Raw genomic sequence first — 207,854 nt, 5'->3', positions numbered from 1 at the left:
GTTTTGATTATCGTAGTTCTGTAGCATAATTTGAAGTCAGCATGATATTTCCAGCTTCGTTCTTTTTTTCTCAGAATTGCTTTGGCTATTACGTGTCCTTTGTGGTTCCATACAAACCTGATTTTTTTTTCTATTTATTTTTAAAATGACATTGGGATTTTGATGGGGATGGCATTAAATCTGTGTATTGCTTTGGGTAATATGGCCAGTTTAACTATGTTGAGTCTTCCCATCGATGAACACGGAATATTTTTCCATTTTGCTGTATCTTTTGCAATCTTTTTAAATAATGCTCTGCAGTTTTCAATATATAGCTCTTTCACACCCTTTGTTAAGTTTATTCCTAGGCATTTTATTCTTTTGGTTGTAATTACAAAAGGAATTTTTGGTCCTAAGGGTTTCTGTACACCACATCCTCTGGGGGGCAGTGTGTCCCAAAGTCTCAGCTCACTGAGCCTCAGCTTCCTCGCCTACAAAACAGGACCAGTGGGACCTGCCTCCCAGGAGGGCTGTGAAGATTAAATGAGTTGAAATAAGCCCCAAAGAAAGTGTTCAGAGAGCGAAGACCCTACTTTATGATCCATAACCAGATCTGTAACCAGAGCCACTTTAGGGTGCATCTTACAATTGGAAGTATGAGAAAACAATACGGCGCTTCTGTGGGCATCTCTTATGGGAACAATGGCTTCTATACAGATGTGGTTTTCCGCCCTGACCGGTTTGGCTCAGTGGATAGAGCGTCGTCCTGTGGACTGAGGGGTCCCAGGTTTCATTCTGGTCAAGGGCATGTACCTTGGTTGCGAACACATCCCCAGTGGGGGGTGTGCGGGAGGCAGCTGATCAATGTTTCTCTCTCATCGATGTTTCTGGCTCTCTATCCCTCTCCCTTCCTCTCTGTAAAAAAAATCAATAAAATATGTTAAAAAAAAAAAAAAAAAGATGTGGTTTTCCTTGTTGAAGCCCCTGAATTCCCCTGTGGAGTCTCTGGGAGTTCCACAGCAGGGGGCGGGGTAGTTCCTGAGCGAGGAATGGGCAGAAGGAGTCCAGTCTCCCCCAACCTCATGCTTCTACCTGAGCTTGGGAAACCAGCCCCAGGGTCTCGGGGATTACCACAAAGGGTCCCTGAGCAGAGTCCCTGTTAGCTAATTGCACTATTAGCAAATAAAAACATATTTTATCTGGCAACCCTGAATCCTTAGGTGGGCTGGGGACTCTCTCTTGACAGAATAAATACGTAATATCTCCTGCATATTTGTAAGTCTATGTTTTGTAATGTGGGCAGGTGTAATTAAATTTTTGGTTTTTGAAATGCAAATGGGTTAAAGGCATTAATGAACTAAGGGTTTTGCCCACACACACACACACACACACACACGCACGCACACGCACACGCACACACACACGCACACGCACACACACGCACACGCACACACACACACGAGTTATGCAGTTGAAAAGGAGACCAGAATACTATTCCAACGAAGGGAACAGCAGTGCCGAAGCCCTGAAGCTGGACAGCTGCTGTCAGAAGAAGCTGCGCGCAGGCCTGGCTGCGGCCTGTGGGTGCCAAATCCTGTTCCGGGCCCTTCGCCCGCACTGTCTCCTCTAAACCCATGACAGGGGAATATCACCAAATAGGAGCTGCAGCACAGACAGATAGGATTATGCCACACAGGGCTCACAGCAAGTGATTGGCAGGAGGAGGTCAGCCCTGCCCCCTGCACTCTTAGCGCCCGCAGACTCTGTAACCTCCATTCTCCATTTAGGAATATTAAGACTTAGAGGCAAGCACCCAAGTTTTCTGATGTTATGAAGGGACCCTAACACACGGAGAGACCACTACACACCAATGGCTAAAATTAGAAGGTGACAGTACTAAGTGCTGACAAAAGTGTGGCTAGTGTGAAAGTAAATTGGTGCGTTTTTCAAACCGTTTGGAAGACAGTTTACCATGGGACCCAGTGTCAGAGACAGCTAGAGCCCTGCTCAGGCCCACTGCTCTGAGTGGCTCTGAGTCCATATATTCTAAATCCGGCGTCCTCAAACTACAGCCCGCGGGCCACATGCAGGTGTTTTTGCTGTTTTGTATTTTTACTTCAAAGTAAGATATGTGCAGTGTGCATAGGAATTTGTTCATAGTTTTTTTTAAACTACAGTCCGGCCCTCCAAAGGTCTGAGGGACAGTGAACTGGCCCCCTGTTTAAAAAGTTTGAGGACCCCTGGTCTAAATTCTTCCCGACTCCGTCAGAGTAGGTTCCTTCTTGAATCCTACTCGTACACTAACTGTTGGGAACTTAGTCCAAGTTCCTCCTTTATCCTCTGCTCACTAGTTACAGGTGTCGGGTCCGAGCCCCTCTGCCAGGGGCTGGACCTCCTAGGACGCCTGACTTAGGCAGAGAAGCCATGAGAGGTTGTAGGTGTATAAGAATGAGTCTTTAGTGCAGAAACCAGTGGTTGTAAGTCATCAGACAAAACAGTCCTCACAACAAAGTCCATACAGGCAACCGCACACCGCTGGTCAGTATATATCCCTCCCACACAGTAGTAGCAGACTCTGTACCCACAGCCATTCTCTGAGCAGCCGCACGCTGCCTCCAGACCTAGAGCTTTACACAGCAACAGTGCCTGAGCTCTCCCTTAGCGCTACAGCCTCCGTAGCCTCTCCAGCCTCTCTGGCTCAGCAGCTTCTCCTGTCTCCCCTGCCCAGCACACACCGGCTGGTCTCTGTAGCCTCACATAGTAACTACCTCTGAGCTTCACTCGCAGCACACTGGCTGGTGAACACGGTAGCTGTATCTGAGCTCTCTCTGAGCTCTTAGCCTTACATCATAGCAGTACCAGCTCTCAGCTCCGTCTCAGCTCTCTCGCCTTTTCCCTCCTCGCTAGCTTACTAGCTGGTCAGTACCATGTATTATCCTCCTTGGACAAAAGAGGCCTCTAGCCAACAATGCCATCAATCATTTGTCTAGAGAAGGGCACAGCATACCGTGACATCGCTGTGGCCTTGCAGCTGTGTTCAGAGTGGCCTTGGACATTCCGGAATACTATCAACAAGGCCTCCACACTGAGGCCGCGCCCCTGGGTCCGGGAGAGGCCACGCGCCCCTGGGTCCGGGTGAGGCTGGATCCCGGGTCCGGGTGAGGCCGTGCCCACCTGGGTCCGGGTGAGCCACGCGCCCCGGGGCCCGGGTGATGCTGGGTCCCAGGTTCGGGTGAGGCCGTGCCCCTGGGTCCGGGCGAGACCAAACCGAGGGAGTCGGATCTGCATTACCACCATTTGTCCACTATCCAGAACTGAAAAGTCAGTGCCAACATGTACACATAAGGAACTGGTGGACATTGAAATTGGGTCTCAAAAGAACTGTTGGTCCAGAAAGAAATTCACTACAGACTGATTCATTTGCCTGTCAGCATAACTATTACTGCTCGTCTCACATTCGGTTCTTATAAGTATATTTCTAGTAACACATGATCTCACTCATCTAGGGGAAATGATGAACAACATAGACTGATGAACAAGAACAGACCCAGAAACAAGGAGGCATCGAGCGGACTGTCAGGCCTCAGAGGGAGGGTAGGGGAGGGTGAGGGTAGCGGGAAGAGATCAACCAAAGGACTTGTGTGCATGCATATGAGCCTAACCAATGGTTAAGGACAACAGGGGGGTGGGGGCATCCGTGGGGAGGGGTGTGGGGTGGGAATGGGGGGATGAGGACAAATATGTGACACCTTAATCAATAAAGAAATTTAAAAAAAAAACAAGGCCTCCACACTAATTAGCCTTCACTATCCGGGGACTCTGGCATGGTTCCCACACCCAACAATGCCATTCCTAGGTATTTTCCCAAAAGAAATTAAAACATATATTCACACAGAAAACTCACAAATGTTTATAGTGGCATTATTCATCATTGCCAATAACTAGATATAAGCTAAGTGACATTCAATGGATGAATGGATAAACAAACAGAGGTATATACTGTGCAATGGAACACTACTCAGCGGGGAAAAGGAATCACTGATGCACACAGCAACATGGACAACTCTCAAATGCCTCATGCTGGGTGGAAGAAGTCAGACTCAAAGGGGACTACACTTCCGCTTATATGATATTCTGGAAAAGACAAAGGTAAAGGGACAGAGAAAAAGCCAGGGATTTCAGGAGTAGGGGATGCCTATAAAAGGGCAGGAGGGAATTTGGGGGTAGGCAATGGAATTGTTATATATCTTGATGGTGGTGGTGAATACACGACTGTATGGATTAGTCAGAGCTCATAGAATTGTATGCTAAAGGATTGAATTGTAGTATATACAAATCACATCTCATTGTTTAAACACTGAAAGAAGGGGGAAGCCTATACTGAGAGAATGTAACCCTACTGGGTACCTTCCTCCTCCGATCTTACATGAAATGGGATGGGAGGTGATACACAAACCCAGGGGAGTGAGCTTTACCCTGAAATAAGATGACACAGAGCAGAGGCTGTTGACAGGCAGCCTCAGCTGCGACTGTTTATGGTCTAGACTCCTTAGAGCAAGAGTTTCCAATTATAGGACAACTAGTGGCCCAGTGCACGAATTCGTGCACACTGAAAGGACATTAATTAGAAGAAATATTTTAATATTGCTATTCGCCCTTTCTCTATAATAGAAGTGTCAACCAAATTCATGATCGACAATGACAGATTGAAACACACATGCATGATTGGCAACAGCGAGAGCTTTATATGTATCGCGCATGCGCTAGTCAACTTAGCCTTTTATACATATAGAACAAACTTGCTTAATTAGACCTGCTTTCTGATTTAGCTAAACTTTTCCAGCCCAGTGAAGCACCCTAACTTCTCTTTCAGGTAATTGCCAGCAACACAGCAGTAAATATCAACACAAAGCAGATTATTATTGTAGATCACACAGGGAGAACAAAGGGTAAAATATTTAATGGCAGCAGTGTTTGACTATATTCTGCGCAGTGAGATAACCTGAAGTCATTTTCAAGGTCCACCATTTCTAACTTCTTTTCAGTCGGATCAAGTTTCTAAACTTTCTAAGTCTCCGTTTTCCGGCTAATGAAAAGAAAATGGGACTCCACCAAGTCTCCTATCTACCTACTCCAGGACTTCTGTGAGGATCAAATGAGATGAGGCATGGGAAGACACTTCACAGACATTTGGTTACAGAGTAATGTGTTTCCACCTGGCTATAAAGCAAGTCATGTTCCTGGGCTGAAGAAACTGCAAGGAGGCTAGTCGTCGCTAAGGAGAGGAAGCTGGGCATTGCTATGTGATGTCATTATCCGGACTGTTGGACACTTAGCATATTAGCCTTTTATATAGATAGATATGCATCTCTGCCACCAGAGGTGAATCACCTTTATAGGTTTGTTGTTTTTTGTTTTGTTTTTTCAAGCAATTGAGCTTGAAAAAACAAAACAAATATTTTAATTCTTTAAAATGGAATTTTCTCTAAGAGTAACTATAGTTCAAAGCTCATTTTTTATGAGATATCACATTTATCACCCTTTTAAGAGACATCCTATATAATAAAATGCTAATATGCAAATTGTGCTCTCAGGACTTTGACTACTCACTATGATGTGTGCTGACCACAAGGGGGCAGCATGGAATGAAGGAAGGCCCTGGCTGGCAGCCGGCAGCCAGGGGAAGGAAGGCCCTGATTGGCCCTGATCACTGGCCAGGCCTAGGGACCCTACCATGAACAAATTTCGTGCATTGGGCCTCTATTCCTATGTAATAAAAGCCTACTATGCTAAGTGTCTGGTCATCTGGTCGGCCGTTCAACCAATCAAAGCGTAATATGCTGATGATATGCTAAGGCCGCTCAACCACTCGCTAAGACGTGCACTGACCACCAGGGAGCAGACAGTCGATCCGTCAACCAGTCACTATGACATGCACTGACTACCAGGAGGCAGATGCTCCGACCAGTAGGTTAGCTTGCTGCTGGGATCTGGCCAATTCGGACTGAGCCACACAGGCTGAACACACCCTGGAGCACTCCTGTGGGCCCTCTCGGGCTGGCCAACCTCCCGTATCCCTCCCCAGCCCCAATCGTGCACCAGTGGGGTCTCTCAGCCTGGCCTTCACCCTCTCACAATCCAGGACCCCTCGGGGGATGTCAGAGAGCCGGTTCTGGCCCAATCCCGCAGGCCAGGCCGAGGGACCCCACTGGTGCACAAATATGTGCACCGGGCCTCTAGTAACATTATAAAAGGATATCACCAGAAGCTACTTAAACATTTCAGCTAAGGGTTAAGATAAAGTTAAGGGTATTTTCAATATGGAAATCCAAAGAAGACAATCAGAATGAAACAAGGTCCTACAAATGGACCTACAAATGGTCCTACAAATCTTGGTAAAGGAACCAGAGTGGAAGCCCAGGCTGGTGATAAGTGGGAGAAGGCAAGAAAACATGGTTCAATCAGATGGCATAAGGCAACTGGTATCTAGGCAATCCCTATTTTTTTGGCATAGGTAACTCTAATAATAGTCCTGATGTTACCAAACCAGTCCAGATCCTATCAAGTTAAAAAGAAGTTCCTTACCCTAGCCGGTTTTTCTCAGTGGTTAGAGCATTGGCCCGTGGGAAGAAGCCTGGTGGTCAGTGCATGTCATAGTGACTGGTTGACGGATCGACTGTCTGCTCCCTGGTGGTCAGTGCACGTCTTAGCGAGTGGTTGAGCGGCCTTAGCATATCATCAATTTAAGACTCAATTCTCAGTCAAGGACACGTACCACAGTTGCAGGTTCCATCCCCAACCCCCATCAGGGCGCATGCGGGAGGCAACCAATCCATGTGTCTCTCTCATGTCTATGCTTCTCTCTCTCCTTCTCCTCCCTCCCTTCCACTCTCTCTAAAAACCAGTGGAATCACATCAACCAATGTCACCCCAATAAATTTAATTTTTAAAAAATCAATGGAGGGGAGAAACCAAGATGGCGGCATAGGTTAAACACCTAACCTGCAGCCGGGCACAACAATTTCAAAAATACAACTAGAGGTCAGAACGGACATCGTCCAGAACCACAGGAGAGCTGGCGGACTGAAATGCCCACAGCTGGGGGGAAGGAGAAGGCCACGGGGACAGTCGGGGAAGCCGTAAAAGCCTGAGGTATGGAGAAACGGGCGGAGACACGAGCACACGCGCCTGCGGGGAGGATGGAACCGGAGAGGAGGGGGCGGCTGATGACCTGGCCGGAGTTCACTGGCAGGAAGGAGATAAAGGCTCCGGAGTGCGCTGAGCACCGGCTCCGATTGCACTGAACCCCATTCCGGGCGAAACCCTGGGAAACTCACTCACTTTCGCAACTCCGCCGCCCCCGCAGGCCGCCCGGCCCGGGACGCTGGGGACGCCACCGCAGCGGTGGCGCCCGGAGCCCGGCGGCCTCCCAGCACCCGTCCCCGCAGCGCAGCCCCCGCGCGCCTGGTCCCGCGGGCCGTGCGCCCCGCACACCGGACGGAGGCCCGGGCGCCCTCTCCGTGCACCTCCCGGCGGCGCTAGACTTCAGTAGAGTTGACTGAATTCAAGGGATTAAAAAGTATAAATTGGGGGGACGCCGCGGCGGCGACGTCCGGAACACGGTGATGGAGGTGCCTGGAGCTCGGCGGCCGCCCAGCGCCCGTCCCAGCCGCGCAGCCCTCGCGCGCCTGGTTCCGCGGGACGCGCGCACCGCGCACCGAACGGAGGCCCGGGCGCCCTTTCCCTGCACCTCCCGGCGGCGCTAGACTTCAGTAGAGTTGACTGAATTCAAGGGATTAAAAAGTATAAATTGGGGGGACGCCGCGGCGGCGACGTCCGGAACACGGTGATGGCGGTGCCTGGAGCTCGGCGGCCGCCCAGCGCCCGTCCCAGCCGCGCAGCCCTCGCGCGCCTGGTTCCGCGGGACGCGCGCACCGCGCACCGGACGGAGGCCCGGGCGCCCTTTCCGTGCACCTCCCGACGGCGCTAGACTTCAGTAGAGTTGACTGAATTCAAGGGATTAAAAAGTATAAATTGGGGGGACGCCGCGGCGGCGACGTCCGGAACACGGTGATGGCGGTGCCTGGAGCTCGGCGGCCGCCCAGCGCCCGTCCCAGCCGCGCAGCCCTCGCGCGCCTGGTTCCGCGGGACGCGCGCACCGCGCACCGAACGGAGGCCCGGGCGCCCTTTCCCTGCACCTCCCGGTGGCGCTAGACTTCAGTAGAGTTGACTGAAATGAAGGGATTAAGAAGTACAAATTGAGAAGTTTGAAAAAGATGGCGGCGGAGGTTAAAGGCTGTTCTGTTGCCTCGCACCCAGCGAAATCGGAGGGGATGAGGTGTGGAAGTGCGTGGGTCTGGCTGGTGGCGGGGGAAAGGGGCTTTTGTTCCAAACCTAAGGGAGATTAGCTCTCCATCACCCTGAAACCCATCTTCTGGCGAACCCCGGGAGACCCAGATGCCTGCGGGGAGAGGCGGGACTCTTGCAGAGGTGCGCCCAGCAATCAGTGTTTGCTGCGCTGGAGTGCGGAACGAGGGGACTTAGATACATGGAAGGCAGAAGGACCAGACTCACAGCCATCGAGGCTCGCCGCACCATGGCCTGTTGGCGCCCTGAGACCCCGCCCCGCCCTGGGACCCGCCCCGCATGTTTTGAAGACCTGCCCCGCAAGTCTTGCAGGCACACCTGCGCCCCAAGCAACGGCTTACGCATGTGGGTGGCCTGCCCTCTGGCAGCGGACCAGATGATCTGCTCTTCTAGTCGGACTGCTCCAGGGCCACTCAGACAGGAGGAAGAAACTACAGTTTTTGCTGTAATCCTTGCTGAGTGCCTAAGGCAGTAGCTGATCTACACCCCATTGGAGACCCAGAAACGAGGGCATCTAGTGGTCTGTGGGAGATGACACCAGATTTCAACCACGTGCATAAGGGACACATTCAACAGGAATATTCAGTGAGCGCCAAAGCTTTGCTGCACCAAGACCCGGCCCATAAACGTGTCTCCTGCACAGCAACTCTTCCTTTATAGACAAAGAGAGCCCCCCCCCAGTGACACCAACAACAATCAAGACTTAACTATACAAAGGAGGACCAAGATGGAGGCATAGGGCGGAAGCCTGATTGTTGCCTACCACAACAACTTTGAGACTACGACAAGAGAGCAGAGCAGACACCATCCAAGACCACCATAGGGCTGGCTGAGTAGATGCTCTACAACTAGAATAAAAGAGGGGTATGTGGGATGATGCTGATGCCGGTGACCCAAAGACCACACTTTAAGAACTACAGCTCAGGCGACACAAAAGAACTATGGCTCAGGCGATACAACAGCGGCCTGGAACGTGCTCGGCGCAGTTCCCCCGGCGGTCTCCGGCTGAGGGGACGGCTCCACTGGCAGCCAAACACGGACAGACGAGCCCCTATGAGACATGGGGTGGGAGACTCCGCGCTTGCTGACCTCTGAGTCCGTCAAGAATCTCAACGCCCCGGAAGCGGCCAGGTGCGCATGCTCGGCAACCGGCCACCTATGCAGACCCAAGGGCCGACGCAGCGACGCCAGACTGGCCCACCGCCATGCACCGGGTGCACCGGAACTTCGCCGAGCCGCCGCCCGACGAGTTCTGCAGCAGCCATACTGGAGCTCTGGAAGGATGGCCAGGGGAATTGCTGAGGGGGGATTGACTGGCAGGAATTGGGATCGGGAAGACGGGGCCCCGCTGAGACCCGGGTGCGGGCGGGGTTGCGCGCCTCTGGACTCGGGTGTGGTCACACGCCTCTGGGTATAAGTGAGGCCTCACGTCCCTGGGTCTAGGTGAGGCCACATGCCCCTGGATCCAGGTGAGGCCGGACTCCGGGTCCGGGTGAGGCCAAGTGCCCCTGGACCCGGATGACGCTGGACCCCATGCCCGGGTGAGGCCAAGCGCCCCTGGGTCTGGGAGAGCCCACACACCCCTGGGTCCAGGCGAGACCATGTGTCCCTGGATCCGGGTGAGGCTGCGTGCACCTAGGCCCGGGTGAGCCCAAGTGGCCCTGGGTCTGGGAGAGGCCAAGCGTCCCTGGGTGCGGGTGAGACCAAGTGTCCCTGGATCCGGGTGAGGCCTCGTGCACCTAGGCCCGGGTGAGGCCACGTGCCCCTGGGTCTGGGAGAGGCCAAGCGTCCCTGGGTCCGGGCGAGACCATGCGTCCCTGGATCCGGATGAGGCCTCGTGCACCTAGGCCCGGGTGAGCCCAAGTGGCCCTGGGTCTGGGAGAGGCCAAGCGTCCCTGGGTCCGGGTGAGACCATGTGTCCCTGGATCCGGGTGAGGCCTCGTGCACCTAGGCCCGGGTGAGCCCAAGTGGCCCTGGGTCGGGGAGAGGCCAAGCGTCCCTGGGTCCGGGTGAGACCATGTGTCCCTGGATCCGGGTGAGGCCTCGTGCACCTAGGCCCGGGTGAGCCCAAGAGGCCCTGGGTCTGGGAGAGGCCAAGCGTCCCTGGGTCCGGGTGAGACCATGTGTCCCTGGATCCGGGTGAGGCCTCGTGCACCTAGGCCCGGGTGAGCCCAAGTGGCCCTGGGTCTGGGAGAGGCCAAGCGTCCCTGGGTCCAGGTGAGACCATGTGTCCCTGGATCCGGGTGAGGCCTCGTGCACCTAGGCCCGGGTGAGCCCAAGTGGCCCTGGGTCTGGGAGAGGCCAAGCATCCCTGGGTCCGGGTGAGACCATGTGTCCCAGGATCCGGGTGAGGCCTCGTGCACCTAGGCCCGGGTGAGCCCAAGTGGCCCTGGGTCTGGGAGAGGCCAAGCGTCCCTGGGTCCAGGTGAGACCATGTGTCCCTGGATCCGGGTGAGGCCTCGTGCACCTAGGCCCGGGTGAGCCCAAGTGGCCCTGGGTCTGGGAGAGGCCAAGCGTCCCTGGGTCCGGGTGAGACCATGTGTCCCTGGATCCGGGTGAGGCCTCGTGCACCTAGGCCCGGGTGAGCCCAAGAGGCCCTGGGTCTGGGAGAGGCCAAGCGTCCCTGGGTCCGGGTGAGACCATGTGTCCCTGGATCCGGATGAGGCCTCGTGCACCTAGGCCCTGGTGAGCCCAAGTGGCCCTGGGTCTGGGAGTGGCCAAACGTTCCTGGGTCTGGGTGTGACCATGTGTCCCTGGATCCGAGTGAGGCCTCGTGAACCTAGGCCCGGGTGAGGCCACGTGCCCCTGGGTCTGGGAGAGGCCAAGCATCCCTGGGTCCGGGTGAGACCATGCGTCCCTGGATCCGGATGAGGCCTCGTGCACCTAGGCCCGGGTGAGCCCAAGTGGCCCTGGGTCTGGGAGAGGCCAAGCGTCCCTGGGTCCGGGAGAGACCATGTGTCCCTGGATCCAGGTGAGGCCTTGTGCAACTAAGCCCGGGTGAGGCCACGTGCCCCTGGGTCTGGGAGAGGCCAAGTGTCCTTGGGTACGGGTGAAGCCAGATCCTGGGTCCGGGTGAGGCCGTGCGCCCCTGGATCCATCCGGGTGAGGCTGGGTCCCAGGCCCGGGTGAGACCACGCGCCCCTTGGATATGGGTGAGGCCACGTGCCCCTTAGTCCAGGTGACGCCGTGCCCCTGGGATCGGCCGAGACCAAACCAGAGGGAGTCAGACCTCCATTACCACCATTTGTCCACCATCCAGAGCTGAGGGGTCAGTGCTGACATGTACACATAAGGAACTACTGGACATCGAAATTGGGTCTCAAAAGAACTGTTGGTCCAGGGGGAAGCTCGCTACAGATTGATTCATTTGCCTGTCAGCATAAATATTATTGCTCGTCTCACATTCAGTTCTTATTAGTATATATCTAGTGACATTTGATCTCGTTCATCTAGAGGAAATGATGAACAACATAGACTGAGGAACAAGAACAGAACCAGAAGCAAGGAGGCATCGATCGGACTATCGGGCCTCAGAGGGAGGATACGGGAGGGTAGGGGGAGGGTGGGGGGAGGGGGAGAGTTCAACCAAAGGACCTGTATGCATGCATATAAGCCTATCCAACGGTTAAGTTCAACAGGGGATTGGGGCATGCGTGGGGAGAGGGGTGGGATGGGAATGGGGGGATGAGGACAAATATGTGACACCTTAATCAATAAAGAAATTAAAAAAAAAAAAAAATCAATGGAAAAATATACTCGGGTGAGGATTTAAAAAATAATTTTTTTAAAAAGTTTTAAAAAGAAGTGCCTCATCAATTTGTTGGGTGTAGGGAGTAACCCATGTGCTCCCACACCAAGCCGGATCAGTTCTGGCCAGAAAGTTCACCAGGCCTGGATGGTACTGTGGGTAGGATGCCAGAGGCCAGGCACATCCCAGTGATGCTCTGGTGACTGAGATACCAGGTGGGCGGAGAGTGGGTCTTATTACTCACTCGAATTTCTGGCCTTGAAGAAGCAATGCTGGTAAAAGCCTAGTGGCTACTTCAGAGAGACGGAGCATTGAAGAGCTGCTGAAGTGCAGGCCCGAGTGTTTGTAACTCTTTGATATCTCACCTCTCCTCTTCTCGCTTCTTTGTGGAGGAAAAATCATTAATGGTAGATTCCAAAAGGTCTTCTAGGCACCGTAGCTCCACTTCTAAAGGTCTGAGACCCTCACCTCTTCCAGTCTCTTCATACTGTTTCCACCTGCACTCTGCTTCACATCTGGAATCACAAAGTGCTCAGGCATCCACCCTGTTCCCTCGCTCTCAAACACACTTTCAAACATGTCATAATCTTCGGTGGTAAAGGCAAATTCCTCCTTGGTTGCATCTTCCTTGGAATCTCCATGGGTGAGCAGGCCACAGCACCCCCAGGGTCGTGGGTGATCTCAGACGCGCCCGTCACCAGAAGGTCCTGGTGCATCTCTTGAGGGAGGTGCTTGCAGGTGGAACGAGATGGCGAGGACCCAGCCGAGCAGTAGCAAAGGCAGCCACACTGATTGGCAAGGGCCGTGCTGGGCTGCGGGCCAGACAAAGCAGACAGCGGCTGGCGCTGTCCCCACCGGGCCGCTACGCTCCAGACGTGGCCCTTTTAGGTTTCTCCGCACCTTTTTTGTTTGTTTTGTTTTACATGTTTTACAACAACTGCTTGAAAACTCTCCTTCGATTTTAGAAAATATTTGAAATCATGGACAAATTAAACTTGTAGAATGTCACACATTTTCTGATTTTTACCACAGTTTCAACTACAAAAAGGTGCTAATCAAATACATGCTGTCACTCTTCGGTTGTTGCTGTTGCCACTCTCTTTCTTGGGTGGGAGATGACAGCTCATTATTCCTGAAATCCACACTCTCTGGGCTCCTGGGACTGAGAGTGTGGATTTGTTCTTGGTTCCGAGATGTTTATATCCTTTCTCAATTTCTATTTATGTTTGTCTTTTTCTTCTCAATGTGTGGAAATTCTTTATACAGGGTGTCCCAAAAATGTATACACATTTCATTATTTTTTTAAATGTATTTTATTGATTTTTTACAGAGAGGAAGGGAGAGGGATAGAGAGTTAGAAACATCGATGGGAGAGAAACATCGACCAGCTGCCTCCTGCACACCTCCTACCGGGGATGTGCCCACAACCAAGGTACACGTCCTTGACCGGAATCAAACCTGGGACCCTTCAGTCTTCAGGCCGACGCTCTATCCACTGAGCCAAACCGGTTAGGGCTGTATACACACTTTAAATGACTATAAAGTCAGTGTTTATGAAGGTACAGTTCATTTTCAAAATGTAAAAGAATTTACAGAAATGAATACTTTTTTTGTCAATGCCTGTTTTCAAACTGATGGCTGTTCTGGTCTAGTCACTGCTGATAACACAAAGCAATGAAATTGTAAACTTCAGGAATAATTTCGTTTGGTATTTATAGGCCATCAATTCATCGACTATTGCCCATTTTGTACTGTAATCTTTTATGTATCACCATAAAAAAAAGTCTAGTGGCACTTTAGGATAAATTGTCTTTGTTCAAAGTTTAGTCTGGCTTCAGCCATTATTTCATATCAGTTAAAGCTGAAAAGAAGTGAAAATTGAGTTATCAGCAGTTAAAGTGTGTATACATTTTTTGGGGGACACCCTATATATGAATGTATTAACCCTTCTCAGACAAAACAAAATTGATCTTTACTTATTGGTTTTGTTTATAATATTATTTCCCTAAAATTTTTATTAATCAGTTATTTCTGTCTTTTCATTCATGGCTTCCAGGTTTCCTGTCTTTTTTTTTTCCTTTTTCTTTTTCTGTTTTCTTTTTTAAAATGTTTGCAACCCTTAGTTATAAAAATAGCCTTGTAGCCCAGCTGCATAGCTCAGTGGTTGAGCATTGACCTATGAACCTAGGAGGTCATGGTTCGATTCCTGGTCAGGACACATGCCTGGGTTGCGGGCTCGATCCCCAGTGTGGGGGGTGCAGGAGGCAGCCAATCAATGGTTTTCTCTCATCATTGATGTTTCTATCTCTCTCCCTCTCCCTTCCTCTCTAAAATCAATAAAAATATTTTTTTAAAATAGCCTTGTAAATTCCTTCTACTATTTTTATTAATTTTGTTTTGTTTGCATTTTATCTTTAGTCCATCTGGAGTTTGTTTTATTTTTTTTTTCTGCAACACAGATATATTTCACTCAGCCACACCTCTATGAACAGTGGGAAGAATAACGGCAACCTTAATGGCTTCCTGTGTCCCACATCCATGCCCCTCACTAACTCAGGCGTGGCCTGGCCCCTAGGCGGGCTATGTTCCATCCCTGGTTTTCTGTTTTTGACCTGGTTTTAGCTCAGCCAGAGAAGCCCTGGGAAAGCACTGCCCTCCAGTGGCCAGTAGCAACTACAACTGATGACAAAGACATCTCTGAAAGCTGAATAGATCTGTTCACGTCTGGGCTTAAAATTCTCCAGGAGTATATTCCCACAAGGATTGAAATCAGGGACTTGAACATATATTTGCACACCCATGTTCATAGCAGCACTATTCATAGTAGCCAAAAGGTGAAAACCACCCAAGTGTCCATCATCACATGAATGAATAAATGCAGTGTTGTCCATCCATACGAGGGAATATTGTTCAATTATAAAAAGGAAGGAAATTCTGTCTGGCCGGTGTGGCTCAGTGGATTGAGCTACATCCTATGCACCAAGAGGTCACCAATGCATTTCCGGGTCAGGGCACATGCCCAGGTTGCAGGTTAGATCCCCAGTAGGGGGTGTGCAGGAGGTAGCCGATCCATGTTCTTTCTCATCGATGTTTCTATATCTCTCCCTCTCCCTTCCTCTCTCTTTAAAAATCAGTAAAAACATACTTTTTTTTTTTAAGGAAGGAAATTCTAACACTTGCTTCAATGGGGATAAACCTTAGGGATATTATTCTCAGGGCCGGGGATTGAACCTGCAACCCAGGTAGGTGCCCTTGACTGGGAATAGAACCCGCAACCCCACAGTGCATGAGCCAATGCTCTAACCACTAGCACCACCGGCCAGCACAAAGGTTCACCAATCTTGTTTAACTTTTCAAAGAACCAGCTCTTGGTTTCATTAATATTTTTTTAGTTTTTATGTCATTTATTTCTGCTCTGATCTTTATTATTTCCTTCCTTCTACTTACTCCGGGCTTTTATTGTTCTTTTTCTAATTCTTTTAGATGTAAGGATAGAGTGTTTATTTCAGACTTTTCTTGCTTTTTGAAATAGGCCTGTAATACTATGTGCTTTCCTCTCAGGACTGCTTTCACTGTGTCCCATAGCTTTTGGGTCACTGTGTGCCTATTTTCATTTGTTTCCAGGTAATTTTTTATTTCTTCCTTGAGCTCATTGATAGCTCATTCATTGTTTAATATCATGCCATTTAGCATCCAGGTGTTTGAATATTTCTTGAGTTTTTTAAATTGTGGTTGATTTCTATTTTCATGCCATTGTGATCTGAGAAGATCCTTGATATGAGTTCAATCTTGTTGAATTTATTAAGACTTATTTTGTGTTCTAACAGGTGGTCCATCTTTTAGAATGTTCCATGTGCATTTGAAAAGATCGTATACTCTGCTGTGCTGGGATGAAATGTTCTGTAAATGTCCGTTAAAGCCATCGTATCTAGTGTGTCATTTGAGGTCGCTGTTTCCTTGTTGCCTTTTTGTGTGGAAGACCTGTCTGGTGACGATATGGGGTGTTAAAGTTCCCTACAATGACAGTATTGCTGCCAATCTCTCCCTTAAAGTCCACCACGAGCTCTAGCCAGTTTGGCTCAGTGGATAGAGCGTCGGCCTGTGGACTGAAGGGTCCCGAGTTCGATTTCGGTCAAGGGCACATGCCTTGGTTGCAGGCTCCTGGCCTTGGTCAGGGGCATGTGGAAGGCAACCAATTAATGTGTCTCTCTCACATCAGTGTTTCTCTCTGTCTCTCCCTCTTCCTTCCACTCTCCCTATGAATCAATGGAAAAATATCCTCGGGTGAAGATTTAAAAAAAAAAAGAAAGAAAGTCCACCACGAGTTTTATTTATATATTTAGATGCTCCTAAATTAGGTGCTTATATGTTTACTAGAGGCCCGGTGCACAAAAATTCGTGCACTGAGGGGGGTCCCTCAGCCCAGGCCTGCACCCTCTCGCAGTCCAGGACACCTCAGGGGATGTCCACCTGCCAGCTTAGGCCCGCTCCCCTGGGGAATCGGGCCTAAGCTGCCAGTCAGACATCCCTCTAGCAGCCCGGGAGCCCTCTAGAGATGTCCAACTGTGACTTAGGCCTGCTCCCCTGCGGTCACCTCTGTGGAAGGCATGGTGTTGGGACAGACCGGCCCCATGCCGCAGCCTCTGTGGAAGGGGGGTGCTGGGACCACCATGGCTGGCCTAGCGGTGCAGGCTTGCTGGCCCTGCCCCCTGCCAACTGGTCGTTCCAGCAGGTCGTTCTGCCATCTGGTCTAATTAGCATATTAGCTCTTTATTATATAGAATAACGATTATATCCTCTTGTTGGATCAGTCCCGTTAGTATTATGTAGTGACCTTTTTTAAGTTTATTTTGTCGGAAATAAGTATTGCTCCCGCAGCTTTCTTTTTCTTTTTTGTTTCCATTTGGGTGGAATATTTTCCCCAATCCCTTCACTTTCAGTCCGTGTGAATCTTTTGTTCTGAGGTGGTCTCTTATAGACAGCATATATGTGGGTCATGTTTTCTTATCCATTCAGCTACCCTATGTCTTTTAATTGAAGCATTTAATCCATTTACTTTTAAGGTTGTTGTGGATAAGTACTTATTTATTACCATTATTTTCTTTGTGCCTATGTTCCTTTCTCTCTCTATTTCTTCTTCCTCTTAAAGCCGTCCCTTAAGCATTTCTTGCAATGCTGGTTTGGTGGTACTGAAGTTCTTTAATCTTCCTTTGTCTGGGAAGCTCTTTATTTCACCTTCAATTTTAAATGATAGCCTTGCTGGATAGAGCATTCTTGGTTGCAGGTTCTTGCTTTTCATTACTTTGAATACTTCATGCCATTCCCTTCTAGCCTGAAGTGTTTCTGTTGAGATATCACTGACAGCTTTATGGGAGCTCTCTTGTAGGTAACTAACTGTCTTTCTTTTAATGCCTTTAAGAGTCTTTCTTTATCTTTAACATTGGTTATTTTAATTATGATGTGTCTTGGCATGTATCTCTTTGGATTCATCTTGATTCATCTATGCTTCTTAAAGTTGTGTGGCTTTTTCTTTCACCTGTTTAGGGGAGTTTTCTGTCATTATTACTTCAAACAGATTCCCTATCCCTTGCTCACTTTCTTCTCCTTCTGATACCCTTATGATACAGATGTTGTTATGTTTCATGTTGTCCTGGAGTCCCTTAAGCTATTCTCATTCTTCATAATTCTTTTTTCTTTGTGTTGCTCTGATTGGGTGTTTTTTCCTACCTTATGTTCCAAATTGCCAATTCAATCCTCTGCTTCATCCAGCCTACTTTTAATTCCTTCCAATGTAGTCTTGATGCCAGATATGGTATTCTCCTTTCTGACTGGCTCTTACCCATGGTTTCTATATCTTTTTTCATACTGTTGTAGTTCCCCCTAAGTTCCTTGTAGTTCTCACTAAGTTGTTTGAGCATCCTTATAACCGTTACTTTGAACTTTGTATCTAATAAATTGCTTGCCTCCATTTTACTTTGTTCTTTTTTTCTGGAGATTCTTCCTTTCTTTCATTTGATTGTTGTTTCTTTTTCTTCCCATTTTAGCTGTCTCTTTGTATTTGTTTCTATGTATTAGATAGGAATGTTATGACTCCCAGTATTCACGGTGAGACCTTATATAGTAAGTGTACTGTGGGACCCAGGGATGCAATCTCCTGAGCTGGATGCTCTAGGAATGTCCCTTGTGTGGGTTATGTGGGTCTTGGTTGCTATTGGCCTGCTTTGTGGGTGAAATTGATGCTCAGGCTGGCTGGCTGAGGTTCAACCTGACCACAGAGTGCAAGCTGCTCAGCACACGCAGCCTGAATGTGTTTGGTTGGACTCAGTAGCACAGTCTTCCAGATCACCTGTGCTCCTTGCTCCAGGGACGTTTCTTATGGGTGATGTGCACACCCTGTTTTAGTTGCCTCTTGGTGAATGCTGTTTCCTGGGTGGAGTTAACCCTTCTGGCTGGGTGGCTGTGAGGATAAACCTTGATCACCAGGTATGCAATATGGTGGAGTTATTCCCAGTAGGGTCTGGTGCCTACCCGAGTCTTCCTTTGGGTGTGTTGCTTGTGTGGCTGGTTAGGTCAAGTTCTGATGTGGTTTGAAGCCCACGACTAGTTTTATTGGTTTGGGTCCACGTGGATGGGGTTTGGCATAGGTCACTGTTAGACGTTTTTTGCAACCAGTTTGGGGCTACCTGTCTGAAGCTTCCACACTGTTCACTGTTAATGTCTCCATGTATGGGACCTGGGTGTGCATGGGAAGGACCAATCTGTGTAGACAGGTCAGCTTCCTGGGCTCTGAGCTGGAGTCAGATGAATAAAAGACCTAGACTCCCTGAGGTTGGCATCCACCTGTCGGCTACTCTGCTCCCCCTCGAGGCTGCCTGGGTTTCCTCCAGTGTCTTATGCAGGAAGGCTATAGAGTGGGCACAAGCTGGCCATGCCCCACTGACCCTTCCACAGGGCTCAGGCTTGGTAGGTTGGGGTTCCCAGGTCGGGCAGACAGGATTAGTGGCTGCCCTAGTTTGGGGCAGCATGGTCGGGCACTCAGTGGGGAGAATGTGGTCCCTACTCCACAGCCATACCATTTAGACTCTGACAGAGTCTCCAACTCTATCTCCCCCAGGAGGAGTGCACCACAGGGTCAGGTGCAGCCAGCTGCCCTCGCTGCAGGAGGGCAAACAGTTTGGGAAAGCCTCTTTTGGGGGGTGGTACAAAATGTGCCACTGGAGGGGGCAACTGTTCTCCTCCTCTCAGCTCTGTAGCCACACCTGCTCGAGCCCTGGACTGGAGCCTCTGAGGTAGATGCACTCTGAATGTCCCTACTCTGAGCAGAGCCTCCCTCCCCCCTCAAACTGAGCCTAGCAGGATGGGGCCAGCTGGGCTTTCCCTGCTCCCTCCCCAACCCCTGCAGGGCTTGGAGGTCATGGTGGCCCTCCTTGGGGTGGTGCCAGCCCTTGGGAGGGGATAGAGCTCCTCGCCTCCATCTATCTCTGCAGTGACTGCCAGAGACCCTAACAGAAGGTTCTGAGGGGGGTAGCATCAAATGTCCCAGCTCTGAGTTGTGAGCCCTGTCCCCTGCAGATATGAGTTTAGCAGATGGGGCCAGCAAGATTTGGGAATGCAAATCCCATCCGCCCTTTGATTGGGGTGATGTGGGCCCTTGGCCCTCAGGAGGGGAGCTAGCTACCTTCTCCTGGCCTGGTGGTGTCCTGCTAGTGAACCTCACAGGCGGCTCCAAGTGGGTTGTGCCAAATGTCCCCGTTCTGCATTGTGCTTCCTTCTCCCGGAGGAACTGCACTTGGCAGGCTGGTGCCAGCAGATGTGGGGGATGCATGTCCAGGTAATCCTTTGTCGGGGGTGGTGTAGGGCCACAGGAAGGGTGCAAGTGCACGCCTCCCCCTAGCTCCACAGCTGCCTGCTGCCTGAGACCTTAACAAGGGCGTCTTCCGGTGGGTTGGTGTGGCACCTGCCTAACCTGTGGAAGGAAGGGGGAACGTTAGGCCCTTGTTCCAGAGCCGCTCAGTTCAGTGATCATCTGAGAGTCTGTCTGTAGTTTCTCCAGAACAAGAGTGCACCTCGGGTCCCTGTTGAGTGCAGCCAACAGTCTTTGATGCCGGACTCAAGTGTGGCAGGGTGGTGTCGCCAGTATTTGGAGGACGGGGTTAGTGCACGTTCTCCAGCTGGTGCCGTAAGAACAGAGGTGATCGACCTGGGAGGTGGTGCCTGAGGGCCCGGTGGGATGTTGACGCAGGACCAGGACCTCAGTAGCCTATCCTCCAGAGCCATGCCGCCCAGCTCCTCTCTTTATGGCTTCCGTGTGCCGCGTCTCCTTCCCTCTACCAGAGCCCAGTGAGAGCCCAGAGAAGCCCTTGTGTGTTGGCCCCCCAGGAAAGCACCTGGGATTCTAGCTGACTCCTTTCTCTCTCCAGCAGAGCAAGTCCCCACGTAGTTTTGCTGCCAGACACTGTGCAGGCTCCTCTTCCCGGCCCTGGTGCTCTGGGCTGGGGGTCCTGGCGTAGGGCTGAGACCCCACTTTCCTTGAGGGGACTGTTGCCGTTGTGATCTTTCTCCAGCTTCTCAGTCACCGTCTCTGGGTGCAGGGACCAGCCCGCTCGGCCTCTCCGCCTTCTTACCAGTCTCTTCCTTCTTACCAGTAGCTTCCTCTTTCCATCCTCGGATAGGATACCCCCGTTCAGCTGTCCTGGTGTTTACGCAGGTTGATGGCTCTCAGTTTTAGCTACTCACCTGGTTTGGTACCGGAAGGAAGCTTTCACCTACACCACAGCCACCTTAGAACCCCACTTGAGCCATTTTTAAGTGTCTAGTTTTTAGCTGCATTAAGTACCTGGTGATGGATTTAAGTGGTTATTACTTTTGTTCTTAACATAATTTGTTTAACTGCCAATTTGTATAATTAAATTTTTATGACAGCTGCATTTAACAACAGCTTGCAAAATCCCTGAACATTTAACAACAGGCTCTGTGGGCTGAGATGAGATGGCTGAGCCTGTCTTTGTGTCTCCTCACAGGCCCCCTCCGTCCTCAGAGTCCAGGTGTGTGCTCCCATGTGCCGGTGTGTGGTTCCACATGTCACCATGCATAAGCTGTGTGTGCCTATGCACCCAGCTGTCTCTATGGGTAGACTGCTCTCTCTGCACACCACCTGTGTGCCAGCGTCCCGTGTGCACGAACCCCTGTGCCTGAGTCCCCCCTCCAGTGATGTGTTAGAGCCAAGCTGAGCATTTCCTCCTAACTCCACACTCGGTGACATCAGGCTGGCAGATGAAACCAGCTATAATGGGAGTGTTTGTACTGTGGGAATCAGCAGATGCTGAATACCAGGGTTTCATTTTATTCTTTATTTCTTTTCTTTTCTTTTTTCTTTTTGGGTCAGAGAGGTGGTTATTGACAATTTATCAGCATCCCAGGGGACCCAGGTGCCTCCATGCCCGATGTAACCAAGCGTGTATCCACACCAGTGTGTGCTCATAAGTGTGTCTGAGCAACTGTGTCTCTGGATACATGTGACTTAGTGTTCCCATGAGTCTCTGCCTGTGTACCCATGCGAGGCCCAGAGCCCTGTTCCTCTTTAGCAGTTGGTTCTACAGGAAGCTGTTGGGGTGGGGGTGAGGGTGCTGAGGCTTCTCCCATCCCCCACTCATCTCTTCAGGACACTTGCACCCACAGGGCTGAGTGGTGGAGGTGAGTACCCTGCTTCTAGAACCCCAAGCCCGTGCAGTGCCCAGACGCCCCCTCAGCCCCCAGCTGGGGACAGAGGCACCAGGCAGGCAGCCGGGCAATTAAGGAAAAGGAAGTTGAGGTCACCCTGCAGTTACTCTGGACTCTGACCCACTGATGTGCCCCCTGGACAGGCCGGAGGCCTTGGCCCTGGGCGGTGGGGGCTGCAGGAGCCGGACTGTGTGCCTGCAGCAGTGAGGACAAGCCTCCACGTGGTGAGTGACCATCCTGGGGGCTTGGGAGTGGAGGGACAGATGGACCAACAGGGACAGATTGGCAGCGAGGTCTGGGGCAGCCTGAGGGGCAGTGGCCAGACAGCCCAGCCCATTTCTGTCCACCCTCTGGTCAGCCTGTTTTCAAGCGAGTGGGCGAGGTGGTTTGACCCGCTTATTTGTCCTGCAACGTCTGTGGTCCTAAGAGGTCTCTCCAGGGGCTGGGGTCCATGACCCACCACAAGGTACGACAGGAGGATGGAGCCCCTTGTGGCCAAAGTCTGGGAAGAGAGACAGTGGGTGATGGGGCGGGGGGGGAGGGTCTTAGGTTTCCTGCGGCAGAGTCGCCAGGCACGCTTTGCTTTTTAAACTAGAGATTTTGGAACACACACCCCCACCCCCGATGGACCTCCCTGAAACAGAATCTGAAAGTTGGGGCTGGGGTGTCTGACTTTCAAAACAAACACTTCTGCTTAAGGCTGATGCCTGGGAGCCAGGCCTGAGAACGGCTTCTCCCCAAGCTGGCTAGCTCATCCAAGGAGGAGAACCCTCTACCGGGCAGCCCTCCAGGTCCCCTCCCCCCCAAGGAGGTGCTCCTGGCTCCCACCATGGCCCACCTCGGGGAGCTTCACGCCCAGGCTGCCTGGGTTGGGGTGCAGTAGGAGGAAGGCTGTGGTTTTGTTCGGGACACACCCAAGCCTCTGCTTCCTCCCAGCCCCCAAGGCCACACGGCCACCAGGCGGGTTTCAGGCACTCGGGGGTCGGGGAAGGTGACCCGGCAGCAGCCAGGAATGGGTGCATTTGGAGTGGATGGCTGAGGCCATGGAGCTGGTGAGTGAGGCTGGGGCACATCAGAGAAGGCCTCCAAGGCCACTCAGGCGGCTGATCCCACTGGCCCGGGCTCCCACAGTCTAAGAAGAAGGCTCGACCACCAAGCAAGATCAAGGGAGGACTGCCCTGCCCGCCTTTGAGCTCCCTCGCCTAGGCCAGCTGGTGTGGTTCAGTGGCTGAGCGTCAACCCATGAACCAGGAAGTCGTGGTTTAATTCCCCATCAGGGTGCATGCCCAGGAAGGGATTTGCACTCCCAAATCTTGCTGGCCCCATGTGCTAAACTCATATCTGTGGGGGACAGGGCTCAGCCCTCTGGGAGGGCTTCTGGGCAGAGGCGGGCTGTCACTGGACCTTGAGGCGCCCAGAGATTGTCAATGGCAGGCCCATCAGTGTGTCTTGTCGCGGCAGCCGTCTTCGCACACCCTGACTCCCAGCCCTGACAGTGCTGGGCCCCTGCTGCACTCAGGATCGTTGCCCAGATGACAGGATGGTTCAAATCCCGCTCCCCTGCCTCTGGGCAGCCATGGGCACGCGACTTCCCCACTCTGGCCCTCCCGTGGTTCCCCCGTTAAAGCGCTGTCATAGACCTTACAAGTAAGATCATAGCACAGGGCCCGCACGCAGTAGGAGCTCAGAAAACATTGTCAGGCGTACCTGTTCCCTCGCACTGTCCCTGTCCTCCCACCTTGCTTCCCTGAGCAGTCCCTGCCAGGCAACCTGTGTGCATCCTTAGCCACCTTCTGGGCCACACCGAGAAAGAGAGCCTCGTGGTGGGTCCAGTCGTTACTGAGTTCCCAGGGTGGGCTCCTGAGAGAGGACTGGACAGAGATGACAGCCATATCCTTGGGCCTCTTTCCCCGTCACTTATGAACCGCAATGATATCAACAAACTCCCTGCGAGAAAAAAAGACTGCATTGTGTCTGCCTCGCGTCGCTAGGTTTCCCTGCCTTCCGGGACCCTGACCTCTCAAACCCCAGCTGCCAATGCCTCCCACTTGCGGGTGGGGGTTTTCCCCTCCAATTCTGTCCGGCTTTTGAAGCTGTTCTGTTTAAGCTGCCCACAGGAGCTGGATGTTGGTGTATAGTGTGTGTTTTATGCCTTTCTACAACAAGCTAGCGTGCCACTGTTAGAAATGGGTGTCCTGTTTGTATTTGTAAAGTAAGATTTTTCTAAAGCCTCCACTGCCCACGGAGCTCTAACCTCATGTTCCCCTGGTTCTGGCCTCCTGGGCTCCTGCCTGTGGTGCCAGGGGCTTGATGGGGGCTCTTCCTGGCTTCTCACTGCCCTGGGTGTTCCCCAAGTTCTCACATCTGCTCTCCACCCAGGAGCCACGGGGTCCACGGGGCATTGGTAGGCTTTTGGGAAAGGTGTGTGGTGGGCGATAAAGAATTCAAACGTGGAGCACAGCAGATGAGGTGGTTTTTAAATCTCCATGAGCTGTTCTCTGGATTTCTATGTCTGTGTCTGACTGTGTATAATTATATGTGTGTGTGTGTGTGTGTGTCTGTCTATGTGTGTGTGTATGTGTCTGCCATTGTCCACGGGTGTTAATATATGGAGTGTGTGTGTTTTTGTGTCTTTGTGTGACTGGAAGATTTGGGGGCCACCTACTTACGATAGCAATGAGGGAGGTGCAGGGGGGATCGCCCGGGCCAGTGGGAGAGCAGGAAGTGACCAGGTCAGAGCCCTGGGAACACAGAGTTTAATAGTCAGGCAAAAAAGGGAAGATTAGGCCAGCTGGTGTGGTTCAGTGGCTGAGCGTCAACCCATGAAGCAGGAAGTCGTGGTTTAATTCCCCATCAGGGTGCATGCCCAGGTTGCAGGCTTGATCCCTGGTGGGGGAGTGCAGGAGGCAGCCCGTCTATGATTCTCTGTCATCATTCATCCACTCAGCCTGTTGCGTCATAGGAGGAATGAATTTCTAGAAGGGTGTGGTCAGAGGTACCCAGTGGAGGTGAGATGGGGAAGTGTCCATTGGATTTAGCCTCAGAGAGAGCTAGAAGGCTGGAGGGGGTGGCAATGGGACTGCAGTGGCTGTGCAGTTGAGCCGTGTGCGTGGCAAAGACGGAGTGTGAGAACTCTCTGAGAAGGGAGGGAAGAGGCTAAGAAGTCGCCAGACAGCCAGGAATCTTTCAGAGAGGAGTGAAAACTGCAGTCAGGAGGCAGCACTTGGCCGCTGGCGGGCGCGCACAGCCACAGCGCTGGGGGCACCCAGATCTGGCACCGACATGCAGACACAGGGCCCAGGCAGGCAGCAGAGCCCTCACAGATGCCAGAGCAGCTCTCCCTCAGGCCCAGAGGACACAGGTAGGTCCCACCCCTCAGGTACTAATGGGCCTTCACAGACACACACACACACACACACACACTCATGCACACACACTCACACACACTAACTACACACACACACTACACACACACTCACATACACACACACACATACACACACACACACACTCACACACTCACATACACACACATACATACACACTCACATACACACACACACATACATTCACACACACACTCACACACACACATACACACACATACATACACACACACACACTCACACACACTCACATACTCACACACAGACACTCACCACACTTACACACTCATGCACACACACTCACACACACATGCACACACACATACACACACTCACATATACACACTCACACACACAACACACACACACTCATGCACACACACACACACACATACACACACACTCACATACACACACACTCACACACACTCACATACTCACACACAGACACTCACCACACTCACACACACACTCACTACACACACACACATACTCACACACACTCTCACATATACACACTCAAACACACTCACACACAGACACTCACCACACTTACACACTCATGCACACACTCACACACACACACACACACACACACACACGATCCCAGGCGTTTGAAAAAACACATAGATAATATCATTCAGCCTCAAAAAGAATGAAATCTTGTCATTTACAACAACATGGTTGACCTTTGAGGGCATTATGCTAAATAAAGTAAGCCAGACAAATACTATAAATAAAGAGAAATAAATACTATATGAGCCCATTTATATGTGGAATCTAAATTTTTTTAAAACTCATAGTAAAAAACATCAGATTTGTGATTGCTGGGGGTGGGGGAATGGGTAAAGGTGGTCAAAACGTACAGACTCCCAGTTAAAGATGACCAAGTCCTGAGCTGTCATTGCTGCACACCTTAAACGTGCACAGTACTGTCTGCCAATTACATCACTAAACAGTGGGGAAACCCACTAGGTGCTGGGTGTCAGCACACACACACAGACACTCGAGACTTGCACTCAAACACGCAGACCTGAAAGCACACGCACCATACACCAACACAAACGCACCGTTAAACAGAGCCGGTGGCACACACAGACACTCACACTCACACTCACGCACACCGGGCTCACGTCAGGACGAGTCTAGCCTTGTTTCCCCGAGGACCCCAGAGTCACCACTCCTCCCACAGCTCTTCAGCTCCTCTCGGAAGGTCTTGTCCAGCCCAGGTAAGAGGCCCATAGGGCTGGGGGTGGGGATGCTGCTAGAGCTTGGCCTCCCCCCAGGCTGGAGTCCAGGGGGTGCCCATAGCCAGAACCCCAGCCCCACCATCCCACCAGCTGCTGCATCTGGCAGCCCTTTGCAGCAAACAGTCCCCGCCCCTCTTGCTGGCAAGGATTCCCGCTGAGCTCCTGCTCCATCGCAGCTGCACACTCACTCGCGCAAGCCTGCCGCATGGCTGACCCAGGGCTCAACCACTCCTGGCCATCCTTCCCTAAGCTGTGGCTGAAGCGGTGGGCCTTCAAGAGAGGTAAGCGGGCAGCAGCGAGCAGCGGGCACAGGCCAGCAGGCAGGGTTCCCTGGACAACTTGTCCGCCGTCCCACCTTGGCCTGGGGCACAGATTGCCTGAGGCAGCCCCCAGTTCCACGTCCCCGGGAACCCCATGGAACATCCAGACTTGTGGGTCCCTCTTGTCCAGGAGGAGACATCTTCCCAGGCTCCGAGTAACTTGTCTCAGGAGGTTCATTTGCAGGAGAGGATTCACCTTGTAGCTCCCTCCGGGCAGACTCGTAGCTTCCTGGGGCTCCTGACACTTAGCTCTGGCTGGCTGCAGGGCAGAGGCTCAGCAAGAGAGAGCAGGGCTGAGACCCCAGGGGTTCTGATAGGTACCTCCCTTGAACACACACGCATACACTCATTGGACAGTGACACCCACCCCTGTCCTGGGCCTCAGTTTACCTCTATGGTGGCTAGAGAGGCCCTTGTATTTTATCCCCCCACCTGGGTGAATTGCTTTTGCAAAAAGACACTTCTTAAATCTCAGGAGGAATTTAGCTCTTGAAGATAAGCAGATGGTGTGCAGGGCCACGGTGTGTGGGACACACTGTGATAGCAACCCCCCCACACCGTTCCCACTACCTTTCCACAAGCATCTCCGAGTGGGGCCAGCCCCCCTGCTCGGCCTCAACAAATTCTGGCCCCCATTACTTGTGAGAGCTGAGGACTTGTTCAAGGTGGCAACGGATGTCCATTCAAGAGGGGGGTAATGAGAAGGTTCAATAGTTCTTTTTTCTACACTCTCGCTGAGGGCCTATTGTGCGCTGGGCACTCCACTGGAGGAGACAGTGATATCACGGGACCTGAGGGTGGGGCTGGGGAGAGAGAGGGTGGCAACTGAAGAGCAATCATAGTGATGGGAATTGCTGCCAGTTGTTAAGTCTCATGCAATTAGACTCAGAGAGGTTGAGTGACTTGCACAAGGTCACACAGCAAGGACTAGCTAGAGGACTAGCATTTTATTTTATTTTTTTATATATTTTATTGATTTTTTACAGAGAGGAAGGGAGAGGGATAGAGAGTTAGAAACATCTATGAGAGAGAAACATCGATCAGCTGCCTCCTGCACACCCCCTACTGGGGATGTGCCCGCAACCAAGATACATGCCCTTGACCGAAATCGAACCTGGGACCCTTCAGTCTGCAGGCTGACGCTCTATCCACTGAGCCAAACCGGTTTCGGCAGGACTAGCATTTTAAACCGGTTCTGTTCCAAGGCCACCTTTGAGGTATGTTCTACCCAATGAACAAAGCTGCCAGTTCGGGCAGCTAGAGGGCCGGGGGAGGGTTTTTAAATCCACCGGTGGGTGGCAATGCTGCAGAATTTAATGCATCAGCTGCAGATCAGCAAGGCACCCGTCTGTGACCCAGGTCCTTGCAAAGGCCTACCAGCTCCTGGTCACCCAGCCCAGTCAGTCTCCCTGCCCGGGTAGGTTGAGGCTGTGATTTGTAGGCCAGCAGATGAGAGAGTGAGCTGTGGGAACCCGTGGTGACTCTTAAACCGTTTTGTGGCTGCTGCTGCAGATACTGCTGGTGGAAGAGGCTGCCTGGGACCTGAATCCGGGCTGACAGACAGCTTCTTCAAGAGGATCTTGTCGGGGGATGAGGGGAGCAAAGTGACTCCCTACGAGCGTCCTCCGTCTTTAGCCCTGGAGGGCATAGGGAGAGTGTCCGGTTTGTGTCCCTCTTAAGCTCTGTAACTAGCTGCCTGGAACTTCCTGGGGAAATGGTGGGTTTGGATTTAAGGAGGCAGGCAAGCCAGGGGGAGGGGGTTGGGGGCCTCCAGGGAGGTTCCTGCGGCAGGGCTGCACTACCCCGTCTTCTCCGTTGTTCCAGTTACCCCTTCTGGCCATTCTTTTTCATTCATTCCCCCAAATATAGTAAGTACATACCTAATTAGTGCATCCTGTGCCTCAACTTGGCTTCTATCTTGCCTGGCCTCTCTGCCATGATTCTGACCCCATTCCATCTACATCTCTCACCAGCTCATCCCCTAAGAATGCCATCTCCTGCTGTAATTCATCACTGCCTCTGGGCCCTGCCACATCACCTACCCGCCCCCCCAACTATCCATCGTCCATCTATTCACCCATCTCACCATCCATCCATCTAACCAACTATCTTCCATTCAACCAGCCAACTGTCCTTTATTCATCCACCTAACTATCCATCCATTCATCTGTCTACCCATCTAAACATCATCTACCTAACCATCCATTCATCTAACATACATATATACATACATACACCTGAGCATCCATCCATCTAACCATCCATCCACTCATTCACCCATTCATCTGTCCAACCAACCAGCCAGCCAACTATCTATTCATCTAACCATCCAACCAGCTAGCCAACTATCCATCCATCCATTTATCTAACCATCCATCCATCCATACATACATCCATCCATCCATCCATCCATCCATTTATCTAACCATCCATCCATCTAACAATCCATTTACCCATCCAACCACCCACCCATTCATCCATCTAACACTTATTCACCCATCTATCCACTCATCAGCTCACCACAGAATGACCTGCTGCTTATAAGTCCTTTGCTTTGAGTTGGAAATACCTAGGTTTACATCCAGCTCTGGTGTGACCTTGAGAAAATCGGTACATCTCTCTGAGCCTCAGTCTCCCCTTCTGTATAGTGGGGACTCAGCGGGTTGCTGTGAGAATAGAAGAATGCAATTATGTGGTGGCCTCAGCACTAGCCCAGGCACATGGGAGTTGACTAATACACGTAAAGTTGTACACCCTAGCTGTTTGGCTCAGTGGATAGAGTGTTGGTCTGTGGACTGAAGGGTCCCGAGTTCAATTCTGGTCAAGGGGTGCATGCGGGAGGAAACCAATAGATGTATCTCTCTCACATCAATGTTTATCTCTCTCCCTCCCTTCCACTCTCTCTAAAAATCAAAGGAAAAATATCCTCAGGTGAGGATTAAAAAAACAACAACATAAGATTCTACTTGGGGCTTGGAGATGTGAAAGTGAATCAGATACAGAACCTGCCTTTATGGACCAAATGATCAGGAGCGGAAGTCAGCAAACTTTCTGTAAAGGGCCAGAGGCTACATTTATTCGGCTTTGAGGGTCATGTGATCTCTGATTCAGCTATTGAATTTTGCTGTTGCCGCATGAAAGCTGTCATAAAGTGGGCCTGGCTGTAGGCTTGGAGCCATATTTGGATGTTGGGACCCCTGGTGTAGAAGGGCACAGATAAACCAGTTGCACTACCGCAGGATGGAGGGAGAGGGTGCAGAGAATTCAACGTCCTCTGGCAAAGACTATCCGCAGAGGATCAGAGAGTCCTCACTTGTCAGGCAGGAGGGGTGGGAAAGAGTGGTGAGGACAGCACGGGGGCGCGCAGCAGAGCACTGAGTGTGTGTTGGGGCAGTTGAGAGGGCTATGACATCCACCCTGGTGTCACAGACTGAATCAAGGCTCCATCTACGACTGAATGACAGCCTGTGACTCCATGACACAAAGATTGGGGCTCAACATGCCAACACCAGGATCAGAGTTGAGTCTGTCATCAGAATTCAGCTCAGCCTGTTCCGGGGTCAGAAATTTCTATCAAAAGCCTAAATTCATCCCTGACCTTTCACCTTTAGCCTTTGGATGGCAGACCTGCAGGGGGTAAATGCCAGGCATGAGCTTCTGTCTTTGGCCTCTACAGGCTGTGGAAGGCCTCGGCCTCCATGAACCCCTGCGAGTACCGCAGGCAGGCCCTACCCTACAGCCTCTCCGGAGGCCCCTGGAGGACTCGGCCCAGAGATGGGTCTGCCTCTCCCTCCCAAGCTCCCATCAGCCTCCAGCACCCACCTGCACATCTGCTCTTTCTCATCCTTCAGCCTGCTTGTTTTATTCCAATACTCCCCTGAGTCACAGATGTTGCCCTGGCTTCAGGTGGGGGGAGGGGCTCGATGCAGGCTTAATGAGGGCAGCAGAACAGAGTCCTCCCGTGGGGGGCAGCGGGGGACGCTGTGGTGATGGAACTGTGACATGGCCACACCTTGTGGCAGGCCAAGGGCAGCAAGGCTCACCTACCTTGAAGCAAGTGGAGCTGAAGCCTGTAGGCCCGCCCCATCATAACTCTGAAAGGGGCCCCAACACATTTTTTGGTTACAACTCCATTGAGATACAATTCATACACCATGTAAGTCGCCCACTTTACGTGTACAATTCAATGGCTTTTAGTATATTCACAGCGTTGTGTAGCTGTCACAATTTTAGAACATTTCCATCGCCCCCCCCAAAAAAACTGTATCCTTTACCTATCAGCCCATAATTCCCCATTCCCCACCCCAGCCTTAGGCAACCACTGACCTACTTTCTTAGACCCTATAGATGCACCTATTGTGGACATTTCACACAAGTGGATCACACAGCATGTGGTCTTGTGTGACTGGCTTTTTTGAATGTTTTCAAGGTCCGTCCATGTTGTAGTGTGTGTCGGTGCGTCACTCGTTTTTATGGCTGAGTAACATTCCATTGTATGGATGGAGCACACTTTGTGTATTCGTTTATCCATTGATGGATATTCGGGGCTATTTCCACCTTTTGGCTATTAGAAATAATGCTGATATAAACAGTTGTGTACAAGTGTTGGGGTAGACATATATATGAGTTTATTTCTCTTGGGTAGATAGCTAGAGGTGGAATATCTGGGTCATATGCTAACACTATGCTTAACCTTTACAGGAACTGCCAAGATGTTTTCCAATCTTCTTAGTTTCCTGTATAGTTTTTTAGGGGGATGGGGGTTGCACACATGTATGTGTATATGTATACCCTTTTCATTCATTTATTCATCAAATGTGTTTATTTCTGCCTTGACTATTTTTTGCCGTTTTTGCTACCTCCACAAGGCCCCAGCAATTTTGTATTCGTAATTTTGTATTCTTTTTCTTAAAGGAGGCCCCCCCCCAAATTGTATAAACTTCAGCGACCCCCCCCCCACAAACTTGGGGCATTATGCAACTGGGAGGAGAGGGAATTAGTGGATATTGACAGCCCTGTGCTGTCCCCCTCTCTCTGATCCCCGCACATTGGAATAGAGAGGGAGATCCTCACCCCCACTCATCTGCTGACGGGCACTTAGGCTGTTTCCAAATCTTAGCTATGGTAAACGGTGCTGCTATGAACATAGGGGTGCATCTGTCCTTTCTGATTCATGTTTCTGATTTCTTGGGATATATTCCTAGAAGTAGGATCACTGGGTCAAATGGGAGCTTCATTTTTAATTTTTTGAGGAAACTCCATACTGTTCCCCACAGTGACTGCACCAGTCTGCATTCCCACCAACAGTGCACGAGGGTTCCTTTTTCTCCGCATCCTCGCCAGCACTTGTCATTTGTTGATGTTAGCCATTCTGACAGATGTGAGATGGTACCTCATGGTCATTTTGATTTCTGTCTCTTGGATGAGAGAGGACCCCGCAGGGAGTGGGCATGGAGATTAGACCACGTTTTCAGCCCTTTGAAATTGTGGCACAGTGACTGTCAGAACCCCTCTGGCCACTATAGTATGACTTTTACTCATAATCTTACTGACAATAGCCTGATTTGCACCACTCACCCCTTTGTCTTTGTTATGGGCCCCAATCTACTAATAAGCCATAGTTCATCTTTTCTAGTTCAGGTTGGAGAAGGAGCTTATTTTGCACCTGTACTACCACCCAGAATATTACCTCATTGAACATCAGCACTATTATGGTACTTAGGAGACAAGCAGAAATCCTGATACCTGTTAATCTCACCAGGAAATGGCAAGGCTTGTCAGCTATCGAAGTCTCAGAAAGAGCATGGAGCCAATTACGGCCCAACAGATTTTTGGGAATGCTCATTGCAGCCATTATCTCGGCTGTTGTTATTCTTACTACCACCAGCGTCACCGTGGTGGGCCTTTCTCTTTGTTTCCTGGTGAGCCTGGCTAGAGGTTCAACAATCTTATTTATCCTTTCAATTTTTTTTTTGGTCTCTATGTCATTTATTTCCCGTCTGGTCTTTATTATTTCCTTCCTTGTACTTTTCTGGGCTTTTCTTGCTGCTCTCTTTCTAGTTCTTTAAGTTGTAGGGTTAGATAACTTATTACCAGTTTTTCTTGTTTTTTGAGGTAGCCTGTAATGCTACGCAGTTCCTTCTCAGGACTGCTTTCACTGTGTTCCATAGATTTTGAATTGTTGTGTTTTCATTGTCATTTGTTTCAAGGGTGTTTTTTTATTTCTGCTTTGATCTCTTTGGTAACCCATTCATTGTTTAATAGCATGCTATTTAGCCTCCATGTGTTTGTTTTTTATTGTTTTTATTGGAGTTTATTTCTAATTGTATGTCATCGTGATCTGAGAAGATTGATATGATTTTAATCTTCTTGAATTTGTACAGACTTAGCCTATGTCCCAATATGTGGTCTATCTTTGAAAATGTCCCATGTGCACTTGAGAGGAATGTATATTCCATAGCTTTGGGGTGAAATGTTCTGAAGATGTCAATTAGTTCCATCTGATCTAGTGAGTCATTTAGGATTGCTGTTTCTTTGCTGATTTTTTGACTAGAAGATTTATCCAGTGATGTCAATGGGGTTTTGAAGTCCCCTACTATGAGGATTGTATTGCTGTTAATCTCTCCCTTAATATCGTCCAGATTTTTTTTTAATGTATTTGGGTACTCCTGTATTGGTGCATATATGTTTACCAGAGTTATATTCTCTTGTTGAATCTATCCCTTTAGTATTATGAAGTGCCCCTCCTTATCTCTTGTTATGGCCTTCACTTTGAGGTCAATTTTGTCAGATATAAGTATTGCTACCCCAGCTTTTTTTTTTTTTTTTTTCATTTGCCTGGAAAAAAATATTTTCCATCTCTTTACTTTCAGTCTGTGTGAATCCTTTGTTCTGAAGTGGGTCTTGTAGACAGTATATATATGGGTCATGTTTTCTTATCCATTCAGCAACTCTAAGTTTTTTGATTGGAACATTTAATCCATTTACATTTAAGGTTATTATTGATAGGTACTTGTTTGTCACTGTTTTTATTCTTTACCCCTGTGTTCCTTCTTTCCTTTCTATTTCTTCTTTTTATAGCAGTCCCTTTAGCATTTCTTGCATTGCTGGCTTGGTGGTAATAAACTCCCGTAGCTTTTTTTTTTGTCTGTGAAGCTCCTGATTTCACCTTCAATTTTGAATGATATCTTTGCTGGGTATAGTATTCTTGGATTCAGTCTCTTGCTTTGCATGACTTTGTGTACTTCATTCCATTCCCTTCTGGCCTGATGTGCTTCTGCTGAGAAATAAGTTGATAGTCTAATGGGAGATCCCTTGTAGGTAACTTTCTGTCTCTCGCTGGCAGCCTTTAAGATTCTTACTTTGTCATTTGACATTTGTCAATTTAATTACAATATGTTTTGGTGTCAGTCTTTTTGGGTTCATCTTGCTTGGGACTCTGTGTGCTTCTCGGACTTCTGTGACTTTTTTCTTCCCAAAGTCAGGAAGGTTTTCTGTCATTATTTCTTCAAACAGGTTTTCTATTCCTTGCTTTACTTCCTCTCTTTCTGGAACCCTTATTATGGGATGTTGTTTTGTTTCATGTTGTCCCAGAGCTCTCTTAGATTTTCTTTCTGCTTTTTAGTGTTTTTTTCCAGTTGTTGCTCTGCTTGAGTGTGGTTTTTTTTTTTACCTTGTCTTCTAACTCGTTGATTCAGTCATCAGCTTCTTCTAGTCTACTGTTGAAACCTTCCATTGTGTTCTTTATTGCAGCTATGTCATTCTTCATTTCCTCTTAATTCTTACACATGGCGACTCTTACCCAGATGTTTGAGCATCCTTATAACCATTATTCTGAATTCTTTCTCTGACAAATTGCTTGCCTCTATTTCATTTATTTCCTTTTCTGGTGATTCCTTCTTTTTTTCCATGTGGAGATTGTTTCTTTGTCTCCCTATTTTTGCTGTTCCTTTGTAATTTTTTCTGTGTATTAGATCACACTGCTATGCCACCCAGATTTTTTGAATTGGTCTCATGTTGGAGACCAAGCATGTCAAACTCAAAGGCTAACATGGGCCAAATGAACAAGGTGTAAGTTTATGTGGGCCACAAAAAAACAAAAATTTCAATTTTCATAGAAACTTAGGTTTATTTCAATAGAGGTATGCTGAATAAAAAGGGCTGAAATAAATGATTAATTGTTAACATAAAATAATAAAACATTTTAATAAAAATTCATATTTTTCTTGAACATTAACTTACCAGATACTGAATAACTGCACAAATTAATAAGCGTAATGCAAATAAACCTATTTTTCTTGTTCTCCGAAAGCAAAATATTTCCTGTTGTGCACACCAAACAAGTCAGTACAAGACTAATGAAGTGGCAATTGGCTGCTAAAATATTCGCTGCTGCCCTAACTGGTTTGGCTCAGTGGATAGAGCGTCGGCCTGCGGACTCAAGGGTCCCAGGTTCGATTCCGGTCAAGGGCATGTACCTGGGTTATGGGCACATCCCCAGTAGGGGGTGTGCAGGAGGCAGCTGATTGATGTTTCTCTCTCATCGATGTTTCTAACTCTCTATCCCTCTCCCTTCCTCTCTGTAAAAAATCAATAAAAAATATTTTAAAAATAAATAAATAAAATAAAAAAATAAAATATTCGCTGCTAGTATTAGTGGAGAGAAATGGTGCACCTGCACTTAAGGCGCATAAGGGAAATGAATGCAACACGATTATAGTAATCAGTCATTAGTGAACGTTGTAATTTGTTATTAATAATTATGTATAACAGGATATTGTAAAAATTAGTAACAAAATTTTTATTAAAATGTTTCTTACATCCCGTTATGTTGGCTGGGCTGCAAAAATATTCGTTGTGGGCTGCATGCGGCCCTTGGGCATGAGTTTGACATGCTAGTAGTAGAAGTTTTGTGTGACCCAGTGGTGCAGTCTCTCATTGTGGGCTGCATGCGGCCCGTGGGCCATGAGTTTGACATGCTTGTAGTAGAAGTTTTGTGTGACCCAGTGGTGCAGTCTCTCGGGTCTCCTGGGCTGGGAGTTCTAGGGCGGCCCCCTACTGGAGATATTTGAGTTCTGCTGATGGAGTTGGGTCTTGAATGTTATTTTCCCGTTCATGGGTGGAGTCTCCTCTCAGGGTGTCTGATTATGTGGCTCGCTCCCTACCACATCATGCCAACCGTTGTGGAGGCGCTGACCAAACAGCACAAAATACAATACGATAAGACACGACACAGAAGGAACAGAACACAAATGTACACAAGACACCTATAACCCCAATAAAGTGACCACCAGAGTAAAGAGAGTTGGGAAACAGAAAAGAGAGCAAGAATGATAGCAAGGGAAAAAAAAAGACTGTGGGTTGAGAACACAACAAAACAAACAAATAAATCAAAAAGCACAAACAAAAAACACCCAGAAAAAAAGGGTCAGAATCCGTAGATGCAGAGCTTAGAGAAAATAAGGTTGAGGAATTGGATAAATAGGGCAAGGACCATGGTTTAAAATAGAGGAGGGAGAAAAGAAATGAGAAGACAAGAAGAAAAAAATAATTTTTTTCTTTTTTCTCTCTCTCTCTTTGAAAAGGAGAATAGAGGAGAGAGTAGATAAGCCTATATTTAGGAAGTGAAACAAATTTTTAAAATTAGGAGAAGAAAAGAGCAAGAGAAGAGAGAATAAAGGAAAAAAATTGAGTAGTGAAGAGAAAGGAAAGAGAAGGGGAAACTGAGCAGGAGCAGGGAAGAGGAAATTAGATATATGAATAAACCAACAGAGACCAGAATACTAATACATCAATAAAGCAGATAAAGAATTTCCATTTTTAAAAAGGGGGGAAAAGAAAGGAAAGAGAAAAACTAAAACGGGGATAGGAGGAGAAAAACAGGAGGAAAGAAAGAGAAATGAGGAAGAAAAAGGAGCAAAAAAAGTAACAGATAAAATGAAAAATAAAAAAATTTTTAAATAATAAAAATTTAAAAATAAAAAAGTGAAGTGTCATTTGCTTCAGCCGAGTTGTAATGCCCCACGGGAGCTGGCTTAGGACCCCACTCTTCTGTTCTGTCTGCTAATTCCGGGCTCCCTGTTGGGTACTGAGATGCTGGCCACTGTCAGGCACTGTCCTTTGGCTTTTAGTGCCCTGTTGAAGCTCCAGCCGATCCACTGGTCCCAGGCTTATGTCTGTCCCCCAGGCCTTGCTGCAAGCAGGCGGGGCCAGTCTGCCCTCTTTGCCGGTCTGCCGGCTGTCAGTCTCAGTCACTCAGTGTCTGTTTCTGACAGGGCTTCAGGTAAGGTGGTGCTGTTTCGCTTTCAGGGAGTAAGATGGGTGTTTTTTTCCTGACCCAGAGCTATTCCTCTGCAAGTGGCCCAAAATATTACTCTGGCCTTAGTTGGTCTGAGATCCTTGTATGGAGACCAAGGGGGCTGGCTGGGAACCCGGAGTTTTTAATCAGTCTGGTTCCTGGAATAGCAGGGCATTCGGCCCCTCTTCTATCCAGTCACTGAGGGCTCTTGGGGCTATTCAGCACCTGTTTCCTCTGTGAAGCTAAAAATGCAGGCAGGGTGTGGCCGGCTGTGTCCCCTGCCCTGAGGCTACTGGGAGGGGCTAGCTCCTCTGGGGAGGAATGGCCACTTAGGTTTGGAAGCTTGAGAACGTCCCAATGCAGGCCTCCTGGCCACGTCTCCCTGCCCTGCTTCCCTCTCCAGCCTCTCCTCAGCACCTCAAGGCTGTGCCTTTTGCCTCTCTCCCTGTGCTGAAGCCTCAGGGAGTGTTTGCAATCGAAAAGTCCTGTGTTCTGGGTTTAGCGAATAAAAGCAAAACCAAAACAACCACGAAACTGGATTTCTCTCTCCCCAGCATCTCGCTGCTCCGGTGCCTTTCGGACCACCTTTGGAGGGGCAGCCTTTTGCGACTGTGGTCTTAGGTATGGACTCCCCAGCCACCAGCAGCCCTGTAGCTTTTCCTTTCCCCTCTCGCCAAGGGACGTGGTTTTGGTGCAACGCAGCTTCCTCCTCACCCTCTCGGCCTGCTGGCCGGCTGACCCTCTCCAGCCCAGATCCCCGTTCCTACCATTCTCTGGCTGTCCTCTGCCCTTCCTTATAAAGTGTCTCCTCAGCTGTGACTAATCTGTTAATTCCAGGTGGATGTTCTCCGGTTTAGTTGTTTTCCTAGTCTGGCCCCGGGATGAGGTACATGACACAACTGCCTATTGGGGCTGCCATTTTCTCTCCTCCTCTCTCAAAACCACCATCCCATTTTAGAGATAAGGAAACTGAGGCCTGTGGAGAGCCATGGCAGATGCAGAATTCAGGGCTCCTCACACCTCCCAGCTCAGCCCTGACACCTTGTCCTGCCTTTCTCCACAGGCTCTGAGTCCAAGCCATGTGTCCAGCCTTTTGACCCTGGGGCTGCAGCCTTGACCACCAACAGCAGCCGTGGATCCTGGAGGCCTGAGCACCTGGACTTCTCCACCATGGGGGACGAGCAGGCAGGTGTCTGACGCGGAGGCAGGCAGAAGCGAAGGCACCAGGACCAGCAAGTACACTTTATTTAGCACCTGCATGTCACAGGCACTTTGTGTGCACTATCTCAGGGGACCTCATTATAACTTGGCAAATTAGTTATTATCGCATATTACAGACGGAAAACTGGAATCATTTCTGAAACAAGAAGGGAGAAGGAAGGGTGGGAGGGAGGAAGGGTGGGCAGAGAGATGAATGGGTGGATGGACAGATGGACAATGTATGGATGGAAGGAAGGAAGGAAGGAAGGAAGGAAGGAAGGAAGGAAGAAAGGAAGGAAGGAAGGATGGAAGGAAGGAAGGAAAAAAGGAAGGGAGGGAGGGGGAGGGCAGGGAAGGAAGAAAAGAAGAAAGGGGGAAGGAAGGAAAGAATGAAGGACAGACAGATAAACAATGTATGGAAGGAAGGAAGGAAGGAAGGAAGGAAGGAAGGAAGGAAGGAAGGAAGGAAGGAAGGAAGGGAGGGAGGGAGGGAGGAAGGAAGGAAGGAAGGAAGGAAGGAAGGAAGGAAGGAAGGGCAAGGAAGGAAGGACAATGTATGGATGATGAATGGATGGAAGGAAGGAAAGAAGGAAGGGATGGAGGGGAGAGGAGGGGAGGAAGTGGGGGGAGGAAGGAAGGACAAAGGGATGGATGGATGGATGGATGGATGGATGGATGGATGGACGGATGGACAATGTATGGATGGATGGAAGGAAGGAAGGAAAGAAGGAAGGAAGGAAGGAAGGAAGGAAGGAAGGAAGGAAGGAAGGAAAGAAGGACAAAGGGATGAATGGATGGATGGACAGATGGACTATGGATGGATGGAAGGAAGGAAGGAAGGATGGAAGGAAGGACAAAGGGATGAATGGATGGATGGACAGATGGACAATGTATGGATGGAAGGAAGGAAGGAAGGAAGGAAGGAAGGAAGGAAGGAAGGAAGGAAAGGCAGAAGGATGGATGGATGGACAATGTATGGATGGATGGAAGGAAGGAAGGAAGGAAGGAAGGAAGGAAGGAAGGAAGGAAGGAAGGAAAGAAGGACAGACAAAGGGATGAATGGATGGATGGACAGATGGACTATGGATGGATGGAAGGAAGGAAGGAAGGAAGGGCAGATAGACTATAGATGGATGGATGGAAAGAAGGAAGGGATGGAGGGGGGAGGGAAGGGGAGGAAGTGGGGGAAGGAAGGACAGATAGACAATGTATGTATGTATGTATGTATGTATGGATGGATGGATGGATGGATGGAAGGATGGATGGGTATGCAGACGGATGGATGTAAAGGGAAGAAAAAGCTCACATGGGAGCTCTGAGCTAGAGCCGCCTGCAGAGTGGTCTGAAGCCAGGCTGAGCTGAGATGGCCAAGTTATTACAATCACACATCAGTCAGTTGTAGCCTGTGGGCTTCTCAGGAAAGGGTGTGATTTCCCAGAGCGGGCTGACAGCCCAAAACCATCTGCTGACAGTCCCCGCAACATCTGGGGCAGCAGGTCCTCACTGAAGGGGGTCTGCGTGGCATTTTACACTGCCCACTACTCTAAGGAAGGGCATTCTATGTAGCCACCTCTGTCATCCTGTATAATAAAAGCCTAATGTGCAAATTGTCCCCTGACCAGGAGTTCTACCAGGGGGTGGGGCTGGCCAGCCAACCACCTGCGGCCCCTCCCCCTGGCCAGCCCACCCCAGCTGGCGGTGGCAGCAGGCAGCCGGGGAAAGGGCGGCCCCAGCCGGCAGCCAGCAGCCACTAGGGACCCTACCCATGCACAAATTTCATGCACTGGGCCTCTAGTCTATATATATAAAAGCCAAGCAACCAGAACACCAGAACGACCGGAATGACCAGTTATTGAGATGCACACTGTGGCGGCCAACCAGCCCCTATCGGCCCCCCAAACTTCCCGTAGCCCCTCCCCCTGGCCAGCCTGTCCCCTGATCAGCCTGATTGGGGGCAGGGCCAGCCGGCCAACCTCCCGTGTTCCCTCCCCTCCACCAGCCAGGCCCCAATCAGCCCCCATCCAGGCCGGCCGGCTGGACCCCACCCATGCACGAATTCATGCACCGGGCCTCTAGTTTTATATAAAAGAACACTGGAGCCAAGCAGGGAACTAATTTTCTCAAGTGTCAGGGATGATCCAGGATAAACAAAAGTAGGACAGAGATGCAAATTGAGTTACAGCTCCTTCCAGGATTCTGGACCTCTTGAGTAGGAGCCATGGGCTGCAGACAGTCAGGCCAACAAGATGGTGAGGGAGAAACTGTGCCTGGGGGAGCAGTGAGCACTCAGCATTGCAGGGAGGCTCTGCACCCAACACCTCCAAATAAACCCCTCCCCCTGTGTCTCAGCCCTGGCACTCAATCACCATAGCTGGAGGCAAGGGAAGCCATTGTCCTTGCCCCTCCTTCCCATCCCCGCCCCAGCCCTGTGAGTGCTGCCCTGCACAGCCCTCAGTTCTGTCCACATCTCTCCTTCCTTCTCCAGGCCCCTGGCAGAGGCCACCATAACCACTCCCCCAGGTGATCTGCACGGGTGTCCTCACTGCTCCACCAGCTCCTGTCTTGCCCTCCTCCCCTCCCCCCCACACCCCCTCCCCCGCACCCCCCACCAAGCTCATCTTGGCTCCGCATCTTGCATAATCTTTTCAAAGGCAAATCACAACCCCTCACCTCCCTCCCACCACTGTGTGCAGCCTGAAGATTAAATCCTTAGTTGGCCCACCAGGCCTCCTGGTCCAGCCCCATCCCCCTCCCTCCACACCTCCAGCCGTCAGGAGCTCTTCTTCCAGCTGTTGGAAGGTGCTGTGAACGCTCAGGCTGTGGGCTTCTGGACGTGCTGGGTTTTGTGGCCTGAAATGCCCTCACCCATAGCCTCTGCCCACCCAACTCCTATTCATTCCTCAGGGCTTCCCGGCTGTCACTTCCTCTAGGAAGCTGGCCTTGATTGATTGATTGATTGATTGATTGATTATTGATTGATTCAATTTTACATTTAGTAGGACTTTTTACTGAAACTCTATGAACTGATAAGATGTAGATCATTTTAAGATATATGAAACTTGGTCCTGGCCGGTGGGCTCAGTTGGTTGGCATTGCGCCCTGTATCAAAGGGTTGCCTGTTGGATTCCTGGTCAGGGACAGGCCCAGGTTTCGGGCTCACAGGAGGCAACCAATCGATGTTTCTCTCTCACACATTGATGTTTCCCCCGCCTCTCTCTCTCTCTCTTCCTCTCTCTCTAAAAGTCAATTTTTTAAAAAAAAAGTAAGTAAATAAAATGTATGAAACTTGACCAATATGGTCAGTTAAAGAAATCATTTTTATGTCATGTGGAGACTATTTTATGTGGTTGGAACTAGGGGGTTTTTTGGTTTGGTTTTGGCTATGGGAGCTGTCTAAAGGTTATCTAACTTTTTTTTAACTAAGTTGCAGTTAGTAGGTCTTCACACCAATGATTGCCCTGGGTTTTGTACTTTTTAAAAAGAGATTTTTCTAAGTAAAATTCCAATCTAGAATTCCTGTTCCTCCAGACTGGGTCAGGGGGCCCCCTTCAGATCTTCCCCTGCCCACTTCCTGGAACATCACATGTTGTAATTGCTGGATTTAATCCCCAACGTCCCCCAGTTCGCTCCAGGCAGCCAGGGGCTGTGTGACTCCTGAAGTAGAAAACTTGGAATATAAAAACAGTAACCACCGAATATCTGCTTCCGTCAGTCGAGCACTTGCAATGTGCAAACCTCATCGCGTGTTCCCTGCAGAGCCATCGGTCCGTTTTAGAGATGAGAAAACTGAGGCCCATAGGAACGTGGCCGTGGGGACACTGAGTTGGCTAATAAAGCCATAACAGGACTGCAGACCTTGAGTAAGGCCTTTCAACCAGGCTGCCATTCAAGAACCATCCGTCCTGGTATTTATTTGCTATTTTATTTAAAACCAAGTCCCTTTTGCCACGGGGAGATAGTACAAGGGAAACCATATGCGTGACGTCGCTTTGGTGTGCTGCTGTTCCCTAATAGAAAAGCGGGTAAACAACTCCTCACCTTGTTAAAGACGTGTTTATCGATGCGCGATTTAAATCTGCTCGCAGTAAGCCCATCTGCAGAGGGGTCGATCCCGGGGCCATCTCACCTCTGGGTCTGAACGGGGAGCCCATTCCCCAAGGTTCTCCGTGGTCCAGAGAGCAGAGCCTGAGCCAGTTACAATGATGAGTCAGAGGCCTGGACAGGCCCCCTCGGGCCAGCTCACACGGTTCCTCACCCAGGAGATGTGGGAGGAAAGGTGTAGGTCCCTAGTGAAGCCCCTGCCTGTTCCTCTAGCAGTGCACCTGCTGCACGGACCGGGGCATCCTGTGCCCTCAGCCTGCCACCCCCAGCTCTGGCCGGGTGCCCACTGCTGCCTCCTGTGAGGGACACCAGATGCGAGAGAGGGAGAGGGTCCCGGCCCAGGCCAAGAGGCTGTCCTGACGTGTTTATATTTATGGGAGGATGGAAACCAGAGCCACAAGGAGACGTTTGGGGCAGTGGCCGGGGAGAAAGGAGATCGCTAGAGGCTGTGCAGGCACCAGGGATGGGACTGGAGATCTGAAAGGAGGCCGCTGCCGGGGTGCCAGGAGGGCCAGGCGTTTTGACAGAGACTAAGGAAGGGGCCCTGGTGTGCCAAGGACAGAGGGCAGCAGGGGAGGCAGAGAAGGAGCAGCCGGAGAGGTGGGAGGGAAGCAGACCTGGGCACAAAGGAGAGATTCCGGGAGGAAGGAGGCCTGGAAAACAGTGTGGCAGGTCCTCGAAAAATAAAAAATGCAATTACCATGCGCTCCAGCGATTCCACTTCTGAATAGCTACCCCAAAATATTGAAAGCAGGGACTCACACCTAGCGGCACACCCAGGTTCGAAGCAGCATTATCCACAACAGCCAACACGTGGAGACAGCCCAAGTACCCCCAGCAGATGACGGATGTGCACAATGTGCTCTGTTTACATCCACACTGTGTGGTCCACCCACGCAGCGGACTGTTACTCGGCCTTAAAAAGGAATGGAATCCCGGCACATGCTAGAATACAGATACACCTTGAAAACATCAGGTCAAATGACATAAATCAGACACAAAAGGATAATATCATGTGGTTTCCCTTTTAGGAGGTCCCTAGAGGAGTCCCCTCCACAGAGACGGTGGAGTCCAGGTCCCCAGGGGTCGGGAGGGGGCGAGAGGGAAGGGGAGTTAGAGTTGGACGGAGACAGAGTGTCTATCTGGGAGGATGACAAGCTCTGGAGCTGGATGGTGGTGACATGATGTGAATGCACTTAATGCCCCTGAACTGTACACGTACAAATGGTAGAAACTGGTAAACTTTCTTATGTATATTTTGCCATAATACCAAGAATGACAAGGGAGAGGTCAGTACGTAGAGAGCTCCAAGTGGGTGAGGTCAGGAGAACAGGCCAGGCTGCATGACTCTCCCCTCCTTATTCCAAGGCACGTGTGGCCTCCGCCGTGCCTCCTGCCAGCCAAGATCCTCGGCTGACCAAGAGCCTGGCTTTCGGTTAGCGGGTATTTTTCCAATTCAAACTGGAAACGTCCCCACACCAAGACTTAGCCGGAATCCCTCCCTTCTCCCTCACCTGGTAAAAAGACTGGCCGTGCCACATGGTCCAGGGGTAGGGTTGCAAGGTTGCACAAATAAAATTACAGGACACCCAGTTGGATTTAAATGTCAAACATTTGGGATATACCTATGCTAAAAAACTTACTTGTTGTTTATCTAAAATTCAAATTTAACCAGGTGTCCTGTATTTTATCTAGTAACCCTCTCCTAGGGCCCTCTTGCAGAATTCATGCAGAGGGACACCTTCAGGCCACCAACTGGGACAGTCCATTCAGGGCTTCCTGAGATCACATAATGCCTGAGGCAGGAGCGGCCCACCCACCCACTTACCTACCAAAAACGTATCTGGAGACAGTCCTAACAAAGGCCTGGAAAGGGACAGAGGGACACCTTACCTAACCTCAAGGGGTCGGGGTAATAGCCTGGAGGGCATGCCAAAATTGGGTTTTGAAGGATGAATAGGAGTTCACCAGGCTGACTCTAAGTGGGCTGGGAGAAAAGGGCCTCCAAGAAGAAGAAAAGGCCGGCGTCCTGGCTGGAAAAATTGACAAACAGAATGACTGGGAGGAAGAGAGAGAAGGGCAAAGGAAGTAGGGGAAAGGAGCAGAGAGCATCGAATCAAGAAAGAACATAGAGCTTGGGTGCAGACAGACCTGAGTTTGAGCCTAGCTCTGCTATTTATGGTCTGAGCTGCTCTGGGTTAGTCCTTTCTCCTCCCTGCCGCTTTGTCTCCTGATCCGGAAAATACTGCCCCCTGGTGGAGCTGCTGTGGGAGACACATCTGCGAATCTGGTGTCTAACCCTGCCTGGCATGTTGCTGCCTCCTGGGTGGGAGGGAACCTGAGGCTACGAGGGGCCAGAAGCAGGGGCAGCTGACCCTGTAGCCTTTCGTACTGTGCGGAGGAGCTGTGGCGCCTACCTGTTGGGGAGGAAAAGGCAGTGGAAGGCCTGACCGCTCAGATGTTCCCGAGTCCTCTCTGGTAGGAGGGGGCAGAAATGGGGGAGCTGAGCGAGAAGGGTGCAGGGTCTAGGACTGTAATTCCTTAAATGCTGAGAATTTGCTCATCATGAATCTCCTTGCATTGCTTTTGAGTTGCTTTAAAAAATACATTAAAACATTATCTTGATTCCTGAGTTTTGGGTCCCCCCTTCAGTTCTGTGCCTCAGGCAGATGCCTCACCTGCCTCACCCTAGTCCCAGCTCGGTAGGGAGACTTAGGGCCCAGGAGAAGCGTGAGCCCCAAGCAGCCCTGCGACGAGGAGCCTGCACGCGCAGTAAGGACAGCACTCCTCTGTGCGGCGCTCGCCAGCTTGCACTTGCAGCCTTGATCTTCCCTGAGCCTTAAAGTGAGCAGGGTGAGCAGGCAGGGCAGGGCTACTGAAGACAATGGACCCTGAAGACAATGGGTCCATCAGAAACTCAGAGGGAGGCGGGAGCCCAGACTCCATCCCCTTTAGGGGGGAATAAGGCCTTGAAGGCCCAGGTGAGACAGAGGCCTGTGGGACTGCCCTCCATCCCAGCCCACCCACCCGGAGAAGGCGCTGAGCTCAAGTGGCACAGCAGGGATATGGGCAGGCTGGGTCTTGGGGCCTCTGCTGCCTTCCGCAATGTGCTCTTCTCCCCCCCACCTGCAGGACGATGCGATTCCTGGGCCGCTCGGGGACAGCACAGAGGACCTCAGCCTGGACTTGGGGGCCCTTCAGGGCAGCCAATATCTCCAGGACCTGGGCCTTGAGGCCCCTGCCCACAGCCAGACTGGAGCGGCCGGGGACAGTGACCCCCCTGGTGGAGCAGCAGGAAGCGGTTCATCCTCCTCCAGCTCAGCAGGACCCCAGGGCCGGCCTCGGAGATGCAGCTGGGCGAGGCCCCGCAGCTGCTCAGACAGCTGGCAGAGGTTGGTCCCCGCCACGGAGCCTTCCGTGACCCCTCCCAGGATCCGGGGTGTCCGCACCGGCAGAGGCAGCCCCCTTCCAGGACACAAATCCACGTGCACGGGAAAACATGAGTGTGTGCAAGCCCCAAACGACACTGTACACACACACTGCAGGCTGGTGCGATCCCAGGTGTGCACGCTGGCCCACGCACACTCGGTGTCCCGCTGCCCACGTTCACCACACAGCCTTGCACATTCACTGCCTCTGACCCATACCTATCGGCCTGCATGTCCGACTTGCAGGGCAGTGGCACATGCATGCACAAAGCCACAGATGTGCTTGGAATCAAGACACATATTGCCCTGGCTGGTTTGGCTCAGTGGATAGAGCATGGCCTGCAGACTGAAGAGTCCCGGGTTCGATTCCAGCCAAGGGTACATGCCCGGGTTGCAGGCTCGATCCCCAGTGGGGGGTGTGCAGGAGGCAGCCGATCAATGACTCTCTCTCATCACTGATGTCTCTCTCTCTCTCCCTCTCCCTTCCTCTCTGAAATCAATAAAAAAATATATATATTTTAAAAAGACACATATGAATGCTCGATTCCACACACACCACAGTGGCAGCCTTAAAGAGTGGAGGTGGGTGCTTTAGCCACCCCCACGCAACCCCTCCAACCCTCTCACCCCAAATGGAAAGCCAGTCCATGTAAAAATGGGGGGGTCTGTGATGCACAGGTAGCTTCAGCAGATCCACCAACCCGGCTCCTCCCCCCACCCCCCCCCCCGCTCCCCCTCTGATACAGGGCAATCTGGACCCCTCTCCATGGCCCAGAAGTGTCATCTGCAGGTCCTCCCCACCCCCCAGGATGCTGGAGCTGAGCGGCAGCCGGTGGAGAAGCCCTGCTGACGCCCTGAATCCCTCCCTTCTCCCCCCAGGTTCAGCCTCGACTCCTCGGCTGTGAATGAGGGGCCATGTCTCCCGCGGACGCTGGCTACCCTTGCTCTGAACCTTCCTGGAGAGGGTCTGCAGGCCTGGACTAAAGAGTGTCTCTCCGGGGGCGGGGCCCCAGCGGAGCACCCAGGCAAGGTGGGTGCAGCCTGCAGCCACCCGGACAGTCACACCTCTGGGCCCAGGAGCCGCGCTGCAGGCTGCGGGCAGGAAGGAGAGCCTCACCCATAGGACCACCTGCCATGGCTGGGCGGTCCGAGCTGGAGCCCACGGCTGGGGAGTCTCTGAGCCTGAGATTGCAGCCCAGGCCTGAGGATTCTTCCCTGAGGCGGGCCCACAGCAGGGGACCCTTGGCCGGAAGTGCAGCCCATTGGCCGGGGGCAGGGGACTCCTCGGCAGGCGGCCTTGCAGCGGGAAGGGAGCCCTGTCTGTGCTTGGAGTCTGCAACCCAGAGGTCTCTTCCTAAGTCCGGGATTCCAGCCCACAGCTGGGCGAGAGCCTGGGCCCTTTGCTCCTGACGGACCTGCAGACGGACTGGTCCTGGAACCTGCAGCTCACTGTCAGGGCCGGCCCACAGCCCAGCCCGGGGCAGGGGACCTGCCCAGCATCTCTAGGGAGGGTACAGAGGGTACGGCTCCAGCATCTGGCTGCTGGGGGACCCACTGCCCTGTGCCTGGGGGCCCCTGCCTGTGGCTAGAGGCTGGGCAGAGACCTTGGTCGGGAGCCTTCCTGCAGCCGCTGGCACCCCGGCTTAGCGAGGTGCGTGTTCCCCGCAGGAAGGTGCCGGCCTGGAGGAGAGAGTGAGGTCACAGTCGGTTCCCGTGACCTTGGACGAGATCAGCGCCCTGGAAAGCTCTCGGGCTTCGGAGGTGCCCGCTCAAGCTGCCCAAGGTAGCCAGGCCCGGGGGTTCCCGCACCCACACCGAGCAGGGCGGTGGGGCTTGGCTAGAAGGTGCCCTGGACGGGTCCCAGCTGGGCCCCGAGGATGTGGAGGTCCTGGGGGAGGGGTCCCTGGGGGAGGGGTTCTGGCATCTGCCCCTCCCCTCCCCGCCCCGCCCCCAGGGGTCTGGAGCCAAGGTGGCCCCACCGCCGCCATGGCCTCGCCTCCCTTCTCGTTCTGACTCTGTCTCTTTCGTCGCCCCCCTGCCTGTCGGACTCTGGGTCCTGAGAGCTGTGTCTCCCTGGTGTCAGGCAGACCTGCAGGCCAAACCCAGACCCGCCACTTTCTGACGTCTCAGCCCTGCAGCCTCTCTATGAACTGAGACAGTGTACCGCCTTAGGGCCACTGGAGGCGCGCGCGCGCGCGCACACACACACACACACACACACACACACGTGCAAAGCACTTAGCACATCCTAAGCTCTTGTGAAAAGCTGGGGACACCTCCATCCCTGCTCTCTTGCCTCTTCCCGCCTCTCCTCCAGAAAGTGGCAAGGCCCCTGGGGCCATCTCCAGGTCTGCAGGGGTGGGTCAGAGGGCGCCCCCTGCAGGGCGGGGCTCCTCAGTCACTCTGCAGAAGAGGGGTGGGGGGAGCTCCCCGGCCTGTGCTTCCTGATGTTGGGTCACTTCCAGGCCTGGAGCCACCCGTGCTGGAGAGTCTGGAAAAGGACCACGTGGAACCAGATCACGTGTGAGTGTCTGCCCCGTGCGGGGAGGAGCCCCAGTGGAAACCAGGGGGCGGCTGTGGGAGGAGGGGTGCAGGTGTCAGCACTGCTGGCAGCAAGTGACTGGGCAGCCAGGGTCCCTCTCAGTCCCCCATGACCTCATCTTCTCTCCCACCCCACCCTTCTCCCCGGGGAGGGACAGGCCCCTCAGAGAGGTTCCGACAGGCCTCGGGAGGGGGCCGGGGCTCCTGGGTAGGGTCTGCTTCAGGACCCAAGGCAGGTGAGGCCATGCCCCTCACCTCGGGGAACAGGTCTGTAATCTGGGACGACTGTGGGCTATCTTATTCCCGCCCAGGCTGATGGTGCAGCAGGTACTGCAAGAACTTCGACAGTTCCACGGGTAAGTGGAAGGGAGACAGGCGAGGGAACGGGGGTGGGAGGACAGGAGTGGGGCAGACAGGGGACTAGACGGGTATGGGGGACAAGTGTGGGAAAGGACAGATGTAGTAGGTGGTTGTGGAGAAGTGTGGGAGCACAGGTGTGGAGGACAGATGTGGAGCGACAGGTATAAGAGGACAGGTGTGAGAGTCAACAGGTGTGGGAAACAGGCTGTAGAGAAGACGGAGAAATGGGGGCAGGACAGGTGGGAGGGGAGGCCGTGGGAGGGGAGGCCGGTGGGAGGGGGGCCGGTGGAAGGGGAGGCCAGTGGGAGGGGAGGCCATGGGAGGGGAGGCGGTGGGAGGGGGGCCGGTGGGAGGGGAGGCCGGTGGGAGGGGGGCCGGTGGGAGGGGGGCCGGTGGGAGGGGAGGCTGTGGGAGGGGAGGCCGTGGGAGGGGAGGCCGGTGGGAGTGGAGACCGTGGGAGGGGAGGCCGTGGGAGGGGGGCCGGTGGGAGGGGGGGCCGTGGGAGGGGAGGCCGGTGGGAGGGGGGCCGGTGGAAGGGGAGGCCAGTGGGAGGGGAGGCCGTGGGAGGGGAGGCGGTGGGAGGGGGGCCGGTGGGAGGGGGGCCGGTGGGAGGGGAGGCGGTGGGAGGGGGGCCGGTGGGAGGGGGGCCAGTGGGAGGGGGGCCGGTGGGAGGGGAGGCCATGGGAGGGGAGGCCGGTGGGAGGGGGGGTCGGTGGCAGGGGAGGCGGTGGGAGGGGGGCCGGTGGGAGGGGGGCCGGTGGGAGGGGAGGCGGTGGGAGGGGGGCCGGTGGGAGGGGGGCCGGTGGGAGGGGAGGCCGGTGGGAGGGGGGCCGGTGGGAGGGGGGCCGGTGGGAGGGGAGGCTGTGGGAGGGGAGGCCGTGGGAGGGGAGGCCGGTGGGAGTGGAGACCGTGGGAGGGGAGGCCGTGGGAGGGGGGCCGGTGGGAGGGGGGCCGTGGGAGGGGAGGCCGGTGGGAGGGGGGCCGGTGGAAGGGGAGGCCAGTGGGAGGGGAGGCCGTGGGAGGGGAGGCGGTGGGAGGGGGGCCGGTGGGAGGGGGGCCGGTGGGAGGGGAGGCGGTGGGAGGGGGGCCGGTGGGAGGGGAGGCTGTGGGAGGGGAGGCCGTGGGAGGGGAGGCCGGTGGGAGTGGAGACCGTGGGAGGGGAGGCCGTGGGAGGGGGGCCGGTGGGAGGGGGGCCGTGGGAGGGGAGGCCGGTGGGAGGGGGGCCGGTGGAAGGGGAGGCCAGTGGGAGGGGAGGCCATGGGAGGGGAGGCAGTGGGAGGGGGGCCGGTGGGAGGGGGGCCGGTGGGAGGGGAGGCGGTGGGAGGGGGGCCGGTGGGAGGGGGGCCAGTGGGAGGGGGGGCCGGTGGGAGGGGAGGCCATGGGAGGGGAGGCCGGTGGGAGGGGGGTCGGTGGCAGGGGAGGCGGTGGGAGGGGGGCCGGTGGGAGGGGGTCCGGTGGGAGGGGGGTCGGTGGCAGGGGAGGCGGTGGGAGGGGGCCGGTGGGAGGGGAGGCCGTGGGAGGGGGGCCATGGGAGGGGAGGCCGGTGGGAGGGGGGTCGGTGGCAGGGGAGGCGGTGGGGAGGGGGGCCGGTGGGAGGGGAGGCCATGGGAGGGGAGGCCGGTGGGAGGGGGGTCGGTGGCAGGGGAGGGCGGTGGGAGGGGGGCCGGTGGGAGGGGAGGCCATGGGAGGGGGGGCCGTGGGAGGGGGGGCCATGGGAGGGGAGGCCGGTGGCAGGGGAGGCCGGTGGGAGGGGGTCAGGTGGGAGGGGGGCCGGTGGGAGGGGGGCCGTGGGAGGGGGTCCGGGAGGGGGGCCGTGGGAGGGGGGCCGTGGGAGGGGGGCCGTGGGAGGGGAGGCCGGTGGGAGGGGGGCCGTGGGAGGGGGGCCGGTGGGAGGGGGGCCGTGGGAGGGGAGGCCGGTGGGAGGGGGGCCGTGGGAGGGGAGGCCGGTGGGAGGGGGGCCGTGGGAGGGGAGGCCGGTGGGAGGGGGGCCGTGGGAGGGGGGCCATGGGAGGGGAGGCCGGTGGCAGGGGAGGCCGGTGGGAGGGGGTCCGGTGGGAGGGGGGCCGTGGGAGGGGAGGCCGGTGGGAGGGGGACCGTGGGAGGGAGGCCGGTGGGAGGGGAGGCCGGTGGGAGGGGGGCCGTGGGAGGGGGGCCGTGGGAGGGGAGGCGGTGGGAGGGGGACCGTGGGAGGGAGGCCGGTGGGAGGGGAGGCCGGTGGGAGGGGGGCCGTGGGAGGGGAGGCCGGTGGGAGGGGGGCCGTGGGAGGGGGGCCGGTGGGAGGGGGGCCGTGGGAGGGAGGCGGTGGGAGGGGGACCGTGGGAGGGAGGCCGGTGGGAGGGGAGGCCGGTGGGAGGGGGGCCGTGGGAGGGGGACCGTGGGAGGGGAGGCCGGTGGGAGGGGGGCCGTGGGAGGGGGACCGGTGGGAGGGGGGTCCGGTGGGAGGGGAGGCCGTGGGAGGGGAGGCCGGTGGGAGGGGGGGCCGGTGGGAGGGGAGGCCGTGGGAGGGGAGGCCGGTGGGAGGGGAGGCCGTGGGAGGGGAGGCCGGTGGGAGGGGGGCCGTGGGAGGGGGACCGTGGGAGGGGGGCCGGTGGGAGGGGAGGCGGTGGAGGGGGGACCGTGGGAGGGGAGGCGGTGGGAGGGGGGCCGGTGGCAGGGGAGGCGGTGGGAGGGGGGCCGGTGGGAGGGGGGCCGGTGGGAGGGGAGGCCGTGGGAGGGGAGGCCGGTGGCAGGGGGGCCGGTGGCAGGGGAGGCCAGTGGGAGGGGGGCCGGTGGGAGGGGAGGCCGTGGGAGGGGAGGCCGGTGGGAGGGGAGGCCGTGGGAGGGAGGGGGGGGCCGGTGGGAGGGGGGTCCGGTGGGAGGGGGGTCATGGGAGGGGGGTCCGGTGGGAGGGGAGGCGGCGGGAGGGGAGGCGGTGGGAGGGAAGGCCAGTGGGGAAGAGAGCAGGGCCATGTAGGGAGGAGAGAGCCGCACTGGCCACGAAGCCTCTGCAGATGGAACAGATGTTAGAAAAGCTCCCCGGCTCGCTGATTCTGTTCCACCCGTGTGGCCCTGCCTTCTGTGGGAACACATGCCCCAGTGACCATACATGCAAGCCCACATGGGAGGAAGGGTGGGCTCTCGGGCCATGGCAGCGGGCAGCGGGCGCACACCTAACCACAGAAACCCGGGGGGAGAGGGCCGCTGGGTGGGGGAGGGGCTGCTGATCGGTGTCTGTCCCCTCTGGTCCTGCAGGGCTCAGCAGAGGGCTCAGCTGTCGGTCAGCCCCCGAGAAGCCCCCTCAAACCTCACCTGGTTTGAGTTCCTGTCCGAGTGAGTAGGCAGAGCTGCTGGCGGGGGGGGGCGGGGGGGAGGTGGGAGCCCAGCACTGGGTCTGCACAAGCGTGTCCTGGCGGCCCGCGGTGCCTGGCCTGGGCTCGGGGCAGGAGCTGGGGTCCCCATCCTCTCGCTGGAACCACCAAGGGCAACAGCGGGGTGAGGGTGGGGCTCCTCGTGCACCTGCGGTGGAGGAGGAGGACTTCCTGGAGGAGGTGACCGCTGGGACTGGGTTCAGGGAAGGGTAGAGTTCGCCAGTCCGCGGAGCTGAGGATGGGGGAGAAAACAGTGCCTTCTGGACTGGGGACCGGTGTCACGGTGGGGCTGGGAGGAGGGACAGTGGAGGAAGTCAGCAGGGGCCGGGCCACCTCTGTAAAGTTGAGGCCACAGCTGCCTAGTGACTGAGGATGGTGAGCACAGATGGCTGGGCAGGCAGGGTGCAGCCTGGAGGTGCAGAACCCCCGCCAGGGATAGATTCTGCCCAGCTGGGCTTGTTTGTCGTTGACCTAACAAGTATTTATTAAATAAAGATGTGCCTGTGATCAGGTGAGCCGGGGGGATTTATAGGCTCATTAGATCTGGAGAGGGGGGAGGGGGGAATCAGAGGGAGGAGGCAGGGATGGCAGAGCCACGATTTCCAGCCCAGGCCCATCAAGGGACCTCAAGCTTGAGACCATGTCACTTGCCCCCCTGCAAACCCAATCCCTGTGGCTCCTGGAACTTTGCAAACAGCCTCAAACGTCTGACGAGTGAACAAATGAGTGAGAGAAGGAGGGAGAGAGGTGGGGACCACAGAAGAGGTGAGTCAGGAGGAGGAGGCCACAGCGAGGTGGATGCAGGTCGGTTCCAGGAGCGACGTGCAGGCCTGGCTCGGAATGGCCCTCTGACCCTGCTGCCCGCCCCCTCTCCCCACCCCCTCCCCCCATCCATCTTCCCACCCCTCAGGAGCGAAGACGGAGCCAGCAACATCGAGAGGAGTGACAGGGGCACCACCAGGGTGAAGTGCAGACTCAGCTCCCTCCGCAGTCGAGTCACCAGGCACAAGGACAAGGTCGGGGGGAGGGCACGGGGTCCCCTCTGCCTGCCTCGGCATGTCAGCGTGCCCCTGGCCCTGCAGCCCTGTGGTTCTAAATGTCACCTCTGTCCCCCACAGGGGAAAAGCCCGCTCCCGCTAAAGGACAAGGATCAGGATGCTCGAGAGAGAAGGGAACGTGTCGATGGCCACCCGCTGTCACGAGGAGCCTCCTCCGGCCACGCCAGCTGCCCCCTGTGCAGCACACCAGCGCTCAGCCCCAGTAAGTCAGGGGGCCCCGCCGTCCCCCCGGATGGCAGCCACTTTCTCTACTTTTCTAAATCGCTCTTGTGGCCGCCCTCGCCCTTTGCACTCTTGTCCCATTTCGCCCTTGCCAAGGGTGGGCTGACCGTGGCTCCCTGGACAGCACCAGCGTTGGTCCCCACGGGCAGGGACCATTTGGTTAGCGAGGGGCCCCCCAAAATTCCCTTTCAAGTTTCACTTTTGTCGTTGCAAAATCCTCTTGCGAAATGTGGACTCGGGCAGGGAATTGGCTAGCGAGGGCTGAACCACGAAGTCCTCCGTGTGGCCTGTTCTCTCACAGCTCCTTCCACAGGCACTGGGGACGGACAGCCCGGTCTCTCTCCGCCTGTCTGGCCGCTCCCTGGCCTGTGGCTGCCGAACTGCAGGCCTCACACTGTGTCTTCCCTGCGTGCGTGTCTGTCTCCCAATGTCCCCTTTCTTACAAGGACACTAGTCAGCCACATTGTATTAGGGGCCCGTCCTCCTCCAGCGTGACCTCATCTGAACCTACGACGTCAGCAATGACCCTATTTCCAAATAAGGCCACCTTCTGAGATACGGGGGGGACGAGGACTGCAACCTGTGAATGGCGGGTGTTACCAGAAAGGGGACCGGCCCGGAGTGGGTCTGCCTAGGGCCAGCTGGGCCCGTGTGGGTTCTTGACTTTGTGCGGGAAGAATTTCACAACAGGAGTCCGGGGGGCTACGAGGGACCGTTTATTAAAGCTGGGGGCAGTGGAACAAAGGGCTTCGCGTAGAAGAAGCAGCAGGAGAGCCCCGGCTGGGCTGCCCTCGCTCTCAGGGAGTCAGAGAAAAGGGGGCCTTGGGGACAGGCTCAGGGATTAGCCCGGGACGAGCTGCTGCTGCCCTTTGCTCCCCAGGTTGCAAGTCTCGTGGGGCCCCTTAGCGTTTAGGAGATGCATGCCTGTGGGGGAAGAAGTGGGGGGAGAGGGGGAAGGGAGTGGCGGGGGCTGCTCCCGAGGAAGAGCATGTGTTGGGTCATTTGTCTTGAGGCTTCGAGATAGAGACTCTTCCCAAAACGGTAATACAGCCGTCCAGGTGTGGGGCCCTGAACCCGTGGCGGATTCTGGAGGCCTCTGGCCTTCCGGGAGGCTTCCATCCCCGTGTCTGCTGTGGGTAGACAAAGTCTGGCCTTTTAACTGGCTTCTAATAGTTGGGCCAGTAACCTGTCGCTGTCACAGTTTTCTAACAGCCTCAGTCCCTTAAGAGGCCTCGTAGCATGAGACAGCGTCCCTCCAGAAAGAAATGAGCCCAGCCAGCGTTTCTGGGTTCAAATTCTATTTCCAGCAAGTTTCCAAGATCAGGTAACAAAACCCGTTTATGTCTCTGAGCACAGTGCATTTGAGGCTTTTCTCTATTAGCTACCCCTGTGGATAGCATTAATGACAAGCAGTGACAAGGCTGCCAGAGCAGACTGCAGCTCGCGGCCTCGCAGCAACAGAGCAGAGGGCGGGCTACACTCCGGGGCAGCTTTTCTGGGTGACTTTTCTCTGACCAGGAATTCTCTGTTGCCCCCTCCCCCAACCCCTGGTGTCCAGCCAGGAGGTCCGAGGGGTGCCTTGGCTGGGGAACTCACAGGGGGCTGTGGGCTGCCCTAAGTCCCAGGCTAGGGGCACAGGGTCTGACTGTCCCTCTTGGGCCTAAGGAGGTGGGGGCGCTTGGGGTTTCACACCCCAGGAGTAAATTCCAAAGAATAGGTAGTGTGCGCTGCTGGCTCCTCACATTTGGGCTGTGAGCCTTTCCTAAGTCCCCGGCCAGGAGCCGGGGGTTTCAGTTCCCTCCCGGCGCTAAAAGAAGCTGGGGAGACACTTTTCAGCTCCCCTCCCCCCAGGCCCCGGGGATCAGGAGCCAGCGATCACTGGGAGCCCGGGAGCTGCTGTGAAGGCATCTCCTGTGGCCGTATGCTCCGGCCCCGCTGTCGGATTCTGTGCACCTGGCCGCCAGCAGTGCAAGGCTAAGACAGGAAATGGACCAGGACAGGAGAGAGGGGGCAAGAGTGACAACCCTCGCCACCCCTCCCCGCCCCCTGCCCACCCCCAGTGCAGGCCAGATGCAGGCCAGAACAGCTGCGGGAACACAGGGTCCCGTCAGCTTCTATTTCTTCTGCGATTTTATCTTCCGAGGGCTGGTTTGGAAGCTCAGATGGGCTTCTTGAGTATCAGGGAGATGACAATGGCAGGGAGGGGTGTTTTCCGCGTGTTCCACAAGTCCGTTCTCGCAGTCACGCCCCTATTGTGGGGGCACTCTGATGCACCATAGGATGTGGAACCGCATACCTGGCCCCCACCCACTAGATGCCAGCACCCCTCCCATGGAGTCAGGACAACCCAAAATGGCCACACGCTCCCTGGAGGACAGGACTGCCCTGGGTGAAAAACCAGGGGGCTAGAGAGATGGAGAGCAGGGCCTAGAAATTACACCTCCACCCTCGGAGCCGGTTACGGTTGATGTTTAATTTCTTGCCTTTCCTGGCTCCACACGGGGCATTAGTTCCTTCTTCCTCATTCCTGCCTCTTTCCGAGCACCGAGCACCGAGCACCGAGCACCGAGCACCGAGCACCGCTGTGGCTTGGCCTGGTGTAGAGCCGGGGTGTCCGCTGCTGGTGCTGTGGTCAGGAGCGTGCGGTTTTGAACTGTTTGTCCATCGAAGGCGCTCCAACCCGCTTTCTGACACACAACCTGTCCTTGGCTGAGGCTGGCATGGGCTTTGCAAGTGCAGAATGCACTGACAACTTCTGTGTCTTGAAGTGCTTCTCAGCAGCAGGTGATTTCCTGTTTCTGCTCTTTGGGGGTTGAGTTCGGGTGACGACAGGGGGCCTTCCTGGAGGGCCAGGATCAAGCGAGCCCTGGCTCAGGCATCGGACTCAGGGAGCTGGTGAGAAGTTGGCAGAAAGGAGGGTGAGATCTAGAACCCTCCACAGACGGACATAAGGGAGCGGCTGCTTTCACGCACAGAGGCGAGGCGGAGTATTCTGCAGCACGATCGATCCCAAAGGTGAAAAAGTTTGCTGTGGGGCTCTTGACAGAAAACGTTTGCTGGCCCGGGAACTAACTTAGTCTGCAGCAAGGAAGACCCAAGAAGACTTGCCCCAGCTAGCAGATCAATAAACCGCTTAGCAATATGACCTTGAAGGAGGAGGGTTCCGACAGGGACTAATTTCCTGAACGCCACGTTACAGTCACAGAAGGGACCCTCTTCTTTCCCCTAAACTTTTAATTTTAGATGTAACAAAAGGTGCAAAAAGAATAAAGAGGGTCCTCTTATATCTTTCACTCAGCTTCCCCTCATGTTAACCTCTTATACTAGTACTAGAGGCCCGATGCATGAAAATTCGTGCAAGAGTAGGCCTTCCTTCCCAGGCTGGCTTCCCTCGGCCCCGGCTTTGTCAGGAAGGATGTCCGGAATGACATCCAGTCTAATTAGCATATTACCCTTTTGTTAGTATAGATAACCACAGTACATTGGTCACAATTTAGCAACCAACATTGGAACAACACTACTTACCAAACTCCAGCTTCAGATTCCACCAGTTGTTGCTGTTGTTGTTGTTTTTTGTTTCCGTTAGGGTGCGCTTCCTATTTTCGGATCCAGCTCAGGACACATTATCTTTAATCATCCTGCCTCCCATCTCTCTGGTCCGTGACGGTTTCTCAGCCTCTTCTTATTGTTCATGACCTTGACAGTCTTGAGAAGTATTAGCCTTGTGTCTTGTACAGTGTCCTCCAGTCTAGGTTTGTCTGATGTTTCCTCATAATTAGACACAGGGGGTTATGGTTTGAGGAACCTCTTGCCTCATCATATCAGAGGGCAACCTTCAACCCCTAGTTAAAGTAACAGCTGCCAGGTTACTATTTTTCCCTCTTCCTACTCTGTTGTTTAGAAGCCAGTCACTCAGTTGGGTCTACTCTCAGGTTGGAAGAAATCAAGCTCCAGCTCTTGGAGACATTTGATTTTCAAAATAACCCTTTGAGCTCAGGGAAGATTTGAGTTTGTGTGAAAGAAATTACGTCGGTAGCACTTAGCATGGTGCCTGGTATGGAAGGGCAATAGTAGCATCTATCATCATCATCATCATCATCATCACTATTTGTTGTTGTTAGGACAAAGCCAGCATCTAAAGCCTGGGCTTTTACCACAGCCCCCACACCTGTCTCAAGAGGCACAGGAAGCCAGAACAGCTGTGTCTCACTCCCTACAGGCTGAGGGCAGGCACCTCCAGGTATAACTCACCACAACCTTATGTACCATGGGAGACATCACTCCCTGTCCCCGAGAGGAAACAGCCCCACAGTGAGTGAAACAGAACAGGGAATGACTCACTCTCCGGGTAATGACAGGAGGTGGGTCTCCAGGGTGAAGCTGGCATGCTTTCCCAAGACCAGCCCTCTAAGGAAATACCATTCTAGACAGTCCTGTTCCCGGCCTTGGCCTTTGAGGCTCTTCACGGTCTGACCCCGCCTACCCCTCCACCCTTCTCTCCAACTCTTCAGCCAGCTTGGCTCCAAAGCTCAGCCACCCTGAAGTCTTGTGGCTGCCCACTGTGCAGAGTGCTTGCTCATTCCGTGCTGTTCCTGGAACTCCCTGGGCCGCCTAACTCTTACTCACCTTTTAAAACACAGTGCAGATCCACTTCCACCGTGAAGCCTGCATTTGGTGACGGTACGTGTCTGCGTGTCTCTTAGGCCAGTTGCTGTCAGCTGAGGGTCATTCTGTCCCCCCGGGGACATTTGACAATGCCTGCAGACATTTTTGATTGTCGGGACTGGGAGTGCTACTTATATCTAATGGGTAGAGGCCAAGAATGCTGTTTAACATCCTCCAATGTACAGGGCAGCCCCCACAACAGAGAATTATCCAGCCCAATTGTCGATAATGCGAAGACTAAGAAATACTGCTGTAGACTTAAGCTCTCTGTGTCTCCTTAGCTCTTAGTCAAGTCCATGGCCCATGATAAAGACTCCATAGGTACAGAATGGTTGGATGGGTACAAGATGAGAGATATCTCTCCTTGCCAGGCTCTTTGAAAAAGCCAGTTTCTACACTTAGGGGAGAGTTAATGTCACCTGAAGGTTTCTATAACCAAGATGGCTACAGAATAAGGGTTATACCACTCTTCCTGCTTAGAATCTCCAATGGCTCCCCAGTGCCTTTGGGTGAAGTCCAAAAGTCATAGCAATTCAGAGAGTGGACATTTACCGACCCTGAAGACCTCAAAAGACCCAAAGTGGGGCTTCTGACCTAGACCAGAGTTGGGTGTCTGATGAAGCATGTCCTTGCACTTCTAGAGTGAGTCTCCAGTTCCCTTGACATGCTGCTTCTCTTGACCACAAAGACCAGACTTAAACTGAAGGCAGGCCATTTGAAGATCCCCCACCCTCACCCCAGTTTCTGAAGTGAGGGCTCTTGACCACAGTGTGTGTGTGTGTGTGTGTGTGTGTGTGTGTGTGTGTGTGTGCTGAACTGAATTTGATTTGGGGAGATCTTGGCCTGGTAGAGCAGCTTGAACCTTGGGTGAGAGGTACTTGGTTCCTCTCCTGGTTACTGCCCAGAGGCCCCACCTGTGAAGGACCTGGATTGGACCAGCGCCTCAGGGCAAGGATGTCTGGCGGTACCTGAGGAGGTGCCCGCACTGGGGAAGGCATATCTAAGAACACCTGTGTGAGGGTGTCTGGCATGTGTTTCAGACTCTGGACACCTGTTGCAGAGTATGTGATCACATCTGTATTGAGGGTGTCTGGTTTGTGTTTTGGGAGAGGATCTAAAAGGTGCTGTGTGGGGTCTCATAGGTTTCTGGGTGCCTGAAAGCCTGTTTGGGGGTACCTGATGGCTCCTGGATGAAGGTGTGTGGTACTTTGGGGATATTTGGCATGTTTTTCAGATTCTGAATGCTAGTATTGGGGATCTAACAGACCTAGGTGGGGTGTCTGAACAGTTGTCTGGCCTGAAAGTATCTGATGGCCCCTGTCTGGGTGTCTGGCATGTGTTTGGGATAGCTGGGGTACCTATGTCAAGGTGTCTGGACCACCTGACTTTTAGTCAATTCTGTCTGTAGTCTACAACGACCCTTCTTCATAGGTGACAAATCTGTTCTCTCCATTGCTTGTACCCTCCCTTCTCCAACTCCTTGCCCTCAGACTCGCCCTCAACCCCGCCAACATCCCCAGGCGCCCGCTGACCTCCCAGCACCCGATTGCCTCCCAGCCCCATTGTCCTCCCCACCCAGAACCCCGCCCCGCTAATGGCCGGGGCCGCCGTGGACCCCGCCCCGCTGACCCGCCCCTCGAGGAGCGCCCTCGCCCGCCCCGCCAGTGCCCCCGCAGCAGACCCCGCGCACCCCCAAACGGGCGGACGGCCAAGCCCTGCATTCCAGGCTCAGCCCGGAGCAAAACTCGGCCGCGAGGCCCCGCCCCCTCAGGACACACCCCCTGGCCGGCCCTGGGGCGGGGCTGCGCCTGCGCAACTCATCCGCGCGGCTTTCCGCTTCCGGCTCCGCTTAGCGAGCGGCTGTGGCTACACCGAGGGTGGGCGGCGGCGGCGCCGGGAGGCTGGCTGTGCAGCGGCCCGCGAGCGGCGTGCGAGGGGCCGCGCCGAGGTGAGGGCGGCTGGACGGGCGCTCCGGGGGGAGGCCTCGGCCCCGCGGGCGCCGTCGGGCACCGGGGCGGCCTCCTCCAAGCTGGCGGCGGGTCTCTGGCGGATGCAGAGGTGCAGGCGATGCCCGCCGTTCCCCTGCGAGCCCCAGCCCTGGGACGGTGCATCGTCCTCTCGATCGGGAGGGGAAGGTCATCGGCGCCAGGTTCAGGGGCACCTGGGGCAGGACCAGGGAAGTGATAATAACCGTAACAGTGACCGGCACCGTGGTGCTCGAGTCCTCCGTGGAGAGCTCACTCCCCGGAGCAGAGGTCCGCTGTGCCGGCGAGCGTTTGGGTAACGAGACCCCAAAGTGTACGTGTGCTCTGGGCACACGCACTCCGCACTCCTGTGTCTGGCGGGAGAATTTAGATGGTGCGGTGCAGTGTTCGCGGCGCGCAGAAACGAGAGGCCCTTGGCGTTGGCACGGTTTGTTGTCGCCGACTTGCTCGTTTCACCTGTTGCTCTGCTGAGACCGAAGCGCTAAAAAGGATGACGGGCCCAGAAGGTAGAACGTTTTCCTGAAGTTTTCCCCACCGAGTGACGAAAACGGCTTTCCCCCGGGAGCCTCTTTGGGGGAGAGCGGAACTGCAGCCGGCAGGTTAAGGGACCGTCCCTTCTGGTTGACTAGGGAGAGTTCAGGACAGTGTGACAGTCCCATGGCCAAGGGCGCTTTATTTGGGGATGGTTTTGCACGTATCCGGGTGAATGATTAATCCTGGAGCTATATGGAGAAGTGTCAAGAGCACAGGCAAATCAGAACTTGGTTCTGGTCCCAGTTTCTACCGCCCATTAGCCAGGTAACCTCGCTGAACCTCGGTCTTCCCATCTTTAAACCGGGAATAAGGATTGGTTGAGGATTTGATGTGATAATATGTGTAAGGTGCGTAGCAGAATGCCTGGCAAGTGGTGGATGCTCAATAAATGTTGTATATTTTGTGCATATGCTCATGCCCCGTATCTTTAGATTGTATTTTTAGGTTGCCCTTCCAGGTAACGCAAAGTCTAGAAAATTGGAGCATTTCGGTTGTTGTTTGGACTGGGTCAGAGTTTACACTTCATCAAGAGTTTACAATTTCTACAGGTCAGGTCCTCTTGAGAAAAAAAAAAAAAAAAAGTTGTTTTAAAGCAAATAAGAGCATACAGCCAGAAGGCCTAGTCACTTAGTTCTTGTATAGGTACTTTGTTTTACTTTCAATTAGCTTTTCACTTTTAAATGCCATATGTCAAAGGAAACGCCATTCTGTGATTCCTTTCTCTTTTCTTAAGTTGATTTGAGAATGCCCCACTGTGAAAGCTGCAGTGTACCTACATTGTTTCTGGCATAGCCAGGATATAATTTTTATTCTTGTCACACAGTAGCAATTACCATTTTCCTTGTCCCCAGCCCCGGGGACTAGGGCTGTGGTCACCAGCCGTGCCTCCCTGGGTGTTTACTTTCCACATGTTCAGCATATTTCTGACCCTTAAGTCAGAGTCTCCTTCATTCTTCCTCACTCCTCCTGGGGCCAGTTTCCATTTCTTCAAGTTCCAGCTGACTTTTGAAACATTTTCATCACAGCTTTTTTTTAAAAAATAACTTAAAGCCCCGAGAGCTTAGTAAGTTCAAGCCATTGGGGTTTCTATGTTATTTGTTAGTTGAACTGTACTTTCCCCCTGAAAGGAGTGAAGAGCTGCTGTTTTCAAAACCCTCTCCAGGTGCAAAATAATTGCAGTCACAGCTCCAGTGCTGCCTGTGGGACCTTTTTGGAGGAGGAATGTGGTGATGGGGGAGGGCACAAACTGATTAAAACAGTGTCCTCCCTCCCCGGGAGCTCAGTGGAAGGACCCTGCAGCTCTGCTCATTCTTGTTGTTGAAATTGCGATGGGTGTGAACTAAACGCAACCTGCTCGCTTCTCTGCTTTTGTTCTTAGATAGGCTCATAGTTTCGACTAAGAATAAAGTTGCAGTTGGTTATGTTCAAAGTAGCAAATACCTCCACTGATTTACATCATCTTTTGAAAAAAATATTCTAAAGGTTTAAGTGTATACATTTAACACATTGTGGGGAGGTTCTGTTTTAAAATCGTGTCACTCTTTTTCAGCATAACAATTTTACTGATATAATTCACATACCATGTAATTCATCCTTTTAAAGCGTGCCATTCAGTGGTTTTTAGTACAGGAACAGAGTTCTGCATCTGTCAACACTAATCCCTGAACGTTTGATCAGCTGGTCCTTCTTAGGGGTGTAGGTATGAGGAGGAGAGAAGGGTAAAACAGATGTGGTCTGGGCAGGCGCCCCTCCATTGCAGCGTGCGTTGGATGGAGGGATGGACCACAGCCACTTACTTGGCTGGATCAGGCGGGATCCTGCACACAAGGACAGTTCTGTGCTGTGTGTGGTAACTCATTTGCTGAGATGATTTTGCAAAGTGAAAAAGAATTTAGAATAATAAATCCACGGTGCGGGTCAGCGTGCTCTCTACTAAGCGAAGCGGATAGTGACTGACCAGGCACATGTGGAGCAAAATGCTCGGCATTGTTGGGCGTCCCAAGCAGGAAGGAGTCAGCTCTGTGGCATTCAGGATGCCAGGATGTGGTGATCAATGGCAGGTTCTTGTGACCCTTTGCAGTGTCCATTTGGGGGCTCCTAATCCAAGAATATAAAGAGATGGGAAGATGGAAACGTCGAGGCCCTCATCACTATTGGGGGACTGTAGAGTGGTGCCGCCACTTTGGAAAACAATCTGACTGCTCCTCAGAAGGCTCAGCACAGAATTACCGTAAGATCCATCAATTCCACTCCTAGGTACGTGCCTAAGAGAAATTAAAACGTAAGCCCTCCACACAAAAACGCACACAGATGTTCGGAGGAGCTTTGTTCACAATAGACAACAACCCAAATGCCCATCAGCTAATGAATGGAAAGTAGGATGTGGTCTGTCCATGCAGTGGAATATTGTCCACCCACAAAAAGGAATGAAGCTCCGATATACGCTATGACGTGGATGAGCCTTCAAAACATTATGCTGAGTGAAAGAAGCCAGGCACAAAGGCCACATATTGTCTGATTCCAATTATGAGAAATATCTAGAACAGGCAAATCCATAGAGACAAAAAGGAGATTAGTGGTTGCTTGGGACTGGAGGGAGAGGTGGGTGGGGAGTGACGACTAAGAGGTACAGGGTGTCTTTTGGGGATGTTAAAGAAATGTTCTAAAATGGATTGTATGGATGTACAATTCGGAATGTGCTAAAAGCCATCGACTGTGCACTTTAAAAAGGTGGATTACGTGGTAAGTGGGTTCATCTCACTGTCAGATAAGAGGGGGCAGGAGAGCTAGAGCTCAGTGGAAGTGGCTATGGGCGCGGGCAGAATCGTAAGAAATGGTTTGAGACGGGGACACTGGAGGCCGAGAGGCCAAGATCAGACAGCCCTGAAGAAAAGGGGACAGCTTGCCAACATCATGATTTGCAGCTGGATTATTGATATGAATAGATTCTTATTTTCCTAAAGTCAAGTATAGGCTCCCTGCCATGTAGCAGATGGTTACCAAGTCCTCTGTGCCATCCATTGTAACAGGGCTTGAGGCAGGGATGTGGGGTCAGAATTTCATCATGGACGGGAATTTCAGGCATGGGCAGGAAAGCCCCCGTCCTGTGGAGTGATGGTTAGGCCGTGCTCAGCAGCTCTTGGCACCGTGGAACAGCATGCGTGAAGGGGGCAACATGCAGTTGATTGGGTAGAGCTGACGGGCTTTTTATAGACTGGTGTGTGACTCTGGGTGACTTTCTGGCTATTTCCATCAGTGCGCTTGGAAAGGGCGGCGGCTGGAGACAGGAGCAGTGTTGGGAGATGACTTGGGTCTAAGCAGTGTGGAAAGAGGTCAGACGGCCAGTCTGTGTGGAGATGGGTTTGTTGGGGCTCAGTTGACAAAGTGAGAAAGAGTTTAACAGAGGTGGCCGGGTAGGTGATGGCCCTGCGTCATCAGCTAGCTGCACTCTTTCTTGCACTGCCCGGCCCCCAGGAGTAGATGACCAGTTCACACGTCTCTCGCATTATCTTGCAGTCGAGAAGGGGAAACTGTTCCCTGCCCTCAGATCTGGGGTCTCTTTTCCACTACCCCCACCTCTTCCCAAGGTCTTCCTGGGTTCAAGCACAGTGAAGAGTAGCCCTTCATAGGCAGGCCTTCAAGGGCCTATAGAGCATCGGCCTGCCGACTGAAGAGTCCCGGGTTTGATTCCAGCCAAGGGCACATGCCCGGGTTGTGGGCTCCATCCCCAGTGGGGGGCATGCAGGGGGCAGCCGATCAATGATTCTCTCTCATCATTGATGTTTCTATCTCTCTCCCCCTCTCCCTTCCTCTCTGAAATCCATAAAAATACTTTTTTTTTAAATGAAGTGCAACCTGAAATTTGAGGAACAATCATATGTTACATCTTGTAAATTACTGCTCTTAAGTTTGTCATTAGCCCCACCTGGCCTATTATCAGGAAGCTAAAACGTTTCTTTTAGTGTTTCTCCCTCTTCTGGACTGTTCCAAAAGCTCCTCAGGGGAAAGCCCTCCAGCTTCCCCTCTTGATGAGGGGAACCCTGCTGTCCATAGGGTCAGCCATTCTGCTTTTTAAAATTGGGATATTGTAATTCACATACCGCAATATTCAACCTTTTAAAGTGTATAATTTAAAAATTTAACACACAGTGTGTGTGTGTGTTCATTCTTATCACCCCAAAAGGAAGTCCTGTACACATTAGTAGACACTTCCCTGTCCCCAAGCCTCTGGCAACCATGAATCTACTTCCTCTCTCTATAGATTTGCCTAATCTCGACAAATTCCTATCAATGGAATTCTACAGTATGTAGCTTTTTGCATGTGGTCTCTTTTACTAATGTTTTCAAGGTTCATTCACATGGTAGCCTGAATCTAGCTATTTTTTAAAAATATATTTTTATTGATTTCAGGGAGGAAGGGAGAGGAAACGAGAGATAGAAACATCAATGATGAGAGAATCATTGATCGGCTGCCTCCTGCAGGCCCCCTACTGGGTACCGAGCCTGCATCCCGGGCGTGTGCCCTGCCTGGGAATTAAACCATGACCTCCTGGTTCATGGGTTGATGCTCAACCACTGAGCCACACCAGTGGAGCAACCTAACAGTTCTTTTAAAATCCATAACAACATGACCATTAAAGAATAGTGACATGGGACATGCCAGCGGCGGGCACAGTCTGCCCCAGGGGCAGTGTCCTCTGATGGGTGTTGATTAGTTTCCTATCCTGACTCCTTGGCTGAGGCGCATCATGGCCACTGCCTCTGCCCCCGGGTCCTTCCTATGCTGTCCCATAAACACTTAGGGAACTGGACAACTGATCAACAGTCCAGGGGAGCAGAAACAGGGAAGATGAAACACAGAGGCCTTCTAAATGGGAAAACCAACCAAACACCGAGGGTCTTGGTCCCTGGAGATCGTAAGAACTAAGGTTGTTTTCCGATAGTCAGAATGTTCACCTTACAGATGGGCCCAAAGGTGGGGGCTTCTGGGACTCTATAGCACAGTCCCTTAGATGGGTATATTTTGTTATGACTGTGATCATAATGAAAACTAATTCTTTACCCAGTGACCCTGCACACCTGAGGGTACCCAAAGTTTTACCAAAGAATACTCAGTTTCATTACTCATGCTAGACACTGGTATTTTCTGTTTTATTTTGTGAGAAACTGTTTTTCCCATCTCACTAATGGGTCACAGTTTACAGTGTCAGAATGCAGCCTCGGAATCCCAGCGCACCACACAGTCGGAAATGTTTAGAAAGAAGCAAGCGCTGGCACTACAGGTAATAGCTTGGGCTGCCGAGTACCTGCTGTGTCCCCCAGGGCCGCTGTAATAAGTTACTACCCCCCGGGGAGCTTTCAGTCCCAGAGACTTGTTCTCCCGGAAGTCTGGCATCAAGGTGTCTGCAGGGCCACCTGCGCTCGGAGGCTCTGGGAGGACCCTCCCTTACCTCTTCCAGCTTCCAGAAGGTGGCCCTCGGCGGTGTTCCTTTGGCTTGTGGCTTCCTCTCCCGTCTCTGCCTCCGTATTCATTTGGCTTCCTCTTCTGAGTGTTTGTGTCTTTCTGTGTCCAAAACTCTTCTCTTACAGACACACCAGTCATTGGATCTAGGGCCCACCCTAAATCCAGGATGATTTCATCTCAAAACCCACAATTACTTCTGCAGAGACCCTAATTCCAAATAAGGCCACATTCTGAGGTTCTGAGTGGACAGAAATTTGGGGGGCACCCTATTCAACCCACCAGGAATCTTCTATATCTTGTTATAAATAGAACAAGTTTACAAGTAACTGGTATTCATTCCTTAGGTTCTTTTTCTTTTTCCTTTTTTTTTTTTTTAAACTCCATCTTTTTTAAAAAACATTTTTATTGATTTCAGAGAGGAAGGAAGAGGTAGAGAGAGATAGAAACATCAATGATGAGAGAGAAACATTGATCGGCTGCCTCCTGCAAGCCCCCCACTGGGGATCGAGCCCACAGCCCGGGCATGTGCCCTTGACCGGAATTGAACCTGGGACCTTTCAGTGCACAGGCCAACGCTCTATCCACTGAGCCAAACCGGCTAGGGCTCTTAGGTTCTTTTCAACACGTAGTTCTTTTCACATATTTTAAAGATAAAATAAGTGTTCAACTTAGGCTTACTCTTGGGAACCCAGTAAGTCAAGAGAGGAAAGGGGAGAAGATCTTAAGAAGAACTAGCTTCTTGTTTGAAAAGCTTCTAAATCTGATGTGTCGCTAGGCAAACATCACAGAGGACACTTACACAAACCTAGGTGGTGCAGCCCACCACAGGCCTAGACGACTGCGCCTGTACTGTATGTTACTATACTGAATACTGTAGGCGGTTGCAACATGACAGTAAGTATTTAGGAAAGGTAAAATAAAAATACAGTATAAAAGATCAAAAATGGGCCGGTGTGGCTCAGTGGTTGAGCATCGATCTATGAACCAGGAGATCGGTTTGATTCCCAGTCAGGAAATATGCCTGGATTTCGGGCTTGATCCCCAGTGTGAGGCGTGGAGGAGGCAGCCAGTCAATATTTCTCTCATCATGGATGTTTGTATCTCACCCTCTCCCTTCTCTGAAATCAATCAATCAATCAATAAAAGATAAAAAAAATGGAGCACCTGTAAAGGGCACTTACCACACGTGGATCTCGCAGGCCTGGAAGTTATTCTGAGTGAATCGGGGAGTGAGGGCGAGTGAGTGTGAAGGCCTAGGACCCTATTGCACACTACTGTGGGCTATAAAAACTGTACACTTAGGCTACACGACACTTGTATTAATCTTTGGTTAATCCTCACCCGAGGATATTTTTCCATTGATTTTTAGAGAGAGGGAAAGACAGAGAAATATCAGTGTGAGAGAAACACGTCAATTGGTTGCCTCTTGCATGCACCCCAACCAGGGCTTGGGCTGTGGAGGAGCCTGCAACGAAGGTACGTGCCTTGAACACCGGACCCTTCGGTCTGCAGGCCAACGCTTTATCCACTGAGCCAAACCGGCTAGGGCAGACTACCCTACATTTATAAAACAATCTGAGATTAAATCAAGCACAAGAGAAAATGATACCATCAAGAGACAAGTATTATGTCCTGTACATAATTGCATGTGCTATACTTTTATACAACAAGCAGCTCAGTAGGTTTGTTTACACCAGCGTCACCACAAACTTGTGAGTAATGCATTGCACTGTCACGTTATGATGGCTACAGTGCCACTAGGTGATAGGAATTTTTCAACTCCATTATATACGAGACCATGGTCATGTATTTGGTCTGTCATTAACCATTATATGGCATGTGACTATATAAAAAGATGCCTGTCAAATGTTTGCCTATACTCTATATTATAGAGTATATTCCTCCGTGCATTAAAATACCACTTTCACCAAATACAAAAGTTTTATAGACTTTAAGGGGGGAGGGGGGAATGTTCTGTCTGTCTAGCCCTGCACATGACTGTTTTCTTCCTGACCTTGAGACGTGAGTTGTAAAATAAATTCAAGGTCACACCTTTGCAGTTCTAAAAAGAATACTAATGAAGGTCTTTGCAAGGTTCTGGGGTTTTCCTAATGTAGGAGCTGGGTGCTGATCTCCCTTAATAGTTACAGGCAGCATCCTTAGGACTGTAGATACTCAGAAACCGTTAGGACTGTAGATACTCAGACCGTTTGCTACCAGCAGGCGGTCTGGGGGCCTCTGGAATCCAGTAATGACTTCACAGGGTCGGTCACCACTTTACTCCGCTCTCCTGCATGCCAGGGATTGGACGAGGGCGCTTTCCACGGGCCCAGCAGGCTGCATTTTGATTGTTGGGAATGTTTCTCCTTCCAGAACAAACCGATTAGACACAGTTATGAGGGATCCGCAGACTTTTTCTGTAAAAAGCCAGTAGTAAATACGTGAGACTTTGCAGACCACAGTCCTTGTCACAGCTACTCTACTGGAAAGAGCAGCCCCAGACCACACGAAAACCAGTGGGTGTGGCTATGTTCCCATAAAACTTTATTTACAAAGCAGGTGGCTTGCCCCTCTAACAACCCATGGTTGTTACCATTCTGTTTCTAGGGCCGTGACTCTGACCTTGTGAAGTTGGTGAGAAACACAGGTGAAGGGGACAGGTGTGGGTTAGTTAGCACTTAGAACTCCCTGTGGAGGATCTTTTCCAAGCCCCAAGGACACTGATACAATTTCGGTTGTCTTTTTACAGAAATGCATTGCCCTTGAATAATTTCCCAGGCCATTGAAAGCAAACAGGTTTTTTCTGGCATTGTTGTGTATGTTTTTCTTTCCTGCCTTCCGCCTTTAACTGAATGCTTTTAGCTGCTGAAAGACAAACCCACAGGCCCCTGTCAAGTGTTTGATTTCCTCTGCCCTTCTTACCGCCACCTCTGCTAACATTTGCTCTTTATTTCTCCCATCAGAATTTTTTTTTTAAAAAAAGCAATAAGGCCGAGACTGGTTTGGCTCAGTGGATAGAGCGTCGGCCTGCGGACTCAAGGGTCCCGGGTTCGATTCCGGTCAAGGGCATGTACCTTGGTTGCGGGCACATCCCCAGTAGGGGGTGTGCAGGAGGCAGCTGATCGATGTTTCTCTCTCATCGATGTTTCTGACTCTCTATCCCTCTCTCTTCCTCTCTGTAAAAAATCAATAAAATATATTTAAAAAAAAAAAAAAAAAGCAATAAGGCCAGTTGGGGAAGACTTCAGACGTATGGTAGCTGAATTAGTCTGTTCAAAATCATTTCAGCCACGTCATTTTGATTTCTGTATAGTCAATTGAATTAACATAATTATTTTTTAAATGCCTGAGAGGAAGGTCAGCTGCCCTTCCTAGCAAGGCTGTAGGGGGTGGAGCGAGGAATGTCTTGCTGGGGTCCCAGCAGTTCAGCATCTGGCCTGGTACCCAGAGTCACGAGAAACACTCACAAGGCAAGTGCTTTTTCTGGGTCGGACCTGCCTGTGTATGATGTTGAAGGTGCCTCCTTTCTGACACCAGAAAATAGTGTGAAATCGAGCAAGCGGCCCGCGGCTGACCTCAGGGACAAGCCTGAGCTGGGCAGGGTGTCTGCTCTTTTGCACGTTCTTTTTCAGGTATGTTAATAAGGAAACAGAACCCTGAGCTCCTCTTGTTTATCACTCGCCTTCCGCTCTTGAGGCCACACCTCTGTCCTCCTGTCCGGATTTGTCCCACTTCAACTTGTCATCAAAATGCTGTTTCCACTGGTGGTTGATGTCACCCTGTGGAAGTGATTCTTGCTAGGTCGGCCTCCGCCAGCCCCTTGTGTGGTTGTTAAACTTGTTCCTCAGAGTGACTCGAAACATCCAATGGAGCCGATTCCGTTCCCATGTTTTCCATCAACCGTCCTTCTGAATTGCTAAGGCAGTTTTGGGGAGTGGATGCTAAGAGGCATAGACAGGGACCTTCCAGCCCTGTGTGTTAGAACTAGTCTCTTGATGAACCTGCTCAATCCTGTCACTCAGGACAGTTGTCATTAGAGAAAGTGGAAAGAAGTTTTTTTTTTTTGTTTTTTTTAAATATATTTTATTGAATTTTTACAGAGAGGAAGGGAGAGGGATAGAGAGTTAGAAACATCGATGAGAGAGAAGCATCGATCAGCTGCCTCCTGCACACTCCCTACTGGGGATGTGCCCACAACCAAGGTACATGCCCTTGACCAGAATCAAACCTGGGATCCTTGAGTCCGCAGGCCGACGCCCTATCCACTGAGCCAAACCGGTTAGGGCTGGAAAGAAGTTCTTAAGGCCGTTTTGCCCCGTCTGTCATGGGGAATGTCCTGTTTGTGGGAAAAGTCTCAATCCACCATGGTTGTGGAGTAGCCATTCTGAAGTTCACGTCTCCTGCAGCATTGCTTGTGCCTCCCTCTCTCTCTTTCTCTCTCTCTCTCTCTCTCTCTCTCTTTATTTTTTTTTTTTTTGTAAATATATTTTATTGATTTTTCACAGAGAGGAAGGGAGAGGGATAGAGAGCTAGAAACATCGATGAGAGAGAGACATCGACCAGCTGCCTCCTGCACACCCCCCACCGGGGGACGCGCCCGCAACCAATGCACATGCCCTTTGACCGGAATCGAACCCGGGACCTTCCAGTCCGCAGACCGACGCTCTATCCACTGAGCCAAACCGGTCTCGGCTCTCTCTCTTTATTTATTTATTTATTTATTTTTACCATTTTTAAGTGTCTAGTTCAGTGGCATTAAGTACATTCACATTGCTGCGCATCCATCCCCTCCATCCATCTCTGGAACTTTCTCATCTTCCCCACCTGAAACACTGTCCCCAGTAAATACTGACTCCCCCAATCCCCAGCCCCTGGCACCCATTCACTTTCAGTCTCTGTGAATTTGACTCCTCTAGGGACCTCATATGAGTGGAATCGCACATCTGTTCCTTTGTGACCGGCTTATTTCACTGAGCATAATATTTTCAAGGTTCATCCATGTTGTAGCAGGTGTCAGAATGTTCTTTTTAAGGCTGAATCCTATACACCACATTGTTTGTCCATTCATTCATCAATAGACACTTGGATTGTTTCCATTTTTGTGAAAAATGCTTCTGTGAACATGGATATACCAGTATCTGTTTGAATCCCTGCTTTCAGTTCTTTTGGGTCTACACTCAACAGTGGAATTCCTGGCTCATATGGTAATTCCGTGTTTGACATGTATGTATGTATGTATGTATTTATTTAAATCCTTACCCAAGGATGTTTTTTCCATTGATTTTCAGACAGAGTGGAAGGGGGAAGGCACGGGGAGAGAGAAACATCTCTGTGAGAGACACATCAATTGGTTGCTTCCTGCATGCACCCCGACCAGGACCGGGGATCAAACCCACAACTGAGGTACATGCCCTTGACCAGGAATTGAACTCGTGACCCTTTGGACCATGGGCTGATGCCCTGACCATCGAGAAACCCAGCCAGGGCCCATGTTGGACTTTTTGCGGAATCACCAAACTTTCCACAACAGCTGCACCATTTTACATTCCTACCAGCAATATATGAGGATTCCAGTTTCTCTACATCCTCATCAACACTTATTTCCCATTTTTTTAAATTATATCATCTGGATACACCAAAGTAGTGGATTTGATCCCTGGTCATGGCACATATAAAAATCAAACCGTGAATGCATAAATAAGTGGAACAACAAATGTATCTTTCTCTCCTTCCCTCCCTCTCACTTCCTCCCTCTCTCTCTCCCTCCTTCATTCCCTTCTTCTCCCTCTCTAAAGTCAGTACATAAAAATTAAAAGAAAAAAATTGTGTCGTGCTAGTGGGTGTGAAGTGGCATCTCATTGTGGTTTTGATTGCATTTCCCTAATGATTTGTAGTGTTTAGCATCATTTTACATGCTTTTGGCCATTTGTATGTCTTTGGAGAAATGGCTGTTCAAGCCCTTTACTCACTTTCGAATTAGATTGTTGTTTTTTATCATTGAATTCAAATGTAAGAGTACTCAGCCCAGCTGTGTGGCTCAGTGGTTGAGCGTTGACCTATGAACCAGGAGGTCACAGTTTGATTTCCAGTCAGGACACATGCCCAGGTTTTGGGCTCAGTCCCCGGGGGGGGGGGGGGGGAGCATGTGCAGGAGGAGCTGATCAATGATTCCCTCTCATCATTGATGTTTCTCCCTCTCCCTTCCTCTCTGAAATCAATTATATATATATGAAAATATGTGTGTGTGTGTGTGTGTGTGTGTGTATTTTAAAGAGTTCTCTATACTAGTTGCATCTGACATGATAGGGTCTTGAAAGAACTTAAAAACAAGTCTCAGATACCTACAACCTTTGACATCTCGAGGCATACCACCGGAAAGCTGGCATCTGGTGAGTGTGGTCCCAGGCCCAAGGAGGAAGCAGAACTAGAGACGGCCCAGTTGTCATCCTCCTGTCAGCCTGAAGAACGGAGTTGTTAAAGAGGCAGCTGCGTTCATGAGCTTTAAAACCAGCATGAATCACCAGGAAGAAAGCATGTCACATCACCCTCATTTCCCCTTCCGGCAGGCGGTAAACATCTAGTCCAGTAGATCAGGGAAACAGGTGGAACATGTGGAATGGGAAGCACCTAGTTGTCCCCCACAATGTTCTCGGGGCAGGAAGAGAAGCCCACAGGAATATTGAGGTAATTCTGAGCTAATCATTCTTCAGCCAGGCTCACAACTGAGTTGGATAAAAGTTCCCAAAGGGCATTAACTAGGGGTCTAGCGTCAGGTTAGAGGTAGATGACCCAGGGTCACTGGCTGTTTACCGTGTAACTTAGAAAGATGGAGATGCAGGGACTGTACTTATCAAAGCTGCTGGCACCTGGAGGTGGCCTTCTTCTCAGTGTCACAGAATGAGGACCCAGAAACCTCAGGACTGAGCGTATTGGCTGCAGCCAGCAAGGTGTTTCCATTCCCTGCCTGGGTCTGAGTCAGCACGCCCCAACCTGGCAGTTCTCTGGGGGGCCCTCCGGTGGCTGAGTAGCATACTCGGTGGTGACCTACTCGATACCAGCAGCATTCCCCCAAAAGCAACTCTCAAAAAGGTTTCCACACTTTGCCAAAAATGTTTCCACACTTTGCCTTGGGGATCAGACTCACCCCCAGTTGAGAGCCACAGGTCTAAAAAAGCCGCTATGTACGTGTAAGATGATGAAATAGGACCAAGTGACAGCCTATGAGGAAGCAACTTAGAGATTTCAGTTGATAATAATAATAATAATAATAATAACAACAACAATAATAATAGTTTGAGCCAGTGGTTGTGAGACAGCAGTCCTCCCCAACTCCTCCCCTCGCCCCCGCAAAACATAAAAATTAAAAAGAATGCAGTTAGGCTGTTCTGGTACCAAGACCACTTGCAACAAGCAGGGACCCTAAGAACAGTGGATTCCATGCCTCATCCCATTCAGTCAGTCCCCAGGCAGCTCTGCAACAGTCTCTTCCCCTGGAATCTCATCTTCTCCGTGGCTCAGATACCTCCTATGCCCAAATGTCCATCCCTCGTCTCAACCTCTCCTGAACGCCACACTCAATCGCCTTGAGTCCTGGGCAGCTTAGGTGACTTAGATCTGAAATGGGACTCGCCACCGCTGCATCTCCCAGTCTGATCTGCCCTTCCCAGGTCACCCGTGCGGTCCTCTGTCTCCCTACATCTACCTGCAGCCCCTCCCAGTCTACCCCCGACGCTGCAGCCACTGTTTCCAGAGGCAAATCTGATCGAATACCTGCGCATAAACCTCTCTGTAGCTTCGTTGCAGTGGTAAACTATAAACTCCAAGTTTGAGTCACTCAACAAGCCCATGTCCAGTGGAGCGGGAGTGGGGGCGGGGGCTGCGACGTCTGTGTCTGCCTCCTGGCTTCAGATCCCACTGTAAACAAGGGTCCTTCCTGCGGAGTACTTGGGGCCCGCACTCGTCACGGTTTTGTGCTTTTTGTTGGTGATTCAGTGTGAATGGCCCAGCACGGTGCCCAGGCTCTGTCTAGCATTCCGGAGCACAGGAGGGCTCAGGGTGCCTTGCAGAGAAAACACTTGTGTTAGACAAGCTTCGTTCATGTCTCAGTTATCCTGCTGTTGGCCATCGGTTCAGTGTTAATGAATCGACAGTATATATTAAATGAGGCATCTTTTAACCAAAACACGCGCAACACAGTGATGTATTGATGGGTTGACCAAAACATGACCCTGGATTCCCTCGAGGAGCAGTGGCTCGGTATTCGCCAGTTCAGTGTTCCCAGCAACTTTATAGACGTAACTACTGAGATAATGAGCATTAACTATTCGTAGTATACACGGTGGGGATGGGTGCTAGGAGGAAAATAAAACCAGAGCGGGGGGCGGGGGGTGTATCTGTTGGGCTTGTGCTTCTGAGGCCTCTGAGGAAGTGGGGGACAGGCTGAAGGAACGGTGACTGCAGGAGCCCCAGCGGGGGGTGTATGTGTTTGAGGGACATGGATGAGGCCGAGGTGGCTGGAGCCAGGAGGGGTGAGATGAGGGCAGGGAGATGACAGGACCTTGTGGCCAGAGTCCAGCTGACTGTCTGTAAGCCCTCATAGCAAATAAGTTAAGCTTTGTGGGCCACTTCCATCTCTGTCACATATTATTTTTCTTCTTTACAGCCTTTTAAAAATGTAAAACCTATTCTTGGCTCACAAAGATGCTGGCTTTGGCCCTGGGGCCCCATTTTGTCATTCCCTCCTGGAGGCCCAGGAAAACAGGGCTCCTGAGGGAGATGGAGCCCTGGCGGACCCTTGGTCAGGGGAGGAGTCTACTGGCTTGGTGTTACCGGCATCATTCTGGCAGCTGCTTGGGAGTGAGCAGTAGTACAAATAAGCAATATTAATGCTTACATCATGACAGACCTATTCCAGAATGTTCTCCATCCATTACAGCCACCTTCTGAAGAAGGTGCTTCTGTTATACCCATTCTACAGATGGGAAAATGGAGGCAGGGAGCAATTAGGTCATTGGTTCGGGATCTCATAGGATGGGATTTGAACCTGAGGGGCCTAGCTCCAGCTCCTGTCTTCCTAATGCTGCCCTGAACTGCCTTGAACTCTTTGCCAGTAAAGTAAGGACTGAGAGGGATTTAGAAATGTGGAGAAGAGGGAGGGGCCATCTGATCCTTGTGGATTCGAGGAAGAAAGAGGGAAAAGAGGAAGTAGAGACAGTGTGGAGAGGGGTAGTTCTTTGAGTTTCTACAAATACAGATGGTCCCTGACTTACCATGATTTGATTTATGATTTTTCAACTTTACAGTGGTGCACAAGCAATATGCATACTTCGAGTTTTGAATTAGGATCTGGTGATACATGCATGGTCCGATACACTTCTGTGGTGCTGGGCAGCAGCAATGAGGATTTGCCCAGGGGACGGGCTAAGCTGAGATGTAACTTACAATGGGTTTATCAGGCATAACCCCATTGTAAGCCGAGCGGCATCTGTACTTGTTTGGGGGATCTTGGCTGCAGTAGTGAATGGAGAGATTGCACCTTCTGGCACACCTTCCCCTTCACTCCTGCATTGGAGGTATGTCTTCTGTTCAACCCACATTTGTCGCCTGCACCCCAGGCACCCCTGCAATCCCTTCACCCCAGCTGGGGAGCCCTGTCTGCTTGAAGAGGACTCCTTGTCCCCAGCCTGTCTCAGGAGCATGCCCTTTGTGGGCTGCCTGTAACTGGAGCCTGCCTTTGGCATCTCCCTAGCCTTCCTCTTCGATCCACCCCCTCCAAACCCCTTTGCCTTGAATTCATCATTCCACCCCATGGAGCCACTTCAGCTTGCAACCCCTCACTTGCACAGTGCCTGCCCGAGGCCATCCTTCCACACGCCCTGGAAGATGTTGTACTAGTTTGTGCAGCCCCTTGGCAAAGCAGTCTGGTGATGCAGACCTAACCTTTGCCCCCATAATTCTGTCTCTCTGAGACTCGTGTATGTAATTGGAAGGCAAATGATTAAACAGTACTTACAAGGACCATAGCACCATGAAACATGGGAAGCATTTGTGTAGTCACTGTGGTTATAAACATACACACCCATGCAAATAAAGGTGGGGCACAGAGACATTTGTAAGTGGTGGTAAGAATACAGTTAATTTTCATTTGGTTTTAATGTTTCCCTTTTTTACATTTGAAGTTCGCTCTTGTATTGTTATTAACCAAGAGGCATCAGATTCAGGTAATAGTGACATAGACGACATGTTTTCATGTGCCCTTGTCAGTGTTTCATGAGGACCGTTTCTCATCAGCCAGGAATCTCTGCAGGTGAGCGTTTGGGCCTGCAGGTGTACCTCAGTACCACAGCATGCAGCTGGCTGGATCTGTGCCCAGGAATGTTCCTTCCACCTTGTTCTTTTTTCCCCCTAAGATGACTCACCTATAGCAGTTTGCCTTCGTTTTTAAAGATTTTTTATTGATTTTTAGAGAGAGGAGGGGAGAAAAAGAGAGCGAGAAAACATCTATGTGAGAGAGAACATTGATCAGTTGTCTCCTGTATGCTGCCTTCCAGGGATCAAGCCGCAACCCGGATATGTGCCCTGACCAGGAGCTGCACCACCAACACTTTGAGGCGCAGGACAGCGCCCAGCCAACTGAGCCACACCGGCCAGGGCACCTTCCTTCTTACCTTTATTAAACAAGAATAACTTAGAGAAATGCCATCTTAGTATTAGACATTAATGTAGACACATACCTTATTTACCAATAAAATAATTAAGTCTCCCCCTCCCCCAAAAAACTTTGAAGTTAAGGTTTATTAAAAATGAGAATCCAGCCCTTGCTGGTTTGGCTCAGTGGCTAGATTCCATCCTGGGTTCGATTCCATCCTGGGTTCGATTCCGGTCAAGGGCACATGCCTGAGTTGCGGGCTCGATCCCCAGTGCAGGAGGCGGCCAATCAATAATTCTCATCATTGATGTTTCTATCTCTCTCTCCCTCTCCCTTCCTCTCTGAAATCAATAAGAATATATATTTTTTAAAAAGGAAAAATAAATGAGAATCCTCCAGCCCTGGCCGGTTTGACTCAGTGGCTAGAGCATTGGCCTGCAGACTGAAGGGTCCCAGGTTGCAGGCTTGATCCCCAGAAGGGGGCACTCAGGAGGTGGCCAATCAATGATTCTCTCTCATCATTGATGTTTCTATCTCTCCCTCTCCTTGCCTCTATGAAATCAATAAAAAAATATTTTTTTAAAAATGAGAATCCACTCGGCATTATACCAGATACTTAACCAACATCTAGAGGGTCAGGCACTAAAATCCAGCTCTCTGCCTGACTCTCCCATTTCCACCTCAGTTTTCCCCTTTCACAGAATCAGAGTAGTATTTTTCTGCACATCATGTCACAGAAATGATGGTAGACTGCTTGAGGGAACATGGGTACAGAATGGATCGTTTCTGCCAGGATAAAGGTCTTACATTAATAGTCTAGTTAGCAACACATATGTATTTTACCAGGAATTGTCTCTGACTTCTAGATGTTCCAGAAGGAAAAGCAACTTCAGGTGGTTTTCATGGAGACTTGCGGTTTCTCACCATGGACCTCAAATTTTTTCTTAGTGTGCTGGCAAAACATTTTTTTAAATCCTCACCTGAGGGCATGCATATTGATTTTAGAGAGAGGAAGAGGGGGAGGGGGAGAGAGAGAGAGAAACCTTGATGTGAGAAACATTGATTGGTTACCTTCCCATATGTGTCCCAACCAGAGATTGAACCTGCAACCCAGGTATATGCCCCAACTGGGACTTGAACCCACAACCTTTCAATGTACAGGACGACACTCCAACTAACTGAACCACATCAGCCAGGGCAAAACTTTTTTTGTGTGTGTTTTTTTGTTGTTAATCTTCACCCAAGGATATTTTTCCATTGATTTTTAGAGAGAGTGGAAGGGAGGGGAAGAGACATAGAGAAACATCGATGTGAGAGACACATTGATTGGTTGCCTCCTGCATGTGCCCTGACCAGAGTGAGGACTGAGCCTGCAACCGAGGTACATATGCCCTTGATCGTAATCGAACTCGGGACCCTTCAGTCCAGCGGCCGACACTCTAACCATTGAGCCACGCCAGCTAAGGCAAAACCTTTTTTTTTTATCGTAAGTCACCTAGAAGTATTGAAAAGTTCTGAAGAACCTTCTGAGTCTCAAAGAAAGGTAACGCAAGAGAATTCTGGGGCCCTAACCGGTTTGGCTCAGTGAATAGAGCGTCGGCCTGCGGACTGAAGGGTCCCAGGTTCGATTCCGGACAAGGGCATGTACCTTGGTTGCGGGCACATCCCCAGTAGGGGGTGTGCAGGAGGCAGCTGATCGATGTTTCTCTCTCATCGATGTTTCTGACTCTCTGTCCCTCTCCCTTCCTCTCTGTAAAAAATCAATAAAATATATTTAAAAAGAGAATTCTGGGTCTGTAGAGCCTGAGGGAGATCTTGGGGATTACAGAGGACACCACCAGTGTCCCCTCCTTTATATTTGTAGAACAGTCCACCCAACAGCAGCGGAATTCACATTTTTTCCAGTGCACGTGAACTATTCATTAAAATAGACAACATTGTGGACAATAAAACATACGCTTATAAATTTAAAAGTATTAATTTAAAAAAAAAAAAACCCTGTCAGGAAGGCCCACACGTTGGGGCTGAGGGCAGGGATGTGTGCCCAGTTCCCGAGGGTGGGGATGTCTGTGGGCACGTACGGAGGAGGGTTATCCTTGTGAGATCAGCCAGGGCAGCAGGCATCCCCCCGAGACCCAAGGAGAAGAGGGGGCTGAGAGAGGTCAGGTACCCAGGACAGGGGTGGAGCTGGGTCAGCACACAGCGTACAGTTCATTAAGATATGAGCCGTGAAGGTTAACAGCCACTTCCTGACCATCTCCTACCCCCACCTTCCATCAGAGTCCAGCAACCACACAATCTGTTACGTAGAGATTTCTTTTCTTTAACCAATGAGATAGTCCTTAAATAGATTGTCTTTAAAGTGAAATAGCCAAGAATGGGCGTAACCCTCACCTTTGGATGCCCTCCCTGGCAGGGACCAGAGCTGTGTACCCATGAGCGGGCTGACAGAGCACATAGATCAAAGGCAATGCTAACACCCACAGATGAGTGGCGCCAGACCCTTGCCCTCGAGAAGGTCAAGGTTCAGTGAGGCAGTGCAATTAAAGTCAGCAGGTGACAGGGTAAAGGAAGCACGCAGGCCGGCCTAGGCTGTGGGGGCGGGGAGTAGAGGAGAGTGGCCCCGAGGGATTCTGGCCTCACCCCAAAGCCAGCCAGGCCAAGGGGCGACTGGGCGGAGGCACCCAGGGACTCTGAGGTCCGTGCTGCCTGTGAGTGTGTTTGGGGTTCAGGGTGCAAATACTGGCAAGATCAGGCCGGGAGGGCCTATATCCCAAAGAGAGGCACAACCAGGCCAGGGAGTCAGGACTTCACACCAAAGCCAGGCAGACTAATCAGGTGTGTGGTGAGACACGCAGGCAGCAGGGGAGGGTGGGAGTGGCCACCCAAGCAGGCCACAGCCTTGGCTAAAGGACCAGGGCTTGTGCTGCTGGCATGAGGGAAGGGCCCTACACAGATGGGCAGTGGCTCCACGAGAGAACGGGGCAGGGCCACCATGAAAATGGGAGAGGCAATGGAGTGATGCGGAGTCGGGGCACCTCTCCTGGGAAGTGAGTGTCGTGTCCGGGTGTCAAACACAAGTCGAGGGCCGTGTGTTCCCAGTGCACCGTGGTGCTCGGTAGAGATGTGTTGAGTAGATGCTACAGGGTCTGAGGACCCAGACGCTCACCAGCAGCTGGAGTACAAGGCAGACCTGGCCTGTCCTACGAAGCTTCTGGCCAATGGGAAATGCGACGGTCTGTGCTGTGAAGCTGGGATGTTGGGCTGTGGAGACACGGCAGGGAGACCGAGCCACTAATGAGAACTTACCCCAAGAAATAGTTCAGTGCCTATGAAGGATTTCATGCAGATACCCATCACAGTTTCATTTATGACTACATGCAGTGTTGGGAGCGTGACATTGGAGGAATATTGCTGTTTAAAAAGAATTTTTTAATCCTCACCCAAGGATATGTTTATTGATTTTTAGAGAGAGAAAGAGAAACATTGATATGAGAGGAAAATATTGATCAGCTGCCTCCCATACACACCCCAACTGGAGATCAAACCCGCAGCCTAGGTATGCGTCCTGACCGGGAATCAAACCCGCAATCTCTTGGTGCACGGGACGGTGCTCCAACCAGCTGAGCCACCCAGTCAAGGGGGAATGTTGCTATTTAGTTAATGGCTCTACAGCCATTGCAAGAGATTTCTGTAAGAAAGAAATATTTTGCCCTAGCCGGTTTGGCTCGGTGGATAGAGCGTCGGCCTGTGGACTGAAGGGTCCTGGGTTCGATTCCGGTCAGGGGCACGTGCCTGGGTTGCGGACTTGATCCCCAGTGCGGGATGTGCAGGAGGCAACCGATCAATGATTCTCTCTCATCATTGATGTTTCTATCTCTCCCTCTCCCTTCCTCTCTGAAATCAATAAAAATATATTCTTAAAAAAAAAGAAATATTTTATTTCAGACCTAGGAGAGGAGAATGGGGGGCAGGGTGGGGGAGCCCATCATAAGGCCACCCCAAAAAAACTATTTTTGTGTATTCCCTCCTGGCCTTTTCTTTTTGCAGATCTTAGCACAATAGTCATGACTTAAATCCTGGATTTTTTCTCTTTCAAAAATAAAAAGCAAAAAAGAGAAAGAAATATCTTACAGTATGGCAAAATGTTATGACACTATCTTAAGCAGAAAGGCAGGGTGCAAAATTGTATATTCAGTGGGAGCTCACCCGCATATCAGGTCAAACCTTGTGAAATGGCCATTTTTGTAGGTTGAAATTATTATCAGTGATGGCCAGCATTATTAAAATTAAGAGCAACAAGAATGGAAAGGATGTATGGCTTAGCCTGGAGTTTACAATGATAATTAACAGGGACTTAAAAAAATAACTGAAATAGAAAATTGCTGATCATTTGCACTAGAACAAAGTAGGAGAGAAAAATCCAACTTTCTTCATATTAAAAATAAGTATAATATGAACATTGCAAAAGAGACCAAACCCACATATTTTGTAAATTTTTACACAACTAAAAATTCATCAGCTAGTTTTCAACTTCCCTCAGACTTTAATGTTGCTTGAATAGTTTTGTATTTAACTTGGACTAATTGTAGATTGTTACAGGCTGTTTAGGATTTAGCATTTCTGTTTTTTATTACCAAAGTTTTTTGGGGGAAGCACCCTAACTCTTTGTTGGTAAATGAGCCTTTACTATCACTTTTATTCTAACTTCCTAAAGCCCTAGATGTGAAGGTCCCCTCATTTTCTCCACACATCCCCTAGTTGGGAATTCCACATTCTATTTCATGCTGATCTTGTTCCTTTCAAAACTGTTTGAAGAGTTCTCATAATGACCAGACACCTACTTTTCAGGGGAATGTCCTAGGATTATTCAGACATAGAATATAACAAAAGTATTGTTCTTCAAATTGATCATGTGAGTAAAAGGCTTATCTTTACCGCCAGTGGTGTTTTTTTGTTTTATTTTTTTTTTCTTTTGTGTTTGTTTTTCCTTGAAGCTTTGAAATTAATCGATCACAAAGGAAAAGCAGAAAATTTTGTTCTGGTTTCTAAAGATTAGCACTGCTTTTGCAGCAGTATATTTCCTTTACTATTTGGAGTCATTAGGAAGAATAGCTAGCTAGGTTCTAGCCAGAGAGGTGGTTTTTGTGTCTGGTATTGTTGAGTTCTCAAAGACCTGTGAACAGTTATTTTAACCAAGTTGCCTGTGTCTCTCTAATTGCATCAACATGCACATGTTATGTAACAATGTGTGGTATTTTGAATGCCTTTCTAACTTTCTTTTGAACATTCATTACCTTTATATTCTCAGCTCTTCTGGTGTTTCCTTATATGAGGTCATCTGACAAGGAAATACAACTATTTTGTTTGCCCTTTCCCCATATTGGGCCATTTACATCCGTGTTCTAACTCGTCCCTGATGGTCTCTGAGATTTGTAGACAGTTCCACAAGACTCGGTAGTTACTCTGACGAAATTATGTAGAATTGGTCCTGTTAGGAGGAGACTCTTGGTGTCACTTTCATCACCTTGAAAGCTGGTCCCTTCTTTGAGGCTCTTCATTTTTTGAAAACTTGATGCTGGTCATCTGAAAAATTGGCAAGGCTATTAAAAACAAATTGAGGAGAGCTGTTTAAGTCATCGCAAACATTGGGTAATTGTGACTTTTCAGTTGTTCTGTATCGGTTGAATTTTTGTGTTCTTTACCCTGTGTGCGTGGTGGTTCTATTTTTCTCCAATAAAACTTTTATTTAAAAAAAAAAAAGGAAGAAAGAAAGAAAGAAAGAAAGAAAGAAAGAAAGAAAGAAAGAAAGAAAGAAAGAAAGAAAGGAAGGAAGGAAGGAAGGAAGGAAGGAAGAAAGAATGGAAAGGAATGTGCTAAAATAGGAGTGGTGGTTCTTTCTGATTGTGAAATACCAGTGGTTGCTATTTAATAATTACTTAAAACTAGAAATCCTCCGAGCGACATCTACATTCTCTACCCTGCCTCTCAAGCCCTGGCCGGGGGTTCTCAGTTATTCTGTCAGCCCCCTGGGCGTGCTCCCCTCAGCCCCAGTTTGGCCCTGAGGGGGCCTTGATCCACCTGTATCCGACCCTCCATGGCACTTGTCACCACACAGCTTTCTGGGCGCCACTCCTGGCCAGTGAACCATCTTCTCATTGAACTTGTGCCGGGCCCGGGGTGAACTCCCTGGCAGGTGTGACCTCCTGCAGCTTGGCTGCCCTGCGTCTTGTAATTGCCCTGATACTGATGATCTAAGGTGACCCGGTCCTGTGTGCACCATACTGTTGATTTATTGAGTCTGCTGGCAGGTACCCAATAACCCCCTTGTTGTTTTCACCAGTGCTGCTGCTGCAGGGGGGAGCCCCCACCCACCCATCTTTGCTGACTCTCTTGAGATTTTCTTCATTGTAACCTGTCAGGACCATTTTGTGTTAACTCGTCTCCCTATCTTCATTTCCACACTTCATTTAAGGCGGCTCCTCTGCTTCGTGTCATCTGTGCATCTAATAAGAGCCTTTTGTGTTCTCCTCTCAGGCAACACTGAGGACAGAGCCCTGTGGCGTTCCATTGGAGCCCTTTCTACCTGGGATTGGTTAATGTGTGTGAATCCACTTAGAGGAGGGACTTAAAGAGGCAAATTCATAAAGACCGAAAGTGGATGGTGGTGTGGTTGCCACATCCTGGTGCAGAGAGGAGGATGGAGAGTTAGTGGTTAATGGAGACAGGTTTTGTTGGGGATGATGCAAAAGTCTTGGTTAGAGAAAGATAGTGGTGGTGGTTTCACAATATAGTGAATGTATTTAATGCAAGCGGATTGTACACTTAGGAATGGTCAAGATGATAAATGTGCGTATTTACCACCATGATAAAAATAAAAGAAAAAGCAGTCACACATCCTACTGGATTGCGCAGTTTATCTTACCATGCTTTCTCGTGGCTTTTTTTTTTTTTTTCATTATTATTATTGATTGGAGAGGGTGCAGGCTGCGCTGATGGACACACACACACACACACACACACACACACACGTGCATGAATTTTGTGCACCGGGCCTCTAGTTAAGAATAAAGCTGCTACCAACAGTCGTGGACAGGTTTTTGTCTAGACACAAGTTTTGCATTTCTGAGATTAATACTGAGGGGTGCAATTATTTCGTTTTCTTTACAAACTGCCCAAATGTTTTCCGAGCGGCTGCACCGTTTCATATTCCCACCAGCAACGTGCGAATATTCCAATTTCTCCACATCCTCGCCAGCATTTAGAGCCGTCACTGTTTTTTATTTTCATCGTTCTGTTAGTGATAACTCAGGGTGCTTTTAATTTGCATTTCTCTGATGGCCAATGATGTGGAACACCTCTTATACTTTTTGATCATCTATTTACTTCAGGGAAATGTATCTTCATCTCTTTTGCTCATTTTCTAAATGGGTTTGTATTTTTATTCTTGAGTTTTGAGAGTTCTTTGTCAGATGGGTGGGTTGCAGATATTCCCTCCCTCCCCCTAGCTTGTCATTTTATCCTCTTCACAGGGTTTTCCACAGCAAAAGTTTTTAATTATGATGAAGTCAATTTATAGATTTTTTAAATGTGGATTGGGCTCGTGGTGTTGTATCAAAAAACCCCTCACTATCCAAGCTGTAGTTCCTGAAGATCTTCTCCTGTTATCTATGGAAGGTTTTATAGTGTTACATTTTCCATATAAATCTGTGCTCCATTCTGAGTTCATTTTTGTGAAAAGCATGAAGTTTAGGTTGAGGTTTATTTTTATGCTTACAGACATGGGTGTCGTTGTTCTTGCTATTTTAACTTCCAGGATTATCCATAGAGTAATACAGAATATGGTTTTGTGGTATTGTACAGTTGATCCTTGAACAATATGGGTTTGGACTGCATGGGTACACTTAAATATATTTTTGAGATTTTCTTACTACCATGAAGCAATTGTGTCAATTACACTAGACCAGCAGTCACCAACCGGTGGTCTGCGGACCACTGGTCGTCCGTGAGGTCCGAAAGGTTGGCGACCGCTGCACTAGACCACATAAAGCAATCATATTGCTGCTGCTTCATTATCAATGCCTGAATTGTTACACATGTAAATAAATATGAATGCCCTTTTCACAATATCTTTTCATGTTCGAGGTCTAGTCTTAGTAATACATAGAATATCTACAGTGTTTCTGTATCACATAGGACAATATCGATGTAGGTGCTGACAGATAATTTATCTTATAAGCAGACAACATACTTATAGTATCGATAAATACAGTACAATGCTGTAAATGTATTTTCTCTTATGATTTTCTTTTTTTTAAATATTTTATTGATTTTTTTACAGAGAGGAAGAGAGAGGGATAGAGAGTTAGAAACATCGATGAGAGAGAAACATCGGTCAGCTGCCTCCTGCACACCCCCTACTGGGGATATGCCCGCAACCAAGGTACATGCCCTTGACCGGAATCGAACCTGGGACCCTTCAGTCCGCAGGCCAACGCTCTATCCACTGAGCCAAACCGGTTTCGGCTATGATTTTCTTAATGACATCTTTTCTCTAGCTTGCTTTATTGTGATAATACAGTATATAGTACATAGAACACACAAAATATGTGTTACACAACCGCTCATGTTATTAGTGAAGCTACTATCAACAGTAGGCTATTAGTTGTTAGGTTTTGGAGGAGTCGAAAGTTCTGTTCAGATTATTGACTACCGGGGTCAGCGCCCCTAACCCCCACATCGCTCAGTGAATGGCATACCCGCATGTCCTGTATGATGATTATGCAAAGAATATGTGTTTACTATTAATAGTATCCTTTTGCTATTTGTGAGAGATTTTTCAACACCAATTTCCAATCATCATTACTAAACATTATTTCTCAACTTATAAAACTATTTATACCAGCAGCAATTAACTGTGGATAGTGGCATTATGGATTATTTCAACTTTTATACCTTTTTGTGGTTTTTAAGTTTTCTGCACACATAGACAAGCAGATACCACAGTTTTTAAATGTTATTCACTGGGTTTGCCATAATTGGGGAATAAGGGGCTCGTGTACTTTTTATTGGGTAAGATCAGGTTTAGAAAGAGTATTCTTTCTGGCCCACGTTATCTTCTAAGCCACCAGATACCCCTTTTTCCTTTGTGCCCTAAAACATGGGGTTATGGTGTTTTTCTCCTCCTATAGTTTTATTCTTTCTTATACCATCTTGCTTGTGTGCCATCAAAATGAAGCAGGTCAGAGAAATCAATGAGTCATCTTGGCATCGATTTAGGCTATTCTCAGGTGTCAGAAAAGACGGGAACTGTGAACTGAAAACTTCATCTTGTATCAGAGCTTCTTAATTGTCTCTCTGACACCTGCCCATAGCTCGAGCTTGCTAGAACTCTCCAGAGACCGGCAACGCCGTCAGCCTGAAAGAAAGTTTGCTGAGATAAAGAATGGGGGCAGGGCGGGGTACACAGGACCTCACTACGTGTGAGAAAAGAGCAGTTATTTCGAAGCCACGCCTTGGGAACGGCTGTGTGGCTGGGCATGGCTGTTCCTGCCTAAAAACGCTGCTTGCCTGGCCCGTTTGTGTGGCTTTTTGCAGAAAACCGCAGGAACCTCTGTGCCAGGGTCCAGCTGCCCTCCAAAGATGGTGCCAGCTGCTTTCCATCAAACAGCAGGACTCTGCCATTTAGAATATAAAATTCTCTATGTACACATATAATGCCTTAACTTTAAAAATGAAAAAAAGAAACACCATATTAAATGAAGTAAAACTCTTCCATCAGCAATAAAAAAAAAAGAGAGAATATAAAATTCTCGTTGAAAGTCAATTTTCCTAGAAGCCAGTGTGTTTTGAGATGATAAAGGACCATTTAAAACCAATTAGGATGATCATTTGATATGCCATATTAAGCTTTCTCAAAAAATGACTTTCAAAGTATTCGTAGCTATTAAATCTCATTGCTCTTTCTAATGAGGGTCCTTAGAGTTCCTACAAAGGCTAATGGGGTCGTGTTGTGCATTAGAGAGGAAAACGTATGACCTGAAGGACTTGGGTGGACGCAAGGTCACAGGTGGAGCATAACTGCACTGGAAAGTAGCCCCTGAACCTGACGTGTTGTGGAGTCTGTCAGGCAGGACCCTGGTGTCTGTCACACGGTTTGGGTCTGATTCGCTCAGAGACTCCTCTTTGGTTCAAGAAACGAAGACAAAACAGGCTTTAAAAGATCATGGGAACAGGCGCCATCTGTGTTTGTCGCTGAGAACTGGGAGTGTTTTCCTCCAGGCCAAGAACTTCCTCCATTTTCACTGTTCACCTTTCCCTGCTGCTCCCTGGGTCCCGTTAGAAACAGCTCTGCGTGCCAGTCGATGGCCTCTCAGCGGTGGGCAGACAGTGCTAATTAGGCTCTGGAGGCGCCCGTGGCCGTGCAGACGGTGGGGGCAGCGCTCTGCGAAGTCCGTGGGGCTGGACCCAGCGCCACCGCGCCCATCTGTCCCAGCGTGGCTGTCTGGGTTAGGAAAGCACGAGAGTAGGACACACGCGTGTTTCTGTCTCACAGCCACGAGCATGATGACCAACATACTGTGTGCTGAACTACAAACCAAACGCCTTGTTCTCCTGCAGAAGGCCGGCTGGTCCTCACCAGAGTGTATCCGTTTAATTCTCATTCCATCCAATTCATTTAAGTGTTCAATTTAGTATAGTCAGAGTCAGTGCAATTAATTTTAGGACCCAAAAAAGAAACCCACACCCACCCTCCAGTCTCCCCCGGACCTAGGCACCTCTTACTCTACTTCTGCCTCTGTGGGTTCGCCCGCTCTGCTCATTTCCTGCAGAGGGAACCTGTAAAATGTGGTCTGTGGCTGACCCTTCCCTCGGCGTATTTTCAAGGTCCACCCTCATTGTGGCAAGTATCTGGGCCACACAGGGAAGCACCGGGGTCTGTGAGGAAGAAAGGGAGAGGAGAAACCTGAGCCAGGGCCTTGCCTGTGGTCTCCCTGGGGAGGAGAGGGGGAGGCAGGGCTGACGGCATTAGGATTGGCTCCTGTGAATAGTCTCGGCGGGCTCTGGGGCACAGGGCCTGGGGTGATCATGCTTAAGGCAGGTTGGTAGTGGCCCTGAGTGTGAGAGCTCCATAAAGGAGGTGGTTGGGAGGTGGGCTCTGGGTTGGTTGCTTTGCTTATTTATGAATTTAACTCCTGTAGGTGAGTCCTTACATCTCTAGGAACTGGCTGCCCCTGGAGTGGGGGCAGTCCTTCCAGGTGAGCGGGCCCCAGATGTCAGACCATCAAAAATCCTATATAATAAAAGGCTACTATGCAAATTGACCAAACAGCAGAACGATGGGTTGCTATGACACACACTGACCACCAGGGGGCAGACACTCAACACAGGAGCTGCCCCCTGGTGGTCAGTGCGCTCCCACATGGGGAGCAGCACTCAGCCAGAAGCCGGGCTCACGGCTGGCAAGCCCAGCGGTGGGGAGTGGGCCTAAGCTGTGGTCATTCCCCAAGGACTCCTGGGCTGCCAGAGGGATGTCTGACTGCCAGCTTAAGCTTGATCCCCCGGGCAGTGGGCCTAAGCTGGCAGGTGGACATCTCCCAGAGGATCCCAGACTGCAAGAGGGCACAGGCCAGGCTGAGGGACGCCCCCCCCCCCCAACACCCGAGTGCACGAATTTCGTGCATTGGGCCTCTAGTATAGAATAAAAAGACATGATTCATACAGCTGATCTTTGGCATAGGTACTGGTTCATGTCTTGATCAAGCCGTTATTTCCAAGGCTGCATATGTTACAGAAAGACTCGATTGGTGGCTGTGTATCTCATTTTAAAAGGCTTAAGTAGCTTGAGTGGTGTGATGGTTAGACTGCTGCAGAGGAAAAAGAATAATTTATTTCAGTAAGTCACGTTGCCACCAAATAGGGATCATTAAACTTTTCTGTAAAAAGTTACCCCCAAATAAAAGGCCATCTCATATACTTTTTGGAAGTGTATGTATAATGAATTATAAAGAAACCAGTGCTCTGTGGTGTGTGTTTCAGCAAATACAGGTGTTCTAAAATATAATAACTTCTCATTTAACACTTAATATAGTCAATCCTTATTATTCGCAGATTCTGTATTTATGAATTCACTTATTTGCTGAAATGTATTTGTAACCCCCAAATTGATACCTGGGGGCAGAGGGGGGGGGCAGGTCTAGAGTCTTTTGCAGACTTGCAGAACAGCCAAAAATTGAGTCACCCAGCCTGGCCCGTGTGGTTCATTGGTTGAGCATCGACCGGTGAACCAGGAGATCAGGGTTTGATTCCCAGTCTGGGCACATGCCCGGGTTGTGGGCTCAATTCCCAATGAGGGGCATGTGGGAGGCAGCTGATTGATGGTTCTCTTTCATCATTGCTGTTTGTGTCTCTCTCCCTCTCCCTTCCTCTCTCTGAAATCAATAAAAACATTTTTTTAAAATGAGTTGCCCAATGTGCATATTCCCAGCGAAGATGCAACATGGCAACACTTTGCTTCCATGTGGCTGTTCATGCTGTAACAAGTGCCCTTTGTACAGTGTATTGTACAAAAGTGATCTCACTGTTTAAAATGTCCCGCGAGCAGTACTGTCTAGTGTTCCTGAGCACAAGAAGGCTGCAGGGTGCCGTACGTAGAAATTCATGTGACAGGCATGAGGTACAGTGTTGTTGGGCATAAGTTCAGTGCTAATGGATTGACAGTGTGTTTGAATAAGGTGTCATTTAGCCCGGCCAGTGTGACTCAGTGGTTGAGCGTCAATCCATGAATCAAGAGTCATCAGTTCAATTCCCAGTCAGGGCACATGCCCAGGTTGTGGGCTTGACCCCCAATAAGGGGTGTGCAGGAGGCAGCCAATCGATGTTTGTCTCTCATCGATGTTTTTCTCTGTTCTTCTCCCTTCCTCTCTCTCTAAAATCAATAAAAACATATTTAAAAAATAAGGTGTCATTTAACAGAAACACATATAATACAAGGTGATGTATTGAGTGGTTGATGAAAAAGTGTAGCTAGAAACTGACAGAACCCTAACCCAGTATTTCTCCTATGAGCAGTACTAGGTTCAGTATTCTCTAATTCAGCATCCACTGTGACTTTTTAGAATATCACTACTGTGAATAATGAGAATCAACTGTAACTTTTTAAAAATATGTTTTTATTGATTTTAGAGAGAGATAGGAAGGAAGAGGGAGATTGAGATGGAAACATCGATGAGAGAAACTTCCATCAACTGCCTCCTGCACACCTCCTACTGGGGATTGTGCCCACAACCCTGGGCATGTGCCCTGACCAGGAATTGAACCGGTGACCTCTTGGTGCTTGGGACGATGCTCGGCCAACTGAGCCACACTGCTGGACTCAAATGTAACTTTTTATTTTGAAACTAGAGGCCTGGTGCATGAAAATTCATGCACTGGAGGGGGTGGTCCCCTGCCCGCTCTCACAGTCCGGGAGCCCTCAGGGGCGGGAGGCGACCCAGCGATCAGGGGAAGGCAATGCCCCATCACACCTCTGCTGCTGCCACTGCCGGCAGCGCAAACCTCGGCCGGCCCTGGTTACCTGAGCCTTGGGCAGCCCTGGGTGGCTGGGCAGCCGCCATCTGAGGCTTGCCTGCGCCTCAGGCCGGCCCTGGGCGGCTAGGGGGCTGAGGAGACTGGGGGACTCCGGAAGCAGGCGCCTGCCGCCCCTGAGGGGCTGAGGGGACTGGGCGCCGCCATCTTGTGGTGTGGGCACCACCATCTTTGAGGGCGTGGCAGCAATTAGCATATCCCCTCCTTATTGGCTGTGGGTGCAGCCATCTTTGCAATGGCATGAGGGTCAATTAGCATATTCCCTCTTTATCAGATAGGATAGTTTAAGAGTCAAAGAAGTTGCAAAATAGTAGAATCCTTGTGTACCCACCACCAAGTGTCTCCCAGTGATAATCTAATGTAACTATAACCCATTGTCAGAACCAGGACACTGATATTGGTACAATATTAACTTGAGGATAGACCCTATTTATTTTGCCAGTTGTTACAAGTACTCTTGTGGGGGAAAGGTGAGTATATAGTTCTATGAAATTTTCTCCCATGTATAGATTTAAGTAACCAACACCACAGTCAAAATAAAGAAGCATTCTACCACCCCAAAGAAACAATCATTTCTTTTTTTTAATAGTGATAAAATATACATAAGTACAGTTCGTTAATATTAGTATGTTGTCATACAACCATCCCACTGTTCATCTCCAGAACTTTCTCATCTTCCCAAACTGAAACTCTGTCCCCATTAAACACCAACTTGGCCCCCCTTCCCCAGCCCGTGGCTCCCATCATCCACTTTCTGTCTCTATGGTCTGACTCCACTAGGATAGCGATTTGCAGCCTTTTTCATCTTGTGGCACATATGAACTAATTACTGTAATCCTGTGGCACACCAAAAACATATACATTTTGCCAATCTGACAAAAAAAGTAGATATAGTTTTGATTCGTTCACACCAGATAGGTACTATTGTATTGGCTGTTATCACTTTTAAAAAATATATATATTTTATTGATTTTTTACAGAGAGGAAGGGAGAGGGAGAGAGAGTTAGAAACATTGATGAGAGAGAAACATCGATCAGCTGCCTCCTGCACACCCCCTACTGGGGATGTGGCCGCAACCAAGGTACATGCCCTTGACCTGGAATCGAACCTGGGACCTTTCAGTTCCCAGGCCGACGCTCTATCCACTGAGCCAAACCAATTAAGGCTATTGTCACTTTTTTATTTAGTCAGTGCTCCTGACTAAATAGTCAGGTATTGCATGTTTTTAAAATTCTTATGTCACTCCAGTTGAAAATTGTTGCTCTGGGAACCTCGGATGAGTAGAATCCTGCAATACCTGTCCTTTTATGGCTGGCTTATTTCACTGAGCGTAATGGCCTCAAGGTTCGTCGATGTAGGGTGTGTTAGAATGTCCTTCCTTTTTATGACTGAATAACATTTCATGAAAAAATAATTCCCTTACCTGTTTTGTAGGAGGCACTGTCCTCCATTCAATTGGGGAAGCAGGCTCTGATCAGAATAAGTAAGTACAGTTGACCCTTGAACAACCTCTTGAACCAGTGATTCTTAGAGTTTTTCTTCTATTTGATTAAGGTAGAATCAATCCCACTTCAGGCAACACCTGGGGGTCACAGGAACAATGTGTCAGTCCTACCAGGATGCTAGGCAAAGGATGCATTTCAGGATCTGTCTCATATTTGTACAAGAAGGTCCTAATCGCCTGGGTGGAGTTTAATGTGGTGCAGAAATAGCAGGCAATGCCTGCCCTGGACCCCGAAGTTCTCGATTTCATGGTGATTGCTAGCCGCTGATGATGGTGATGTCACTATGTTTGGAGGTCACTGCCCAGGTGGCATTCTCACCATGCTGAGCTCATTAAAGAATGAGTAGTGGGGCCTGGCCGGTGTGGCTCAGTGGTTGAGCACCAACCTAAGAACCTGGAAGTCACGGTTCGATTCCCCATGTGGGGTGTGCAGGAGGCAGCCGATCAATGATTCTCTCTCATCATTGATGTTCCTATCTCTCCCTTCCTCTCTGAAATCAATAAATATATATATATATTATAATTTTTTTTTTTTAAATAATGAGTAGTGGGATGGTACGCTTTCTGTGCATGTGAAGTTTCAGTTTGCAAGCTTTTTCATTCCTCCTCTACCAGAAATTTCCCCTGGACACATGCCCACCTGCACACTGGCAAGCTCCTTAAATTTCCACCAAAATTAAAACTCACCCAGCAAGCTGAGCCCCTCTGCCCACCCCCCACCCACCGTAAAGCTCCTGAAAGAAGTACAGTTTCCTCTAGGGCCAGCCCTGTGCCCACCCCCACGTGACAGCCTCCCTGCTTCTGAGACCAGAGCTCCAGCCACTTTCTTCCAGAAACCTTGATGGCTGGGTGTGTTGGGGACCCGGAGCCAGGTCGGGAAGGCCACCGGGCAGATTGCTTTTTATGCTGCTGTTGGTCTTGGAGCAAAGCTTTCAAATGTGGCTTTCACCCTGAGAATAAATTAACCAAGCAGCCTACTCAACTAGGCTTGAGTTAAATGGTTGACCTGTTAACTAGGAAGGGGAAACCAGCCTAGTTAATGATCGCTTGGTTCTCAGAGAGTTGCTTCCATCAGTGGGAAGGTAATCACCAGGGTAGGTGCTTCCTAGTAGCTCAGCTCCCAATTAATGAGCAGATGCGAGTGGGCAGCCCTCTGGTCCCCTGTTGCATGTGAGGTTGGTGTACAGTCACCCTATGAATAGGGTCAGAGCCTGCCGTCTACTTTGGTGGTTAGATTCTACTAGAATTCTTATGAACCGGGGTGCATGCCACTAACCGTGGTATTCTCAGCCTCAGAGTGCGTGTGTGTGTGTGTGTGTGTGTGTGTGTGTGTGTGATGTCAGCACAGCCACAGGAGCACGGAGCTCCCTGTTTCGTGATCTTAGCTTCTCTACAGTGAACAGACCTGCTCTCTGCTCTTGACTCCCCGCTGAGACGGAGGATGCTTTGTTGCTGTTATTCTACCAAAGGAAAAAATGCGGTGCGATTTGCACCCTAAATGGTCACAGTAGGGACCAATTTCCTGCTTCCAGAGCGGCTGCTGCGGCCAATATAGTAAGAGCAGGCGCCACTCCACATTTCTAGAAGGATCTCACGGAGGCATAAAACTGCTAGAGTCCGGGAGCCCCAACCGCGAGCATGGGGAACGCGCATTCCAAAGGCAGCGGCAGGGACCGTGGGCTGCACCGCCCCGAGCTGTCCTTCTATGGCTCCTTCCCTAGGAGATGGAGCGAGAATGTCTTTCTAAATAACGAGCTGCTGACCTCCAAGGTCCTGTCCATGCTGCGGCCACAGTCAGAGCAGGGCCTCCCGACGGGCCACCTCCACTACCCTGCCCACTTTCTCAGCACCAACTCCGTCTTTGCCTCCGTCACAGCGTCCGTGAAGGAGCCCCCGAGGCCCACCCTCCTGTCGGACGGCAGCCTGGCCCTCTCCAGGAATGCCGGCATGACAGTCTCGCAGAAGGGGAGTCCACAGCCAGCACCCAGCCAAGCGGGAGCAGGGGCGAGACTCGGGTAAGCTGGGTCCTCCCTGCAGTCGGGTGCGGATGGAGGGAGGGGGCCGGGGGTGGCGGTCCACGGGGACCCTGCCGCAGCCTCTCTGGAAAGAGACCTCGGTGTGAGTCTGCTCGTGGGCCCCCAGCCAAGAGGTGAGTTCCCGTGAACGCTTGTTTCAGAGCCACTGCTTGTCCTTTTAAAAAACAGTGTGTTTTTGCTTCGTGCTCTCAGAGGACCCTCGTCCAGGGTCCCTTTCTTTACTCTAGACAACGAGGCTAAAAGTCCCCCTGAGGTTGCCATGGAGCTTGCACCCTGTTATTTATGCCCCCACCCAGTGTTTCCAGCACTCCGAGGCGGTTCGCTTTATAGCTTTCAGCAATGTTCGGGGGAATGCCTAATGCTAACAGTGTCATCGTGTGACCCTTGTTCGAGTGGTGGGGAAAGGAGCGGGTTGTCTTTCTCTGAAGGGGGGGGTCTCCCTCCACCCCCCGCTGAGTGAGGCTTTGCCCGTGAACTCTGAACTCTCGCTTGAAGGCATTTGGGGGCTCCCCTGGCCAGTAAAGGAAGCATACACTTACCCCGCACTCTGCCCGTGTCTGAACATTGAAGTTCGTTTTGCTGGAAGAAGTCCTGATGTTGTGTTGACAGGCTTCTAATTTTCAAAAGTGGTTTGTGACAAAGTGAAGGCTTATATTAAAATCCACAAAGTTCTCAACTCGTATTTAAGCAGATTGATTAACAGTCTGATTTGCCTTCATAGGACAGGGTGTGCATATTTAATTCAATACTTTGAAATAATTGTTTTTATGATTTTTCTTTAGACCAGTCATAGGAGAGATGGATGAAGCCGACTCTCTATTTTTGAAATTTAAGCAGACAGCTGACGACTCCCTTTCACTTACATCCTCGAACGCCGAGTCTATTTTTGTAGAAGGTACAGTCATCCCACTTCCTTCACTGGTGACCTGTGGTCTCCACCCACCCCGGGGATGCTGGGACCACGTCAGTTTGTTCATGGGATGAAGGCCAGTCGGGCTGCGGCGCTGAGCAGTGGCCTCTCGCCCTTCCCCAGACTCCTACACGGCCTCACTGCGGAGTGAGATCGAATCGGACGCCCACGAGTTCGAGGCCGAGTCCTGGAGCCTGTCTGTGGACCCGGCGTACGCAAAGGAACAAAAGAAGGAGGTGGCGAAGAGACAGGATGTGATTTATGGTAAGAAATGCTACGCCCCACACGGGCACTTCTTTCTTTTCTTTCCTTTTTTCTTTTTTTTTTAATTTTTCCACCTGGAATCTGGGCTCCACTGCTGACGCTCCCTGAGACTCTGTCACCCGCTCACTGCTCTCCCCAGGACAGCCCTGCCTTTGGGGCCAGGGAAGAGGTGGCCAGGAACATCCCCAAGAGTCAGGATGGCCGAATGCCCTGGCCTGACTCACCTAACTTGTTGGTGACCCTGAGAGAGAAGAAAGGCCTGAGCGTGGCTGTGCCTGGGGTGTTGGGGAGGCATGTCCCTTTCTCCCCATGTGACTGTAGCACCAGCTTCATGGTAGGCGCTCCTTCCCATTGACTGTCAGGGAACCGGGCCGTGGGCAGCCGCTGTCCTGAGACGGGAGGTTGTAGGTTGCAATGAAAATCCCAGCTCCTAAGGCACAGAGCCATTCCCAGGCCAGGAGCCGCGCTAGGGGCCCCAGCCCTCCAGGCCCCTCTCAACAGGATGACAAAGGCCCAAGGCAACCCGCTGGAAGAGAGAGAAACAGCAGCGGGAGAGAGAAACATCGATTGGTTGCCTCTCGTACGCCCCCAACCGAGGACCGAGCCCACACCTCTGTATGTGTCCTGACGGGAATCGAACCCATGACCTTTCGGTGTACAGGATGATGCTCCAGCCAACTGAGCCAGCCCAGCCAGGGCTGTTACTGGTTCTTCTCACGGTCCTCTTCATGGGAACCATCCCCCAACAATGAGTGTTGTGTCACCTGAGGGGGCACTTTCCTGTTCCTCGGTGGCATTCTGGGAGGAAATCCTGGCACTTCCAGAAGCATCCTCTCTGTGTCCCACACGGCAGGTCTAGCTCCGAGAGCCCCGTGTGCCCCTTGGCGGTGTCCACTGGCACTCGCTGAGCTCCCCGCCTGGGCCGAGTAAGGTGGGGTGTGGCTGTGGAGGAAAACCTTGGTGGATGCTTTCCCTCAGGGTCCAGAGCCAGGCCACAGATCCTGCAGAGAGGGACAGGGGACCAGCCTACATCCCCCTTCCATCTGGGCAGCCAGCTGCCACAGGATCCTACTGCGGGGCAAACACAGCCTGCTTCCAGCCCTCCTCCGGCCCGCTGGACACCTGGGCCAGCCCTGTTGACCTTGGTTTTGTCTCCAACAGCTTTAGGCCTTGTCTTGAACTAGAAAAACTCTAACACAAAACCTGATCTTTCTTTGCCTTTTACAATGAATCCAAATCTCACTTGCCCTGGCCAGGTGGCTTAGTCTGAGTCTGGCCATTGACATGCACAGATGTGTGAGTTTCACACCCCAACGAGTGGTGTTTATCCAAACAATCTTCTGGCTTAAACAGCCTTGAAATGTCTTTGTCCGACTCTAGGCACAAACCCTCCCGTGGCCCCAGCTGAGTTGGCTCAGTGGATAGAGCATTAGCCCGAGGACTGAAGGGTCCTGGGTTCGATTCCTGTCAAGGGCATGTACCTTGGTTGCAGGCTCGATCCCCAGCCCCGGTCGGGAGGCAGCCAATATATGTGTCTCTCACACATCAATGTTTCTCTCTCTCTGTCTCTCTCCCTCCCTTCCACTCTCCCTAAGAATCAATCGAAAACTATCCTCAGGGTGGGATTAACAACAACAAAAACACCCTCCTGTGAGTCTGAGGACCCAGTACACATCCTGGGTCCTCTCTGTCCTGCGGTCACTCCATCCCTCGCTGCTCCCTTAAGCTGGGACCCCTGCAGCACTGGGGCGGGAAGGCCTGGCCCCTGGGCAGTAAGGCCACGAGGGCGAGGATTTGGGTGGAGAGCTGAGAAGTCAGCCTGGTGCGTGGTGGGCAGGCAGTACACACTGCCCCCGTGGGACACGAGGAGCCAAGCCAGGGAGTGCTCCCCACTCTGGGTAAGTTCCGTCGTCCATGTCCCCGCAGAGCTGATACAGACGGAGGTGCACCACGTGCGGACGCTCAAGATCATGCTGAAGGTCTACTCCAGGGCCCTGCAGGAGGAGCTGCAGTTCAGCAGCAAGGCCATCGGCCGCCTCCTCCCGTGTGCAGACGACCTGCTCGAGGTGCATGGCCACTTCCTCTCTCGGCTAAAGGAACGCCGCCAGGAGTCCCTGGAAGAGGGCAGCGACCGGAATTACATCATCCAGAAAATCGGGGACCTCCTGGTCCAGCAGGTGGGCAAGGCCCGAACAAGCCCCGCCCCCTCTGCTCCTCCCAATAACAAAAACATGGCTCCCTGCAGTATTGTACTTCATAAGAAACACACCTGGTCTTCCTCCAGCTTCCTGGCTCACAGCTCCCCAACCCTGGGATTGCCTAAGTGCTGAGAGCATAAAGGTGTCTGGTATGTGAATGAGGTAACTTTTCGAAAGAGCCTAAGGGTAGGAGCTGATTGCCAACGGACCCGACCATTCATTCAAGGGTTGGAATTTTGTCCAACCCCGGACATTGGGTGGGAAGAGGGGCTAGAGGTTGAATCAATTGATAGTGGTCAGTGAGTTAATCAATAGTAACTGTGTAGTGAAGCCTCCATAAAAACCCAATACGGTTTGGGGAGTGGCGCCTGGGCAGGTCATGGAAGCTCTGTGCCCTTTCCCCATCCTGGCCCCACGCATCTCTTCCATCTGGCTGTTCCTGAGTTACATCCTTTATAACAAACCAGTGATCTAGCAAGTACCATGTCTCTCTCCGTTCTGTGAGCCGCTCTAGCAAATTCATCTAACCCAAGAAGGGGATGGTGGGAACCTCTGATTATATATAGCCAGTCGGTCAGGAGCTCAGGTGACAGCTGGTGTCTTGGGGAGGGATACTTTTGAGGGGCTGAACCCTTAACTGGAATCTCATGCTGTCCCCAGGTAGACAGTGTCAGACCCTGTTGTCTGAGAATCATTACTATGGAGGGGACCACCCCCACATTGGGATTGGGCCCAGGAACCCTTTCCCCTGATTGGCTGAGAGCCTGCCGCTCTAGAAGACAGTGATCCAGGGTCCTTCCTGCTGTGTGTGCAGCTAATGGTCTAACACAGTGGTCGGCAAACCGCGAGCCACATGCGGCTCTTTGGCCCCTTGAGTGTGGCTCTTCCACAAAATACCACGTGCGAGCGCGCATGTACAGTGCAATTGAAACTTCGTGGCCCATGCGCAGAAGTCGGTTTTCGGCCTGGGCGAGTCTATTTTGAAGAAGTGGTTCTAACGCCGAGCCACACTCAAGGGACCAAAGAGCCGCATGTGGCTCATGAGCCGCTGTTGGCCGACCACTGGTCTAACACCACAGACACCTAAATAGCAACACACTTGTGCAATCACTGTCCAGCTGTGAATTCTCGACTTTTCTTTGGTTGGTTGGCTGGTCTTTATTTTTTTATCTTGGTGGCTGTGTTTTGATTGTTAGAAGCGTATCAATGACCCAAAGCCATTCATGGGGGGTGGGGGGGGTGTTGACTCTGAATTGACTTTGGAGTCAACCTCTGAGTCTTGGCCAAGATTGACAGAGGATCTCATTACCCCTCATCTGACCTCAGAGTGCGCCAGGATCTGAGTCAGCTCATTAGAATTAATTAGAAGATACCCCTTTTGCTTTTAAATTTTTCTAACATTCTTTGGCTTAAATTTATTTTTTCGTCTCAGATTTCAGGAAGTTGTTACAGCACCTATGATGGCGTGAAGCCATGAGCACGTTGCGTTCCTGGTGCCTTGCCGTGAGGCACCTGTAAGGAAGCAGTGCCGTGTTTGAGTGTGTGTCAGAGAAGGAAGTGAACTTAGTATTTGTTTTAGGAGAAGACAGAGGAGCTGGAAGAAAACTTTGCCTGGTGGTTAACATCTCCACTGTCTTTCTTCAGTTTTCAGGTGAAAATGGAGAGAGAATGAAAAAGAAATATGGTGTCTTTTGTAGTGGACACAACGAAGCGGTCAGCCATTACAAGCTGCTGCTGCAGCAAAATAAGAAATTTCAAAGCTTGATCAAGGTAAAAATTTATTATTATTTTAATTAAAAACGTATCCTCTTTGCTGTAGGTTTTTTCCCACAGAGCTGTTTGGAGATCCTTTGATGAAGGTACCTGTTATAAATCGATGATTTTCAAGTTGTTATTTCATTCTTAATGACACACTCACTCAGAACAAGTCAGTGGAATCTTCTGGAGAATCTCCAGGTGCAAAGTGGAGTTAGAGCTTTGTTCCTCGACACACCAGGGTGGCCCCTGAGATGCCCCAGCATAGAGCCCGCTGACCATCTTTCTCAAAATGTTGAGGTGACACAAGTGTGGTTTCAAGGGGCCCCTTCCCTGGAAACCACCCCCTCCAGAGTCACCTGTTAGGGCTTCAAACGCTCCGGCTGATGCACGGTGTGCCTTGCTCTAAACCTTTGCCTCCTCCCCTCTCTGGTCCCCATCTGTTCCCTGATAGCCTGTGGAATGACCCACACCCATCTTTTGCCTATCGGTGTGTGGACGCTCAAACTCAGAACTAAAAATACGTCCCCAGCCTGGGTCAGCCGGGTCAGGCAAGGCCCACCTCCCATGTTCTAGAAAGTACACCTGGTTGAGACCGCTGGGCTCCATCAGCGTGGCTCTGCAGCAGCCCCTGCCCCTGATCCAGAAGGGTTCCACCACCTGCCACCTGCACCCTGAGGTGACATTCTCTAACTGGTGGTCATTTCACTCCATTATCATCACAGTGGATAGACATGAAAGGGAGAGGGCACTTCAGGGCCTGAATTCATCTGTGCTGAGCAGTGGGACAGGCCACCGACGTCATGAGCTAGAAACACCTGGAAAGTGGGAAGGTTCTGATGAGTCTCACATCCCACCGGGACTCCCCGGGCCTCTCTGCAGGGCTGGCATTGTTGAAGCTGTTCTCAGTCCCCACCCAGGAACGGCTTCTGAAGGCCACTTCTTGGGCTCTTACAGAGGTGTGCATCAGACGCCAGCAGGGAGCGGTTCAGGAGGCCCCGGCCCAGTCGTTCTGGAAGGTTCCAACAGCCGTCAGTCAGGGTTGGGGTCTTCCCACGCAGGGGTGCATGTGTGCATCATGCAGCTCTCCAGGTGGTTCCCATAGCCGCCCCCAGCTGGGTCTGGTTTCTTCTCAACTGGTCTCTCGGGGGCCCCCATTACAACAGGCATGGCTGTCGTGGCCTTTGTTGCCTTTGCGCATACGGCCGGGATCCCTGCTTTTAAATACCTGGCGAAGTGCCGAGAAAAGGTCCCCATCAGCCAAAAGAGGAAGGAGCTCCAGCCTTGGGATCTGATCAGGTTCAATGCACTGACTTGGCAGGAATAAAGGGTCAGTGTGTCATGGTTTCTTTCCATTCCCTAGAAAATCGGCAGCTCCTCCATCGTGAGGCGCCTTGGCATGCAGGAGTGCATTCTTCTGGTCACTCAGCGCATAACCAAGTACCCCGTGCTGGTGGAGCGCATCATCCAGAACACGGAAGGTGCGGCAGCCGCCTCCTGCCTTGCCCATTGGTGCTGGGGGGTCTGTCTCCCTGCCCCCTCTTGGCAGCGGATTAGATAAGTGCCCCTCGGATTTGTCCCTGGTTCTCTGGATTCAGCTGAGCGTGGCGATCGTGAGCTGGCTGCCACCATGCGAATCCACTGTGTTGGGTGCTGGGGTTTCCAACCAAGAAAGATGGGCACTGAGTCTCATTTGCCTGCTGTTACCCCTGGCCCCTGGCACAGGCATCTGGGGAGTGGATGAATGACGGAGAAAGTGCCCTTGTTAAGGTCACTCCTGAGTGATCCAGACGGGCAGAGTCCATGGCAGGGCCACGAGAGGGACTGGCCTACAGCATGGAGGGCAGAGAAGGCACGCAGCCCAGCTCTCCATGGCCAGGGCCGTGCTGGCCACGCTCCCTCATCTCCAGGGGATTTGAGCGTGGGAAAATGAGCACGTTCCCCACCACAAGAGCCGGACCCCTAGCTCGTGGTGATGGCGGGGTGCAGGGAGGCTGTTCACCAAGCAGGGCCCACGGAGCTGGCAGGGCTGCTGTTATCCCTGCGGGCGCCTTACTTCAACAGCAACTCTGTCTTGGTAACACCAGGCGCTGGGCTGCTGCGTTCATTTTGGAGAAGCATTTATGTCTTGGGAAATTCAAGTTGGGAGGTGATTCTTGAGGGTCCTCCAAGCAGTGGCCTCAGGGAATGCCGCTCACAGACCCCGTAGTGTGTCCACCTCTGTCATGTGCGTGAGCGCAGACGAAGGAAAGCACTAACTCTGCTCTGTGTGGCAGCTGGCTCCAAGGACTACGAAGACCTGACCCAGGCCCTGAACCTCATCAAAGACGTCATCTCCCAAGTGGACGCCCAGGTCAGCGAGTGCGAGAAAGGCCAGCGCCTCAGAGAGATCGCAGGGAAGATGGACCTGAAGTCCTCCAGCAAGCTCAAGAACGGGCTGCCCTTCCGCAAGGAGGACATGCTGCAGCGGCAGCTGCACCTGGAGGGCACGCTGGCCTGGAAGACCACGGCGGGGCGCCTGAAAGGTGAAGCCCTGCCGGCGCGTGCGAGTGGCAGCTCGCTCTGGGAGGGCGGCACCCTCTGCACTAGTGGTGCCGTCTCCGAGTAGTGGCTCCCATCTTCGACCGGTGGCTTTCTTGGTTTGGTGCTGCCATCTTGGAGTGGTGCCACGACCTTGGAGTAGGGGTGTCCCCTGGGTCAGTGAGCACCATTTGGGGGGGGGGGGTGCCGGCTGGCCAGAGCCACTGCAGTCTGGCTGCTTCGTGGCTGAAGGGAGGTCACGTGCAGAGTCGGGCTGAGCACAGGCAGCCAGGCGTGGGGTGAGAATGAGACACTCGCACCAGCACCCCTTCCTGCAGGTGTGAGATGGTGTGGTGCACACCAGGAGGCCAGGGGACCCAGACTTAAACAGAAATCCAAAGCTTCGTGAGGCCCAGGTTACTTCCAAACGGTGCGCCTGCAGTGGCCCAGCCACCAAAGAGCCTGGTTTGGGTAGAAAACACCGCACAGACCTAGTGTCCCCAGGCGTCCCAGTCCCTAAGGGTGTGCTCTGAGCCCAGCTTCCAGAATTCATGGTCTGATCTCACGCTCGAGGTTCCCGTCCATTTCATGAGCCTCTAGAAGCAGCCTGGCCTGTCTGCGGGCATCGGCATCTGTAAAGATCCCAAAGGGAGCGGCAAAATCTCCAGGCGGCCAAACGACGGAATGTGTTTGTTCGTATTTGCATGACATGCGTCCAGTAGAGACAGTGTAGTGCCTCCTGTGTGCCAGGCCCCGCGGTGGGTGGTAGAAGGCCCTGCCCTTATGGGGCTCCAGTCAGCGGGCAGAGAGAGAGAAGCCAGTCCACAGAGACATGGGCAAAGCGTAGTGAGTGCTTTGGAGGCAGCCGGAGGCTGGGTTGAGGGTGTCTGGTTCTCCCTGAGAAGGCCGTGTTCTGGGCATGAGTGCTCGTGTCACAAACACACTCAGGACCTGCACCAAGTGCGCGGGTGCTGTGAGGTGTGCCTGCAGGGGCCAGACGCCCCCCTGCTGCCCGGGCAGGAGGCTCAGGGCCGCGAGGGGCCGGGAGTGCATCGCTGCGGTAGGAGGCAGGAGCCGAGGTCCAGCACCTCGCCTGGACAGACCAACTAGACAGGACCCCTGGCAGGACCGGGGACAACATCCCCGGTCCTGCCAGGGGTCCTGTCTACCGGGTGGCCGGGGGCAGGTAGAAGAGGGGGAGGGGTGCGGAGGTCACATTTGAGAAATCATAGTGAGAGAACCTCGAATGCCAGACCCGCAGGCACCATTACAACAGGGGACGTCAGGGCACAGGCCCGGCAGTGCAGCGGCAGAAATGTGGGAACCCAGGCAGGTGGTGGGGAGGCGTGAGGTCGAAAGGAAACCCTCGGGCTCCTGCAGAAGCATCATGGCTCTGGGCTGAGTGGCCCAGGCTCCTGCCACGGTGCCGAAGGCCGCCTCAGGTTCCGTGTCTCCCGGCTGCCCAGCGGGACGCACACGGCCATGCCCCGTGCATTGCCTCCTGTCCTCTCCCCGTAGATGTCCTTGCCGTCCTGTTGACCGATGTGCTGTTGCTGCTGCAAGAAAAGGACCAGAAGTACGTCTTCGCTTCTGTGGTATGTGTCCTCTTCGCACCAAGAGCTGCTTTAAAGCCGACTGCGCAGAAGGCGCTGGGTGGAGGGTGGCCGGGCTGCACCCACAACGAGGCGAGAACAGCTCAGAGCGAGGTGGCTAGACAAGCCCATCCATAAGTCACGTGTTGTCCCCGGTCCTGCCAGGGGTCCTGTCTAGTTGCCAGGAAAGCCCCTCCGCCCTTCCCAGGGACTTTCTGGCTCGTCAGGCAGCCACCACCCTGTGTTGTGACCATGCTGATCCCACAGCAGGCTGCCCCAGGAGACCCTTGCTGTGGGAGCCACGCCTGCCATGGGCTCCGCACGGCCGGTGAGCTGGGGCTCGGGCCGGGATGCCAGTCACCCTCCCGGCCCACAGCCCCCGGGATTTGGCTTCCTCCTCTGCTCACCTAGAGGGCCCCACGTCCTCAGGGTTTAACAGCACAGACCTCCCTGCAGGGGAGGCGTTGGTCCCTCCACCGGGCCTCCAGGTTCACCTGACAAGGAGGGCAGCGCTGACTCAACTATGAAATCATATACCTTTCCCAGATTTAAAAGCCTCCCAGGTTTCCCAGCACACAGATGGGGCCAGCCAACAGCCCACAGCCCCTCCCCTGGCCGGCCCCACCCCAATCAAGGGCAGGGCCGGCCCACAAACCGCCAGCAGCCCCAGTGACCCCACCCGTGCACGAATTCATGTACTGGGCCTCTAGTTGATTATAAAACACATTTGTTTGAGCCCATTAAACAGATGCATTAAAGGATACAAGGATGTCATTGCAATAGTGTCTTTTCCCCCAGATGGTAAAATATTTCTACTTTAAATTGTTTGAAAACAAGTGGGGCGCCCTGCAGAAAAAGGTGACCCTCCCACCTTGTTCCACCATGTAGGACTCGAAGCGCCCCGTCATCTCATTACAAAAGCTCATTGTGAGGGAAGTAGCCAACGAGGAAAAGGCCATGTTCCTGATCAGCGCCTCCCTGCAAGGGCCTGAGATGTACGAGATCTACACCAGTTCCAAAGAGGAGAGAAACGCCTGGATGGCCCACATCCGAAGGGCCGTTGAGAGGTGAGCAGGGCCTGTGTGTTCCACGCTGGCCATTTTGCCCTTGGCTGTGACCTTGACCTGCCCAAGAGAGCACCAGAAATCACAGGCAGATGGGAGACCTTTGCTTTCGCTCTCCCACTTTCCACCTTGTGCTTTTTCCATCCCTTTATTTAAAAGACGCCACCATGCCGATTCTCTAAAAAGGCTTCAGAGTTTCTCACCAGGGGACATGGAGCCAGGCAGCTCTGACTTCCGTTCTGGGGGCACTCACCTGACACACAGGCTGTTCCCATCCTGCCACCACCCACCTCCCTGCACCCCACCCCCGTCTGGGGCCAGACCTGTTGGAGCAGATCATGGCATTCTGTCCTTCCTCCTCGGGCCAGGGAACCCCTCAGGACCCCAGCCCTGTGGTTCTGTGGGATGCCTGGCTGCTGGTCCACCCAGCAGATGGGGAAAGGTGGCCCAGCCCCCGCACCGAGGCAGCCTGCCGCTTCCTGTCTGTGCCTGGAAACCTCCCAAAGCCTCGCCTCAGCTCTGCTAGCCTTGCAGCCTCCGTGCTGGGCGGTCCCTAGGGAACGAGCTGTCCCCGTCTCTTCCTCCAGCTGTGGCAGGCAGTTAAAACGTGTGGCTGGTCCTGGCCCAGTAGTTCAGTTGGTTAGAGCATCGTCCTGATGCACCAAGGTTTCGGGTTTGAACCCCGGTCAAGACACATACAAAAATTAACCAATGAATGCGTAAGTAAGTGGACCAACAAACTGATGTGTGTCTCTCTCTCTCTCAAAATCAATCAAATTTTAAAAATTTAAAAAGTGGAGACATGGCTTTCAAGGCATTTTAAGTAAATAAATAAATAATAAAACCTGTGGCTGGTTATATCCCAGCACTGAGATTAGGTTCATGCTAATGGCTGTCTTTCTCTTCCCTGTCCTTCTTCTGTGGCAACATTGACAAGCTAATCCTACCACAAAATGAGCTCCTCTTTACAGCTGGTTCTGCAGATAAACTTCCCGGGGCCCATTTCCGAGGCCAGTCAGCTGGTGAGCATTCTCAGCCGTCTGTGCCCTTCCCCGCAGCTGTCCGGACGAGGAGGAGGGGCCCTTCATCGAGACTGAAGAGGAGAGGAAGGTGGTGGAGGCCCGCGCCCTGAGGCTGAGGGACTTCCAAGGTGAGAGGGAGGGAATCGGGGCGCCCGTGCCCACAGATGTGCCCCCTAAGTGGTGGTGACATAGCCCTGCAGAGCACTGCTTAGGCAGCAGGCCTGGGCCCACCAGTGGCGTTTCTGTTCTGTCCCATTGGGATTGGCTGTGGCGAGAATCACTGCGCAAGTGACTGGGGGTCTGCTGTGGCTGCCTCGGGGTCCAGCTCTGTGGGGTGTTGCAGCAGCTGTTTGTCAGGAGGTGCATAGTGGTCTTCCAGGGGGTGTGGGGAAGGGAGAAGGGGCACTCGGCGTCCCTGAGCCCTTCCAGACACGATAGCTTTGCCACACGATGTCCCCGCCCACAGTCCTCATTCAGGGGAGAGTTCACGATGAGTGTCCCAAGCCACATACGAAGAAGCACACGGGCCCTGTACTAGCACAGGACCCACCGCCTCCTTCCACAGCCAGGCAGGCCCAGACCAGCCTGGGCCGGGGACCTTGGCTTTCTCCTCCCTATTTTAATTTTTATTAACTACTTTATTGAGATGTAATTCTCACACCGTACAATTCACCCATTTAAAATGTCCCGGCAAATGGCTTTTAGCACAATATCACAACCATCACCACAATTAATTTCAGACCATTTTTATCACCCCAAAAGAAACCCTGTCCCTGGTAGCAGTCACTCCCTGTTCTTCCTCCCCCAGCTCGATAACTTCTAGCCGATGATCTCTATGAATGCGGCTATTCCAGGGACCCTGTCTAAATGGAGTTATAGACATTTCTCCTTTTGCATCTTGCTTATTTCACTTAGCATATTTTCAAGGTCCATCACTTTGCAGCAGGTGTCAGGATTTCCTTGCTTTTGATGACCGAGGACTATTCCATTATGTGAATGTAACGCATTGTGCTTGTTCACTCTTCTCCCAGTTTCAACAGATTCCTGTGAGATTTCAGCAAGGTCATTGCCAAGAACAGTGCCTAGTACTCTGGTCTCAGTCAGCTTCCCTCTTCCCTCTTCCCTCTTCCCGCTCACTAAGTGCATTATTTTAAATTAACATTTATGCAATAAGTACATAAAATTGGGTAGTATATATTTTATTTCTCTTTGTGAGGAAGTGCACATTTAAATATATTCTATCTAGTAAAAGAGTAATATGCAAATTGACCCTACCTCTGCTATACCCACAAGCCACACCCACCAGCCAGTCAGGAGCGAGCATGCAAATTAACCCAACCAAGATGGCTGCAACCACAGAGCGAGCAGGAGGCTTGGGTTTCCCCAGCAATGGAGGAAGCCAAGCTTCCTGCACACCCTGGCCGGCCCAGGCCTCTGCTCAAGGCTACAAAGTTTCAGTTATAGAAGATAAATAAATCCCATATCCCAGGGCCTCCGCTTGGGTTGCTGGGGGGTGTGGCCGCCCTGAAAACCACCACAGGCCCCTCGCCCAGGCCGCCCCACACCCCAAGGGAGCCCCTACCCTGATCCAGGACACCGTTCAGGGCAAACCAGCTGGCCCCCACCCATGTACCAGGCCTCTATCCTATCTAATAAAAGCGTACTATGCAAATTGACCATCACTCCAACACAAGATGGCTGCCCCATGTGGTCAAAGATGGCTACCCCCATGTGGACACAAGATGGCTACCACAAGATGGCCAGCAGGGGAGGGCAGTTGGGAGGGACCAGGCCTGCAAGGGAGGGCAGTTGGAGGTGATCAAGCCTGCAGGGGAGGGCAATTAGGGGTGACCAGGCTGGCAGAGGAGGGAAGTTGGGGGCAAACAGGCTGGCAGGGGAGCAGTTAGGCATCAATCAGGCTGGCAGGGGAGTGGTTAGGGGGTGATCAGGCTGGCAGGCAGAAGCAGTTAGGGGCAATCAGGAAGGCAGGCAGGCAAGCATTTGGGAGCCAGCAGTCCTGGATTGTGAGAGGGATGTCCCAGATTGGAGAGGGTGCAGCCTGGGCTGAGGGACACACACACACACACACACACACACACCCAGTGCACGAATTTTGTGCACCCCTCTAGTTAATTAATAAAAATGTCCAAAAGAAAGGAGAGGAAATCCCATTGGACCCTGGAGGTATAATCCTAGCAAAGTATTCATTTCATCTCATTCTAACTCACAATTTTCTCTGATAGTAATGAAATATATGTCCTGCATGGACACTGTAGAGTCACACAGTAATATCTCTTCATTACTCATTCCCAAGATTCTTAGTGAATTAGGACTACAAAGATTTTTTTTTTATCAAGATATTCTTTCCCATCTTGGATCAAAAGCTAAACTCACCCTTAACTTTGAGACACTTTCATCAAAACCAGAAGCCAGGCCTGGCCAGGTAGCCCAGTTAATTGGAGCGTTGTCCCCTACACCAAAAGGTTACAGGTTCGATTCCCAGTTAGGGCACATACCTAGGTTGTGGGTTTGATCTTTGGTCAGGGCACGTATGTAAGGCCGATTAATATTTCTCTCTCTCCCTTGCTCTCTCTCTAAAATCAATTAAAAACATATCCTCCTGGTGAGGATTTAAAAACCCGGAGCCATCCAGTCTCTATTATCATCTTCATCTTGGCAGTCCCAGCCAGGGAATGTTGAGAGACAGAAGTAAGATATGATTGGAAGGGTGGCAACAGAATTATGTTGTTGTTGTCTTTTTGGGTTTTTTGTTTGTTTTTTAAGAAAACAGGGGTTGAATGTATTTAATTTATAGAAGTGAGCAAATTCCTTGTATGAATGATAAAAAAAAGAAAAACAGAATCAGATGGAAGTGATTCACCAAAGCATGTGTAAAAATGGTATTAAAATATGCAGAATTATGTTTTTGCATGTGACATGATTATTTGCCTACAAAATACAATAGAATCAACTGAGAAATGATTGGAACGGATAAGAGAGTGAGTGATTTACCTGAAGGTGATGTAGATGTGCTAACAATCGCAGTGAGGAAGTCTAAGCCAGGAAGTCGCAGTGATAGCAGCCGTACAAGCATAAAACAGGAAGGCTTGTGAGAAGGCGTTTGACCTAAATGCCTGAAGGAGGACGTTCACGATTAGAAAACTAAATCTTATGAGGCTCTCAGTTTGTCCCAAAATTAGCCTGTTATGGTCTCACCACACCCCACTGTGTTTGCTATTTATGATTGTGGGAAGCGATCCGAGGCAGGGCCAGTCCCTCACTGCCTCACGAAGGTTGGATGGAGGGAGGAGTGGACCTTGGGGTGAGGTGGATCAGCAGGGGTCCCCGGAGGCCAGCCCCACTCTGTGAGGCCCCCCAGTGCTGACTCCTGGGGAACAATCCTAGGGAGCCTGACCGCTCCCCCCCCCCCCCCCCGTGGCTTTGCAGAACGCCTGAGACTGAAAGACCAGCAGATTGCACAGAGCCTGCGAGAGAAGCAGCAGATCTTCCTGGAGATGGCCGAGATGAGCGGGCTGGACGACTCGGCTCAGCCGCGCCTCCTCTTCCGAGGAGGGGACCTCTCAGAGAACCTGCAGGGCGAGTTGATCCTCAAGTCAGCCATGACCGAGAGTAAGTAGCCTTGCCCCAAGGTCCTCATGGGACAGCGCCTCCCTCTCCAGCACCATTCTGCCCGGGTAGTTCCTTGGGGGACCCCAGGCTGGGGCATGGCCCAGTGTGGCCACCTCTCCACCCTCTCCGATGCACACTTCTATCTGGCTGGGCGGCTGTGCACCCTCCCCAGCACCTGTTAGAGCCTGAGAGTCATCAGACACGACCCAGTGCGAGCCCCTGGTCAGGGACTTAGACCACTTTCTCGCACATTTGACACTCCCCGGTGCCTGCCACGTGCAAGGCACTGTTCCGGGCCCCGGGGATCTGAAGTCGACCGAGACGAGTTCCCACATTGAAGAGGTGACTCTTCTTTCTGAGTAGTGGGTCACGGTGATACATCCAGAAACATGCACACGTACACATTTGGTGGGTCGTTCCGAGGCTCCTGGACCCAGCAGCCGTCCTAGGAGCTGGCCCAGGGTCTGGTGGGAAGATGCAGCAGCAGCCATGGGAGGACGCTGGCCGGTAGGTGGCCTGCCCCGGTGTGCGTCCTGCAGTGCGTCACAGAGCAGTCAGGGTCTATGCCAGAGCCCCCACGTCAGGCCAGGCAGCCGGTGCTCATTCACTCCGAAGGACAGCCTGCACCCCTCTTTCAGCAGCAAACAAGGCAGACACATCCCTCCCCTTCACAGTGAAGGTAACAGAGCAGAGGGGCTCCCACATGGACTCTCCCCCATTCAGTCTGGCTTCCGCAGCCATAGCACTGTTCCTCCCATTCCTCCAGTGGCTGCTGTTCTCGGCCCCCTGAGGCCTCTCATGTCCTGGGCCTCGGCCAACCTCACCTGGCCAAAGCCTGTTTGTCCTGGAGCACTTTGTGTGACCAGCCCTGTCCCCAGGTCCTCCCTCCCGTGACCCCTGACCTTCTGGGGACTGTCATCACACCAGCAGTGGCCACACAGTTCCTTCTGGACCCAGCTTACCCTCAGCCCAGGGGCCAGGATGCCCTGTCCACGTGCTGCCCCGCGGGGCTGGTCCCCTTTAGACACGGAGAGGCCTGACCTGGCAGGGCGCCTGTGCAGGGAGTGCACAGGGTCAGTGGGGCTGGAGTCCCCCACCGTCCTCTGCCCTGGCCCTGCGCCACACCTGACGCGCAGTGTGACTGCCCAGAGTGGCTGCATCCCTCCTGTCTCCTTCCACAGTTGAGGACATCCAGAGCCTCATCTGCAGGCGGCTGGGCGGCACCCGTGGCCAGGCAGAAGATGGGGGTGGCTCTGCGGGCCTGCACCAGAGGGCAGAGGCCTTGGGAGGCTCCGACAGCACCAGTGACCCTGGCAAGAGTGAGTGGTGCCTCCTCCCCCAAGGGCGGGGCCCGGGACCCTTGGGAAGGAAGGCCAGTCGCGGCAGCAGGTTCCGGTCCCTCAGATGTCCCCTTTGCTCACGTCCTTGGCAGAGCCGGCATTTGCTGTTTGGCGTCTCTGCTGCCACTTCCTGTCGGCGTCCGTACACTCTATGGTCAGGGTTTGGGACCGTCCGAGTGTTGTTGGTCATGTTTGACAGCAGCCAGGCCTGCTCCTGCCGATCTCTGCGCCACAGATGCCACGTTTCGGCACAGGCCTAAGGCAGCAGCCCAGCCATTTCCTACCTGAGCTCGGGCGGGGGGGAGAGGGGGACTCTAGACCCTGGGGAACCCCAAGCATCCTCATGTGCCTGGCCTGGGGTTTTTAGATGACAGTTTCAGGAAGAAGGTATGTGGCAGTGACCTCAGCCCAGGAGACTGGCAAGACCCTGTGAGCAGTCCAGATGTGAAGCTCGGCGACCCCCCAGGCGCCTCCGAGGAAGCACCGTGGGCGGTACGTTGCTTCCTTGGCCCAGTTCGTGTCATTGCTAGCAAGTGCGAACATCTGTTCAGCCCCTCCACCTCACAGCCAGCAGTGGCATGTGATGTTGGCTTCATGGTGAATAGCCATGTCTCAGCTCAGGTCAGCGAGCAGGCAGGTGAGCCGCACGTCTCTTCCTGCAGGCCCGGCATGGGGGAGGCCGGGAGGGGCAGGCTGGGGCAGCAGCCACGGCCTCCCGCACGGGTGAGGAGCACCATGCGGGGCCATGAGCTTCCAGTGTCCTCACAGCCACGGATGCCAGTCATGCTGGCTGCTCCCCCCGCTTCAATTCAGAACACCCACCCTTGCCAAGCATCGGGGTGAGAGCAGGGCCGGGCGGTGTGCCATGGCCAGGCCCATGGCAGCTGCCTCCGCCTCCTGGAGCCACCCTGCGCCCTCACTGTCCAGGCAGGGGGCAGGGCCTGCCGTGCTAAGGCAGTCTCGTCAGCACTGGAGCCTGGCTTGCTTCCTCAGCAGCTGTGGGCTGACATTGTGTGTCCACAGGTGGAGGCACCGGGCACTGAGTCTGGCCCCCGTCTGCCCGTGGTCCTGGAGTTGGAGGTAGGCTCAGGCTTGTCGGTCTCCCGGGGACTGGCGTGCACACCAGGAGGGCTTCGGGCAGAGAGCCAGCGCTCGGTCTCTCCACAGCTTGTCCGGCGAATCCAGACGCTGTCCCAGCTGCTCCTGAGCCTCCAGGTACAGGGCTGGTGGGCAGTGACAGGCTGCACTGCCCTTCCTGTTTGAGGTTGGGATCTGGGAGAGGGCACGGCCAGCGCCTCATGAGTCCACTTCCCCAGGCGGTCATCACCCAGCAGGACAGCTACGTGGAGATGCAGAGGGCCTCCATCCAGGAGCGCGAGAAGCAGTTCCGGCTGCAGTCAACACGCGGGAACCTGCTGCTGGAGCAGGAGCGGCAGCGCAACTTCGAGAAGCAGCGAGAGGAGCTGGCGGGCGTGCAGAAGCTGCAGAACCAGCTGCGGCTGGAGCAGCAGCGCTGGGAGCGCCAGCGGGAGCAGCAGCAGCAGGAGCTGGACCTGGCCTCGGCCCACCTGCAGCAGCGCCAGAGCGAGGCAGCGCGGCAGCAGGAGCAGCTGGCCCAGGAGCGCGCCGAGCTGGAGCAGCAGCGCCAGGCCTACCAGCACGACCTGGAACGGCTCCGGGAGGCCCAGCGCACCGTGGAGCGCGAGCGCGAGCGGCTGGAGCTGCTGCAGAGGCTCAAGAAGCAGAACACGGCGCCCGGGGTGCTGCCACCTGAGCCGCCCACAGAGGTGAGCGAGGGAGAGTGCAACCGCAGGTGTGGGTGCATTGCGCAGCGCATGCGTGAACTCACCAGGGGACAAGGGCACGTGTGAGTGTCACCATGCAAGTTCCCGTGTTTGGGCTGCGAGCTGTGTGTGTGTGTGTTTATGGGGACAGGCAGTGAATGGCAGCTCCATCGGGCCCAGCTAAGAGGCTGCAAGCCGCTGGCCCAGGATCCAGGTGGGTGGACAAGGTTCTCCCCAAAGCCCTGTGGAGTGGGCGGTGCTGAGGAGAGCACCTCCCTGTCCGTCCCAGGAAGGGCTTCCCGGAGGAGCGATCTCTGGGACGTGTCTTCTGTCACTCTTTCAGGCCCAGCCCCCAAGCCACCCCCCCAGCTTCAACGGGGAGGGGCTGGAAGGCCCTGAGCGCCCCGAGGTGGCTCGCCGGGACAGCACCCTAGCCGAGAGCCGGCCAGCCAGGAGCGACGTGCCTATCCAGCTGCTCAGCACCACCAACCAGATCCAGAGGCAGGCGGCCGTGCAGCAGCAGATCCCCACCAAGCTGGCTGCCTTCACCAAGGGCGGCAAGGACAAGGGCGGCAAGAGCAGGGGCTCCCAGCGCAGTGAGAGTTCCGGTGAGCCCTGTGCCTGAGGGCAGGTGTGGCGGGGTGGGGCCCAGCTCAGTCTTCCGGGACAGGTGATCTCTGGGAGATGGGTGACCTCCAGTGCCTGCCCAGCCCTCCTGGACTAGGAGATCCAGTCATGAGCAATTAGTGACACCAAAGCACCTCCTGTGGGCAAACCACAGGACCAGGGCCGTCCTCCTGCGGAGATGCAGCTGGCCGTGCGCTGAGGCCCCTCCCCAGCCCGTGGGGAGGTTTATCCTCCCAAAGCAACATGGGCGTGACAGACCCCAGGTCCGTTCCCACCTCGGTCCTCAAACTGGACCAGGAAGGGCGTGTCTTGGCAATTCAGAAAGAAGGGCCCGGGAGTCCTTGTGGGTGGCACCAGAGGCCAGCAGTCAGAGCACCCTAGTCACTCAGGGTCACTGGTGACGATGCCAGGGGTCTCTGGTACAGCTCCGGGGCTCCCTCAGGTGCGGGCAGGGAGCCCTCCTGGGACCTACAGAGCAGGGCCTGTGTCCCAGGACTGGGTCCAGAGGTTGGCTTCTTCTAGGGGCATTTTGGGGTTGGCTGGCGGGTGTTCTCCCCATTTTGTAAAGTCACTGCATTTGGGGCTTACTGTCTGAGGGGGGGTCCCCCTGAAACAGGGTCCTGGGAAGTGCTCAGGAGCGGGGTGGGGCTGCCATGTGCGGAGCCGGGCTGAGCACCCAGGCCGCACCCTCTTCCCTCTGTCAGCCTCGTTCGACCTGAAGCAGCAGCAGCTTTTCAGCAGACTCACGGGCAAGGAGGAGCATGCCCCCCGGAGCCACAGCTCCCTGAGTCCCATCCGGCGCAGCAGCCACAGCTCCACATCCCCCCAAGGTGAGCCCAGCCGCCCAGGCACAGGGCCTCCGCAGTGCCTGGTGGCTGCTGACACCCCACCCTCTGTCTTCCAGACCTCTTCTTCCAGGCGCCCAGCCCAGCCGTGGAGGACACGTCCCCCGAGTGCCCCCCGTTCCTGCCCGTGCCGCGGCCCCTTACCCCACTCAACAAGGAAGAAGTGAGCAAAGAAGACGTCATCTTCTTCTAGAGCCACGGCTTGGGGTGCAGAGCCCGCCCCTGCCCAGCCCACCACCTGGATGACTGACTCCTGGCCAGGCGTGGGGTCGGGCCCGGCCCACCTGTCGTCTCCAGGCTCTTAGGGATTGATCAACAGTGGTGCCTTTTTTATACAAAAAGGAACATTTTTAATTGAAGGTTGAACCTAAGCGAACCGAGGAGCTATTTTTATGGTAGGGAGAGACCCACTCCCAGCAGTTTTCCAAGGTAGTCACAGACTGGGGTCCCACCTGGCGCCTGACGACGGCCAGACCTCGGTCTGAGGAGGAGGGTCGCCCACAGCCGTGAGGAGACACTGGAGCTGGACCGGTCCTTAGGGCAGCAGAAGGGCCAGGGTAGTGTCAGCTGTCTCCCTCGCAGAATCAAAGCCGAGGTCTACATGGGTTCATGGTGAGCCCCAAGGCGAGGGCACGGGCAGACGAGAGCGCACCCAGCCCCCAGGGACCGAGGGCCCGCAGGGCAGAGCGGCTGCCAGGGATGGCCAGTTGTACTCAAGGCGAGTTCTTTAGGGCAAACTCATCTCGAAAGGGTCTGACTAGGTGGGAGTTTTAAAACCTGTCGTCGATCTCGGTGCTTTCCCACCGCACCTCACCGAGTCCGCGTGGCTCTCAGGTGCTCGGCCTGGGGAAGCCAAATCCAGAGGTTTGGCCAGGCCGGCACGCCCCAAAGTCCCGGCCCCAGGCGGAGGGCCCTCAGTCCCCTGAGATGAGCTGGTTTTCCCACGCCTCCAAGAGGAAGCCCAGGGCTGGTCTCCGGTGCTGACGGGCTGATGCAGGCACAACAGAGCCGAGCGGTGGCGCTGCCAGTGAAGGGGAAACGCTAGGAGCACACGTGGCTGGAGACCCCCAGTGGACAGGCGGCCACCTCACAGGCCACCATCCAGTGAGCTGCTGTGGCTGGCTGTCCCCTTATCCCTGGAAGCGGGCAAGGGCCACTGGTCCACTCGCACGGCTGTCGGCGTTGGGGCGGTGTCACATGCCCAGGGCCGTGACTGAGCCAGAGCCACGTCCCACCTCTGGCCAAACACAAGCTCGGGTGCTGGTGCAGGAAGGGGACATTACTCCTCTGCATCCCAGGCTCCCTCCACGGGCCCAGAGCCCAGCACCTCCCGAAGCGTTGGCAGGGTGGGTCCTGGGCTGCCCAGAGTTGGGGCATCCCAGGGTCAAGGTGACACAGCCAGTGAGTGACGAGCTGACAGCAGCCGTTCAGAAACCCTCCGGCCCCGGCCCTGCTGGCCCTGACCCTCAACTCTGCCTTCGGGACCAGCAGCATCAGCAGGGACCAAAGAGAAGTGTCCTCCGCCATCCCCTGGACACGAGGGCTCATCTGCTGGATCTGTAATCAGTGTTTTATGTTTTTGTACTGAGACGAATCAGAGCACTTTAGGAAATTCTCCTTTACTTCCTGTCCTTTTGTGACGAGTGCATTCCTGGGCCTCAGGCACACAGGTCCTCGGAAGTCAAGTCCAAAGGATTCTCCTCGGCATGGGGTGGGAATGGCTGCTTCGGCTGAGGGGGCTCCGGTCACGCGTGCAGCGGGGCAGGTCTTCGGCACATTCTCTGGCCAGTAGCCTGCGGTCGCTCCTGGGTAGGGCCCGGTGTCATTTGTAAAGTTGGCGGCTGAGCAGTGTGACTCCTGTGGGATCTGTGTACATCTCTGGTAACTTTGACTTGATCTCGGTCCACCCAGTGATTCTACGATCGCAGCATGTCCTCGTGCGGGATGTTTCAGAGCTGCCTTAGAGCTCGAGCCTGATTCTAGCAATAAAGGTGTCTGAAGACGACCTGGCGGAGTGGCTGTCCTTCCCTGTGCTGCAGGGTCGTCTGTTGGTGGGGCTCCCCCAGGCTCACCTCACCAGCGGGGCCCGCACGCCAGGTGCTGCAGGAGGACTTTTAGGGAGGCCTGGACACCAGACCCAGGGCCTTGCAGGAGCCTGAGAACCCAAGGATCCCCTCAGCTGCTGTCCCCACTCCTGCCCTGTAGCTGGGGCGCAGAATGTAGGGAGGCGGCCTCAGGACCAGCTTGATCAGCTGCCTGCACCCCACGCCTGTGGTGAGCGGAGCAGTCAGGAGACCAGACGGAGGAGCCTGCTCTGTTCCTCTGAGAAGTCCCCACACGATCCTGTTTGGACAGTCAAAGGCCCAGAGTGAACCCCCCAATCAAGGTCAGCTTTTGGGGAATGCCACCACGCCCTCCCGCCCTGGCTAGCCTGGCCCTGCGGCCCTGGGGTGGTGGCCCCCTGCTCCCCGAGCCGTTTGCCACAGACATGCTCCTAGGACCAGTGAGGCCTTACCCCCCACCAAGGAACTAGCCGTGGGCGGGGTGTGGCCACTCTGCAGGCAGGGTCATCTCAGCTGCCCGGCAGTGTACCTGAGCCAGCGGTGGCCCCAGGCTGACCAGCAGCCAGAGCCCCGGGACCTGATGAGGCACACAGCCCGGTGTCCTCGTGGCTCGCCCACTCGTGCAGCACTTACAGGCATTCCCCGAGTCTCCAGACGGGCAGGCGGTGCTGCTCTCACCCCACCTAGTCTCGCTGGTTCCTTGGCGCTGGAACATGCCAGCTGCTCGGCTTTGCAATGGGGAGGGGAGACTGAGCCAGGTGTAGGGTGGGGTTTCTTCTGCGCCCCATGTTACCCAAGCAGCCCTCCATCCCAGCTGTTCCCAGCACTATCTTCCCTGTAAAAGAGCAATCTGGCTGAAATGTGCGGCTTCAGAGACAGCAAGCACAGGTCTTGTTGAGTCCTTTGGGGATGTAAGGCAGAGCCGGATTCCCTTTTTCCCGCTGGGACTAAGGTGGAGGGTCCAAGGACACATCGAGATGGCCCGGCAGGCACGTGCTGGGCACCATCTGCCAATGCCACGTGCACACATGCATTTACGGCCTCAAATGTCAGACCGAAAACAAACGCACCGGTCCCGCCATGTCCATGAGATGGGAGACAGAGCCGGCGTCTTTAGACACCGCCAGCCCCGCGAGGAACCTACGAGGTGCACGGGCCGGCCTGAAGGGATGATGGCCCTGGTCCGAGCTGTGGCTGAGTGTCAGCTGCTTCGACCACAAGCATCTCACAGTGACTGGGGGAAAGGAAGCGATGTGGGCACGGCCTGGCAGGAGACAGCATGGTGCCAGCCAGCACAGCCGGCGGCCCCAGCAGCCTTCACCAGATAGGGCCCCCGGCCAAAGACGTTCCAGAAGGGACATGGGAGTGTGGCTTCCCACTGCAGCTCTGCCCCCTGTGGAGCCACCAGGCATATGGGCCACCACATCCGGAGGTGGCACCCACATGCCCTCCCTAAAATAAGGCGCAGGGAGGGGGCGTGCAGTGAGCGGGCCTGCGGATGGGAGGGGCACGGAGCTGGTGAGTTTAGGAAACAGGACACCTGGGCCTCGCACCAGCACCACAGTTTTAATTGATTCCCATTCCAGCTTTCCTAAGGCCCGTTGGGTGCGTACCGTCCTGGCCTCCTGCCTGTCTGGACTCAGGATGCCAGGATGGAGTGAGGCTCTGCTTAGGCCGCTGTGGCCTTTTCGTCTGCACGGGAGTCCCGGGTCCTCTGCTCTGGCCCTGAGAGACCCCTCCTCCCAGCGGGAAGGGCCCAGACCCCCAGCACCCGGGGGACCTCAGCCACCCCACACCCTGCCTCGCCGAGCTTGTGCCCAGGTCACTCCCTGTGTTCTCTTGGTTGCAACTCCCCGCACCGGGCCTTGATTTGCTCAGAGACCAGCGCCTGCCCGGAGACTGCTGTGCGGGGAGGCCCTTCGGCAGGGTTCCGGCGTGTCCGTGCGCCTCCGGGCCGTCAGGAGGCGGCCTTGCCAGCCCCGCCACTGGCCCGGGCTGCCTGGAACACACTGAGGAGGGAGGAGATGGTGCCCAGGAGGCCCACCAGCCACGGCGGGAAGCGGCCTGCCCACAGGAAGCCGGGGGGCAGCCAGTGCACGGCGTTGGCCAGGTCGGCCAGGTTGCTCAGGAGAGTCACGAGCTCCGACTGGATCCGGGCCTCCACGGCCCCCCGCGTGCTCCGGGACCGCTGGCTGTGGGGTCAAAGAGGAGTCGTTCAGGGCGGGCCCAGGGGTGCCATGCTGGCCCGGACGGGCAGGGAGGGGCGTGACCACAGACCCTGTTTGTGAGCAAGGAGGAGTCCCTGTCACCCCCAGAGGGAGCCCACGTGACCAGGGCACAGGCCTGTGTGGAAAGTCTCAAATCCACATCTGCCCTGCTGACCCCTGGAATCAGTCAGGGAGGTGGGGCAGGTTCCAGGCCCACGCCAGGCACAGCGCTTTCCAGGAGAAAGTGACGCTGCCCTGGTCCTCAGGAGGCCCACCCTCTCCTGTCCTGCGCTCTGCGGTGCACAGCGTGAGGACTCGGCCCGGAGCCCTGGCTCTGCTGTGTCCTGCCTATGGGGCCTCAAGCAAGCCTCACTGTCCCCACAAGTAAGAGTGCTGCCATCACCTGGAGGCTGTGGTGACGCCCGATGGCCCAGGCACCGCCCCCCCCCCCCCCCCACCCCCCACGGGCCTTGTGGGAGGGAGGTTGGCCTTTCTCCCCAGGAAATACCTGGTGACGGCCGCCGCAGGGCTCCTCAGCTGCTGTCTCAGCTTCAGGACCACCCACAGGGACCTGCAACACCAGAGAGGATGAGGGACCCTGCCCGAGGGCAGGAGAAGCAGGGTGGGTGCCGGGCTTCCATCCCCAGTGCTGGCCCGGGGGAGGCTCCGCCACCTGCCGCTGCTGCAGGTCAACAGTAACGGGTGCCGAGCTCTGCTGTCGGGCTCCACCCAGCCTGCGGAGGTGACCTGACAACTTTCTGGGCTGAGGGCCGGCACCTGCAGGCTGAGGAGGCAGCCAGCAGGCGGGCAGCCCTGGTGCTCCCCCAGGACTCTCAGGCCCCACAGAGCGCCCACCCGACTGCCCGCCTGGCCCTGCACCCTGGGCTGGGGGTGGCCGGGTAAGTGCAGGTGGCTGAGTCCTGCCCGTTGGAGGGCTGACCCAGCCAGACGTCCCGATTGGGAGGTCCAGGCCCTGGTCACATCTCCCAGCCACTGTGGAAGGGCCCAGACGCCCAGCACCCATTAACTAGAGCGTCTGCCCCTCCAGAGTGTGGGACACAGGGCCGCACCTGCGGTGAGGCAAGTGGGTCTGCATCAAAGCCACCTGGGGAACTAAGGCAAAACCAAGGCCTCGGCGCCGGGTCCCTGGACCAGTGCAATCAGAACCTCTGGGCCCCTGGCCCCAGGCATCTCACCCCAACCTTCCAGGTGCCTCTCCGGCATCCTGGGGTCTTAAGGACACTGGTCGTGACGAGCACACACACTCCCCCACTCCACACCCTTGCTAGCACCAAACACAGAAAAATCCTGGAAAACAACCTGCTCCAAACATGAGTGGCATCGGGCAGAGCACGGGACTGTCAGGACGGGAAACCGCTCTGTGTGATACTGTGATGGGTGTCAGGTTACATCTCACCAAACCCCTGGAATGTGCAGCAGAGCGACACCTAACGTAGTCCCCGGACAGACGGGGGTGGATGCCATGTCCCTGCAGGTTCATCGACTGTAACAAAGGGCCCTCTCGCACGCCATGTTGGCTGGGAGGCCGTGTGGGGGCAGGCAGGAAATGGGAACTCTATTTTCAGCTCAGTTTTGCTGTGAACCTAAAACCGCCCTAAACTATAGTCTGTTTTTTAAAATGAATGGAATCGAGGCTGCCCCTAAAACAGGAATGGTAGATCCCAGCGCCAGAGGTCACAGGACCCTGGGGAGCTGCAGCCTCGGGAGTATCCAGAGCCCAGCCCAGGCCCCTGTCGGGGTCCCCAAGCCCACGGGAAGGTCACAGACACAGTGACCATGGACGTGAGGAGAGCTCATATCAAGACAAAGCCCCATCCGTGTAACGAGGAGATCAGAGCAAGGACAATGTGTCCGCAGAGTGTAAGGTCAAAGGACAGAAGAGGCATCAGAGTATAAGCAGCGGGACCTCTGGGTCCCCTCTGGTCTGTGGGTGATTGGAACCTTCCACTTTGGATTCGTTTGCTTTCCAGACTGTCTGAGATGAACGTGTAACTAGAGCATCTGTAACGGGGAGAACAAGGGCTACTGAATGTCAGGGCCTCGCCCAGGGCGAGTGACACTGCCCACCTCCCCCAAACCCTCAAGGTCAGGGGTCGGCTGCCTCCCTTCGGGGATCCAAGAGACTGTTGTATGAAATTCTGCCACGGGAGGCCCTTCACCCCCTGTGTTTTCTGGGGCAAGAGACTGAACAAACCCACCCAGCAACTGTGCAGAGAAGAAAAAGTTTGGGAGGAAACCGTTCAAGTTCTAGAAACCTTAGGGTTTTAGAAGCTCTTTTATCCGGGGCCGTTTGCTGATGACAATGCGAGCAGGACTCGGGGACCCAGGTAAAGGCAGCCACGCTGGCCACTACTCTCCAGGCCACAAGTTATTCTTCCTGGGTCCACTGGGCACCATCATGGCCCCCAAGGATGCCCACGCCCTCATCCCCAGCACCCGTGTGTTCCCTTGTGCGGCAGAAAGAACGCTGCCGATGGGACTGAGTGAGGGTCTTGAGTTGGGGGAGAGTCCAGGTGGCCCAATGCCATCACCAGGGGCCTCAGCAGAGGGAGGCAGGAGGGTCGGAGTCAGAGGAGGAGACAACAGAAGCAGAGGCTGGAGTGATGCGCTTCAAAGACAGAGGAAGGGCCGGAGCTCAGGAACGCAGGAAGGAATTCTAGAAGCTGGAAAAGGTGGGGAACATCCTCCCGGAGAGTCTGCAGAGGACCCCAGCCCTGCCCACCCCTGAGGTGAGCCCAGGGAGGCCACGTGGGGCTTCTGACCTCCAGGACTCTAAGACAATCAGCCTGTGCGTTCAGAGCCTCGTCTGTGCTGTGCTGGGTGCACACAGTGAGGTGGCAGCAACAGGAATAGCAGGGCGGCAGAGCCCACACCGCCCGGCCTGTCTGCCGGCCGCACCAGCGAAGTGAGCCTCCCTCCCTCCAGCCTGCGGGGGCAGCGCAGTGCCTACCTGGCAATGCCCAGGAGCAGCGAGAGGCCCCAGAAGGCCGTGCTCAGCGCCCACCACCGGGCCGAGTCCACGTGCAGGATCCTCGCATCAGCAGCCCAGGCGATGTGCTCGCAGGGGTAGTACAGCTGGTCGGCCAGGTTGCCCAGGACAGACACACAGCGGACCAAGATGTCCTCCTCCTGCAGGACCAGGAGAGGGAGCTTGGACTGAAGCGAACCCGGGACCTACCCACTGCCCATATTGGGAGCCCAGGCTATGCCATAAAAAGGCCATGACTTGGGACCCGCCCCCCCTGCCTCGGAGCCTTCCTGCCCTGCCACAGGCCCCAGGTCCTGGCCAGGGGTCACCAGGCCCAACCCCTGCACAGGACCCTGAGGGAAGCAGGCAGGCAGGCCGACAGAGAAGCTGGCGGGGCAGAGCTGGGTGGGGTGGTAACACCAGGCTGCAGGATGGTCCCTCTCCCAGACCAGAGGGGTAGTCACCATCCTGGCAAACAGGTGCTCGGGGTGAGCTGCCACCTCCCGCAGCTCATAGAGGGACAGGCCTCAGGCTCTGTGCTGCACAGCACTGTACCCCTGCCCTCCAACCCTGAGCTCTAAACCTCACCCCCTGCACCCAGCCAGGCAGGGCAGTTGAGGCTGCAGGTACCCTAGGGGGGCATTGGGGCGGGGACAGGTTCACTCCCTGGTGAGCGCAGAGCTGGCACTCGTGTGGATAACGCAGTACTGCTAACGCAGCTGAATATAAAGAAGCTGCATGCCCATCTGCAAGGGGCTGGTTACGCATGCGCGACCATAAAAAGGGAGGGACGCTTTGGGCCCGACAGGGAATGCCCTCCACGTTGAACTGCGAAGTGAAAAAAGCAAGTGGCCAGAGTGTCAGCGGCGCACAACTATTCACGTCCAATTGTGTATTGCCACCCTCGCTGGTCTGGCTCAGTGGAGAGAGCATCGGCCCTCAGACTGAAGGGTCCCGGGTTCGCTTCAGTCCAAGGGCATGTACTTCGGTTGCAGGTTCGATCCCCAGCCCTGGCTGGGCGTGTGCGGGAGGCAACCAATCGATGTGTCTCTCTCATATCGGTGTTTCTCTCTTTCTGTCTCCCTCCCTCCCTCCTTCCCACTCTCTCTAAAACTCAATGGGAAAAAATATCCTCGGATGAGGATTAACAAATAAACAAAACAAAAACCTGTGTATTTGCCTGTCAGGGTACAGATCTCAGGAAGGAAAGAGAAGAAGCTGACAACACTCGCTGCCTCTGAGGAGGAAAACGGGACTGGGGCGTCAGGGAAGAGAGACTTCTAAATTACATAGTTTTGAGGAGTGTGTGACTGTATTCGCTACTTTTTAAATTTAGCTCAAATGAGAACATCTTATCTAAAAAAAGAAAGTAAAATTGGAAAAAATAAACTGCCACACAGTTGCCTTTCCTTACCTCTGCCCCCAGGCCGTACTGCTTGGTGTACAGAAACATGGCCACGTCATCGAAGAGGCGCAGGGTGGTCCTACAGCCGCTGAGCTGGGAGGACACTGCCAGCAGGCGCGCCCCCACGTCTGCCCGGGCCGGGCCTTGTTCCACCAGCACCCCGCCAACCAGCTGGCAGCAGTACCCCAGGGTCCGGACCTGCGGGGAGCACAGCGGTGAGCTCGCTCTGCTCCCGGGCTGAGCGGGGCACTGGCCCTGGGCCTGCGGGGGAGTCTAACGACAAGGTTTTGGTAAAAGCTGAACGTGTGAAAGGGGACGTGCAGGACGGACGGAAACCAGGACATCGTGGTCCAGAAGGCACTGCGGCGGCCCTAACCAAGTGCTGGCCCTGGAGACAGATGGGATGGGGACAAGAAAGGGAACCCCATTTCCCACCTCCGGGGCCTCCCTTTCCCGCCGGCAAAGGACGAGGCAGAAATGCACAGGCCGACACCCGTGCTGGGCGGGGAAACGGGCCGGGACGCAGCCTCAGCCCCGCGGACGAAGGGTCATCCGCAGACTTCACTTCAGTGGGAAGGCTCAGGGCGCCGTGACCTGGGTCAGCTTCGCCACCCTTCACCTGCTTTCCCGTTGGCTTACACCCGGGAAGCCCTAGTCACACACACACACACACACACACACACACACACACACACACACACCCGGGAAGCCCTGGTCACACACACACACACACACACACACACACACACACACACACTCACGCCCCCTGCAGGACAGAGGGGTGGAGCTAGCCCTGCACGCCCAGCCCCGGGCGGAGCCTACGGGCCTGGAGGCCGTGGGGACGCGGAGAGGGACTGGGGGCTGGGAGGGCATCACCTCAGTGCCAACCAGAGGGGCTGTGGTCAGCTCCACATCCAAACCCTAACGCCCCGGGACTCCCCAGACACCCGGCCACTGCGGGGCCGAGCGGGGCGGGGCGCGCACACGGGGACCGGCACAGCCTCACCGCGCGGCCCGCGGTCCTCGGAGCCCCAGCCCGAGCGCCAAGGTTCGGCGGGCGCCGCCCCAAGGGCTGCCGGGGACCGAGCCGCCCAAAGGTCGCCGCTCGGCCGGGCTGAGCCCCGCGGGGCAACGGGGATCCCAGGCGACCCGGCCCCGGCCCCCGCGTCCCGGGTCCGAGGCTGGGCCCAGTCCCGGGGCCTCGGCGGCGCTCCGTCCCGGCCTCACCAGGCGGTCGCGGCCGCGGTACGACTCCAGCGCCGACGCCAGGCCGCTCAGCGCCGCCATGGCAACCCCGCCGTCACCTCGCAGGGCCCTCCCGCGGCCCGGGGCCTTCTGCGCAGGCGCGGCCGCAGCCCTTTGTCCCGGAACAGGCCCTGTCTCTCTCTTCGGTCCTCACCTTTCACCTCCTTCTTAGAGAGTGGAAGGGAGGGAGGGAGACAGACAGAGACAGAGAAACAGAGAGCAGACATGGATTGGCTGCCTCCAGGGGCGGGGGTGAACCAGGAATCAAACCCGCGGCCACCGCTCTAACCACCGAGCCACACCGACCAGCGCCCTGACCGGGCCCTTTGCTGCAAACACTGACCCAGTTTGCTGCGGGCCGTGCGCCCTGCGCCCTCTGCCCGCGCCGCGCGCGTGACGCCCCACGCGGCTCCTCTTTCCCTGTAACCACCGCCACTGCCACAGGGAGCGACTATTTCATGCAAAATCACCAAACCTGTTAGCTCGGATTCAAGGCGCTTTCCTTCTCTGTGTCACCCTTTCTGCATTTTCTGCCGAAGTTAGAGAGCGCAGGTTCGGTCCAGAGAGCAGACAAGAACCGGTAACCCGAGTCGCTCCGAGGAGACTGGCGGCTGGGAAGAGGAGATGATGGTCAACTTCACTTTTGTGCCACTTCGTAGCTTTTGGATTTTGTGCAATATGCATGCCCTGTCTCATCAGCAAGTCAAACACTTTTCTTTTTGTTTTCAAAAAGTTAACACGCCTGTTTACTTTTTATTGTAATAAAAGTCTCCCTTTTAAAAAGTGCAATTCAGCCGAAGCCGGTTTGGCTCAGTGGATAGAGCGTCGGTCTGCGGACTGAGGGGTCCCAGGTTCCATTCTGGTCAAGGGCACATCCTCGGTGAGGGGTGTGCAGGAGGCAGCTGGTTGATGTTTCTCTCTCATCGATGTTTCTGGCTCTCTGTCCCTCTCCCTTCCTCTCTGTAAAAAATCAATAAAATATGTTTTTTTAAAAAGTACAATTCAAAGGCATTTAGCACATTCACGGGCTGTATAAACAGCACTCCTTTCTAATATGGAAACATTTTCATCGCCCTGAAAGGACATGGTGTCACTCAAGCAGTCCCTCCCTCCCCCTCCCCCACCTGGCGACCAGCATCTGTTTTCTGTCTCTGGAGTCGCCCGTCCCGGGCATTTCATATAAATGGAATCACAGAATGTGGCCATTTGTGTCTGCCTTCTTTCCTTCAGCATAGTATTTTTTTTAAATATATTTTATTGATTTTTTACAGAGAGGAAGAGAGAGGGATAGAGAGTTAGAAACATCGATGAGAGAGAAACATCGATCAGCTGCCTCTTGCACACCCCCTACTGGGGATGTGCCCGCAACCAAGGTACATGCACTTGACTGGAATCGAACCTGGGACCCTTGAGTCCGAAGGCCGACGCTCTATCCACTGAGCCAAACCGGTTTCGACCAGCATAGTATTTTTGAGGTTCATCCTGGGGTTTATAAAAACACTGGGGTTTATATCCGTACTTCATTCCTTTCCAATAATATTCCATCATACGGATGGGCCACATTTTGTTATCTGTTGATTGGCTGATGGACATGGAGGCTGTTGCCCCTTTTGGCTGTTGTGAATAACGCTGTTGTGGACGTGTGTGCATGTGACGCCCCACGTTCAAGTCCCTGCTTTCGGTACCGTTGGGTAGAGACCTAAGAGTGGAATTGCTAGATCATATGGAAACTCGATGGTTGACTTTTTCTTTAATATATTTTTATTGATCTCAGAAAGAAAGGGAGAGGGGAGAGAAACATCAATGATAAGAGGGAATCATTGATTGGCTGCCTCCTGCACAACCCCCACTGGGGATGGAGCCCACAATCTGGCATGGGTGGTTGACCGGAATCAAACCCGGGACCCTTCAGTCCACAGGCTGGTGCTCCATCCATTGAGCCAAACCAGATAGGCCAGTGGTCGGCAAACCCATTAGCCAACAGAGCCAAATATCAACAGGACAACGATTGAAATTTCTTTTGAGAGCCAAATTTTTTAAACTTAAACTTCTTCTAACACCACTTCTTCAAAATAGACTCGCCCAGGCCGTGGCATTTTGTGGAAGAGCCACACTCAAGGGGCCAAAGCACCGCAGTTTGCCGACCATGGAGCTAGGGCTATGGCTGACTTTTTGAGGAGAAGTTAAAACACTGTTTTCCACAGTAGCTGTACCATTTTACATTCCCACCAACGATGCACACAATTCTCCACATTCTTGCCAACACTTCTGTTTTGCTTTTTCAGAGTTATTATTATGGTCATTCTACTGGATGTGAAGTGGTATTTCACTGTAATTTTGTTTTGCCTTTTCCTAATGACGAATGGTATTGACTGACTGCCTTTTGCAAAATATTTCCTCTTGATTTCAACTCCTATTACTCGTTCTGCCTCACCCACTCCTTTCCAACCACTGCCTCGTTCCTATTCCTTGAAGCTGCAGCACATCCTGCCTCAGGACCTTTACATTGGCCGTTCCCTCTGCGTGGAATGCTCGCCCTCCAGACACCCGCTTGGCCCCCTCCCTCGCCTCCTCCTCAGGTTTACTCAGACATCTTCTTCTCCTGGGACCTCCCCGTCACACGGCCGCCCTTCCCACCCACGTCTCCTGCGTCTGATTTTTCTCCTTAGCTTGTAACACTATCAAGTGCAACTGTATATTTTGTTGCATCAGCTAGTTGTCTACTTACTTGTCTCGCCTCAGAGGAATGCGAACTACACCAGGGCAGGGGGTTTTATCTGTCTTGGTCGCAGCTATATTCCCACAGCCTGGCACAAAGCCAGCTCTCAGGAAGTGTCTGCCTCTAGGGCTCAGCTGCCTGTCCAAACTCCCTTTGCTCTTGTACCCACACTGTCCTGGGAGGCCTGTCCACTCCCACGACTTGCCTAGCCACCTCTTCACTGCCTCTCTCCTCCCCCAATCCTGACCAGTCTCCATCTCCCACCTGGACGTGTCCCTGTGCACCCTACAAGCCCCTCACACTCAGCAAGTCCCACCCTGACCACAGCGTCATCCCCACATCTCGTTCTTCCACGTCCCCAACCCAGGGATGCCCCACAGCCACCCAGCCCTCCTGCCACACGGCCACCCAGCCACAGGGGACCTGGACGCCACGCGTCCTCTTTCCCTCCACACACGCCCCACCCATGTCCCAACAGTCACCAAAATGTCCCTTGAACCCACCCGATTCTTCCCAGCCCACAGCCCCCTCCATAAGGAACCCCCATCTCCCACCTGGACCCCAAGCCCCTGCTGCCCCCGGGCCTGCCTTTCCACAACACCCCGAGAGATTCTTTAATCCCCACACCCAATCACAGCCCTCCTTGCTTAAGACTAGGGTGCAGGGATTGGTGTGCCCCCCGAGCCCCCAACTGGAGACACTGTTCCTTCCCAGAAGGAAATCTAAGCCAAGCTCTGGGCCTGCAGAGGAAGAGGCCTCGGGCTGCAGAGCCTGCCTGAGCAACGGGTCCCTTCTCTTGAACCTGTGCTGTCCGTGGCCACCTTGTAACAGCCCCCTCAGGCAAGGGCTCAGCCGTGAACTTCGCAGACCCTGCCCAGCCCTCCCAGCGTCCCCCACCATCTGGCCAGGGCTGAGCTTGACCTTTGAGAAAGAGAGAGGAGCTGGCCTGCTGTTCCCCGCTGACCTTGGCGTTGCTGAGAGCTGGCCTGGCAGTCACAGCAAGGCCCTGGCGTTCTCCGGCTCCTGCCAGACGTCAGTGCTTTCACCGTGCCATCATCAGACAGGGCCACGCAGCGACCAGGGTGGAAGGACACAAAGTAAGGCCCTTCAGAGTCGCGTCTGACAGCGAAACGTGAGCATTGTCCAAGAGCAACAGCGGCCAGACGCTGCTCCGGGCCAGCCTGCGCCGCTGCCGCTCCTTGACCGATCCCAGCTTGATGGCTGCTTCACTCCTCGGACTGCTGGGTAAAAATCAAGGTCCTCAATAATAGTTCCTTCTCCCTCGCTTCCTGCAGCACCGGGATGCAACTCAGGGGCCCTACCTTCCCGCAGGCGGGGCTCGGCTGGCTGGCCGGTACACGGGGACCCGCCTGGCTGTACCATCGCCCTGTGGGTGGGGCTCGGTGCCGGGAGCAGCGGGTGGGACCTTAACGCAGTGGACACCACAATTAGCTCAAAGTTAGTGAACAGGGACCCACTCGGGAAACCAGTCCTGGAGACCCAGTACTCCTTACTCAGCGCAGGAGTTACGACAGCAAAACTGTATCCTGAACGTGAGACTTGTTCAGAGACTAGATCTTGTTCCCAAACTAGAAGAAATCATAGCTATGTGACGCCACAGAGGGTTAGCTACAATGGCAATCATAATGCAGTGTAAGTGATTCGGATCAATAGGTTGTAAACCTTAAACTCTCATAATGTTGCATGTCAATTATATCTCAAAAAAAGAACCTGTTCAGTAGGTGATCAGGGGTATCATGAACTCAGATGGGTTTACTACATTTATATCTTTATTTCATGTCTGTCTTCTTTCCTTTCACAGATTCGTTATTGTGGTAAAATATGCATACAATGTGCAATTGCCATTTTAATCATCTGTCAGCGTCCAGTTCAGTGGCATTAAGAGCATTCACACTGTCGTGCGATCATGTCCACCATTCACCGCCAGAGCTTTGCTGTCATCCCAAACTAGAGCTCTGTCCCCCTTACACACCAACTCCCACCCGGCCCGTGTGGCTCAGGGGTTGAGGGTCAAACCTATGAACCAGGAGGTTACGGTTCGATTCCCGGTCAGGGCACATGCCCGGGTTGCGTGCTGGGGCGTACAGGAGGCAGCCAATCCATTGTTTTCAACATTGATGTTTCTATCTCTCTCTCCCTCTCCCTTCCTCTCTGAAACCAATTTTAAAAATAAATAAAAACCCCACTAATCGCACATCCCCTCTTCCCTGTCGTGTACGTTCTTTTTATTGGTCAGATCCTCTAAAAACAGAACGTCAGACCTCCAACCAGTGAAAGCCTGCGGTGCAGAGCAGAGCCCACTTCTCCTTTGGATTTTCTGTTTTCTTCTTGTTAATCCTCACCCGAGGAGTTTTCACTGATTTTTTAAAGAATATTTTTTATCTCTTGGACGGAAGGCGGGGGAGGGTGGGTGGGTGGGAGGTAATCAGCCAAGGACCGTGTATGCGTATGTGGGTGGCCCGTGGACACAGACCATGGGGCGCTGAGGGCCTGGGGTGAGGGGGGCGGGGCTGGCTGGAGGGAGTCAATGGGGGATCAAAAGGGGACAGATGTAATACTTCCAACAATAAAGAATTATTTTAAAAATAAAATTAAAATAAAAGATATTTTTTATCAAAGCTCTTAATTTTCTAATCCTTCTAGGTTCTTTCTTTACTTTCTTTCTCTCTTTCCCCCATTTTTATTTTTATTGATTTCAGAGAGGAAGGGAGAGGGAGACAGAAACATCAGTGGTGAGAATCATTGATCGTCTGCCTCCAGCACGCCCCCTACAGGGGATCGAGCCGGCAACCTTCAAACTGTGACCTCTTGGTTCATAGGTCAACTCAACCACTGAGCCACGCAGGCAGGCTCCACTGATTTTTAGAGAGAGTGTAAGGGAGGGGGAAGAGACACAGAGAGAGAAACATCGATGTGAGACACATCGATTGGCTGCCTCCCACTCGTGTCCTGACTGGGACTGGAGACCAAACCTGCCATCTAGGTGCGTGCCTTTGACCAGAATCAAACCCAGGACTCTTTAGTCCGCAGGCCAATGCTCTGTCCACTGAGCCAACCCGGCCAGGCTAAAGCTCTGCTTCTTAAACCTCCCCAGAGGCCCCTGAGACAAGTCCAAGTCTGGTAAGTCCCTTTACCCCCTCCTGAGAGGCCTGCAGCTCCCCTGGCGTGTGCTCTTCCCAGCTGCCATGAGATATAAGCCCGGATTTGTCCAACCACAGCTGTGCTCCTCATGGTCGTGGGCGGGCGGGGTGGCCCTGGCGTCTTAAGGGTGCCTTGGAGCCCGCGAGCCCTGGAGGGACAGTAAGCGGGGAATGGCGCAGAGATTTCCCAGCTTGTGCCGGAGACTTAGGAAGCAGATGAAGAGGAAAACTCAGACAATGGTAAGGAGACCCCGCAGCCTCTATGTGAATCCTCACTGCCGCTTTCCCGAGTGGTTACCATCCCCAGCTCCATCTTCCGGGGACAAAACAGACTTCCGGGATCAAGTCTCCCGGCTCGGCAGGCTCCCTGAGGCCCAGGAGGCAGGGTCCTCGGTCTGGCTCCCTGAGGCCCAGGAGGCAGGGTCCCCGGGTCTGGCTCCCTGAGGCCCAGGAGGCAGGGTCCCCGGGTCTGGCTCCCTGCAGCCCAGGAGGCAGGGTCCCCGGGTCTGGCTCCCTGAGGCCCAGGAGGCAGGGTCCCCGGGTCTGGCTCCCTGCGGCCCAGGAGGCAGGGTCCTCGGTCTGGCTCCCAGCGTTCCTCCTCGCCGCCCCCGTTGCCGGGGGACCATTGTGACAGAGGGCAGGCTCTCTGAGTCACAATGGGAAGGGCTGGGACGCCCCTGAATGCAGCCTTGGAAGGAGCATGTGAGGGTCCTCTGGGAGGCCGGGGACAGAGGGAGTCGAGGGTCAGCCGTGCCACGTGCATTTTCTAAGGCTCGTCAGCTCCCATGCCACCCCTCGAGGTAGGTACCCCACCTTCTTCATCCCTCATCCCTCATCCCTCACAGGAGCCCAGCTACTCATTGCAAGGTGACTCAGCTAATCATTTTAATTGTCAGATTCTTCCATAAACCATCTGACACCTTCTTAACTCTCACCTATTTAGGTGGCAAACTGATCAAAACAAAAACAAAAACCTCGCAAGGTAGACACTAAAACCCGTGGTTGGGTGAGGGCCCTGAGGCATGTTTTCCCGAGAGGCCAACCTGAGAAGCACGGGCTGAAGTGGTCTGGGAGGGCTTCCCGCAGGCGGTGAGCGGCGGGAGCGCTGCTGGCACCCAGGGACCTGGTCTCCACGGAGCAGGGAGGGCGGACGGCGGGAGAGACACATCTGCTCCGAGGAAGGCAAGAAAGTCCTAGCCGACGAAACAGGATCCTGGGAGCCTGGAGCTGAAGGTCAGAGAACTGGGTGCGAGGCAGGCGAACCCTGACCGTCCGCGGCCAGGAAGGGGTCCAGGGCATAGTCAGGACCCAGGACAACTGCAGAGGCAGGGCCACAGGGAGGGGTATGGCCGAGACAGAGGGGCTCCCAGACATGGAGGGGCGACCCAGGCCTGACACGGACTGAGGGCGAGGGAGAGGACGCCCTCTCAGGCGCACTGTAGGATGCCGAGGTCAATTCCGGGCTCTTCCCTGCTCCCTGGGCCTTCACACCTGCTGTTCACCTGCCGGGAAAGCTGCCCTCCAGGCGCCCAGAGGGCCCTCCCACCTCCTTCAGGCCTTTGCTCACCTGTCACCTCAGGGATGCTTTCCTTTTTAAGTCCGCAGCCTCCCCCGCTGAACCCACATCCTTCCCCCCTGAACCCCATCCTTCCCACCTGAATCCCATCCTCCCACCCTGAACCCCATCCTCCCACCCTGAACCCCATCATCCCCCCTGAACCCCATCCTCCCACCCTGAACCCCATCCTCCCACCCTGAATCCCATCCTCCCACCCTGAACCACATCCTTCCCCCGTGAACCCACCATCCTCCCACCCTGAACCCCCCATCCTCCCACCCTGAATCCCATCCTCCCACCCTGAACCCCATCATTCCCCCTTGAACTCCATCCTCCCACCCTGAACCCCACCCTTCCCCCCGAACCCACATCCTTCCACCCTGAACCCCCATCCTCCCACCCTGAACCCCATCCTCCCACCCTGAAACCCATCCTCCCACCCTGAACCCTATCCTCCCACCCTGAACCCCCATCCTTCCACCCTGAACCCCATCCTCCCACCCTGAACCCCCATCCTTCCACCCTGAACCCCATCCTCCCACCCTGAACCCTATCCTCCCCCCTGAATCCCATCCTTCCTACCCTGAACCCACATCCTTCCACCCTAAACCCCCATCCTCCCACCCTGAACCCCATCCTCCCACCCTGAACCCCCATCCTCCCACCCTGAACCCCATCCTCCCACCCTGTGTGACTTGAGTTCCCACAGCACTGGTCACCTTCCATTTACATTGCAATGCATGTTATTATATTATTATATAATAATTATTTATTTATAATTACTAGTATGTATTATAATTGTGATGTGTAATAAGCTTACAATGCATTATTATATTACAATATTGTTATGTGATGTGATGGTCTGTCACCTCCCTGCCCCATTATCAACTCCACAGGAGCAGAGCTCTTGGCCTGTATATATATATATATATATGGGAGAGAGAGAGAGAGAAACATCAATGAGGAAAGCGATTCATTGATCGGCTGCCTCCTGCACGCCCCCTACTGGGGATCGAGCCCACAACCCAGGCATGTGCCCCTGACAGGAATGGAACCTGGGGCCCTTCAGTCTGCAGGCCGATGCTCTATCCACTGAGCCACACCAGCCAGGGCTTGGTCTGTTTTGTTAACTGATGCACCCCTTTCCAAGAGCCTACGTCCGGTCCTGGCAGAAGTAACTGTCAAATAACTGATTGGTCGAATTTTGTTTTCCCTGGGCCCAGGGCCCGGCACACAGTGAACCACAGCATGTCCTGCGGGCACCCTGCTCAGTCCGCGTCCCCACCGCCTACAGGTGCAGCGGCGCCCGGCGATGGCCGCGGGGGCCCAGCTGCAGCGCCCGACGGCGGGGCCGGACCTCTTCAAGGCCTCGCACTTCACTCTGGGGTCGGACGCGCGGCTGCAGGCGAGCTGCACGCTCTCCACGGCGCACCGGGACTTCCCGCCCTACGCCGAGGCGGCCCCCGAGCCGCCCAGCGGGCCGCCGCCCCGGGCGACCCTCTTCCAGCAGGACGCGCGCTGGGCCAGCGAGGAGCGCGTGTCCGAGGCGCACGCGGCGTTCGTGCCGCAGCCCACGCAGTCCCGGGAGCTGGAGCAGGCGCGCACGCTCGCCATGCAGGCCAGCCACCTGCACCTGCACGCCGACCCGCGCGGGCGCGCCCTCCTCTCCACCACGCGCGCCGACTTCCGCTGGCCGCAGCTCCCCGCGCGCCGCAGCCAGGTGCGAGGCCTGGAGGAGGTCCGGCCCCGCCGTCGGGCGCTGCAGCTGGACACCCGCGGCGCGCTCCTCATCTTCCACCGCGACTCGGTGCCGCCTGGCGACAGAGCCAAGCTGGGCATTCCGCCGACCACTCACCAGGCGCTCTTCCCGCCCCACGACGCGTGCCCGCAGCCCCGCGCGTCCTGCCGCCACCTCGGTGAGCGCGCCCCCGACGCCCTGCGCTATTTGCGCCACCCAGAGGCTCTCAAAGCGGGCGGGACGCTGCACCCGCCCCCAGGGGACTTTTGGCAATGTCTGGAGATCGGTTTGGTTGTCACAACTGGGGAGGGGATGCTACTGGACTAAACACCCTACCATGCACAGGACAGCCGCCCACACTAATTATCCAGCCCCAGAGGCCAATAGTGCGAGGTTGAAAACCGCTGGACCCTCAATTTTTGCACCCATGGAATGGGCATGTCTCCTGGATCCTATCCGAGGCCGTGCTGGGGCAGAAGTACTGAATGCTGGACTGGGGGTCAGACACCTCTGCTAAGCGACCCTCGCCCACCCCAGCGCTGCTAACTCAGTTCTTGAGCAACTGAGCCTTTGACCTCTCACAGCCTTAACAAGGGGTGCATCGGCAGAGCCCCCTTTGCGGCAGCTGGTGAAGCAAACAGAGCCCAGAGTGCAGGGGCGGGGGGGCGGGAGGAGGCGGGGGGGGGGCCTGGCATAGAGTGAGTGCTCCCCAAAGAGCAGCTGTCATTCGCGGTTTTCCAATTCTTAGTCTCTAGGGGAACGGCTGGTGGAGATGGCTAGTCAGAGTCCCTTCAACCTGGGTCTAGGGATTGTCAGACCTGGATCTGACTCAGTTCTGGTTCTGAATTTCTGTGATTTTTTTTTCCTTTCTTCTTCTTTTTTGTTTAAGAATTTTATTGATTTTTTAGAAAGAGAAAGGGAGAGGGGGAGAAAGAGAAACATTGATGTGAGAGCCAAACATCATTCGGCAGCTTCCTGCACCACCCCCCGCCTCCCGGAGCCTGAGGCCCAGCACTGCACAGTGCCCTGGCCCGGAATGAACCTGCAGCCGTTTGGTGCGATGCCCAGCCCACAGAGACACAGGGGCCAGGGCTGAAATCCTGTGATTAGCCTCAGAGAGGCTGTAAAGTGAAGGAGTGGCTAATGCCAGCGCCACTCCGCCCCCCCCCCCCCCCCCCACACACACACACCCCCAAATGAGGTGCAAAGCACTTAACCTAGATATGTGGCTCGGTACTTGGTAGTTATTGTTATTGTTATTGTTATTTTGGGTGTTTGCCAAGCAGCCCTCAGGCTAAGCTAGTCTGGACTGCCTACTGCCACAGTGGGCCTGAGGCTGCAGGGACCTAACCCCATTCTCTCCCTGTCATCTTGCCACCCTCAGGGGGCCCCTCCCCCCTCAGGTGGGATCACGGGAGATGGGACCACAGGAGATGTGACGACAGGACCTCCTACCAGAGACAGTTCCAGGCCCCGAGGGGCCCACCTGCCTTGATGTGTAAGAGGGTAAATTAAGTCTGCTGTGCGGCTGGGGCGGGCAGTGGGAGGGCTGGTGGCCTTGCCTTCCACCCCTGTCCACTCACAGGACTCCTCCAGTGTGGCACTGGGAGACGTCAAGATTGGCTATGGGCACATGTCTTCCGAGCAGAAACAAGCCTACAGGCCCAAGGATCTGCCCCCAGACAGGTACAGAGGGGCCATGACCCACTGGGCCACCAAAGGCAGTGGGGCCAGCACTGTGCCTCTGAGGTCTAGTGCATGCAGACTAGGCCCACTGGGCCAGATCTCCCACCATCAGCACCACATGCTCGCCCACTAGGAACCCTGCCCCCATCCCTGTCCCCATCCCTTTTCCTGGGAGTTTCCAGGGCCCAGATCAGATGGATGCCTTCCCCCCACCCTCCAACCCCCTCCACTTTATATGCAGGTATGACAAGGCCCAGGCCTCAGCCTGCATCCACTCTGCGAGCACTGGTCCTGGAGACGGCCTCTTCCATGACAGGACCACCAGTGCTGAGCACTTCTATGCCCGGGAGCCAGGTGAGCGCTGAGGGCTGGCCTGCCCCTGGCTCCAGGGCAGCCTCCTAGAGCTGCTGAGCCCCACCCTGCCCCTGGCAGAGCCTTTTGTTCATCACAGTGACCAGACTCCGGAGTCACACATCCTGGAAGGGAATTGGCGCCCTGGTCCAGGCAGCCTCACCACCTCCATGAACTTCTTCTATGGCCAGGTCAGTGGGAAGTGGGGGAGGAGGCAGGGCTCATGGGGGGAAAAGAGCTTCCCAGGTAGAGCAAATGGCATGTGCAAAGGCCCTGAGGTAGGAGTAAGCTTGACATGTGTGCCGTGCTTTCCTGAATCTATTTGCGTGATCTAGGGTGAGCCCCTTAACCACCCCCAGCCTCAGGGACCCTGTCTGTAAAATGAGAGAAGACCAGCTCTGAATGCCATCAAGCGGGGGTCCAGAGAGGGTGTGAGCTGCCCAAGGTCATTCAACTCTTCCCTCCGACCGGGCCTGGGGACACCCCAGACATGGGAGCTTCCTAGTGTCATGGGGTCCTACAGCCGCCACCGGTGACCAAGCCAAACGGCCGCCACATACCTCATGAGAAGCTGCAGGATCACGTGATCCTAGGGGAGTCCAAGTTGCTGGGACAGTTCTTCCAGACCACCATGGGCACGGACTATTACCCCACCGGCACAAAACCGCCCGAGAAAGCACCCAACCTGCACTTGCTGCCGAGCAACCTGCCGGAGGGCTTGGGCAGTGAGTGAGACCCCCCCCCCCGCCCCGAAGGCCCACCCCCTGCCACAGCTCTGGCCCCATTCTGGTTCTACTTCCAGGAAGGCTACATCCCACCCCATCGACCAAGATCCCAACTCTGGCCCTAGACAGCCCGCCCCCTCGTAGTCATGACCACCCATCCCCCACCTCCACCTCCACCATTGCACCACCCTCTCCCCAGTCAGGCTCTGGCTGGGTTCCCGACCCACTGGCCAACCCTGCCTGGCCTCACCCCCAACATACATCTACACGTCCGCTGCCCTGGCCTTCTCAGCCCCCCTCCTTCCCGCCTCCTAATGCAACGTCAGCCCTGGCCCAGCTGCACCCTGAACCCCTACCCATTCCTGATCTCCTATGTCCCTGCCCTCTGCGGTCTGACTCTCCTCCCTCAGCCCCTCAGTTGAGCCACCCACACTCAAATTCCAGAACCAGATTTATTAACCACGAACCAGAAGATGCTGAAACCACACCGAACAGCTCCGGCCTCCGTGACCCAGGAGATGCTACAGCGGGTGAGGAGGGGAGGGGCACCTCCCTTACCAGGGAACCCCCCCAAATCAGTGTAGAGTTATCTCAGGATGCTTATAATGTACCTCAGACTCAGAGTTAGTCTCAGGTCCACTCAGGGTCACCCTAAACTCAGGGTGATCTTTATGTCATCCCAGCCTCAAGGTCATTCCAAGCTCATCCCCAGGGTCATGCCGGGGTCAGCTCAGAAACCTCTCTGTGTGTCCAGCCCCCAGTGAGACCATAAGCTGAGGGTTATCTCAGGGTGGCCTGGAGTCACACCAGCCCTTGGGGTTGTTCCAGCCACTCCCCCAGTTTCTCATTCAGCTCCTGGGCCAGCCCAAACTGGGGTCCCTTTTGCCCACCTCCCCGGAGCCCATGACCAAGTTTTGATCCTCCCAGGGTGGTGAGCCACAGGGGGGCCCAGGGGGGCCCGCCACCCTCCAGGCTGCCCTGCCAGGCTGCCACCCTGATTCCACAGTGCAAGTACAGCCACGTGGAGCCCCCGCTGGGTAGACGGCGCTTCTTCTTATCCCAACACAAGGACCAGTTTGCCTTCAAGTACCAGGGCCCCGCCATGCTGACATCGCGCAACTTCCAGGAGAGCCACCTGCCACTGGGCTCCTCTGACCTGGGGGCCTGCTGGGGTGGGAAGGGTGACCCTCAGGCCCCCCAGGTCCCTACCTACCCATGCCCTAGCCAGCAATAAACACCACCCTGGCACACCCAATCCCTCTCCATCAATCAGACATGGAAGAGGATGCTTGGATGAATGGGGCGGCACAGGAAAGAATGACTCCCTCAGAAGACTCTGGAGGTTGCCCCACTCTGGGCAGGGAGGCCTTGCCCATTTGTGGACAGACTCGGTATGAAATGTTCAGGAGCCATGACAATTTATGAATGACATGGAGAGGATGGAGTTAGTGTTGAACAGAGGCAGCGTGGCAAGACACTGAGAATGCAGGCTTCTGTGGCTGATGGACAAAGTCCAAATCCTGACTTCTCCATGCCCTGGAGTGTAGCATTGGGCAAGTAATTTAACCCCTCTAGCCTCAGTTTGTTCATCTGTAAAATGGAGGTAAATCACTCTCTCAGTGAATGTTATAAATGAGAAATGTGTGGCTGGGGTAAAGGAGGGAGAGAGCTTATCTTCTGAAGGTAAAGGTGAGCAGGTGAGAAGAAGATGAAGGTGTGAGGAGACTTCAGTTGTTCAAAGACTGGGTAGGGCTCAGAGCGGGTATGAAGGGGTCGACACGATATTGGTCCTGCAGTTTCCTCCATTGTGGGCAGAGGCTGGAAGATTACTGGTGCACTGACTGGTTGGCTGACTAGTCAGAACTCACAAAATCCATCAGGACATGATGAGGTTCAAGGTGTAGGTGTCCAGCCAGCAACAAGATGAAACGGGTGGGAAAGAGGAGGATGGGATGGGGACCCTGAAGCCCATGGGTAACCAGTTTAGCAAGTATGGAAAGGACCAGAACCTTGGACAGCACCTGCCTGGAAGGTCTGGGGTCTGGCAGGACACCAAGAAGCTGGGTGGTTCAATCTGGGATAAGATGGGTCTTGGGCTGAAACCGGTTTGGCTCAGTGGATAGAGCGTCGGCCTGCGGACTCAAGGGTCCCAGGTTCGATTCCGGTCAAGGGCATGTACCTTGGTTGCGGGCACATCCCCAGTAGGGGGTGTGCAAGAGGCAGCTGATCGATGTTTCTCTCTCATCGATGTTTCTAACTCTCTATCCCTCTCTCTTCCTCTCTGTAAAAAATCAATAAAATATAAATAAATAAAAAAGATGAAGATGGGTCTTGGTGGCCATACCTGGGACCTGCCTCTGTAGACTATTGACAAAGAATGAATATGGCCCTAGCTGGTTTGGCTCAGTGGCTAGAGCAGTGGTTCTCAACCTTTCTAATGCCGCTACCCTTTAATACAGTTCCTCATGTTGTGGTGACCCCCAACCATAAAATTATTTTCGTTGCTACTTCATAACTGTAATTTTGCTACTGTTAATGAATTGTAATGTAAATATCTGTTATGAAGTAGCAACGAAAATAATTTTATGGTTGGGGGTCACCACAACATGAGGAACTGTATTAAAGGGTTGCGGCATTAGAAAGGTTGAGAACCACTGGGCTAGAGCATTGGCCTGCGGACTGAAGGGTCCCGGGTTTGATTCCGGTAAAGGGCACATGCCCTGCTTGTGGGGGGCGTGCAGGCGGCAGCCAATCAATGGTCGTCTTTCATCATTGATGTTTTTATCTCTCTCCCTCTTCCTTCCTCTCTGAAATCAAATATATATATACCAGAGGCCCGAATCACGAAAATTCATGCAAGAGTAGGCCTTCCTTCCCCTGGCTGCTGGCACTGGCTTCCCTCCGGCATCCGGGACCTGGGCTTCCCTCCTCCGGCCGCCCGCAGGCACCCGGGACCCGGGCTGGCTTCCCTCCGGCCCCGGCTTCGTCAGGAAGGACGTCTGGAATGATGTCCGGAGGACGTCCGGTCTAATTAGCATATTACCCTTTTATTATCATAGATATAATGAATATGACTCCCTGACTCTGTAGTCAGACCTCCAAAAGACCCAGGGCCCCCTGCCCTAGCTGGGTGGCTCAGTTGGTCGGAGTGTCAGCCTGTACATCAAAAGGTTGAGGGTTCAATTCCTGGTCAGTACATGTACCTAGGTTTTGGGTTTGATCTCCGGTTGGGGCACATATGGGAGGCAACGGTTCAATGTTTCTCTCCTTTCCTCTCTCTAAAGTCAATAAACATATCCTCGGGTGAGGATAAAAAATAAAAAAAAGACCAAGGCCCCCAAGCGCATGGGCACTAAAAGCCAAGCCCAAGCCCGGCCAGGAGCCCTTTCCCTACAGGCAGCTGTTCCGTGAGGCTGTGTGGTCATTTCCACAGAGAGGAGAGGAGACCGGCTTTCAGAGGCCAGAGGGCCCTCCGGCGGCACGCCTGGTGTCCACGATGACCACGAGGGGCTGCTGGCCGCAGAACCCCTCTGCCGCCCGCTCCCACTGGGGGTGTGCACGGCACTCTCTGAATTCCCTCATGAAAAACCAGAGCTGCTTTCTCGGCACGACTGACAACTGGAGACGGTCATTCTTTGTTGTCGGAGGACATGTTGTGCTTTGTAGGAAGTGTAGCCTCCTCCCTGACCTTCAACAATCCCATGCCCTGAGCTCACTCCCTCTCCCCCTACCAGTTGTGACAGCCAGAAAGGTCTCCAGATATTGCCACATGCCCCCTGGGGGAGAGTTGCCCTGGTTGAGGACTACTGCAATAAATTCATCGTGCAACGATTCCCAGGACAAAACCAGGTCCTCCTGCTGAAGCTGGTCTGCTTCCTGACCAGACCGCCCCATCAAAACGGCTCTCCAAGCCCTGGGAGCCCTGGGAGCTTGCTTTGGTGTTCAGTTCCGGGTAGCTCCAGGTGCAGAGTTTCTGTGTGCTGCTGCCTGGTTCTAGCAGTGCCTTAAAGCAACCCAGACACCAGGTGAGAAGCAAGGGGTAGGACTTACAAGGAGACAGATTTCAGCAAACCTTGAAGCAATTTTTAATAACGACACTGACCAGTCCCAGGATGGGTCGCCAAGAAAGAAAAGAAACCTTACCGGAAACATGCAATCAGTGCAGAAAGACACAACATCTTGATGATTCTGGATGTGCTTTGTGTCGATCCCTCCTATATCCTACTCACCTTCTAAAGAAGGCGTTTCCTGAGAAGGACAAAACCCAAAAAGGTTTGTGAAATAGGTGAAGAGGACGGAATACAAAGGAAAACAACTTTGTCCATGGTAAGCATCACCAGGCAGCAGAGTTCAGACCTGCCACTTAACTGCCTTTCTGTCCTTCAACAAGTGACTTCGTGCTGACCCTCGCTCTCCTCATTGGTCGAATGGGGGGGCGGGCAATAGCTCTTCCTTCATGGAGTGGTTACACGGGTTAAATAAAATGTGCACGACCCGTGCTTAGAACAGGGCCCAGCCCTCGGCTGCAGCTCCATGAATGGTGCCTACATTTTGTTAATGTCTTAAGTCGTTTTTGTTGCAAGTGACAAAAACCCAGCTCTAGCTCAAGCGGAAAGGGGATTTTATTAACCTAGAATTGAAGTCTGGAATTAGGTCTAACACCAGACATGCTGGATCCACATCGGGACTCTTCCTCACAATCCAGCAATCCTGAGTCCCCCAGCTGGTGGCAAGAAAAATTATATATATACCGCAGATCCTTAGAATGAAAGCCCCAAAGGAAACAGAGTCATCTCCCCCTCCCGACTCACATTGGAATTTAAGGAACACTCTGATTGGCCTATTGGAGTCACATGCACAGCGCAAACTTCACTGCCGAGATTGGATGGCCCAGCTCGCTAACCCACCCGCGTGATCCGGTTCCCCGGTCCACCTGAGGATCTTTGCGTGTGGAGCCCAACCTTGCCGATTCTGTCTCTAGCAACAGTTCTGAGCCTGCCCATCCCCTTAAGACCTGTCTTCCTGTCTCACCCCAGGGTGCAGTCTGGAAGGTGGAAAGACAGCCAATAGATTCTTCCCTGGGAGGGTGACTGCTTCCTGATCGGACAGGGGGGGCCCAGTGTTTGAGAACCTCCCCACCCCCCGTTCTCTGATAATCCCAATTGTACCTCCTACCTCATTACTAACGTCCTCTTTTCATTTGGGGCAGAGAATTCTGCTCTGGCATTCTCACAAGATTGTGTAGATGCTAATCTCTGTTTATATTACAGCATCCTGATATTTTCCTCCAAAGCCCATAAGCCACAGTCTCAGAAAACACGTGGTTAGAGTCCCAAGACAAAACAGCAACAATTTAATCAGCTATTTTTCTTTCACATAACAGAGATTTCGTTTCCTGGGGAGGACTATTCTCTACAGGGATGCCATATACACCTGGGCAGGTTGTGCACTGCACAAATTTTGGAAGCCCTATTCCCTTTACAGTGAATATATATGTACTAGAGGCCCGGTGCACGACATTCGTGCACTGGGGGTGGGGGAGGAGGGTCCCTCAGCCCAGCCTGCGCCCTTTTGCAGTCCGGGAGCCCTCGTGGGGGATGTCCGACTGACTGCTTAGTCCTGCTCCCCATCAGCCAGCTTCTGGCTGTGGGGTGCTCCCCCTGTGGGAGTGCACTGACCACCAGGGGGCAGCTCCTGCATTGAACGTCTGCCCCCTGGTGGTCAGTGCGCATCATAGCTACTGGTCATTCAGCCATTTGGTTGATTTGCATATTATCCTTTTATTATATAGGATTATTATATAGGATGTGGTAGCCGCATCCTCTGCTCGGCCAAGTTCACATTTTATTTCCTTTAATACTCTCCCCTTTCCAGGTACTTATTTCTAAATTAGTCTAGGGACGGAAACCCAGTAAAAGTAGCTCAAATACCCAGGAAATTTGTTGGCTCATAATAAAGAAGGAGGGCTTCTGGCTTCAGGCGTGGTTGTAACCAAGAGCCGAACCAATATAGCCAGAGCTGTGTCTCGCCTTTACGGCCCGGTGTAGATTGGCCTCAGTCTGCAGACTATCCTTCCAGACCACTAAGGAAGATGGCTGCAGGCGGAATGAGGCTCTGTATAAAGCTCATAACCCCAGAAGAATGAGACCCTCCAAAGGCATGTCCTCATCCCAGACCTAATTATTGTGGCCTGGGGATGGGGTTCTTTGTTAAGTGTAGGTCACACGGGACTGGGGTGGGTGTGTTAGATCCGGGCCCATCTGGAGAAGTGGAGGGGGCTCCACAGAGGGAAAGCAAGGGGCTGGTGGAGATACTAAGCAGACAGAAACAACAGCTGGCATTACAAGTGTTATTTGCACGAGGGTCATCCAGGAGGTGGCAGGATGAAGAACCAGCAACATAATCCAATTGCAGTCTTGGGTCTCTCAGACCTGCTGCAGGCCTTTCCACAAAGAGCTGAGAAGCAGGTCTCCGGCCCCAGGCAAGCACAGATCTAGAAGGTTCGGGAAGGAAGAGGGACAGCTCCTAGAGTCCTGATTTGCCCAAGGGTAGGTGGTGTCAAAATTCACCAGGCAAAGACCATCGGAAACACACCTGTGCTCAAAGCGTGTTTAGCTTGCTCCAGCGACGAAGCCCACGTCCTGGGGGACCACGGAGCACGTCTGTAAGAGCGAGCCGGGGGCAGGCGGGCATCTTACGGGGTCGGGACATGTGCTGGGTAGTTCTGAGGAGAGGGAGAGCGTAGAAGCCGTCCTGGGAGCGGGCAGGGAGCAGGGAGCAGAGGGTGGTGTTTATTTCAGGAGCCGAGCTGTCAGTGGTATGCAGCAGCGGGCATTTCAGCGGGTCAGGAGGGGCTGTGTGTTCATCTTGGTGGCTGCAGAGTGTTGTCTCTGGCTTGGTGCAGACGTGGTCACAGAGTGGCCTTGTATGACCATTGTTTATATTCCGTGACTGTTGTTTATGTTCCGTGAAGAACATCGTGGCCCAGCTGCAGCCGAGAGCCCTTTCGTTCCCTCTTCTTGGGGATCTCTGTGTCCAGCAAAAGCTGCCCGAAGTCCTTCCCAGTCTCCGCCCAGGCTTCGCCCAGAGATCCTCACTCCAGGGAGAGCGGGGCTCAGGGTGACAGCAGTGAGTGGCCCTCCGCTGGGGAGGCAGGGGGAAGCCCTCAGGGGCAGAATCTCCAACTCTTCCTGGGGGCCTTACAGGGAGACGCTGGACTGAGCAAAGAGAAAGAAGTTTGTACATTGCAGGGCTTCTCGGAGCCTTGATTATGCTTATGTATCTTGAGAGAGAGAGAGACAAAATGGTGCTTTTTGACCAAAGACAGAGTTAGAGACAGAGGTAGGAGGGAGAGAGAGCCGGGCGGAGACCCACAGGGACGGAGATGGAGAAAGAGGCAGGGGCAGAGGCAGGGGCAGGGGCAAGGGTAGGGGCAGGGGAGGCAGCGGTAGAGACTGGGCGGGAGGCCGGCGCAGGAGAGCGCGGGCCCCGGGCTGGGCAGGCGGCCCGGGCGGCCGGGTCGGGACAAAGGCTGGCGGGGGCGGGGCGGGGGCGGCGATGGCTCAGGCCGGGCGGGCGCGGGAGAACTACAAGTCCCAGCAGCTCCCGCTGCGGCCCTCGGCCGGCCCCCCTCCATCCCCGGGAGCGCCTGGCGGGGCCGCTGGGCCGAAGGGGCCGCCGGCGGGGCTTGCGGGCGGGGCGCTGGCTGCGGGCCCCCGGGGCGCCGGCGGGAGCGGCGGGCCGGGCAGGGGCGAGGGGCGCCGGGTGAGTGTCCCCGCGAGCGGGTCGGCGGACGAGGGCCCGGGCGGAGTGGGCCGGGGGCCCCGGTGCGGGGGGCGGCCCGGGGGGGCGCCCCCGCGGCGCACGCCGCCGCCGAGGCCCGGAGAGCGGGGTCGTGGCGCCGTGCGAGGGGCCGGCCGCCCCCGGGCCCAGCGCGCCCAGACCAGCGCTGCGGCCCAGGGAGGGCCCGGCCGAGCGGGGCGCCTTCGGAAGGGAAGGATGGGGGCGCCCGGCTGTGGGCCGGGAGTCAGGACGCCCCTCCTCGAGAGGCGGTCCAGACCCTCTGCCCCAGAAACCCAGCGGGGCCCCGGCATTGTTCTCCGCGCCCCGAGCGGGGAGTTCTGGAGGCCCTTCCTCAAGGGGGGGCCGGGTGGCCTCTCCCCCAGGACCCGGTCATTGTCCCTCTCACCCCAGTCTGGGAGCCACTTCCCTGGGAGGCGACCCAGGAACCCAGGAGGGACCTAGGCGTTGTCCCCCGCTCCGCCCCACCTTCCAACCTGGGGCTCTGGGTAGAGGAGGTGATCTAGGAACTCCGCACCCCCATTTGTTTACCCACCCCCAGCTATGGGTTATGGCCAGGAGAGGTCCCCCCAGTACCCCGCCGTGGGTGGGGAGCTTAAGGCATCACCTCCCTCAGGTGGTCCTGAGCTCCCCCTGCTCCCAGCGGGGTCCCAGCTGCTGTTTCTCCACCCCTTCCCCTACCGCCAGCCTGGAATTCAGCATCTCTCCTCCACGAAGGGACAACAGTGTCCTGGCGCACTGCCCCATACCCCAGCCATGCCGCCAGGCACTCAGGAGTCTCCCCTCTTCCTCGGAGTCGGCTCAGGGGTCCCCCAGTCACCCAGAGGGGCCACGGGTATTATTTCTGCCCAGCCCCCAGCTAGAGGTTAGAATTCAGAATCTTCTATCCAGTTGGGCAACAGGTACCCCCTCTATGGAATCCGTGGTCTCCCTCCACTCCCACCCCACCCCCCATGTTATTCCCCACCTCCCACTCTAGCTTTAGGAACTGGCATTCGGGAACACAGGTGTTCCGGAACTGTGCGGCTTGGTATTCAGGCCGTCTCTTCCCCCAGGCAGTGAGCCAGGTGCCCCTGCACTCCCCAAGGCCCCCGAGCACTACCAGATGTTTGTCCCCCTCACCCCCTTCTTCATCCCCCAGATATAGGCTTCTAAGTTCAGGATGCTTTATCTCTGGTACTTGAGCCAGAGGTCCCCCACTCTACCAGAAACCCCCAAATAGGCCACCTCCGACTATGGGACAAGAATTCAGGCCGTGTACTTAGAAGCAAGCACAGGATCGCGGACACCCACCCTCTTCCCCACGAGGGGTAGGAACCTAGGACTCTCTCTCTGCAGGACCCAAGCTTCCCACAAGAGGAGGAGTCCAGGATGGAGAGAGGGGCAGAGCCATGGAGTTGGGTACTGGAGACCTCTAGTGCCAGATCCCATGACTTCCGTCCAGGTGTGAGGCTGAGAAGGGAGGGGCCCCCATGTCCCACCAGGGTCTCTCCTCTTGCCCTGGCTAGGGCGAGTCACAAGTCTGCCTGCAGTCTAGAACAAGAAGGATCCGTGTGTATGCCCAGAAGTGGGTTTGGGGGCACAGCTTGGCCACCTATCCCATCCCTGCCCAGGCTCCAAAAGAGACCCCCTGCTCCCCAGAACCTACCTCTGCCCACCCTGTCCTCGCCCTACAGATCCTGCCCTGGAAGCAGCCGACACCTCCACACCTGGGATGCGGCGCTCGGTCCTGGTCAGGAATCCAGGCCACAAAGGCCCAAGGCCTGCTTATGAAGAGCTTGGCTCAGACTCGGAAGACCTGGACCCCAGTCCCGAAGACCCAGAGCCCGACCTGGAAGACCCCAACACTGCCTCTGAAGATGTGGACCCCGGCTATGAGGATCCAGAGCCCGTCTCTGATGATCTGGACCCTGATGCGGAAACTCCAGGCTCCATCTTGGGGACCCGTGCCACGGATCCCCAAGATCTCGACCCCATGTCTTCAAGTTTTGATCTCGATCCAGACGTCATTGGCCCTGTGCCCCTGATTCTTGACCCTAACAGCGACACCCTCAGTCCCCCGGAAGCCCCAGACCTGGACCCCCTCTCATCCAGCCGTCCTGCCACCCCGGAAGGCCTGGCCACCAGCCAGGCGGTGGTGATCCCGGCCCCTGCCAGCCCTCCCCGGCCCTTCTCCTGCCCCGATTGTGGGCGAGCCTTCCGGCGCAGTTCGGGGCTGAGCCAGCACCGCCGCACCCACAGCGGCGAGAAGCCCTACCGCTGCCCCGACTGCGGCAAGTCGTTCAGCCATGGCGCCACGCTGGCCCAGCACCGGGGCATCCACACGGGCGCACGGCCCTACCAGTGCGCGGCGTGCGGCAAGGCCTTCGGCTGGCGCTCCACGCTGCTGAAGCACCGCAGCAGCCACAGCGGCGAGAAGCCCCACCACTGCCCGGTGTGCGGCAAGGCCTTCGGGCACGGCTCCCTGCTGGCGCAGCACCTACGCACGCACGGCGGCCCGCGGCCGCACAAGTGCCCGGTGTGCGCCAAGGGCTTCGGGCAGGGCTCGGCGCTGCTGAAGCACCTGCGCACGCACACGGGCGAGCGGCCCTACCCGTGCCCTCAGTGCGGCAAGGCCTTCGGGCAGAGCTCGGCGCTGCTGCAGCACCAGCGCACGCACACGGCCGAGCGCCCCTACCGCTGTCCCCACTGCGGCAAGGCTTTTGGCCAGAGCTCCAACCTGCAGCATCACCTGCGCATCCACACTGGCGAGCGGCCTTATGCCTGTCCCCACTGCTCCAAGGCCTTCGGGCAGAGCTCCGCGCTGCTGCAGCACTTGCACGTGCATTCCGGAGAGCGCCCCTACCGCTGCCAGCTCTGCGGCAAGGCCTTCGGCCAAGCTTCCAGCCTCACCAAGCACAAGAGGGTGCACGAGGGCGCGGCTGCGGCGGCTGCGGCGGCTGCGGCAGCCACAGCTGCTGCCGCTGGCCTGGGCCTTAGCCCTGCTTCCATGTTGCGGCCTGGGCAGGCCTCCCTCCTGGGCTCAGATGCTGCCTCTGTGCTTGGTTCTGGCCTGGGCACGGACCCATGCTCTGTGCTGGGCTCCCTCCCCGATCCCAGCCCCAAACCTGGCCCTGGCTCTGGATCTACCCTCACCCCTGATCCTGTCAAGTCCTCTGACGCTAAGCCCGGTCATGATGCCAATCCTGACCTTGTGGCCAGCCCTGACCACGGATCTGGTCACAGCTCGGACCCAGATCCTGTGCCCAGCCCCAACCCTGAGTCCCGCCCTGACCCCAGCTCTCCCACCCACGACAGCTCAGCCCTCCCTACCTGTGAGAATCCCGAAAGGGTGGAGGAGCGAGGGGCACTGCTGGGGCCTGACGGCTGAAAGGGATGCCAGCCCCCGTGGAGGCCTGGAGAAGTTGTGTTGTGCAGTTAGTAAAATCCTCCCACTGCCCGCTGGCTCTGTTTCATGGTTCTTCGGTTTTTCCCCCTTAATGCACAGCTCCTCGGAAGCGGAAGGTGTGGCCTGAGCCAGCCATGCACCCGGAATCCTAATGTTCTGGCTCCCCCTGACATCCTCCAAGCTTCCCAGCTTTCCCCATCCCAGCAGTTACCATTCTGCTCCCCCAAACCTGGTCGCCTTAGTGAGGAGCAGACTTACCCTGCAGGCGGTCTGAGAGCATCCCTTCCCTTTGGTTTATCTGATGGTGGAGTTTCAGGCATGCTGAAATTAGGGGGCTGATAATGGAGGCTGACAAGAAGCCATGGGGCAGTCCTGCCTTGTCAGTTCCCCTAACTTACCCCTTGCCCTTCAAAGTCCACATTATAGGTACACCACTGGGCAAAGGAGGTTGCTCATTTATGCATGCAATAAACATCTATTGAGAGCTCACAGATACCAAATTTGGAAACATTTAACAAGTAATTACATGGCCTGGTACATTCTAAAGGGATATGACTTCTGATTTGGTTCAGGGACAGCTTTCTCATGGAAGGTCCACTGATTTACTCATCAGCACTGCCCAGCCTTGTGCTACGCGTTTGCATTTTCTCATTTAACTCAACAGCTCCATGAAGCAGGCAACTATGGTCGGGCATCCCCATTTGGCAAATGATGAAACCGAGGCACACGGACTTTAAGGGACTCTTTGGAAGACAAGAAATGGCTGTTGGCAGCGCCTAGATTTTAACCTGAATTCTCTGCCCATCTCCCCCGCCCCCCCCCTCCGTCCCCCATTGTGTTCTTAACCATTATTCTCCAGGGCAAGAGTGCTCAAAGGCTCTGGGGCCATTGAAAGATGAACTAGGGGCCCCGCCAGTGTTGCTCAATGGTTGAGCATCGACCTATGAACCAGGAGGTCATGGTTCAATTCCCAGTCAGGGCACATGCCCAGGTTGTGGGCTCTGTCTCATCATTGATGTTTCTATCTTCCTCTCAGAGTCAATACAATTTTTTTTTTTTAAAGAAAGATGAACTAAGGGAAGAGATGGCGGAGGATCAGAAGGCTGTAGGAAGTTTGTCATCTCAGAGAAATGGGAAGTCGCCGGCAGGTTCTGGGGGAGGACTGGTATGAATTATTCTTTGAAGATGGTCTGGCTGCGGATGCAGAGTGTAATGGAAGGGGTCAGGCGTGGGAGTCTAAGATCAGAGAGGAAGTTGCTGCAGTGGTCCAGGCCAGGAATGGTGGGGACTCTGGGCAGAGAGCTATAAAAGTGAGAATAAGTGGGCCTATTTGGGATATAATTAGGAAGTGAAATAGGATTTGCTAATAGGTCATGAGAGGGGCCGAAGAGGAAGGATTGGAGAGTAATCAGGAATTTCTGGGAGGATGGAGGGAAACAACCCTTAGAAAGATGTAGGGTCATCACTGGGCATCGCGGACATGGAAGTCAAGCTGCTGTCATGACGCAGGCATGACGGAGCCAGCCCATGTCCCAGCATCTTGCTCGCCCGTCGGCGCTAGGGCCTCGCGACCGCCCTCGGCCGGCCAGTCGCCCGCGTTGGTGCGCGCGCACATTGCTATGGCAGGTGTGGTCTCGGCGCAGGGCTCCGGGGTCGCATCCTGTCACGTGCCTCCCAGGGCGCCCTGGGCACGTGATCAGGGCGCGAGTCAGCTGACGCGCAAGGGTTTGAAGCGGCACCGCGAGGGAACAAGACCGCAGTGACAGCGGCGGGCGCTGGTGCCCTGGCTGCTCCGCCGCGCCCGCCGTGTCCGGCGCTCCCCGCCCGGGATGGCAGCCCCCGCGGGCTGGGGTGGCTCAGGTGAGGTCGCGGGCGGCGGGCGGCGGGCGGCTGCCCCGATTTGGGGCGGCGGAGTACTCGGTTTCCCTTTCCCCGAACTCCCGTGCTGACCTCGCAGCTCTGGGCGGTGGAGATTTGGGCGCCTAGAACCTGGGAGGCGGGTGGGCACCAGCTTCTCCGACACGGAGTGGCGGGGCTCCCGACGGCCCTTCCTGGACCCAGGCTGTGCTTAGAGTTCCTGAACTCCGCCAGCGAGCGGGCCTCCGCCAGCCTCTCTGATGCGGGGCAGCGGGCTTCCCATCCTGAGCCTAGGTTGCGACTGCTCAGCTTTGCTGGAACTCGGCGGGCGCCAGTTTCTCCATCCCGCACGAGACTCCCAGGATTTCCTTCCCCAATCCAGGAGGTGAATGCTCAGCTCTAAACTCAGGCCGAGGACTGGGGGGTTGCCTCCTTGAGCCTAGGCGCCTGACTCCATTTCAGAGCTCCAAACCCATGGAAGCTCAGCTTTCCTGAATTCAGGCGTTGGGTGCCCAGCCCCCAATCTCTTCAGTCTCCACCTCTCCTGGGGGAGCCCGGAGGAAGGCCGTTCGTGTTGATCTTCCCTTCTAGAGCTAGCTGGATACGCTTAAAAGGTGTCTCACTGGGAGGGTCTGGGATGGGTTAGCTGTGACCCCCGCTAGAGAGGCCGCCCTACCCTCTGGCTTCCATCCAGCTCTCGTAGACAACTGCAAAAGCATCCAAACTCCTAAGGGACGGGTCCAGTCAGGAGCTGGCCGTCCCTGCAGAACGGGTTCTGGCAGCGGCCACAATCATCTTGGTGGCAGTGCCAGGCAGGGGGGCAGCCAGGTCCTGGAAAGAAGCTGGGTTCTCCCAGTAGGGGTGGGGGTGGGGTGTCAGGGACAGTTCTGGGCTGCTGTGACCAGCTGTGACCCCAGCAGTTGCTGAAACCTTGGACCTTCCTCTTAGGCTGGTCGGCTTGAAGGGAACAAGCAGTGCTCAGAATAGCCTCGGGCCGAAACCGGTTTGGCTCAGTGGATAGAGCATCGGCCTGCGGACTCAAGGGTCCCAGGTTTGATTCCGGTCAAGGGCATGTACCTTGGTTGCGGGCACATCCCCAGTAGGGGGTGTGCAAGAGGCAGCTGATCGATGATTCTCTCTCATCGATGTTTCTAACTCTCTATCCCTCTCTCTTCCTCTCTGTAAAAAATCAATAAAATATATATTTAAAAAAAAAAAACTATGTAAAAATATAAAAAACATTGGAAAAAAAAAAAAAAGAATAGCCTCGGACTCCTGAAGAATTACTGAGAACCGAGCTGAGCTGCGTTGTCTCCATTCTGGAAGCATTTTCAGGGTTTTAGCCTCAGGGTGTGCTCAGTAATTCTTTTTTAAAATTTCCACTTAAAAAAAAATTGACTTCAGAAAGGAAGGGAGAGGGGGAGAGAGAGAAACATCAATGATGAGAGAGAATCATTGGCTGCCTCCCGCACGCCCCCTACTGGGGATGGAGCCCGAAACCCGGGCATGTGCCTGGCAGGGAAGGGAAGACCAACTCCTAGTTCATGGGTTGATGCTCAACCACTGAGCCCCAGCGCCCAGGCTTTTTCCACTTTTCAGATGAGGGAACTGAGACTTAGGAAGGTGCCTGGGGTCCCCCGACCAGGAAGAGGCAGGTCTGGGATTTGGTCCTAGGGCTGTGTGATTTCCAGGAGCTGGTAGCCTTAATGAAGATGCCATATTCGCTCACAAGCTGGCATACGGGCAGTGCTGTAATAACATTTGCCCACGCAGAGTGAGTCTTCAGCAAATGCATTCCCTTATCGCCCTAATTGTTGGCATTCCCTTCTCCAAGCCTGTGGCTGTGAGAGCGTCAGCAGGACAGATCAGGTCATGATGAGTGGGAAGGGTTTTTCCAGAACATACTAGAATGTAGCTGAGTCCCATGTTCATGCCTGGGGTCTGGAGTTGGGATGTGCTCAGGAGCCTTGATTACCCTGTGAGATTCATTCTCTCCACACATCAACAGGAATAATGGTGGAATGTCCTGGCATTCTTACCACCTGACATTCTGCCACACTACCAGCCCTGTGATAAAGACTTTGTAAGCATCAAATCCTCAACTTTCTGTGAGAGATGCTATTGCCACATTTTGCAGATGAGAAATTGAGCCCAGAGAGTCGGTGCCAGTGAGTATCAGGGTCAGGTATCAACTCAGGCCCTTTGGAGTCCCAAACTTGAATTTGCAACCTCCGAGCAGCATACAGCCATAAAATGTAGATTTCCAGGTTTTCTTCGATCTCCCAGAATTCTTTCTTGGCTGGGATGTGGATCTGCCTTCCTTTTGGGAGGTGGGCCTGCCTGGGTCCGGTCCCCACTGCTCTCTTCCACTCCCACAGAGACCGAGCCCCTCCTGACCGCCGGCCTCGGGTATGGGACCCAGGCAGGGGCTTCGCCGGCCCCTCCAGCCTCTCTGGAAGAAGAAGACCTCCGCCGCCGTCTCAAGTACTTCTTTATGAGTCCCTGTGACAAATTTCGGGCCAAGGGCCGCAAGCCCTATAAGCTGATGCTGCAAGTGGTTAAGATCTTGGTAGTCACTGTCCAGGTGAGACCTGTGGGAGGCCCAGCAGGAATGGTCCTGTGGCCACTGTGTTCCTTGAAGGAGAGTCTGGGAGTCGGAACCTCGTCCTGACCCCGCAGCAGCATAATGACAGTAATGACAGTAACAATGGCAGTAAAAATCAGCAAACCCTCTGAGCTCTGTATGTGAGCAGCTCCCTTGAGCCTCACACATGCCCCTGTTTTGTAGATGAGGCAGCGGAGGCTCAGCAAGGTGAAGGGATTTGTCCAAAGTCACATGGCAGCCAAGCACTGGGATTTGCTGGCACCTGAACCCAGGCAGTCTGGCGCCATGTTGACTCTCAAAGAGAACTGACCCCAGTGGCTGAACAGATGGTTGCCCCCTTCCCCATGCCAGGCCCTGTGCTGGGGTCTTGTGATCCCAAGATGAATCAGACCCTGCCCTGCCCCTGCCCCTGCCCTAGGGCGCTGTGACTTTGGACATGTGACTGTGCTTCTGATTTCCGCTTGGTAAGGGCCCCAGCACTGTGGTACTTATCCTGTAGGTCTGGGTTCAGCATGGAAGTTGGCAAACTTTTCATGAACATTAGTTGCTACCCTGAGATGTATGAGTGCCACTGTGTGCTCTGCATTGGGAACAGATGGTGGGCATGGAGTGGGTCCTCTACTCTTCTCCTTTCATGCATCGAGGGAGGCCCCATCCCAGCAGTGCCAACCCCCTGTCACCCCACCAGCTCATCCTTTTTGGGCTCAGCAACCAGCTGGCAGTGACATTCCGAGAGGAGAACACCATTGCCTTCCGCCACCTCTTCCTTCTGGGCTACTCTGACGGGGCAGACGACACCTTCGCGGCCTACACGCGGGAGCAGCTCTACCAGGCGATCTTCTATGCTGTGGACCAGGTGCGGGCAGCCAAGGGCAGGTGCGGGCAGCCAGGTGCGGGTGGGCAGGGGGTGGTGATGGGGCTGATGGGCCTCCCCTTCTCTGCCTGCAGTACCTGATGCTCCCTAACGTGTCGCTGGGCCACTACGCATACGTACGGGGCGGGGGCAGCCCCTGGGCCAATGGCTCAGCCTTGGCCCTCTGCCAGCGGTACTACCACCGCGGCCACGTGGACCCAGCCAACGACACCTTTGACATCGACCCAATGGTTGTCACTGGTGAGTGGACGAGGCAGGGCTGAGCTATTGGGGTCCCTGGCTGCTGAGATTAAAATCCCAGCTCTACCCTCATCCAGGATACGGGGTTGTCTTGAGTATTAATAATCTGATGTATGCAATGTGTCTAGAAGAATGCTTGGCATGTAGAAAGAGCCAGGTGTTATTAATAGCATTAATCCACTATTTAGGGGATTACAGAGCTCCGGGCCCTAGTGTCTGTGCAGGGAATAGACATACTGGGCCCTAAACCTGGGGAAACGGGGGACAGACAACAAATGTTCAATACAAAGTGAATGAGGGAAGGGGTCTCTCAGGGACTCTGGGAGACTTGCCTGTACCTCCCCCATCCTGTGCCCCTTCCCTGACTCCCTGTCCTCAGATTGCATCCGGGTGGACCCCCCTGAGAGACCCTTTGTGCCCCCCAATGATGACTTCTCTCTCTTGGATGGCAGCACCAGTTACAAGAACCTCACGCTCAAATTCCACAAGTACTGCCCGATGGAGGGGGTCGCCCAGGGCTGGGCAGAGGGTGGGGGGAGGCAGGAGGCCAGGTGTCTTTGGGGCCCCCCTGGCAGCCACTTCCCTGAAGGTGGGGGCAGGGCGGGCCAGGCGATGCCTGCTGAGTGATCACTTCCCTCTGCCAGCTGCAGAGTCAGCATCGGGCAGGAGTGTTGGCACTCTGGGGCCTGAGGGAGCAGTGGAGCTCCCTCCCCCTCACCAGACCCCTCCCCGCAGGCTGATCAACGTCACCATCCACTTCCAGCTGAAGACCATCAACCTTCAAAGCCTGATCAACAATGAGATCCCAGACTGCTACACCTTCAGCATCCTGGTGAGCCCGCCGTGTCCAGAGTAAGAGCACGGACCCAGCCGGGATCCGGGGTGGGAGCAGGACTTCTGAGCTCCAGGGCTGGGGACCCGTGGCCGAGGGCCGCATGTGGGTGATGAGAACCTGGAGCTAGACAGACCATCCTTCATGCAGGGCTGGCAGCCCAGGCCTGTCCAGCTTACTCTGTATCCCGCCACAGATCACGTTTGACAATAAGGCATTCAGCGGACGTGTCCCCATCAGCCTGGAGACCCAGGCCCACATCCAGGAGTGTAAGCACCCCAGTGTCTTCAGGCATGGTGAGCCCTCTACCCCTAGACCAGTGATGACCAGGGGCCCTGAACTGCCCAGGGATTTCAAATCCCCAGACCAGCATCAACCAGGGACCCTGACCTACCGAGGGATCCCTGAACCCCAAACCCACACTGACTGAGCTTCTAACTCAGAATAGCCATGAGCCCGCTGACCAGCCCAAACCAGCCCTGCAGTCCCCTTGGCCTGGCCCGGCCTCATCCCTGGCCTCCGAAGGCCCCAAGCTACCCTGGCTCTACCCAAGGCCCCTCCCCACAGGAGACAACAGCTTCCGGCTCCTGTTTGACGTGGTAGTGATCCTCACCTGCTCCCTCTCCTTCCTGCTGTGTGCCCGCTCCCTGCTCCGTGGCTTCCTGCTGCAGAATGTGAGCGCCATCCCAGCGTCACATGTGCCCAAACCAGTCTTGCCCAGTTCTGGGGCCATAAGGGCTGTGGGTGGCACGCGGCTCCCGTGCCTGGAAAAGCCCTCACCCCGCCTGCCTCCTGCAGGAGTTTGTGGGGTTCATGTGGCGGCAGCGGGGACGGGCCATCAGCCTGTGGGAGCGGCTGGAATTTGTTAACGGCTGGTACATCCTGCTGGTCACCAGTGACGTCCTCACCGTCTCGGGCACCATCATGAAGATCGGCATTGAAGCTAAGGTGGGTCCTGCCCACACCTCGCCCGGGGCCCCGGCGGCCCCTTCCAGACCTTGGCCCCTGTGCTGCCCCCAATGCCCACCTGGGGCCACATTCCCCAGCCAGATGTGGTTGACACTGCTCCCACCCCTAGAACTTGGCCAGCTACGATGTCTGCAGCATCCTCCTGGGCACCTCGACGCTGCTCGTCTGGGTCGGTGTCATCCGCTACCTGACCTTCTTCCACAAGTACAATGTAAGCCTGTGTGGGTGTGCAGGCCGGGCCCTCCCTCCGGTTGGCAGCCACATGTCCCCCAGTTCCCACCTCCCAAATGCATACACATGCGCAGTCACCAGCCCCTGCAGAGGACCCGTCATGAGCCTTTTAGCCCTATACCTGTCCACCCAGACGTACCTGTCACTGAATCTGAGCAGGGACCATGTGAGCCTGCCCCCTCAGCGGAGTACAGTTTCAGGGCACCCTCAGCTCCAGGCTCCCCCTTCTCAGCTCCCCAGCTGTGCCCTCAGCCAGGCCCTGCCTGCTTCACCCGTGCACACCGACGACCAGGGTTGGGGCCATGCCCTCATCAGCCATCTGCCCGCTGCAGATCCTCATCGCCACGCTGCGGGTGGCCCTGCCCAGCGTCATGCGCTTCTGCTGCTGTGTGGCTGTCATCTACCTGGGCTATTGCTTCTGCGGCTGGATCGTGTTGGGGCCCTACCACGTGAAGGTAGGACGAGCCAGGCTGGTGGGGGTGCACAGGGCCCACAGGGGAAGGTTCTCTGGCTCCCTTCCTCCGAGCCTGCGTCCCAAGCCCTCAGCCCCTGGTTTATCTCCCACTGACCTGGCCACACTGCGTGTCCCTCTGTACTTTACCAGGAGTTCTGCAGCGGTTCTGCCCACTGACTCTGGCCTTATGACCTTATTGACATGATGACTCTAAATGACCCCATTGTAACTGCTGATGTTCTGCCCACTGTCCCTCTGACCCCTAGTAACCCTGGCCTTGACTCTAGGACATTGTCAGATGGCCCCATTGTAACTACTAGTACTCTGCTGTCCCCTCTGACTCCCGGTACCCCCCTCAAGCCCCCTCCGTCCCTACAATCCCATTGACTTCACTGCCTGGCCACAGTTCCGCTCGCTGTCCATGGTGTCGGAGTGCCTGTTCTCGCTCATCAATGGGGATGACATGTTCGTGACGTTTGCGGCGATGCAGACGCAGCAGGGCCGCAGCAGCCTCGTCTGGCTCTTCTCCCAGCTCTACCTTTACTCCTTCATCAGCCTCTTCATCTACATGGTGCTGAGCCTCTTCATCGCGCTCATCACCGGTGCCTATGACGCCATCAAGGTCAGCCACACCTCCCCTCCAGCTTGCCTCCCCATGGGGCCAACCCACATCACCCGCAGCTCCAACCTGGGCTCCGTGTCCCTTGGAGGCCACCGCAGTGGGGTCTCAGAGGACAGGGTGGGGTGAGAGTGAAGGACCCAGGGAGAGAACGTGGGAGACTCTGCAAAGCCAAAGGAAATGGTGGCTCGAAATTAGGGGTCACAAGTGGGACTGATGCGATGGGCTTACCTGCCACATTCTCAGTTTGATCAGTTTGGGCTCCGGCCAGGTAGGGTTCTCGAGTCTTTTACCAATAGGGGCACCAGGTCGTAGAGTTTCAGTGACTTAACAGGGTCAGCAACTGAGTGGTGAAACCAGGCTCAACCCAGGAAGCCTTGCCCCTAACCTCTGCCCTGTGGGGTGGCAGGCAGGGGACTGTAGTTGTCCTGCAGACTGTGGAGGTTGGGGGAGAGAAAAGGGTGAGAGCAGAACGTGCAGGTGGCAGGTAGGCAGGATTCTTTTCAATATATTTTTATTGATTTCAGAGAGGAAGGGAGAGGGGGAGAGAGAGAGAAACATCAGTGATGAGAGAGAATCACTGATTGGCCGCCTCCTGCACACCCCCCACTGGGGACGGAGCCCACAACCCAGGCATGTGCCCTTGACTGGAATCGAACCTGGGACCCTTCAGTCCGCAGGCCAACTCTCCATCCCCCGAGCCAAACCAGCCAGGGCAGGCAGCACCCTTTTAGCCGACGTGTCCAAGGGCCTGTTGTGAGCCAAGCCCTGTGCGGGGCCAGGCACCTGGGAAACGGGGCGGTGTGCAGTCTGTCCAGGGCCAGCGGGCGAGACGGAGAGTGCACGAGCGGAAGGACGATCACTGCTGTGAGAGCCAGGGAGGGAGGGCAGTTCCTACAACCTGCCATTCGATACGAGTCTCTAACTCATGGGACTATTCAAATTTTGATTTTAATTAAAATGAAATTCAATTCCAAAATTCAGTTCCTCACTCACACCATCCACATATCAAGTGCCCAGGAGCCCATGTGGCTAGTGGCTTCCAGATTGAACATCCTAGACTCAAACCTTTCCGTCATAAAGCTCTAGATTGAGAGGTGGGATCCCAAGTGAGGGAGCACCAGCGGGGTGGGGCACCTGGAGCAAAGGCCACGTAGCCTGAAAGAACATGGGGAAGAGATGGTGGCTTCTTCCCGAGGTGGGAGGGCAAAGGCTGGGCTCGCTGAAAGCTGCGGTGATCGCCCACTGAGGAGTAGATGGGGCGCCACCTGACCCAGATGCGGGGTCACACATCCCACACATCCAGGAGTCCAACCATGACGCACAAGGGCCCAGAGGTGGGAGCCCGCTCGAACAGCAAGGCGACCCAGATGGCGGGGGAGGGCAGATTCAAGGGGCCCCTTTCACGCTGGCCACCCCGCACCTCTCCGCAGCACCCCGGCGGCACGGGCATGGAGCCCAGCGAGCTCCAGGCCTACATCGCGCAGTGCCAGGACAGCCCCACCTCCGGCAAGTTCCGCCGCGGGAGCGGCTCGGCCTGCAGCCTGTGCTGCTGCGGCCGGAGCAGGAGCAGGTTGGATCCCCTGGGAACGGGGAGGGCTGCCGGGGGACTGCCGCCTGCCTGCCCTTGACACTGCTCTCCTGCAGGGACGCCTCGGAGGAGCGACCGCTGCTGGTGAACTGACCCGGACCACAACGCCCCGGACGGGAGCCCAGGACCGCGGACTGCGGGGAGCCGTGGCTGGCTGTTTTTAGGGTTTGCTTTTAAGGACTGGCTCTCCGGCACCCTGTGAAGGCATGGGCCATTGGGCCGGACAAGCGTAGGGTGGATGTTAAATAAAAAGGGGAAATACACGTTTTGTTCGCATTTCTAGCGGTAGGTGCATTCCAAGAGCCCACTCGTCTTCAGCCCCTTTAAGGCGTCGCCACACTCAGCATGGCAGGCTCCTCGCGACCTTCCAAACATGGCGGGGCTTCGCGCCCTCGGCGAATAACTTAAAGGGGCCGTGCTGGGGGTGGGAGGAGAGACTAGCGGTGTGAGCGCTGAGTGCATCCCGGCTGCGGCCTCCGGGTGAGTCCGGGTTTCCATCACCCGCTTCGGGGGTTGTGAGCGAGTCCTCGGCTTTCTCCTGGTAGCCCCGACTTTCTGATGCTCTCATCCCCGGTTTCCGCACCGGTAGCCAGGCGTTCCCTAAAGTGGAAGGGGACTAGTCCCATCCGCCCACCCCGCCGAGTTTTCCAGGTAATGTCTCGAGGGTCCAGTTACCTTAAATTCCCATTAATACTCTAGCGAAGCCAGAAGCATTCTCAGCCTCAGGAAAGTCCCGGTAATATTCCAGCATTCCTCGGTATCTTCCAAGGAGCCGGGCGCTCTCACACTGGAACGCCCCCAGGGACGTGCACACCAGCTCCCGGTCTCCCCGGTAATAGTTCTGTGTTCCTCAGAAGCTCTCAGTATTTCTCACGGCCCCCGGTAATCCCAGCGTCCCCAGCAATGGCGCCAGCATCGAGTCCCAGCGATGCTCCGCACCGGCAGAGACCCTATAACTTTATTACGTTGCAGTAAACCTCCAGCATCAGCCAGGAACATCTTGGGAGCCCACTCGCTCCGAGAGTCCCAGGACCCTTCCAAGACCTCGGCATCCTCCAGGACCCCCCACGCGCCCCAGCCCCTGCGTCTTCCCCGGGGCAGGCTGGAGGCAGAAGCCAGGCATCTTCCCCGACCCCTTAGCTATGGCTCTAGTTTTCGCGGGGAGTCCGGATTGATTAATCCCGTAGGGTAGAGGCTGGCGTGAAGGAGCCGTGCCCTTGGGGAACCCGTGCGCTGGTTGCTGATAGTGGGTGCCCGGCGGCGGCCCTTTGGCCCTAGGGTGGGGGTTGGACAGGTGGAGCGGCTGGGCGGCCCAGGTGAAGAGAGACAGGCGGGACCCGGAGACACGCCTCGCTCCCTAGCCCGGCCCCGAGGTCAACTTGCCCCACCCCTGGGCTCCGCGGCGTCCCTCCAGCTCTCCCCCATCAAGCTCTCCCCCGCCCAAGCTGCGGGTACGAAGGGGCAGGGCTTGTGGCAGGGGAGGGGCGGGCCCAGAATGACGGGTTCCTCCTGCGTCTTGATTCCCAGGACTCTGGGCTACCAAACCTGTCGACCAGCCAGAAACAGCTGATGGAGGCCCCTCTGCCAGCAGGAATGGTAAAACTCTGAGGTTGCGAGGCTCCGCGGGGACTACAACTCCCGACGTGCTCAGCGCGTATCTTCGCAGTCCCGCAAGAACTGGGCCGGGTCTGTTCTGGCGGAACTATATTTCCCGGCGTGCACCGCGCGCGGACGGCGGAGCCGCCGGGAAGAGTGGCGCCGCCTCCTACCCCCGCCCTGGGGGGGAGTCGCGCTGTCCCATTCTGCAGATGGAGACACAGAGGACTGGGGCCGCTGTGAACTTCTCGGGTGTGGACGTAGCGCAATGGGATGGGGTCCAGGACGTCCTGGCCCCCGGGGAGGGCTCGGTGGGGCGGGTATGCGATGCGCAGCCAGTGCCATTCGTCCCGCAGGTGCTGGGCGTGATGATCGGGGCCGGAGTCGCCGTGTTCGTCACCGCCGTGCTCATCCTCCTGCTAGTGCGGAGGCTTCGAGTGCCGAGTGAGGACCCCGAGGGCCCCTCTGGGGAGGCTGCGTTGTGGGGAGCTGAGATGCCGGGTTCCGGAGGCAGCAGGGATTGGACTTGCTAGGGTCTGCACGCCGTGTCCCCATCTCTGGCCGCGCGGAGTCTGCGCAGAGCTCAGAGCGCCCCTCTCCCCTGATCCTAGAAACCCCAGCCCCGGAGGGCCCGCGGTATCGATTCCGGAAGAGGGACAAAGTGCTTTTCTATGGCCGGAAGATTATGCGGAAGGTGAGTCTAGGACCAACAGGCTCCCGCTGACCACACAGAAGCCCTGCCCTTTACTTGGTTACAACTGTTGTAAACCCCTCCTCCTTGATGAAGGACGTACGCGTCTGAAACCCCTCTTCCCCAGGGTCTGAACTAGCAGCTGACCTGCTCTTCCCCTTGATTATGCTAGGTGTCACAGTCCACTTCCTCCCTGGTGGACACCTCCGTCTCCACCACCTCCAGGCCTCGCATGAAGAAGAAACTCAAGATGCTGAACATTGCCAAGAAGTAAGGCTGTGCCGAGTACACCTGGCCCTGGGGCTCCCTCGGGGGCCATTTGAGTGATCAACCCATGTATCTCGAGTTTCTTTCTACCCGGTGGGCTGTCTTGGGAGTCTTCCACCTCACACCAGACAGGCTGCCCCCCTAGGGGCTATCTCAGAGACGGTCCCCTACCAGTGACGCCCCCCCCCCCCCCCCAGGTTATCTGTGAGCTGTTTGCTCTTCAGTCAGTATCTCTGACACCTTGTGGGGGTCTATATCTGGGGTTTCTATTAGGCTATTTCATGGGTCTCCTCACAGGAGGGGTGCGCATTGGGGTCATCTCAGGTGTTTCTGTGACCAGCTGGAAGGGCTACCTGTAGCCTTTGTTCTCCCCGGGTTATCTTAGCAGCCTTGCTACATCAGAAGACATCTCTCCACGTCACCTACCTTGGAGTTCTCCCCACACTAAGGAGGCTATGGCAGGGATTGTGTTCCCTGGGACTTATCTCAAGAGTCTTCTTGCACGAGAAACATAGGAAGGACGTCTCAGGGTGCCTGTCCTTAGCGAAGGATGCCCTCGGGGTCTCTGAGGAAGGCTCTTCCAGGGATCTTTTTAAGTTGGGAGCTGGCTCGGGGGTGTCCTAACAGCTTGGAGTCCACTTCATGAGATATGAAGGGCTGTCCCAGGGCTGTCCATGGCCAACATGTCCTATCACATGACTTTCTGTGACTTGAGAGGGCTGTCTCTCGTTCTCCATGATTGGACACTGTATCTCGAGTCTCTCCACATCTCAGCGTCTGCACACCCTTGAAAAGCTGCCCTGAGGTTGTCCTGACCATCAGAGGGCTAGCGCAGGAATCTGTGACCTGGGGAAGGGCTAGCCCAACGGCCTCCCTGTTCACATGAGGAGCTCTATCTGGATTTCTCTGTATCATGGAGTTTAACTCAGGGAATTGCTCATACTAGAGGGTCTGTCTCAAGTATCTTGTGAGCAGTGTGGGGGCTGTCACAGCAGTAACCGGCTTGCGGGGAAGGGCTCTCCCAGGTCTGTGAATAGCAAAGAGGCTGTACCTGGATTCTCCATGTGTCAGGAGCGCTGTGTCAGGGTCCTCTGAGGCGGGAGAGGAAGGATTAGCTCAGGGACCTTATAAAGAACAGAGCGGCTGTATCTGAAGTCTCCTCATATACTGGAAGTTCCGCCAGGGGTCTGCCTACACTAGAAAGGCCATCTCAGGAGTCTGGTCTGTGATCACTGGAAGGACTATGTCAGGGGCCCATGACGAACAGGTGTTCCTTCTAAAGTCTGCCCGTGTCTTAGAAGCTATGTCAGGGGTCTAACTAGACCAGTGGTTCTCAACCTTTCTAATGCCGCAGCCCTTTAATACAGTTCCTCATGTTGTGGTGACCCCCAACCATAAAATTATTTTCGTTGCTACTTCATAACTGTAATTTTGCTACTGTTACGAATCATAACGTAAATATCTGTGTTTTCCGATGGTCTTAGGCTACCCTGCTAGCGGTTCTCAACCTGTGGGTCGCGACACACAGATATTTACATTACGATTCATAGCGGTAGCAAAATTACAGTTATGAAGTAGCAACGAAAATAATTTTATGGTTGGGGGTCACCACAACATGAGGAACTGTATTAAAGGGTCATGGCATTAGAAAGATTGAGAACCACTGAACTAGAAGGTCATTTCAGAGGCCTATGACTAGAGGAGGGGTGATCTCAGGGTTTTTCTGTATGGGGTCAGACAGTAAACATCTTCGGCTGTGCAGGCTACATACAGCTCTGCTATAACTATTCAACTCTGTTGTAGCATGAAAATAGCCACAGACAGCATGGACATGAATGAGTGAATGTACCTATGTGCCACTAAAACTTTATGTGCAAAAAAGAAATGGGGGGCCTGATTTGGCCAGTAGGCCAGACTTTGCTGATCCCTGTTCTGTGTGACTCAGGAGCAAGGGTGTATGGGGATCTCAGGTCTGCCCGTGCCTGCTCCCTGCTCCCCCCCATGCCTCTCTGCTCCCACCAGGATCCTCCGCATCCAGAAAGAGACTCCCACACTGCAGCGGAAGGAGCCCCCGCCTGCCGTGCTGGAGGCTGACCTGACCGAGGGCGACCTGGCCAACTCCCACCTGCCCTCCGAGGTGCTCTACATGCTGAAGAACGTGCGGTCAGTGTCGGAGCGCAGGCTGGGGCTGCAGAGCTGGGTGCTGATCTGACCTGCGTTCCTCCCCCCCCTCCCCCATCCAACAGGGTGCTGGGCCACTTCGAGAAGCCGCTCTTTCTGGAGCTCTGCCGGCACATGATCTTCCAGCGGCTCAGCCAGGGGGACTACGTCTTCCGGCCAGGCCAGCCAGACGCCAGCATCTATGTGGTGCAGGACGGGCTGCTGGAGCTCTGCCTGCCAGGGCCGGTAAGTGGGCTGCCCGCAGGGGACTGCAGGGAGACAGGCGGCGATGCAGTGGCCACGGGGCAGGCTCTGCTGTTGGTCATGGGGCTGGTGGTCTTTTGAGATGTGCAGGCCGGAGTTGGGAGCAGATGCCCAAGGGTATCTGGGTGGTCAGTGGTTGCAGTTAGCTAGGGGCAAGAAACGGGTGCTGGTCAGAAGGTTCCGTGGGGCCAGAGGTCGGGGCATCAGTGGTCACGGTGGGTGAGGGTGAGGGCCAGTGGTGTGGTTGGCGATGGATGCGGGTTGGCAGCCCTGGTCACTGCCCTGACTCCCACCCCATGTGTGACAGGACGGGAAGGAGTGTGTGGTGAAGGAAGTAGGCCCCGGGGACAGTGTCAACAGCCTCCTGAGCATCCTGGATGTCATCACTGTGAGTGGTCAGTTTGGGGTGGCAAGGCGGCTGGGGTTCAACGCCACACCCAGGGGACTGGGTTGGAGGCCCCGGTCTCTGCTCTGTCCCTGATGCTGCCGGTGGTTCCTCAAGGCCCTGGAGTTCGGAAGAGCTGGGGGAGCAGTGAGGACTCTCAGCCCCTGACCTTGATTCTCCTCATGTCCCTGCATCCCCAGGGTCACCAGCACCCCCATCGTACAGTGTCTGCCCGCGCAGCCCGAGACTCCACTGTGCTGCGGCTGCCGGTGGAGGCCTTCTCTGCAGTTTTCACCAAGTACCCGGAGAGCCTGGTGCGGGTGGTGCAGGTCAGCGGGCCTTCCGCCGCCCTCATCACCGGCAGCCGCGGGCTGGGACCCAGCAGTCCCGCAAGCTGTGCTGTTAGCCCTGAGCAGCCAGACCCCTGTGCTGCCCGACTCTTCCCATTAGCTGTCTTGACCCATCTCCCCAGGCTTCTGCCTCCTCATTGGGGGTTCCTCCCTGGCACCTCTGGCTCTGCTCTCCCCTCAGTGCCCCCAACCTTGGTCTTGGCTCCACCCAGCCTCCTCCCCATTTGTGGCCCCTCCCCTTTAATGCTTCCTCTCAACTTTCTTTGGCCCCTCTGCTGACTGACCTGCTTCCTGCCCTGTCCCTCTTCTGGCTCCGCCCCTGCTGACCACGCCCCTGCAGATCATCATGGTGAGGCTGCAGCGAGTCACCTTCCTGGCCCTCCACAACTACCTGGGTCTGACCAATGAGCTCTTCAGCCACGTGAGTCACTCAGAGAGGTGGGGGGGAGGGGGGGAGGGAGGGTTGGAAGTGTGGAGCGCCACATGCCTCCCAGGATTTGCCATAACGGTGCTCTCTGCCCCCAGGAGATCCAACCCCTGCGCCTCTTCCCCAGCCCCGGCCTCCCAGCTCGCACCAGCCCCGTTCGAGGCTCCAAGCGTGTTGGCAGCACCTCGGCAACTGAGGAGCCTCGGGAGGCCCCTGGCCGGCCACCTGACCCCACCGGGGCCCCTCTGCCTGGACCTGCAGGTACCTGAGATGACCCATGTTGGAGCTCCATGGTCTCTTAGCTAGGTACCCAGATCCGACTCCTGGCTGGTCCCCCAGTGACCTGTGGCCTCCGCTCTGTAGACTAAGCATGTCAAACTCGTGGCCTGCGGGCCGCATGCCTCATTTATTTGGCCCGTGTTAGCCTTTGAGTTTGACGTGCTTGCTGTAGACCCATTGGGAGTACCTTTCCTAGTCTCCTAGTCCCCAGGGACTCTGAGGTGACCGCTCCCCAGTACCCCTTCAGTTCCACACCCCCAGTGGTAGGAGCCTGAACTCGTGTCTCCCTCAGGGGACCTGGCGAAGCCCACATCCCTGGAAGCCCCCTCGGCCCCCCTGCTGAGCCGCTGCATCTCCATGCCAGTGGACATCTCAGGTCTGGGGCCTTGGGCCGGGAGGGGGAGGCATCGAACTTCTGGGTTGGAACGCAGGCTGGCCAGTCCTTCTTTTCCTTATCTGTCCAATGGAAGCCCTGGCAGCGCTTTCTGCTGACATTTTCATGGGTGCTCATTGGAATGATGCCCTCCCAGCTGTGGTGAGGGTCCGAGGAGTGCAGTCATTGGTTAGCCACGTCTGCACGGGTTGGCAGTGGCACATGGGCACTGCTTGCGTAGACTGCAGTTGTGGTCAGTCTTGTCTCTGTTGCTTTTATTGTCCCCTGCCCACTGCAGGCTTGCAGGGAGGTCCCCGCTCGGACTTCGACATGGCGTATGAACGTGGCCGGATTTCCGTGTCTCTGCAAGAAGAGGCTTCAGTGGGGCCCCAGGTAGTCCCTGTTCGGGTAAGGCCCTGCCCTCTGCCCTTCCCCTGGTGGAGGCCCCTGAGGAGGAAAGTTGGGTGGGAGCAGGGAGGTCACAGGCCCTGCCCCATGTAGACTCCCACTCAGGAGCCCCGGGAGCAGCCGGCAGGTGCCTGCGAGTACAGCTACTGTGAGGATGAGTCAGCCACCGGCGGCTGCCCCTTCGGGCCCTACCAGGGCCGCCAGACCAGTAGCATCTTTGAGGCGGCAAAGCGGGAGCTGGCCAAGTTGATGCGGATTGAGGTGGGTGGCCTTGGCCCAGGGGCTGGGGGACTAGGTGGAGGGTGGGGGGAGGCCTGGCTGGACCAGTCTCAACCTCCCTCCCTCCTTAGGACCCCTCCCTCCTGAACAGCCGAGTCTTGCTACATCATGCTAAAGCCGGCACCATCATTGCCCGCCAGGGGGACCAGGTGAGGCTGACCCCTGACCTTTAAACGTACAACTGTGACCTGAGACCTCTCTGATCTCTGATCCTTGCTCTTTGACCCTACTTGTAGAACTCTTAGTCTGTGATTTCCAGTCCCTGACCCTCGGATCCTACGACTGACCCCCAGCTCACGCACCCCTTATCCTCTGGACCAAGCATGTCAAACTTGCAGCCCATGGGCCGCATGCCTCATTTATTTGGCCCGTGTTAGCTTTTGAGTTTGACATGCTTGCTCAGGACCAATCAGTCTTTACCTCCAACACTTTTTGCTAAGACCCCAGCCCCTAGATCTGTTACCTGCCTTGGCCTTTCCCGCAACCTGTTTTCTGAGCTTTTGATTCTGTAATACACCCTGATGTTCGGGCCCCCTGCTGGGATGGGCACTTGATAAATGTGTACAAATTGGAATCAGGACCCAGAGGCCATGAACTGGCCCCAGGAGCTGGACTTCAGTGCCTGCTGGTAGCACCGGGAGGTTTGAAAACTGCCCCCATGAATGCCTCCAGTCTCCATTTGGGGACACTGAGGCCGTGATCTCCATCAGGAAGCACAGGGGAAGAGGGTTCTGGAGGGAGGGGCTCGATTGAAAATCCGGACTCTGGCCAGATTCCGTGTGACCTTGAGCAAGTCATCTAGGAAGTTCTCTGCTTCCTCCTCGGTGGAATGGAAGTAGTTGCAGTAACTGCCACCAGCATTAAAGAGGAAGTAGTCTGAGCTGCCTAAGGTTTGCAAGGGTGACAAGCCCAGGGAAGGGTGTGGAGCGGCAGCTCAGGGGTGACACAGAGGGCAGCGTGGCACAGGTACTGAGACTGACGCACTGCTTGGGGTGGGGGGTGGGGCGCCTGGCCTGTGGCCGGCTGATTCAGCTGTCGCCTCAAGCTGCTCACTGCAGGGTGGCTCCCTCCTGCAGAGGGCGCTGGTGATGCTTTTGCCAGCTGTTTGTGGTTTTGGGGAATGAGCTGACACAGGGTGGTCCTACCATGGCTCCTGCGGGGCCCTTGGGCCCTGCTTCTCTGGGAGACCCTGTTGGGCTCTAGGCCGCCGTGGATACTAACGGATCGCTGGCCTGCGGCCACTCGGGGTCTCAGGGTCTGCCCAGCTTGGTTAGGGGTGTGACTGTGCTGTCGCTCTCTCTGAAACTTCGCGCTGATGGTTTTCCTCCTGGGAGAATTTTGCCCTCAGCAGACATTTGGTAATGTAGAGACGTTTTTTATTGACTTGGGAGGGTGCTACTGGCATCTAATGGTTAGAGGCCAGGGATGCCAGAACACACAGGACAGCCCCCACAACTGAATTATCCAGCCTAAAATGTGAGTAATGCCAAGGCTGAGAAACTGCTTTCCACAGATATTTCCCAAAGTGTGTTTCATGAAACACCTGTACCACCAGGGATCCGTGGCCAAATAGGTTTGGGGAATGCTGGCTGCTTTATCTCTTCGTGGAAGTTCCCGTTGAACAGCATTGGCATATTCAAGGCTCTGAGGAGTCCTGCAGTAGAGAAACGTGCTTCCCGACCTGATGGCAAACGGCAGCCTAATATTAGTAACTTCCACTCATATCCCAGACCCAGCCTAGAAAGTCTGTCCTCGGAGGTCCCAGCACATGTGTGTATCTCCGGGGCTGTGCCCCTCCCAGGGGCCCTTGCAGTGTTTTGGTGCTCGCTGGAGCTTTGTGAGGTGCCAGACAGGTTGCTCTGGCGGATGAAGAAGAAATCTTTCCTTATCTGTGCAGTTTCACTTCCTTGTTTATAAAAGGTTGGGGAAGGGAGGTGTCTGGGTAGGCAGGCTAACCAGAGAGGGAGGAGAGGGCGCCTGTTCGGACTGGGTGTTTGCTGTGTCTCAGGCCCAGGCCGTGTAGCAGCTGCAGAGGAGGAAAGCCAGGCCTCTGGCCCGCGCAGCCCACGGTTCTGATGGACATTCCATTCAAAGGGTGTGAGAGCCCATGTGCTTGGTGCACAGACAGAAGGAGCTGTTCTCGGCTCTGCAGACCCTGGCTCAGGCGGGGCAGCCTCTCTGAGGAAGTGACCTGAGCTAAGAAGGAACGGTGGGAGGGATTTAAGTGTAATGGGAGGAAAGAGCATTCTAGGCAGAGGGAACAGCTTGTGCCAGTTACTTCCCGTGGTGAGAAGTAATGCGTCGTTTCTAGAAAACTAGGACTAGGACGTCAACAGGCATGGCGGGGAACAAGGGAACGGGGAATAGGGGGGATTTTTTATTTTCGGTGATAGTTTTATTGAGATATAATTCACATACTATGCAGTCCGCCCATTTAAAGAGTGTGCTTCAGTGGTTTTTAGTATATTCAGAGTTGCACAATCCATTTTAGAACATTTTTGTCACCTTGAAAAGAAATCCCATACACTTTAGCCGTCTCCTGCCTCCTGACCCACCCACCCCATGCCCTAAAGAACTCTAGTCTTATTTCTACATAGTTGCCTGTCCTGGACATTTCATATAAATGGAACCACATGCTCTGTGGCCTTTTGTGTTTGGCTTCCAACTGAGCATCATGTTTTCAAGGCTCAATCCTGTTGAAGCACGTGTTAGTGCTTCACTCCTTTTTATGTCCGAATAATACTTTATTGGGTGGATATTCAGCCCTTTGCTGATCCATTCATCTGTTGATGTACATATGGGTTATTTTCTACCTTTTGGCTATTTTTAAAAATTATTTACAGAGAGGAAGGGAGAGGGATAGAGAGTTAGAAACATCGATCAGCTGCCTCCTGCACACTCCCCACTGAGTATGTGCCCGCAACCAAGGTACATGCCCTTGACCGGAATCGAACCTGGGACCCTTGAGTCTATAGGCCGATGCTCTATCCACTGAGCCAAACCGATTAAGGCTACCTCTTGGCTATTATGCATAATGCTGCTATGAACATTGACACACAAGTTTCCATGTGGACATACATTTCATTTCTGTTGGGTAGATACCTAGGAGTCAAACTGCTGGGTCATATGGCAACTCTGCTTTTAACCCCCTGAGCACCCTCCTCCAGTGGGTGCACCGTTACACCCCGCCCACCAGCAGTGTGTGAGGTTCTGGTTTCTCCACGTTCTCTTGAACATTTTTTGATCCTAGCTCTCCTAGTGAGTGTGAAGTGGCATCTCATTTTGGTTTTGATTTGCATTTCCCTGAGTCATGATCTTTTCATGTGCTTATATCTCTTGGAGAGGTGTCTATTCAGATCCTTTGTCCATTTTTAAATTGGGTTGTTTTATTATTGAGTTATAAGATTTCTGTATGTATTCTGAATTCAAGACCCTTAGCAGGCAATATGATTTGCAAATATGTTCTCCCATACTGTGACTTGTCCATTTACTTTCTTGGTAGTGTCCTTTGAAGTTCAAAAGTTTTGATTGATTTTGTTGATTATGCAACAAGAATCCACTATCAAATTCAAGGTCATGAAGATGGACCCCTGTATTTTCTTTGAAGAGTTTTATAGTTTTAATTCTTACATTCATATTTTTAATCCATTTTAATATGGTGTAAGGTGAAGATCCAACTTTATTCTTCCATGTGGCTATCCAATTGCCCAGATGAGCAAAGAGGATTTAAGCCACACCCCCTAGGTAGCCAATCCTTGCAGCCTCTTGCTGGCTGTGTTGGAAAGAATTCATGGGCCATAATCTGGGCTTAAGAGTTTGGTGATCTATTAGCAATGTCTGCCCTGGGTGCTGAATAATATGCTGCTCAGCGGAGCTATGCAAAGCCTTCACTCCCTCCGCTTCCTTTGGAGTGAATTGACCTGAGTTGGGGGTACAAGTGTTGGCCCTGTGCCCATCTCCTGGTGCCTGCCCGTAGGATGTGAGCCTGCACTTTGTGCTCTGGGGCTGCCTGCACGTCTACCAGCGCATGATCGACAAGGCTGAGGACGTGTGCCTGTTCATCGCACAGCCAGGCGAGCTGGTTGGGCAGCTGGCTGTGCTCACGGGGGAGCCCCTCATCTTCACGCTGCGAGCCCAGCGCGACTGCACTTTCCTGCGGATCTCCAAGTGCGACTTCTATGAGTACGACTGGGCCCCATGTTGGGGGGACTGGCCCTTAGGGGCCCTGACTCCCTTCTGCCATGGGAGAGGCCACCCCTCTGAAGGCTTACACCTTAACAGGGGAGCTTTGGGCCCTTCCAACCCCACCTCCAGGCCGTCACCCGTCCTGCCCACTCCCTCAGGGCAGTTCCAGGACACCCCCGGCCCATGCGTCCCTGTCCTTCGTCTACACTGCAGGATCATGCGCGCACAGCCCAGTGTGGTGCTGAGTGCCGCGCACACGGTGGCTGCGAGGATGTCACCCTTTGTGCGCCAGATGGACTTTGCCATCGACTGGACAGCCGTGGAGGCTGGACGAGCGCTGTACAGGTGCAGGTCCCACCCCCGCCCCCACCTCGCCGCTCAGCCCTGCCTCAGACCTGGCTGGATCCTGTGTGACGCACACCCCACCCCAGACAGGGCGACCGCTCGGACTGCACCTACATCGTGCTCAATGGGCGGCTGCGCAGCGTCATCCAGCGTGGCAGTGGCAAGAAGGAGCTGGTGGGCGAGTACGGCCGCGGGGATCTTGTCGGAGTGGTGAGCGCGGCCACACCCACTGACCTCTGATCTCTGCAGGCCAGTTTTTCTCCCCGCCCCCAACATGCACACCATCTCGGGTCATCTGACCGGGTGGTGAACACCTGTGACCTCGCAGTCCGTTTCTCCCAGCGCCTTTCTGTGGGCGGGGATGCTGACGGACCTGCCCCAGACCTCTCCCATCAGACCCGCCCGGGGATCCCTGTACTCCCTCTCCCGGCCCTAATGGGTAGCGAGGCTTGGTTCCTTCCACCCCCATCCGGGGGACACTGAGTAGAACTGCACTGTCTCCTCGGCCTCCCCTCCCGGCCTCCCCTCACCCGTTCTGCCCATTCGGAGGCTCCTGGCCCAGGCATCTCCGGTCATGCACGTGGTCCCCCAGGTGGAAGCGCTGACGCGGCAGCCGCGCGCCACCACGGTGCACGCGGTGCGCGACACAGAGCTGGCCAAGCTCCCCGAGGGCACCCTGGGCCACATCAAACGGCGGTACCCGCAGGTGCGACTCCGTGGGGTGTGGGCTGGCTTCCCAAAGGGCAGCAGGCGGGGCGGGGCGGGGCGGCCCGGGGGGGGCGGGGCCTAACGTTTGGAAGTGGGCGCGTGGAGGCGGGACTCGAAGTGAGGCGGAGGGACGCGAGGGGAAGGTGGGCTCGCACTGCGGCCCCTCCAGTCCCGCTGGACCGCCCATCTCAACGCCCCAGGTCGTGACCCGCCTCATTCACCTGCTGAGCCAGAAAATTCTGGGGAATTTGCAGCAGCTGCAAGGACCGTTCCCAGGTGAGATCCGCAGGTGCCCAGATGCTGGGGGCATGTAGTCAACACTTGGGACTTGCTGGGGGAGAGAGCCCTGACCCAGGGCATGCTGGGAAACCAAGTCCAGCTCCGCTCCGGCCCATGCTGTCAGGAGGGAGTTAGGTGCCGGGCTGGCCGGGAACGGAGTTCCACTCCGGGCTACTTGCTTATGGAATCTAAAATGTCACTCTGTTGAGGCGGCAGAGTTTTAGGGGTGAGCTTCGTTCCAGGCGGCAGGACTTGACTGAAGGATGGAGAACAGGGTATGCTGGGAAATGGAGTTCCTGGGGTCGTGTTTGGCCCCCCGGGGCGTGTTGAGATGGGGCCTCTGAAGTTACCTGCACGCTGGGAGGTGTGATTTCCATGAACTAGGGAGCCCTGGGAATTGGAGTTGGATGTGAGTTGTGTGTAAATATGGGACTGAGACTGGCAACCTCTTTGCCTCCCTTTTACCCCGGGGGCTTCTGCCCCGTCAGCCTTGACTCCTGGCTCCCGGGTGGCGGCAGTGGTGAGCAGTGGCCAAGAAGCGCCTCATGCCCACGGTCAGGTGCCCCCTCCCCCACAGCCCTGAATTGTGTAGACAAATGCTCGAGCCATCCTTGGCGTGATACTTGGGCAGCCTTGGGGCTAGGGACGTTAAGATTTTGGGCTTCCAGGAGCCTCTCTGCTGATGCTCTACAGAAAAGGCATTTTTGCTCTGGCCAGTTTGCTCAGCGGTTAGAGCACCGGTCCCCGACTTGCAGTTCAATCCCCTGCCCCTGTCAGGAGGAGCACGGGAGGCAACCAATCTCTCTCTCTCTCTCTCTCTCTCTCTCTCTCTCATCAATGTTTCTCTTTTCCCTCCCTCCCTCCCTCCCTCCCTCCCTCCCTCCCTCCCTCCCTCCAAAAGTCAGTGGAATAAATACCTTCAATCCTCCAGTGAGGGGAAAACAAAAAAGAAAAGGCATATTCCAGTGAGCACCTAGTGTGTGCTAGGCACTATACCCGGCATGGGGTGGGGGCGTGCACAGCAGGCCCTAGAGGGGTTTACAGCCGCAGGCAAAACATCAGACACGTACTGTGCAGCCAACAAAAGAGGGTCTTGATTGGGGGGGACTAGCTTTTCAGAGGACAGCAGCTGAGACTTGATAAATGAGATGGGCCGGACATTGAAGAGAGCTTTGAAGGCTCTGCACACGGATCGGTGGTTTTATACTTGGAGGAGGACAGTGAGTGATGGGGAGAAACGGCCAGGGCAAGTCGCACAGGGGCTGGGGCCTGGGAAGGCACTGAGGCTGCTCAGAGTGAATGGGAAGCGGCTGGAGGCGGAGAGAGGCTCCGCAGCCCTGGCGGCCCGTGGGAGTGTGCGGGTGTCCGTGGGGACGCTGGGAGGCAGTAGATGGGCCAAAGGTGTATTTGCTTCTGCTTAGTTTTGTGTTCAAGTCTCTTCAGCGGACAGAGGCCCCCGAGCCAGCATGGGGCAGGCACCGATGGGTGCATGCGGGCACTGTGGGTGCCACTGAGGACATTAGAGCCCAAACTGAAGGTTGGATGGCCGAGTCCTGTCACGTGTGGCCCAGGATCTTCACTGTGGTCCCACTGAGCCTCCGCTGCGGGACGTGGGGCGGGGGTTTCTGAGGAGGAGGAGGAGGGTCTCCCTCTCCGGACATGGCTGCACAGCAGGTTTCATCCTTTGGGCTCTCAGCAGGCTCGGGACTGGGTGTGCCCCCTCACTCGGAACTCACCAACCCAGCCAGCAACCTGGCCACGGTGGCAGTCCTGCCTGTGTGTGCGGAGGTGCCCATGGTGGCCTTCACCCTGGAGCTGCAGCATGCTCTGCAAGCCATCGGTCAGTCGGATGCGGGGCAGGGCGCGTGTGGTGGGCACTGGCCAGTGAGTGGAGGTGCCCAGCGGGCCCATGGGGGTGGGGCGGGCAGAACAGGGCCACCGGAGTGGGGTGGGGCGTATTCTGTTCTGGGAGAGCCCCAGCTGTGGACCTGGGTTCCTAACCTCTCTTCCTCACCCATCCCCAGGCCCCACACTCCTCCTCAACAGTGACATCATCCGGGCACGCCTGGGCGCCTCCGCACTGGACAGGTGTGTGTGGGGTGCAGGGGTGGGGTCTGAGGGATGGACCTGAGTGTGGGACCCTTTCAGGTGCAACTTCAGATCGAGGCTGTGGGCTGAGGGGCACGCTCCCACCTACCTAGTTAGTGGAACGAATCCGCCCCTGGAGGGGTGCGTGTGGGAGCCTAGGTGTCTAAGTCCCGCCCCAGCAGTGGAGTTGGGGTGGTCTCACCAGCCCCAGGATGATTCTCCCCCCCCCCCCTCCCAGCATCCAGGAGTTTCGGCTGTCCGGATGGCTGGCCCAGCAGGAGGACACCCACCGCATTGTGCTCTACCAGACAGACTCCTCGCTGACGCCCTGGACCGTGCGCTGCCTGCGCCAGGCTGACTGCATCCTCATCGTGGGCCTGGGCGACCAGGAGCCCACGCTTGGCCAGGTCTGGAGACCACCCACAGTGACCCCACTCCCGGCCCCGGACCCTCCCCACCAGAGCTTGCACCAGTGCCACAGGCACCCTCGCTGTGGGGCTAGGCTAAATCTTAGGGACCCGAGTCATTGGTGATTGGTGACGCCGCCCTCCGCTCTCCTGCAGCTGGAGCAGATGCTGGAGAACACGGCGGTGCGCGCCCTCAAGCAGCTGGTCCTGCTGCACCGGGAGGAGGGCCCGGGCCCCACGCGCACCGTGGAGTGGCTCAACATGCGCAGCTGGTGCTCCGGACACCTGCACCTGCGCTGTCCCCGCCGCCTCTTCTCGCGTCGCAGTCCTGCCAAGCTGGTGAGGGCGGATCCAAAGAAAAGGTCCCTCTTCAGACTTAGCTGGGGAGTGGCTGTGGGGGCGTGGCTTAGGGCCTGCAGCCCTGCGGAGATCCAGATGCTCCCTCCTGCACCCCATGCTTACGGGACGTCTCTCTGTTCTCATCCAGCATGAGCTGTATGAGAAGGTGTTCTCCAGGCGCGTGGACCGGCACAGCGATTTCTCCCGCCTGGCGCGGGTGCTCACCGGCAACACCATCGCCCTGGTGCTGGGTGGGGGCGGAGCCAGGTGAGGGGGTGGGGCCGGCACTGGCGGGGGCGGTGCCCGAGGGGTGGAGCTTACTGGGGGGAGACCCCATAGGGGTGGGGCTGGCACCTTGTTCCTGGCCAGTGAGGGAGTTGGAGAAGGGACTCTCCTGGGGGTGCAGCCAAAGGGGTTCCCGGCGGGTCACCAGGGCTCCTCTTCCTTTTAGGGGCTGCTCACACATTGGGGTGCTGAAGGCATTGGAAGAGGCGGGGGTCCCTGTCGACCTAGTGGGCGGCACTTCCATCGGCTCCTTCATTGGGGCCCTGTATGCCGAAGAGCGAAGCGCCAGCCGAACTAAGCAGCGGGCCCGCGAGTGGGCCAAGGTGTGTGTTGGGGCCTCCCCATCCCAGAAGCACCCCAAAGCATGATCCACGGGAGCTCCTGGGTGTCTCCGACCTGTTCCTGATTTAGTTCGTGGACACTTAACGGAATACCTTCAGGACTTTGGATGACCCCCATCACATTTTGGCTAGTGACCTCAGCCCCCCATCCCCAGCTTGAGCAATCAGCATTCTTAGTGACCACTTGCTAGTGACCCCAAGTGATTCCTGTTTCACCCCAGCTGCCCCCCTTGCCCCTAGAGCATGACTTCCGTGCTGGAGCCCATGCTGGACCTCACATACCCCGCCACGTCCATGTTCACGGGGTCAGCCTTCAACCGCAGCATCCACCGCGTCTTCCAGGACAAGCAGATTGAGGTGCGCCCTCTCCCACCTGCTCTGTCCCCGCCCCGTCCGCAGGGGTCCCCTCTTCTCCCAACCTCGGCCCTTGTCCTCATAGGACCTGTGGCTGCCATACTTCAACGTGACCACGGACATCACCGCCTCGGCCATGCGTGTGCACAAAGACGGTGGGTGCCCCGGCCGGCCCCACGGCGTCGGTGGCCACGTGGGGAGGGGGGCAGGCAGGGCAGCCAAGTGTCCGGGACACTGTTAACACGAGTGACCGTCCGTCCTGACCTGATTGCCAGCACTAACCATCACCCACTAATGCCCCAGAGGTCCCAGGTATGTCTGTCCTCAGGGTGGGGACCGGGAAACAGTCAGGCACCTCACCCCCTCACGCCATCCCTGCAGGCTGCGTGTGGCGCTACGTCCGGGCCAGTGCCTCCTACTGCCCCTACCTGCCCCCGCTCTGCGACCCCAAGGACGGGCACCTGCTGGTGGACGGGTGCTACGTCAACAACGTGCCAGGTCAGCGAGCCCACCGGCTGGCCGGGCCTCTGAGCGTGTCTGAGAGTGTCTGTGCGTGTCTGTGTCTGTGTATCCCACTGGGCAGGCTCCCTATGGCGATACGTGCGCGCCAGCATGACGCTCTCGGGCTACCTGCCCCCGCTCTGCGACCCCAAGGACGGGCACCTCCTCATGGACGGCGGCTACATCAACAACCTGCCAGGCAAGTGGCTGCCCGCTCGCTCATGTGCACACACATGCACACAGGCAAATAGTGAGCGAGTGGGCCCATGCACAGGCATACACGCAGACAGGCGCCCCGGAGGACATGTGTGCAAGCAGACCTGCGCAGGGCGCTGGACACACACACACTTAGGTGCACAAGCAGATATGTGGATGAGCGGAGGAGGAATGTGCAGGTGGAAAGTGTACCCATATGTAAGATGCAGATGAATGCACACAGACGTGTACACACAGCACCGGACAGGGGATAGAACGGGACATCTTTACTGCATCTGCTCACGTGCACATTGTCATAGATGCTCAGAAGGCAGGTAGGGTACTCATGTGCACAAGGTTAGGTGCACGTGCACGGATAAAAACACACGCATTAATGAAATTGGGTACATGTCCTCACACGCCAGTCTATCCACACTCACCCTCATGCTTTCTAAGACGTGCGTAAGTGTGCACACTGAGGTAGGCGGGGCACCTGTGAGACCAAGTCAAGTGTCCTTTCACACCCTCTGACTTGTGTGCAGATAAGAGGCAGGCCGTTTGCAATTTAAAATTTTACATGCCCGGACGCGTGCATACACAAGTACACACCTTCCCTGGCTGCGCACACACACTTGCAATCCTGTACGCCAGGGCTTGGCAAACTCTGCCCTGAAGGTCCAATCCGGCCCCTGCCTGATTTTGTCAATAAAACTTTATTGACACACAATCACACCCAGTTATTTACTCATTGTCTGTGGCTGCTTTCTTGCCATAATAGCATATTGAGTAGAGTTGTGGCACAGACCATGTGGCCTGCAAAGCTGAAATTATTTTCTTGCTGGCCGCTTCAGAAAAAATTTGCCAACTCTTGTATAGGTGCTCTGTACACATACCTGCACTAACACCACACACCTTCACGTGTGTATAAACCCGTGGGTGGGTAGGCATACTTGGACGCACAAGGAAACAGACGTTGATCTGGGTACATGATGACTTAAATAAATACAGACATGCCCGGGGATGTGTACAGGGATGTAGGCATGCCCAGAGTGTGTGTGTTCACAGAGACACATGGACAGGAGATGCACACAGACAACAGGGACACATGGCCATGGGCATGCGTACTCAGACATACAAACCAGCTCGTGAGGGACACATGGAGAGTCTGACAGAGACTCGTTTTTCTGGGCTGAGTGTGGTTATAGGACCCTGTCCCTATCCCCCCAGGTTTCCCCAGACCCACTCAGGGGCCCTCAGTGGGCCACACGGACCCATGGACACACCACCCTCCCTGCTGGGCCCTCCCCTATCACCTCCTCGGTTCTGCTTTCCTGTTCCTGGCTCTCTGCCCCTTGTCACAGCCCCAGATTCTCTCTTCTTCCATTTCTCTAACTCTGATCTCTTTCTCCTCCCCAAATCTCCTGCTAATCCTGCTTCCCTGCATTTCTCTCTGTGGCCCGTCTACTGCCGTCTTTACTTCTGGATCTCTGTCTCCAGGTGTCCTTATGGCTCTGTCGCTACATCACTCTCCTCCCACTTCCCTGTCCTGCCTCTTCCCCATCAATTTTATCCCTCTGTCTCCAACCCCTACATCCCTCTGGCGTGGTTCCTCACTTCTAAAAGCTCCGACATCTGACCCTGTCTCCTCCCCATCATGGGCATCACTTTCCATGCCATTTGCATGCCAACATGCTGTTTGCATGGGTTGTTTTGCGTGACATGCATGATGGTGCCTGTGGGACTGGGTTGAACTTTGCTGCTCTGGGCCCTGGTGGGGAGCCACCCGCTGACCCCCCGGCCCCACAGCGGACATCGCCCGCAGCATGGGTGCCAAGACAGTCATTGCCATTGACGTCGGGAGCCAGGACGAGACCGACCTCAGCACCTACGGGGACAGCCTGTCTGGCTGGTGGCTGCTGTGGAAGCGGCTAAACCCTTGGACGGATAAGATCAAGGTTCCAGACATGGCTGAGATCCAGTCCCGCCTGGCCTACGTGTCCTGCGTACGCCAGCTGGAGGTTGTCAAGTCCAGCTCCTACTGCGAGTACCTGCGCCCCCCCATCGACTGCTTCAAGACCATGGACTTCGGGAAGTTCGACCAGATCTACGTGAGTGGGTGGGGTGGCCTGGCGTCCGTGCGGGGCTGGCAGAGCTTTACTGCTGAGCGCCCGGAGCAACACGCGGGGAAGGGGTCCAGGACTCCCTTCCCAATGGGAACTGTGGGGAATAGAACAGTCATCAGTCAGTGACGTCTGTGTGGACGTGGCCATGGAACATGCTGCCCACGTGCTGTGTATGAACTAAGCTTCTTATGTGCCGGCGGCACTACCTGAAGCACTGTGTAGAGATTTCTGCGTTGGTGGGCCTGGGAACAGTGATCAACTAGTAATGTCTGCCAAGGTAAGCGAGGGAAGGAGCAGTGTGTATGTCATGCACCACTGGCCCTGAGAAATGTGCCATAGCCCGTGCCACTGCCCAGAGACCTGAGTGGAAATGTCTGATGCTCTTCCCGGGCCGATGGGAAAGTGTGCCCTGCTGGGTTAGCGGTGTCTGTGTGGGTATGGGAGCTGGCGATACCCACACATGTACTGCGTATCTGGAGAACTTGAAATAAGGTTGCCACCACCATCTCAATTCATGTGGTACTTGGCCCACTGCATGGGAAGAGTGGGAAAGATCCTGAAATGATGGATTGGTAATGTCTGGCAGGGGCACAGGATGGGGGACATGGGCCAAGGGTGCTACATATGGCTGACTCCAAAATAGGGTGAGCCTCAAATGCTAGGGCCCCCAAAGCAGCAGGCTTTTGAGGGGCCAGGCCAGGGGCAGGCAACGTGGGACTAAGCAGAGAGGACCAGGCGGAGAACATCTGGGGGAGTCGCAGCACGGATGGCCCCAGTCCCCTCCCTTCCTGCAGGATGTGGGCTACCAGTACGGGAAGGCTGTGTTTGGGGGCTGGAGCCGGGGCGACGTCATTGAGAAGATGCTCACAGACCGGCGGTCTGCTGACCTTATCGAGAGCCGCCGTGCAGACGTAAGCCGGGGACTCCCCCAGCCCCTCGGGGTCTCCCAAACCTCAGGTGACCCCAGATCTCCCTGGGTTTCTCTGAGCTCCTCCGACCAGAGAACGCTCCTCAGGGTGTGTCCCCAAGGCACAGTCCCCCGACACCCAGGACGCCACGGAGCCTCTGAGACCCTCACCCATGTCACCCCACAGGTGCTGGCCTTCCCCAGTTCTGGCTTCACTGACTTGGCGGAGATCGTGTCCCGGATCGAGCCCCCCACCACCTATGTTTCTGATGGCTGTGCTGATGGTGAGGGCGCCTCCGGAGGCGGGGCGAGGCCCGGGGTCAGTGGGATGTGGCTGGAAATGCCAGCCCCGCCCATGTCCCCTCACGGGCACGCTGCTCCCCGGATTCTAGGGGAAGAGTCAGACTGCCTGACGGAGTATGAGGAGGACGCAGGACCTGACTGCTCACGGGACGAGGGGGGCTCTCCCGAGGGCGCCAGCCCCAGCACCGCCTCTGAGATGGTGAGAGGGAGCTGCCGGGCCCCCCGGGCCCATGACCCCGCGGGTTGTGCTGAGTGACCTGTCCCGGGCCTGTTCTGTGTGACGTGGGGCTCCTGTTCCGCAGGAGGAGGACAAGTCGATTCTCAGGCACCGGCGCTGCCTGCCACAGGACGCTGCCAGCTCACCTGCAGACACCTGAGGACCGCGGGGGCCCCCGGAGCTGGGCTGAGGGGGCCGCTCCCCCACTTCCTGCTGCTGTGCCTGTGACCTCTGGTCTCCCGGGACCTCAGGGCCCACACACTGGATTGCTGCCCCTCCAAGAGGGCGGCGCTACCCTGATGACCTTGAACAGTCATTCCCAATAAACCGTCTATTCTCGGAGGAGGGCCCATGTCATTCTTGGGGTTCAGGGGATCTCACCCCACCTTCCATGCTTAGGACGGCTGGGCTGGAGCTTGCCACAGAGACCACTCACCCAGCCTCAGGCTGAGCTCCATGAGCTGTGCGTGCCATCCCAGAATCCACCTGGAGTCCCACTGCTGACCACGGGCCTCCAGATGCTACATGTCCACCCCGGGGATCCCAGATGTCCTGGGTGCCTGTCCTGACACCACTCATTCTCCCGCCCCTGGGCTGGTCATACTGTGTGCAGGTACTCCAAGTTTTCTGTGTGTTCCTATCGTGCACTGCTGAGCCTGGTTCCTGAGAGACACGCCATGTGCATGCACGTGTACACATACAGGTGCACACAGGCACAGGGTTCAATGACTTTATTGTTTCCCAGGCATTGTCCCTACTGTGTGCTCAGCTGAGGTCACACAGAATGAGCCATCCCTACTGTGCACTCTTGCCCACTGTCCTGGCATGTTGGTTAAGAGCTTACGAGTGTGGAGCCAAACTGCCTTATGTGAAACCCAGTCTGGCCTCTTAACAAAACTTGGGGCCTCAGTTGCTCCACCTGTGAGGTGGGGGTGCTCATAGCATCTGCCTCATCAGGCGTTTCTACTACTGACTCTCCTGCCAGCAGGGTTAGATTTGGGGGAACAAGGCTGGAGGCCAGAGACCAGGGAGAGATGACGAGGCCTAAATTAGGGAGCAGATGTGGGGACAGTGAGGAGAGACAATGCCCAAGAAACATCTACAATAACATTTGGTGGAACATAGAGATTAGTGGGCAGTGGGGAGGCGAGGTTGGGGTGCCAAGGAGGATGAGGGGAGGTTGGCACAGATAACGGGGGGACATCTTTACCGAAGCAGGATGAGGGGAAAGGAGAGGGGGGACTCCATTTAGAACTTGTTGAGTTTGAGGAGCTGACGGGACCATCGTGGGGGCTGGCAGGGGCTCTGGACATTTGGGGACAGGCACTTAGGAGAGAGCTGTGCCAGGAACACGTTCGAGGTTCAGGACAATGGAGGAGACTGAAGCTGTGGGGAGAGAGAAGTCCAGGGAGAACTCGGCCGGTAAGAACAGCGCTGGGGCTGTGTTGGTCCTACTGTGTGTGGGTGCTGCCTCTACATGCTCCTCTCAGCTTCCCTCCTGGCCTTGAAATGGCCTGCTGGGTGGGGTGGGCTTCCTTCCTAATTCTGGTGACTCTGCCTTTGGGGGAACTGCTCTTCAAGGGGGGCTCGGGTTGAGCTCGAGAGGGGCTGGAGCGTCCCAGAGTCCCAGCTACCATGCAGAGCACCACAGCTGGGGACTTGGAGATGTATTATCACGTTCTGTAGGCCGTGGGTCTGCGATCAAGGTGTCTGCAGGATTGGTTCCACTTGGCCCGAGACAGGCACTTTGTCCCTGTGTCTCCACATGGTCTCCCCTCTGTGTGTCTGTGTCTGAACCTCTTCTTCTAAGTTCACCCATTACATTGGTCAGGGCCCACCATAACAGGCTCATTTTTAAAAATATATATTATTGATTTCAGAGAGGAAGGGAGAGATAGAAACATCAATGATGAGAGGGAATCATTGATTGGCTGCCTCCTGCACGTTGGACCAAGCCTGCAACCCAGGCATGTGCCCTTGACCAGAATCGAACCCGGGACCCTTGAGTCCGCAGGCCGACTGCTCTATCCACTGAGCCAAACCGGCTAGGGCACAGGCTCACTTTTTACTTAATGACCTTGTGAAGCACTCTGTCTCCAGAACACGCACATTCTGAAGCCCTGAGGACTCGGACTTCCACATGAATTGGGGTGGGAGCACACAGTTCACCCACAAACCAGGGAAAGGGTGTGTGGCATGGGGAGGCAGCGCGGGGCCCTGGCCTGGATCAAACCACCTGATTTGAATTCCTGTTTCTCCCAATTCCCCGATGTTGAGAGCAGAAGACCTGGCTTTTCTGAGGTTTGGCTCCCGTATGAGTTTCTTACACTTCTGTAACTAGTGACCACAAACTTGGTGGCTTCAATAGCAACACACATTTATTCTCTTACAGTTGGAGGGCAGAATGTTGAATTAACGACTTCTCCCTGCGGGGAACTGGTCTCAGGTGTCAGCGCCGCCACCAGCAGGGACCCTGCCAGCACCAGGCCCCTCTGCCTTCCCCTGGAAGCTCTCAACGCCCGGCCCCTCCCAATTTTGAACATTCAGCCAAGATGGTCCTTGTCAATGTCTTCACCGCAAGTGCCCTCCACCCGCCTCACTCACACTGCTCGAATTGCACCGATATTCTTCCTTTTCGTTTTTTATTTTTTAACCCTCACGCGAGGACATGTTTTCATTGATTCTAGGGGGCGGGGGGAGAGAGAAACATTGATGTGACAGAGAAACTTCAATCAGTTGTCTCCTGTACATGCCGGGACCGGCCACCTGGGCATGTGCCCTGACCAGGAATCAAACCCACAACCTTTAGTGCACAGGGCAATGCTCCAACCAACTGAGCCACACTGACCAGGGAGCACCAATATCCTTCCTGCTCCCCCAGCTTCATAGATGTGCCCCGAAGTCCTTTGCTCTGAGTAGCTAAATAAGTCTGTTCTCATAGCACCTCTTCAGACTGTCTACATCTCCACCCGCCCTCGCTGTCCTTGCCTCTACGTAACAGTCACTCTCCACAGCCATTTTTAAAAATTTTATTTTTTTTTTACAGAGAGGAAGGGAGAGAGCGAGCCAGAAACATCGATGAGAGAGAAACACCAATCAGCCGCCTCCCGCACACACCCCCACCGGGGATGTGCCCTCAATCAAGGCATATGCCCTTGACTGGAATCGAACCTGGGACCCCGCCCCCTCCCCGCCCAGTCCACAGGCCAATGCTCTTTCCACTGAGCCAAACTGGCCAGGGCTCTCCAGAGCCATTTCACTTATCACCTCTACAAGACCCTCGTGTGCTGTCTGCACAGTACGTGTCTGATGTTTTGCCTGCGGCTGTAAACTCCTCTAGGGCCTGCTGTGCACTCCCCCACCCCTGTGCTGGGCATAGTGCCGAGCACACACTAGGTGCTCACTGGAATATGCCTTTTCTTTTTTTTTCCTCATCCAAGAAGTGAAGATATTGTTTCCATTGATTTTTAGAGAGAGTGGAAGGGAGGGGTGTAGGAGAGAAGAGAGTGAGAGAGAGGAGAGAGAAACATTGATGTGAGAAAGAAACCTTCACAGAAGAGCTCCTGGCTCTTAGTAGGTGCTCAGTCAATGTTTGTTGAATGAGATCAAGCCCTGAAGACAAAGAAAAGATGCCTGAGATGTCTCCCACGCTCTCGGAACCAACACTGAAACCACATTAATTTTCCCTTTCTTTTAATATGGTTGTTTGGGGTTTTTTTTTTTTTTTATTGATTTCAGAGAGAGGAAGGGAGAGGGAGAGAGGGATAGAAACAATGATGAGAGAATCATTGATTGGCTGCCTCCTGCACTCCCCCTACTGAGGATCAAGCCCAAAACCTGGGCACATGCCCTGACCGGGAATCAAACCATGACCTCCTGGTTCATGGGTTAACACTCAACCCCTGAGCCACACTGGCCAGGCAATTTTCCCTTTCTTTTAAGCAGCAATAGCAGTGGTAACTGATTATGGCAGGATTGCCATATAGCAGGCATATTCTCTCTGATTTCTCATAGTAGCTCTAAGGAGAACACGTTATGATCCTCTAGAAGGGGAAACGGAGGCTCAGAGAGGAGTCTACGTTGCACAGCTGCTGGGAGATGGAGTCGGGGTTCATGTCCGCAAGCTTACTCACCGTCCTGTGCTGTTTCCCAGGGGGTGGGTTTGCTGAGGTTCCCGCCTTGGTCTGCAGTCCTGGGAGCAGCACTGATCCCCAGGAAAGAAGTCCTCCCTGGACCTAGAAGGAGCCCCTAGAACCTACTGCTAAGGTGTCCCAAGTCTCACCAACTTAGACTGGCATCAGCCTTCACTCATCCTGGCAGGAAGGAACCCCTGGCACCTTGGAGTTGGCATGGAGTCTGTTGTGACCTGGATTGTGCCCCGCAACTCATATGCTGAAGGCTTAAGCCCCAGCACTCAGAAGGTGACTCTACAGGCAGAGAGGGTCTTTAAAGAGATAACTAGGTCTTTGGGGGTGATGACTGCTATCCTGATACACAGAGGAAGCTTGCACACACACACACACAAACAAACACACACACACACACACACACACACACACACACACACACACAGGAAAGACCATGGGGAGACGGGGAGAACATCACGTATGAACCAACAAACGCCAAGACCACCAGCAGCTAGGAGAGAGGCGTGGGCCAGTCTCCCTCACAGCCTGGTAAGGAACCAACTCTGTTAACTCCTTGATCTCGAACTTCTGCCTCCAGAACCGGGAGAAAATACATTGCTATGCAGCCCCCCCCACCCCCCCGTCTGTGGTCCTTTGTTATGGCAGCCCCAGCAAACTAATATAGAGCCCTTGGCTGGAGCCAGGTGATGTGGATGGGTTGGTGTATCAGTCAGGATAAGTTACAGTAACAAATGACCCCAAAGTCTTGAGGGCCTAAAACAATTGATTTCTTGCTCTCAGGATATACCCATAACAGGTCACTTGGGAATTTTCCCCATGTGCCCCACTCCACCAAAGTGATAAAGCAGCCACCACCTGGAATGGTTCAGGCCACCGTAGCAGGGGAAAGAAATCCCTGGGGAAATACTCTGGCCTGGAAATTATACTACATTTCTGCTCTCTGCTCATTGGCCAGAACAAGTCACATGGCCCTACCCAGCCAGAGGGGGCCTACCCTACCAGTGTATTCCGGGAGAGCGATGTCAAGATTTATTTATTTTTAATTTTTTTTAATTTAAAAAAAAATATATATATATATTTTATTGATTTCAGAGAGGAAGAGAGAGATAGAAACATCAATGATGAGAGAGAATCATTGATTGGCTGCCTCATGCACGCCCCCCACTGGAGATTGAGCCCACAACCTGGGCATGTGCCCTTGACCGGAATCGAACCCGGGACCCCTCAGTCTGCAGACCAATGCTCCATCTACTGAGCCAAACCGGCTATGGCGCGATGTAAAGATTTATTCACATCATTCATGACTGACAGAGTCAGCTGGGTTTCCACTGGAGCTTCCAGGCTACTTCTCTCTGGTTCCAGAACTTGAGGTTCAGCGAATGCCAAGAAATCTTGGGGTTCCAGTGAGGGCCTGAGTTCTAGGTCAGAGGACCTCCCCGGCATGCAACGCACAGGAGTTGGAGGACTGACGGGGTCAGGCTCACAAGAGGGGTTGCTGGGTGTGTTTCTGGCCTGGTCTCTGGAAATGGCCATGTAGCGGTGAGACAGGGAACTGACAACCAGATCAGACCCCAGGATCTGGGAAGCTAAGTTAAAAGGCCTCTCATACAAGGTGCTACCATAGGGCCCCTCAAACCACTCCTAGGGGAAAGAAATCCCTGGGGAAATACTCTGGCCTGGAAATTATACTACATTTCTGCTCTCTGCTCATTGGCCAGAACAAGTCACATGGCCCTACCCAGCCAGAGGGGGCCTACTGGCTGGAATTTGGTGCCCTTTGACCTGTCCATCAAAATCTTGTACTTGAAAGTTCATAGAAGCATTATTCATATTAGCCAATCAAATGCCTGTCAAAGGATGAATGGATAAATTTCTACCCATCCAATGGAATATTATTTAGCCACAAAGAGGAATGGAGTCCTGATACAGGCCACAAAGTGGATGAAACGTGAAAACATTATGCTAAATGAGAGGAGTCAGATACAAAGGCCACATATTGCATCATCCCATCTGTATGAATGATTTATTTGTGTGAAGTATCTAGAATGGGCAAATCCCTCGAGATAGACAGTAGATGAGCAGCCACCAGGGGATGGGGAGGGGGGATGTGGAGCGACTGCTAACATGTATAGGGTTTCTTTTAGGGGTGATGGAAATGTTGTTTAAATTTTTTTTAAAATAAATTTTTATTGATTTCAGAAAGGAAGGGAGAGGGAGAGAGAAATAGGAACATCAATGATGAGAGAGAATCATCGATCAGCTGCCTCCCGTATGCCCCACACTGGGGATTGAGCCCGCAACCCAGGCATGTGTCCTGACCGGGAATCGAACCGTGACTTCCTGGTTCATAGGTTGACGCTCAACCACTGAGCAACACTGGCCAGGAGAAACGTTCTTTTCAGCTTTATTGCTGTATAATTGACAAACAAAACTGTATAATATATAAAGTGCACGATGTGATACGCATGCATTGTGGACGGATCCCCCACTGAGTTAACACCTGTACCACCTCACCTATTTATCTTATTTTTGGTAAGTACATTTAAGTGACACTGTCTTAGTAAATTTCAATTACCCTACACAGTATTACCAACTCTAGTCACAATGTTTCACATCAGGTCCTCAGACCTTAGTCATTGTATAGCTGGAATTTGGTGCCCTTTGACCAAACTCTCCCTGTTTCTCCCACCTACGCCCCAGCCTCTGGCAATCACTTCTCTATTCTGTTTCTATGAGTTCTACTTTCTTAAAAAAAAAAAAAAAAATGTTTTTATTTGTTTTTATTAATTTTTAGAGAGAGAGGAAGGGAGAGAGAGATAGAAACATCGCTGGGAGAGAAACATGGATTGGCTGCCTCCTGCACGGCCCCCACCGGGGATCAAGCCCGCAACCCAGGCATGTGCCCTGACCAGGAATCGAACCAGCGACCTTGTGGTGCATGGATTGACGCTCAACACTGAGCTACACTGGCCGCATGATCTACTTTTTTATTTTAGAGTACACATGTAAGTGCTACCATGAAGTTTCTATCTTTCTCTCTCTGACTTACGTCACTTAGCATAATGTCAGGTTCACCCCGGTTGTTGCAAATGACAGGATTTCCTTCTTTTAAGGCCGAATAATATTCCATGGTGTGTATATCCCACAGCTCTTTCCCCATTCATCCAGCCACGGCTACTTCGGCTGTTTCCATGTCTTGGCCATTGTGAGTAATGCTGGAATGAGCATGAGCGGTGGGCAGATCTCTCTGCGAGATGAAGATTTCATGTCCTTTGCCTCTGTATCTGGAGGTGAGATGGCTGGACCATCTGATAGTTCTGTTTTTAATTTCTGGAGGAAGCTTGATGCTGTTTTCCATAGCGGCCGCACCAATGCACATCCCCAACAACAGTGCGCGGGAGTTCCCTTTTCTTCACATCCTGTGATGGAAACGTCCTCAGATAGCGGCGATGGCTGCACAGCTCTGTGAATACCGAGACACCTCTGAATTGTACACTTTCAGGGGGTGAATTATATGGATGGGACTTAGACCCACAGACAGGACAGGGAACTTTTGGGAGCAGAGCATTCAGAGATTAAAAACAGGCATCTGCCCTGACTGGTTTGGCTCAGTGGATAGAGCATCGGCCTGCGGACTGAAAGGTCCCAGGTTTGATTCCGGTCAAGGGTATGTACCTTGGTTGCGGGCACATCACCAGTTGGGGGTGTGCAGGAGGCAGCTGATCGATGTTTCTCTCTCATCGATGTTTCTAATTCTCTATCCCTCTCCCTTCCTCTCTGTAAAAAATCAATAAAATACTTAAAAAAACACACACAAAACAAACAAAAAAAAACAACAACACAGGCATCTGGCCCTGGCCAGGCGACTCGGTTGGTCGGCGTGTGGGCCTGTACACCAAAAGGTTACGATTTTGATTCCCGGGCAGGTGAGGGCACATACCTAGGTTTCAGCTTGATTTCTGGTCGGGCACTTAAGGGAGGCAGCTGAATAATGTGTTCTCTCTCTCTCTCTCTTCTCTCTCTCTCTCTCTCCTCACCCCCTCCATTCTTCTCTCTCTAAACATCAATTTTAAAAAACCATGCCCAAGGTTGAGGATTAAAAATAAAACAGGAACTTGGACTTTTCTCAGAGCTAGGGGACTCTGCCCTTGTCAGGTGGGTGACTCAGATGTCCCCCCTGTCTTTTACGTAATTCAATCTCCAACTCAAAGTGTTGCTTTGTGATTTAGATAAAATGAAACAGATTCTTAGAGGAAGGGACATGAGCGCACACAGGCACGCACCCCTTCCTGGATGGCCACCAGGGAGCGATCCTGCTGTGGAGTTCGGGTAGGTTGCCGCAGAGTGGAGGTTGCAGGGAGTAGCTGTCTCCTGCGGGCTGTGGAAGGGTTTAGTGTGCAGCAGTTGACTAACTCCTTGCTTTTTTTGTCCTTTAGGGTAAACAACATTTATTGGGGAGTAGGTAATGCTTTTTTTCATTATGTATTAAATGATTACCATGTGCTTAAAATAACATTTTAAAACAAAGCATGAAAGTAAAGGTAATATGTGTTCATTGGGAAATATATATTCACTAGAGGCTTGGTGCACAAAATTCATGCACTGGGGGGGGTGTCCCTCAGCTCAGCCTGCACCCTCTCGAAGTCTGGGAGCCCCGTGATCTATCGCCCTGCAGAGGGAGGCCCCGCCCACCCACCACAGCCTGCTGGTCAGTGGCCTGGGCCTCCCTCTGCGGGGCAATGGTGAGGCGGGCGATGGTGGGGCCCCCAACCAATCACATCGCACCCACCTTGGCTGGCCTGGCACCAGTGCAGCGTCCGGACAGTAGTTCTGCTGTTTGGCCATTCGGTCAATTTGCATATTACCCTTTTATTATTATAGGTGGTGTATGTTCATTAGAACATTTGGAAAACAGTATAAAAAGGAAAACAAGTCATCCAAATGTCACTGCCCAGACATAACTATTGCTATTTTCTTCTCTTTTCCCAGTTTCTTACTCTAGGTTCAGTTTAAATGTCTGGTTTTGCTTTTACTGAAACTCAGAGCCATGAAAGGAAAGATGGACAGATCTGATGTCATGACAAAGACAAAAGACCGACAAAGCAACAGCCTGGAAGGAAATATTTGCAAAACAAATTATAGGCAAAAAGGTCAATAATTGCTCATGTTTATTGAATGCTTACTGTACACCAGGCAGCTGCTCTAGGTGCTTTATATATATATGCACAGTAATTTCATGTTCAATCCTTTGAGACAGATATCATTATTACCTCCATTTTGCAATGAGAAAGAGAGACACAAGGAGTTAAGCAACTTGCCCAAGGTCACACAGCCAGTAGACATCAGACCTTGACTCAAAGCCGCTTGGCCCCATGGCACATACTCCTAGTCCCCACATCATTTTGGGGTCTTTATATGGCCTAGGTTGACACTGGAACTATGTAAACAGTAGAAATACAGACACTATGTAACAGTAAAAATACAAACAGCAAAAAAAATAACAGCAACATGCTCAACCTTCCTAGAACCAGACATATTTTAGTTTTCTTTCTTTTGGTGTTTTTCTGTTTTCCTTTCCCAACCCTTAACTATAGTTTTCATTCTTTAATTAGGAAAATGTTAAAAATATTTAAAACGTCAAATTTTAACAGAGAATTGGATGAATGATCAGCATTGCCACACTGCTGGGCGAGGAAATGCAAATTGTTGAACCTCTTGGGAGGGAATCTGACTGTGGTTGAACAAAATATTTAAAGCACATCACTGACGCGGCCATTCTACACCCAACAATTAATTCCATTCATGTAGGTGCCTGATGCTGTGTGCTCACTGCAGCCTGGCCTGCAATGATACCAGTGCTTGTAAAACTGAAGCAGGGAAAACAGTCTCGATTACTGGCCATAGGGGCATAATTAGACAAATTAAGGCACGGCATGCTATGGGAACATGCTGCAGCGAGAGAGAGAGAGAGAGAGAGAGAGAGAGAGAGAGAGAGAGAGAGACCTAGCTGGTTTGGCTCAGTGGATAGAGCGTCGGCCTGCAGACTGAGGGGTCCCAGGATCGATTCCGGTCAAGGGCACATGCCCAGGTTGCGTGCTCGATCCCAGGGGGTGTGTGTGCAAGAGACAGCCAATCAATGATTCTCTCTCATCATTGAAAATAATTTTTAAAAAAGAGAGAGAGAGAGAGACAGATTTACATTTCCTGACATAGAAAAACCCTAGGTGTATTGCTCCATGAGACAAAGAGCCAGGGAACACTGTGTACAGCATGATCCGTTTATGCTAAAAAACACGAATGACACACAAGTATATACACGCATAAGACGCCCTAAAAGTTTGTTCCAAACAGTCACAGTGGCTCCTCCTTGGGAAGAAGTGGCAGGAGAGGGTTTCAGAGGGATGTTTGCATTTTCCCTTTTACAGTTAGATTGTATTATAGTGAGATTTTTTTTAAAGCCCCAGAAAATACCTTGTCAAATATTCCTTTAAAGCACGACTCCCTCTCTCTCCCGCTCCCATGACGGTGCCAGTATTTAACCAGTTCTTCCTGGCTGGGTGTTTAGGCTGTTCCAACTGTTCACCATTAAAAATTAAATCGGCATGAATACCCTTGTACATTAATCTTCGTGTGCCTTTCCGGCGATTTCTATATGCTGCCCCCAGTTCCTTAGAAGAAATAAACGGACAAGCACATATTATGGGAAAAAAAATCTCAGAGGTAGAAATGCTGGATCGAAGTGGTTCTGTTATAGTTCTCGACGCACGTGGCCAAGTTACCCTGGGAGAAGTGGTCCCCACCCCCAGGAGTGGACGCAAAGTCCTGCTTCACGGAGCGCCGGGAAGCACCAGGCAGGACCGCAATCGTAAGACACCCACTGCTGCAGCCGAAACCGAAGGCGTGACATCCACACAGGGTATCACAGGCCAGGCTGTACCCCAGGTGCTCCACACCTCCTCTATTCATTCCTTGCAGCAATCCTTCTCGCTCTTTGTAGATACAGTGAGGCACAGAATACTCAAATGACTTGGTCAATAGCCTGACCTTAATTTGTATTTTTTAAGCCTCTTCTTATTTTATTTTTCTAACAGGCTGACTTTTAAATAATAAGCCCTGAGGTAGGCAGAATGGCTTGAGGCTCTGAGCTCACAAGTACTCTAACGCTAATGTCTCCTCAGCTTTCTCTGTAAAGGGTCAGTAAGTACACAGTTTGTGTTGTGACCACTCAGCTCTGCCACTGTACGTGACAGCAGCCAGACAATATGTAAATGAGGGGGTATAGCTGTGTTCCAGTAGAACTTTATGTGTGAAATTGGAATTTCATATACTACCAGGAGCTGTCAAATATTCTACTTCTTTTTTTTTTTTCAAATGATAACAGCACTTAAAGGGCTTTCTTCTTCATATATATATGTGTGTGTGTGTGTGTGTGTGTGTGTGTGTGTGTGTGTGTGTGTATTATTGACTTCAGAGAGGAAGGGAGAGGGAAAGAGATAGAAACATCAATGAGGAGAGAAATCATTGATGGGCTGCCCCCAGCGTTCTCAGTGGAACCCCCCACAGCTCAGATATCCCTCCGGACCTTCAGCTGCTGCCTATGGGAGCCAGGCCAGCCTTTCGCGTCTCTGCCCCTCCTACCAGACTCTGTGCAGTCTTCACTTCCCTTCCTTGGTTACCAGCGTTCTCTCCAGCGAGTCTTTTCTTTTCTTTTTTAAAAATATATTTTTATTGATTTTAGAGAGGAAGGGAGAGGGGAGAGAGAGATAGAAACATCAGTGATGGGAGAGAATCATTGATTGGCTGCCTCCTGCACGCCCCCTACTGAAGATCGAGCCCACAACCCAGGCATGTGCCCTTGGCCGGAATCGAAACCTGGGACCCTTCAGTCCGCAGGCCAACACTCTAGCCACTGAGCCAAACGAGCTAGGGCCTCTCTAGCGAGTCTTCAGTTGATTGCTCAGGGTGGCTTTTCTGTATTTATTTGTATTTCCAGTTTGGTCCTGGGAGAGTGTCAGTGTAGCTTCCACTTACTCCGCCGCCATTTTTAATCTCTAACTAAAGCATTTTTCTCCATTGCTTTTGGATAGAGTGGAAGGGAGGTTGGGGGAGAGAGAGAGAAAATTGATGTGAGAGAGACGTATGGATTTGTTGCCTCCCACTGATGCCCCTACTGGGCAGGGGATGGAGCCTGCAACCGAGGTCCACTCACCTTGTGCTCTGGCAGAGGGAGGGCAGAGTGGACTGGAGCTGTGTCAGGAGAATCCAAGATTGGGGGCCTTGGGGTTGGAGCTTGGAGGGCAGCCACCCCAGTTCCTCCTGCTGAGTCATTCCCTCACACTGCGGAGGACATCCTTCTCTGATGGACCTTTGCTATCCAGGCGGGTTTTGCCTGGGGAGGGAAGGCAGTTGCCCCACCCTGTTGAAAAAACTCTCGCCCACACTGTGGTCAATAGCCTGCGGCAAATAAAAACTGAGTGTCAGCTGGACTGCAAACAGAGGCGGATCTCTGGAGGCTTTGAGTCTTTGCCTGAAGACTTCTGGGCCCAGGGCTATGAAAAGCAGACCCTAGTGCGGATGTTGGTCCTTTCCAAAGGCACCCAGCCCCAGCAGAGGGATGTCCATACTACCCAAGGCAATCTGCAGATTCAATGCAACCCCAATTAAAATACCAACAGCATAGTTCACAGACCTAGAACAAATACTCCAAACATTTACATGGAAAAAAAAAAAAGACCCTGGATAGCTGCAGCAATCTTGAGAAAGAAGAACAAAGTTAGAGGGATCACAATACCAGATATGAAGTTATATTACAAAGCCACTGTAATCAAAACAGGCTGGTACTGGCACAAGGGCAGGCATATAGATCAATGGAACAGAACAGAGACCCCAGAGATTGACCCAAGCCATTATGCTCAATTAATATTTGACAAAGGAGGCAAGAGCATACAATGGAGTCAAGACAGTCTCTTCAATAAATGGTGTTGGGAAAATTGGACAGATACATGCAAAAAAATGAAACTAGGCCACCAACTTATACCATACACAAGAATAAACTCAAAATGGATAAACACTTAAATGTAAATAGTGAAACTATAAAAATCCTAGAAGAAACCATAGGCAGCAAAATCTCAGACATCTCTCACAGCAATATGTTTACGGATATATCTCCTAGGGCAAAGGAAACTAAGGAGAAAATAAACAAATGAGACTAACTCAAAATAAAAATCTTCTGCACAGCAAAAAACAAAACCATCAACAAAACAAAAAGAGAGCCCACTGTATGGGAGAACATATTTGGCAATGATACATCTGATAAATGGTTAATATCCAAAATATATATGTAACTCATACAGCTTCACAGAAGGAAGATCAACAGTACAATTTTAAAATGGGCAAAGGACCTAAATAGACACTTCTCCAAAGGGGACATACAGATGGCCAAGAGATACATGAAAAAATGCTCAAAGTGACTCATCATTAGAGAGATGCAAATTCAAATGACAAGGAGGTATCACCTCACACCTGTCAGAATGGCTACCATCAACAAATGATAAGTGCTGGCGAGGATGTAGAGAAAAGGGAACCCTTATGCACTGCTGGTGGGAATGCAGACTGGTGCAGCCACTGTGGGAAACAGTATGGAGTTTCCTCAAAAAATTAAAGATGGAACTGCCATTTGAACCAATGATCCCACTTCTAGGACTATATCCTAAGAAACCCAAAGCACCAATCAAAGAGAATGTATGCACCCCTATGTTCATAGCAGCACTATGTACAATAGCTAAGATCTGGAAACAGCCCAAGTGCCCATCAGTAGATGAGTGGATAAAAAAGCTGTGGTACATTGACACCATGGAATACTATGCAGCAGTAAAAAAGAAGGATCTCTTACCCTTTGAGACAGCATGGAGGGACCTGGAGAGTATTTTGCTAAGCGAAATAAGCCAGTCAGAGGAAGACAAGTGTCACCTGATCTCACTCAGATGTGGAATCTAACAAACAAAATAAACTGATGAACGGAGTGGGTCCAGAGACATGGAAGCATGCAACAGACTGTGGAAACTCAGAGGGAAGGCAGGGGAGGGTGGGTAGATGGAAGAGATCAACCAAAGAACTTGTATGCATATATGCATCGCCCATGGACACAGACAACAGGGTGGTGAAGGCCTAGGTTGGGGTTTGGGGGTGGGATAGAGGGGTTCAATGAGGGAAAACAGTAATATGCTAATATGTAATACTTTCAACAATAAAGACTTAATAAATAAATAAATAAATAAATGCAGTGGAAAAATATCCTTGGATGAGGATTAAAAAAAAAAAAAAAGATGTCCATGACTTGGCCCTGGCGGTGGCTCAGTTGGTTGGAGCATTGTCTGGTACACCAAAAACAAGTAGTGGATGGCATTGGTCTATGAGCCATAGTTTGCTCATCTCTGTTTTAGTTATTCACTATATATCAACGATTTTAACCCATTGTGATTTATATTACAAATATTTTTATACCAGCTTATTTTATGGCTTCATTTCTTTTACTCGTGGTTCTTTTACCAATCTTGAATTTATTTTTTTTATATGATGTGTGGCAGGATTTGAATGAACTCTTTTCCCAAATGGTCTACCAGTTGTTCATGCCATATTTATTGAATATTCTATCCTTTCTCTACAAAGTTGAAGTGCTATCTTTATTATGAAATATTAAATACTAGAGGCCCGGTGTATGGCATTCATGCACTGGCGGGGGCGGTCCCTCAGCCCGGCCTGCTCCCTCTTAGGCCCACTCCCTGCACAGTCAGACATCCTCCGAGGGGTCTTAGCACTGCTGCAGAGATGGGAGAGGCTCCCGCCACCACCGCTGCGCTCACCAGCTGTGAGCCTGGCTTCTGGCTGAGCAGCACTCCCACTGTGGGAGCACACTGACCACCAGGGGCAGCTCCTGCATTGAGCATATGCCCCCTGGTGGTCAGTGCACGTCATAGCAACCGGTCGTTCCACAGTTTGGTCAATTTGCATATTAGCCTTTTATTATATAGGACTAGAGGCCCAATGCACAAAATTTGTGCAAGAGTAGGGGTCTTCCTTCCCCTGGCTGCCAGCACCGGCTTCCCTCTGGCCTGGGGACCCGGGCTTCCCTCCAGCCACTGGCAGGCACCAGGGACCCAGGTTTCTCTTGCAGCCCCAGCTTTGTCTGGCAGGACATCTGGAAGGACATCTGGTCTAATTAGCATATTATGCTTTTATTATTACAGGTTATTATTTTAATGTACTTTTATTTATTGATTTTGAGAGAGAGAAGGACATTGATTCATTGCTCCACTCATCCATGCACCCATTGGTTAATTCCCTTATGTGCCCTGACCAGGGATGTAACCCACAATTCCAGTGCATGGGGACGACACTCCAATCAACTGAGCTCCCCGGCCAGGGCTGAAACATTAAATTTATTAAAATGCATAATGCTACATATTATAGGTAAGAAGAATTTATAGGTAAGAAGAATTCTAATCTATACTAATAAAAGGGTAACATGCTAATTAGACCGGGTCGACCTGATCAACAGGGCAGTTGGGGATGAGATCAGGCTGGCAGGGGAGGGCAGTTGGGGGCAATATCAGGCCGGCAGGAGAGGGTGGTTAGTGGCGATCAGGCAGGCAGAGGCAGTTGGGGGCAATCAGGCCAGCAGGGGAGAGCAGTTAGGGGCAAGATCCGGCCAGCAGGGGAGGGCAGTGGGGGGCAACCAGGGCAGCAGGGGAGGGCCGTTGGGGGCGAGATCTGGCCAGCAGGGGAGGGCAGTGGGGGGCAACCAGGGTGGCAAGGGAGGGCAGTTGGGGGTGATCAGGCAGGCAGAGGCAGTTGGGGGTGAGATCAGGCTGGCAGGGGAGAGGAGTTGGGGGCAAGATCAGGCTGGCAGGGGAGGGCAGTTAGGGGCGATCAGGCAGGAAGGCAGAGAGGTTAGGGACAATCAGGCAGGCAGGCAGAGGCAGTTAGGGGCAAACAGGCAGGCAGGCCTCTAGAGAGGTTAGGGGTGATCAGGCAGGCAGTCAGAGAGGTTAGGGGCAATCAGGAAGGCAGGCAGGCAAGTGAGCAGTTAGAAGCCAGTGGTCCCAGATTGCAGTCGGACATCCCCCAAGGGGTCCCTGATTAGAGAGGGTGCAGGCTTGGCTGAGGGAAACCACCCCCCATGCACGAATTTCGTGCACCAGGCCACTAGTGTATATATATATGTATTAGAATCTGTGTAACCACATAAGAACTTCATTTCTTTAATATGACTTTTTCCTTAATCCAAGCTAGCTTTGTCCAGTACAATAGCACCAGGACTTGCTGCATGTCCATTTCCCTGGTTACTAAGCCCCAATGACATCAGGTTCTGATCAGTGCCAAACTGTCGTAAGAATAAAGCCTCAGGTCTGCTGGTCAAGGGACTAGAGTTTTGGTCAAACTGAAGATGACATCTTGACCTCAGTTGTGTTTCAGCCTCGGCCCTTGAAAGCTGAGCTGACCTTACTGACCACACCCTCATGAAACCAGACAGAACAACGCCATGGCTGACACCAGGACCTGACGCAATGATTACTCCCTACCCTGGCCCAACCAATCAGTAGAACCTCTGACCCCAACTCCCATAGTCCCATGATGAATGCCTTTCCCTGTATGGAATCTGTCCCCATTTAGGCCATCAAGGAGCAGGGTCTTCGAGCGCTAGCTCACCTGTGTATCGGGGCTTAGTGCCATTTCCTTAAATAAATAAACCTTTACCTTTTTGCTGCAAACTCTTAATTTTTTTTTAAATCTTCACCCGAGGATATTTTCCCATTGATTTCTTAAGAGAGTGGAAGGAAGGAGAGAGTGAGAGAGAGAGAGAGAGAAACATCGATGTGAGAGAGACACATCAGTTAGTTGCCTCCCGCATGTGCCCCAACCGGGACCGGGGATCAAACCTGCAACTGAGGTACGTGCCCCTGACCGGGAATCAAACCCGGGACCATTTGGAACCACTGAGGAACTGGCCAGGGTTTTTGCTGCAAACTCTTGTTTGAGTTTTATTGGGCTTTGATGCACTCAAGCAAATGAACCCCTTTAGTTTGGTAACATCTGTTCTTTTCGTTTTTAACAGTTCCACCCAATTTCTATTATTGTCATTTTATGGTACTGTCCTTCTTCTTTTCCGAAAATTTATTGTGATGTTCTGACCTCTTTATCCTTCCAGTATTCCAGGTCAGTCTCCCAGGGCTTTCTCCAAACAGCTTCTCCCACGCCCACTGGAATTTTTATTTGAGAGTATTTTAAACCTACAAATCAATTCATAGAATATCAGCAACCTTATAATATGAAGTCACCCATCCAGTAATGGCTTTACTTCTCCATTTAACTGAAGCCTTCATTTATGTCTCTCATGATATCATGTCCTACCCACTTCTTAATTTCATATTAATTTTTCTTACTATAGTGAATGAGCCAATATAAGCTGATCAATTATCACTGGCATTTAGAAAAACTATTGAATGTTCTATTTTTATTTTGTAGCTGACTGCACTTACTAGTTCTAATCATTTTCAGTTGGTTTTCTAAGCAGACAATCATGTCAATGATGAATCATCTCTGTTCCCCAATAACTGTATGTAATTTCTGATTCCTGCCTTATTGCATTGGCTAGCACTTGTAGAAACAACTGGACTCTACAGATCATGTTTATCATTATTATTATTATTATTATTATTTAATCTTCACCTGAGGGTATGTTTTATTGATTTTATTTATTTTTTAAAATATATTTTATTGATTTTTTACAGAGAGGAATAGAGAGTTAGAAACATCGATGAGAGAGAAACATCTCATAGATTCTGAGAGGCCCCATCTCTCTGTGACAAATTTGGGATTGTCTCACTGAATGAATTTAGACCAGAATTTCCCAATCTGAATTCCCTATATTCTTTCTAGGAGTTAGGTAAAGAGGGTCCGTGGACCAATAAGTGTATACAACTGGAGCTTAATTCGGTTCTCCTGATTCATTCAACACATGCTTGCACCAATTAAGTGCAACTACCATGTTGGAATCTGTGGTTACAATGATGAGAAATTTAAAAAAAATAGTCCCTGCCCTTACATTCCTGTGGGAAAGTGAAATTGTTGTGTAAGATGATAGTGTATGTTTAACTTTGTAAGCTGCCAAACTTTTTTCAAAAGCGGCCACACCATTGCACATTCCCAGCAGCAATGTATGAGTAATTGCTCCACATACTTGCCAACTTTTGGTATTGTCATATTTTATCCTTTTCCTCCCTGTTCTCGTGGGCATGTAGTGGTGTCTTATAGTTTTAATTTGAATTTCTCTGATGACTAATTATGCTGAACTTTTTTTTTCATATACTTATTTGCCATTTATATAATTTGTTTGGTAAAGTGCTCATTTAAATATTTTACCCATAGTGGAAATGGGTTTTGTCATTACTGATTTATAGGAGTTTTTAATATATTCTGGATACAAGTCTTTTATCATATACTAGTGGCCCGGTGCATGATATTTGTGCATGGGCGTGGGGGTGTCCCTTAGCCCGACCTGCACCCTCTCCAATCTGGGACCCCTCAGGGGATCGGGTCTAAACCGGCAGTCGGACATCCCTCCAGTTTTATACACTTACTGGTGGCTCCTAACTGCTCACCTGCCTGCCTGCCTGATCGCCCCTAACCACTTTGCCTGCCTGCCTGCTCACCCCCAACTACTCCCCCCCACCAGCCTTCTTGCCCCCAACTGCTCCCCTTGCTGGCCTGCTTGCCCCCAACTGCCCACCCCTGCCGGCCTGATCGCCCCCAACTGGCCCCCCTGTCGGCCTGCTTGCCCCTAACTGCCCCCCACCCCCCGCTGGCCTGATCACCCCTAACTGCCCTCCCCTCCTGGCCTGATCGCCCCTAACCGCCTCTGCCTCGGCCCCGCCACCATGGCTTTGTCCAGAAGGACGTCTGGAAGGTCTCCTGGTCTAATTAGCATATTACCCTTTTATTAGTATAGATGTGTTTTGAGAAAATTTTTCCAATCTCTGGCTTGTATTTTCATTTTCCTAACAGTAACATTAAAAGACCAAAAGTTTTATATTTTGATTAAGTTCAATTTGTCATTTTGAGTGATCTATTTTTTTGTGTCCTACATAAGAAATATTAGCTAAACCTACAACATGGAGATTTACTCTTATGTTCTCATCTACACATTTTCTCGGTTTATGTCTATAATCTATTTTCAGTTATTTTTTTATACATGGTGGAAAGTAAGGGTCAAAGTTCTTTTTTTTTTTTTTTTTTTTGCATATACAGTAGATACATAATTGTTATACTATTTGTAAAAACTATCCTTTTTTTTTGCCCTAGCTAGGTGGCTCAGTTGGTTGGAGCATTGTTCTGTACAGCAAAAGGTTGCTGGTTTGATTCCTGGACAGGGTCTTAAGGGAAGATATTCCTCTCTCACATCAATGTTTCTCTCTCTCTCTCTCTCTCTCTCTCTCTCTCTCTCTCTCTCTCTCTCTCTCTCTCCCCACCCTCTCTAAACATATCCTCAGGTGAGGATTAACAAAAATAAAAATGCTAACCTTTTCTCATTGAGTTATTTTGACACCTTTATCAAGAGCAGCTGATTGTTCAGTGGCAACTTGGCTCAGTGGTTAGAGCATCAGCCCGTGGACAAAAGGGTCTCAGGTTCGCAGGTTTGATTCCCAGACAAGGGCATGTACCTCAGTTGTAGGTTATCAGAGACGAGATCTCTCTCTCTCTCTCTCTCCTTCCCCCTCCTCCCTCACTTCCACTTTCTCTCTAAAGATCAATGGAAAAAATAGCCTTGGGTGAGAATTTAAAAAAAGAAGAGCAACTGCCCTAACTGGTTTGGATCTGTGGATAGAGCTTCGGCCTGCAGACTGAAGGGTCCCGGGTTCAATTCTGGTCAAGGGCATATGCCCAGGTTGTGGGCTCAATCCCCAATAGGGGGCATGCAGGAGGCAGCCGATCAACAGTTCTCTCTCATCATTTATGTTTCTATCTCTCCCTCTCCCTTCCTCTCTGAAATTAATAAAAATATTTTTTTAAAAAGATTGCATTGCCCTAACTGGTTTGGCTCAGTGGATGGAGCGTCGGCCTTCGGACTGAAGGGTCCCAGGTTCAATTCCAGTCAAGGGCATGTACCTTGGTTGCGGGCACATCCCCAGTAGGAGGTGTGCAGGAGGCAGCTGAGCCATGTTTCTCTCCCATCAATGTTCCTAATTCTCTGTCCCTCTCCCTTCCTCTCTGTAGAAAATCAATAAAATATATATTTTTTAAAAAAGATTGCATTGTTGTATGGTTTACCTGTCTGTACCTCACCCTACCCCTGTTCCTCCCGGTGCACTCACCACAGCTGTAGTTAAATGCTTGTGTCTTTAGCTGTTCAATGTCTGTGTCCCCACTAGAACAGAAGCTCTATGAGGACAGAGACTCTGTCTTTTTTATTTATTTATTTGTTGTCTAAAGTTTTACATATGTCTCCTTTTTTCCCCCGATTGATGTCCCCCCCTCAGCCGTTCCCACCCTGGGCAAGCCCCCACCGCCCCAGTGTCTGTGTCCATTGGTTATGCTAATATGCATGCATACAAGTCCTTTGGTTGCTCTCTAACTCTCTCCCCCCTCCCCCTTCCGGCCCCTACCATTTCTCTCTGGATCTATTCTTGTTCATCAAATTATGTTGATCATTATATCCCACATATGAGTGAGATCATGTGATATTTCTCTTTCTGTGACTAGCTTATTTTGTGTAGCATAATGCTCTCCAGGTCCATCCAGGCTGTTGCAAATAGTAAAAGTTCCTTCTTTTTTTTTTTTAAGTTCCTTCTTTTTTACAGCAGCATAGTATTCCATTGTGTAGATGTACCAGTTTTCTAATCCACTCATCTGCTGATGGGCACTTAGGCTGTTTCCAAATCTTAGCTATGGTAAATTGTGCTGCTATGAACATAGGGGTGCATATATCCTTTCTGATCGGTGTTTCTGGTTTCTTGGGATATATTCCTAGAAGTGGGATCACTGGGTCAAATGGCAATTCCATTTTTAGTTTTTTGAGGAAACTCCATACTGTTCTCCACAGCGGCTGCAGCAGTCTGCGTTCCCACCAGCCGTGCACGGGGGTTCAGAATCTGTCTTTGCCCAGGTTGTATCCCTGACCCCTCGCGCGTAGCCGCTGCTCTGCTAACCAAGGTGCTCTAAACGAAAGCCTGCATTGCTCCACCCCGACAATTACCTCCATGTCTGGGACACACCCTCTCACAGGCAGGCTGGGAAAGGAGGAGGGAGGCAGGGAAGCAGATTCCACCAACCTGACCTGAGCACCTACGATAGGCGTGATTCACCCGTGTCCATCAGGTCTAGAGCGGCTGCTTCTCTCGGCCGTGGGCTCCCTCTTCCTGGGAAGAACCCGGACGGGCGGGACAAGAGGAGACCAAGGGGCCTGTGTGAGCTCTGGGCCAAGGTTTGGACTAACTGGTGTGCTCTGCCCTTCATCGCTGACCACCTACAGCTCCCCGGCAGGGCTGCGTTTAAGGAACAGTGAGAAGTACAAGAGGAACACCAAGGGCTGAGCCGGGAGGTGGGACGGCTGGATGGGAGAGAGGAGCTCTGAAGAGAAGAGGAGGAACGCGTGGCGGGTGGCTGGAGAGGCGCGAGGTCTCGGAGGGAGGTTTTCGGTGATGTTTCCACGCCCTCCCAGCTGACTTGCTTCTTAGTCTGCCCCCTTCTCCAGGCCTCCCCGGACACACACTGTGGAGACTGCTTCCTTCAAGGTCACTACTGAGCACGATGTCCCTGTATCTACCCTGAGTGTTTGCTAGTATCTTACGAACCCTCCCGGCCAGTCCTGAGCCCCGGGCATCACTCCCACTTGGCAGACGCCCTCCCCGGGGCCCTGTCCTCATTATCCAAGGGGCGTCCGTTCCCTGACTCCCACGGGCCACCTCCAGCCCGATTACGAGCTGGAAGCTCAGATCTGCACAGCCCAGGGCTCCGGAACCAGGGGGTCCTGTCAGACCAAACCAGTTTGTATGTGTTTTTATTTTCCCCTGTGTCCCTCCCTGTCGCCTCCGGATTGACAGGGGCCGGCAGGCACAGCGATGATGATTCCGGAACCTTCTTCTGTGTCGAGTCCCCACTGGCTTCCCCAACATCACAGGAGCAGCCAGAAAACCCCTTCTGTCTACACCGCTTTCTCCCCCCTCCTTCCCTACAGCCACCTTGGTCTTGTTTTTCATTTTTAAATATGTTTTTATTGATCTTAGAAAGAGAGGAAGGGAGAGGGAAGGGGGAGAGAGAAGCACCGCTTGGCTGCCTCCTGCGTGTGCCCTGACTGAGGCTCGAGCCTGCAACCTGGGCACGTGTCCCACCCAGGAACCAAACCTGGGACCCTCCAGTGTGCGGGACGATGTTCAACAACAGCCACACGGGCCAGGGTCTTCGTTTTTGTCTTTGTTTGGTCTTTATTGATTTCAGAGAGGGAGAGAGGGAGGGAGAGGGAGAGAGCGCTAGAAACATCAATGATGAGAGAGAATGCCCATATTTGGCACCACGCCCACAACCAGGACATGTGCCCTGACCGGGAATCTAACTGTGACCTCCTGGTTCAAAGGTCAGTGCTTAACCACTGCGCCACGCTGGCCAGGCCTGCCTTCATTTTTTATACTTGTGCGGTCACTGCCTCACTTCTGTCTGTCACAGACCTACCAGGGGGGACAGGGAGGACGTGGACAGGACATCTCTTCCCGTCGAGGACACCAGAGGAGAGAAGTCTCTCCCTCGGCTGACACCAGGTCAGAGGACGTGCGTGCGTGAGTGTGTGTGTGTTCACAGCAGCTTCAGATTCACAACAAAAGGAAGCAGGAAGTGCGGAGATCCCCATCAGCTGCTGCCCGCACACGGGCCTGGCCTCCCGTTGTCCGCCCACCGGACAGCGCACCTGTCAGCAGGAGGCGCCCTCACGCGCGGTCCCCTGGTCCGGAGCTGACGTCAGGGCTCCCCGGAGCTGCACACGCTGTGGTTTGGACAAAAGCATCCTGACACGCACTCGTCATCACAGGGTCGGGCACACGTCTGGGTGGCGGGCTCGATCCCCAGGAGGGGGCGCGCAGGAGGCAGCCGATGGGCAACGCTTCTCTCTCATGGATGTTTCTCTCTCTCTCTCTAAAGCTCAATAAAAACATGTTTTACAAGTAAAAATAAAAGTCCTCTGTGCCCAACCTATTCACCCCCTCCCCCCCCCCCTCCCCTCCGGGCCCTGGCGGCCACGGATCCCTTCTCTGTCTCCTTAGCTCCACCTCCCGCTGCCACAGCGGTGGAGGTTGGAGTCACGCAGTGTTAGCCTTCGCAGACTGGCTTCTTTCACGGAGTAACTCTCATTGGCCGTCCTCCTCCGGGTCTCTCTGTGGCTGAGGGCGCATTTCCTTTCGGAGCTGAATAACGTCCATTGTCTAGATGTAGCCATTCACCTGCCGGAGGCTCCCGGTGGCTGCGTGGGAGAGGACGGCCCAGCTGCCCTTGGGGTGCTGCACATCTGTGGGCCCACAGGCACCTCTCATCACAGCGTGTACAGGTTGTGAACTTCTGCTCTCCGCCTGGCCCTCTGGGACCTGAAACTCAACCTGTTCCAGGTGCAATGTATCCTCCTCCCTCCCTCCCCCACCTGTGTCCGCCTCAGCACAGGAACCACCACTTACCAGGGGCGCAAGGTGGTGACCCGGGATCTTCCCCAGCTCCTCCCTCCCTGTCCTTGCCTCCTGCCCCCCGACAATCAGCAAGTCCGGTCAGTTCTGTTTCCCAAACACATTCTGGGTTCTCTCTGTCCCCAGAGCCATGCCCAGGAGGGCCTCCTGCGGGCAGTTTCACACGCCCCCCCCCCCCCCCCCAAGCTGGGTTGTCTTGGCCCCTGAAGGCAGCCCTGAAGCTCACAGATGTGCGTGGCTCTTTCCCGACCGACTCCACAGCTTTGAGTGTGTCCTGCACGTGCCATGGTGTCCAGCAGGGATGGTTCAGCCTGCCGGGGGCAGCGGGCGACGCGGGAGACGCTGGTGGTTGTCACCGTGGAAGGGGAGTGCTACCGGCATCTAGTGGACGGAGGTCAGCGATGCCGCTCAGCCCCCTGCCGGGCAGAGCAGCCCCACAACAAAGCGTGACCTGTGCCCTGAGGTCAGCAGAGCTGAGAGTGAGAGCCCCGTTCTAGAGCTACTCAGCGGGATCCACAGACAGGTGGGCCCCTGCCCACGGTTACCTGTCCATATGAGGCAGAAAGTTGTAAGTGCTGAGAAACTCTATGGTATCTTTTTTTGTTGTTGTTAATCCTCACCCGAGGATATATTTCCATTGATCTTTTAGAGCAGTGGTTCTCAACCTTTCTAATGCCACGACCCTTTAATACGGTTCCTCATGTTGTGGTGACCCCCAGCCATGAAATTATTTTCGTTGCTACTTCATAACTGTAATTTTGCTACTGTTATGAATCATAATGTAAATATCTGTGTTTTCTGATAGTCTTATGATTCATAACAGTAGCAAAATTACAGTTATGAAGTAGCAACGAAAGTAATTTCATGGTTGGGGGTCACCACAACATGAGGAACTGTATTAAAGGGTCACGGCATTAGAAAGGTTGAGAATCACTGTTTTAGAGAGAGCGGAAGAGAAAGGAAAGAGAGAAAGATGGATGGGAGAGAAACACATTGACTGGTTGCCTGCTGCACGTGCTCTGACCAGGGCCCAGGCCAGGGAAGAGCCTGCAACCTTGACTGGAATCGAACCCGGGACCCTTGGAATCGAACCCGGGACCCTTCAGTCTGCAGGCCTATCCACTGAGCCAAACCGGCTAGGGCAAGAAACTTTATAGTATCTTAATACAGTCATTTTATGACTGTGGAGCTCATGTTTTTCATTTTAAAAAATTATTTTTTATTCCTAGATTTTTAGAACAGTTTTAATTTAAGGCAGTGTCCATATACTCCCTCCCCTAACACACACACACACACACACACACACACACACACACACACACACAGGAGTTCCCCCTACTTGTAACATCGTATGCTAACACAAGACATCTGCTACAATTTATGAGCCAGTATGGATACATTGCTATTAAGTAACGCCTGTGCTTTATTCCCATTCCTCCAGTCTCCCCCAGTGTCTTCTTCTGGCTCAGGACCCCACACGCCCTCCGGGTGCCCTGTCCCTTAGGCTCCCGGCCGGGCCGGTTCTTGAGCTGTGATGGTCCCTGGTCTGTGATGGCCGTGGCAGTGCGGAGGCATGTTGGTCAGGTTCGATGGAGGATGCCTCCCTGAGGGACTCTTTCTGATTGTTCCCTCACGATTAGATTAGGGCTGTGGGTTTGCGGGGAGGAAGTTCACAGAGGCAAAGTGCCATCTTCATCACACATCAAGAGTATCTATTATCGCCCAGCCAGTGTGGCTCAGTGGCTGAGCATTGACCTATGAACTAGGAGGTCACAGCTCCATTCCCAGTCAGGGCACATGGCCAGATTGCTGAGGGGCGTGCAGGAGGCAGCCCCCATCATTGATGTTTCTATCTCTCTCTCTCCCTCTCTGAAATCAATAAAAAATATACATATAGCCCTAACTGGTTTGGCTCAGTGGATAGAGCATCGGCCTGCGGACTGAAAGGTCCCAGGTTCGATTCCGGTCAAGGGTATGTACCTTGGCTGCAGGCACATCCCCAGTAGGGGATGTGCAGGAGGCAGCTGATTGATGTTTCTCTCTCATCGATGTTTCTAACTCTCTCTCCCTCTCCCTTCCTCTCTGTAAAAAATCAATAAAATATATTTAAACACACACACACACAAACTGAGTGGCCAGATTATTATGATCTCTGAACACATAATAATCTGGCCACTCATTGGCACCTCATTTATTTGATATCAAAGATACTATAAATCGTGCATCTGATCAGTTTCCCCCTTTGCACTGGCTGATAGAAAGCTCAGGGCAAATAGGTGGTTGATCTCCAGCAAAAGTCTAGAATACTTTGTTTTTCTAGGTCATTTTTATTTATTTTTAATTATACTTTTATTGATCTCAGAGAGAAAGGGAGAGGGAGAGAGTAGAATACTTCTGGTCCCCATTTGAGATACAAATACACTGAGTGGCCAGATTATCATGCGTTCAGAGATCATAGTAATCTGGCCGCTCAGTGTGTATATATTATCAACCTGATTAGGACTGTTGCGGATGACCTTCATCACCTAGCCAGGAGACACAGCGTCTTTGTCAGGTTCCTCACTCTTTCCCCCCCGCCTTTCGAAGGGCACCTTTTGGGAGGAAATCACTAAATGAAGTTCCGCCCCTCCTTGAGGGTGGAGTGTTTACACAAAATGTTTGGAATTCCCTGCCCTTCAGGTGTGCCTCCCCTCCTTCACCTGTAATGTATTTGATCGTGTGTTTGCGCCCGTGGGGACTCGAGGCTGGTTCTTCTATTCTTGGGGTCAGAGCCACCCTCTCTCGGAGCTGCTGCTCACGCGGCTCCTGCTCCGGCCACGGGGAGCTCCTGTCCTGGCGGGGTGCTCCCCGCTCTCCGGCACTGTGCATGTCTCTTTCATTTCTGTGCTCCTAGAAATTAATGTTCATTGCACTTAATGGATCCAGCGGGGGTCCCTTCACTGGAGAGAAGCTGAGAAGCACTCCAGAACCTTCCAGCATCTCCCTCCATGCGCCTCCCTGTCCTCCAGCCTCAGTGACCTTCCCAAGGCAAGCTCGTACCTGCCCCAGGGCCTTTGCTCTTGCAGGTCCCTCTGCTGGAATGCGTCCCCTTCAACGGCTCCTTTTCACCATTCCTGTCTCTGCTCATCTCCCCTCACAGAAAGGCCTCCTCCTCCCAAACCCACGCCGTCCAGCCCTGCTTTATTTCCTCCTCATCCCCACGCCTGTTCCTCGCTGAAATGATCTCTTTTGACACATTTGTTTCTTGCTTCTAAAGGCAAGTGTCATAAGGACAGGGTCAGCCAACCCTTAGCATGTGCGATACTGCTTGTTCGTTTAATTATCTTGAAATATTTCAGAAATGTCTCCCAGCGATCCCTGGGGTCTGAGAGTAGACTTCCTCTACTTTGGCCAAATTTCAGAGAGGCCCCCACGGGACCCTGGGGGGCAGGGAGGGCAAAAACAGTGGCCAAACCTGGGTCCCATCACCACAGCTCACTGCGGGCCGCAGGTATGGAGAGGGGACCCCAACCTCCGCTGCTTGGAGATCCCCACAACCACAGGCCACCCCCACCCCCAGCGGGGAGCTCAGGATGTGTAGAGAAGACACAGCCTCAGAACGGAAGGGCAGCAGAGGGGTGCAGGGGCTCAGAGCCTCCTCCCGTTCTCCTTGGCTGGGGGTGTTGTGAGGGTTAAATGAGATTGGCTGGACAGAAAGCCCCTCAAAACTTGTTGCCTATTAGTATGATTCCAGAAGTACACACACACAGAAGTGTGCCGACGATTTTGGAGGTGTTCATACACTCCCCCAAATCTATTCCTGAACGCTTGACCTACAAACACTCTGAATTATCCCCACATCCCCACCCCCAGCTGATCCCCTACGAGTTAGGAGGCATGGCAGCTGAAGGAAGCCCCAGGCAGAGAGGAGGCAGGAGGCACGGAATTGGAGAGAGCACAGGGGAGTTGGGGGGGGGGGGCCGCTGGCTGGTGCACTCAGGGGGGCTGGTGTGTCTGCACCTGCCTAGGCCCAAAGAACAGACCCCGGGGGCAGGTGGGACCTGATCCTGGCAGCCCTGTGTGGGTGGGGAGGCCCTGCCCAGCCCGCTGTTCCTGTCGGCCCGGTGTGGGGGCTGGGCCCCAGGAGGCCCTTGACGCTGGCCCTGGCCCTGGCGCTGGCCCAGGCGGAGAGGGTACAGCCCAGCTCCTGCTCCTAATGCCCCAGGCCCTTCCGGCCCAGGAGGAGAGGTGAGGGCCTATGGACACTCTCCTGGGCTGGAACCTGTCTGTGTGTTTACCGCGCGTCCCCCTGCGGGTGGATGCTAGCGAGCAGGGGGCACCGCCTTCACCTGTGTTTGGCTTTTTGGCCCACAGAGGTCATGAGAGCCTTCCCAGGAAAAACAAACACGCATATGAGCTGGCTGGACACGCCATGCCCATAAGAGGAGGAGGGCACGACAGTAGGCACACCGTCAGTGCCAGGATGCCTTCCCATGCCAGGAGCCCCAGGTCCCCCAATGATGCCAGGGGGAAACTGAGGCCCAGTGGGGAAAGGATTTGTCCGGGTCTTTCAGGGACAAGAGCTGGGGCACGTGTATCACACACCCTCACGTGTGCGCGAATGCACACACACTGGCCTCTTTGTGCGCCCACACCCTCTCCTGCACGGGCACATCCAGACAGGAGGGCCCACGCCCAGCTCCCCTCCCTGGGCGCACCCGCCATTGCCTGGTCACACACTCCGGACCTCACACACACATGTGTGACGTATGTCACAGAGACTTGGGACTTCCTACAAAGGGTGGAGCTCAAGGACCCCATCTGGGCTGGGGGAGGGCAGGAGCTCGGGAACTGGCCGGCTGTCACGGTTTTTCATCTCATAGAATGTCATCTAGTCGAGAAAACACTGAATGTTCTGTGCTGATGGAAACCCCTCTGTAGCTGTAGATACACCGACTCACACTGACATCCCCTAAGTGGAGTTCACCCACCCGTCTCACTTACATATGATGCACAAATGCATCCAGACACAGGAAAATACCCATAGACACCCACAAACATTCCAACACAACTCCCGGCACATGCATACCTACACACAACGACAGCTGCATATTCCCAACCAGGCACACCCAGGCCCCACAAACGCACTCATGTGTAAAGAGATGTGTTCAGATACTCGATTTGCATTCAGAAAACAGGTACCCATACATGTGCACCTTGTCACACTCGCACACACATGCAACATCCACGAATTCACGGATGTAAGCACCAGCTTCACATACACAAATACGCTCAGAAAGTGACACATGTCAACACTCATATAAACAAATAACATACAAGCCCTAACACATATGTATACTTATACATACACAATTACACCCAGATAAACACACCTAGACATACAGGCCGACAAAGACCTAACACACAAACACTGTGCATTCACTATTACACACAGCTAAGGGCACACAGCAGATGTTTTGATGTAAACACACAATGGAACCCACAAGCAAATATTAAACAAATATCCACAAATAGGAATATACCCAGGCATTTAGAAATATACCCAGTAACACGCACCCAACTGCACTCTGTACACAACTATAGTCACACACACCTCCATGCTGACATACACAATCAGACTCATAGCACACACAAATATATTTACTCACACAAATATGCAATTCCTAAATAAATATGCACACTAATAAATGCACCCAGAAATGGACATTCTTACACAGTTGTACCCACTTCCACAGTTTACATATCCTGTCACTCGGGGCTGACACCATATACGCAAGTGCAGTCACCCACAAATACACTCATGTGAATACACATAATGCATAAAAATATAGTTCCACATACACACGTATGTGTACACACAACACTCAAATACTCATATACAAATACACTTGGACACAAATACATCCCCATCTCCACACGATTGGAGCCTCAACAAATTCTGTTGATACCACAAATGCACATGCAGATATTTGCAATTATACCCAGTAGCAGCCATTCAGATGCATTTATTGATACAAGTGGTCACAAGTACACACACTCTCAGTCCCTCAGGTATTCCTTCATTGACCTTAATCAAACCCTTGTACAAAACACAAGTGCATTTAGGTGTTCACAAATACACTCACAAAGCCACCGACACAGATACACACTCACCATCCTATATCCTCAGGACACAGACACCTACACAGTACAGCTCCTCATACACACAACACACATGAAAAACCCCACACACCTAGGCGCATCCACAGACATCCTCAAACACACCCGACCAGCACCTACATACATCCGGGACACACACATGGGTACAGCACACACATGTCTGTGTG

At 53.6% G+C, this 207,854-nt stretch overlaps 6 protein-coding genes across 18 annotated transcripts; 5 read left to right on the top strand and 1 right to left on the bottom strand.

Annotated features, from left to right (window-relative positions):
- Positions 1–38,130: 38,130 nt before the first annotated feature.
- Positions 38,131–115,304, top strand: ARHGEF18 (Rho/Rac guanine nucleotide exchange factor 18). Its single transcript, XM_054717146.1, has 28 exons — positions 38,131–38,252; positions 45,501–45,760; positions 46,676–46,826; positions 47,465–47,579; positions 48,262–48,319; positions 48,649–48,693; positions 51,929–52,006; positions 52,955–53,060; positions 53,163–53,304; positions 93,589–93,727; positions 94,531–94,643; positions 94,782–94,922; positions 96,849–97,099; positions 98,765–98,890; positions 100,239–100,356; positions 101,152–101,400; positions 102,914–102,990; positions 103,876–104,054; positions 105,110–105,201; positions 108,521–108,703; positions 109,885–110,022; positions 110,411–110,535; positions 111,067–111,123; positions 111,211–111,258; positions 111,360–111,830; positions 112,171–112,435; positions 113,159–113,284; positions 113,359–115,304. Exons 1-28 carry the CDS (start codon positions 38,238–38,240, stop codon positions 113,490–113,492), a joined length of 4,002 nt encoding a protein of 1,333 aa, XP_054573121.1. The 5' UTR covers positions 38,131–38,237; the 3' UTR covers positions 113,493–115,304.
- Positions 115,305–116,907: 1,603 nt separating this feature from the next.
- PEX11G (peroxisomal biogenesis factor 11 gamma) lies at positions 116,908–129,670 on the bottom strand. Of its 2 annotated transcripts, none has more exons than XM_054717144.1 (7): positions 129,083–129,670; positions 123,684–123,819; positions 123,191–123,372; positions 121,973–122,161; positions 120,541–120,719; positions 118,078–118,167; positions 116,908–117,554 (listed from the first exon to the last, which is right to left on the bottom strand). In XM_054717144.1, the coding sequence occupies exons 3-7, from the start codon at positions 123,248–123,250 to the stop codon at positions 117,320–117,322; spliced, it is 753 nt and encodes a 250-aa protein (XP_054573119.1). In that variant the 5' UTR covers positions 123,251–123,372; positions 123,684–123,819; positions 129,083–129,670; the 3' UTR covers positions 116,908–117,319. The 2 variants fall into 2 exon arrangements, with proteins under 2 accessions (XP_054573119.1, XP_054573120.1); XM_054717145.1 differs by having other exon boundaries at positions 118,078–118,140.
- A 24-nt stretch (positions 129,671–129,694) lies between these two features.
- On the top strand, positions 129,695–136,401 carry TEX45 (testis expressed 45). Its single transcript, XM_054717143.1, has 9 exons — positions 129,695–129,888; positions 131,941–132,562; positions 133,769–133,890; positions 133,970–134,070; positions 134,312–134,424; positions 134,503–134,612; positions 134,945–135,146; positions 135,591–135,676; positions 136,153–136,401. Exons 1-9 carry the CDS (start codon positions 129,874–129,876, stop codon positions 136,378–136,380), a joined length of 1,599 nt encoding a protein of 532 aa, XP_054573118.1. The 5' UTR covers positions 129,695–129,873; the 3' UTR covers positions 136,381–136,401.
- A 6,377-nt stretch (positions 136,402–142,778) lies between these two features.
- Positions 142,779–146,385, top strand: ZNF358 (zinc finger protein 358). 3 transcript variants are annotated; one of them, XM_054717140.1, is made up of 3 exons: positions 142,779–142,910; positions 144,285–144,390; positions 144,623–146,385. In XM_054717140.1, exons 2-3 carry the CDS (start codon positions 144,318–144,320, stop codon positions 146,314–146,316), a joined length of 1,767 nt encoding a protein of 588 aa, XP_054573115.1. In that variant the 5' UTR covers positions 142,779–142,910; positions 144,285–144,317; the 3' UTR covers positions 146,317–146,385. The 3 variants fall into 3 exon arrangements, with proteins under 3 accessions (XP_054573115.1, XP_054573117.1, XP_054573116.1); XM_054717142.1 differs by lacking the exon at positions 144,285–144,390; XM_054717141.1 differs by lacking the exon at positions 142,779–142,910 and having other exon boundaries at positions 144,299–144,347.
- A 1,583-nt stretch (positions 146,386–147,968) lies between these two features.
- MCOLN1 (mucolipin TRP cation channel 1) lies at positions 147,969–156,869 on the top strand. The gene is made up of 14 exons (XM_008151521.3): positions 147,969–148,194; positions 150,570–150,775; positions 151,485–151,652; positions 151,745–151,910; positions 152,290–152,398; positions 152,646–152,742; positions 152,939–153,038; positions 153,310–153,416; positions 153,541–153,690; positions 153,821–153,922; positions 154,275–154,397; positions 154,803–155,018; positions 156,449–156,588; positions 156,663–156,869. Exons 1-14 carry the CDS (start codon positions 148,164–148,166, stop codon positions 156,697–156,699), a joined length of 1,752 nt encoding a protein of 583 aa, XP_008149743.2. The 5' UTR covers positions 147,969–148,163; the 3' UTR covers positions 156,700–156,869.
- A 1,268-nt stretch (positions 156,870–158,137) lies between these two features.
- Positions 158,138–177,998, top strand: PNPLA6 (patatin like phospholipase domain containing 6). Of its 10 annotated transcripts, none has more exons than XM_054717139.1 (33): positions 158,138–158,202; positions 158,559–158,646; positions 158,814–158,896; positions 159,066–159,163; positions 161,183–161,323; positions 161,407–161,566; positions 161,892–161,972; positions 162,170–162,298; positions 162,660–162,740; positions 162,845–163,007; positions 163,318–163,401; positions 163,697–163,806; positions 163,912–164,067; positions 164,157–164,234; positions 168,062–168,267; positions 168,484–168,615; positions 168,702–168,825; positions 169,208–169,321; positions 169,524–169,599; positions 171,302–171,442; positions 171,627–171,690; positions 171,929–172,097; positions 172,254–172,436; positions 172,585–172,703; positions 172,888–173,044; positions 173,303–173,419; positions 173,502–173,571; positions 174,000–174,116; positions 175,919–176,220; positions 177,030–177,146; positions 177,330–177,426; positions 177,535–177,644; positions 177,748–177,998. In XM_054717139.1, the coding sequence occupies exons 1-33, from the start codon at positions 158,176–158,178 to the stop codon at positions 177,820–177,822; spliced, it is 3,969 nt and encodes a 1,322-aa protein (XP_054573114.1). In that variant the 5' UTR covers positions 158,138–158,175; the 3' UTR covers positions 177,823–177,998. The 10 variants fall into 10 exon arrangements, with proteins under 10 accessions (XP_054573114.1, XP_028016241.1, XP_028016242.1 ...); XM_028160440.2 differs by having other exon boundaries at positions 163,900–164,067; positions 171,299–171,442; XM_028160441.2 differs by having other exon boundaries at positions 158,142–158,202; positions 163,900–164,067.
- The last annotated feature ends 29,856 nt before the right edge of the window (positions 177,999–207,854 follow it).

The sequence above is a fragment of the Eptesicus fuscus genome, chromosome 6 (assembly GCF_027574615.1).
Source record: "Eptesicus fuscus isolate TK198812 chromosome 6, DD_ASM_mEF_20220401, whole genome shotgun sequence".
In the NCBI taxonomy this organism is placed as follows: domain Eukaryota; kingdom Metazoa; phylum Chordata; class Mammalia; order Chiroptera; family Vespertilionidae; genus Eptesicus; species Eptesicus fuscus.
The sequence above is the reverse complement of the archived record's forward strand: the minus strand, read 5'-3'. Positions and strand labels throughout refer to the sequence as shown.

Coding starts and splice junctions, on each gene's coding strand:
- ARHGEF18 (XM_054717146.1), top strand. Junction 47,580..48,261: donor GCCCGCTCAAGCTGCCCAAG/GTAGCCAGGCCC, acceptor GGTCACTTCCAG/GCCTGGAGCCACCCGTGCTG. Junction 105,202..108,520: donor GAGGCTGAGGGACTTCCAAG/GTGAGAGGGAGG, acceptor GTGGCTTTGCAG/AACGCCTGAGACTGAAAGAC.
- PEX11G (XM_054717144.1), bottom strand. CDS start 123,250: ATGGCGGCGCTGAGCGGCCTGGCGTCGGCGCTGGAGTCGTACCGCGGC. Junction 122,162..123,190: donor ACCGCGGCCGCGACCGCCTG/GTGAGGCCGGGA, acceptor TGCTCCCCGCAG/GTCCGGACCCTGGGGTACTG. Junction 118,168..120,540: donor CTGCTCCTGGGCATTGCCAG/GTAGGCACTGCG, acceptor GCCCTCGGGCAG/GGTCCCTCATCCTCTCTGGT.
- TEX45 (XM_054717143.1), top strand. Junction 132,563..133,768: donor CGCGTCCTGCCGCCACCTCG/GTGAGCGCGCCC, acceptor TGCCACCCTCAG/GGGGCCCCTCCCCCCTCAGG. Junction 133,891..133,969: donor CTGCCTTGATGTGTAAGAGG/GTAAATTAAGTC, acceptor GTCCACTCACAG/GACTCCTCCAGTGTGGCACT.
- ZNF358 (XM_054717140.1), top strand. CDS start 144,318: ATGGAGAGAGGGGCAGAGCCATGGAGTTGGGTACTGGAGACCTCTAGT. Junction 144,391..144,622: donor ATCCCATGACTTCCGTCCAG/GTGTGAGGCTGA, acceptor CTCGCCCTACAG/ATCCTGCCCTGGAAGCAGCC.
- MCOLN1 (XM_008151521.3), top strand. CDS start 148,164: ATGGCAGCCCCCGCGGGCTGGGGTGGCTCAG. Junction 153,923..154,274: donor CCTTCTTCCACAAGTACAAT/GTAAGCCTGTGT, acceptor TGCCCGCTGCAG/ATCCTCATCGCCACGCTGCG. Junction 154,398..154,802: donor TGGGGCCCTACCACGTGAAG/GTAGGACGAGCC, acceptor GCCTGGCCACAG/TTCCGCTCGCTGTCCATGGT.
- PNPLA6 (XM_028160434.2), top strand. CDS start 158,415: ATGGAGACACAGAGGACTGGGGCCGCTGTGAACTTCTCGGGTGTGGAC. Junction 172,437..172,584: donor GTCGCAGTCCTGCCAAGCTG/GTGAGGGCGGAT, acceptor GTTCTCATCCAG/CATGAGCTGTATGAGAAGGT. Junction 173,045..173,302: donor GGGCCCGCGAGTGGGCCAAG/GTGTGTGTTGGG, acceptor CCTTGCCCCTAG/AGCATGACTTCCGTGCTGGA.